Source organism: Columba livia, chromosome 3, assembly GCF_036013475.1.
Source record: "Columba livia isolate bColLiv1 breed racing homer chromosome 3, bColLiv1.pat.W.v2, whole genome shotgun sequence".
NCBI classification, from domain to species: domain Eukaryota; kingdom Metazoa; phylum Chordata; class Aves; order Columbiformes; family Columbidae; genus Columba; species Columba livia.
In genome coordinates this window covers 34,139,567-34,427,924 of record NC_088604.1, presented here as the reverse complement: position 1 = coordinate 34,427,924, position 288,358 = coordinate 34,139,567, and the positions used below count along the sequence as shown (strand labels likewise).

At 38.4% G+C, this 288,358-nt stretch overlaps 2 protein-coding genes across 14 annotated transcripts; one reads left to right on the top strand and one right to left on the bottom strand.

Moving 5' to 3' along the window:
* Nucleotides 1-83,434: 83,434 nt before the first annotated feature.
* On the bottom strand, nucleotides 83,435-233,391 carry MEI4 (meiotic double-stranded break formation protein 4). Of its 13 annotated transcripts, none has more exons than XR_010471207.1 (8): nucleotides 228,089-233,391; nucleotides 227,781-227,857; nucleotides 192,091-192,200; nucleotides 146,499-146,747; nucleotides 134,338-134,897; nucleotides 120,653-120,784; nucleotides 91,584-91,811; nucleotides 83,435-85,101 (listed from the first exon to the last, which is right to left on the bottom strand). XR_010471207.1 is itself a non-coding variant. In XM_065056356.1 (7 exons), exons 3-7 carry the CDS (start codon nucleotides 192,098-192,100, stop codon nucleotides 84,850-84,852), a joined length of 1,203 nt encoding a protein of 400 aa, XP_064912428.1. In that variant the 5' UTR covers nucleotides 192,101-192,200; nucleotides 227,781-227,857; nucleotides 228,089-233,382; the 3' UTR covers nucleotides 83,435-84,849. The 13 variants fall into 13 exon arrangements, 6 of the variants coding, with proteins under 6 accessions (XP_064912428.1, XP_064912429.1, XP_064912430.1 ...); XR_010471208.1 differs by lacking the exon at nucleotides 83,435-85,101 and adding an exon at nucleotides 87,902-88,598; XM_065056356.1 differs by lacking the exon at nucleotides 91,584-91,811 and having other exon boundaries at nucleotides 228,089-233,382.
* Nucleotides 233,392-234,226: 835 nt separating this feature from the next.
* Nucleotides 234,227-238,450, top strand: HTR1B (5-hydroxytryptamine receptor 1B). The gene is made up of 2 exons (XM_013368435.3): nucleotides 234,227-236,220; nucleotides 237,288-238,450. The coding sequence occupies exon 1, from the start codon at nucleotides 235,018-235,020 to the stop codon at nucleotides 236,155-236,157; it is 1,140 nt and encodes a 379-aa protein (XP_013223889.3). The 5' UTR covers nucleotides 234,227-235,017; the 3' UTR covers nucleotides 236,158-236,220; nucleotides 237,288-238,450.
* The last annotated feature ends 49,908 nt before the right edge of the window (nucleotides 238,451-288,358 follow it).

Sequence of the window (288,358 nt, the reverse complement as noted above, 5' to 3'; positions counted from 1 at the left end):
TGGGAGCAAACTCTGTGACTTTCTTGTGCCAGAGTTAAAAAGGTATTTCTGTTTTCCTTAGATTATACACATTAGCTGATTATTTTATTGGGTGTTTCTTTGTCTTTATGTTATGCTAAACTGTAAGTTATCCAATGTCACTACATAACTGCTTCTTTCCTAGGTTTTATCTGTTTCATTCCAGCACTTAACAGAATTACACAGAACAGCCTCACAGAACAGTGATTTACAACTGATGTGTTAAGCATCCTTGAAAGAAAATGATGAAGTAAATAAACATAAATGTCTATTCTGGGGTCCACCTTAGTAGAGGAAAATTTCATGAAGAAAGATTCCTTGATTTGCTTTTCTGATTTCTTTTAAAGGAGCTGGAAGACTACTTTAAACATCAAGAAAATGTCTTTGAAAGTCATATCAAAGAAAATTTCCTAGTAAATTACACTTGAGACCCTATAGAACTTTTCAGTTACATTAAAACAAACACTACAAATCTTGTATTTAGATGGTAGTTGTCAACTTATGCCAGTATGTCCTGTGAATGAAACTATTATGTATATACTCACATTCACACACAAACAGTCTCCTGATAGTGGTACTGAAATAAGTAGTAGAAGTTGTTGAATTTAGCAGGAAAATTTTTCATTATTTTTTCCATTCACATTCACAAACTCTGCACGCATTGCTGGCCATCCCACAGGCAATGCAATTTTCACCTTCCCCTCTTGCTGAACTTGCATACTGCATCTAGGACTTCATGTGAATGAGGATAAAAACAGTTGTAGCAGAGAAAACTAACAGACCCTCATGGAATCATAGAATGTCCTGAGTTGGAAGGGACCCACAAAGATTGAGTCCAACTCCTGTCCCTGCATATGACAACCCCACAGTTCACACCATGTGTCTGAGGGTGTTGTCCAGTCTCTTCTTGAACACAGTCAGGCTTGGAGCTGTGACACGTCCCTGGGAAGCCTGTTCCAGTGCTCCATCACCCTCTGGGTGAAGAACCTTTTCCTAATGTCTGACCTAAATCTCCCAAGAACCTTTCCTGCCATTCCCTCTGGTTCTGTTATCGGTCACTAAAGAGAAGAGTTCAGCCCCTACCCTTCCTCCTCCCCTTGTGAGGAAGCTGTAGACCACGATGGGGTCTTCCCTTGGTCTCCTCTTCTCCAGGCTGAACAAACCAAGGGACTTTAGCCACTCTTCATACAGCTTCATCTCCAAATCCTTCACCAACTTTGTAGTCTGCTTCTGGACACTCTCCAATAGCTTAATATCTTTTTTGTCCTGTGGAAGCCAGAACTGCACACAGTGCTCCAGGTGAGCCCACACCAGTGCAGAGCAGAGCAGAGCAGGATGATCACCTCCCTTGCCTGGCTGGCAATGCCGTACTTGATGCCACAAGAGGCTACCTCTCAATCTCAATCCACCCTACAAGCACTGTCACTTGAAAACACATCTTACTTTTTTAAAAAAGACTTCTTAAATAAAGAAGTCATGACTGATGCAGTTTGGTCTTGTGTAGCTGAAACCCACTTCCAACAAGAGTTTTGCATCCCACTGCTGTGATCCAGGAGCATCCCCCTGCTCAGGGGATGACCTCACCTCCCCCGGCCAAAGATCCTTCATCTCTGTCACTGTTCCTGTGCTGCCTCATTCTGCTCCCAAATCAGGCAGCATCTTCCCCAAACAAATCAATGTATGGGAAAATGGCTCTTTCTGTTTTTTGCTCTAAGAGAAGTTTCCTGTCTCTTTGTAGTACTGCCTGAGCTTCCTTCTGCTGGAGTTGGGATACTGCTGCTGATGAGAAGAAGCTTTATTTACCTCAGATCACAAATCTTAGTAAGGACAATTTTTTTCCTGCACGTGCCTGGAGATCACTGGATCTCTGAACCATAGGTTAGTACAGAGTTGATATGCAACTGTCAGGAAACTCTGAGAAGTTCCCAAATTATTTCATGAAGGATTATGTGGTTTGCTTCTGCACTCAATGAAGCTGAACTGGCAAAATCTTCTCTAAAACCCAAACTTTGAAGCAAGATTGTAAGAATTGATTTTGTGCCAAGCTAACGTAAGTTTACCTTGCAAGTCAAAATCTAGCACGTGGAACAATTCCTTAGGAAATTAGAATTACCTACCAGCAATTAGGTAGGCTCAGAGATTTATAAACAACAGTATCATGCAATATATAGAACAGTGCGTACAGCTAAGGATATATCATAGACACCTCAAAAAACAGAGACAGAAGGGAATTAGAGATGCTGACAAATTGCATCTCCTCTATCCCAAATCAGGATTGACTACACCTCAGCTAATATTGATGGGAGATATTTAGTCAATTTACTCTTTAAGAACCTCATTGGTAGATTCAAGTAAGAAATGGCCAACAACTTCAGTTACGGAGAAAATTTTGAATTTGCACTGATACATATTTCACAGCTAGGCAAAAATAATCTACAGATATCCTTTCTTTGAACTGTGTAAACAACTGATTAAACTAACTGAAGGTATCAGCAAGGAAACTAAAGCAGTCTTAAGATTAGCATGAGTATGTATCTTAAAGAGAGGACTACCCAGTACAAATCACTGCTGTATCCCAGCAGACAGTCTCTCAGGGGAAAGAGGTGCAACAAAGGATAGACATTTCCCTTCAAACTTATAACCGTCTTATGCTGGAAAGATTCTGCAAATATAAAAGTTGCCTTTATATTTTTAAGTAACCCATATTGCCACGCATTGGCACTGAAGCTTTGAGAATCTGAGTTTTGAGAATGCTGCTAATCCTCTGCAGAGACCTTTTAGCTACATCTAACATTTATGGATATTGTTATTGTTCAAATCATGCCCTCATAAATGCTGAGGAGTGAGTCTTCTCTTGAGAACACTCTGACTAATAGTTTGAGATTCAATACATTTTTAATTAGGGCTGTGGGCACTAGGGCATCTTAAACAAACCCCAGAGTCAGAATAAAATCCAGAGGGCTTTGCTCAAATATCTTGGAAAATCTTAAACATTAAAAATCATCACCAACATTTAAAAGTTGTTCCATATGAAAATATCTTTGGCTATAAATGATAGGAAAGACCAAATCTCAAGGATAAATCAGAAGTTCTGCAATCAGAAAGTAACACAGGCAGCTTCTGAAAGAGCAAATAATTGATTTATGTGCTTTTTATGCTAATTCTTACTTTGTTTGCCAGGTTTTATGAAGTTACTTACCTGAGCAAGTACACATTAGTATCAGTGGAATGATTGCATAAAATGAAACCAAATGTCCTCTGAATCCAATACCTTATAAGACCTGAGATGGGTACCAGAGGCACATAGCTGTCAGGTGTAGATCTAACTAGAATATATATGATTTTAAAAAGTGTATAAGGGCGTTTCATTTCTACAGATTATTTTTAATCATGAAATTATACCATCTATTGTGGCTATTTCAAGATAGATTAACTAGTGTCATACTAGTTTGTTATGGTTTAAACCCAAATGTCAACTAAGCACCACACAGCCACTCAGTCATTACACTTTCCCTGACTGGGATAAGGGAGAGAATTGGGCGGGTAAAAGTGGGAAAACTCATGGTTTGAGATAAAGAAAATTTAATTGGTAAAGCAAAAGCCATGCAAAGAAACCAGGCAAAACAAGGAATTCATTTACTACTTCCCATATGCTGAGCATGTGGTGTGGAATATGCCTTTGGTCAGTTGGGGTCAGCTGTTCTGGCTGTGTCCACTCCCAGCTTCCTGTGCACCCCCAGCCTCCTTGCTGGTGCGTTGGTGTGTGGAGCCAAAAAGGCCTTGTCTCAGTGTAAGCACTGCTCAGCAATAACTAAGACATCTCTGTGTTATCAACACTGTTTCCAGCACAAATCCGAAACATGGCCCTATACTAGCTACTATAAAGAAAATTAACTCTATTCCAGCCAAAACCAGCACAAGATTTCTACATGTGGAATTGACTTTGACTGTTGGTTTAACTGAGAGTAGAACATGACCTATATATATCTGTAAATCAACAAACAGACAAACACCCCTTTAGTACAACATCTGCTCAGCACAAATAAACAGAAAATCTATGTGGAAACCAAATTATTACCTAAAAAGAAATCACTAGATTATGTCAATGGATAACAATAAAAACAACGTGATTTACTGTAGCAGGCTAATTCTACATTGTCAGCTCTATGTTTTCTAGATGCCATCAGCCTCAGCTTTTCTCTTCTTCCCTACTGCCCCCCAGGTTATTCCCAACAGATTTCTGTGCTAGCAGTGCTGAAGCTAGGAAGGAACAAGATTTTATTTGCATACAAAGAATCACAGCTATGCTTGTTTTGACATTCCTCATTATAAACAGTCAATAAATTAAGTTCATAATTCAGGCTTTAATGACACAAGGATTTGTCTTCCTTTTGCTGCTGTATACAAAATTTGCTTAGCAGCTTTTTGTCTCTTGCAAAAAGAGCTAAAGTTTGGGAGTACAGATGCTTGTACATCTTGGTTTTCTTGCTTCTACACGTGACTTGTTCTAGGAGAAGGAACCCAAGTTGTAGCCTGCTAAGCTTTGACCTTTAATCTCTTCTTATTTTTGATCTCCCTATCCTTTTTCTGTAGGAAAAGGCCATTGTTTTAACAGACTGAAGGATGGACAGTTTGACTTTTAACTTTCTGTGACCACTCTGTGAAAAAATCCCAAGTCAGAGACCACTTTAAAAAAAGAAAACCCAGTTATGCCTGTAGTTCTTGTAGACTAATGTGCATTCCTCTGTACCCACTGGAGAAAGCTGGGATAGTGTTAGTACCAAAACACAGCAGTTGATATTTTCAAGGGTTTATCAATGTTCAAAGAAGATAATTAAAATTCTTGAAAATCATTCATTACTAGAATATGGTTTCCTAAGGAAACTTCAAGCTGCAGAAATATGCTGACAAAGATTGTTTCTCATTGCTTATTGAAATCCTGGATTTTGTTAGGTTACCATTCCCTTAAAGTACATAGAGTGAATTTCTAAGATAACACAATACATTCACCTTTTGATGCACCTGCATCTTTACCTTAACTTCAGTCAAACAGCAAAAACAGTCAAAACAGCAGGTTGGAAAAGCAAACTTGTTCATCACAGGAACCTACCTAAGGCTTTTTGTGCAGTGTAACAAAATGTTCCAGTTTTAGTCAGCATTATCTTGCAGTTAGTTCATGAAAAAATATAAATGTTCTCAGTCAATTCAAGTATTTAAATCAATTACAGTGATTACTAACACATTGTGGTAAATGTGCCTTTATGAAATGTGATTTATATTATCTATAATGAATAAGCAAGATGATGACCCCCCTGCCTCCATCCTCTTCTGCCCAAAGGAGAAGGAAAAAACCAAGCAAAACAGTCCCATGTATGACAAACCAATTCTTTCCATTATATTTATCCTATTATGAAGTGTTTTGATGCAAACAACTTATAATTCAATTGGATTGTTTGCACTGTGATCCACTATATGAAAGAAACAATAATATGAAAACACTTTAGAAGTTTAATTAAGATGGGGTATAAGGTAGTATTTTCTCAGTTTCCTCTTAAGATGTGTGGGAAACAGAACAAATAGAAGACCTGGAAAAAAATGATGGTCAGTTGTTTTTGTAGCCATAATGAAACATTTAATATTCAAAGCTTACCTAAGAATAAATTGTGCTTGTATTGCTTTTCAAATGATAGCATTAACTTTGCATATAGATTAAAATATGTATGCTATGATAGTATTGATCTAAGGGGCAAATCAATATATTTCAAATTAATATTCTATGACTGAATCATACAACCATATTTCTCCTTCAGATTGCAGTGAATATAGATACCAGTTGAAATATAACAGTAAGTTATCTTTATAACCTTTCATTCACCCAGGGAAATATTTCAGGCCGGAACTGGATCTAATGTTATTTTGGAGGAGGGAAATTTAATACAATCTTTTTAATGTGTCCTACAGTTAGACCATACTGGAAGAAGTGAGAATCCATCACAACAGTGTATTAAGGAAGGATAGCACAATCAATGTAGAGGTTTTTACTAAAGAACCTAGAAGAAGAAAAGTTTCTTTAATCTACCCAGTGAAGAAATCTCTCAAAAAAAATCAAATTGATAAATGTCCAGAGCTGAAAAGAGCAAACTCACAAATGAATTTGACATAATAGAATCGTGTAAACTAGATAATATGGGGGAAAAAATCCACATATTTCTTGAAATATAACAGGATATGCTTAAAGATTTACAGTTGGTATATTAGGAGGGTTATGTGTGTTAGAAGGGGAGTAGTTAGTAGATCGAAAGAGGTTCTCCTTCCCCTCTACTCTGCCCTGGTGACACCCCATCTGGAGTATTGTGTCCAGTTCTGGGCCTCTCAGTTCAAGAAGGACAGGGAACTGCTGGAGAGAGTCCAGCACAGGGCAACAAAGATGACTAAGGAAGTGGAGCATCTCCCTTATGAAGAAAGGCTGAGGGAGCTGAGTCTCTTTAGTTTGGAGAAGAGGACACTAAGGGGGGACCTTATTAATGTCTATAAGTATATAAAAGGTGAGTGCCATGAGGATGGAGCCAGGCTCTTCTCCGTGGCAAACAATGATAGGACAAGGGGTAATGGAATCAAGCTGGAACACAAGAGGTTCCATTTAAATTTGAGAAGAAACTTCTTCTCAGCGAGGGTGACGGAGCACTGGAACAGGCTGCCTCCTAATATACCAACTGTAAATCTTTAAGCATATCCTGTTATCTTTCAAGAAATATGTGGATTTTTCCCCCCATATTATCTAGTCTACACGATTCTATTATGTCAAATTCATTTGTGAGTTTGTTCTTTTCAGCTCTGGACATTTATCAATTTGATTTTTTTTGAGAGATTTCTTCTCAGTGAGGGTGCCAGAGCACTGGAACAGGCTGCCCAGGGGGGTTGTGGAGTCTCCTTCCCTGGAGACATTCAAAACCCGCCTGGACATGTTCCTGTGTGACCTCATCTAGGCATTCCTGCTCCAGCAGGGGGATTGGACTAGATGATCTTCTGAGGTCCCTTCCAATCCCAAACATACTGTGATACTGTGATGTGTAATTCTCTTGAGAAACAACGTATTGCTCTTGTTTTATTTTAATGTGTAATATGTTAGAGCTTCTTGGTACTTCTGTGATTTCTGACAACCATCTTTGCCGTTTACAGAGGACAAATATGAAAGACATAAGCCCTTTGGAACACAAACTATGTGTGTATTTGATTCTCTAACATAATTTGTGGAATGTAAACCTATTTTCTGCTATAGTTGGAATTTAAAAAATAATTAATAAATCCTGTAGGAATGGATAGTAATTGATTTAACATTTTCTTCTTTGAAAATAAACTACATTTATAAAAGAATCAGAGTAAATCTGAGTTAAAAAGTCTCTCAAAATTGTTTTCATTGTTTAAATTATCCTTTCTTAGCAAGCATTGTATTTCAAAAGTTTATCATCAATATATTGTTCCAAAGTGTCATGGCATTGAAATGAATCAGGTGAATGGAGAGCGATTTTCTCAGACAAGTCTTAGTTATGTGATGCTGGATTCAGATGTCGTTGCAAGACAGTTTTATATGTAAGCATCCCACTTTTTTTGACTTAATATCTTTGATCAGCAGCACCCTGCTGTCATACTGCTATAAAAGTTACACCAACAGATAGAATTCTTCTTGAAATGAGGAAGAATCTGAAAATCCACATGCATAACTTGAAACAGCTAATGATGGTTATGCATTCATTGCCCAAGACTTTTGAAGTAAAGAGCAGAGAATAGTTAGGCTAGATATGATGTGTGAATGGAAATCACCAATAAAGGTGTCTTTTATTTCTCTCTTTGAGCTACCAGAGTCTTAAGGAGGGTGTAATACTCTGCTCTGTAGGGGAGGGAACGTACTCACATATGTAAGTGCTGGACTCTTAGATGTGCAGAAAAAGGAGCTAAATTTTCAGTTAAATACTCATCTTAGGAGTGACTTGTAATCTTAAAATAGAGGATTTGTTATGCCAGAGGTGTAACAGAAACAGTACAAAACATTCCCAACGAAGACTGATGAAAATAACTCAAATAAGGAAACCAATGTTATTCTTAAAGCTTCTATTGTTATTCTTAAAGCTTCATGGATCAGCTTTAGCACAGTCATTGCTGGACTTCCAATGCTCAGATTTTTACTCCAAAACAGATGGTGCTCATACTCCTTCTCAATAAGAATAAAACCCAGCTGCCAGCCTGGAACAAAAAGATAAGAATTTTCCACTTTTCTCGGCATTTTGACAAAACACTGACATAGTTTTGTGCTGACCATTTGGCATTTCTGATAGGCAGCTTAAGGAAGCTCTGTCTCAGACTTTTGAGCAGTGCTAGGACATACCAATAGCTAAAGCATACTTAAAAACAGCTTACAGACATTCAAAGACTTTAAGTGATTTGCTTCTTTTAATACTGAGAGAAGAATGCAGTTTAATTTCTATGCCTTCTGATGAAGAAGAACTCAGAGTCTCTGCTCCATTAGCCTCCTATGATCGTCAAGCTGTTGCAGTTTATTTGTGCTATAATTGCATCCGAGGGCAGTAATCAGACTGCACTCCTGTTGTGTCGAGAACAATGTCAATAGGTAGGAAGAAATGTCCTGGGAAAAATTAGTTTAGTCTAATCTAGTTACAATGCAGCCTCTGTACTATAGCTTAAACAGTAGGTGCAGTGTGGGTGTAGTTTTCTGGCTGTACTGTCCAAACTCCTCACGTGAATACTGTAGACTGCAGCCACCCAGTTAAGTCCTGTATGCTAAACTGAAGCACCTAAACTCAGCAGGGTCTTTCTCTGGAGGACTGGAGTCACTTTTCTCCCGGAGCACTTAAGACATCTGTTTTAGTAAAGCCTCATTTAGATCTTAAGAGCTAAAACTGGTGATCTGCTTAAATCAGATGAACTAACTCCCAGTGCATGTTTTTGATGTATCTTATTTAAAAGTGATGCATTCATGTGTCTTAATGAACCACAGTTTATTTCATCTTTACATTGAAATAAAATTCTTCATCCACATGGGGTTAACACATGATACCTGGTGCACTGTGAATCCACATTGCTGTGGCTAAGTACTTACTACTGCCCAAGAAAGCAAATCCTTATGGTAACAAAGAACAGGAATGAAGGACATGAATAAATAATTAGGATTACTGTCTGCGTGAGGAGGATAGCACAACCTAGGAGAGTAAGATTCAGTATGAAATTAATGTATCCAACTCCACATCTAGGTGTTTACAAGCATATTAGAGGGCTGAACCTGGAGATCCACCCAATACAAGAGTGCTTCTGCTAGCTCCATAGCAGATGACTGACCAGCTGAATTCCTCCCTAGGCCAACCAGATCCCCACTGACTGTCAGAGTAACTTAGGCACACAAGATGTGATCATTTCAGTTCAGATGCCACAGTCCTGAATTGAATCCCGGCTGAAGAATCAACACATTACTGATAAAATTGTTTAAGTGAGATCTGTGAAACAGGATCATGGAGGTCCCAGGATTTTTCATATGCACACCTGTGTGTGTGATTGTTATTCAGGTTAAAAAAAAAAAAATCAAAATCTGTACAGTATCTGTCTGTATTTGAACTTTTTTTTCCTGCTTCTACTTTGCACTGCTAGAAGAGAACAGATTGACTTTATCTTTGCTGCCAGAACCACACCTGCCTTGTATTCCTGTTTTCTTCCTAGGAACGTATTTGTGTAATCATTAGAGATGCACAAAAATTGAGAAACTGATAATTCTCCTTCCCATCTTGAGTGAACCACAAAGCAGTAACTTGTCTGCTATTCGAAGCATTGAACGAACAGGAGAGGCTGCCCAGTCTCTAGCAGTGCTGAAGACATGGGTCTTTTTATATAATTTCCATGTATTTGTAACATTAATTTAAAATGCTTTGATGCTTTGTGAATATGAGAAAATTGTTCCCAGTGGCAACAGTCTTTTTTTTTTTTTTTTTCCCCTCCCTCCCATTGATCTGAAAAGCAGTCATTACATGACCAGCAATACAAGGGATGCTAAGGGTTGTCCCAACCTTTGCCCTGGAGTGCTCAGAGAGAAACCTAGAATTATGGCCAAAGTCAGTGCCCCAACCACATAATGTGATGGTTATCCACATACTTGCTTATTTGAACTGAAGCATCTAGCAGGAGTAATAGCCTGCTTCCAGTTCTAGTTTCCAAAGACTTGTTGTCATCAGACATTCAGATATTCTTCAACCAGTAAGTTTTGTTGTTGGGGAAGGAAAAAGGACAAAAAAGTATTCTCACTATAAAGAGAAAATTGTTCAAATGTGTGATATTAAAGGAATTTTAAGTTTCAAAATGTCACTTCTCTGTAGCCACATTTTTATCTAGTCTTATCTTTTAATTCTGTTTCAAATGTTAAAATAAGTCACTGTCTTCACACATCTTGTCTAAGTACTTCTGTACTGTTATGTTGTTCAGTATCTGAAACATTCTGCGTGATGGTATTTGGAACTAGGCGTTAATCACTGGACTGATTTCTTATTTACTGCTTTACTGACAGCTTTTCCAGTGTTATGACACACTGAACAAATTTCAAATACATACATGTTTGTAGAGAAAGCCCATAGCACAGTGGAGGTAGCACAATCCAAGAAGGACTTGAGAAAGGGAACAGGATTTCCTAACAATAGCAATTCCAAAAGCTGGATATTTACTATTTCCATTTTAATTGATTTCTTACCTTTGATTAAGTACCAGGGACTCAGCCAGAGTTTTGTTTGCACTTTTCTAGAGACCTCAGTCATCCTGACAAAGACACTTGTCTTCTAGATTACCTTTAGGTCTCTTACATCACTTGATGCTGTTCCTGTCTAATATTCACACTCCTAACACATACTAATTTGATAACTGGAGTTTATAACCAGGATGAAGAATCCCCATATAGCCATATACTTAGGACCCAATGATGGGTTTCACAGAGTAAGCACAACTAAATTGAGTTTATTGCCTTCTAATTCAGGCAATATAGAATTCACCTGTTTCTAATAGCCTGGCCTGGGAATATCAAACAGGCGTATTTCCCAACCATTTTAACTACCTCTATCAGGAACTTACCCTAAAATTGAATGATAAAACAGCACCTATTTTATTTAGCTGACAGCATATTTCTTTTTTATTTCTATATAACTTTTTCCAAATCTCCTGCTTTGCAAGCATCTTTTCCCTTACCAGTGTCATCCCATATTTACCATCCATTTCCAATGGCATCTGCATTCACTATCTTTATTATTTTCCTCATATTTTGTGCTTTTTGATCTCTGCTTTATTTGATTTCCTGCACCACTCTTCTCTTAAAAATCCCTTTTTATTTGCTTCAGTAATCACTGCCTCTCACACATACCCTTTTAGGTTTCCAAATTACCTTCGGCTCATGCCTTTCCCAAGGACCTTCCTCTCCTCCATACACTCCCTTAATTTATGTGATCTACACTGAAACAATGCTCAGACTAACATCCAGGAGATTTCATCCTCCAGCAATGTGATAGGTGAGGGACTTTCTTCTCTGAAGCAAAAATCACATAAGCTCTCCTCCTAAGAGACCGTTTAAGTAGTGAGCAATATCAGCAGAAATGAATTTACAGTACATTTTCTACTTTGACAAACACCCACCTGTGTCAGATACTTATCTTTGGAGAGAATGAATCATCCCCTAGAGAGTGTCTTTGCTCTTTGCAGTCTGTAGGTGGGAAACCAGAATATTTGCTTAGCATAGAAGAAGAGGAAAAAAACAGCAGGCAAACCCCAAACAACACCAGAAGTTAGAAGCTTCTTGCCCAAAGTGCAGCTCATCACTCCTGACTTTGTTCTTAGGGAGAACAGGCAACTCCACAGATACAGTTTGTCTCATTTATCATAACCACTATCTGAGTGTGAAAGGAGTTGGCTTCTGAAGGAGCATTGTATTTGGCTACAGAGGGAGGGTAAGGTGCTTAGCTTAGGTCTATAAGACTAACTTTTAAACTCCTGGGTTAGTCAGGATATTAAAGTTGAAGCAGGTATGTCACCACACTGTATGTGTACGGGTGAAAATATGAGTAGCAATTCTGCATTATATTGCACATGCAAAGTGCTAGTAAATTTGAGTACTGCAAGTTCCCCTGAAGATTTGAGTGACAGCACAGTGTCTTCATTCTGGGGCTAGTATCTGGCCAGCCTTCATCACAGGCAGCTCCAGTGTCAGGATAATCTCCTTGGAGCTCTCAACTAGTTTCCTACTGCTTGCATTTCTTATGTTCAAGATTCAGGAGCTATCAAAATTCAGACAATGATGGCATACAACCAATTCATTAATGAATTTTATTCCTTTTTCCAAATACATGATGTTAAGGGTAAGAATTATTTATGACCAACATGCATCCAAATCAGTAAGGCTGTTTCTCTCATGAGTGACTGAAGTGACAAAGATGCACTTTGAAATATGTTTGAAATGTTGTATGTTATAACTGAAAATTTTCACCATGCTCAGAGTAAGAGGTTAATTGCAGACAGGCCAGTGAATAATGGAATAGCATCACCATTTCCAAACATAGCGCACAACATGAACTTCTGACTACCTTTCACTGGCAGCTGTAATACCATAAATGAGTGTGACAACTGAATCACTAATATGCTATTTCACTCAGTATCCTGCACAAGGTCTTTCTTTTACAGCTTATGATAGTACTCTACTCTCTATAAGAGAATATGTAGTCTTCACCCAAAGGAAGCACTATAATGTAATGCCAATAAACAGAAATCAGGATTAGAATATCAGAAAGCAGACTTCTGTTTTCTTTGAACATGAAGATATGTTTGGACTCGGGGCAACAAACTGCCCATGTAAATGCCATCACTGTCTGAAAAGTGATGACTTACTCTGCTACGGAGGGTACAGAAGAGGCTGAAAAGAAGCTCCAGCTTCAAGCACCAAACCCACTTGTGATGTTAATGATTGACTTTTATACATCTTAGCCTTATTTCTGAATGATGCACTACCTTTTAATTGGATAGTAGTTTATAGACAGACTTCTTCCACTGTTTTCATTAGAGAGAGTCTCCTCAGACATGGTAGTCTGTGCTTATAATTTACTGTCACAGACAGCTAAATCCCAAGAATTTTCTATTTTTATTGAGGAACAAAGGAACAGAATGGTTGGTTACAGTTCATTTATCATTTGTGTAATGTGAATGTTTACATCATCCTAGCAATAGCATGAACAACCAAACTGTGCCTGATTGAAAAGTCAGTTCCAGGTGTTTTTCAAATCAAATATATTATGAAGAAAACTAGAAGTGAAAAAAGAGAATTGTTCCTATGTCTAACATGCACTTGAATGACTAACAGCCCTCTAGCAGAAAATCTGTTATCAGAGACAGCTTTCACTATCTGCTTAAACATGACCTTGATTAAAGGAGCACAGAATTATTTGTATCATGTGAGGTGTCAAAACATCAGGTGGATATCTAGTAAGTGTTTAATGTTGCTGAAATTTTGGCAAAAACAACCTCTTTGAATCTGTTAAAAGAAAAAGACAGTGAGACAAATCCTAACAGCAAAAAGGGAAAAATATTTCTCTTTTATTCAAGTATATAAATGGCTTGGCTTTTGCACATGACCCATAATAAAAACAACACAGCTTTTTGATGAATATCTATTGGTATTGCAATAGCATTGAGCTTCCTTAACAATTATTGTGGCCTTTCAAAAACAAAAATGCTTAGTAATAATATAGTCATTGTCATATAGAGGGATAAAAGCCCCCAGAAGGGATTAAAGGGGTATATTCTCTTATTCTGCATAGGAGAAGTGAGACAAGGAGGAATTAAGTTACTCAAGAAAGTCAGTAAGTGTCGCAAATACAAGCCATGAATGGAAGCTCCATCTCTTCCTACCTGACCCAGAACCTGGCTCCAGGAGAGCAAATGTTCCCCTGAAGGCATTCAAAACACTTAATCACATTTCCCTGGCTGTTTAAGGAAGCAGCATCCAACTGAAGGAATAATGCCTTACGAGAAAACCAAAAATACATCTCTAAGGTAGGCGTCTCAGCAGACTAAATATACTCCACGATATCTTAATGAAAAGATTGATCAAATGCCCCGTTGCTGGATGTGGGCAGGAGGGATGTGATTGTTGATAGGAAGATGCTCCAGGCCATCCTGTGAAGGCAAACTGCATCCTTTCTCATGGCAGGCTATCCTGCAGTACACAGATCCTTCCTTTACTTCCTGATAGGCATGAACACACAGACCACTCAGCAGAGACCTGTGCCTATGTCCCATGATCCTGGGGATGCCTGTCACTGAGTAAGGGCTTGTTGGACTCAGCTGGTAGCTGCCCTGGGCACCTTCCCTCATATTCTGCAGAATAAACTATTCTGTGGTATGGTTTAAAATACTTCCTGAAATACAGATACATTATGACTTTCACCCCTGCTAATCTGTTTTGTAGTATATACAAAAACATTTAAGCAAATTTCTGAAGCTTGGGCTTCCAGCAGTGGATCTACGTTGACTATCTTTTATTAAACTATAAACTTTTTGAGCTCTCTTGTCTACCAGATGTCTGAAATCAAAATTTCAGCATATATTCAGTGGCAGTTGGATTTTTGTTTTTCTTCTCTTTTGTCTTACACTTGGGAACTGCATTTCCAGTTTTCTTTCCTGTTGCACTGTCCTTCTTGTTTAATGAGTTGTCAAAATCCCTCTCGATGGTATTTAAATTCCCTCAGTGCTTCTTTCTATGGAACTATTTGGCTTCACAACCTTGCAAAAATATATTGCTGTCTGCTAATTGATTGTGATGTCTTTGGACTTCAGCATTTATTCGATATTAAATTGCAGCACTACGCTTTGCTACAAATTGGGAAAATCAAATTTATGTTGCAATAGAATAGCTCATTTGTGTTTTGTTAAGCTCAGTTACTAAGTAAAGGAATTCCCAACCTAGGAAACTGAGTCATGAATTGCAAAACACAAAGTGCAAAAAGAAAATTCACTATATGAAGAGGTTAAGCCTATGAGATTTGCTACTATTGAACAATTTTTTGTCTGCCTTACTTGTGGTCTCTAGAAATGCGTTTCATGTCACAGGGCCCTGTGCTCCTTCCTCTCTTTTTCTACTTTCAAAAAATAAGCATAACAAAATTAATTTGAAACAATCACTTTAGAGAATATATGTTAATCTGAAACGTGATCTTTGTCTAACACCATCTCTACCAAGTTTGAGAGAGTGGAAGAGGAAAAACAAGACTGCCAGAGACGAAGCATATGTAACTGGGCTCCAGACGCAGGTGTTGAGGCATTGCACATGGCGATTCGCATAGTCCCAACTTGCTTTCTGTGCTTGGTGAGATTTGTCCCCCAACATCTGCTCTCCTTGAGGCATGGAAACGACCTAACAACCTATGAGATTGTAAAGAAGGTATGTATTTACAGCACTTGACACACAGGGGAATAATTCCACCTAAGATATGTGCAAATTTCTAGTAGCTGTGAACTTGGTTAAATGCTGTAAGTGTTACACATTCATGAAAGTTTTAGGAACGCCTATACATGTTCATAACCTGTCCCCGAGAAGGCGGTTCTTATTACAATGAGTTCTGGGAAATAATTTCCATAGTCTCCAGCTCCAGCCCCTCCAGGTTGCGCCTACGCAGTGATCATGAACCGGGGTCTTCTTCGCTGTACACTTTTACCTCTGGCCTGGTGTGCTGAGTTGGCTGAGACCCAAACTGATGAGCTGGTTATAACTGGCATTATCTCCTGTCCTGTGCCCAAGTTTCTGTTATCTAGTTCACACAAGGGTGCACCAAGAATGCAGCCAAGGTTTTTTTTCTTTGCAAGGCCTGTGAAGTCATCAGTGAACTCCTGTTTGTTGCACAATAAGTTACACAAAGCTAAGCAAGGCTAGGTAATTGTGATGTGGGTTAAGGGTTAGCTCTCTAAGTGTTGGTTCCTTAGTTCTTTAAGTGTTAATTAGTTAACTCCCTGTATCACCCTCAAGCCCATAACCAGGGCTGCACCAATTCTGCTTTGTTGCACAGCCCACTGCATGGCAACAGGAAGGGTTCAGGGAGATCTCAGTAGGACATTAAGAAGTTGTTTATTTTTAATTTGTAAGGCTGTGGTATTAATTGCAAGATCAATTTCCTTTTAAAGCAGCTAAGCAGCCTACTACCTCTTATCTCAAGGAGACATCCCAGGTAAAAATAATTTATAAGTTTTACACAGTGATTTTTTTTTCTCCTCTTTGCTATAGTATCCTCCTATTTTCTGTCATCTATCTTTTTATTCAGCTAAATGGGATAGAATTATTTGCACTTAGTACCTGTACAAAGAATGAGTTCTATCTACAAAGAAAAAGCCTATAATGTTTCCTTTGAACAGCACTAGATTTTTATGATGCCAAAGTGGATACAGAAAGTTTCTCTGGTCAATTACTCACTCACCATCAGAAACCAGCACAATTGTTCTCTTTCAGAAACACATGAAGGTAACATCTTCTGGGTAATAGAAAATGGATTTCCTTGTTCTGAAAAATGACCATAATGAATTTGGAATTTTAGTAGAATGAATAGACTGTGGACAGCAATTTTATCTAACCACTGGAAGAGGTATTTTAAAAACAATAATAACCAGAGATCATTTCTATAGCAACCAACCAAACCTGTCACTTAAGGGCATATGTGCCAGGCTACCAAATGCACGGGAAAGTAAATTAGTTTTCCAGACTATGCCTTTCTTTATACGCCACTGAAAGTCCTTTTACGACCTCTTTCTAGTGAACCACCTTTACTTCAGTATTTATTTCAATATCTTTTTCTGCTATAGCATTCATCACGACACCCTGGAGGACACATAGTGTTAAGAGGTCCATCATCTCAGGAAAATCCACTGCTCTGAGCTCCCAGAGTCCATATACTGCTTGAAGAATTGCTCACAACTATTAGTGAGTGCCAAAGGCTATGCTTCCATTGGGATAAATCAGTGATATCCTTTACCTCTGCTGCCTGTTTCTTCAATTTTCCCTAAAGACTGCAATTAAAAAAATATCATTTATCTTTGCACATACGTGAGCAGCAAGACATGGATCCATATGTCAAACTAAGATCAGCAAAAGAAGTGCAAGCACATCGACTTTAGTGCTTTGATAATGACCTTCTTTAACATTTTGATTGCTCTTGACTGATGTGAGTTTAGCACCTGTAAATTCATATATGCTATTACCTCAAAAAAGAGATACAATGCTTCATATTTCTGGGAAATCCTTATAATATTTTTAATTAAAAGAGAAAAGGGAGTTTGAAATGTTATAAGTAGCACAATAAGTTAGAAATACACAGGTGACTACTTAGAAATATCTGTACTAGGATAACTTTTTAAAAGGAGTGTTCCTTTTTTAAGATTTTTGTTTTTAAAGATTGTTTACACTGACGCAATTGTCAGTCGCATTCGTATTGACAGTGTCATTTTCAAGCATGACATAGTGTAGAAATGCTGGAAAGAATATGATAAATATAATGATTCAGGAAGCATAACGTAATTTAAAAATGGAAGTTAGACATTTGAACTGATGTGAATCACTAGAGCAAACTTCTGATAAGACATTAGATGAGCTAGCTGTTGGATTTACAAGCTAAAACGCTCCATAACAAATACAATATGTAGAACCATAAACAGAATGTTTACATCAAAACTTGAATGACCGTATTCTAGAGAGGCAAGTGAAAACTGACATAAAAATAAAGTTAAGCCCTTTCATGTTAATGTATAATGTTAGTAAAATTCTCATATATGTACATACTTTGAAATTCTGAACAAAATAAAAATAAATCTGAAGGCTCAGTGGAGAAAAGGTGTTTCATGCCTTAATGTCGACATCCTGCCAAAAATAGTGCACTCTGACTTCCCGTTTTGCTAAAGGTACAGCTGGGAAAAAATACGGCTTTGGTCTAGGCAAATAAAGATGTTAAGAGGAAAAAAAAAAAAATGAAAGAGAAAAAGGGATAATGACAATAGATGGACTTATAATGTGCTCAAAAAGAGGTTTTGAAAGGCATCTCTGCTCAGTGGATAATGACAAACAAAGGGATTTGGCAGGTCTGTAAGTTTGCCAGGCTGGACAGCCTGCCAAGAGTTAGCAGGACATATTTGTTGTTGCTGTTCTCTCATTCAGTAGAAATGACTCTCCAGAATAAATAATCAGATACATTATTTTGTAGCTTCCTCTGTGTGTTTAGTATCATAAAGGACACATACAATACACTGAGGACCATGACAAATGGTGTATAAAGCAATGACCATTCTGGCCAAGCTTGTTATACTTACAACAAGGTACATGGCTATCACAAAAGGAAAGCTCTCTATCAGGCAAATCAACTGCAGCTTTTGCACATAGAAAAGTAATGGTTCAAGTGTGATATCTGGGGAAATGAACAAAAACATAACTTTGTGTTTTTTCCTAGAAACAGACTGCAGCAAGAATGCAGAGACGGGTTCAAAGCAATGGGCAGGGTAGAAAACACTGTAAACCTCAGTTAACCCTCAGAAAGCCTCAAGACTTTAACAAGCAGGTGTGAAATCCAGCAGTTCACAGGTCCCCTTTGTGCCCTGACAAAATGCACCAAAGGTGGAGGAAGTAATCAATTAGTTTTACTTACAGTGTAAGTGACGATTCTCTTCATAGCATGGCATGGGCTGACCTCCCAGCGCACCTCCCAAGGGAGAGATCTGCTTCGAGGTCTCATCTGTTTAATTGAGTGATACTAATTATTGTTTTGCCTAGGCCTATGATATAGTGCATTTAGAATTTATATACAAAGAAATGAGTCTTTTTCTTGTCATTTGAGTTATGCATGATAGCACCGTGCTGGAAATTAATTAAAAGACGTATGAGATAGATATGAAAAACAGAAAAAAGACAATTTATAAGAGCACGTCTTAGAGACATGAAACAGTATCTTATAACCATGGTGATGTAATTTACAAATATTTGTCATTCATGTGACCTACCCATTTTATTCCCAGAACAGTTGGGAAACCAGATGAATAACAGCAGTTGACACAAAGCAACTGGGCACTGTTGCTGGCGTTGAGTAGAAAGGAGTATAAATGGCAGAAATTAAAGAAGTTCAGTTGTTGATAAACCATCATTTTGATCCACTTACATATATTTGGATCATCTTCACTCATCAGATACAAAACTCAGTTTAACCTTGAACTAGAGAATAGATAAAATCAATACAGAGTACTAGAATTGTATATACTGGAAGAGACCTCTGGGGATCATCTAGTCCCAACCACACTCAAAGAAGGGACCACTTCAACATTTCCTCAAGTTGTTCAGGGCCTTGTCCAGATAGAAACTTCACAATTTCGTGGAGAAACTTGTTCCAGTGTGTAGTGTGAACTCCAGGGGTGATTTTTTTTTCCTTAGGGCTAGCTGCAACCTGTGCCAAATCAAGTTTTCATGTGAGATTTCAGGCACATTCAGGGCCCAAAAGGACAACTTAGTGGCAGTACTGAGGACGCAAATTTCACACTTAGAATTGTATCTACTGAAATACTTTGGTGGCTCTAGTCTTTAGTTAATTTTTCCATCTCCAGTTGTGCTATGATATATTTTATTCTCCTTTAAGTGAAAGGATGTTTCAATATCACTAATTCAGTGCAGTTTCTGAGAAATACCATAAGTAATAGATGATAAAAAAAAAGAATATTTTATATTCTGCAGTTTTATTAGTTGATATTAGTTGACCTTTATGTACAACTTCATTCAAGCTACTTTAAATAACCGCACTTCAGATATTATTAAATGAGAAGGAAAAAACCCTCTAAAAATTAAAATAATGCTATAAAGACTGAGAAGTGTTAAAAATGCCAAGATTAAAGCTGTGTTTAGGTATGTATTATGTATTAGATATGTATTATGATATAGCAAATGAATACAAGATCACATTTTCTTTACATGGGACCCCTTCTCACTTCAGCACCAGACATTATTTGTATTTGCTTCACATAAAAACTGTTGGTATTTTAGAGTGTGTTTTCTGCCTAGTAAGTGTCTCTGTCTGCCACATATTCCATATAGTATTCACAACTTTCTCTGAGGCCAACTTATTATTGTCTTCATTGGCTTTTCTGTGGTGCTTGTTTCAGTGTCTGGGGGCTTCACAAACTGTAGTCAGTCTTCTCAATAATCTATACATGAGCACAACCTGGCAGAAAGTCCAGAAACAAGGCACAAAAACTTTTCCAAATAATCATATATCCTCTAGCTGTGAGCATTATTGCAATAAGTTTGGCTCATTGTAACATAATTTTTTAGAGACCTCTTTAAACAAAATCTCCTTTGTTCAAAGTAAGTCATCTGGGTCCAATGTGTTTCAGCTCTTCCAGGGAGTTCCCAGCATTTCCACAAATGATGTGTTTTAACCAAAGACAAGACAAGGAATAAGACAACTAGATGATGTTATTTACTCCTGATCCTCTGGGAAACTGGGTTTACAGGCATGGACAGTAAATACTCCGTAACAGAACTAAATGCTTTAACGATGACACTACCCTCCCATTCTCTCTGTTTATTCATTGTATCTTCCATACCCTGTAAGACATGAGGTAGTGGTTTTACATCTTGGCTATTTCCTTCTCTTGTTTCCTACTCCCAAAGACTTAGTAAGTGCAGTGAAAGGCAGACATCCTGAGACCAAATGTCCTAATCATTTAACCTCTGTTTAGTAGCTATTTTTCCGATACCCGTTTCCTCTCCCTCTCCATTCCTTCTGGTCTTTGCATGTTTTTGCATACAAGTACAAAGTCATAAGTCACAGGTTACTAAAACAGGGACTGAAACAACTGGTGGTGCTTACATTCACTCCCCAGGCAATTGCTGCTGGGTACCGCCAAAAAAGCAGACCAGTGAATGGGATGAATATTGGCCCTGACACAACCTATACCTGTTAGGTTACTATAAATTGTGATCATGCTTTGTGTCAGTTTTCTGTCATGTCTAAAACATTGAAAGAGAAAAGAGAAAGAAAAATCCTGAATCTTCTCCAAACACGGAAATGGCGTGTGCAGTCACATTTCTGAATTTAGCAATTCCTTAGCCCATCTCACAAGCACTGGCAGTGAAAAGCTGCAGAATGCATGAAGACTTCCTGACTTTCAAATGTTCAATCTCAGTGAGCCCTTAGACATCCTTATATCTTCACTAAGGGATATTTTTTTTCAGGAAGTAACTACGGAAAAAACTACTCTTCAGCCCTTGGAAAGCTAGAAAACTCTAAAGTCCCTGTGTGGAAAGTCTAGATGCTACTTGTGTGCTTTCTGTTCATGAACACACCAAAACATAGTTGCCCATTTTTTTCTGCCAAGGTCTATTTTCCTTCCACTAATGGACAAGGGAACTTAAATCAGTGCTGTCAGTGAGACAAGCACATTAATTTTGTGCCATCTGCTCCAAAATGTCTGTTCCATCCACCATCCTAAATGATCTTGTTGTATTCTGAAGTATTTCTCCTCTTAGAGCTTTGTGCTGTGTAATCGTGTAGCAAATATTGAGCAGGGTATTTGTATCTATGCCTCAGGCAAAATTACTGGGGTACTGACATTACTTAACCTGGACTCCTGAATAGGGCAGTGTCTCACTGTCAGTACTGCAGTATTAGCACTTTAATTGGATTAATGAGCTCCAGATTTATTTACAATCTTCAGAGTGTTGTTTTCAATTGTGTATAGACAGCATCAGTAATGTTCAATCCACTCTTGCAAGACAATTCTCACAATCCCATAGACTAGAAAACCATGGAGATTTTGCAAACCTGGATGTCACATAAATCAAACAAATACTGCAGTGAGCAGAGGCCATGGCTGCACATATGACTTATTTGCAAAGCGAAAAACTGGTGCTTCAACACTTCTGAAACTTCTTTTCAAGGAAGAATGTTTATGATAAGGAAAGAATGAAGCCTCTGTAAAATTGATAACCCCTGAAAGTACAAGGTACGGTCCCACTAGTGACTGAAAAAAAGGAACATACAATGCAGACTTTAAGACACAAGTAAGTATAATGTTATATATTCCCAGTGGTCTATTTTGTTTAGAGCTAGGATACTGAATCTAGCATAGTCCAGATATTTCAAGCACCATTATACTCAAGACATAAGGAGGTAATAGAAAAATATGAATATAATGCATGGAAACTGTAAGTCTTTGTTTGACTCCTCTTCACAGATGAAAATCAATATTCCTTGCCCTATTTCTACCCCTGTGCATTGTTTGCCTCAGGATGGCTCATACTGCAGTGGCAGTGCCTGGCTGTTACTACTGAAGTTGTCAGGAATTTGCAAGGTAGGTGATGGGTCTCATGGTAAAACCTACACAGAGAGCTAGAGTCTATGGATCAACCAGAAACATCTAGGGATGGTCTATGTAAGTAGATATCTCTGTTATTTTGTCTTTATTCTTACTATCCTGAATTGAAAATATTGCAAAAAGCCCCAATAAGAACATATAGCTTTAAAATCTGTGAACAAATCAGCAAATTATTATAATTATAGTACATAGTAATATGTCTCAACTAAAGGCTAACAAAAGATTTTCCATTACGTTCCAGCATAGCAATAGAGAAATTCCTTGGGGTGTTATCAGAGAAGAAGTTCATTTTATCATTCCAATGAATAAGGACTTCTCATTTAAAAAAAAAATATTATTTCTTCTACACTGACAGTAAATATACATATGAAATCATTACCATTATTACAGTACACTTATTGGAAACTGACTAATTAAGAGATATCAGGTCTTTCGTGAGAATTACCTCAATATGGAAAAATAGTGTTAGCAGAAAAAAAACTTGAAGCACATTTTGCAGTGTTCGAACAGCACAGTTAACAATCTGATTATTAAACTTTTATTCAGAAGAATGAAGAATTCACTGTGTATTTTTTTGTTATTAATTTTCTCTTTGACTGACAATATGGAATTTGGCTCATGCATTAAAAACCAGACTCCAATTATGTCAAGTTTACAAATGGCGGGTGAAAATATAAGGGGCAAAAATATGAATGTAACACAAATTTCTGAACAAGGATTATGTTACAAAATTATAAAATAAAAACTACAATTGAAAAATATGTTTTAATTATCCACAGATATAGAGCAGTAACAATATGATACCCAATATTATTTCACAGCTTTTTCATGCTGTCAGATTTCTTCTTTCTTCCCCACACATTGTACTAACAGGAATACAAATAATTTTAGACTTGGTCTTGAGATATCATACATTTTTTTTCAATTTATTTTATATTTAAGCTTAACTCTGAATTTCCTAGGTTTAGAATATGTGCTCAGGGGACAATGGTGTTGTGACTTTGTAGTTATCTGCCCTAAATTAGATTGAAGGTGTACTCAGGAAAGAATCTACTTTTAAACTATGCATATGTGAGCTATGTAAAACACAAGCTAATCAAGAAAAATCATTATTTCTTTGACAAACAGTGAACAATAAATGAAAAGGCACCATTCTTCTGGCATTTTTCTTATTCTTTGAAGCTGTCAACTCTCAAATCTAATTTTGTTTGTCAATTTTCTCCCACTGGCTGCTTCTTACTTTTTTCAACTCTGTGGATGAAAGTTCTGGCTTCTGCTTGAAACAATGATCAGCATAAGAAAGAAAGATCATCATGCTCAGGAAAACAGACCTTACTGCCTGGTGTATACACCAGATTTTCCTTACCACCTGTACTTCGCAACATTTTCCTGCGTATGTACCTCAAGCCTTATTCTTTATAAACACACACACAGATAATCCACCCATCCCAGTCTCAGGCCTTCTCCCATTCCCTGTGAATAGGCCCCTCAAGATCCTTGTTTGGGTGTATGGGGTTGACACTTACATCAGGCCCCTGGTGAAAATGAGTTTGACATACCTGGCTTACATGATACGAGACTCTGGACCTTTATATCCTTGACCTTTTAATAAGTGAGAATAATTAGACTTTTCATAAGGGAAATGTTTATAAAAGAAAACCAAAGGCTGAAATAGTTTTCATTTGTGATTTCAGTTAGAAGTGTTTGCTAAATTCAGGCTAGATTTGAAACTGTTGCAAAATTATGGAAGGAGAACAAAGTATTCCCTGGTACGTACCACAACATGCAGCTCCACCTTCTCTTCAGCGTCCTAAGACAAGTGCGAGTTCATTGCTGGGGTTTGTCAATGCCCATGATACAGAATGACAAGCTTTAGCAGTTTCAAAATTCGCTGTCTTGCAGAAAGTGAACTGGAGAGCAGACAGATAGAGGCAGTGACCACAGACCCAGCCTGGGGGAACAACTCCCAGGATGGGACAGCTGGGGACAACTGATTGCACCCCAGCTGCTGGGTCTTCAGTGAGGCACATTGTTACTCTGTCATCAGCCCTGCATGCCATTTTGGGATTAGTGTCAAATAGCCTACACATAGCCCTTTTCTACTTTACACACCTATTTTCCCTGTATTACATCACTCAGATGTGAAGGGCTATCTGCACCTTCGAACTCATAGTTTGCCAGATAGAGCTGCTGGGGGACATGTGTGGATTAAAATCTAGAAAACTCTTCTAAAAGTGTGATATATTCTCATGTTGGACTTGCAATGCTGAGTCTGCCTCCTGGAAAAAAGTTATATTGGAAGAAAAAAAATGTCAGAGGCACATTTTGTGGGAGTAAAGAGCCTGGCCCAAAGTCTTCAGAAGTAAAAAGAGGAAATCCATTCATACAATCAAGGGGTTTCATATGAAACAGCTGAGGATCTATACATCTAAACAGATATTATTCATTTATTTTCATCTAGAAAACAGAAATTAGAATTACGTAATTGCTTCTCCTTGTTCAAAAGGAAAATATGTATTTACTCTCATTCTAAAGTGAGAATACATTTTAAAGGTGATTTTCAGAGGTGGTCTGGAGTTTTAAAGGAAACTTAGGACAGCTCTGCTGTTCTCCAAGAGTACCTGGAAGTGCATTAAAGCATTACAAAAGTATTTTTAATGGAAAATAAAGTAGATGTTTAAATCGCATGAAATGAAATAACATTGATGCTTACAAAATCATAGAAAACTATTATCTGAGACTAACTAGCATGCAATAAAAATGTTTTTCACCACACTTTCACTTATATTGGCACTACTGATACGTTTATATACACCGTAGTTTGTCTTTATAGGAGGCCTCAATTACCCGTGCCTATTGGTTCATATATATTATTTTGCTTCCTGAAACACTGACAAGGATAACCACCTGGGAAGCTGAAAATTAATTTCAAATGCAATATGATTAGCTTACAGACATTTTAAAAATTTTGCTTCTAGTTGAGTAACTACAATTTTGAATGCAATTATTTTTCCTTGAGATCATATCTGCAGATATGAGCTACAAGAAGCCTCTTTTCAAGGTCTTGTTTTGAATACGGATGAGTGAGAATTGTTTATACAACATGTATCTGAAGGTCATTTAATTTTTTTCAGAATTAACCCATAACTCCTGGGAAATGACACTGAATTCTAAATTAACATCAAACACCCTACAGTGCTACTGAGAGAACAGCTTTGGCCATAGAGGCTGTATGGTATTATTACCTTTCAGAAACTGTTTTCTATTATTGCACAGGAACATAACGGGAAGAAATACTAGCAGAGTAGCTATAAGTATGTAAATGTATATGGGAATTACATCATTTAAAACCAAAACACTCCATCTGAATGCTTTTTTACTAACCAGATTTCAATATTGCTATACTAGTGAGTTTACTCAATTTGTTTAACTCACGTACTCTTGAAAGTTTGAGTTGATTTTCCTTTATGTATCAACATTATATTTACATTAAAAAACCCTAATGAGTGAGGCTGCAGCTTCTGTTCTTTGAGTTCTGTTTGGATTGCTAAACATGTGTACCAGTTAGGCACTACAGTACATTTTTTTACTGGATAAGACAACTTAGAGAAAATGACATTAATGTCTGTTTCAAAATTAACAACAACAAAGCAAACAGCTCTAAAGACCCTGTGGAGGTGCATCCATATGCTTGGGGTAAGAATGATCATGGAAAATATAAAACCAAAGCTATTTTGAAGAATCACTGTAGCATGCAAGAGAACAAAGATGTAAATGTAGTAGCTCGTTGAACCCGTATGTTTTCTGTTTCCTTTCACTATATATGTTCATTTCAGCTTAATATTCTTTCCTGAGGTATTCTTAATTTTAAATGGTTAACAAATTGTTTTACAAAGGCAGATGTTGAATGATATATTCTGAATTACTAGGAATCACAAGGATAGGTAAGATTGGATTTGAGCTTTCCTTTTACTTTGTGATGTGCTGGGTGGTAGCAGTGAGGACACGGATCACTGAAGAGCTTTGTTGAGTAGTTTAGAGGACTGTAACACAAAAATTAAAACTGGCATGAACAGAGACTGTATGGGGAGCTCTGATGTGGAAGCACCAGATAGAACAGGGGAAGGGCCATAAGAGTGGCAGGTATTGATGGTACCCAGAATAGCAAGTCATGGACATCCCAGCCCAGCTATGTGCAGTTTCTCAGAGCAACTAGAGATCCACTTAAGACTCAAACCAGTGAGATTTCTCATCTGGGTAGGAAGATAAAGGACAGGCAGGAATCCTTAGCTGCCCAGGGGAGGTAAGAAAAGACAGTGAGGAAATGCTACAGACTCACAGAAGTGGGATGGGACAGACAGGAAAAAAACATCAGCAGCTCCTAAGGACACTTCCAAGCTCAGCCACCCTTGCCAGCCCTGGTAGGGCCCAGGCAGCATGGTGAGGACCCATCACTCCCAGAAGACACTTGGAGACACCTGTCCTGGTGCTTATGAGAAGCAGGGCAGGAAAATGTGAGTGAAGTCAGATTTCTTTTTTAATAAAATGGCATTTTCCTCCTATAAGGGTGTGCATGGAGATGTAGCAACAGAGTAGCAGCATTATTTCCTACAGCATAGAAAAGGCGATCCTCCAGGTCCCCAGAGCAGTAAGATGAGTGCGAGCTCTGCATAGCCCAGTTAATAGTTTTATGGACTTAGCTGGGAGAACAGCTGATGAAGAGTGGTCTCCATAACTTCCAGGAGCTGAAGTGCCTAAAGCACTGCTGCACTGCAGAAAGTCTGAAGAACTGCCTGAAGCCTTGCCATACTTTGCCTTGCTCTTGCTTCACATTCAATAATCTGTGCAAACTGATTAACTTGATTTTGGGTGCTAAAGAAATACCTACCTCTGTTTAGTTCATTTATGTGTCAGGTACAATTATAGTATTCAGCCTGCTTCATCAGGAAGGACTTTTCTTCTATTATTTGCCTATGGAGTGCTACACAGATATTTGTATCAGTAAGTAGAAACACCATTTACTTGGGGCTGGTTTGAGACTTAAGCCAAACAGGGAGGTACCTAGTCCAGTAGCTGCAGAAGACCCCCAAGAAAGATTTTTTGCCAGGTAGTCTTGGACCTACCACACTGTCCTAAGGCTGCTGTGCTTAAAAATGGTTTATCTTTCCAAGCTACTGATGTTGCTTGTCACAACTTTGGGAGTGTGAGGTGACACCTCGGCATTGCAGCCTTTCCCCTGCCACCACCCATGGCACCTCCTCACCTCACCTCCTATCACCGCTCCCTGCCTCACCTGTCTGCTAGGGCAGCATGGACACTTATGCAGTACCCCTACAAGGCAATTTAAGAGCAAACTGGTTGTTAATGAGCTTGACTGCACTGTGTGAAGGCCTCATTTCTTTTAAATCAAAACATTCCTTCAGGGGGTTGCATTTAACATGATAAGGAGTTCAGTTACTCTGCAGTTAATAAATGTATACTACCACTCACTGTTGTACTGAAGAAATATACTTTGGTTGTTTTACATTTCAAGGCACACAGCTTGCTTAAGTTCACCGGCACTTATTCTCCCAAGCCTGTTCTATATTCATTATGTACTTACATGTCGTCTACTTCTCTGCATTATAGGGATACTTGCCATAAAATATATTTCCTTATGTTTCAGTATCTTCAAAACACCTCAGGTATTTTCACACATTTTATTTTCTTCCTAGTGAAGTTTATTAAAATATCCACTGCTACAGGCTGTAGTAGGTGGAATGAAGCCATAACTCATACTTAACTACCTTTTTCCAGTCGTGCAACTGATAGCTGAATATATTTAAAGTCTTTTTGACTTTGACTTTTTGGACATCGTGTTTCCCTTACTAACTGGAGTAATTTCTTTAATGGCCATCAGTGTTCTTATGGGACAAGTGATTAAGGATCACTTTTAGCCTCTCACAATCATGTAATTATTGATGCCTGTTAGGTAGCAGCAACTGTGCTTCTGAAATACACAATACTTTTCTATTAAATTCTCCAATACTTTATCTTAATTACTCCAATTTTGCCTGTTCTATTTTCCTATTACTTACTAATGTAGCAAAGCGAGTCCTAAGGTACTTGGCAACTACCATGAGGACTTCCATACAGGATTAATTAATCTGCAACTCTGGACATCACCTCCAAGCTACACTTCTTGCCTCTTCTGCAGTGCAAGAGTTGTGAACCAAACTCCACACATGTGCCTCACAGGGCTATAGTCAGCTGGTTTTCTGTTTCCCAAAGCCTGTGGTTAACCAGTCCAGGTTTTGGGACCTCTTCCCTCCACCCCATGCACCACACCCATGTACCATGTGGCTGTCACTCTATTTCCATCTGCCTTGTCTGTGCTAAATATCTCTTTGTCAGCTTCACACTCTGCATTTCACTCCTTGGCCATGCTTCAAAGGGCAGCATGTTCAGTCTGTAACAGACACAGATGAGAGACAACTTGATTACCATCACCAAAATAAAATAATGTTATATTAAAGATGCTAATGTCCTAAGAGAAGCGCATAGAATAAAACAATACCCAAACTAGACAAATTTCAACCAAAATCTCTGCCTGGTTTTGAACAAAACCGGTAACTTACAGAAGAAGTTTCTCCATCTATAGGTGCCTCCACATCAGGTGTGGATGCCTTCTGAAAGACTGCTTTAAATCAGACTATAGTGTGTGGCTCGGGATGAGGCAGTGTGTGAAATACTCTGACTTTTGCAGTGAGGAAGCTAAACCATACTAATGACCACTTCTCTCTTTAAAATCTTTAACCTACATGAATTATCTACAGTCCTAGCTTTTTTTGCAGAATCCTTGATTACATTTCTGGTTATCATGAGTCCTCCATCCTGCATATCTCTTAGCCAAGTAAATTTAATTTGTTTAAAAGAAATAGGTAGCAATAACCACAAGGAAATAAAATTGCCACTTTGTTGCCAGACTGCTGATCGTGAGGACCTGGGAAGAGGAAAATGAAGAATGTGTATAACCAGAAAGGCTGAACAATGGTTTTCCCTTGCTATATCAGAAAAAATTATCAGAATTATTTTGAGGACAGTGTTAAAATCAGTAAGAAACAGAAAGAAAATGAAGGACAAAATTTAAGCACCTCAAGTAGTGCTTCTGCTTTGCTTTTGTTTTCTGTCCTTTGTATTGACTACCATTTTCATTAATGTGAGACAGCAGTGGCTAGGACACTTATTGAAGACTGCTCAGGGGATCTTTAAATTTATGTTTGCAAGAACAGAAAATTGAAGCAAATGAAATATGGTTTGTATGAGAGATAGTCTGGATGGAAATAAACACATACTGTATTCCCAGTACCTATGTGGCTCAGTTACATTTAAAGATATAGAGAAAAGAGATCCATAATGCAAGGAAATAAGAAACAGAAGCCAAAGGAGAAAAAAGGAAAAGAAATAACCTCAAAATCTGATAACGTTCCATGCCTACCATCAGTTTATTTAGCTTTGCGAATGACAATTTTGACCTGATTGTTAACTTTCCCAATAATTTGAAATGTGTGTCATCGTTTTTCTGTAGTTGTATAAACTGCCAAGAAATCAAGAAACTATGTCAAGGCAAATCGCTGCATTTGTATTAGGTAGTTTATTTCACTTGCTTTAGTCCAAATAACTTCACAGTATGCTGACATTAAATATAAATTTAATTTACAGTCTTTTGCATTTCTAATGAATGGGAAATCTTAAACAGGGTGCAACAGTTTTAAATATTTATAAAAACTCATAGGATTGTAAAGATATTGAATATCATAATTTGCCTCATACATAAGCATGACAGTAAAAAGATAGAGAAAAAAGTAAAAGACTCCTACCTCAGGGCTTTATTACTAAAGGTTGTCTGAAAGCAGTTTTAATATCAAACCAAAACAATTTATCAGAAAGGCACCTGTACGTTTTTGGAAGTGGGGACATGCAGGCAACAAAGGATCTACAAGCTCAGGCTGTCTGCAGGGACCCCACATTACATCTCAAACTCACAGCTAAGAGCTGGGTGCCTGAGGGTCTCCTGGAGAAGAGTGAGCTCTGGGCATCTGCTCTTCAGAGAACTGTGATCTGGGACATGAAGTTGCACCTCAAGGGCTGCTCATTGCCCGAATCAGGGCAATTAAAGTGGCCATGTTTTGTTCATGCCCTAAAAAACAAACCACTCCTGACTGTCCACCTGGAACGGTGCTGGACTAACTTCTCTTTGAGCTTTGCTTTGGACAGTTTTCTATCAGCTGTGCTATATGCAGTTTCTGGTTGTAATGACAGCCCTGGAGTGGGTATGACTTGAGTTATTTACATATGCTTGTATGTTTGTGTGCATATAGTTCATGACTTCTGGATAGCTTTGCCATGAGACCACCTTTAAGCATCTTGCTCCCAATTGCCTGGTGAAGACCTGCTTCTGTTGAGGTGGGCTCTTTGGAAAACGGTGGTGGCTTTTGATCTCAGCAGGCTGCTGGGATGCTCTGTATCAGTATTCAAAGTAGCAAAAAAAAATCAATTTGAAGAATAGGAAACTGCAGTGAACCAGATGAGTGAAGAGATTTTACTTCCTCTCTCCCTTAGAAGCAAGGTTAGAAATGGTGGAAATGGGCACTCTCCTCAGGAGCCAGCACTGTTGTTATCTCAGGAACAGACCTGTTACCTGACATCTTGGGGAAATATTAAAGCTGAACAATATCTTGTGTTTGCTTTGTTTTGTTTTGTCTTGTTTTGTTTTGTTTTTTTTTCCTCCCTTTATGACAGAATCTGCAAACAGCAAGGTTTTGTACCCTAAACAGTATACTCTTAGAGAAAATAAGCAATTTTGATTTGGAGCTGATCATACATCCAGAATCTGAGCTTAGTCAAATCACACAGGTTGATTATTTCCCCCGGCTACACTTGGTAGTACAGGCATGGAGACACTCCCAAGCATTTAAGTACATTCACTATATCGTTAATTTAAGTAGTAATACCATTTTTTCCAGTTGTAGGGTGACTTTGTTAGGGAAATATTGGAGAAGCAGGCTGCCTGACATCCTTCTTATCTTTTCAGTGGAAAGCAATTCTCAATTCCTTTAAATCTTTTGCAAAAACTAAATTACAATTCTCCTGGCTCCCTTCTTTAAGAGATGAGAGGCTGATTCGGGCACTATGGGTGAAACGACAACTTCATGCAGCCTAATAGGAATAAGAAGAGGAACAGAATATGTTTGGGTCCTCTTTCTGTATCTTGTGGTGAACTCAGTGAATAGATGTCTGTATAGACCAGTGAGATACTCCTTCATTCCACTAACATCTGCTAACATGCCTGGTTCCTATGCTCAGTCTAATGTTTTGTGAATTCAGGAACTAGTGAAAATCAACAAAAATAAAGAAATTAAAAAAAATGGGGGGGGGGGGCAGTTACACTTTTACCCTTACTTAACGATAGTAATAATAATACAAGACTGACTGCTCTGAGTCAGATCAATGGTGCACCTAGTCCAGTACCCAACAGTAAATGTCACTTTACCTGTGTAAGACCAGAGGAGGAGTACAATTATAGCCTCTTTATGTACCAGGGTACTGAAATGAAATTTAGTAAAAAGAATGGCTAAGGATGATTCAAACTTCTGTTCTGTGTCTCACAATGTTGCTAATATGCAAGTACAGTGAAGGCACAGTCAAAAAACCCAAGGAAGTGGACTGAAACAGACATAAGAAAAAGGCCTTCAGCTGGTGATAAAAAGCAAATCAATGCTCCGTCCCCCCAAAAAAACCCCACAAAACAAAACAAAACTAAAAAATCTCCTGCCAACTAAAGACAAAAAACACAAATAAACCCCAAACAAACCATACAACAAAAAAAAAGACAACCAAAACCAGACAATGAACCAACCAATCAAAAAAACCCCAACAAAACGAACCCAACAAAACCCCAAACACCGAAGACAAAGAAATCCAAATCAGAAAAGGTCATTTATATGATAAATCCAAGGAACAATTGGTATTTCTTAAGACCAGGATTCCCATCAATATTATACCTCCAAGATACAAGTTCCCTAGGCTTCTTGACAAAAGAAGAGCAAGAGAAGAAGTGTTAAGAGCTTGTTTTCTCATTGATGACACAATTATCAATTGTTTTATTCAGCTCTTAACTTACCTAAGGCAGTTAAACATGACGTAAGAATACAGAAGACGCTGCAGTGTGCAGGAACATGTCTCAGGATGAAGAGGAAAGAGAGGAGGAACTTGGAACTATGTTTTTCCTCTAGCAGATCTTGTTGTAGTTCAGTAACAACTGCGAGTTCCATGTTTTGCAACATTACTTGTGGGCTAAGAAGAAAAATAGTAAAAGGCAAGGTCGTGTTTACCACTAGTCCATTAGTGAGCTGCAGCACTGGTTACACACTGCCTGACTGAGCCCAGGGCAACATAAAAATAATTAACCATTGTGTTCAGAACCAGGGCATGGCTGATGCAGGCTGGGGTCAGGGGTCTGCACAGGGTAGGCATGAAGCACTCAAAATCACTCCAGGGAAGCTCTAGATCCCCAAGCATCTGTCTCATCCAGGAAGCCTTTGGGGATTTGTTAAGCCTTTGCTAACTTTAAATACAACGCCTAGGAAAAAAAAAATAGGCAAGATTATATATTCTTTTATCCTGGCAGTATGGCAACTGACCCAGCAGGACCGTAAAAAGCCAGCTAAATAAACAGAAATGCCGCTGCCAGTCTAACATGTTTAGAGATTTTAATTGCAAGTGAAAAAACAGTACAAACCGCTACATGAGCAGTGGAGTTTGGCTGACAGAAATAAAAGGAAAACTTATCACCTGGCATAACATTTAAAGGAGGACAGAGATAACAAACGTTTTCCTTCATGTTCTTTATCACCACATCATTGATCTGTTCCAAAAATAGTGAACAATATGAATCTTTTACAATATCATTGCTGTGGCTTCTTTCTCAGTGGTAACTTAACTTGAGGTTTCTGAAGAGAAGCCAATATATGACCTGAAGCATTCCTGTGCTTTGTCATTTTTTATCAGTCTTCACAAACAGAGCTTTTAAACTTCAGCAATGTGAAGTATCACTTGGATATACAATTTGTCACTCAACAAATAAAAATGACACAGAAGAACACAATGCAATACTCAAAAAGTCTACATCTTAAAGTTGATTCAATATAGTCCTCCACAATATAAAATTCTTCTGGAATGAAAGAGAAAAATATACCATATCTAGAAATCAGGGGCACAGAGTGTACTGCCCACATTTCACCTGGCCAGGAAAATGGTAGATTACACTTTTCATGATAAAATTTAAAATATATGCAAGAAGTTCAGAGATACTTCCATAGACTCTTTTTACTTTTTTTTTTTAATACAATCCTATCACATTTAGTTTAAAATGACATAATTTTTAGTTGAAAAATACATGAAAAAGAAGAAAAAAAGAAATGCAATAGGACACCACTGTCTTATGATAAGAGCTGTCACATATGAGTAAAAGACACTGCACAGACCAGAAAACCAACAACCTAAAACCACAAGCAAGCCTCCAGTTGAAAAATGTTGTTTGCATTTACAATAATTTCTCATTCTTTTCCTCAATTTGTCTATGGGACAGGATTTTTTACTTGTCCATTTGGAGTATAATGACACTGAGATACTTGTTAAAAAATAAGTGTGAGAAATCAAGTTTGAGTTAATAAAATGAAAACTTTGAATTTATAAAGTTCACTTCTGGTTAAATGCAAAGTACCTACCACATTCTTCAGTCGCTGGAGTCTCTGCAAGGCCTATTTCTGCACAGCGCTATGGCAGTCCAGACCAATTTAAATGAATGCGGTGAGTATAGCAGTCCTTGGGCTACCTTGCCGAGCATCCCTGTGTTTCTCTGTCAAGAAAAACCTCACTTGAGAGGGCTGTGTAGTTTGGCACTATACAAATTTGAGTAGCTGTTTATGACCAGCAGACTGAAGCCAGCAACACATTTGTCTTGGAAAAATAATGTTTCCCTGGACACATGAACTCAGAAAACACGATTGTTATGACCCCGGATTTCACTGCTTGCAGATGAGCAGCATTTCACTGCTGCAGACCTGTTAGCCAAGGGAAACGTGACTTTTAAGCAACTTGGTGCCTTATACAATTTGTATTGTGTTTGGGTGCCTTGCAGACTGCAAGACCTGGTCAGAGTTTTCTTGCAATTTGGGCAGAACAATTTGTTTACAAAGCCACTAAAGCTGCTTTCACTTCACACCGATCCATTGCCTTTTTAAAACATAATGCCCTGGGAGTTGTGCAAGCTCATATTTGCAGTCTTTTGCATACTTACTCCGACAGAATAGATTATTTTCAGTTCCTTTTGCATTTTTCATTCTCATCTGTCTCTGTTTTTTCCCTCTGAAGATTTTGTAGGCATATGTAACTACAGAAAAAGAAGTCAGTAGCTGATTTTTTAGGAAGACAGAAGTAATTCACAAGCCAGTACTGATGAAGCACATTATTTTTTATTTATTCATTCATTCCCCTTACTGGTCAGTAAAACTTTCCTTTGGAAACAGGTGTTTGTGTGTGACCTGATAATGTCTCCTGGGTTTTTGGAGCACTGTGGTGTCTCTGTCATTGACAGAACTGTCCTTCAGTGCTTCCTCACCAGGTTTCTTTTCCATCCTTTGAGGCAAATCAGCACAGTTCAATTCCATTTTAAACAGAGGAACTAGTTAACATCGGAAGAGAATCTGCCATGCTCCATTTTAGCTTCCTGGAAAACAGCTAGTAATTCAAGTCTTTCTTGCCTAGCAATCAGCAGAGACAGCCATATAAGCACTTCTTCAATCAGATGCAAACACACGCTCAAAAGTTTAAAGTCCACTGAAGAAATGACTATGAGAACAGACTTCAGAATAATAATCCTTACACTAAAGTACATAATGGTGCTGACATATGTATTCAAAGACCATTTCTGCATAAGAACAATAACTACTCAGCCTGCCAGGGTAGAAAATGAATTGGACAAGATTTTGTTATTGAGTAGTGCCATTTTTTTTTTTTCTTTTATGTCTTAAATAGCATATACTGGCTAGAACCATCATTAAAAACATGCATTTTTGAAAACCCTTAAGCCACTATTTCTAGTTATTCTCCTTGAAGGTGTACTAGCTGGTAACATAGGAACTTTCATCATATATCAATTAGTTAGTGAAAGAGAAGTACTGCACATGCTAATTTACTGTTTTCATTAAATGTAGCTGACAAGCCTAATTAAGTGAATATTACATCTCAGTGGATACTCAGACTCAAAGGCAAAAAAGTACCTGCAGCTACAGGAATTTTCCACACTGAATTTTGAAAGAAAAAGTAGTTCATATGGCTGATGCACTCACACACACAAATCCACAGGAAATTTCCATTAAAAAATTATTTAATTTCTTAAAAGGATTTATATTTGGGAGGGATACACTTTGCTTTATTGAACAGAATAAAAAAACTGTGTTTCTGCTAAATTTTTCATGTACTGCTTTGTATCACTTATCCCAGAGCCTTGCTAATCACAAGGCTTTGAATTTCTCAGTTCCCACTGCCCCTGCTGTCAGGCTGTTCATTATGCAGCCATTGACAGGAAGACAACATAATGTCACAAGACATGAAAATCATACAAATTTCCCAGAAAAGGGAAACAGGAGGGCAAATACACTTCTCTTTGCTTATCACTTTTGCTTCCAGTCTGCAGGAATTAAACAGTGATGTCTGCAAAAGGACTTGAGAACTTCACTGGTATTTAAGTGGGACCTGCATACTTGTGACCTAAATGGTGAATCCCCGGTGCTGTAGACTCACCTCATGGGCTCCTGAAAGCCAATGGCTGTCTGTGTTTTCAGAATAATACAACAATAAAGAACCCTTTCAACCTTTATTACTTATTCAAAATCCAACTTATTGAAATTTATTTTCCTTTGTCACCTTAAAAGGCAGAGTGATATCAGATGGAAATATATGCAGATAAGGTAATTGGTACCCAAATCCTTCTTAGCAGGTGGCCTTACAAGAAAACTTGAGTCAGGTGAGAAGGGAAGGGAAAGAATATTAAAAAAGATAGAAATCTAAGAAAAATCTCCTTACTGCCTAACACGAGAGACAAGAGGAGACATGGAAGAGGTGAATACCAGAGAGGATGGAGGGGGTCCCCAGCTCAATTGAGGTAACACATGATTCTTGATTGCACATGAGAAATTCCAAGCTGTCATCAAAAAATCCAAACCCTTTGTCCTAAAGGCAATGGTACGATGGAGCAGCTTTGCCTAAGAGTACTAAGAGCCAGTCCAGGGAAATGAAGCTTTTACCTACAACTAATTCTTGCTTGTCAGCAATCTTCAGTGGAGACACGATTCAGACTGTTTCTGACCTATTTGAGGCATGTGCTGGAAGCTGTTAGGGCTGTACATCATCACCAGCATCTCTCCTTATCTGCACGAAGGTGGTCTGCAGAGGAGTCTGTATGAAAGACAGCAGCTCTGCTTCTTAACTAATGTAAATTAGTGTAGCTTCATTACCTTTATAGAGTTGTGACAAAAGTATATCAGCTGAAGATCTGGCTTATTCTGCCTTGTTCTGCTTCAAGAGAACACACTATTTATCTCCATTTTAATGCAAAACACCCTATTAAAGCCTTCATTTTGACACACGTGGGCCGCATGAGTGAGAGAGAAAGTGGGTAAGGTTCCCAACAGTTGGCAACAAGATCCTCAACTAATGAGTAAAAAATCTGAATCACGATCCTGCTTTTTGGATCTGAGTATTTCTAGTCATTGATGTCAGTAATGCAGGTCTTGGAGAGAGGCTGGTCTGTGTAGGAGGTGTTATAGATTCTGAGCCCATCTCTGAATGACCACACAGAGAGACTCAAGCATTTAGGTCAAAGCTTTGGCCTAGACTGAGATGAGCTGCACAGCTACACCAGTTTAACAGTGTCATGTGTTGCTGTGTAGCCACAATATCATTCCATCCTCCTCCTGACCCACACACCTCTGCCCGTAAAGCAGGATGCTTTGCCATGAGCTAAGCTAAAAGGGTGGGCTTGGGAAATGCATTCCCAAGTGGGACCCATGTGGTGTCATGGCAACCGTCAGAAAGGTTCAAAATGACAATACAACACACCAATCCAAGTCCCTGGAAATCCAGTGAGAAGAGTTGTGTGGTATAGTGCCCCCCCAAGGAAGTTAATTTGCCCGTGAGCCTTATACAACACACAGATGTCCCATCCTGTGCTCAGTGTTTTGTTGTAGAGACCAGGCTGGGCTGTTATGCATTGAACTAACATGCCAGGTGTCCTGCATAAACTACCAGAAGTTTCCTTACATCTTCAGATTCCTACATACCTTTCAAACATGGGCTTCAAACTGTTTTCACTTTTGAAGGAAAGACTCCCTAAATTCTCCTCTCAGAACAGTTCACAGCCCTTTCTGCTTAGGAGAGGTAATCTGCCACACCGACAGTTCACCTTTGGCATGATTTAATGACAGCCAGCAAATAGACACCACACTGTCACTCGCTCTCTCCCCTTCAGTGGCATGGGTGAGAGAATCAGAAGAGTAAATGTGTGAAAACTCACGGGTTGAGATAAAGTTTAACAGGTAAAGCAAAAACTATGCACTCAAGCAAAGCAAAACAAGGAACTAATTCACTACTTCTCATTGGCAGGCAGGTGTTCAGCCATCTCCAGGAAAGCCAGGGCTCCATCTTGTATAACAATTACTTGGGGAAGCAAAAAACATAATTCTGAAAGTTCCCATCTTCCTTCTTTTTCCCCCAGCTTTATATACAGAGAATGATGTCATGCAGTACGAAATAACTCTCTGGTCAGTTGGGATCAGTTGTCTCAGCTGTGTCTCCTCCCATCTTTTGGTGCACCACCAGCCTACCCACTGGCTGTGTTAGGAGCCAAAAAGCCTTTGACTCAGTGTAAGCACTGCTCTGCAATAACTGAAACATCACTGTATTATCAACACTGTCTTCAGCACAAATCCAAACAGTAGCCTTATGCTAGCTCCTATGAAGAAAATTAACTCTATCCAGCCAAAACCAGTACAACATTGCAGTCCCTCCTGTGTATTTGCTGAGCCTACAGCATCATCACACTTATTTACTCCATGGGCATGGTGAAGACAAAGCAGATCTAAGAGCCAGGCTTCCCCTCTTCCAGTTTAAACAAACATTTGTTGTCCAGTGTGTTGTTTAATGTAAAAACAAACAAAAAACAATCCAAAACAAAAAACAATCCAAAACAAAAACACAACAAAACCCCCAACAACAACAATAAAAACAAACCAACCAAGCAAATCCCCACACAACCACCACCACCAAAAAACCAAAACCCCACACAACTTTACAGCAAGGGTCACTTCAGGTTTACATTTTCTTCTGGAATAGTGTCAGGGAGGGTACTCCCAATGGGGCATAAATAAATGTACAGCTGGCTCAGGTGGTCTTAAATGCCCAATGCAGCCCCTTCTGTTGGGTTTGTTGTAACCTTTAGCATGAGACCCGGCAAAACACATAGGGAAACCATCTCTTCCCCCATCGCAGAAAGCCAGGCAACAACTAATAATGCAGTACTGACACTGCCTGAAGACTGAGTAAGGTTTCAAATGAGTAAAGCCTATGCTAAGATTTCAAACATCCCACACCACAGAAGGATCCAGGAATCTTGCAAAAATGACACCACCAAGTTGATCTTTATCAGCTATTTTTGAGCTCCCTTTCCTTATCTCCATTTTAAAGGCCAATTTCTTTATTAACGTGTAAAAGCGTATTTGCAAAGCTCTTATGTCTATGTCCTATTTAAGAAAACAGCTGATGGTTTGCAAAGCTGATTCAGAGGTTGCTGCCATTTGCAATATTCCAAATATCAATTCTCATTCAAGAAGACATATAAGAACCATAAATATGTGACTAAGTGACATAACACATTTTACACCTAAAGAGTAGAATTTTCTGGATGATCTCAAACTCGATAGAAATAAAGCATATATTTATACATCTAAAAGAGATTAATGTCAGCATTCTGCTGAAATGGGGGCCGTTGAAATACACCTGAGAGAAAATTACACACTCTACATTTGGACAAAATAATATGTATTCATTTCAGGCATTACTAATAATCTAAAATTAGGCTGTAGCCTAAGTGAATCAAATTGGAAACAGAAAATATTTCCAGTAAAACAAAAATATTTTTGAGGTAGCCAACATGTGCAATAGAAGTTTTCCTTCCAAGAAAATAAATTAGTAGCAAAAATGCAGGAGAAATTTTCACAACAAGTCTCTGTAAACAGAAGAAAACAACAATTTGTTGTTCCATAGCAAAAGCAAATCCTACCAGAGAGAAGATTATCCTCAAATCTGTTGGAATCCTATATGCTTTGTTTCGGCCCCTCAAAATGAGCGACAGTATGTCATTAAGAACACACCTCCATTTGCTGAAGAAACCACAACAACAACAAAGCTGAAATAACAGTGAGCATAGCAAATATCCATATATATCTTATTTCCTTGTTCACAAACACCTCTGGAAAAGCCTCATCCACAAAAATGAATGTATGAGGAAAAAAAAGTGTTTTCTCCCTTGTATTGCATTAATGCCTGAACTTTATAAGGAGATGGGTCAAACAGAGTGGCAAAATACAACAGTAACACAAAGCATAAACACAAACAAAACTAATGTGTGCACATATTTCATTATCTCATGTACTTTGGTCTTGTACAGAAGAGCCTGGAGAAGTATGGCTGGAAGATAACCCAAATGGGCATTTTCCTGTTCTGTGGTTACTGTGGAGAGATGCTTTTCCAGCTTTTTCAGAAACATTTCCACTCCATGAGACCTGCAACCCTTCAGACAGCTTGTTCCAGTGGTTCACTGCATCCACAGCCTGTTCACCACCTTGGGCTCAGAGACCACTTTATTGTTTTTCTTGAAGCAGCCTCACATACCTGCAGACCGTTATCACATGTCCTATAGTCCTTTCCTACTTGGACTAAACAGTCTTCAGTTCTTTTGGTCTGTCCTTACAGACACATTTGTTAAATTTCTTATTGTTCCTACTGCTCTTCTTTGAAGATTGTTTAGTCCAAATTGTTCATTGAAATTGTACTGAAAACCTGCAGCAGGGGCCTTGGCATTACTAAACAGAACCAAAGAATTTGTTTACGTGCCGGTTGTACTTAGAGGTTTATCTACCCCAGAATGGTATTTCCTCTTTTTCCAGTACCACGGGCAGCTCAAGATCCCTTATAATGCCCAGATACTCCCCAGGGACCTGCTCTGTAGAAGAGAATGAAATATTTTAGTTGAAAGGACCTACAATGATCATCCAGTTCAACTGCCTGATCAAAAGTTAAAGCATGTTGTTAAGGGCATTGTCCAAATGACTCTTAAACAGACAGCCTTGGGGCATCGACCACCTCTCTAGGAAGCCTGGTCCAGTGTTTGACCTACCCTTTTGGTATAGAAATGCTTCCTAATGTCCAGTATAAACCTCCTTGGTGCAGCTTTGAACCATTTCCGTGCATCCTGTGACTAGATACCAGAGAGAAGAGACCAGCACTTCCCTCTCCACTTCCCATCCTCAGAAAGCTGTAGAGAGCAATGAGGTTGCCCCTCAGCCTCTTTTTCTCCAAACTAGAGAAGCCCAAATTCACCAGCCACTCCTCACAGGACATTCCTTCCAGGCCTTTCAACAGCTATGTTGCCCTCCTCTGGACACAGACATGGACCTTCACATCCTTCTTAAGTTGTGCAGCCCAGAACTGCACACAGTACTCGAGATGAGGCTGCACTAGTGCTGAATACAGTGAGATAATCACCTTTTCTGAGCGTCTGGTTATGCTGTGTTTGATGCACTCCAGGATGTGGTTTGCCATCTTGGCTGCCAGGGCACACACTGCTGACTCATGTTGAGCTGCTGTCAACCAGCACCCTCAGATTCCTTACTGCAGGGCTGCTCTCCAGCTACTGCTGTCCCAATTTGTACTTGAGTCTAGTGTTACTCCACCTCAGATGCCAAATCCAGCATTTGTTCTTGTTAAATTTCATGCCGTTAATAATTGCCAATAATAATTATCGTTAATGATTAATAATGGTTTCTGGTGCTCCCTATCAGTCACTTGATTATTCCTGCCTATGCATAGCACTTTGCAGTTGTCCCTATTGAATGTGTATTTTTTTTTCTGATTACTTCTCAATTTTCAACTCTTTTATATCTTGCAGCTTAACTGTAGTACTTCTGCCTTTTTAGTATAAGCACCGTATCCTTCACCTAGACCACCAGTGAAAGCAGACTGGAATAGAGTGAATACAAAGCCCTGAAGAACTGCACAAAAATATCTTCCCCTTTTGTCAAGAAACCACTGAAGAGTCTTTCTTGCACATGATTTTGCTTTCAGGTTAGGGTTGTTTCCTCTAATCCAGGGGTGTCAAACTCATTTTCTCCAGGGACCACATGAGCCTCACGGTTGCCTACAAAGGGCCGAATGTAATTTTAGGCTATATAAATGTCTATATAAACTACTCCTGCATTAGTCCTAAAATTACATTCAGCCCTTGAAGGCAACCACAAGGTTAATGTGGCCCCTGCTGAAAATGAGTTTGACACCCTCGGTCTAAACTATGATTCTGTAAGCTGTTTTGCAAATATCGTGTTAAACATTGTGAAAAGCCTTCCTAAGAACCAAGGTATAAAATATTCACGGCTCCCATTCTAACCATAAATGCCACTATCCCACTGTAAAAAGAGTTACTTGGTTTTGCCAAGAGCAAGTTACACGATAAGAGAGGTGGTGGTAACTTATCTCACTATAATTTTCCAGTTACTTATGAATAGGTTGCTGTATTATTTGTTCCATAGTTTTTATGGGTATTAAAGTTACACTGAATGAGACATAGCTCTCTTGCTTCTCTTTTCACCTTTGTTCCCCCTAAAGAAAGCAAGGGGAAGCTATAATGATGTTGTCTATTTATTGTACTTCATCCATACTTTGTGAATTCCCAGAGGAATCCTGAGACCTTTTTAGCCAGTGCTTTTTCTGTCAAAGAATGAAGTTTATCAGGTCTGAGAGAGCTAAAAATATCTTTTTTTATCTAAGTATGTTGTTTACTTCTGAGGCAGATTGTTTATTGCTGGTATTAACTTTGCTAATCTCTCATTCTTGCTGACTTTTCTACTGAAGATTGAAAGGTAACACTGTCTGCCTTGCTTAATAGTTAGTTTAAAAAACTAAACTGTCTACAACACTTTTTATCTTTTGTAAAATGTAGCCATGGCAAATATTTCCTGAAGTTCAATTAGAAATTCAGTTTACAAAAATTCAATACTATTCATAATTAGAAAAGGTTCAGACATGCAATAGAATGTATAATTGTCTATTGTATTTCCCTTAAATCCTAGTTAACCTCTTGCTGCTTCTAAATTAGAACAAAAGCAGAGACATATAAAATGAGAGTAACCTCAGAATATCAATATAAATTGACTGAAATATGTTGTTGAGGATGCAACTTGCATGTTAAAATTACCACTTCAGGTGTTATACAGAACTTGAAAGAGAGAAATTAATTCAATAATGGTCAAGAATTTTCATCTTCTTAAATTGTTATTAAATTTGCTGTTATTAAATTTTATGTAAATCTTTACTAATTATAAACAAGAGTGAAAATACTGCTATGTAGATACAATTTCAGTGGTAATGAACATAGGAAAGACAAAATTATGGCTTTTCTTGCCATAGTTGCACTGGAAAAGGGGAACTTTGACACCTTTTTGTGAGTAGAAAGTTATTAAACCTGAGGGGGAAAGTCAGCCTTAGATAAAACAAGCTTTCTGATCTGGCAGCTTCTAAAAGGCAATTCACAGTTGATCTGACTCACATACTAAATAAATACAGTAGATGATTAACTCAAAGAGTAATTGCTTTTTTAAGTCTTATTTTTGAAAGAACTAACACTCCCAGATCTAAATTAAAATGCGCTTTTAGAACTATGCAAGTTGAAGATGCTCTTTCACATTTTAGGACATGGTATCCTGCTTCCCTATTTTTTACCAAGAACTCTAGAGGTAACTATTTCATATTTAGCAGAAACAGGGGAAACAGGCTACAGCTGTACAAACACTCCATCTTTTTCTCTGAAGATTTTGGGTGGTTATTGTTAGCACTAGCTGAAAATGGCATAAAACAATTGAGGGAGAGAGTGGCTCCAGTTCCTCACTTTGAAGTGTGATATAAACCAGTGATGGATGAATTGCTGCAGTTACATGTCTTACACGATATTAGGTGTGAGGACTGTGGGGCTCCACAGTAGTTTGTTGAGGCACCTGCAAGGCCTCTGCATCCATCTGGATGGAAATCAGTCACCAAACAAATACTGTCCCCAGAAAACAAACAGAATGCTATCCTGCAACATTACATTATTCCTACGCTTAATACGTCAAGAGGTAAAAACAATAAGGCATGACAAAGCGCGGCACTTTAAGGAGAGTTGCAGTATGAGGGGATCTTCACAGTCAAGGTCAGCAAAGTAGAATAAAAACTTTTAAGGACACTTCACATATTCATTGAAGCTGGAAGGCTGGAGCTGCTCTACTTGCAGCCCTTGTCAAAGCTTACACTGACTGCAGTGAGCTCAGAATTAGAGTTGAAGGCCCCAGTTGAACAGAACACTCAGCCAAATCCTTAAGTGTTTTGTTGACAAGGGCTAGACTGAAGGATGTGCTTAACGTGCAGGTGCCAGTGCTCATAGAAACTAAATTGAAAATGCATATCCCACAAGGACTGCAGTGCAAAGTTTCACATTTGCTTTCTGACAGCAGTTCTGCTGGTAGAACCTTCCTGCACATGGTTTGCAGAAAGGCAATGCAAGCAGTGGTGTGATTGTGACAGGACCAATGGCACATCATTTAAATGAGTAGCTAAAGCTACTTAGCATTTGCTGTGCCTACAACCCCAATTGAGAGATATTCAGTGGAATACTGGCATTGTGTGGCAAGATGAAAATGCTGTAAGCTGACTCATCCTTTTTCATCGCAGAAGCATAGAATGCTAAGGATTGGAAGGGACCTCAAGAGATCATGTAGTTCAATCCCACTGCCGGAGCAGGAACACTTAGATGAGGCTACACAGGAATGTGTCCAGGGGGGTTTTGAATGTCTCCAGAGTAGGAGACTCCACACCCCCCTGGGCAGCCTGTTCCAGTGTTCTGTTACCCTTACTGAGAAGAATTTTCTTCTCAAACTTAAGTGGAACCTCTTGTGTTCCAATTTGAACCCATTACCCCTTGTCCTACCATTGGTTGTCACCGAAACACAGAGCATCCTGTAGTGCAAGAAAGTAATCCTTGTCCTCAGTTTATAAACAGAGTTTGATTATGAGGAACAGATAGTTAGAAGAGGTCCTGTTTGACATAAGAGACCTGGAAGGAAAATTGATGTTAACTACACCTCAGAAGCACAAAAGCACGTGGGCCATCTTAGCGTATGGAAGACTGTTTTAGATTCCTTATGTTCTGTATGACATGAATTGACCCAAAGGCACAACCAAGGATATGTGCTCTTAGGATGCTTAACATGCAAAGTCGACAAAAATAAGCAGTGCTCACTTTTCTAATAACGTATAGGGCTTCTAAATAGTCACTTCTCAGTAGCCATTGGCTAAAATACAGAAAGGGTCCAGGGAGCTACAGCCAAAGGAATGTCCCCACCACCGCTTGAATACCTACATCACTGCACTGCAATCAGCCACCCTACTGTTTCCTTGCTTCTCTTTGCTCTCTTAAACACACAAACACAGAGCAAATCTTGGTCTCAGCATTGGCCCAGATTGAACAAGAGAGATGTTTTCACCCAAGAGCTGGCACTGCTCAGGGTGTTAAACCACACTCCTGGAAAGAAGGGAATTGCCTAAGACTGTTAAAGTCTAATCAAATGGAAACCAATCTTTTCCATGGTGAGGACTCCAGCCATTAGTTTGTTATATAAAATATTGGCATCACACTACACTTGTTCTAGCACCATGTATAAGACGGAAAAGGACTTTTGTAATGGAAATGCAAAATTAAGAGGCAATTTTTAGCCTCATCGTTTTTCAGCTAAGTACCAGGATTATCACATTCCTTGAAGGAATTACTTTCAAGAAAGCAGCTGCCAGTAGAGGAAATCTAATAGTGCCTTAACTTGGAAGACACATGATGCCTTTCTGCACCTTGAGGGCAGTACCAGTGGTTTGAATTCATTTTTTTGTACCCATTAATTTATCTTAGATCAAAGAAGTCAGCTAGTAATATGCCCTTTGGTGCTATGTAGTAATTTCTTTATTTTTCTACTATTAGACATGATGCCATACTTAGAAAAAATACAATATATACCCTACCGATACTATAAACCTGGTGAGCCCTGATAAGAAGTATTATTGTTTCCTGTTTTTTGTCTTGGAAAGAATGAAAAGTCATTTCACATTCCTTTCTTGAAGGAATACATTTATTTCAAACCTTGAAAATACCAATTCAGAAAGAAAAATTTTCACTTCAGGCTATGTTCTTTAATCTGTGATGAAGTGATAAAACAGACACACACAAGTTAATATATTTGATTGCAATTAAGTCAATATTAATTTTTCAGAACTCTTGTTTAGTGACAGTACAGCTTCAACCTCACATCATGATGATAGTAAGGCAGTATATAAGCTCCCAGCAAGTTATCTTTGAAGGATTACCTATGAGAAACCAAGCTGAGGTTAAAGATCAGTATGTAGTTCCAAATTTCATCTCTCAGCTTTCAAATTTGAGTTGGGCATTGTTCTATTATTTCTCATCAGGTCTTCACAGTAATCTCCAAAGAGCAAGCATGCCAAATTACACAGTATGACATGGCATTACTGCTGATCTAAAGATACATTGATAATAAAGGTGCAAAATAAAGTTGCCAAAGAGATGTGGACTTCTTAGTTGTCACCACGTGATCAGTCTCCTACATAACAAATATAAACAGACCTCAAAAAGGTATGCCTTCCTGCCCCAATTAAAGTGGGCGTATTTTTCATTGTCCCCCTTCATTTTGTGATCTGATGAGCTAAATTCAAGTCATCTGAGTTAGAGTTAAAGCAGACATTGTTCTGTTAGGGGCTGACAGCCTCTTCCTTACTTTCCTGGGAGATGTATCATCATAGTGTCCAGTCTTGCCTCTTTTAAACAAAAGGTTTTTCGAGCTTTGCTTTTTAATGTAGAGACAATCCCAGTTTCATGGAAAGGTTTTAAAAGCCCTAAATGAAACAAAATCCATGTGTGAAACTTCATTACTGGCACCAAACTGAACTGCTGTGAGATGGACTATTGGCTGCAGTTACTATCTTGGATCAAGCTAGTCTAATTGGAGAAACTAAGGATAAGTACTGCCAAGTAAAAGTTCATATTTGAACTGTTTTTTAACAGTTTTGTCCATCTTTAAAAGCTGTTGGCATGGTTGGGGTGTTTGGTATAACAAAAAAACAGTATGGATGGCTATAAAACACAGTTCAAAAGATACAACAATATAAAGCAAATTCAAAGAAGATATGAAAGGCAGAAAATCAAATTAGATGCTTATTTTTGTGTTTATCTAGGTGTTCACTAGCCTACCTGAATGAGCCTGTCTGGAGTACTTGTGCAGTTGATTCAGGTTTGCCTCAGCTGCTGCTGTCAGCAGCACCAATTACAGGGATGTTTGTTTCACTCCTACTCAACAAAACCACGATGAAGTGTAGTCTGATATGCCTCCACAGCTGCAGTTGCTCATGTTTTGCTACAGTGAAATTAACAGTGTGCTTCAGCTTCTGTGAGCTGTAAGATGCCTTTACCATAATAAATTTCTGATTAGATGGTCATGCATGATTAGCAAGGGTAAAGTCTGAAATATCAAACAGGGAAGGTAGAGGAGACACTTCCTTGGGAGGTGTATTTTATGTTGCTTTGTGTTAACAATTATATCCTCAGTATTTACACACCTAGTTTATCTCTACAGCTTTAATCAAACCTTTAATCTCAGTACTATTACTCACTTTCCAGCTTAACCCATATTCCTTTGTCTCTGGAAGGCTGAATGAGGACAAGGACACTGCAGGGCAGCTACTTGATTCACTTATGGCAGTGTCCTCAAAGCCATCATTTGAGACAGCCTGGTTCTTTAGTTCTTTAGCTGCCAAAAGTAGGTTTTGGCTTTTTTTTTTTTTTTTTTTTTTTTGAGAATTTGGAGATAGGCCAAACATTTGTAGAGATTCTGCTGTGAGGTGGCATAGCTCTGTGGGCTGTTATCAGAAGAGCAGCTTCCTGGAGCTGCTAACACACCCATTTGTAACAGAAAATGTCCTTGCCTTCAGCTAAATCATACAGCATTGCACATTGGGAGTAAAGACAAGCCTGATGGACTTGTGCAGAAGAAGAAGAAAAAAAAGAAGAAAAAATGGAAGGAGTATTTATAGAGGGTGATTTAACTTCATTTGCTTCCAAACACAAGAAAATAAGACAAGCTTATCTTGTTGGTAAAGCTAGGTCAGCAGACAATTCAAACACTTGTCCCTGCTCAGCCTGCACCAGCACTCTGAGTGCTGGGCTGAATTAAGCAGGGCTTCAGCTGGAGGCTGTGGGATGCAGGGATGGAGCCTGCCTGCTGCTCACACAGTGGGATGCAGCTGCTTGGGCTGCCAACCCCCCTGCACAAATCTTCATTGGGCACTGAGATGCTCTCATGTGGGCAAAGCTCAGCCTGTTTGTAGCTAAGTTAACTCTATGGCTAGAGCTAACCTATGTGGTAATGTGGTGAGGCATTGCTATAGGTTGGAAATAAGTCAATGGAAACCAGGAAACACAGCAGGACATTAAAACCTCTAGTGAACCTGTGATGGTAAGTTCTCCCTTTTTCCACAAGTCCGAAATTTTAAAGGGTGTAACCAAAATGCAAACCTACACACAGCTCGGCTACAGAGAATTTTTTATCTGTTCCAGCTCTAGCAGAAAAATTTCAAAAAACACTCACAAGGAAATGCTCTAAGCTGTAAGAATCAAGGATGTCATTCAAAAGTCTCTCACCACCAGCTCTGATGATTATCTTTTTGAGACAGGGGCAAAACACCATGGGAGCTGCTAGGGACAAAGTGTCAGGAGAGACAAAGACCTTCAGGAGAAGTTAGAGCAGATGGATGGACTTTTAAACCATTTTCTTTCTGTTGATGTTTAACCCAAGCTAGCAATCACAACCACGGTAGCTGCTTGCTCACTCCCCCACTGCCTGCTGCAGTTACTTTTTTTAATGCAGTATGTTGAAGGGATCTCCAAGCTTTACTTCTCCCTGTCACATCTGTGTGACATCATTTGAGAAGAGAAGTCTGCAAGGTCTAACACCTCTGTTTTGAACTGCAGCTACAACAGACCTGAAGAATCATCTCTGTTCCCACACCGTTTTGGTTATGCTGCACACCAGGTCTCCAAGGGTGATCTGAACATTTGCTTTGCCATCCAGAAAAGGAAATAATTCTCATGTACAGTTTTCTTGAAAACAAAAAGAGTGGTAGAGGTGTATTGGTGAAAAATAGTTAGGAGGGATATTTTGAATGCTGATAGCTTTCAGTGAAATAGAAACCTGACAGCTCCTTTTTGGGTAAATTATAGAAATCATAAAATAGTTCAGGTTGAAAGGGACCCTCAGAGACATCCAGTGTAGGTCCCAGGTGAAAACAAGTTTCATTTTAGTGTTTGATGAGGTTGTTCAAGGCCTTGTTGAGCTTGAAAAATATCTGGGGGTATAGACACCACAGTGTCCCTGAGCAATGTGCTCCAGTGTTTAGGCAAACCTTCCGTGATTTTTTTCCTGATATTTATCTGGAATTTGGCTGCCTTTTGTCCTTTCTTTGTGAACATCTGAGTAAGAAACACCTGCATCTGCAGGTCTTTTTCTGCAGAGCTGTTTACCAACAGGATAGTTCCCAGCCTGTACTGTTACATGGGGTTGTTCAGTCCCAAGAGGAGAACTTTGCATTTGTGTTTGCTGAGCATCATGGTGTTCCCATTGGCCAGTTCCTTCCTCTGTTCAAATACCCCTGAATCACAGCTCTGTCCTACAGCACGTTGAACTCTTCTGAGTTGAACACTCTGGTGTCATGCATCAAATGGATGAAGTTGTACTCCTTGCTGCTGTTCAGGTCAGTAATAAAGATGTTTGACAGTGCAATCTCCAGGACTGACCCTTTAAGGAATACTACTATCAGCTATCCATTAGGTTTCAATCCCTTGCCCACAACTCTTTGTGGTAATGGTCCAAGAAGTTTTTCACAAACTTGTAGTCCACAACTCCTCAGTTGGGCTGCAAAGAAGCTGTAGGAGACTATCGAAGTCTTGCTAAAGTACGGTAAAATGACATTCACTGCTTTCTCTTCATCCACTGTACTGGTCATTTAATTACTGGTGTCAACAAGGTTGGTTACATGTAAACTGCCCTTTGTAGATCTGATCAGGCAGTTCCAAGTTGTCTTGTCTTTCATTTGCCTGGAAACAGCTTTCAGAAGGATTTGCTCTGTAATCTTCCCATGGACTGATGTGAGGCTGAATTTTCTGTGGTTCTTTGGACTCACACTTTCCCTTTTTGAAGATGGACATAACATTTGCCTTTTTTGAGGTCCTGGGGATATCTTCTGATTGCCATGATAGAAAATGGTCTCTTGATGGCTGCTCCATCAGCATCCACAGATGCATCCTAACTTGTCATTTCTTTTGACTAACAGAAGCGACCTGGCTAAAAGTGCTGTTGCCACACTCATTACAGTTTTTCTAGACTACACTGAACATTCATAATAGTTTTCAGGTTCTGGTACAGAATCTTGCAAAATCTGTCACTATAGGAATGAAAAAAATTCCTGACTGGAATGTCAAGTGTTGAACTGACAGGTTTTTATGCATTAAGAGCAAGCTCAAGTATGGATTACCATCAACTGCTCCTGAAGAAATTGAAATCTTAGTCTTTAGTCTGCTGTTTTCCTTTCATGTGTCATAACTATCAAATTTAGTAAACCTCGTTCATAAAAGTGTGACACAAAGGACAGTGAGAGTTACCCTAGAGACATACAGCAGAGACATGAACTGGAAGTGTGAGTCAAAAACCAAAAGTTGCAGGGGGTGATTTAATCATCTACTAAGATGTTACACTGAAGAAGGAACATGCAGTGGTGAAAAATAAACAAAAAGTAGGAATGTATGAGACCAAATACAAGTAAAGTTACCAACTTGGAAATAAGTGATCTGCTTCTACCTATCCAGACCTGGGTGCAAAAATGAAGTGGGAAATCTGTCCTGATGATACTTTATGCCATTCTTTTTTAAGAACATATAATCCCTCCAACATTATGCTTACAAAATTATTCCAGTAGGCACACACCAATTCTGAAGAAAAAAAGCAAGCAAAGTGGAAAAAAACATTCTCATTTTGTCAAGTGAAATTGAATCTTTGTCCAATTTGCCATCTTAACAGTTTTTTGGGGAGTGACTCCAGTATGAACTAGAGCAGGAAATTTGCTTGAGCTATGTGGTCTCAGCATCTATCTTCCACTTTTGGTATTGGTTTTCTTTTTTTTTTTTCCCTTCATTGATTGGTTTTGGTGGGTTTTTGTGGTTTGTTTGTCTTTTTTTTTTTCTTATTTAAAAAAGCAAGGTAGTCATCTGGAGACTAATTAACATTGCCATAGGTGATAACTTAAGACCCAATACATAGAACGTCTCTTTTGCTCATTGCATACAGGAAGAATTCAATATCTTGAGGGGACTGTGGTTGGGTTATGGAAGACTGTACCCTTTGTTAGCCGAGGGGAAATTTTCCCCTTTGCAATGGGGTTTTCCAAATACACTAAAGTACTGCAAATGAAGAAAAAAAAAAAAGAGACCTCCTCAGTCCTGCACACAAACTGACAAAGCTACTGCACACATACAAGCTTTCTGAGAACAAACTTGGGAAGAGTCTGTCTCAGCAGACCAGCCTCATGCACAGAGAGACACAACCTCTGGGTAGGCACAGGGTCTGAAGAGGCAGCTATCAGGCACTGAAGAGCAACCTCAGACTTTCTATTCTGTGTTAGCCAGTAACACAAGCTAATTAATTTGCCTGACAATTATTAGTTATCCAGATTCCCTTTTCACACAGTATCACAGTATCACTGTATGTTTGGGATTGGAAGGGACCTCAGAAGATCATCTAGTCCAATCCCCCTGCCAGAGCAGGAATGACTAGATGAGGTCACACAGGAACATGTCCAGGGGGGTTTTGAATGTCTCCAGCGAAGGAGACTCCACAAGCCCCCTGGGCAGCCTGTTCCAGTGCTCCGTCACCCTCACTGAGAAGTTTCTTCTCAAATTTAAGTGGAACCTCTTGTGTTCCAGCTTGATCCCATTACCCCTTGTCTTATCATTGTTTGCCACCGAGAAGAGCCTGGCTCCATCCTCATGGCTTTTCTTTTGAAGCAGGATGATATCAGCACAGTTTAAATAAGTCAGTTCTTAAAATTTTCTTAAAACAGAAGAAGAATTCAGCTGCTGTGGAAACAATAGCTCGTAAGTCAGAGAAGACAATGAACTTGATAGGAGGGAAGCCCAAATGAAATGAACACTTAGTTCAGTCTTGTGAAAAGACAAATAAGTCATTGAGCTAAGCAGATCCAACATTAACAGATGTCAATTTTCTGCCTCTGATGGGAATTTTGTATTTACAGGTCTGACTTGGGTTCAGAGTGTCTGTTAGGATGAATGCAACAATCAAAAAGGGTATTGCGTGACTGTGTTACAGAGCAGACAGCTCAAAACACCTTGGTCACTTCTGCACTTGGATGTCATGCTTGAAAGGGCATTCAGTACTTTTTCCTCTCTTTTTATGGCTTGCTACAGAATAACAAAAACTGCTTTATATCATAGCACCCTAACTAGCTTTGGAGATTGATTAAATGCTTTATTACTATGTCAGCTATTAATTTGTCTCAGGTTTACCCATTCCTTTAAATGTTTCAAGTCAATAGAGATTATATACCAGAAATCTACCAACAAATAAAGGGAAACCTGGGTTCCCATCCTCACAGACATAAATCCCTTATTAGAAACAGAAGCTAGGCAAACATCTCAGGTGGAATCCATTTTACCTAATTTAGACATTCAAATTAGTAGTTATGTAAGACTGCCAGAATTTCCATCCTCTGTTGTCAGTAGAAAGAAATAACAAGCAAAACCACATGTAAAACACACTAGACAAATTGCCCTTTAGAGGTGCTCATTAACTAGTCATCTAGAAAACCTAGGATGACCAGAAAACTAAATGTTGTCTCAGGATATGAATCCAAGCCATAAAGGAGAAGACAACCACTGAGCAGTGCACTCTAATTATAGAGATCTTCTCTGTATTGCATACCTGAGACTGCTCTTTGTATTTGTGAGAGCTCAGCTGCAAAGAGAAGGAGGTTTCAACATCCTCCATGATTAGGTTATTGAAGGATGTGTGGGACTGCGATGGAAATGGAGATTATTTCAGACAAAGATCTATTCTAGAGCTAGCAGCACTCAATGCTAAGTTATTTTTTTGGAGGTGAATGGCAAAATTGGGCCTTTGTTCTTGCACAGGGCAGGTACCTTCCCTTGTCTACAGCCTGCTGCTTGTACATGTTTGTCAAGCAACAGACATAAGAAAAAAGGGTCTCCTGAAACCAGTGAGTTTGTACCAGAGGACAAGAAAAGCAACATATAGAGCTACCTTTATGAGACAGAGCAGGGACAAAGCAGCTGAAATTCCCCAGGGGTTTGCCTTGGGCATTGCTCATACTAAGAGACAGCAGTCACCTCTCCAGTGCAGCACCACAGTCATGCTCAGTCCCACCAGAAACATGGAAGGAACTTTTCGCACAGGTCCAACTTCTGACACAGGATTCAAGATGTTCACCAGGGAGAAGACACTTTCTAAACTAGCTCATTCCTCCTCATTATCTTCAAAAAGGTCTGGGCAAGATGATAAGCAAGATCATCCTCTGAACTGAGCCAGCCTTGAAGTTTGTCAGCTTCCAGCTCCCTCCAGGCGGGTGAGGGCTGACATTTAGGAATTTAATATAAATGAGAGCCATTTACTGTCTCATAGGGAGACACAGGCTGGTCTTTTCCACGGTAACTTAAACACTGGTAAGCACTGATAATTTTGTACCTTTAACTTCATGTCCAGAACCCACTGACAGCTAAACTGTATCCCATCCTCAGAATTAGCACACAAAAGACAAACTATACTCAATCCCAGGGATGCCTCTAAGAATACTACACAAAGTAATCCTCCAGTTGTACAGGAGCCTCAGCAGCCACTGTCACAACATTCACTTCCCCGATCTCTGCAGCTTCCTCCTGCATCTCCTGGCTTGTCCTGGCCCTTGTTTCCCTTTGCAAATGGCTGACAGGCCGTAACAAAATTGGTGCTGTTTGATCAGAACAGGGGTGTCAACTCATTTTCACGGGGGCCACATCAGCCTGCTCCTGCATTTATATGGGCCTAAAATTACATTCGGCCCTTTGAAGGCAACCGCGAGACTGATGTGGCCCCCAGTAAAAATGAGTTTGACACCCCTGGATTAGAATGTAACTATAGAGACAGAGGATCATTCCACTTGTCAGTAGGCTGTAATTTAGAAATAAAGCTAGTAGCGTGGTCTGTACCAACCAACCAACTGACCAAACCCCCCAAAAAACAAAAAAACAAACCAAAAACAACCACAAAAAAACCCAGCACCACCATCAACAGAAAAAAACCACCAACAATGCTGATCGGACAGTACTAATGCATTCTTTTCATACACTCTTTTGCTATTAAGCATGCTAATTTATTGCAAAATTATCATTTAAAAGCTGGGCTCACACTGACCAAATTACATTCAGAAACCAGGCAAAAGACACCACATAAATTTCTATCTAAATTATTGGTATTGTTTTCATGGCATGCAAGAAACAAAATTTGTAAAGAAAGGGTAAGAAAATAATTAATTTTTTAACACCTCAAAGTAATTACTTAACCTTTACACACATGATTTTACAAAAACAGATCATGCTATTAAATTTTGAACTTGAATAAGTGCCAATTCTCTGTCTAGATGACACCAGCAAGTTGTTTACCATGCTTGCTTAAAGCAAACGTTTTAACATCTATTTGAAATAGACAAAAAAGTCATAAATTTCAAGATTAAGTTTCCATTAGAAATTACAAGGCTTGAGTGCTTTGCAGAAATCACATTCCCTCATAATCTCTTGCTTTCCATTACAGCATTTTCAGATTGTTCACTTTTTTTTTTAACAAAACATGAAGAAATCCACTGGTGCCACCAGGAAACCAGCAGGAAAGGAATTTCCCTGGTTGCTACAAGCAATGCACACTAAGGTCAGAAGCCAAAGTCTAAAACAAAACTGCAAACCATTTTTAATAACAATAGCTAATTGTTGTAGTTCTACTCCAACATACAAATTACATTGGCCATTTAACAAAACTTTGCTTCTGACTCAGAAGCTCGGCTATGATACCAGTTGGTCACCCAACAATTGCAATGTAATGCAATTTCGGGAAATATCAGGCAATTTCTCTCCAGCTAAGAAGCCCATCATGTATCCCACCTCAAGCTGTGCTTGCGAGATCCCCTGTAAACAGAATTTAGCCTGGGGCATATCTGCATCCAAAAGGCTGTGCAGACATCTGAAGCTTAGTGATACAGGCATGCTGTCCTAGTGGGGTTCAGCTGTCACACAGACTTAAGTGGGGCTGGAAAGCCTGTCATGTGCAGTGAAATGACTTCAGCACAACATAGGAACATTTTCAGTGCCACAATTGTGAGCAAACACTGACTTATATTACTTTTCTTTTTTTTTTACCCAGGTAATTCATCCATTTGAATTACTATTTCGTACTAAGAAAGCAGGCACTTGTTTATAGTGAACAAAGGTGACAGAATACAAGCTTTTTTCTAATAATGCTTAAGTGAAAGGACTTAAGCATCTTTTTGAAGCTAAAATGGCTACTCATTAATTCAATATGGCTCTTTTAGTACACTGCATTTTTTCTGTTTTTTTTTGTTTTTTGAGATGATAGACCACATATTAAAACTCAGAAGATTTTTAGGAACAGGTTAGAGAAACACTTTTCACAAGCTATCTGCTGAGCTTGTACCAGTGGCATCATATGACTTTTGGGGAATCCTTTCAAAGCTACATCTTTTTATAAATGTACTTTGCAATTTGGCACATTTTAAATTCTTCTAGTCCTTACAAAGGATGTAGTAAAATGACTATAATCCATAAGATTACATTACAGCAACATAGGCCAGAATGTGAAACCAATAAACATGGTCTATTAGAAAAAACAGAACTGGCCTAACAGTACAAGGAGACATTTGAATGAATAATATGATTTTTCTTTTCCTTCCAGGAAGAGTGGAATATTGAGATGGTGTAAATTCCTTAAGTATGTCAGAAAGTAAAAGGGGAAAATAAAAAAGAGTAAACAAATCCCAGAGATTTTCTAGGAAGCTACTAGAACCTTCATAATCTAAATGCAGTCCTGCAGTTCATTTTTGTACATAACTTGTCATACTATGTTTCTTTTCAGTTGTGTATTAATTTGCCACTATTTTGTGGATGCATCTCTTCAAGAAGGAGACAGACTACCTTAGTGCATTTCCCTGGATCCCTGCCAGATCATCTCAACCTCATCCCAGGTCTTCAGGTCAAAAATCCCATACATCAATACTACTTCTGGTCCACGGCCTGATCATGTCTAAAATGCAAGTTTCAATTGGATGAATAATGAATTAACCTTTAGGCAGCTTCTCCTTGTTCAGGAATCAGAGCTTTGATCTTGGACTGTGGATACGTGAAACCGAAAAATCCAGTCACAATTTCTTTACAATATTTTTAGATGCTTGTATTCTCACTGGAGGAAATATTATATCCTTCTTCAAAATGACACACTGGCTATTTCTTTCAGCCAGGACACAAGATGTCTTGAGAGTCTTCTACAAGCCAAGATGGCTCACAATCACAAGTATTGGGTCACAATTTTAAAAATTTTATTTAGAGCTTCTTGATAAACAACATTAAATCTGATGGTCTAATCTCTAATCTGGTGACAAAACAGCTAGAAAAAATGCATACCCTGTATGATACTTTCAATGACAGCTTGCAATAGTTGAGCACAACTTGCGACTTGAAACCACCCCTATATTGCCATTGACTTCCTCTTGTTTGTGTCAAATCAACAGTAACATGCTTTGAAATAGTTCCCTAATAACTAGTTGATAGGAATTTAAGTGAAAGTGTCCAATTGTCCCTTTTGATCAAGATCAGAATAAAACATCATACCTGTAAGTTCTCAGATAAGAAAACTGGGATCAGAATGACTGACAATCATTAACAAAACAATAAATAGGCTAACCAAGCTGACAGAAAAAAGACTATGAGGGAGGGAAAGAGGAAACATGTCTCAGTGACAGTCCTTCACATAAACACTATCTGGTTTGACCAAGACCCTCTGGGATGCTCTCTGCCATGTGCAAGGCCAATTATCCTTACATCTTCCTAATCATTGCTTCATGGCTGTTCATGTGAGAACACAAAATATTTATGTAAGCATCATGTTTTTCAAGTCTTGTTACATGATTTTTGGTCCACAGAATCCTTTGTAGGCTGCATAAACTCTATGTGCAAGAAAGCTTTAGCAGGAACAGGAGTCTGCATGCAGCTATACAATATACGCTCCTCTTCTTCCTTATAAACAGTCAGAACTATCTGCACTCTTTCCCATGACACCTTTGATGAATTTGGATGACAAACACCACCAAACGATGCATTTCAATAATAGATTGATTGCTTCATTTAAAAGGATACTGAACTGGTTCCTCACCTGATGAAAGTCACGTTACTATCTGCCACATGGTTAACGAGTCCTAGAATATAATGTACAAATCCCCTTAATATAAACAAGCAGTGCATGTGTGCATATAGAGTGTATACAAGTAATTTTTTAATGTAGTGTTTTTAATAAGCAGCATTCTTTTTTTTTTACTGGGTCACTCCAGCTGAAAAGCCTAACAATGAGAAGCACTTCTAATACTTTTGTATGTATCTATGAAAAAGGCTGAGACTCAATATTAAACACATGCCTTGCTGTTACTTTATTTTTCCTCTTGATAATGTACATGCTGGGTTACAGGGAAAATTAAATTTAAGGTTAAAAAAAAAAAAGTCGTCTACAACTCTACTCCCCAAAAGTTTCCACTTTTAACCACGACTCCTTTTTATCAAATGTTCTTTCATTCCTATTTTAAAAAAGATTTTAACTGCTAATATGATTCTAGCTTGATTATGACATGTTGCCTGAAAATGCTGATTGGTGTGCTAGAGATTGAACTGTCAGAGAGAGGGTATAGTTGATATTTTATCAGTTTAATCAAGGAGGAGCTTACTCCATTTCAAAAGCAAACATTTATGCCCCAAAAAAACTGAAGGACTTACATTTTTAATTGACGCTATGGAAGACTTATACCAGTATTTGCAACATGATCATTCTGAATTCACCAAGTAAATTAGTCTTTTTGCCAACATCCATTCTTTCCATCTAAACATCGACTTGCCTGTTAGCTGATCTTATTTTTTAGAGAAATGATATTGTACAAAGAATATAATAACTTTCTTCTGTCAACCCGTCTCTAGTAATATGAATAACCAATGACAACTCATTATACTCAGTACAGGAAACACACTTTGTATTTTATTTTCCTGGACTCCTTGTAGCAGCGTGGTACAGATGCTCCTTTAGAATTACCCAGCTGTGGCTGTTACATGGTCAGATGCTGTTTGCTTGGTATTATCAGTATTAACACACACAGCTGGTATTCCTCCTACTCTGTAATGGGCTTTTTTGATGTACACCATATGCCAATTAACATCTCATAAATTACCTTGTTATTGTCAATCTGTATTCACCATTTGGACTTAATCTTTTAATATTATACGTTCCCAGCAAAGAGGGTTTGGGTCGGCAGAGCCACTCTGCTGTGATTACATCTGATGGACCCTGTAGAATGGTGCTGCTTCCAGAAAGAAGTGGCTGCCATAGCTGCCATGATAACCATTGTGGTCTCAGACAATGAATTTCCTAGTTCTTTCAGTTTTAAAAAGCATAAAAGATGCAACTCTACCCTGTCTACTGTAACCTCTAGACCAGTGGCTAAGATAATCTTATGAAGGACTACAGCCAGGAATATGGGGGCTAAGAATAATACTGAACCCAAGACTTCTTTCTTTGAATATTCAACATTTTGAATGTGCATAAGCAACACCACCATATAGCTATCCTTTAAAAGAAAAGTCAAAACCTTGCACCACTGTTAATAAATAATCATAGACACATGCCCTGAGGAGATGGCTACTCACAGGATAACCAGACCAGGGAGAAGGGCCTCTGCATAGGTGTTTGTAAGTAGCCTGCTCTGGAACATCAAGGTGGGACTTTGACAACTTCAATCCTCTTCCAGGCCTCCTGGATGGCCAGTTTAAAACAACCTCTTGCTCTGTGCTTTAGCCATTTGGGTCTCATTCTGACATGCAAGACTGTTCTCACACAATGAGGAACAAAATCCAAATTACAGCATTACAGTATCTAAACATAGCACATCAATATTTAAGTACTTTATTGGGTTCGTTCCTAATTTAGAGACATCTGGCCTAAAGAGAGTTGATTCTACTTCTGGTATAATGCTATCAGCTTCCACAGAAAACAGCTGTTCCATTTTATTCCAGTCATCTCCAAATTTTTCCTAAATAGCTATGTAATTCCTAGATCCTTTTGTCATCTTATATCAGATGTTGGTGAATGAAGAAACAGCTGTGATGGCTAGTTGTCTTTGCATTTAGCACGTACTCCAGACGTGGAGAAAACATTCTCTTTAACATGCAATGCAAAAGATAATGCAAATTACTAGTGCTGCTGAGGCTGCAAAAACTCTCAGTGACTAGTACACTGGAGAGTGGTGGTATAAAGGGGTTGGACAAATTAAACCCCCTGGGGGAAAATCTGGATTCCTGTTTTGTTCCAATTAGTCTGCCTGAAACTTCAAAGAGAAGAAAAAGGAACCCTCGGACTCCACAATCAGTCAAGATAGAGTTATTTAGTTTAGCATAAGGGTGCCTGGAGTCTTGCAAGTGCTGGTGTAGAACAGCTGTCATATACCTGAGGGGTCCCTTCTCACTTCCTTAAAAAACAGGAACACAGGTTCAAGACCCTGTTCAAGCTGTGGATCCCAAAGCAATGAATGAGGCAGGAGGGTGGGTCTTTCAGTTTTTTAGCTGCATTTCCCTCTTTGTTTTATGTAGTTGTGCTCTCCTGTAACTCTTGGTGACTCCACACCCCACCTGCCTCAATTTTAAAAGTATATTCCCCTTGCACTGCATATGTGATCTAGCTATCTAAATCTAGGTGTGCTTTGAGTGGCGAGAATGCATGGAAACAATACTGTTTTAATGTCATCTTTTATAGGCTGATGTACTCTGTTATATCTTCTTCCCCACTAAGCTCTGCTCTTGTTTGTGCTTCTCAGATGGACAAACTAGAGGGCTATTGAGTCAGCACCTTGATTAGACTGAATCTCAGACTCTGACTTTGTTCTCAGAGACCTGAAAAGAAAAACCTTGAGAGGCTTTCATAGCTAACAAATGCTTTTCCTTCATATCATTTTCACTATGAGGAAGCCTATCCCCACCCTCGAAAGCCTACTACAATTCATTCCTGCATTCCTATTGTCTGCTTTAACTGTCTCCTTGAACACTTTCAGACTTAAAGTCCTTCTCATCTTGACTGTTGCACGTCCTCTCTTAAAGCCTTCCAAGTACACCGCATGTCAAGTGGCATATATTCTATAATCCAGAAGCTTCACCTTATCAATCACTTCCCTTAGCCTTTGTGTTATTTTTAAATGAAATTAAAACTTTTTCTCCTTCTCTTAAGGATCCCCAATAGACACTCTCACCTCTCTTCTACATTCTCCTCCATGCTTATTCTACACATCTGATCTTGGACTCCCCTCCATCTGTCCTACTTGCACCATACTGTATATCCTGAAGACTTTCTTCATATCTAAACCTCTGGTTTAGATTAGAAAACTGCTTTACAATTTAATCTTTGACAGTGAAACAAATTTTACTTTCCCTTTTGTGTCTTTTCATGCAAGTCCCCTCTCACTAAGCTCATTCCTGAAAGTTTCCTCTGTCAACTCAGAAGCTATTAAATTCCATCCTCTATTCTGCTCTTTGCTGTATCCATATACTGCTAGAACATTTCTGCTGGCATAAGAGTCCTATGCAGCACACTAATGTGTGTTGCTGTATGCATATAACACAAGGGCATGATGAAAAAAAAGTCCATAACAAAACACGTACTTCTTTCTTATTGCTCAGATAATTTTGTCTGATTTTCTCTTCTGCATTAGACAGAGTGAAAAGTGTCTACATATTTCTGCAGAAAAAAAAAAAAAGCTACAGTGTTTTCATACCCAGAAAGTGTACTTCTCTGCAGCAACCCTTTTTTTTTTCCAGAAGTGAAATCTGTTTACTTTATTAGACTTCCACAATATACTACATGGTGTACCCAGTATTGTTTTAGAACTCACCAGAGAGCCAATGTGAAAGTCCTTTGGCTCCAATGACTATTTCTTAACCCATTTCCCCCTTTATTGAGAGTTTTAGTGACAGTTTGGGATATGCAATAAACATAAAGTGGGTCTTTCACAGCACAGCGATTTTGCACCTTAAAAATCTGGCTGAACTGCTAAACATAATTCAGTAAGCTCTTGTGCATGTACATTTCACTGTAACTTGCATGCATGCATCATTATTTAACCTCAGTATTTTCATTACCACATAGGGCAATATTTCTGTTATTAAACCATGTCTTTTTATGATTTAGAATACAAAATAAGCACCATTTATATATTTGTTGACTCCTGTGAAGACAGAATTAAAATAAAAAGCAGAGAAAATATTATCCAAGAAAACTGAGCTGTAAAATAACTCTATTGTAGAAAGTACTTTAGTGTTAAGGTCTGTGTTATAAAGGACAAATAGATTTTAGTGGCATTTTAAAAAATAAAATTGTTTATCCTGTGGGAAAGTTCTTTTTTTATTGTTTTATCTTTGATTTTGTTTTAAGGATAGAATAAGAATGGTGAGAGATAATTACTGCCCAAGTGCTCTGCTTTTGTGAAATTAGTATCTGACTGTGTTTCTCTCTCGGGTGTCAGTTCATTATTGTGTCACATAGGGACAAAATACCCCAGCTCAGAGAAATATTAGACTCATTTAAGCCATGTATAATCAACTGCCTCCTGTGACTAACTAGTGGTCTTTGGAGATGTTTTCCGGAACAGTCCATTCAGAGCCACTGCAAAGCCTCTGTAATCATAGATTAGAGGGAAAAAATAAATAAATAAAAAATCAACATCAGGTTTTTTGACTGTAACAGCAGATGCCATGTAGGGCAGGGCAGCCCAATTCAAGGGGTGGTGGCAGAGTAGCTCTTGCTGACTCAGCAGCAGGGGTTCAAACCAAGCTGGCAGGTTGAGGTGCCCACTGCCTCCTTGGCCAGAGACAGCTCATTTCACAGCAGGAGCAGCAGGAAGGTGCATGCACGGACCATCAGATTAGTGCACAACAACCGGCAACCTCTGTTTCTTCTACTATCAAACAGCTGGTTCTTTACATCTTTTTCTTGGCTCAGAAGATGGTAACCAGTAGTGGTGATTTGCTGCAGCTCCTGGTGCTTGACAAGCTGTGGATGACGAGTTTGCAGCCAGTTGTGAGGGAGCTACTGCTTCTTCATGTTCAATATAGGCCACAACCACCTCTATTTTTCTCTTCCTACAAATTGCTGCAGCACTACCATCTCCACTACCTCCAAAATTATCCCTTCTTAGTTTTTAAATCACAACTTCCACAGAGGCATTAATGATAGCAGGGAAACAGAAAACTACATATATGCTGACTCCGTGGCACTGAATCACAAACAAAACACAAACTTACCTAAACAGGAGTATTTAAAATTTGAGAATACAGGTACCTACCTGATGCATGCAGTTGGTACATAACTAAGACTATTGAAATGGGTTTTCAATGATTATGAATTCCTAAAGAATCCTACTAAAAGTTTTGAAACAAAGACATAATGCTCACTTGCTTTCCTTTGTAAAGTTCATAATATTTTACCTTTGCCATTTCATATTAGACATCTTACATCAAAAAGGCAAACTGATACAGCTTGTGATGAGGCAGAAAAGTTAAATGAAATTAAATGAAAAAAATGATTTTCCCTATTGAAAGCCCCAGAATTAACATAATGGAGATAATGAAGTACATGGATTTTTTTTCAATTATAGTACACTGTTGGAATGTAACAAAGGCAGAGATATTTAGGAGTGCTGCCAAGATTCTGCATTGTATGAAATTTGTTGTTGGTTTTGTTTGTTTGTTTTTATTACTTCCCCTTCTTCCCATGGTATTCAACATATTTATTGAACAGCAAGACAGTTTTCCAGGTGAGAAGTGTACTAGGTACATACTTACTATAAGACTGTAGATGATACTGTCATTAGCCATTAATTCATTTCTGAAGCAAAAAAACTTATTATGCTACTTGTCAGGTATGAGTCTGCCCAATTCTGAACTTGTAGGCTGCTGCAATTTGTGACACTAGTCACAAAAACTGTGGCTCTTGCAAGGAACATGAATAAAAGCTTAATCAATATTTTTGTTTTCAATGTTTTTTAACATTCACATTTATGTGAAGTGTAATTCAAAGATTTTGTGCTTTTGTTTCTTATTTCAATGAATTCACCAACAGAATGGCTTCCTTGTAAAATGCGAACACCATTTTGGCAAATATTCTAAAGCACATTCACAATTAGAAAAGCCTGTTTGTTCTACAAAACCTTTTTACTGCAGAAGGAAGGCAAATTGGTTAAGCTTTTGTGATTGCTGCCATTAAGCTTGTTCCTATCAAAATAAATCCTGCTAAATAAAATACGTCGGTCTTTCAATGCGGACAAGTTGTGCTCCAATAATCACAACACATCCCAAGTGGCACATGATGGAAATGTTCGGAACCAAAAATTACCCAAACCTTTTGAAGATTACCATTTTCCCTAAGTTTACCGCATAAAAGATTAAGTAGTAAGATGGTGTTGATAGGTGTATTTTTCTAAGAGTAGGAAGAAAAAGGTTTTTGAAAGAGGCTTTTCTTACTTCACACTGAATTTTCAGAACCTATTTCAATATTATCAAGAAAAATAAAAAAACCCACACTGCTTAGCCGGCGGAGGATCCGATTCCCAGCAATGACAAAAAAGGGAGACACAGAATTTAGGAATGAAAACATATGCTGATTATCACTGCTACATCAATAATCTTTAAATCTTACATTTAGATCCTATTTTTAAATTCAGATGTTCATTTTGGTATCTGAAAGGAAAAAAACAAATTATCTTTCTTTTGTGAGTTTAACCACATAAAGTAATTTCAAACCTAGTTTAGTAAGAGCAAATTTATGCAATTTAAATATGGTTTAAACCATATGACCTCTTGCAAGCTTTTGAAGTTATATTGTGTATTTATGTAAAAATTATTCCAAATCCCTCAACTGTCATACTATTAGAGAAACTTAATGCCTTACAGTGTCTCCAGGGAACAGTTAGTTATTGCCTCCAAGTAAATAACCATACTTATTCTTACAGAATACCCTGTACCAGTACAATCCTTCCTTTCCCAGGGCATGATTTTGTGTCTCAGCCTATTGAAGGTCTTTGTTTTCAATTAGATGGGCATTTGTGGTCTCTACTGTGAATATTCTTTTGTATTTTCTGAGGCCCTTGACAAGTTGCAGCGATGCGTTTCCTCTTTATGCACACCTTGCTGACTGGTAGTGAGAAAGGCAGGGTTGCCCCTTCTTAGCCTTCATGATCAGAGTTCTGCTTAAAATACATTGTCACCAGATGATAAGAGAAGACAAGATACACTTCTCATTTCTTATTTCACACAGAACATGAAATATATTGTTACTACTATTTTAATTACATGCTGTATGGGGATATAGCGGAAGATTTGGCAAGGAGATTAGTTAAATGTAAATACGCTCAAGTGACTTGCACCTGTCTGTAGAAAAAGCACATAGATCACACTAATAGTTTTACTGACCTTGTGTGCTTGACGAGTAGAACCTCTGTGTTAGGTAACATAGGCCTGTGAGAAACTCCAGGCACCTTATCACTATGTCTGAGATTCCTGCTTTGTTGTGAGAAAGAGCGGGAGGCTGCACCTGCCTGAAGCCTTGAAATACAGGTGAGCTCAGCAGGCCCGGTGATCTTCCAGCAGGGCTGAACTGACCAGCGCCTGCGTCCCCGCTGGTGTCACCTCTGCCTGGGAGCTCAGGTGCGGCTCTGGAGATCCCCCAGTAGAGAGGTAACTAAAATAAAACTTGCTCTTTGCAATGCATTCGTGGCCTCTGGCTCTTCTTGTGACGTGCCCACGTATGTGTACACACATGCCCTCCTATAACAGGTTACAACCAACCAAAGAAAACACCTACAAAAATTCCCAGTACTTTAGATTCCCATATTTTTTCATAAATATCTTGGAGAATAATTGAAATATTACCAAGAAAATAGCAAGGCCAAAAAAGGCTGTACAATTGATACAAGAGTAAAGGATCAAGGCACACACTAAAATAAAATTAAAATTGTGATCTCTCATTTATACCAAAATTCTATTGCATGTGTAATTGCATGAAAATCCCATTTAATCTCACTGTATTTTTATGCATTCAGTAAATCTATCATGGAAAGGCAATAAATCTGAACATTTTACTGAACGTTTCCAGTAAACTGGTCACATATAGTCAAGAGTAATATACCTGGACATCATCACGGAATTGTTTCAATGCTCAATATTGTGTCAGGCCAGTTCTCCAAATTAATTTGTTTCCTTAGAGGTAAAACGTATATAGTTCAGAGTTTCTGAAAGAGCATAAACAAGCAAATATGCTTGTATAATGGCAAGAAAAATGTAGTTAGTGTATTTATCAGTTTGGACTCCCATGATGTTTCTTTAAAGTAAAAACCACATCTATTGACAACAGCTCTTTCCAAATTAGCACCATTGCAAAATGGTAGTTAGAAACAGAATTATCTTTTTTGAACTCCGTGTAGTAAAAGAAGCATAGCTATGTGCAATCCAAATAAGCTACCAACAGCTGGGCAGAAGAAAATTACATTGGACTAAAAGGATTTCCACTGAAGCTTGCTCTCTAGATCAGTCTTATTTGGGGGCTGGACTACATAACATTTGAAGGTCCCTTCCAACCCAAACTATTCTATGGTTATTTAAGAATACAAGTATTTTCCATAGATAATGGAAGATGATAATGAAATCAGTGGACAGCAGGCACAAAGTTAGAAAGCATCGTCAAAATGGAATAATGTGCCAAAATGAGTAGAACAAAGGAGGTTATAAACTTGGGAACAGTGTGTTAAAAATTGAGCTAATCAGCTGAAAGCCACAGAGCCATGATATGTAAAAGGAGTTTGAATCTGTCATATTATAAATACCTTTTCACAATAACTTTCTGTTGGTGTTTAGATGATGTTCAGATAGGTTGAGACCAGGATATTCATAGGCAATGGCTTTCTTGCTAAATTTGAAGGACAGTCCAAATGTTAAGTGTCTTACTTCCACAGCTTCCTCAACACACCCCACACATTATCACAGGTCACTCAGAGGACACTGGAAGACCCTGACTGACACAGAGCCATGCTCTCTCTGCTTTATATTTAACCATCTTCCACTCAAAACACATGATTCTTTCTTATTTGTTTTTCATTACTGACTGTATAGCTCATTTTGAGGGGACAAAAGTAGTAATTCAGAAAAATGGCTTAAGTAAGTGAAGTTATTTGCCAAGTTATTGACAATCTTGGAGTTAATGATGTAATTTGAAAGATCAATTCTCTGTGTAGGGATTATGACTAAAAAAAATGAATAACAATAACAATGACTGAGGCTAAATTACTGTAAGTTGTTCAGCTAATTAAAAATAAACAATATACAAAATCAAAGACTGACAATTTGCTCCTGAATTTTGAAATTAAAGTGACTGAATTAGTACAGAACCTGACATATGAAAAAAAAATATATGTTTTTTTAAATAAAAAAACACTCATTCATAGAGACTTTAGCAGAAGATGTATAAAATCCATTACTTCAGAAAACACAAGAGTCAAAAACCTGTCCATCCATCTTCTTCCTACCCAATAACTAATGACCTGTCTGCCCCTATGGCCTTGACTTAACAGCTGAAAAATCTGACTGTTCATTCTTAATGCAGCTCTTTGACTCAGGCTGTTAACCCAAAAGGGCAGTGCAGTAGATTTTGCTGATTGCAGAAAAAATAATGAGATTGAAGTAGTTTACCTTCATTCAAATCCTAAAGTTCCACTGTGACTGAGTTTTTCTCTCACTAAAATTAACAGTTGACTTTAAAACAGAGGTAGCTATTGAAAAATTAACAAATCCAGCAACATATCTTTAATCTTAACTGATTTAAACAACAGTCTAAAATAAATTTCAAATAAATGAAAAAGGGAGCAGAGGGAGTGTTCAGGACAAGTAGATGTTTGATGCTTGAGACCCTAGTTGAGCAGTGTTGTTCTTGACAGGCATTATTAGGCACAAACGGGAGGAAGACTTCGAGGCCAAGCCAGGAGTGGAACCAGTAGAGGCAGAGAACACAGGAGCTACATGGTCAAGCACAAGCAAAGTCCAAGAAAATAAGAAAAGAAGGCACCAGCCTAAAGACCAGTTCAAGAGAGGATTCAGAGACTGAGATGAAGGTTGGCCAACTTTCTAACAGTCTACATGCTACTAGGAAAGAGGTTCCATCAAAAAATAGACATGACTGCTTGAACAGGACCCAGGGATACACTGTCTGAAATAGCACCAGACAGCTTCATAGATGTGGATAGTAAATTTACTGAGCAATTTACTGTGATTATCGTTCAGGGATTGGCACTTTAAATTATAACCTCGCTCAGACTGCCTTCTATTAGTCTATCAAAATCACTGCTCCCTTAAATCAGGCTCAAGAGATACGTTACCAGTGGTGCAGTCCACAGAGATGCATGTGGCCCCACTGTGAGTGCACTAATGACTCACTCAAGCACAATTCAGTTTTTATCTTTAAAGTGTCTGTAAGGAAAAGCACAGAAGTGCATAAGAACATAAATATGCTGAATAACCTTTTTTTTTATATCTTTGAGTCATTGCCTGTAGTGGGGGACACACTGTGGATGACTGGAAACTTGTCCCTGACATATAGGGCTCAGAGTCCAACCAAAAGAACCCCAGGAAGTACAGGCACAAACTAGCCTGTTCTTATTGGTTACCCAAGGCACTGAGATACTATAATGCACAAGGTTAAAGGCAGCAGGTTAGTATGTGTCAGTAATAGAAACACTACTGATGCCTGTATCATGACCACCTATAACTATGTCTCGATGGAGACAGAGTGTGTATTGAATTCTAGACAGTGCTGAGGATAGTTTCCATTCTGGTATTCTCATATTGGACCTTGACACAACTCATTTATCCAGTTTAAGAGTCCCTAGCAGGAGATAATAATACATTTAGGTTTCCCAGATACCAGTGGAAACAACCTTGGGGACTGTTTCCTGTGGTGAAAACCAAACCCCTTTCGAAGTGTCGAAGAACGAGTCCACTTTTGGGATATGACATTCTTGGTAGAACATAGATAGACTAGTTCTCTGAATTAGATAAATCTCAGAAACTCCAGGGAACTACTATGTCTTGAAGACAGATTACAAATGACAGAACTCAAATCTTTTCTCTATTCCTGGTGATGCTATCAAAAGTAGAAAGACACTTAAAAATTAAACGCAGTGTTGACATTTCCAGGGCCTTGAAAAATGTGCTCTCAGACTCCCTTATGTAATGAGAAAAATCCCAGAAGGGTGAAGGCTGTGATACAGCAAAAGAAAACATATATAATGCAGCCTCAGGCCATGGGATTCATGAACCAATGGGAGCATGTCTAAAAAGCCCTTGCTATTGGACTGCCCAGAGAAACAGAAGTGATGGCGATCTTCTGGTAAAAGGTCATTAAAGGGGCTCTCAGGACCTGGAACTTTGCTCGTGCCCAAATATATGACATATTCCAGAAAAGGAGCTGAAGACTTCAAGCCTTTAGCACTTTTCAGTCAGAGGACAGCTTCAGGACCAGCTTGTGCAGCAATTTTTTGAGTTTAGTCTAATTTTTCCAAGATGTTCTTTGGCAAAAAGAACACATAACGTGGTGACTATGTTCAGCCACTATAGATGGAGATTGTTTGTTGATGACAATGTGACACACAAAAACATAAGGTAATGAAACTTTCACGGCCAAAGCAAACCAGTAAGTGATGAAAGAGAAGCTATACTGACAAGAATACAAGTGCTGATATAAAAAATTTCATCTGTCCTGAGCCACTGCTGTCAAGAGGAAATGAGAATCACCATACATTTTTGCACTATGGTCTTCCACAGAGCATTAAAGACAGGAGTATTTGAGAAAAACCTATAAATACCATGAATGTGAACAAACCTCATGAACAAACCTTGCGAACAAACTGTCTGTAACAGTTTGGCATATGCATATCCAGAAATTCTATGATTCTGGAGTGTCCACCTCACAGAACTTAAAATGCCACTGTATATGATTTTAATATCAGAAAATTGGATTTTTTTTTTTTATTCTGAACATGGCTTAATCCATCGTATTTTCCCTCTGGACATTAACTCCTAAACTCAAACAATTTCTAAGTTTAAAAATCTGCAATAAACTATTTTATTATTCTGACAGCTACTGTTATAATTGCTCTTGTAACTCTGGCTTACTGCTGTGTTAAACTTCATTTAAATTGAGAGTTATTTATTGTAGAAACTTATATTTTTATTATTCTGCAAATGCCACGTTCACCTGTAACACAGTCTAGTAAGAGATGACAATATAACTGAGGAGAATGAATGAGCTTTCTGAGTAAAGAGGTGTAGAAGTCTGTTACTCAAGCTATTAAGACTGCGCCAAAGCCACTGCATCCCATAATGCTCCCACCTGGTGCAGGAAAAACATTTATAAACTGGAGTTGTGGAGGCCACCAAGATGGTCAGGGTTGGAGCACCTGTCCAGTGAGGGGCAAGTTGTTCACCCTGGAGAAGAGTTGGCTTTGGAGGGGACCTAACAACATTCCCCAGCGCCTACAGGGAGATTACCGGGGGGCCAGAGGCAGGCTCTCCACAAATATACAAAGAAAGAAGATGAGAGACAACAGGTATAAGCAGAAACAAGAGATTAAGACCGAGTAAGGAGAAATGTTGTCAGCATGAGGTCAAACAAACAGCAGAGCATGCTGCCCAGAGAGGTCATGCAGTCTCTGCCCTTCGAGTTTTTCAAAACTCAACTAGATAAATCACCAAGCAGCCTGATTTGTCCTCCTGCTTGACTCTGTTTTGAGCAAGAGGTTGAACTGGACCTTTTGAGGTCCTTTCTAACTAGAATTTTCCTAGAGCTCTAAAAACCATACAGACACCTTCTGGAGATTGACTAAAAGTCTGAGAAAGCAAGGAAATGTCACAACATAGCATTGAATACACAAGTTTAGCACGTACTACTTTTTTACTTAACTAAAACCTAGTATATTTACTACTTATGCATGAAGTGGCATTTAAAACTGTCAGCCACTTATATGGGCTTCAATAGGTTTTCTGAGCTCTTATTTTTATTCCAGAGAAGGCTAGAAAAACAAAAGCTGAGCACACAAAAAGGCTCCGCTCATAAACCACTGCATGGACATCTCATTTGTCCCTTAATCTGCCCTTCATTACTTGCCAATTGCATTTTTCTTTATGTTTAACAAGCTCTACTTGCAAGGGTAAACAAGTTTCCTCCTAATGATGTTCTGATGGAAGAAACATAACTGCACACCATAAAATCTTAGTAGCTATTTAAATTGCTCCACAAATTATCTTTAAGTGCTGTGCATGATTTATAGTAGAAAACTATTCCTCCTTCAAACAACTAAATAGAGCTGACTGGGAACTTCCAAGAAAACATCTTTTTGGTAGAAAAATATCCACCTGAAAGACAAGCCCTTATTTCAGGGAAGGCTTAATTAAAAGAAAATAAATTTTGCTGGGAAAGGTTTTGGGTAGAAGTTTTAATCAGATATAATATACTAGTTTAATTAGATCATAATCACAGCAAGAATACTGGGGCTATGAGGGGCAGAGAGACAGTTGATTTGTAAGCTAAGGCAGACAAAGTGACAGAGGCAGGCTCAAGATCTTGCCTCATCCAGACTTCAGAAGAGTAAAAAGCTTGAGCTTGGATCTAGGTGAGAGATCTATCCTGGTTGAATCTTTACTTTTTCTACTGTACTGGGAAGAATTTAATGTAAAAGACTTACTAAAAAAAAAAAAAGACAGTAAATTATTTTTTTGTTTGCTGATGAGCCCTTTCTCCAAATAATATTTATATTGAAACAATAAGTAAACACATATACTTGCACAGTTACAGCAGTTTGCACACCCCTGATTACCACAGCATTTTATAACAGTAAATGAAGTGGCAATTTCAGGGCAGAGCAGCATCATTTTTAGACAGATTACTGCTGAAACTAGAAATATGAGAAGATTAACATTTTAGAAAGCGAAAGCTGTTTCTCGACATTAATTAGGCCATAATTTATTGAGTAGGAAATAGAAATCAGTGAGGCATTAGAAAAAGCTTTTAGAAATAGACAAACTTTGTAGCTGTTCCATCAGAGGATTATATTCTGATATAATTACAGCTTATTTATTCAGAGAGTTGTATATTAACAGGTTCCAATTCATTAATGAATAACATTTGTTTCTATAGACTTAGTTGTTGATGCGTCTAAAAAACTTTGAGCTTTACTTAATGGAAGCTGATCTGCTGAATGAAATCCTTAATTATTAGTACTTTATTGAGACACTTACGGTCTAAAGCTTTTTTTGAACACGAAGTACTGAAACAATTTGCTCTATATTTAAGTTGGATATAATTCTCTGAATGACACAAGTTGTCTGGGACGTAAGAAACACTGACAGAGTTTTAGCTGGACATATACAAATGCTAAACCAAAAAAGATCCAAGAGATAATAAGTCTAGTAATTCAAGTAAACTATGCAAACTGTACGAATGTGAGAATAAAGATTTATAGACACAAGATCAGTAATAAGTAGTACTGAAAAATCAAACTTAGATCCTTTTTTGCTGTTCTCTGCCTCACTTAGGACACAGCGACATTAGAAACCCCTCAAGTTTCAAACTGGAGACAAAGAGAAAATGACAACATATTTCAAGCAGAACTGAACAACAGCTGCTTCTAAGATTTAAAACAAAGATAAAGTAGCAATTCAAATAATAGAAGTTTCAGTTGCTATGGCATATCAATAGCAATGTATGTTTGCATAATTTATGTACAAAATTATGGCATGTTAAAGAAATAAGTCTAAAATAAAAGTAATTATACAAGGAAAAATACAAGGAAAAATATGAAGTATATGTATAAACACATATGCTTATATATTTAAAAACAGAAATAAAGCAAATATATAATGTAAAAATGGAATTGTGAGGTAGGATTCAAGTAGGAAATAAAAGGAATATGCAAAGTTTGTGCAAAATATATATTCCCAGAATTTCATTACAACTCTGAATTAAAGCAAATTTTGATATGTCAGCACTTTCAATCCACTCCATATTATTCTCATGCTTTACATATTTTCTTTGAAATTGTTCACAAGTCAATTTAGTGTGTTCATAGATTTGTATTCATAAGTTATAGACTTTCTGTATTAGAGGAGGGTTGTCCCTAAACTTCAAACAATCTGAAGCCTTCAATGTGTAAAAGCGGGTACTGGGTGCAGCTGGCCTCAATTTTTAGAAAGGAAAATGTAAGATAAACAGATAAACAGATAAACAGATAAAAACAGAAATCGAATGACTGATAATAAAGTTCTAATAAAAGCAAAAATACAATAGCTCCATTACAAGAAATATAGACTACTAACTCTAATGAATTCACCTTACTCTCAACATTTGTAAATTACAATATCCCTCTTCTGATTTCATGCTAAGATATCAGCACTGTAAGGTTAATCTTTAAAATGTTTTAAAATCTCCAGTAACATAACATTCACAATAATCACAGTTCTAAAATAATTGCTAATTAGCTTATTGAAACTGAAAAAGAAAAGCTTACTTTTACTACTTACTTTTTTCGTATTATGTTTATTTATCTTTGGATTTCTTGTACATGACTGAGTGAATCCATCTTCCCTTTCAGCTCAGTCTCTTCTTTAGTATTTCAGCTGTAGCTGTTTCAGGAGGCAGTCTTTACTGAAAAACAGTTATCTTCTATTGTAATATTTAAAATTATCACAGAATTTTTTATAAAAGTTTCTTTTTTCCATAGTGTACTTGGAAGTCGTATTCCCACTACAGCTGTACTTTTGAAGGTTAAAATAAGATTTGCTTCTTTTTCTGAGTTATTTCCCCTCCCTGAGTCTTAATTCACTTACTGTCAGCTGCTCCCACTCACAGTTACTATTTCCTTCAGGATGCTAAACATTGGAGTTGATGGAAGTATAAGATCAGTGGTGCTATCAAAGATTTAAACAGGTGCTGGAGATGGAATCTGAATGCATAAGAGCACCCCTAGCTTTGATGATCCCCTTCCCAAGACTGGCTCATTCTCTGTCTTGTGGACCTTATGCCGACTGTCTTTTCAATTTTCTCTTGGAAGTTTCCCCTGGGCTCATCCCTGCTACAACTTGAGTAAATGACATCTGCACGACCTTAGAAACCTGGGGATTTTGCCTGCACCACAGAGTCAGTGTGCCAGGGCAGAGAAGTTAAATCACCTACTGCTGAAATGCCAGAATGGTCTTTGCTACTCCCTTGGCACTGGTCATCTAACACTCCACATGTGATTTCCTACAGCTCAGCCTGGGTGCTGGCACAAGCCAGGGACCATCCCTCAGGAGTTGCTTTGGACATGGCAACCCTAGCTAGAAGACAACAGGAATTTAAGTTGGCTTGATGGCCAGAGGAAGGCCACTGGTAGTGTGGGTAGTACAGATGCAACCTTTGAGTATTGCGCCTCACCAGGGTGGCACACATCTCACCCGTCTCAGAACAGGAGCAGCAGCAGGCAGCACAGCAGGCAGGGAGTTGTCTAAAGCCAACACACTTAGCAAGGTCCTACTCACTGTTAGTAACTGGGAGAGTGACAAGAAGGATGTGTCCTAAATGTAATGCTTTATGCAAAATGATAGGAAAGTCCTTGGGAGCCATTGATTATATATTTTCTGAAAACAGTTGTCCAAAAACCTTTCTTTGAAAGTTTGAGCAAGGATCACTGATTTTCCACAGTTGGGTGAGGTGCCCACCCAGACACTGCGTAAGAAGAAAGAACGAACAACCTTACTACTGCCTTCTGGGGCCACTTTTCAAAACAAGGTACTTGCAAATGCGTTTTCTGAGAAGTCATACCGATCACATTGGCTTAGGATAATTCTTTGCACCAATGTGGTGAAGAGAGCGAACTATATAGGTATCTACCACATAAAGAAGATGAGGAAGGGGAAAAGAGAGAGAGAAAATAAATGCACAGAGAGGAAAGGAGAACCCAGGAATCAGTAGGGTTGCAGAAACACTTCTCTTTTGCCTGATTGTAGCTGAACTGACTGAAAAGGTCACTTCTCAAAATTACTTCCAGCTGCTCATGATTGCCATTTCCTGGGATCACAATGGCCTACTGAACTGCTCTTGTTCACTCCCAAAATCCATCTCAGTTGAAATGAGCTACTATAAAGAACACATTTGTGCTAGACTGACCCATTTTAGCTGAAACACTTATTTCAGTGTGATCAGAGACCAGTTAGAAGAGTTTAGCCACTTCTTCCACTGGAAAAAAAAAACCTAAATCTTAATGCACAAAAAAACACCAGTAGTGTTAGTGGACTTCAGTGCCTAATTCATCCAGCACAATGCATGGTGTTTTTGTACAAGGAGCTGCAACACGCACAAGGAAGGCTGCCATCGTACAAAGCAGAACAGGTACAGTCACAGCTGGAATTACTACTCTCCAAGCATAATCACATTGTCAGAAAGTGATTGTCAAATCACCTCACAGGTTATCAGCACAAATAATGCTGCTTGGGAAGACTGAATCATAAGGGACAGTCAGGAGGGTTAAATGAAAGCAAATGAAAAATATAAGGTCTGACCAGGGACACGGAATATTAAATGGACATATTCCTGTTTATCAACACTTTGTACCACATTACCAAGGCAATGTGTAAAATGATCAGGCATTCATCAGTCTGGAAATTAGTAAGATATTTGCTCACTTACTTATAATTTCTAATCTTCCTTTAAACTGTTGCTGACATGAATTCTGTCACTGAGTCTAAAAGTAGATTTAATGGTTTGGTTATGATAAGCATTTTCTTCAAAATGTATTACATCTTAAAATAATCCATCCAGAAGCAATATAGAACAAAAGAGGAAAACTATGCAGTCTTCTTCATCAGTGTCATCTATAAGGCTTTTGTCTTTTCTCCTCTTCAGGGTAGGAGTACTATGGGAGTTTAGGGGTCATGCCTCTGCTTTTCTGTTAATCCATGCATCCTGAAGCTAAAATAACATAATAAACCAGAAGCAGGAACAAAAAAATCCTCACCCTACGTTACCCTGAGTAAAGAAGGTAAAATCTCTTAGTTACGTCTGTGTGCTTGCAGCAACCAAAATAAAGGTGAAATGTCTTGCAGAAATACAATAAGATAAGAAAATCTCAGGAATATTTCATTTTAAATGTGATCACACAATTTCAGTACTTCACCCTTCTCATTAATTGCCAAACAGGTGTGGATAAACTTCCACTATATATGGTCTCCCTAACCAAAGCTGAAGACATGAGGGAAGGTGTTACTAGTTAGAGTAGACGTGATATCTGTGTGCAGTCTGGTCACAGAATGCAACAAAGCCTTTCAGCTGCCAACATTTTCTCCTCTTAAAAATGAAAACCCTTAGTTTATTTCAAAACAACCACAAGGGCACTTCATGTGGAACAGGATCATTAACTTGGCAGTGAAATGACTTGAGTGTAATATGCCTCTAGTACCCTTTTCAACTTTACTAGAAACTAATGAGTGAAAAAAACAGAAAGTGTCAAAAATAATTCCAGTGATATACCTGAATGGCTTGTATTTCTTTAACTTAGGTGTTTCAATTATTGCCTTAAGTGATTTTCATACTACAGCATAAATTATTTTAAGCAGATTTTCTTTCTCATTTGAAGCAAAAAGCTAGAAATGCCAAACAGAATCCTGAAGTCCATAGTCAGTTTACTTTTTAGAGTTTTGGATGTCAGTTTTGGTTTATATAATCATTAGGAGGAAAAAAAACAAAGTAGAGTAGGCTGCTCAAGAACACACATTAATATCACACAGAAAAGTCTGCAACAATACATTAGTCCAACAAGGAATTTGGAGTCAAGTGGTAACCACATGGAACAGGCTTTCTTTGTGCTTCTATTAGCTTCTAATACACAAGTAGACTTTTAAAGGATCAAATAGTACAATCTATTTTCTGAATAGTAGAGCAAAACTTTGCACCAAAAACCTGCAAAAGAATCTGTTCTCTTATATTCTAATGGTTGTAGACTGACATTTAAAGTGTTACATATTTTTTTATAAATTCTCTCAACTCAGGAGAGCCTTTTAAAAAAACACAAAAAGAGAAAAACAAAGTCTCCTTTGAAATAAAAGGTTTGTTTGTTTGCCTTCAAGGGTAAGTGATAATTAAAAGGAAAAATTGACAGCGAATGGGATTTTAGTAATCTCCATTGCCCAGTTACAAGGTGTTCTTTTAAATTTTTTACAAAAACACATGAAAAACTGCAACTGGCCCTGTACTTTGGAAGCAGGCTATGCTTAGTGTTTTTAAGAAGACCTGTAGCGAACTGCCCTGCCAAGCGCTCCAGTGCCAGCCCTGGTGATCCAAACCAGTTAGAGCAGCACACACCAGAGGTACATGGTGCTGAGAACACGGCACTGCGCTGTGTGAATCATGTTCCCACTGCTGTTGATAGCTCCAGCCTAATGCAAGCACCTTGCAAGGTATGACTTGGTCCTGCTGCTTGGACCATTAAAAGGATGACACACTGTTGAAGGTTTTTAGAGAATTTCAATGGAGTTTCCACTTTTGGGGAGGTCTCATCAGAGTTTGTCTTTTTGTTTCCTTGATTTTCTCATTTACCTTTTTCTTTTTTTCTTTTTTTTCCCTTGTGTTCTGAGGACAATACAGCCCCAGATAAGGTCAGTGTGAAATTGGAACTGTTTTTAGGAAAGGCAACTAAAATAAATTGAAAATTTAGCTGAAAGACTCCCCATTACCTGCAAGGCCTGAATAACCTTGATTTTGATTGGGCTTATTACCAGATGAGTAATGAGTACCAGTGAGGTACCAGTGAGGCATCCTGGTGTTCTGTAAAACTCAGAGTCTGAGAACAGGTACTGAGAGTCCCCCTGTGGAAAGAGTTAATCCTGTCCTTCTTTTTTTCCCTCTCTCCCCAAAAAAAGGGGTTCAAAGTAGGCAGTCTCTAAGAAAGATAGTAAGCTGCAAGATTAATCTTTCATTCTTTCTTCTTCTGGCTCAAGGCATATTTCCTCATCTGTGGTGTGAAAGAAAATGCCCAGAATACCCCGTGGCCAAAAGTAACAACTTGCCAGAGGAAAACACACTGAAGGGCTGTGAAGGTCAGAAATGCCCTGGTAACCTCCTCAGGTAACAAAAGAACCAGTACACAAGTGTGTTTAAAGCCTTTTGAGGATACAAACCCTTCTTGTAAATTCTTTATGTCAAAAAATAATAGAAAACCAGGCTGATACAGTTTTTACTTGCATTCATCAGAAACGTGAAGTAAATGCTTCACTAAATCAATGGAGTTCATTTATGTCAAATGGAAACAGATCAGGCTCTGTATTTCCCTTGTAATAATATCCTTGTTTTCAATGTTTTATCTTCTTTCAGCACATAATAGTAATTTACAGGAGTTTCAATTTCTGTTGTTTTCTTCAGAGTTTTTCCTTCATAATATTCTTCTGATTGTACAAACTTGGCTGAATGTATCAGAGAGCACATTTACAAAATTTGTAGGTGCCATAATGCTGGGGACAGATACTTTTGAGGACAGAGTCAAATTTCAGTCTTCACAAGCGGGAAAGAAGGTATTCAAAGAACATAACTAAATTCAATAATGGAGACAGCAAAAAGCTGTGCTTTGACAGAGGAAACACTAGACATAGCAGCTGACAGGAGAAATGACCAAAACTTCTTGGAGTAACCACCATCAGTGCTAAAATCTGCAGTGCACAGTTTCTCAGGCTGTTGTGATGGGGAAAAGGCTGGTGTGCTGCTCATGAAGCCTCACAAGCTGAAGAGTTGTATTCTGTAAGGTGTCAGGACTGACCTCCATCAAGTCACTTGTATCTCTGGCAACTTCAGGAGTCAGAAAGAAGACGGCCCTTTTGGACAACCCCAAACAAAGACGTTGTCTTGGAACTATTTCTCTTCACTGGAGGATTTTTCTGGATGGCAGAGATTGTTTGCTCAAGTATAATATAAAAGAATCGTCTCAAATATGAACTCAAGCCTAGTGAGCAGGTGGTATGCAAACACTGTTCTTCTCAAGGATGAGCCTCTCTTTAGTGTAACTATTTAATGGGCATAACCCCGAAGAATTTAAGATGAAATTGAAATCAGCAAGTTTAGAAGAAACCATGTTGCTTAATTAAAGCAAGGATGAAACCTAACTTTGCTTGTTCAATTAAAGAAACAGGTGCAGACTAAGTAACTTTACTTATAAGAAAAAAAGGAAAAACTAAAAGGAAACACAATTAAGGGGGGTGAAACAATTTATATAAGGAGGAGGTGATTTAAAGGAGATCTAAGTGAGGCACACCATCTGGATGAAGATGCAAAAACTCAAATCAAGGCAATTAAGAACTGCAGAACAGAAAAAGACCCTTTCTGGCATGTGACAGAAGAAAAAAGCACAAAGCAGGAAAGTTACAAGTATGTACCTGGGCAAAATGCCCCTGAACTCTAAAGGGAACTGTACACATACGGAAAGCTGCTCAGCAAATGAAAACAAAAACTGAAGGAAAACCTAAAATTTCATCCTTTGCTTTCCCTGGTTTTGTGCTTAGCATTATGAATAATTAAAAATATTTTAAGCTTGCCCCTTTCTCACAATGAAACTGAAGCAGAGTAAGATGCTAATGTTAATGTAGACCTTTGATTATTACCTGACTGTAGTACTTAACTACCTCTCGAGCATACCACTAAAATCTGCATAGGGACACTAAGGTATGGAAGAGATTTTTAAGGGGTATAGAATCATAGCACAGAATCATAGATCATTATATGATTCTATGATTCCAGTCTACGATCTCTCCACACATTCCGTCTCATTTTGTCACCCAGGCATACAATCGCACACTCCTCTCACCCAGCACCCCCAGCAGTGGCAAAGGTTCCTGCCTCATACTTCTCCCCAGCCCATTTTTTTTAGGTTGAGCTGCTTCTCCCCTTGTTGCAGGATGCTGAAGATAAGGAGGTACTACTGTGCAAGAGCTACAAGAGGTTCTGCATGTAAATACTGTGGCTTTCATACCCTTACTCAGAAGTCACTGCTATTTTACCTCGCAGACCAGGAGAAATACAGAATTCCCTTGCTATCTGGAGTTTTGGAGAACATCCTGCACTTACGTGGTATAAAACAAGTTATGAGAAGGACTATCCACCTCTGAGAAGGTAATTTTGTTTCGGTCCACTTAGTTGTCCCTGCAGGTCAGACATACTAATGCGATGTGGGACTAATAAAAAAGCAGAAGCCGTAAGATTTTTTTTATTTGATGAAACAGTCATTCTAAGTGTTCTGTTCCCATACCAGCAAGAGATCTAAAGACTAAATTGCCTTGTCTAGATCAATAAAATATGAACATATATTAATCATCCTTAAGACCATGGATTTCTTAAAACAGGCTAAGCTAAACTGAATTTCAGATAAAATAATTTCATACAAATCTGATGTTAATTCTGAAATTTTAAACCTAAATTTTTGGAAATGCAAAGATAATTACATTACTGATGACTTTCGAAGTGATTTATATCATGGTATTACACAGGTGGTTTTCAATCAAATTAAGGATTTACAAAGGATGAAACTTTTAGTGATGGCAGACACAGAAAGGAATTTGATGCTTTATTTGCCTGAATCTTAAACAAGGTCTCCTAGGCCTTTCTGCTTAGTGAAGGTGTTACTGAGTAACTATTAGGAATACCTGAAGATCATGTTTGAGTTTTTCTTTGCAAGACTTCAGGCCATATATGTCCCTGGAATCAGGTGGTCTACAACAATGGGTGCTGACAGAATTGGCATCATTGGATGGATGAAAACTCACGTGGGTAAAAATGATTTGCTGGTGAAGCTCACACTGTAGTGGGTAATGAGTTGTACTTTACCTAGGTGCCTGTCACAAGCGGAGTAATCCCAGGCAGGTATCCTGGGATGAGTCCTGACACCAAATAGGGGGTCCAGGTCAATATGCTTGAGGGCAAGGCTGTCATTAGAGGGACCAGTGCAGGCTGGAAGAATGGGCTGACAATGAAATTCAGGACGGACAAGTGCAAAGTGTTCAGCCTGGGAAGGAAGACCCCCTTGCAGGGATACAGGCTGGGAGTGCCTGGCTGGGGAGCAGCTCTGCGGGCAAAGCCCTGGGGGGCCCTGATGGGCTGCGAGCTGAACATGAGCCTGCAGTGGCTCTGACAGCGGTGAGGGCCCACAGCACCCTGGGCTGTGTCGGCAGGAACACTGGCCTGGGGAGGGATCACTCCCCTCTACTCAGCCCTTATTATTCTGCACCTAGGCTACTGCTGCCCTTTTTGGGCCTCCACGAAAAAGGTGTCGATAAACTGAAGTGTGTTCAACAGGGGCCACCCAGATGGCTGGGGTAGCAGCATCTGCACTGTGAGGTAGGTTGAGTGAACCAGGCTTGTTCAGCCTGGGAAACAGATGGCTTCAGGGGGACCCAACAGCAGCTTCTGGTGCCTATGGGGAAGGTACCAAGGGGACAAAGCCAGGCTCCTGGTGGTGGGAGGACTAAAGACACTGAGCATACAATGAAACAAGAGAGGTTCAGACTGTATATAAGGAAAACTTTTTTCACCATGAAGACAGTCAAGGAGAAGAGTGGGTTATCCAGAGACGTTGTCAAGGTCTCTGTCACTGAAAGTTTTCAATACCTGACTGAGTACTGAACCAACAACAGACAACTTGTTTGGACCCCACAGCTAACCTTGCTTTGAGCAGGAGGTTGAACTGGAGACCTCTTGAGGTCCCCTCCAACCTGAATTCTCCTATGATCATGTGAATGACAGCTAAATGTTGCACCACAGTAAACTATGAAGGGTTACTCTGTATCAGCTAACAACGTGTGGATAACTGAAAGAAAAAATTAAAGGTTACAAGTCTGAAACATGGTAAAATTTCACTTCCACATTTACCAACATATACAAGCATAATTACCTCAAAAAAAAATATCAGTAAATCACAAACAGATTATAAAAATATTCCAAATTAAGTTTACAAAAATATTCTGAGATAGTTCCCTTCAAAATCCCACCCATCTAAAATCCTTTAGTGAATAGAACAGTCACTGCAGCATTAGAACAAAAATTTATTTTCCTCATCTCATAATTTTTCTACTCTCATAAAGAGAAACATTCTACCATAAAATTATTTTTAAAACATATGGAGACAGATACAAAACAGTCACCTGGGAAGCTAAGAATGTGGCAGAGTAACAAAATACAAAATAATAAACTGCTATTATGCTACTGATTAGTAAATACTACTAATTCAACAGTATAAATATATAATTCAACCATATGTGTGTGCATATATACATATATATAAAAGGCTGAACAATTTGCATTTGCAGAACATTAGCATTTTGCCAAATTCTAAAGTACACATACTATTTACAAAAAGGAAATCAGCAAGACAAAAGATAGACGCTGGAACTGTTACTTCTAAAACTGAAGTGAAACACTCCAGGGAGTAACGACAGGTCAGATCAAGTGTTGTTATAGTGTTTCCTATTCTGTAGGTCTATGACGTGCTAAGGTCAGCACATGGGACTTTGAGATTATTCTTCTGACACTTTCTCTGCATTTGGAACTCATCTCTGGAGGTCAGACATGTAAAAGTTGGATGTCAACACGCATATTTAGTAAGTACTTTAAGATTTAGTTGAAGTCCAAGCTGCAGGAAGATTTCTTCCAACTGGGTCACAAATCCTCACCTGTAACAGGTAACTCCAGAGACTGGCTCAGTCATCCTGTTTTATTTCAAAACTGAAGACAGAGATGTTTACTCAAGTTGTATCTAACAGTCATTGGTCAAGGGCAGAAATTGTCTGAAGAGCACAAACTTACACCTAGGATTTCCTACTCCTAAAAATAGAGAAGCCATCACAAGGGTGGGATTTAGTTCTCACATTAAGAAACTTAAATGCATGTTCTTGCCAGTGAGCTACCCAAGTTCCTGCTGTCATCACTTGATTCAGTTGCCTAAGCAGACACATTTGGTCACAGTGCCACTATAGATGCTCCAGGCTATCAGAGGCAACTACACAAAGAGAAAACATGCGAGACAGGACTTAGAGAAGATTTGCAGTCCTTTGGGTCAACAGATGTAGATCCTGCCCAAAACATTAGGGTACTTCATGTTTCATAGTTTAGGCATCCCAGCTGCACGGAGACATCTAAATGCACCTCTTCACATCTTCACCTTGAGATGAGTCCTATCATGGTGAAAAATCTCTTCAAGAAACACGAGACAATGATCCATCTAGTAACTATTCTGGTTGCAGAGGTTATTGCTCCCACCAAATCTGAGATACGGTCACTAACGTGGTTCAGCTGCGCTATTTAATTTTGCACTGAAGCGGATAAGGAGAGCCCAGGTGACCAGTTAAGAGCATTTTTGCAGAGAGGCCAGTTAGTGTGTGTCTAAATTGCTGCAATGGCATCAGAAGGGGAACCCTCTCTGCCCCAGAACTTTCAAGGCTGCCTGACAAACTGTTTCAAATCTCTGTCAGAGTGTAAGAACCATCTCCGGACACAACCTCCCTCTCTCTGTATGCTGTGAAAAAGACTTCAAAAGTCATATCTCAAGTCAGCAGTTACTTCAAAACTCATCAAGGACTCATGTGTTTCCCAAAACATAGGCTCTTCCAGCAGCCTATAGTAAGCTCTATAGAGCTTACTGGTGAGAAAATGCTACAATTTGCAAAGAAGAAAATATGTGTCCTTTCGTGCCTGAGTTGCTTTACTAATAACAAAAATATTTTTTGCCAATAGATCAGCAAATATGCAGTGCTGTGCAATCTAGTGTTGAAACTTTTCTTTAGAACAGGAGTCGTGAAACAATACACAATTTTGCCATTATGCAGAATTCAGTATCCTCCTGTGTTTTGTGTCTTTTCTTTAAAAAACGCTTCTGAAATAATTCTTGTTTTTGAAAATTAAAATTATCATTTAGATACCAATCAGTTTTGTTTATTCCTTTCCTTGCTTTTTTTTTGTAATCATGCTTTCAGTGCTGCAGAGGGAGGTGGAAGAACTGATACCCTACCTTAAAGAAACAAACACATAAGGAAAGCAGTAACAAAAAGGGCACAGTAGTTCCTCAGTGGCTACCAAAATTACATACTTAACTTTATTTTCTTTGATTTGGCTAAACTTATCTGATTTTCTAATGTGAATACTCAGGAACACTTGTTTTGCAAATCAGAAATTCCTGTTGAAAGAAAGTTTGCTACAAGAAGGCACTAAACAAATGTTACCATATGACATATCAAATACAAAGTTTAAGAAACAGAACAGTGGCCAGTGTGTAAATAAGTACAATGACCACTTTTTGGGAAGCCAAAGTAACTTGTTTTGTAAATATTAATATATTTTACATATATAGAAAAACAAAGGTTTATCTGAAATAAATGCATTCAAATGAACAAGACAAATTATTTACAGTATTAAAAAAGTTGTGTTTCAGAGAATTTTTCTGACAAAAATTGATCTGATGAAACAAATGCAAGAGGAAGGAAAAGCACTAATGCCAAAAATATTTAATACTTATGGTGGATATGCACTGCTAGGAGACACAATGAAACTCAAATTATGTTTATCTATTAGGAAAAATGCCATTCATCATAATAGTTACCCTCTAAATCTATCAAAGACTCTGGATTAGTTAAGGTATTATTGGACTCACATTTTAAAGGCCTTTTACGTTTAATATTTCTGTTAAAATATGTTACATTAATTATTATACAAATATAATTCCATCGCATAGAAATAAAAATTTAAAAATCAAATCATACATAAATATACAAAGGGGATTTTATCAATATTCATTAATTTTGAACAGAGTTTAAAGTACTCATTAAAGGAGTTAAATTTATTCAGATTAGATCTTCAAAACCATTAGTCAGCTCAGACTAAATTAGGCCTACTCGGCCTACTCTGCCTACCCTTATGCATACACAAGTAAAGCCAAGCAGTATACAACTTTCTTGCATTCATTGTAAAACTGAGCAACAGACTTTATTTTGCTCAGGTAACAATAGTTTCTGGTTTAATAAAGAGTTAAGTCTGTCCTATAAGAATTTGTAGTGATAAGTTACCGAGTTTAAAAGTAAACATTTTATTTCTGCCCACCAGCTATTGTCTCTAAAGCACACAGAAGCTATACAGCTCTAAAAAGACAGACATTAGTTTCCTAACTTGGAAGCTCTACACACATCTTGACTTCAAAATTCATAGCATTAATTTTAAATAGTACCTGAAACAACTTTCTTTGTTGCCATTTTCACTGTGTATGCAAGCACCAACACACTGGTTTACATTATGAGAAATGGGATTTATTCAAAATGGCACCTGGATTATTACATTTTTTCCTATATAAATTGCATTATCACTGAAACTGCTGTATAGCATAGTAGTTTAAAGTAAAAGTTTTCCAATAATAACAATCTTCCTGCCTGGCTCAAATTTTTTCCAATGCAATCTCACAACAAATACACTGCTAAAAAGTAGGCTGCTTGTTTTAATCAATTTGTATTTGAGCTGAGTTCAAAAGAACACTCACTCTCCATAAATATAAAGAAAACAAAGGGAATTCATCTGAGAGGTGAAGAATAATTTGATCAAGGTTCCTCAGAAATTTGACTTTTTCTTCTCCATCATAGTCTGAGCTTGAAATGTTACTTTCTTCTGTCTCATTTTGAAGAAGTTGTTCCAGCATCATACACAAAGGAAAAATGTTCTCATACTGGGTAATGTCGTACATGGCCTGGATCTGGGAATAAAGAAAAATTGACAGGTAAGCACAGTGTGAAACTGTTTCTACAGCCCACCATCCCAGATGACATGTTACAAAATAACAATAAACTGTGCAGTAGTGGTTATAAAATCAGAATGGCTATATGCTCACCGTGATTACTTCTAAGAAACGTTTTCCTTTTTGTGATAACAGCCAAATAACTAACTCTCCATCATACTACCAAATGAAAAGTCAACATAACCTCCTGTTCATGAGTCAGAGGGTTTTTTCTACCTAATTATCCATAGGCTGTGACATACAACAATGATCTACAGATAAATAACAACAACAGCTTTGTTTGTTTTAGGCATATAATTTAAATCAGTGGGTTTCTGTTTTCTGAGAAATAAAATAAAACACGTAAAAGAATATTTTTTTTTACTCTCAGACAGTAAACTATTTAAGTGACATCTCTAGAAAGCAAATAAAAAGTCCAAGTTATCAATCTCCATAGAAAATACACGAGCCAGTACCACATATCTGAGTCAGTTAAAAGTGGAAGAGTCGTTTTGTGAAATAAGATCAGTGACCAAATTAGAAATGCATTAAAAGCCTTACCGCTTTATCTAATATAAATTTACATGTCCTGTGTTTGGAAACTGCAATTTCAAACCAAAGCTTTCAGAACCTCTGCCATACGTAGGGAATAACTGATAAGATACAAAATTCTGTGTCTTCCTTAACAGCAAAATCTACCAATAACATGAGATTACCTTGTTCTGAAAAAGGCTGCAATTACAGTAGACAGATGATCACAACTGAAAGGTAAAATCATAGCTGCTAGAAAATTAATTATATCTTTTAGGAAATGGACTAATACCTCTAGTGAGCCTGAACTAGTGTTTATGCCTGTGGTACAAAGGCAGATGGGTCTTGGCTTTGACATGGGTCTATGAATCAGTATCAAATCACTTTACCCTTATACCTTATACCCTTATACTGCTAGACTTCCAAAGAGTGATATTTATTACATCATAGTTGTTTTTACATTGTAAGTAATTTTTGATTCCACTAGAACCTAACAAAAAGACAGCACTTTACCTTCCTCAGGTAAGGCTGCTACTATCAGCTGCTCAGGGACTGCTCACTTTGCCTGAGTGAGCCAGGAGATCTTAAACCTAAAATCTGTGTTGAGGCTCCCCAGGGCAATGCCTTTCAGGTAACCTCCCATCTCAGGGACACTATAGCCATCCTATTACAAAGCCTCAATGTAGCAAACTCATTTTGCTGAGTTTTCTAGACATCTTGAAAATTAGGTTGATTGCTGACAAATATGGTCACTAGTCTTGCATGATCCAGTTCCATCTCTCTGAAGTCTGGTAAGAAAAACTTTAAGTTCAAAAGCTGCTGCCAAAAATTTGATAGACATTCATATCACAACAGACAGCAAAAAATATGAAAAGACAATTAAAAGTATACAAATACTTAATAAGTCAAATTATACCATATTGTATAATTAGGGAAAACCTTATTCTAAAGCTGAGGTTAGCAAGACAGTCTGGTTCTTCAAATACCAAGCATCTGACTCTAGGACAACCATGCCTATACACTGATTATTTTGACTATTAGTGAATGCTGGTGAGATAAATGTATTTATTTGGCTTATCTGACTAAACTACAGCTTTCTAGGTTGAGAAAAAACCTAGTATTAATGATTACCTGAATTTCTAGGGAATAGATGATTTCAAAGGCCAACAAAGTCTGCTCTTTTCACAGTATCACAGAATGTTTGGGACTGGAAGGGACCTCGAAAGATCATCCAGTCCAATCCCCCTGCTGGAGCAGGAACACCTAGATGAGGCTACACAGGAATGTGTCCAGGCGGGTTTTGAATGTCTCCAGTGAAGGAGACTCCACAAGCTCCCTGGGCAGCCTGTTCCAGTGCTCTGTTACCCTCACTGAGAAGAAGTTTCTTCTCAAATTTAAGTGGAATCTCTTGTGTTCCAATTTGAACCCATTACCCCTTGTCCTTCCGTTGGTTGTCACCGAGAAAAGCCTGGCTCCATCCTCGTGACACTCACCCTTTATATATCAGTCTCCTCTTCTCCACGCTAAAGAGACCCAGGTCCCTCAGCCTTTCCTCATAAGGGAGATGCTCCACTCCCTTAATAATCTTTCAGTGAAGGAGTCATATGACCAAACACAGGCATCAACAAGCTTAAATTGTTATCCTTGGTTTCTGTTTTAGTCAACAGAGGGAAGCAGGGGGTGGGACTCAATTGCTTGAATGTAGCTATGTATATATATTTTGTATGTCCAAGGTTACCCAAGGCACATGCATTAGCAGAGCTTTACACAAGAGTCAGCATCTGTAATCCAGTGTGGTATTAGATATCTGAGTTTTGGTGACTGAGTAGGTCCCAGGGTCTTTCAGGATGTAATTCATCCCATTCTAAACTAGACCCTCAGAAGTAACGTTCTGAAACTCTTCACCGTGATTAAGCATGATTGTGCCCAGAAAAATGACTATGAAGAAGCATAAATTGAAGTTTTATGCTTTTAGTTCCTGTAATTTGGATATTAGAAGTACAATGCTACAAGCAAAAACCTTTGTTTGATTCCTAAGTGTCGACCTTGTAAATTCACTCAGATCTTCGTTTTGCATGAGGAATCAATAGAAAATGTTTTAGAAAGGCAAATTATGCCATTCACTAATCCCCCTAACCTCAGGCTCTTCCAAGCAGTTAAGCAACTGTGTTACTTTCAGTAGGTCTTGAAAAGTGCCACTAATTGCAATTTAGTAAACTATCAAATTGATTATGGATAATAGAAACCACAAGCTAACTAATTCTCTTTCCTCTGCAAATACTACTGCACTAAAGGAAAATTATTTTAGCCACACAGAACCGACTTTGAACAGAAAGGGTAAGTCTGATGGAAAGGAGGAAGTATTTTTTTTGAGGTAATCGCTTTTCAGGAGACAAATGCACTCTGAAATATTGTTTTATAAAACCAGGAAAACAAAAATCAGTCTAGAACATTTTGTAACTTAAGGCTTGTTAACCTTTCCAACCCATTTAATAATCTGAACAAAACCTGTCTCCATTTCTTTTGTTAGATGCCTTTTGTAGACTAATTGATGCAATTACTAGCAATGCAAATTTATGACACAAAATTTCTGGAGAGATACCTTTAGTGTTACCTAATAGTGCAGTCAGATAACAGACCTATTCATCTTGCTCACCGGTGTGTAGACTATAATTCCAGAATAGATTAGTACCAGCTTTAAATAACTTCAACATTAACTCTGTTTTTCAGAAATAATTCTAAGATAATTACTCTTTTTACAGATCAGATGGGTGTGCAATACATGTTTTGGACATTATTTTTTTGTCCTTGCCTGTTGGAGAGGGTCTGGAGAAGATCATAGGGCTGGAACAGCTCTCCTATGAGGACAGAGTTGGGGTTGTTCAGCCTGGAGAAGAGAAGGCTGTAGGGAGACCTTATGACGGCCTTTCAGTACTTAAAGGAGCCTGTAAGAAAGATGGGGACAGACTTTTTAGCAGTACATATTACGACAAGATAAGGTGTAATGGTTTTAAACTAAAGGAGGAGAGATTCAGGCTACGTGAGGAAGAAATTTTTTACAACAAGGATGTTGAAACACTGGCACAGGTTACCGAGAGGTGGTAGATTCCCATCCCTGGAGACATTCAAGGCCAGGCTGGATGGGGCTCTGAGCAACCTGATCTAGTTGAAGATGTCCCTGCTCATTGCAGGGGGTTGGACTAGATGACCTCTGAAGGTCCCTTGCAACCCAAACTATTCTGTGGTTCTATGATTCTTGACGATTCTTCCTCACCAAGTATTTGGAAATATGCTTCTGAGCAGTAAGATGCATTTTGCAGACACCTCAGTTTCAAATTTATCTTTTGAGATTATTTTCCTATTATGATTTCTCAATCTAAACAAACTTTTTAAAGTTAAATGCTTTTAAAAGAATGGTTAGTGATACAAGATTGAGGTTTACACAAGATGGAAAAACAAGGGGACAAGGATCTCCTGGCTGGATTTGATGATCTGCTAATCAGAAGTTACATATGTACATCTCCAGAATGCAGGAAGTGGCAAAGCTTTTCACTGAAATGAATTTTCCAAGCTTCTCCTGCATTACAGGATGACCACCTGGAATAGCTCACATATTTACTACTTAATCTGAAAGAAGGGAAGAAGTTCTCTGTCTTCTTTACAATACTGTCCTAAAAATCAGTACTAATATGTTAGAGGAAACTGCTCAGAAATGTAGGCAGCAATGACAGAGTGCTAAAAAGCCACCTGTGTGCCAGGTCCCTGGGACTTCATTATACCGACTCTTTGCAAAGCAACAGATCAGACAGCCCTGGACAAATTCCCAAGCCACTGCTGTCTTAGCAGACAGATTTAGAGTTGGAGTCTTCAGCAATTATGGACAAAAATTAGGGATCTGAAAACACAGAACTGAAGTAACCTTCACAGAATGGTGGATGTCACTTCTGAAGGTTATTCAACCAGATTGAGAAAAAACTCAAGTGATATTCTAAGTGCAACTTTTTGCACTTAGTGCAATTTTGCACTTAAGAGTATTTTTGTTTTCATATCTTAGTGGTGTGTGCACATTTATACAATTTATTCAAATGCTCTCAACAAGAGCAATATAAAGCAAGAACAGGAGAACAAATATTAGCTTAGAATAAATTCTCTACAATTCTTAAGCCTTTTACTAGCTGCAATGTGTATTTCTAGTGGTGTATTTTGTTTAGGCTGGAAATTCCACATGCAAAAGACAGATGCTTGCTTCTAAGTAGAGGGAAAAAACCTTTATTTCTTTTATGTCTCAAAGAACCTACAGAATAGAGACAATCCTTTACTAGTGCAAATACACATTAAGATGAAATGAAAGAGAGTATGTTCATGGCAACTAGTATTTGTTCCCATGCAATACAGATGTTTCTGCCGGCTATAGCCGAAGCATCAGCAACACCTGTATGCTTTCTGGAATAAGCCAGAAACAGCTCTAACTGGGGAAATCTGCTTTTTGGTTTAGAATGGAATGTCGAAATGCTGAAATTTCTGACAAAAATAATTAAAATTAATCTAGAAGCACCATTATATTTGATTAATGACAAATAGCTTTCCTCCCTACAATTCAGTTAACAACTGTTTAGGCTTTTTAATCCTATGAAGATAAAATGTTTAAATGTATATTGCGACAAATAATTATACATAACACATATATGCGATATAAAATACTGACATATTTATATTATTTGAATCAAACAAACTAGAAAGATGAGTGTTTATACACCCATGCTTTTTAGAAAGGGATAAATTTGACATCTCTAGAAGATATATCAAGTCTATAAATGGAAAGACATTTGATAGCATCACTTTTTAGAAAAAAGTTTCTAATTCATCATAATGAAAACTAAGAAGTGATTGGCTGGAAACTCCACCAACAAGGGATCAGCATTTAGTAAATTCTGTATGTTTGCTAAAGTAAAGCTAAAAAACCCCCTATGTTTTCAGTAAAATCAACTCTGTTGTACTCTGCATGTCCAATCTGAGTCAGAGGTTAAAGGAAGTATATTTCAAGATGACTGAATTGTTTCCTCAGGTGGTAATACATCCTCTCTTTCTAGGAACAAAGAAGATTAATTCTCACAGGCACTCTTGTTTTTGCCCCTTCATTTTTCCTTTGAGAAATCCCTATCCAGTCTACTCGTTGCTGTTCATGTCCTAAATACAATACAAATAGCTTTTTAGAGTCTTGTAGAGTTGGATAACAGGCATTTTACTTCAAAGCAACAAGGAAAGTCTTTTAACTGGATGTTTCCTAAGTGTGGAAATAACCTCTCTGTGGATCATTAAAATTTACAAACCCAACAATACCCATTGCTTAAGAAACCACACAGTAGGATAAAAGATGTTATCTCTAATTGCTGTTTAGTGTTTAAATAACATGCGGATAAGCATCTCTAAAATATTTAAGGCAGGCATGCATGAAATACTTTAGCGGAAATCGTTTTGTTCTGATTTTAATACTATTAAGTTAAAAGGTAATTAGCTTACAAATTGCCATGACTCAGGATTCAGCTTTTAGGTGATTAGCATTTCTCTTTAATTGCTTTTTGTTTTGTGATTTTGAAATGCATATTCCCCTAACATTCCTCCCAATTATCATAATCCTCATTAACCACATCAATATTCACCTGCCAAGAAAGTTCAGACTGATTTACACCCCCTTTCAGTATCTAAAGCAAAATTCACACCACTTACAATTCCTTATTTAAATTTATACCACCCCCCAAAAAAAACTTTCAAGGTATTTTGATCTTTTATTCAATGGGATCAGAAAAATCTAGTTGTGTCATCTTTATTCATGGTATCACTTTCTTCTCAAGCAGCTCCCTAAAATTCAATGATTCTGCAAACAGATCAAGACCAAGCATGCCTGCAGAAAGGGGCAAGGAATTACTAACATTTCAGAAAAGTTAAGTTCCAGAGGAGGGACCATCAGTTAAACTCTCGGAACAAACAAATCTGCAGCTCCAGCATGTGCAGTGACCACAGTTCCCAGCAACATTTGGCCAACAGCACTTTGGATGTCCTGGGCAGCCTCACGCCAGGGAGGTTCCAGAAGCAACAGCAGGAATCTTGTGAAAATGATGTCTGCCAAGACGTGATAATTCGGCATACCCTGGAAAATACTTTTGATAGCAAAGAGAATGAGCACTTTAAATTCTGTCACCCAAGGGGAAGATGCTTATCCCTGAGACACCTGTGCATCGTGCCTCTTCCACATATTATTTAGCAGGGTCATCTGTTACGAGATTTTAATATGACACGCGGAATTACAAGAAATTCCCAAGTCATTTTAAGCAATATTACTCTTATCTAGCAATATGATTCCCACAGTATATTGTAAGAAATTAAATATACTGGCAGTAGAGCATTCAAGCTTCCATTTTGGAGTAAGAATCATAACAACTGCCTTGAAAACAACATAACAAAGACACAGAAAGCTTTAAAAAGTAAATTCTACTCCCTGTTATCCTGTTAAAGAGAGAGAAAATATGAGCCACTAAGAAATCTCATTTGGAGAGAACAACTGAAAAATGAATGTATGAACCTTCTTGGAATAATGGGAATTTATAAGCATATTTTACTCCAATCTATGAGGCATCATTTTCAACTATCACTACTGTCATATATGTTATTTTTGAAATCTATTCTACAATTAAAAACAAAAAATTAAAAATCAAGTCTTTACAAGCTGAAGGATTCTTCCCCTCTCCCGCCCTCCGAAAAAAATCTGAAATAAAGATTATGAAAGTATTGTACTACGGTCCTTTCAAATCAAATGGGCTACTTAAGCATATTTCTAATTAAAAAAAGAGTAAAGTTCTAGACCAAACAGTGGCATGCAAATTCACCAACAGGGAAAACAGGGAAAGAAACAAACAAAAATAATTAACAATTTAACAAACCTTTTTCAGTTTTGAACACTTCAGTATTAGAGAAAGTGTGTGCTTGTTGGTTTTTTTTTTTTTGTTGCCTCCATTCCTGTAAACTCACAGGAAAACAGAACTGTAGGAGAGGAAACAGGCTTGCCAATTCAACTCTGAAGCAAATTCCCCTGGTTTCAGCTCCCTCAGATGCGTGCTTCCCTCCAAAATGGTGTCTTACATACAATTCACAATGACTTCTGACTCCAATCAGCCATTAAAACCTGACAACAGACTGTACTGCATTGTTCTGCCTCACTTTCCACTCCATCTTCAGAGTCCTTTTGGGACTCGAATTTCTCTATCCATGTTCTGTTTAGTTTTCAGGGAGTCAAAGGACGGGAGATGGATGATAATATAGAAGTGGTTATGAATAAGCTGCTAATTACTAGTGGAAACTGAGACAATGACAATGACTAAGGCCCCAGCACATAAACATCCAGATTTTATAACTAGAAGGTCAAGTATCACATCAAAGTTATTCTAACACATCAGAAAAAGTCAAAAAAGGAGGAAGAATATAAACCTGTCAACCCATCATTTTCCCCATTTAGTAGCTGCTGCCCGTAAGAAAAGCAAGGAGTAGGACAGAAAGGAGCTCTCATACTCTTTTTTGAAGTGCTCTTAAAAGTGGTAAGGAAGGTCCTCCTGACCAAAAACCCTACGGTGCTTTGATTGTAGCTGATGTTTGAATGGGCCTTCCTAGACAGAACTTGGTTCTGTTCACAGGCAGACTTGTCTGTCCTTCAGGGTTTCCACTCAGTTCCCTGGGTCAGCCTTACACACATCAACCTTCTGTTTTGGCAAAAAGGCGACAGGTAACACATTCACAACATCACTTCATTGTCTGATGTGTGTTTCTTTCGTTTACCACAAGCAAGTGTAGGAGTACCATATGCAATAACTGTATCATTACAATAATAGACGTTTGTTGACATAAGAAATGTCATAAAGTATACAGCAATTCCAGTAATCTAAGCGAGCCTTGAAAGTAAACATCACACATATAACATTTTTATAGCTAAAGAATGACACTAAGTTATTAAAATTAAGTTGTGAGTAACAACAACAATAAAAAGTCCTCTATTAATTAAAATCACATCAGAAAGCAATGGATTGCTGAAAAATACAGCTATATTAGTTTCAAATGATTTATTGACAGATGTTTCCATATCTTCAGAAAACACACGAAGTACTGAAAATAAACAGCAATCAGTTTACTTAAATGGCTGTAAAAAACACAATCCTGACAGTAATGCAAGATACATCTTTATTAGTACTTAATCATGATTAATTTATTTTTTAAAAGAAGCTTTTGAATATGCTTTTCAACTCATAAGGCATTTTTTTTTTCCCTGGAAGTATGATAACCTTGCCTCACATTCAGCTTGACTTCCTAAAATCATCTCTTCCAACACTAGGGATTGAAAGCATCAAACAAAACTAGCAGGTGGCAGATGCCTGGTCTGAAATCAAATCAAAGTAGTAGGTTATCACACAACATGGACTTAAACTGCTTGCCACAGGATACTGTGAAAGCTGAACGCATGCATGGGGTGAAAGGAAACAGCCATATGATAGTGAAATCCACTGACACACATGTAAAACATCACCTTCCATCTTACAGCAAATTGCCGGAGACTGGGGGAATGTTCCTGGAAACTTCTCCAAACTCTTCCCTGAACCTCTGTCAGAAGCAGAATATTTGACCTCTGGTCCAAAAGCATGGCCATTCTTGTCTTCTATCTCCAAGTCTACTTTGCTGCCCTGCCCACTACAACCATTACATTCCTTCAGAGAAGAAAATGCCCATCTCTTTCCCAGGCAAAGAAAAGCTTGTTTTTAGATCTGGAAGCCAGCAACCAATGGCTCTATACACACCACAAACTACTTCAGTTTCAGAGACTTCAGTCCTTCCCACAAAGACAGAGAATCCACCACTCCAGGTTCAGAATCACAGAGAAATCTACGGATTTTTGGACAAACTGAAAACGCATTATGTACTCAAAGCTTGTGTTTATCTGCTGCGAAAAAAAAGAGAAAATCCATGAAAAATAAGACAAAATACAAATATCTAAAAAAGAGCAAAAGGAGTGATCCCAGGCACTGTCCTATGTGAGGAAAAGGACAAAGCTTGTTGGAACACAAGCCTAAGATTTGTAAGAAAAAAAGTAACATCTGCTTCCTGAATCACTTTCATCCAATAAATCAAACTCCTTGTATACTTTTCATCAAAAAGAAAGGATAATGCTAAAGAAGACAGGTTTCCTTCTTTTTCCTCTTCCATAGAGGCTGAATATTATGTAACTGTTCAAGGCAGTGTTCAACCAAACCAACCATTGCCTTTGGTTTAGGAAGTTGTGTTGTTTTTATCTACTTATCCTTCCTCTTGCTTTGGAAAAAAACCTACATTTTATTGTACAGAAAAAATCTTTAGGAAAACATTTATAGTGCATATTAACATAACGTTGCCACAAGCCATTTGCCTAAAATGGATATTTCCCTTAGATATTACTACAAAACAAGACAGCAAAATATGGTGTTTCTATTATTTTAACATCTGCCTAAAACATATCATAATTTCATAAAAATTAGACAGGATAGAAAAGTAGTGCTAATTTCTTATTTAATTAATTTAAAACTATGTGGACTATGTATGTAGAAGAAATCTTGAGTGGATTAACAGAATTTAAGAACATGATAATGTTGTTTATTCAGCTTAAATATGTGAGAAATTACAGAAGCAAAATACTTAATTGAAAATCACAAAAAATATAAATTACGTGTCATGGTTTAACCCCAGCGAGCAACTAAACATCACACAGCTGCTCACGCACTCCCCCTAGAATGGGATAGGGGCAAGAATCAGGAGAGTCAAAGTGAGAAAACAGATGGGTTGAGATAAAAACAGTTTAAAAAGTAAAGCAAAAGTCACACATACAAGCAAAGCAAACCAAAGAATTTATTCACTGCTTCCCATGCAGCCATCTCCAGGAAAGCCGGGCTCCATCACACATAATAGTTACTTGGGAATACAAACTCCATCACTCTGAATGTCTTCCCTTTCCTCCTTCACCCAGTTTTATATGCTGAGTGTGACAGCATATATGGTATGGTATACCCCTGGGGTCAGTTGGGGTCAGCTGTCTCACCTGTGTCTCCTTCCAGCTTCTTGTGCACCCCCAGCCTACTCACTGGTGGGGTGTTGTGAGGTGCAGAAAAGGCCTTGACTCAGTGTAAGCACTGCTCAGCAATAACTAAAACATCCCTGTGTTACCAATACTGTTTCCAGCACAAATCCAAAACATAGCCCCATACTAGCTACTATGAAGAGAATTAACTCTGTCCCAGACAAAATCAGAACACACTGAAGTTGTAAGTACACCACAGTGTATCTAAAAGTTTATATACGTGCTGTAAAGCTTGATTTTAGAAGCAATTAGTCCTTTGACTAAAACATGACAAAACAGAAAATTGAACAGATTGCTTCCTACAATCTTTTTAGGCTTTACAGAAACTAAATGAGTATGTCTGTGAGAAAATATGGTTTCTCTTTCAAATTTTACTCCTCCATTTATTTTCCACTATACTCTTCTGGAAAACCCCAAACCAGTTGTTTTCCAGACATTTTCACTTTTTTTTTTCTTTTTTCTTTCCTTCAAATGCTACAGCAGCACAGTAGTGTAAAGACAGGTTTTTAAGAGCATCAGAGCAGCAGTTTAGAGCTTGTGAGTGTCACAATGAAACCAGTGCTGGAAAGCAGTGATACAGATCAAGATTAGCTCTCTAAAATCCATCATACCAGGAGATACTCTAAGGACAGGTACATTTAGAAAGATCCTTTTGAAACCAAAAATAATCTGCAGCTTGTGTGAAAATCACAAAAAAGCAAAGTAAACTTGAAAGGGATTAAACTATAAACTTGCCATCAGAAGCCAACTAGATTTTCTTTCAATTTTGAAGCAGAAAAGGTAGAAATATACAGGAAGGATTATGTACAGGAAAATGCTTATAGTTCTAAAAGCTATGATCATCTGATCATGGAAGAATCACTGAAGAAAGATCTGTGATCTGAGCATTTTTATTATTTAGTGAAACATACCAGGTCATACCAAGCAAACGCAAGTCCAAGGGCTTCCTATACTGAAATCTGGGATAGCTTGACTCTCACTCAAGTAGTTTGGGCAAAGTCCTCTGCTATGCAAGTCATAGTCCGTGCATGGCCAGACTTGGCATCTGGATTGTTCTGAAAATCTCAAGTGCATCAGCTGGCAATGGCACAACCGTTCTTAACTATAGGAATAGATTTTTGAGAGTGCATAAGTAAGCTAGACTTTGGATGTATAGCACCACAATTTTCAGCAAGCACGCAGTCATTTACAACAGGTGTCACTCCTTGTGCTACCAGGATGACATAGAGCAACGATGAATCTGGAAACGTCAGGGTTTGAAATGACCTGGAAGAAAGCTGAAGAAAATTTAGGAAGAGAAGCACATGATTTTTCACTCTTTGGTACCATTTCTTATGCCAAACCTTCAACACAGCTCAGTAAGACTACCTAGAATTGACAAGTAGTGGAGAAGTACAGACTCATTTAACCCTCATAGAATCTGTTTGAAAGATAATGTTCTGCAGCTGAGTTGGATATGTAAGAGCTGGGTACCCTAGCAAAAGTACAGATCATTTTATCAAATGGTTGTGCTAAGCCAAAGACCTAAGAACAACAAAGCTAAAAATGACCAGAAGTGCACTCTATTGCACTGAGTTCTCCCAAAAGGAGACTATTGCACCCAAACTACAGAGATCTCAAAGAAGTTTAAAGCAACTAAGTTTGAAGCAGAAGCATCAATTCAAGAAACAATTAGAAACAACAGACCGATTGGAGTTCAAAGTACATTCAAAGTCAAAAAGATATGAAAAAAGCCCAGTGAAACAGCATTTGCATCAAGAAACCTAAAATACAGTGTTTTAGGCAAATGACTGAGGTGTCTTGTAGACCTCTTACACTATGCTGACATTAATATACCTGCAGGGACCCATATGGGACCCTGATGACAGTAAGCTGAAGTTTCCAGAAACAGATTGTAATTCACAGGAACATAGTATGATAGCTGCATAAAAATAACGTCATGGTATCAGAAAACACAAACCAGACAGTGAATAGCAGACAACTGGAGCAACAAAACAGTGTGTTGGTCTGCGATATCACTGGAAGTCAAGAACATACTTGCACTTGATGGAACTGGATTTTGTAGAAAAAGAATTGAAATCCACTTTTCAACTAAGGTCGTTACATCCCCTAATGGCCTGAACCAGCCATAATATTAGGTGAATTACATGTGAAAACCTCTCCTTAGTCTTCCTTAGCAGTTACAACCTGCTCTCCCATCCACTTTCCCTGCTGTCCCCTCTTCTCCATCCTTCTGTCTCTTCCTTTTTTCCCCTCACTCATCGCAGGAAAACAGAAAGTAAGATGAAGTTTCCCAGTGGCATGATCACGTTCTGGGTCATGAGTGAAACCACAAGAATCTTAAATACACAGGAGGTTGATTTCATCAATCACCACAAATTATTTTGCTCTTAATGTCTCTGAAATCTGAATCTGAACAAAATACAACTTTTAAAATTTGATTTGGGCTTCCCACAAGAACATGGTCTTGGGAAAAAAATAGATAAATAATAAGAAAAATCAAAGAGTAGAAAATAATAAAATCTGTAAACCAAAGGAAAAGATACAAATCTCTTTACATTCTTTACAAAACTATGGATGTTTTGAAGGGGACTGGAACAGCAGAATTTAAAACACCACAGGCTGCTTCTATAGAAGGATGCAATTAGAATATTATACTTACCTAAACAATTTCAGAGCTTAATACAGTTTTAAGGTTACAGAAAACAGTCCCTAATCCACACCACCATTAAGACAGCACATGACCTTTTGTGTAAAACAAGTAGCACTGTACTAAAAGGATTAAGGAAAACGACATTCAGAACAGATTCTCAGCGATTATTCTGTTTTTCTGCAGGCATCACAGTACTTGCTGATTACTAAATGAGCACACACTATGCAAAATGCAATGCTAATGTCAGATTTCCTGTGCAATCAGTATGCGGTGTTAGATATAGTATGGTATTTATTAAAAATTTGTCCTACAAAGACTAGAAAAATTGCAGCATTTCAGAGGACGGCTAGACTTTCAGACGGATAGCTAAGTTTCGGTTTGAGACAGGTTTTTTGTTTGTTTGTTTGTTTTAATTAAATAGTCTGGAACAAGAAATAAAGCATCTTCCTAATTGTGGACCAGAGGTAATAATTCAAAATATCTGCTACTCCATAATAAGCACAAGGCTATTTACAATCAGCTAATTCTATGTAATAATTATCAGTAGGCAATACATGCAAGAACATAGCAACCTTTCTTTAGGTGCCGTTAGTAAGCACAATAGTATTCCTCTTTTCTCTTTGCTACTTTAAACAGATATAATGCTGTATATCTAATGCAATTTAACATAATTGCCTAATTTGCTAGGCAGGATTAAAACCACTGTGAAAGAGATTAAAATATCTTATTAACAAATCATACTGAATACACAGGCCACTCAGATCTTCAAAATAATTTCAGATGAGTGCAGGAAATAACTAACAAAAAAATGACAGGAAATCATTATGGATTGACTCATTAAAAGAAAAGGGAAGTAACAAAATCAAATCCTATCAAAATTAAGGTGCAGAGATCCTCTTTGTTATGCTGTAACTGACTCCCAGCCAGTTTCTAGTTATTAGAAGGTCTAACCTATCTGGCATAGTAATCATAACATTACTAACCAGTGAAAGATATCAGCTACAAAAGAAAAGAAGATTCATTTTAATGCTCAAACTTACCTTATTAGAATAATGTCACTATCCTGAATCGGAGCTTTTGTACGTTCCATTGCTATCAGTGCTACTGTAGAGAACATGTACACTACACTAGAGGGAAAACTTCTAGGATAATACAGCAATTCGCAGACTATGAACAAATAAGAACAAGAGCACTGCTACAGTTTAATGGCTTTAAGGCAGCCATGCAATACATTCCTTCAAGTTTCCCTGATGACAGCAAATTAGCCAAAAAGGAACTCATGCTGTGACTGTTTCTGCTATCGAATTTAACTCATTTAAATCAAATTCGGGTTCTCCTATACTATATCAGCACAGAGCCATTGTTTTAGAAAAAGTTTTTAAGGTTTGCAGTCTGCAAACACTTAATTTCCCGTTTGGTTTTGTTACAGGATGATCTCTCTTCCTTAATACTGTGTATTTTATGCAGAACTTAGAATTTTTATAGGCAGCTTGATAACTAGCTGGAGAAACTAATGATGCAAATAAGTGTGACTTCTTTGTAATTCCACTGTCATGCTTCCAGGTGCTATCAGAACTTTACTGTTTTATATTTTCATCCATCACCTAGTTCACATTCAGTAACAGAAGTACCTCCCCCCACCCCCCAATCCAAACCACATGAAAAGTCAACCAATTTGTGTTTGGTTTCTGTTGTTGGTGGTTTGGTTTTGTTTTTTGTTTGTTTGGGGCTTTGTTTGTTTGTTTTTAATTTATCTATTCATTAGATAGGCTGAAACTCGAGAATTTTATAATGACTTTGCCAGACCTAAAATGGCCTTATTAACAGAGAAATATTCTGGCCAACATCTGATGACAATGGCTGTATTCTCCAAAAGGATGTACAGGGATCTTATGAGCAAATCACCCAAACTGAATGACTGGCTCAATGACCTCAAGGATCAACCTGGGAAAAAAATGTAGACTCCTCCCAGAAGCAAACAGAGTATACACATGCTCAACTGTGAAATAATCCCTCTTATGACTTTCATGAATATGACAACTAACTTTTTGGAAGGTCGAGTCGCAGTTTTAGCCGAGTCTCTAAGGAGTATTTGAAGTGTGTTGCTTCTCCCATTCACACACCTAGCAAACAACCGAAAAGAGGAAGGATGTTTGAGAGAGTAAGAGGCAGAATCCACACACTTGTGAGAGGGCAGAATTCACAAAAGCAAGTCAGTTGTGGCATCATGAGGAGCATCACAAGTCTGAAGACAAAGCAGCTTCTATATACTGCCAAATTCCCAAGCCACCTGATCTAAACTGAGATGGGATAAAAGAATTGAAGCAATTCCAAGGGTAATTCTCCTGATAAACTATGATCTTTGAATACCAAAAATGATAGTGATGCCAGACCGAGTATAAGCATCTCCTGCAGGTGTTGAAACACGAGATTGAAGACTTCCTCCTGGATACAGTCAATGGCTTTTGCTGCTTTTCTTTGGCTTTATTAGAGCTAACTGACAAAGTTACTAACAGTAGCAGCTGTACAAAGCTTTGTGAATTTCTTCCTAATGTTGATAAAAGGTAGTAGAACTTGAAAAGTCAGCTTTCTGTGTTCTTCACTCATCAGTTGGCAATCATCATTGTTTGGAACAAACATCTTTTATTTCACAGTTCTCTTTGAACTTCGTACTGCTTGACTTAAAACACAGCCTTACTATCAAAAGTGCACAACAGCCAAAAAGGAGAAATATATTCACCTATTAGCAAGACTGTAATTGTAGGGACATTCAGATAGACAACAGAAAATCCTTCGTGAACCAATGCTTTTTTTTCCACCACATTTGTACCAGAAAAAAAAAAATAGATCAGGTGGGTAACTCTTAAATATTTTTATGGAAGCAATCCACATGCATTGTTCCTAAAATTTGAAAGTTATTCTACTCATGTCTGGTCTTCCCATCCTTGCTACCAGGTGCCCCATTTTCCTTCTAAAAAACTAAAACAGCTTTGGAAACACTCAAAAACACTGAGTGAGGGTTTTCAAGAAGCAATTGCAGTTTTTGAATTTTTTTAGCACATTTAGGACTCCTTGTATAAATTGCAGCATGTTCTAATGACATTTTATGAGAACAAGATAAAGGTTAGAATCACAGTATTTCCCCAATCTACTCTTCTTACTCACCCTTTAGGATCCATCAGATGTGGATCTTCAGAGAACCACAAAGTATTGGCCGAAAATTATTGCCTCAGAGAAAAACATATCTGAAGTGGGAGCAATAGGCCAAAGCAAAAGAATAAAGCGGAGAAGAAAAAAAGATTACAGAGAATTAGCTCATATGACAAGAATTTTCATGGAATATCCAACATAGAGAGGGTAGCTAGAAAGTTTCCACGCAGGATCTGAAGATCAGGGAAGAAACTATACTAGATATTACCTTTGAACAAATGTGTGTCTTTCTCAGAGGCAAGTTTTTTTTTTTTACCTTCAAATTTCAATGCCATCTAGTTCTTTCATAATGATAAAGGGTAGAAAAACACTTAGTTTATCTTTTTTGTATCACACACTGGTTTATACTTCTGTTGTAATTTTGATTTGTTTCCTCTTTCAATCACAATCTTTCTCTCAGAATAGATGACTTCACAAGTTTCTACATCTTTTGGTTTTATCCAAACCCCTTCTATTCTGTTATCTATTTTCTGACAAGGCATTATGACGACCAAATCTGCTACAATTCATCACCTATATCTTGACCAGTTTATCTCATAATCCTAATAATATTTTAGAGTAGTTGCTCTGCATGGAAATAAGAGCTAAGAATCTATTTTCTGTACTTGATGAATGATGTGAAATTAAATTTAAAGAACTCACTCTTAAGGGTTAAACAAAATAATAATTCCTTACAATTATGAATAAAAATTACACTAACTGCAATCTTCAAAATTTAGATCTACAATAGGCAGCACCAGCTTGCTACAGTAATTGATGAAAGAATAATGACAAAATACTCAGAGTGGTTTTTAATTTGCTGCTCTTGCATGCAGTATGATTAATCTTAGGATTTAAAACTGTATTTAATTGCATATTAAGAGATGGCAATATGTGCAACTAGGTTTTCTTAATATCACTGCATGTCATATTCCATATTGAAAACAATCTACACTGGCTCACCTATAAAACAAACTCATAACAAAGGCCTATTTTATGCAAACTACCACATTAATATTCTACTGAGACTGCAATTGCCATTCTACTAGTTTTTATAACATTCATGTTTGTAAGCAGTTTTGAATAGCAGTCAATGACTTGTTCTTTTGGAATGCTCCCCTTGCATTTTATATTACAAACCTTTGAGAAGACAGTCACTGACTGGGGGGAAAAATTCCAGAAGAACACAGGTACATTTTTTTAGGTGTATTTTGACTTTGTGCAAGTCTTTTTGAAAAAGTTAACTAATTCAACTACAGTGATTATGCCAGTAGCTGCAGTATTTGCTACAGACAATCACGTTCAGAAATGCTTTAGGAAGATGCAGTATGACAGTAGCAACACTAGAACATACTGACACAGATGCTTAAAAGACTAATGCAAGTCTGATAGTCTATTGTCAGGAGGAACTCTGGATGTTAACGGTGTGTGTAAGTAAACAAAAGGAAAGATGAGTAAATGTAATACAAATATAAATGACCTATAAGCATAAGGGTAATACTTAAATGTAGCTTTGATGTGAAACCGTGATTTATCAAGACTGGAAAAACATAATGTGTCAGACAAGAGTCACCCCATGCTGCTAATCCTTGTATGTTGTGGAAAGTGACACAAGTGACAAGTGTTTTCTATGAATCACATTCCCTGTTTAGTCCCAAACTGTTTTTGATGTGCTTGCTAATCAAATGTGAATATTATATAAGCGGTATTTCAAGTAGTATAATAGAGAATTTAGAAAGCTGTGAAGAACACTGCAATCTGTTAGTCTAAATCACTGATTAGGCTGTACATATCTATAATTTCCTAAGAAAGTAATTCCCTGTAAGAAAATGGAATATCAGAAGCAATGGTACACACTGGCTTCATTTAAAAGGACATATGCAAATCTCCTTCCCATTTCCAACTTGAAATAAAAGATTCGGGTGCTTAAACTAAGGGAACCACTTTGGGTTTATAAATTGCAACCCTACAGGTAAGTTGCACAAAAAAAATCAAATTTAAGAAAAAACAATGTATTTAATTTTTCCTACTTCTTAGAATAGCTATCTCCCACCCGTTGTATCCAATTGCTGTCAAGCCTATTCTGAAATATTCACCTCTTTCCCAGCACTGTACCAGGAGCTTGCTAGAAGATTTCACACTAGGAACTAGGCACAAACTGTGGGGTTTTTTTCAGTTATGTCCCTCTGTGAAATAGCACTTAGTCTTACAGTTCATAGAATTTATGTTAGGTTTTTTTTTTAATATCAAGAACCATACAAGATAAAATTATAAATATTTTAAAACCATAAGATTAATAGTAGTTTAGCTGTAAACATAATCAAAACTAAGAAGCTCTGAAACTAGGAAAATCAACAGTCTTAGAGCAAATCATGCAGTGAAATGGCAGGGAACATTTATTAAAAATGCAAAGTTGACAGAGCTGCAAAAAGCTGTGAGAAAGGCAGCAAAACCTGGCTGACAGCAAAATGCCAAATGGACAGTGACAGTGACTCACCAGCCCACCCTGAAAAAAGAATTCCAAGTTCTTGGTGATCACATATCTGAAAGTATTAAATAATGTAGTATGATGATTTTACAGAGCATTCAATTTTAAATCTAGAGGAGACCACAAAGACCACACTGCTTGATTTGAAAGTTCAAAGAAAAAAAATAATGTTATTTTTCCCAGAAAATGAATTTAATTGTCTTTCAGAAAGATAAATAGCTTTATCTTAAAGATGATAAACTACGAATGCCATTATTTTTCCTTGTAAGCTGAACTTTTCAAGTATCAACATTACAAAGTATGCTGATGTAAAAATGAACCCATTAGAAGAAAATGTGAAAGCACTGATTAAACATTAAATAATCTATATGTAGGGAACAGAAGAGGAGGCAATTAATGGCCCCGAAGGTAAGGTAAAAAACTATAACACAAGTAAATGATGACAAAAGCTAAAGGGATCACAGAATATAGGTGGTAGAGTTAAAGAAAAAAAGTAATAACTTTAAAATGTGTTAGGAAAAAAGTAAAGTAAAAGCACAGAAAATTAGTAGTTATGCAAAGTAGTTACAAAAAGAAACGAGAAATAGTCAAGAGTGGTTTCTCCTCCAATTCTCAAGTGGAAGAAGAAAAGGACATTTCTATTCCATATGATATTGTGACCGGAACTGAAAAAGTGGAGACATGAAACATCATCTGCAATAGCCTAACACTTTATTAAGAGAAGGTATCAAGTTCTTTCCAGAGAACCTTTGTAGTATTTCTCACAATTAATATATGTCAAGACCCATATTAAAATATCAAACGTGTATATTAAGCCCTAGATCACTGCTTAGAAGATCTATTTCAACAGGATATTTCGTTTGCCAAAAAGGCAATGGGGCCTGACTGCTATGGAATTCCCTTTATGCTTGTACAGTTATTAATTAACTGGAGCACAGTTCTGTCCTCTATGTAAATGCTGAATATTACAGAAACACAAAGTTTCCTGTTCAAAAAGTGTTATGTTCAATACAAACATAACATTTAATAGTTTGGACTGCAAATAAGGCGTATCAAAGGAAGGAGACCTTTCTTCTACACCACAAAGATCTTGGCACCAACAGATATTTGATTAAATCACAAAATCATAGTTTAATTTTTATAGTGAATTAATTTTAAAATAACATGAAGAAGGGAAAAGTAAAATTTATTATTATGGCTAATCATTTCAGGGACTATAATTATTTCTAAAATAGTATTTGTAAGATGCCAATTTATTTTAAGTATCACAGTTCACTGCCTGTGTTCCTGAATACAATTGGCAGCTAATAAAACCCATCTATGTTTTATTTATTAACTTAGCAGAGAGACGTGCACTTACTAGATTTCACATTAATTGCAGTATTTCCCTACAGCAACAAAGCCCTTAAGGTCTTGTTAGAAATATGTCAACTGTAACTGGCTGCCTATATCTGAGTTTGTTTTTCAGATGCAATGCTTTTACATTTAACTATTCAGGTTTCTGAAAAAAAAATAGCTTTTCATTTGCCAATGACAGAAACAGTTACAATTTGATAAGAAATTTTTTCATTGCTGCTCTTGCGGACCATTAATACACCACAAGGACAATTAAATCAATATGCCTCAACACGGAAAAAAAATCCTGTGCTGTCCCACAGGACCCGAGACTCATGGGGTGCCAAGCTCATACAGAAAAGCAAGACACCCCCTCCCCCCCAAAATTGCTTTGCCTGTCACCAGAAAGAACAAAAGATTTGCCATGGTACGTATGAAATGTATTTTTCATCTTTGCTATGGTTAGTACAGCTTATTTTGGCTACATCTTTTGGGGTGTTACATTCAAACCGTAAATTTTCTTCCCCATTCCAACACTGTAAGACGGAACAAGTCTGAATTGCTGGACCAGTTCAAATACCTTATTGTTTGTAACCTGATAATCCCTAAAAATCTCCACTCAATTTCTTCTTTGAATTTCTTAAGCTGCAATTTAAAACTGTTCAAACAAGAGGAATCAAAGAAAGCAAATACAGACGACATGAAAATTATTGCAAAATAGTAGAGACAACTTACACTATTAAAGTTTGTTCTTCTCTCTTTAAACCAGACACTTGTATTTGTTACTGAATATGCATTACTGTAACTGTTGCCTTTTTACAGGAATCATAACAGAAGTGGCCCATAAGTTTGAAAATGTAAATACAGTACTTCAGGTCTGCTAAATATGGTACTTACTCCCTGTGAATAAAGAGACAGATGTAGAGAACCATATTTCAGAGCATCATGTAGGGGAGACAAGCATGGCAGACATCACTGACAAGTGCAAGTAGCATTATTTAAGAGTTCACGTTTCACAAACAACAAAATTTGATCAAATCATGCTTTACATGTGATCACAATACAAATTACTGAATACAAAATACGGATTGTGTGAAGTAGAAGAAAAAATTATAAATCCTAGATAACAGGAAACTCAATTATACTTGTGTAAACAAAATCTCAATTCTCGTTTTAAATACTTCTTCAATTACTTTAAAAGTACCCAAACAAGTACAGCACCTGTATAATACTATCATATTCTATGTCCAAAGGTTTAATGCAATTTGACTGAAAAATTGAGTCCTCTAGCCATTCCAAAAGGCTCTGGATGCGTTTTTTGAGTTAAAACAGGACTAGCAGCACACAGAATGCTATCAGACCACAACACATTCAAGACTGGATAATACCTAACTATCTTAACTGATAATGAAAATTTCAGAGTATTCTAGGCCTTTGTAATGCTTCTTTCAAATGAGTTCTAGTAAAAATGTTGTTTCCACCAGATGGATTTTTTTTTTTCATATATTTTAATAAATACATGATTAATAACAAAAACCCACAATATTTAGTTAATACTATCAATTCAGGTTGATTCAACATGAAACCAGTTGCTTGAACAATTGCTTACTCTTAATTCATAATTTACCTAGCTTACTATGTATCTTTACATATAGCACTACAGAACTTTATGCAGCTGTACTACCATTTCGTCTTATTCTATCAGCCTTGACCAGGACTTCTTTTTTTCTTAAACTATTACTTAATTCTAGACAATAAAGTTCAGATAGAGGGCAAAAAATCACAAGCTATTATTAAAGAAGGAAGAGAAGAATAATTGTAAAAAATGAAGAGAATCAATAACAGCTTTCAGTACCTCTAGAAAAATTTATTGCCTGTACAGAAAGGAGCTTGAACTAAATAACTCCATCTGACCTCAGAATCTACGAATCAATAATATAATTTTACTTTCAAATGCATTTAAAATTGTTTGCAGGGAAGTTAAGATGTATGTTCTAAAATTGAAATGTATGCTAAAATACATTTTGAAGAACAGCTCTTATGATAAATAGAAATATTTAAAAACGAGCAAAAGGGCTCTTGAATATTATTAATTTTGTCATTAGCATAAAACAACCCAGAACGATACATATTATTTGAAATGCTACTCAAGTGAATACAGCTGTAAGCAACTAATTATTCAGATCCTTATACAAATGTACAGCACCACTGTAATGGAGCACAATTCTGTAAGGTCTTGATCAAAGGTGCAGTCCAGTCTTCAGCTGCATTCTTCTCCCACTTTCCAAGACCTCTCTTAAAATTATCATTTTCTCCAACTTTATAGATGAAATATATTATACACAGGTGTTACAGTGAATACTGACTATAAGCAGGGACATCAAAAGTAATTTGCCTAAGAAATATAGAATTCACAGGACTCCAAATGCGAAAACCCCGAGAGGCTTCCTCTGACGCAAACCAGTCACTTCTGCGCAAAAAAAACACCCATTAGAAATCCCTGCCAGGACACATCTAATCTACATCCTGAATTTTTATTACTTCCTGAAGAAGAGAGATTTAACCTTCTGCACTTTGAAATCCTGACTGTGGAACGTGTTAGTAATTTTCTAAAATGAGTTGAATTTTGTAAATTTTCTGTAAAACCTCTTTCCTGACCTACCAGCATTAATTATTAAATCCTCATTATGCCAATCCCCACAAAACTAGCATCTGCACATTTAATTAATATAGCACTTCAATTTCTTCCAAAACTCAGGAGCAGAACAAAACTGCAGTGGAGTTTTGCCTCCTTCTCCCTCCCTTGAACATAATTATCGACGTTAATAGAATATATAAATAGGAGAGTAGATTTATGGCTGAAAAAGTCCATTAAGTGTTCTAGTCTCAGTGCTCACCCTGAGACTTTAGGTCGGTCACCCCACAAGATGCTCTTCATGAACACACCTGAATATCTTAATTAAAAGAAGTTTGATATGTAACATTGATCACCAAATACATTTATTCTTGTTCGCTCCAGGAGTCAGGAGGACTACTCCTTGCACAACAACTTTTCATGTTTTGGAAAGTTATTACAACTGCTCTTCCCTCTCACCTCTCTCTTTTCTATATTATTTTATGGAAACTCAAATTTTGTCAACAATATCTTAAAACATATTGAACATGCACACAAAGAATCCCATGCAAATTCCCTACCGGACATGAAAATGCCCTATAGTATGACTTGCTGTTGTTTTAAATAGATCAAAAACTTTAAAAACAAAAACAAAACAAAAATTACCAATAAACATTATTTCTAGTAAACATTATATATTCTTGAAATTTTGATCTACTGGCTCTCTATAGCACAGCATGCCTAGTTATATACTACCATAATTGTAATGAATGTTGGCCAACATTCCACACTCCCCATCATAAAGCACCTTTTACAGTTTGGTCTTTTTGGCAACACTATTTAAGGATAATGGACACATTTTGACACAATATTATTAAGTCTTCCATAATTTCAAAAGTTACCTATTTAAGATGACTAGTATAGCAAATATATAGATAGATGACTACATTTTAAAGATGCCATCTAGCAAATAACAATACTATTATGCAAAAAAGAGAATTCTGTAAGAAGTTTAATCTCCATGTGCCCTTCTAAAAACATTATGGGAGCAGAAACCCTTGTCCTTTTCATCAAACCATGCACAAGGAAAGTCTTAGCAGCTTTATACTTTCCCTTAACGTTAATTTCCTCCACTTTTTCTACAGTGGTATCTATACTCCAGAAAAACAGACTGGCATAGTTTAGAAGGAACTGTCTTTTATATAATTAATTCATTTTATAGGTGTAAACTGCTGATTCATTAAACTCATACACTAATCAAAGCACACCTTCCTCTAAGCTAAGTAGTGCTGAACGACTCTTGAGCAACCACCATGTAGAATGAACTAGCGGGACATATTGCAAAGGCTGTCAGAGGATTCATTAGCAGAATCAGGAAACACTGAGGAAAATCAGGAGTATGATTCAGACTATGTTCTTTAATATTGCATATTAATTGTCTCATTTATTTTATATAGTTTCTTAATGTACTACTAGCCACCTGCTTTTTATTAGGAATGGCAATTTTAAATTAATACAATGACATTATAAGCATAATTTGACAATCTTATGCCTACAGTTTTAATTATGTGATCACCTGCTATGGTTGTGGGGGTGGGTTTTTTGTTTTTTGCAAGGGTACTTGCTTCTGTTATTGTAGAGGATGGATGATGCTGACTTAGAAGAAAAAGTATTCAGTACTTTTTCTATCCTTGTTATATGCCTGGACTTAAAATGTGTAGCATTCAGTTTCTGCTCTGAATACAGAATTATTACTACTTTTTTTTTTTTATGACCATCATTGCTGTAATTCTACGCATACTACCAATATCAGTTTAAGTTCACAACCACTTCTAGAGAAAGGTTATGCTTTCATCCTTTTCCAAAGAATCTTTTAACAATCAAAGTAGCCACTCATACCAATCTTGGCTGGCTAGGATATGATCTTACAATGCCCGCATTACACAGAACTGCATAATTCAAAGCACAGCTCCCACTGGCTTCTGTGAAAGCTGTGGACATTATGCCTTTCTCTTTAAACTTGTACACGTGAACTCACAGAAACAAAAATAAAATTAAAAGTACGTACAAAAATGGTGAGGCAGACATCTACAGAAAAAGGTTTCAGTCTGCGTGGTTGACATTTGCCAAAATTTACAAACAAATGAAAACAAGCTCCTATGACAGAAACCACTAATATTCAACATCTACCTGATCTACAGCGTGGGTGAATTTTGTTGTATGAAAGTTGTTTCTTTTGTCTTGTTACTGAGACAGGTAAGTATTCTTTTCACAGGATATATCTGAAAATTTATTCTGTTTTCACCAGACGGTAAAATACCATCTTCCAAGAACACATTTACTTGACAGAAGCTCAAAGCACTACTCACATTTTGCTGTCCATTTTGGAAATGCCAACTGGAATCGTACACCATTTACTTTTGCAAAAAAAAAAAAAAAAAACAAACACCCAAACAGTAAATACCTAGAATTACTTCTTATTTTTAATGAGAAAGACTCTTCAATCTTAAAAGCTTGTCTCCTTTAGCCCCAGATGGTGCTGCCTCCTCCTGGCTCCTCAGCTAAGAGTCTGTGAAAGACAGACAGGAATTGATAGGTAACCAGGGCTGACAGAAGTAAAAGGAAGATACCTGTGATGAGATTGAGGTGACTGGAAGGTTGGTGTGATAACATCAATGATCTAGCAGTAATACAATGGTACCAGACAGAAAAGACTTGACAATGAGAATTCGAGATATCTGGATGGACACAGAAGTGAGGTTAATCACAGTGGAGGAACCACCATGCTGATGATACTCTTGCTAGTGGCAAGAACTGCTCTAGATGTAAAACAAGTTCCCAGTAATCCTTGGTGGTTTCCCCATTCCCTCTGCATTGCTAAACTAGCAGTACTATACCTGCCCCAGCAGCAGAAGGAACGTATGATCTCTAACATGAGTGGACACAAAGGTTTGTCAAGCTTCCCAACTAATCTACACATCCTGATATAAAACAAAACAGGTCCTAAAATACGCACATACTAAGGTTTCTAGAGAAACAATTTTGCTTTCTAGTTCAACGCACCTACTAAAGCAGGTTCACCTAGAGCAGATCGCACAAAAATGCATCCAGGCAGGTTTTGAATGCTCAGGTTTCCTTGCTCAAGTTATTAAAGACCCTTCTTAAAAATCAGACAAGTTCAAAATGACAACAATTTTTAGGACAGCAACACATTAGCATCTCTATTTCTTTCATTAAAATAATAAAAGAATAATAACAGCAAAGATATGGAACGTACTTGAATATACTTTATTGTAGCTGTTATTTATGGTCCTTCTGAAATATCTTCTAGCTCTGGAAGACTAATGGCTAACTTAGTAGGTAATGGGCTATCCTCCAGAACAGAGCCCAGCCTCTGTTTCACCTTCTTACGTGTTATGTGTATGCAAAGGTTTTCTAGAGGGTGTTCAAGAAAAATAAGGAGTTTCAGAGCATGTCTCAATACTCACCTTATGTTCCCACAAACTCTGTGGGCTTCCTTATGAATTACTATCTTCATATAATGATGATAATCATCATCTTCACTGGTTTGTAACTCCAAGACCATTACTGAAGCTCCTATAAGCTTTCCTGAAGAGGGTTACTCCTTGGTACGTAGAGAAGTGACTTGCCTCTATAGGACTTAACACTTCTCTCAGGAACTCAACTAATTTGCAACTATAATCTCACCTATTGCTTGAAAATTTATGAAAATCAAAAAACTAGATTGTCACCTTGAGCATCAGAAGAGCAGACTTTGGTCTCTTCAGGAATTTATTTGTGAAAATCGAACATGCTATGGCCCTGGAAAGAAGGGTCTGGGAGAGTTCGTTGATTTTGAAGGATCACCTCCTTCAAGCTCAAGAACAGTTTACTTAATGTACAGGAATACAAAAGTGTTGGGAGGCCTGCATGGATGAACAAAGACCTCCTGGCAAAAATAAAAAGGAATGCTACAACAGGCTCAGGTCAATTGGGAGGAAGCACTTCTCCAGTTGACTCTGCCAAGGAATGTGAAGTACATCAAGACAGATTTCTACAGGTATATGAGCAGCAAAATGAAGATGACGAAAAATGTGGCAAAGAAACTGATGACAAAGGACACAGTGCTCTCCTTGCCTTGATCTTTACTGGTAAAACCAGCCTTGCCAAATCCCATGTCCCTAAGACCAGTGGGAAAGTCTGGCATAAGAAACACTTACAAGCAATGGAGAAAAATCAGGTTAAAGAAACTGGATACACAGAAGTCCATGGGACCTGGCAGCATGCATCTGTGACTGCTGAGGAAGCTGGCCAATGTCATGGCCAGGACACTCAATTATCTTTGGACACTCATGGCAATCAGGAAAGGTTCCTGAGGACTGGAAGAAAACAGAAGTCTGTCTTCAAGAAGGAGCACACAGGGGAATACAGGTACTCACCATAGATTTACAGGCTTGGTAAGTGGACAGTGAGGTGAACTGATATCTGCCTGAACTGCTGGTCTCAGAGTGTTGTGATCAGAGGTATAAAAGCCATCTGGAGGCCACTCACTGAGGGGGCACCCCAGGGGCTGACACTGGCACCAGTACTGTTGAACAACTTCATGAACAGCCGGGACAAGAGAGTTTTTTATCATCTCTAAACTCAGCAAGTTTGGAGATGATACAAAAACAGGAGGAGTGATGGACACACCACAGGTTTGTGCTACCATTCAGATGGACCTTAACAGGCTGGAAAAACTGGCCAAAAGGAATCTTGAGTTGCCACAAAGGGAGATGCAAAATCTTGCCCCTGGGGAGGAATAACCCCATCCACAGTACAGGCTGGTGGCTGACAGCTGCAAGGCAACCGGGTGGAGAAGAATCTGGGGGCCCTGGAAGACAGCAAGCTGAACAGGAATCAACACTGAGTCCTTGTGGTGAAGGTGGCCAACTGTATCCTTGGCTGCCTGAGGGGAAGTGTTGTTGCCAGCAAACTGAGGCAGGTGATCCCTCCCATCTGGTCAGCACTACTTTTTTTTAAGACAATACACCTAGAGGTTTAATTGTGCTTTACGAACTCAGTTCAGGGACTGACAGATGCCAGGAAATTCAAAATACGCAACCTAAATCTTCAAAGGCTGCACTCTAATTATGCAGCCTGGGATGCCATTGTTTACAAAAAAGCAGAAATGCACGCACACTTTTTTTTTCCTTCTATATTTCCTATTTTCTTGATGTATGCCTTTAACTCAACTTATTTCTCCCTATGTGTATCATTATTAGAATCAAGTGAAAGGAATCTATTCTTACTTAATAGGAAGTTAAACTGGAGTGGATTCAATAACATTATTTCCTAGGTTTAATTCTGTAATGCCAGTGCTACATGTGTTTCAAATGTATACTTCAGCAGGAAAGAAGTAATTCCACAAGATACGCGATACAGATTGTGCTGCCATAAATTATTCTGTGACTGTGTATGTGTGCACATGTGTTTACAATTGTGGTTCAGCCCAGCAAAGGTATCTTGGACTTGGATGAAATACAGGCAACAAGACTGCAAACAACAATGTCTTAATCCTAAATCTAATCAAGCCATATAAATCATATCCTGCCCAAGCATACTTCAACTTTTCTTTCTGGAATACCTTCAACTTCAGCAAAGCATTCTCTGCTGCACAAATCCTGGACATCTAAGCTTCGGTCTCTGCCTTAACACCAATTCAACAACTCATGTCACTAACACTCAGATCCAAACATGCTCAGTTGCTGCTCGCTTTCTGTCAATCTAACAACGAACAGGAGGTGCTGCTGACATTAGTCCTGAAATCTGCCTCCCCCTCCAGACACAGCATTAATAGTAGTTTGCTGCCCTGTCAGATTAAGCCTTAACTAGCCACATAAGTGCTGTCACCCAAAATCTAAGCTAAATTTAAGATAAGCTATGAAACCAGATTTAACCCACTGCAGATCTCAGCAGTGTAAGCCATAGTCCCAACCTTAGCTACAAAACAAACTCCAGGTAGCCAACCCTTTCATCCCAGACGTAAACCTACTCTATTAATCACTTGTACATCATCTGCATGTTTCAGAGCCAAACATGGGACAGCAGCTACTTTCTGGGTGTGGTGGCATTCGCTATAGCTCATAAGGAAAAGCATGGCTTACCAAAGAAGAACATGCCGAGAACAGCAGCAGTTTTTCTATGCTTGATGACATACCATGGGACACTGCAGAAGATATGGCACTGTGCATGTGCTTAATGGTTATAACATCTCACAGTGAGCTAGATAATGAGTTTTTAAAAGTACTTTAACATTTCAGAAAGCACTGAACAAACATCAGTTAATCTTCCTGGTACTGTGATTTAAAGCAGTGACAGTTATGCATAAGCTCTATAGGTAGATAAACACAGCTTCAAAGGTATTTTTAGCAAAAAAACCCCAAACCAATAAACGAGGTTCCAGTGGGGCAAGCTGATGTTCTAAGTAATTTTGTACAGGACTGTCCCACAGGCTTTGAGAGGGGCAGGTGAGTGGGAAGCTAAGAAATCCAAATATATTAATGTGTCCTATAAAATGAGAAGGATATTGTGAAAGAAAGATGAAGTGATGATTTCAGCAGTATCCACTATCATTCCACAGTTTGCATTTACATTTTTTATACTTAAATAGGCTCTTCTTTAAAGCCAGTTTTAATTATCAACTGTAATTACTCTTTCAAACAGAAATCCATTATACCACTAATCTCTAGTTAGAAATTCTGGGGCTACAACTCTTTACTTTTCCACTTTATGAAGATATGAAATACTAAAGCATCAAATAAACTGCAAAACTAGTTAGTGAAGCTGTACTAAAAGTACATCGTAATGAAGGCTTTAAACAATTCTCCAAGAGAAGAAAGAAAATCAGAGGCTATATTTGTAACAAAATGTTACCTTGCCTGTAAACCAAACTTTTAAGAGTACATGTGGTATATACGCTAATTCACATATACAACTCCAATATCCAAAAGCACTGAAGAAGCAGTGCTTAACTTTCTGCAACATCATTCCATTTTGCAAATCACAGTCAGTAAGCAAGAATGTACCGTGAAGAAAAGAAGTTAACAGGAACATTAAAACTACCTATTTGGAGACACAAATTAAGAAATAATCAAATGGTCTTCCAGACTAGCAGGTATACTACATATGCCACAAAAATCAGGTACTTTTCCCTTATTCACATTCTGCTTTCAAGCATGCAAAGGGATTAACTGAGCTGTAAAAAAAGCAATAGCAAAATGACAGAATTAACACATAGAATAAGGAAGTTAAAGCAGTTTTCATTGCACTTGTTTTTTATTGTATCAAGAATTCAAATAGGTTTATTTTTTTTTTTAAGGCTGCATTTCGTGCACGATTCAAGACAAAAATATTTCCAGGAACATTACTTATTTACTTGTTCAAGTATGATATAATCTGATTTCTGTAATTAAGTACTTCGTCAGTATTATGTTTCCATTAATAAGATGATTCACCAATTTTAAGAGTAATAATTCCGTAGTCAACAGTAATATAGAGTTCTCCTCATGTAAACAATACTTGCTGTTTGTATTCCCAAGGACACCTGAGGTTTTTTGATTGTCATCCTCAATTTTGTCAAGCACCTAAATGCAGTCAAAGCCCTGCTACCTTTTAGCTCTGTAAGAAAACTTCTAAACTCCTTTCTCCTTGGTGCTACCGTTTTATGACAGTATGAGAGGAAAGAGAGAAACCACATGAACCATTTGTCATTTTCCAGCTCTGGCATATGCATCTTAAAATCTCATCTGTAATAGGGGATGACATATACAGCAAAAGCAGGTATACACTTCAAAGATGTATGACACACTCCCAATGTACACTGAATCTCAACTGATTCTTTCACTCCTGTTTACAGGGTAAAATTTAATGTTTTTACAAGTCTGTATCTCCAAACTAGGTTTACATCTATGAGACAAAATGCAGATCCACTGATTATCCTATCCAGCCATTGTTTCCTCTGTTACCAGTAGCATCAGCAGTCACATGAAATAAAAACTAATCTTCCATTTACCCAGAGCACTATTATGCAGTATCTTCAACAGTTCGCTATTTGAAATACGTTACAATCTGTACTTACCAGCATAATAAGGAAATAAATGACATCTTAAAAAGGATGAACAGATATGCTGATATAACTTTAACTATTTTCACGAGGTCTACATACCATCAATCTTTTTTTCTTTTACCTGGGTGAAGTATTGGTAATCTGATGCATTAGTAAATTCAACAGTAGAAACTTTTATAGTTTTTATAGCCAAACGTGTTGGATAGCCATTTTAGTACTTTGAACAACAGTGGACTGCAAAATGGATATCACTTTTCTAGTTCCATAATATTCTCAGCTGGTTTTTTTCCAATTAATGATTTTAGGTATTTTCTACCATATCTGGGAAAAGCAGAATAGCTTTTTTTCTAATAAATATAAAAACTCTATTACAACACATAAACATTATGGTCGAATAAATTAGAGATACCGCATAAATGAAGTAGACTGCTTGGAAAGAGGAGCTTACCTGAAGAATTCTCCACATCAGACACACTAGCATTTGGAATAAAGCATATAGTGAGTACCATACCTGACCAGAGCATCCACTGGATACAGAGTGTCTGCATGGAGAATGGCTTATGAAAACAAACCCTGACATTAAAAGCTCAGTTCTTAGCACTGTAAAACTTTCTGTTATCTAGCTGAACATAGCTCCAGGCAAACTCAATTTTGCTGATGGACTTATTGCCAACGAGCTAGTGCATCTTGACATTCACAATCTCTAATTTGCAGGCCTGCCAGGAGAAAAAAAAAGGTTCTCCAGTCTCCAGCCACAGGAATATTTCAGTCCTTCATTTGCTTCCACAAAGAAGCCCAAAGGAGGCTTTGGCTGGGTGAAGAGGGGAGCCCAGGGTGGAGCAGGCTTGCTGGCAGGACTTGTGACCCCTCAGGGGACCCAGGCTGGAGCTTCACTTTAAGCACATGATGAAGTACTCAAATGAATTAAAGCAAACTACTAATTTGCTTGAGAGTTTGCTCCCATGAAATTCATCTTAACTGCAGAAAAAAAATCAGGATAACTATACTGTTTTACATATCCCTTCCTTATTTTTATTTTCTATATTGACATATGGGAATATTTGCACAAATATTAAACAAAATTTTATTATTAATATGATAACTTAATGTGAAATATATTATAAGATTAATGATTTAGTCAATTAGTGAAAAATATACAAATCAGAGAAGTAGTATCTATTTTTCCAGTGCAGTTCATATGATACACTCTCCTACAGTCAACCTATTTTTTTAGTTTGTAAAGCCAGGAGCACAGATAGCTTTTTAAAACTGTGGGCCATACACAGATAAGGTTGTTCCAAGAAGACACAGATACAAACTCGCTAAAATCAGACAGAATTTTAAAGTAAAAAATTTTCAATATTTATCAAAGGACATATCCACAAACCTACACAACCTGAGCTGAACACACCTCCTGTTCAAGAAATTGTTGAATACTGAGTTGCATATTGTGGAATGCAAACATTTTACAAAGTATTTGTAGCTGAGCTCAAGTCTTAATGAGGAAGTTAAAACAGAAGTGTGGAGATACCTAGATGATTAATCTAGAAAAATTAAAGAGAATTTTGTATTCAGTCCAAGTCAGTGTCGGAAAACATGTTCATATAAACAAACAAACAAACAAACAAACAAACATAACCCATAAATTTGCTTGGATGAGTAAGCTATTTTTTCAATTTGTTTTTCACCAAATATTTAAAATTTAATTGCAAGCTAACCTGAATTCATGGCCCAGATGATTTCTTTATTTCTCCTATCTAACAACAGCAATGAGAAATAAAAAACAAGACAAAAATAAAACAGGTATTGCGCACCTCTGATCATTACTAAAATTCATAGTCCCTAATTCAATTGTCTTAAGTGGAAGACATGAAACGCCTTTGCAATTAACTGCAATTTTGCTTAAGTAACAAAACAGGATTAAGATACTTGTCAGATAAAGAAATCTGATTATACAAAGTATTATCCTTTCACAAATTCTAATTTATGAAGAATTTTTTAAACCTGTCATTTGGCATATTTCAAACTGATATACTGTTAGTCTTGATTACAAAACAAGAAAAAAAATTAATCCTTTTTGGAATCATGCCCACCAAAAGTAATGCTAAACAAATTCAGAAACATTGAGAAGCAGGTCTGTAAAACAGGTTGTCAGAAATACTAGTGTTTATAGTGTCCTACTGTGCTAAGTAGAAAGGTTTTTGTTAAGCAGTATTTCCAGAAATAATTATCACATCCGGAATGTATAAGGGTTTGTAAATTAATATAATACATCTATTTGGACTAAATGCAAGAATGCATAGACTTTAAAAACATTGACTGCACAGCAAGTTAAGCAAACCAGAACTTTGACTACTTTCCCCATACAAACTGCAGCTTTTCAAAATCTTATAGTCCTACAAAATATCAGCAACAGATACACACACAGTTTCTGTGGCTTCAAATTCAGCCACCTTGAACCTTTCACTATTACCAGAAAAAGGCCAACACTGTGTTGGAGGATGAACTTTTCAAGATTACTGAGTCATTGGAGTACCCACCTAAGTGCCTGAAGCTCATTTATTCTACTGATGGTCACTTAAATGCAAGATGTTCTAAAAAGACTCAAAAAGAAACCCCATAAGCTTTGGTAAGATTATATGAAAGTCCTGTTCGAGGCCAAGGTTTGTGGTTGCTTGATCAAGATACATTAATTTTCAAGAAGTGCTTACAATGCTGGGTGAGGAAAACATAAATAAATAAATTACTATTTCAGTTAAAAAAAAAGAGGAGAAAAAAAAAAAAAGAAAAAAGGGTCTACCACATTTCAGTAGCAGAAGGCAAACTGACAACTTAGTGGGAGGAAGCAGAAGGAGAGCAGGAAACTCTCCTGATGGAAACATGGCTCTAAATTCTGGAACATGAGTGAATTAAATTATTTTGCTGGGTGAACAGAAAAGGGTGTTTAAAGAAAAAGGGTGAAAGTGAAGCTTAAGTGTTTTGTCAGAAGATTTTTCTATGCTTCCTGTTGAACAATAATAAACATAGATTTCCACACTTGTAAAGGTGGGAGGTATTTTGAGGCTCTTGGTAGTAGAAAGTCTGAAAATCAGTACTGTGGATGTACTGACAATGGCTAAGATTTGCAGTGAGCACAAATGCAAGGTAATTAAAACTAGAGAGAGGGAGGGCTGCAGGTTACAAAGACTTAACCTGGAAAAGGATTTGATCCTGAAGCTGAAAAAGTCAAATAACAAGTGCATTTTACTGTCCCAAATTTCAGGTCACATATACTAAGTATGAAAAAACAGAATAAATTCACAAGATTTTTTTTTTCTCCCTCCAATAAAGTACAAATTTCTGTCCCTCTGGAAATTATCTCCCATTTCCTCCCACTGCACAGGTACCTTCCTTTCAGTGCTCAGTACAACTTTCTTCAGTTGCTCCAGGAAGTACAACAGAAGGATTCCATTTCTTAACAGTGTGGGTGGAGGGGGTAAGAAAATCAAGCAGCTTTCCCAGAGGTTTGAAAACAAACAAACAAAGTACACATTAACTAGGGGTATCAAGCCACCTTAGTGAGACTGGCATTTAAGCAATTTATTATATCAGCAGCTATGGTACAAGAATTTTTTAGGGACTAAATTACAAACTTCTCCATATTTATATATGAATAGAATCTTTTACTATCTTCCCATACATATATGAATTACACAGCCAGTAATAAAACAATTTACCATTAGAAAAATCAAAATCACTTGTGTGGTTAAAGAGATTCTTTTACAGTCAAAATCACAAGACACTAATTTCCTTCCATCTTCTCAACTGCAAGTTACACAGTTTTGTAGTGTCTCTTACTATTATCTTAAAATCAAATATATGATTCTTTCCAACGTAAAGCAAAACTAAAGAGGAGTCAAACTTCCTTTAGAAATTTTTAGAAATAAATTTTATGTACCAAATATGAAAGCAATACTTAATTACAGTATGGCAAGGTTAAGTAGTACTGTAGCAACTAACTCAGCAAAGTGCAATGCTCAGTGTAAGGTTTTCATCAGTGTGGAACTCAGGAGAATTATGTATTGCCACTGCTAAAAACTCTGCTGAAAGGAGAGATGACTAATTCTGTTAAAACAGGTGAGATTAAATAATGTTAAAAACAAGCAATTCATTTATACTTAAAATCCAATTGTGTTTTGGTTTGATTTTATTTTTATTACACACTTCCCTATCCTTACATTTGTTTAAAGTCTGTTCACTTTTGACTGCCACCAGTAACTCTGGTAAGATACTGGTGACTTAAAATAAGACACAGCTCATTGTCTACGTTGTCCAAAACCAGCTTTTATGAAACCTTTCTGACTAAAATTCAAACATACTATGAATTTAGTTTGGAAATTACATGTTCCCTCTCCAGCAGTCCGAACAGAAAAAACACTCCCCAATACCATGCTTGGGCCTTTCTCCAAAAGAAAAGATGACAGTACCTGGTAAGCTTGCAAGAGCTGCTCAGCAAATCGACGTACTTCTGATAGTAGAAGAGATATTAAAGAATTTCTTAGTATGTTGTTCTTTCCTAGTAAAACCAGCGTGTGCGACACAGCATGCAGTGCCTGAAACTAAAGAGATATAATAATAAATTAAAACTTTGAAAATACATCTCTGTCTTTTTTACCTGAAACAATTACCTTAAACAGAAACGGGATTTACATATTAAAGTTTTACTGAAAAAAGAAAAAATAAAACTCAAAATTTTAGAGAGTTTAAATCTCTAGTAATGACATACATATGCGATATATGAGAAACCCACATCCATTACCTAGAAACTTTGCTTTCTCAAAAGATTAGCTCTACAGGAAACTGTCATATGAACAAATTCCTCCAACAGTGTGAATTCCCCAGGAGGCGGCTTTTCAGCATTAGCTGTCATCATTCCCATTTGCTGTCACAGAAAGCGGAGGACTACCTTGCACATACATTAATTCTGTTTGTCACAGGTAGACAAGTGAATAAATGAATTCTTTGAAATTCAAATGCATGAGCAAGCTAAGAGCTAAACTGGAGTTTTCTGTCAATAGAGTTATCAGGAAAAAACTTGACTAAATGCTAACTGATAGAAGATATACTTCAATTCAAACAATTGACTTTCATTTTGTTGTTTAACAAGCTGTAACTAATGCATTTCTCTTGAACCACAGGAGAAGTGAACTTACATGAGACTGATATTAGTAATATATTATTTTTCCCACGGTCTTTTCTATTAAAAAAACGCCCCACACAACACAGTAACAAACTGTTTTCTATGTTCCCTGAAATATAAATGTATAGCCATTATGTAATGAAACACACTGCTCTACAAAGTAAACACAACATTATTTCATAAAACATTGCTAGAAGAAATTATCATTTTTATATATAAATATATCAGAGTTGTTTCAAAGAAAAAAGTAATATGCATTAAATATAACACCTATAATTTATATTCTTATATAAATGTATACCCCTGCATTATTAATATTCAGTGGCTCTTTGTAGATGAGTATTTTCGACTGACAAAAGGATACTCTGACCCCAATTTGTATGTCTAAGAATAAACACCATGTCTTAACCGCTCAAAAGCAGACCATTGCATCCTATTAACAATCTAGTTTATTTCTCTAGCCAGCTCATGCGTATACACACACACAAATAAAAATACTTGCCCACCATCTGCAAGTTGCATAGGGTAAATGCTGCAGCAAACCATTTGTAAACACAAAAAAAGCAGGAACGAGATCTGGTAGTAGTCAGCACGGATTTATTAAGGGGAAACTACTCAACCAACCTGACAGCCTTCTACAGTGAAATGACTGGGCGAGTGGATGAGGGGAAAGCAGTGAGTATCATTCACCTTGACTTTACCCTGGTTTTCAACACTGTGTCCTGTAAAATCATTATTGGCAAATTTTTGGGCTATGTAAGAAGACAGTGAGGTAAACTGAAAACTTTGGCTGTAAAAGCTGTTAATTAGGTAGCTTCCCACTTATAGTTACTGCTTGTCTGCCTGATCAGATGCTCAAACTCCCCTCCTAGTTGATGCAACACCTATTTACCAGCCCCTTACAGCTGAGGAGCTTGGCTATCAGCTGCCCAATATGACACAATCTCCCATTCAGAGTGATAACAAACTTGAATAAATCTTGGCTGTTAAGCATCTCACTTCAGCACATAAACCCAAAACAAACATAAAAAGAAAACTGTCAAAGACAGACAAGTTTCATGCTCAGAATCAAATCTGCAGTCAGAGACACAAAGTAAACTCTTCATATTAAAGAGAATTCATAAAGTGTACACATATAGCTTTGAAAATCTGTGAGGTAAAAATCATTCATAAATGTATACACCAAAGATACCATAAAGATGAAATGTGAAAGGTGAGATAAAAATAGGTTTCTGAACAATTAAAATTATATGAAAGGATAATGTAACACATGCACCTACATATGCTTTGAGGCCATATGAATTAAAATCAGACTGCCATATACTGGAAATGTATCCCTTTCCAAACAAAACAATGAGTCTTTGTCCTAAAAATAATCTAGGCATTTACAATTTTGAAAGATCTTCCATAATGACTACTAAAACTGTACGACATAAATGAAGTTTGCAACACCCAGATAGTTCTGTCTTGACAGCACACATGTTCTAAAAGGGTAAAACTGTTTTTAAAACATTGCTCAAGGTTTAAACAAAGCTAAAAAATATTACATTTGTTCATTAAAGTCCCCACTCATTTTTATTTATTTTTATAAATTAAGGATATTTCTTAGTTCTATATTTTCAGACCATAACATTAAGTATACTTGCTCATTTGCCTTTGCCAAGCAAGTGAACTAGACAATCTGGACTAGTGTTTGTTTTAGTTTTTTTTCTCAAAACGTGAGGCAGTCAGGAGACCCTTGAATTCCTGTTTGCTGAGTTACAGCACTCACATGGATATGAGAGATTCCTGTTCAAATTTATGCTGTCTGAAGTCACAACAATCATCTCTGCTTAGTGCAGATACTTTAATCTTAAATGAATCAATATTCCTGCACACAGTGTAGCCAGCAGCCAGCTGGTATTCTGTGGCTATGGCAGCTCCTTCTTCCTCTGCACCTCACACTTTTGTTGCAAATAACATGCTTGAGAAATCAGTTTCACTTCAATATGAAACAAAACTGAATATAAAGTATTTTGCCTGTTTCACATAGGAGAGTGCTTTTTTTCTTTAACAGCTACTCCTGCCCCATGTCTTCCCCAGCCTTTTGTGCCTCTTCACAAAGAAAATGTGGATGGGTTCTTCCTGGGATCCAATGCACTGGGCAGCTTGCAAAATATCAAGTAGCCTTCCACAGTCCTTTCTGACCAGCAGTTGCACGTAATGGCTTGAGTACATAAGGGTTTAAAAAAAAAAAAAAACACACAAAATAAAACCAACAACCAAACAAAAGCCAACACCTACATAATATATGACATTCTTAACGTAAGCAGAAGTAAAACAAGTGTTAGTTATAATTCAAATTTAAATTTATACAGTAAGACACTTAAGTCTATGGAAATCCGCCTTGATGGGATTTTAGTACACAATTTCCTAATTTTCTTGACTAGTATGATTTACCTGTTATGTTCTGGAAGTCTCAAGTATTCTATAAATAATAGCTGCAGCTACCAATAGAAGCAAAGAGAGGAAAAAAAAGAAGGCAAAATAGACAATGCCCTTTGTAACCTGATTTCTCCATTCATGAATCACCTCTTTTGGCCTTCAAAGAACACCAACATTATTTTTTTATTTTCTGGTAACAAAACAGTGGAAATTAGTACATGATGACTCTGCAGATGCCCTTTGAACAGATTACATTAAACAAAGCTAAATTCACTCCACCTTGAGAAGATTTTAGATAACAATTAGAAGTATCTCTGTACAGATTAGATAAATTTTGCCTAATCCTTTTTCATTAACACTTCTACCCTCCATTGAGTTCTACTATGAGAATCGTGAACAAATCTTATATTACGATGAATAAAAGAGTTGTATATAACATGGTTAACATCTTTACAAGCTAATGGAATTTCATTAGGCATTGGTCAATTACACAGGCAAAACTCACTGATTCAACAATTCAGAGATAGAAATTAAATAGGATTTCAGTCTGCATTAGATGCAAGAAAATAGTTTTCAAATGCTACCTCTCCCAAAGAGCACACTAAATGTATTTATTTACACACAAACATGATTATTTACACACAAACATGATTATTATTGTTCTTTTTAAGGCTCTATTTGCTTACACGATTTTTAGACAGTGAAACTTTTTGTTTTTGTTGTTGTTATTAATGCTAGCAGCTGAGATTTAAGTAAAATAGCATCTTTCACAAAATTTTTGTATCCTTTCTGGTTTGGCAAGATTTACCACTTTCTAGTTGGAATTTTATAGGAGTAGGTGACAGGTGATCTTCAAATTTAAAGACTGAGCCTCTACTAAGGGAAGTAAATGGGGATTTTGTAATGACTGTACTTAGGGTACTGTTAACCGATTTATTAAGATTATGCATCTAATATAATATTTTGGTGGACCTCTTAGTATATTTTAAGAAAATAAGGAGATAACAATTAAGGTTAAAAGGTTAAAATAATACTCAGACTGTATACATTAAATACATACAGAACAAATTCATAGCATGTATGGAATCAATTTGTAAACAGCAAAGAAAAGAACACTGCTCATGTATTGCTAATTAACCTCTGGAAACATTCAAACTGATAGTAGTTCAAATAGAAGTCAGTTTTATTAAAAATAAAAACATAACTTGAGCTCTCAGGTCTCTCAAACAACTAAAAAAAAAAGAGAACAAATATTTTAATCCCTTGGGCTTGCTTAATAGTATAGCTGAAATAAAACCTATGCTCTTCAGGGATTCTCAGTTAAAAGCAGAAAATTAGATTGTAAAAATCACATGATCAGGAATAAGAAAATAATGCAGCCTAGTTCACTGTTTTGGAGGTGCACCATCTCATCCCAAACCCCAGTTTCTGTTCTCTTTCCATGTTCCTCAGAATGCAGAGCAAGAGTGAGCAATGCAGTGCCAACAGCTGGCAAAGATTTGTGGACTGTCTATCTGGCTGTTGTCAAAATGAACACATAATGCCAACGTTCTGCTTGCTTCAAGCATACTAATTTGCTCTCTTCTCCACACAGCCACCGGTTTTAAGTGGAAGGTATTTTTGACCCTCCACTTCTTTTTTTCAAGTGATTTCAAACCAGCTACCAGTTTCATTAGTCAACAGTAGATGAAAAGACTGATAAGCAAAGCAAACAATACGCTCCTATGAGCCTCGTTTCCCCAGGAAACCAGGATAAAAATCTTGATTTATGAATTATTTGTTTAGAATTCATGTATCAGAATGTGTTAGATTTTTCTTCAGTAACAGTTATGTAAAACTTGTGAGTTTAATTCACAGAATCACAGAATCATTTAGCTTGGAAAAGACCTTTAAGATCACAGAGTCTAACTGTTAACCTAGCACTGCCAAGTCCACCAGCAAACCATGTCCCTAAAATTCCCCTCAAGAGTTGCATGATCCACACTACACCCTGCAATTACAAAAACTGCACCTTACTTTCTGTTTCATTAGCTTACAAATTTAATGCCAAGTAACAGCGCTCTTCCAAAAGCGACTGGTGTATTTGGCAATTCAGGAGTAAGGCAAATAATTATACAGGTATCCTCAAACTGTAAGGTATTAAAAACAAAACAGTATTTTTGCCTTCGAATTCATATCACCCTTGCCCTTTGCTCATTTAGTCCAAGTTGACTTCTGCTACTAACTCAATGTCAATTGATGTAATAAAGTTCCACTTTTATACAGAGAATATTAGTATCCCTTATCATACTGTAACTTCCTTTGTTAATTTGATGGTTGTTATATATCTCTCTCCCTGTTAATGCTGCACTATTTCTCCTATCTTTAAGCCTTGGGATTTTATACATATTATTCAATTCTTTGCCCTGTAAACCTCATCTCAGCCCTTGCTCTGCCTTCACCCTTTCATAATCTTGTTCATGCTTTTATTCACTCCTCTAAACCTGATGTTCTCCACTAGGCCCATCAGTTAGCTTCACTGCTGCAAGCTGCTTTTTATATTACAGTATTTCGGTAACTTTTTTCTTTGCAGAATTCAAATAAACTTTTCACTTCTCTTAACTTCAGTTTCAAGTATAAGACATTGTTTATATTCTTTCTCTTTGTGAGCACACGCATGGATTAGCACTTGAAAATCAGAAACAATGACGTTAGATATGTAAAGTTCTTAAAACTCCTCAGTTAAGAAGCCCATTAATTGTAGCTTTTTTTTTTTTTTAAGAAGTGCTACTTTCTTATCCAATTACAAAAGATTAAAGCACTAAGGAACATATTTTTCTGTTTCATTAATATTTCTCTAGTATCAGTTCTGTAACAAATGCTTTACTGAACATCAGATAGATAAAAGCTACTAAGTCTCCCACCTGCAAACACAGTTCATTTTAAAAAGAATGCTCTTGTGCTGTTTTGTCACAATGCACCTCTGGTAAACTCACGTTGCATTTTATATAATTTATCGCTAAATGCTTAATTATTTTCTTTTAACTTTTTTTCTAAAGCTTTGTATGTTATTGCGTTAAACTGCTACCAAGCTAACTTCCTCTTAACCTTCACTTTTAAACATAAGAGCATGCTACTTTAGTGTTACTGTAACTGCAGAATTTCTAAGTCTTTGATTCTAAACTCTTAATTTCACCTGTTTTTTTCCAGTTTCATAGGATGAAGACTTATCTTGTCATTTTGAATATCTTACACTCTCTTGAGTTGGATAATATATATAAAACAATGACACCTAGTTGATGAGACGAAATACATATAACAGATCCAGTTATGAGTTTCTGTATTTTTATTTACAAAAAAAAAAAAAAAAAACAAACAAAAAAGGCAAACCAAACAAACAAAACCCCAACCTAAAACTACATCACAATCTGGATATCCTTAGAAGAATTCAGGACTGCAAATCACTACACATTCAATTTAGTATGCACCTCAAAATGACAACATCCATTTCCATACAATAAACCCAAGAATCTTACTTGTGTCACCTTACTTTAATCATCTTTACAGAAAAGGCAACACTTTCCTTGATGATGCACTAACGCACAAGTCATCAGTTTATCTGAAGGCTAAGTACAAGAAACTGATGTATCAAGAAATCCAGGTAACTACTTAACACACTTGGCATTCCGCTGGCAGAGTTTTCACTAATACACTTCCTTCAAGCAGTATTTGAACTTCTGCATCTTCTTGGGATTCATTAAGTAGGCATCTGAATATCTAAATCATCCAAGAGGCCAAATCCAGTAAATACAGTCAACAGTAAGACAGTATCAGTCCCAGTTAAACAAAGAGCACCCACAACAGCTGCCACTCTGAGACAACCCTGAGTGATATTGCTGCCCATTTTTACAATACCTACTGTAAATATCCTATTGCTTATGAAGAAGCAGCTCTAGATACAAAGTCTTCCCCGCCTGCGAGATTCAAATTTATGTTAGTCTTGATTCCTCCTTCTGAACTAGTCCTGGTCAGAAGCCTAGAAGACTAAAGAACAGCCTATCTGCCCATGGATGCTGAGTTACCAAGCCCCGTTACTGGATACAGAAGACACTAAACAACAAGTGTGAGCTCACCCAGAGTAGAAGAGTTATGGATTCCAATTAGAAAAAGTCCCTAAATAAATTACTGAAAACAGGTATTCTTTAGCTTTTAGGGTTTTTTTAAACCAACAAGTGAGCTGGTCATCCTTAAAGAAATTCGGGGGTGTAAATCAATGTCTCATTTAAGTGTTTCGGATTTACAGACAGACCCTGCAAATGAAAATGGATTTCAGATGCTTATTTCCCCAATCCCTCACTCTTCCCTCTGCCCACAATGTGAGAGCTACTTTGAATACCACATAAAGATGCCAAGTATCTGGCAGGTATTACCTAGGAGGAACAGAGCTACCTAATGGAGGACTGTGGATTTCACTGCAGGAGTTTAGCACAAAAAAGTTAGGCAAATTATACTCAGGTTATTTTGGAAATGGCTGTAGACAGACTCTACAGAGTTTACTTTTCATTTCTATCCTATCACCATAACACAAACACATGCTCTATTTAGGCATACAAAAATATTTCCTAGAGAACCATGACAAATTTAAGCTATGAGAAAAGGTTCATTAGTAAACAGGCAAAAGAACAGAGAAACCCTAAGATTGTCATTATTAAAGTATGTACACACATTTAAAGCAATGCTTGAGGGCTCCTATCAAAAAACCCTTGGGATATACAGCAACCTTCAAAATTTAGAGGATATAAGAGGTAATTTTCCCTCCAAGACAAAAACACAAACAAATAATAACTAAAAAAAAAAGAAATCACCATTTCTGTTAAAAGCAACAAACTGAATTTCTCTGTGAAGAGAAAGTTGATCCTTACAGCAAGAACCACCCAGACCTCAATTTGGAAGTGACCAGAATGGAACTAAAGAGCTGGAATAAGTAATGATGTGATGGAAGTAAGGTGATGGAACTAAGGTGGTCATGTCATCTCTTTGAGTAACCACCGACTACGTTACACTCAAGACCAAGCCTACCTATTCCATCATTTTATTCTCCTCCTAGTAGAAATAATATGTAATACCATGAATATTAGTTAATTACTTGGATAAAAACAGGAAATGACAGTATTTACTATTAGGAAAAGAGAGGTTTGACAAAACAGCAATACAGGCAGGTTGGAAACCATGAATAGAACTTTTTTACTCTAATAGTAAAAAAACCAAAACAAAACAAAAACCCACCCTGCTAACATCATCTTGTAATGTGTCAATAATTGTAGCTTTAGTGTATGACATATGTCAGCTGAGGCTGACTGAGGAGGGAAGGTGGACAACAGCCTAAGAGGTAGACAAAACCTTCTTTCATTCATTCCTGTCTAGTTACTACAATGATCCACTTTATTGAAGTAAATTAAAGTCGGTCAATTTGGTGATTGCTTTAGACTGCAGTGATTTACAAGACAATGGATTTTGATTATCATTTGACTTAAATAGCTATCTACATAGAAAAAAATAGATGGCTGAGAAAATTTAATTCAACAATGAAGTGACTCAAATATTGACTCTTACTAGACCATAAAATTCTGGCAACATATTTTGATATTCATACAAATGAAGTCCTCTTCCATTAGGTAAGTAGAATTATTTGGCCAGTGAAAATACACCATGTCTCATGAACCGTGATATTCCTCTCAGGACTCAATTAATTTAGGAAAATAGAAGCCCACTAGTTTTATACTTGGGAGCCATCAGTGACATGAATAACTATTATTAAATCTTCTGTGTCCCTAAGCAAGCAAGACTCTCATAAACTAAGGTAAGTACTGTCCTGGCAGTTGCTGACAAAGGATACTACAAACTATACATGGCTGGGAGAATTTACTGTCATCCACAACTAGTTGTTGGAGCATATTTTAAATATATACTGTTGCATGTATTAAAATCATCAGAGTAAGTTTATGATTACTCTCCTCCAGGCATTTTGCAGTCATTAATGAATCAAATTAATTGTATCCTAGATAAGAAAAGATTCAAAACCCTGGTTCTCAAGCATGTGTACTTTTTCAATTGCACAAACACATTTCCATACTTTTTATTATGTAATTGCCAATGAAATTCAAACATTTCTCTCTTTCTGTTTTTCACTGTACTACATTTCAACTTGGTATTTTCAAGAACTGTGAATCCTTTCTCACACAAACATCCAGTAAAGGTATTTAACTACTACTTAGAATTAATTCATTTGCTCTCCTACTGAATATATCATCAGTAATATTAAAAAATTTGCAAAATTCTACATAAAGATTTTTAGATGGAACATAAGACAGAGAAAAATGAAAACGGGCAGTAAAGTCTCAAACAGGATAAGAAAAGTTCCTAGACACTACGGCCATGTCCCAGTATCCATTCAGATACTCTTAAAACAACTTGAAAACAATCATAAAGGTAGGGTGCATAGTTTCCAAAGGGTACAATGGTTAAAAAAAAAAAAGGGGGAAAAAAAAAAAGGGGGAAAAAAAAAAGAAAAGGGGGAAAAAAAAAAGAAAAGGGGGAAAAAAAAAAGAAAAGGGGGAAAAAAAAAAAGAAAAGGGGGGAAAAAAAAAAGAAAAGGGGGGAAAAAAAAAAGAAAAGGGGGGAAAAAAAAAAGAAAAGGGGGAAAAAAAAAAGAAAAGGGGGAAAAAAAAAAGAAAAGGGGGAAAAAAAAAGAAAAGGGGGAAAAAGAAAAGGGGGGGGAAAAAAAAAGGGAGGAAAAGGGAAAAAGAAAGGAAGGAAACAGCATGTAACATTTTTCTTCTTTGTTTGAAAGGATCAAGCAATTAATGACTTTTGACAGCATCTTTGAAGTCAGTATTGATGTTTTAAACATAGCATGATAAGAAGCAACCAACCACAGTTCACTGAAACACAGCTCTTTTGCTTCTGGGTCTTGTTTGAAAGAGATTACGAGTGAGGTGCGACAGATGGACGAGCTACTTGTTGAACACGAACAAGGCACAAGAAAGCAGCCTCTCCTGAGAACACCACACAGCTCGCCTTTACTCTAGAATTCTGAAGGCAATGCAGCATTGTCTTCTGGTTTGGTGTTTTGTTTATCTACTTAAAACAAGAGGTCCAAGAAACAGACACAGTTCTCTGTACAGAACCCAGGGTCAAGGCCAGGATCTTTTGGCACACAACTGATGCATTAGCCATGTTCCAAACAACAGTATCAGCTGCACATAAAAGAAGTACAAGCAGTGAACTGAACGTCTGTCAACAATGCTGTTAAACTAATGTGACACCACTGGGGATCACATCACATAAATCCTCTGCAATGCAGCACCCTGTGACTGTATTTGGCCATGACAGCTTTGAATATAGCTGAACCACACAGAAAGAAGTCAGATGTAAAAGCATTTTTCTTCTCTCTCCAAAGACTTTGAATTCCCTAACAATAATTGTTTCAAAGTCTTGCACAGCTATATATATAACGGATGTAAATAAGACATGTGTGAAGTATCTTAATTTCTGTTATAGGGATTTGACTTTAAATCTAACTCCACATACTACAAAGCTACAGCCAGCTCAAGTTCACCTCAGCGTGTTTCCAGGCAGGCTCCAGACACTGTCCATGTAAAAGGAATTGTGTCCTCTCTGAAGTGTCCCACTGCAATGAGCTGCGAAAAAAATTTCTATCCAAATTGCACAGCTCTAGGAAACTGAATCCAGGCAGAAAATCTGAGTACATGCCTTTGCTGGTTCCTACAACTTCCAGTGCTTTATAATTAGAAACATCTCAAAGAAAGGGATTCAGCAGTTACAGCAAGTAATTTTGCTGCTGTTTTTCTTTCTTTACATCTAATGCAGACTGAATTATCTCTTTTCCAATTCTCAAAGGTTTTTTTAAGTTATTTAATTTGCTCTGCAAAACACTGGGATTGCTTTTGAAGACAAGGCATTAAGTGTAATCCACAGCCATTTCTCTTTTTGTTCAGTTTTTGAAGGTGTTTCTCACAGCCCTTTGTTCTCCTTGACAGCTCCTGACAGTTTTATAGGTGAGGATGGCAAAGGGAAAGTTGTGTCAAACACTGAAGCCACATTGGTGGTTGGCTGTATGAATGCTTCTTGACAGTTAGTAAGGTTAGATACAACAAAATTCCTAATGTTTCTATACTGCAGGCATTTAAGCATCCTCGTGGAAGCAAAATTAATACAGTTTGCCACTCTTTCCAGATGACAGCCTTGTAATTAATGGTAATTTTATTTTAAACCTATAATCTTGATATTTCAATCACCACTTGAGTAAACAGTGCTGATTAAAACTGAAGCATAATGTGTCCCTGGGAGATATTCTGGTACACAGCACATGAAGAATTAGTTATACAATTTCCACTACTAATTCTGAATTCTACATATTTATTTCCATATTCAATTCAATTTAAAGAAAACCAAAACTCTAAAAAGAATAACTCTTTATAAACATTGCAATTACTACACACAACATTTCCCCCTTTTTTCCTAGAAATCTGGAAACTATCACAATTATTCCTTAATAATTGCTTTGTACTATTTTTAAACCCTTTGAATCTCTTCGATTGAAGTAAAGGCTGCCGATAAGAAACAGCATTAATATTTTGGTGGAAGCAAGATATAAACCCGCATAAAATGCCATCTGTTTCAATGAAGTTATTCAGAGAAAATATACCACCTGTAAATTATGTGGACATACTCCATCCTTCCTGAATGACTTCTAAAAGCACTTTGCAGACTCAAAATGTCCCAACCTATGAAGATATTTTCTCTCATTTAAGATGTGACACCTCTCACTTAAGCTTTACTTTTCTTTCTGTCCTTTCCCCACGTTTCTGCAATCAACAAGTAATCCCTCTCTGGATAGCCTCTTGGTCATGCTCCTACAATTAACCTTATTGTAATTATTTCTTAACTTCCAGTTCAGGTAGAGGAGGGGAAGAATTGGAAACACTGAACATCAGCTATGAAGAAGTCCCTACTGAATGCCTGCTCAAGTTTTCTTGTTCTGTACCTTGTAATCACGCACACAAAAAAGGCATCACACCTGCATGACTTTCTGTTCCTAATACCACACAAAATGGTATGTATACTCACATCCTTTCCAAACACTGGCCAGGGACACCTCTAATTAAAAATTAAGTACCATACCATGGTGACACTGAAATAAAAAGCATGCTGGTATTAGAGATACAAGGCTCTAATCCTGGAAAGCTACAGTATAGGAAAGTTTCCTTCTGAATGCTCTTGTTTTCCTACATCTAGCCAAAATACAGGCATATCCACCCTACTCCATGCCCCCAGTTTGGTAATAGTATTTGCTTGATATTTACATTCTGGGGCAAATACTTGCTATATAGTGAGTGGAATTCATTTTAAATTAAGACAAATGGATACATCTGCCCACAGGTGTAGCAGATGTCTAGGATCTCATTTTGCTAAAGGCAATTCTAGAGCTCATCCTAAAACAGGGACCTAGTACCTTGTCAGCATTCTTTAGGCTCCATGGATTACATCCTCATTTACTATAATGGTTGCGGGGTTACACACATGTGGACACTAATTTGGTACATCCAAGACTCAAACAATTCCACCAACTGTTTCAAGTTACTCTAAAAGGCAGAATGAAACCTGAAAATCCTCACACAGACAATGGACTTCATTACACATGGGAAGTCTTGTGAAGACAGAGTAGGGATATTTCAGTTGAATGAGGAAACTAACAGGACCCATGCAAAATGAATACAGACAAAATGCAGCTCAGTCCTATCAGTTGCTTGTGCCAAGGACGTGCCATTTCTGAATTTTTCACTTGTTTGCTGATTTATTGTTAAAATACAAATTTTCAAATGTCTAGTGAGTGACATATCATCTTAAGCAAACCAAGCTATTTAATCTAAGTGCACAAGAAAGAATTAAAAAATTGTACAGTCAACATCTATACTATATCTTCATAGAGCAAGAGAAATTATGTGTTTTTCTCTCATGTTTTCTATAAAGTTGTTTTAATCTGCTTTTTCACAGTTTTTAGAAGTCCTGTACTCAGGAACAGACTAGAAGAACTTGAATGCATGAGCAAAAACTTTTTCAAATGTTGTAGAGCAGGGATGTCAAACTCATTGTCAGAAGGGGCCACATCAGCTCCATTGGGGCCACATCAGCCTCATGATTGCCTTCAAAGGGCTAAATGTAATTTCAGGACTGTATAAATGTGACTGCTTCTATGTTTATACAGTCCTAAAATTACATTCAGCCCTTTGAAGCCAACCACGAGGCTGATGTGGCCCCTAGTGAAATGAATCTGACACCCCTGTTTTAGAGAATTTATTGTCCATTTCACAAAAAAAAAAAAAAACAAAAAAACAAAACAAAAAAAAAAACACCCCACATGAATATCTGAGAAATACTCTTCAAAATGCAGTAAGACAAACTAATATTCAAAAAGTATATTAAAACAGGAGAATTTTATGGTATATTAAAATGGTATAGGAATGCCAGAAAATGTTTTACACTTACCCTATTGACACTGCTGTTTCTTAAAATAATTTGAATTAGGCTTTTCTTAAATTCTTCCAGCTTCTTGAAACATTTCTTCAAAACATGATTAGATAATTTAGTATCAGTCACCAAACTGATCAAAACAGAAACCGCTTCCGTAACGAAATTTGAAACTGGAAATTTAGGACTGTTGTAAAAAACAGTCAGTCCATCAAGCAACTGAGACAATGAATTGCATACAGTGAAAGTGTCATTCTCCAGCTCTGTGAAGTCTGCTTGAAGAATTCCTCCTTCTGACAGTCTTCGTATTTCAAGTAGATGTTGCAAAAACTGCACTGGAACAGACAGAAATTCCTTCTTGCTAGTACAGCAAAGATTCATTGGAGGAACCATTTCCAACCAAGGTTTAGAAGTATTGACATTTTGCTCAGATTGGTGAAAATCAGAAGCTGTGCCTAAAGAATCAAATGCATAGTCATTAGACACATCACATCCAGAGTCTTCTAGCTGGCTTGAGTAACTCACAGGGTTTATACGTTCTTGATCCAGAAGAGCTTCAGCAGAGGCATCTGGTTTTCCTGAAACACAAATGTGAAAGTTACATTTGTGTAACACTTAAATACACACTTATAGAAAGTGTTGTATTTCCTTTCTCCTTTTGCTTCCACACAAAAATCATGTAATACATATGTATGCTTGCTCCCCAAGAACTTCCCATGATTAGAATTTAGCTGTGGAATAAGATGACATCCTTAAATTGAAGTCAAAGCTTTCAGAAGGTACTGTCTATCTGTGAACAATATGTTTTATGCTTATAGTAGTATGAACAGCAACTTTAAGTTTAGATTTCCTGATGGTTTTAAGTTTTCACATACATAATTTAAGTGGACATCTATACTCTCATTAATTCCCAGGGAAGGAAGCACCTGTCAATTTCTGGCCCTCCAAATATTTTCACTACTTTCACTCTCAGGAACTCAGACTGCTTTCAAAAGACAGTGAAGGTCTATTTCTATACATGAATCGAATATGATCTTCTCCTTCATGTTTAGTCTTTCTCCCCAGATCACAGAAGGAATTCTAACAGAGTCAAAGTTGAACAGAACACTGCACTTGAGCTTTTTATTATTTAATAAAGAAAAACATTCAGAATCAAAAATTTATATAGTCACCACATATCTCTCATGACATCTTCTTCAAAGACCCAAGCTACATTACAGAAGGTATGCATTGCATTCACAAGAATAAATTATTTTTTGTACACCACTGTAGAATGTCTTTCATCCTATGTCACATATTAGATACATTTAAGTCTGCACCTCTATGCATAAAATCAGTACTAGGTGACAACAGACTCCCTCTGTGCTACATGCTACCAATGACAAAAGGTTGCAATCAAAACAAGAAAGACACATTAGAGCAGTGAAGTTGAAGACCAACACATGTAAACATCTCAGTGCCACAAGGCAAGGCTAGAACCCCATCGGACCAACTCTTGGCTGTGCCCTGTTCACTGGGGCACAGCCACAAACTGCTTCTCACGCCTGAAAAACATGCATATATTGTTCACGTTTTCCACAAGGATCCAAAGCAATATCATACTTTTCTGTTTGTATTCTGAAATGAAGAAAAAGATTTTACAGGTGATTTGGCCTGATGAGAAATAAATGTGGTATTTCACGGCAAGTTAAAAAAGCATTTTTAACACAGAAAACATCACTAGGCAACAGTCTACAGAATTGTGTACACTAATGAAATACTACTCAAATAAATTTATACAGACTTCATTAAAACTACAATTTCAAATTGAATTTTGACCATTACTTCAGGCTCAGAAAACACACCAGATCATCCAATGAGGGTGCTACTACTGAGACCAAAACTGGAAATGTGGTTTATTTATTTACTGTTGAATATAAAGCCTTTAACATTCTGATACACTCAAAATTGAACAGGACTGGTACCAACAGACTCACAATGAAATGGCTAACTGGAGGGAAATCAACCGACATTTCCAGGAGATAGGAAAAGCAAGGCTTGTAAGGCCAGCCTAGTGTTTCAGATATTAACACTGCTCCCAAACACCTTGAATATCTGAACTTGGAAAGCAAGCAACGAGGCAAAGCACAGTTCCCATGGTGTCACTAACAAAAACAAGCATCAATCTTTCATGTATTTTCTCCTTAGGGTTTCAAGCAAAAGACGTTCCAGAAGCAAAAAAATTGAAAGTTGTTTTTGCTACTGTTCAAGGAAAATAAGCCCTTCTAGGGAATCTATCTACTGTGAGTTTCACTAGGCGGATATTTTGTTCCTGTTTTTAACATGATGGGGCAATATGAAAATTGCTCATGAGAATGTAGTGCCAGGAGTCAAAAGAAGCAAAGCAAGAACTACATACCAGAAAACCCGTATGTATGTTCACTGATTCCTCTCTTGAAGGAAAAAATAAAAAACAACAAAAAACAAACACAGAGGTGAAAGGGAGAAGGAAATACAGAAATATCCATAGGAACCAAACTTAAGACCCCCAGCAAATAAAAGAGGTGGCATATACAATGAAACACTCCCACCAGTAGCAGACAATATTGCATTTATGCTTAGGTTCCTACTCACTGAGATATCAAATTCCTGTCCCATTATGAGCTTCCAGAAAACCCTGTTACAGTAAGTCCCCAACAGCAGCGTATTTCCAATTCAACGAATAACACAAAAGGCTTTAAAAATGTTGTCATTTTTATGTTCTAGTAATTTCTGGAGAATGCGGAAGTAATCTTTTTAAAAATAAATAAATAAATCAGCCACTAGGAAATACTCATTATTTCCCTCAAAGTGTCTAGAAACAGCTTATCATTTATTTATCGAAATAATTTAAACTAATGACTTTGTACTTACTATTTAAATGAGAAAGCAGTCATAATGGTTATTAAGTTAAAAAAAAAAAAAAAAAAAAAGAACAGCCTTAAGCCTGCTTCACATTAATGATAATCTTTAAACAGCAATTTCAAGAACATTTGACTCCAAATATACTGGAACAAGAAATACAAAAATTTAATGCACATGATGAGCTAATCACAAAATCTTACAATGCCTTTATTTAGGTAATGAAATACCAAGTCACAAGCAATTTTACAGCCTTCTGAAATATGTCACATCAGATTCACGAAACATTTAAACTCTTAATTCGTTTTTAGGACTTTAGCTTCTTCCTACATTAAGATCCTAAGCTGAAAATCAGAATTGTGTGCTCCCTAACCAAAGCAAGATATAGTCACCACAAGAGCTTTGGGGTACAAAGGCTGAAAAACTGACACATATCCACCACTGCAAAAAGTGTCCTGAAAACCAGCAGTCTTTCAAAGGACACCAAGATTTAATTCAGGAACACGAAAGGGAGAAAGAAGAGCCAGCTACTTCATCAGGACAGCAAAACACCTTCTGTCTCCCAAGTGCCTGTTGCCAGCAGGTATGGTCATAAGAATTCTCAGAGCTGTGAACAGATGAGTGACCCAGCTCCTGGTCCTACCCAGTGCAGAGTAAGAAAGGCAGTATTTGTAATATTCATATAGCAGGAGCAGGGGAGGTGGAAGATGCTTTCACAGACACCTGTGCTGCCAGCTGCTACAGATGGGAGAGTGAATGAGGAAGGTCACATGCTGTATGTAGTTCAAAATTTAAACTGAAGGGTCCTCAGTCAATGAAATTGCTGTGGAATAAAAAAATGGCCTTTGAGTCTTTTGAAAAACTTAATATACTCGAAGTTACACCACCAATAGGGACTGTAAAACAGAAAATAGGTTTGAAGGGGCCAGGTGTAAGAAACCAAGTGAAGAGATTGTTTGAGTTCTGCAAATCCAAAATTACTTCAGTTTCAAGCATTAGGCATTGTTTAAATTCTCTCACTTTGTGAGCACATGCATGGATTACCCCATGAAAACCAGAAACAATGCTGTTAGACATTTAAAGGTCTCTTAAAACTCAGAATTGATGGGCTCAATTCCACTTCTTTTAAAAAAAAAAAAAAAAAGACAATGAAAAATAAGACTAATAATCACAACTTGAGAAACCTGATGATACTGCGGTTCTGCTTTCTAAGTAGGTGTTCAGTAAATAACTTCTAAAAGGAGATGAAACCATATGTGAAGTTATTAATATTTTTCCTACTGTGTTCACTTCTCCACTTCTGGATTTTTCAGGACTCTTTGTTATTCTTCATTAAATCTTCATTGATTGGTTTGTGTCCTGGTTTTGTTAAACCTTTTAAACCTTGACAGTTTGTTACAAGTGGAATTTCCATTAACGAAGAATAAAGTCTATTCTTATCTCAAAAAAATAAATAAAAATATCTCCTTATTCACATTGACTGTTTTCTTTACCTTTTCTTCATAGGCTTATTGTGTAAGACTGTCTCTATTCTTCTGTTTTCATCACTAACCAAGCTGGCTGGTTGAAAAAAAAAAATTCTCTCCTCCCTTATGAACTTCTATCTGTTTAGCACACCATTGTTGTCCTGATCTGGAAACGATGCAGACTTCTGTATTTATCAGAGCAAAGAAATATTGTCTCACGTATTTGAGCATTTTGAAATAATAATGAAAAAAACAATAAAAAGCTCCCAGGATTCTGCAAATGAAGAATTTTTAGAAACTGTGTATGCCATACATCTCCATTTCCATGGAAAAGAAAGCTCTTCTGTTTAAAGCTTAGGTATTTCATGCTGACATACTTTGTCCCATTCAGGAACAAATTCACAGAAATTAATATGGGACTGAGTATCTAAAATTCCCAAATTAATTGTTCAATGTCAGGAATGAAAATGTTTTTTCACAAAGCCTAGAAGCATATACATCAATTTGTTAGGGGTTTTGCTTACATAAAGAATCTAAACATTTAGAATACAGTAAGAATTGTGAAGGATTTTGAGGATATAGACATCCATTTTTAGGGGATTCCCGTAGAAGACAGCATAAATCTTCTGTAGTTCAAGTCAAATGAAGAATACTTGCAGCAAAGATATGGAAGGATTGATCATCAGGTGATGAACAAAGATTTGGGTCAGTCAGTGCTCCTTAAGCAGCTTTCATGACAAAAGACCTAATCTAAACTTTACAATATTGACCATCCCAATGAGATGACTGAAATTTGAGTTCTAAGCCAGATAGGGGATATTTCAATATATTAAGTGAATTAATGTCCTGCACAAGTGATTCTAGGTGGCCCTGCTTGACAAGAGGGTTGGACAAGATGACCTCCAACCCCAACCATTCTGTGAGTCTGGCTGATTCTTAGCCCACTACAGTAGACTTAGAGGCAAGAAGATCCTTATTGCCATGGCTACATTTCTTAAGTAGTTTTTACCATATACATTCAGTTTTCCCCAAAACTATCATTCTGTTACCCAGAAGAAAGGAAAGGAATCTACACTAAATTATGAATTTCACTTGCTTTTATGAACCTTATTCCTAAAAACTGTGTGTCTTATCAGGAAATAGATCTATACCAGGAATTTATAAAAACAAACAGCTTCTGTTACTGGGACAATTGGCTTGTTTTTGCCTCTGAATGGGTTTCTTATACAGAAATCTGGGAGAAAACAGGATGCTTCTTGGGTCCCTTTGCCCCAAATCTGTGCTTAGAACAGCTGTAGCAATGCCATTTGATCAGACAGACAGCATCTGCTTTCAAAGGCAGAAAGTTTCCACAACCAAAACAGACCTGTTTTCCATGGAAGGAGTTGTACTCCGAGATTTCAATGAATCATTACGCTCCAGCTGGTGCTTTTTCCAGATTGCAAATTAACTTATTTAATTATCCTGAAAAGGCTTCAGCTTTCATAAAGTTCTCCATTGTGTCACTACAATTATGGGGAACAGATTTATCTCATCATCATATTCCAAGAGCCATATTCCCATATATCTGTGCTAAATATATTTTAACCCTGTTTTTGTCATCTCATGTATCTGTTCTCAATTCCCTGCTCCCCTCCTAAAAAACAAAAACAAACAAACAAACAACTTTTTCAGTTGCAAGACATTACTAGCAATGCTGCCTACTTGCATTAGCGCCATTGGTAGAAGCATGGGAGTACACTAGAACACTTAAGATGTCAAATGACAGTTCATTTTTGAAGTACTGTCTGACACCATCATGCCTTAGAGAAGATGCTGAGATGACAGCTAGACTAGGCTGCCCTTATGGATTTATATGGAGAGAAGGGCACCTTTTCAGAGGGGGATGATGGGGCAGAGGGAGGGAAGAAGAATCTCTCTATGCAGAAATATCACATCCCTAAGCACCAGACAAAAATAATCAGATCTGTTTTCCATGGCGACATCAAACAAAGTGTTGACTGCTGCCCAATGGGGAATCCTCTCACCTTGGAAAAAGGAAGGTAGAAAAGCCAGAACATGCCCCCTCAGAGGCTGACAGTTCCCCTGCAACTGTCCTTTTTTTTGCATTCCTTGTTTTCTGCCAAATACCAAGGTGCAAAAAGTTGTGAGAGGACACAGCAAACTATAAAAGCAGCTCACTCAAACATATTGACCTGAAGAAATAGCTTTTACATAAACATACCACGATAACTCGGAAATTCTAGTCTATATTTCTCTACCTTACTACCGTGCTGTAGGAACTGAAATCTTTGCTAAGTGCCATTGAGGGCAGCTATAAACATTTCACACTATTTCATCTTCTTTCTGTGGAGGGAAGTAATTTCTCCTAATAGACTAGTATGTTTTTATCATTATTATTCAGTCTGATTTGGACTGCTGCTACCACCATTAACAAGAAAGACTCCTTTAAAAGGCTCCAGATAACATATTCACTAGGGAATATGCATATGTTTTGACCTGATCTTTCTGAAAAAATGTGATTGGTTTCTCCCTGAAAATGAGCTTGAAAAAAAAATAATCTTATCAATTATGTTTTCCCACTGCTCTTTTTAATGTAAGGAGGCAGAGGAAACATCACAAGCTAGGTTATTTAAATCATGATGGAAACTTTTGCTCTTTCAGAGGTTTGAAATCAAATTATTCAGAAAAGATTTTGACTGGCTATCACTCTTCCTGCTCTCATTGAAGCAGGACTTATCTGATTCCGTTCCTTTGGTAACCGAGGAAATGCTGGGGCTTTAAGCCGAGCACCCAGAGTTTCTGCCTCTCCTGGCGGAGCAAGAAACACCCGAGTCATGACTTAACAGGAATTGGAAAAGGAAGAGGTGGCTGAATTCTGTGGCCCAAAACAAGGCTGCTGGTAACCTGGAGTTGTGTATCATTTATAATCAGTTTTACTTCAGCCGATGAGCTGGTTGGTTCCAATTCTATATGATTCTGCTTTCACAGCAAGTCTAGTCTCCTTTCTTCTTCCTGGAAGCTCAAAGTGTCTTCATTCACACTAACCTACAAAGGAAATTGCTCCCCTTTTCCACATGTACAACTAAATGCCTCAAGAAACACACTAAGTTAAGAAGTGAAGCAGGTCATACAAAATTCTTTTTGTCTCTTGCTCTTGCTCCCTGAAGAGATACAAATGTCTTGACACAGGAAGTAGAATTTAGGGAACAGTATCCTGAAAAATCAACACAGCCTCAGGACACAGTTATAAAAATCAGACATTCATGTTAATCACAATCTGACTCAAGAGTTCAGCATCTCCCTAAACGCACAGACACACTATGGTAGTTCTACTGTAAATCATCTATAAAGGAAGAATAAACCAATTCTAAAAAAGCAGGGGGGGAATAATCTGTTTGGTTTTGGTTTTTTAATTAGAGGAACAAGCAGTTCAGTAAATTCCTATCTGCTGCATAAGAAGGGAATATTCTAATACAAACCAAGATTGAAGGTGAAGCTAGGGAAGAAAGAATACATATTCAACAGAAGTTCAGCTAAAAATATACCCTCAACAACTGGTTTGAAACCCTTCAAGAGTAGGAGTCTAAAGCAGCCAAGGCAATAAACATCTATCCTTGAAATTGTCATTCCTAAAACACAACTTGGCAAAAAAGGGTAGAGTATTTCATTAATGCCTTCTTAGGTTGGAGTAACAGCTGCAGGCTTTTCAGATCTCTTTAACAGAAGCTGCCAAGAAACAATATGATTGTTGATTTGATGAGCTGATAATAGCTGAGGAATTTGTCTTAGAGGACAGGTGCTTCAATCCATGAATCTACCAATTCATCAATGCTTTGTAAGACCCTTTGTATTTTCATGTAGCTCCGAAGCAAACTGATAACAGAATGCTCAAATATTTTATATTGTTATTCTTGGAATAACAAGTTTCTCTCTTCCTCTCTGTGAAATTTCAGTCTGAATCAAAGAAAGACAAGAAACTTTGATTAATATTATTTTTTTTTCTACCCAAGGGGGTAGTTGCCAGGACAATACTGGCAAGTTGAAAAATAACGAACAGACAACTACAAAAACATGTGCTTCTCCTCCTCCTTGGATGGCTGACATACAGCCAAAAGCATCAGCAGGGAAAAGGAATACCAGTGCCCTTGTATTCAGAAAGACAGCTGCACTTTAAGTCAAATAAGGAATTTCCAGACACAGTACAGTCAGTGAATACATACCACAGCAATTTTATAAACAGCACATTAAACTGTAACAACCCATACCATCAAAGAGTTTACCGTAGCAAAGCACACTCCTTCTCCTCAGTGGGAAAACCTGAACTTTTTTAGGGTCTCTGTGGACAAAGAACTAGTCAGGTGGACAAAAGTAATTTTGATGAGCTATCTGTAAAAATCGATACTTCTTTCTCCTTCACGTGCAACTGTGTGCAACTTTACATGGAAAAGGAGAACAGGCATCACGGCTTCAAAGAGCTCCCAAATTTCTCACAACAGAGAAATAAAACTCCATGGGCAGTCTCTAATAATTCCTGAAGCTTCTGAAAGACCTACTATTATTATTACTATTACAAACAGCAAGTGGGAGAGGGAAGCTCTCACATTGTGAGTGCAGAGCAGGGAAGATACAGCTGCAAAGTGAACCTTGGCTGAAGGACTTGAGCCCTTCAGCTCCCAACAGGCATCAGCAGACACAAATGCAGTACCCTTGCTGCATGAGATTTTTCCAGTGATGGATTTTGTGAAACCCTGGTATTCTTGCAGCTATAGAGCTGTTAAGCAGAATACAAAAAAGCCAAAGAGAAGCTGAAGGTTTGAACTCTTATAAGAGGTTGCATTGTTTTAAGCAGAACATCAACTCCAAAAATGAAGCTGGAGAAACGAGTTGAGGGAAGAAAATGATACACAGTATTTGTAAATTACTCGTCCCTAAGATCAATCCTAGTTATCCTCAGCCCTAAAGATAACTTCTCTGGTGTGACATTAGGTACTAAACTTGGGCATATACAATCAATAACAAAGCATAATAATGGCTTGATGAATCTATAGGAGTTTTCAGGTGAACAGGATGTATCACCACTTATACCACTTTTCCTCTGAACTTAGATTCAAGCTCCTTGTGCCTTCCTACCTCAGGAGCTGCCACCCTTTAGCCTTTAACATCCATGGACTTGAAAAAAAATCTCAAAACTGGCACAACACACAAGAGAGGATTTTTTCTTTTTCCCAGAGCAGAAGATGTCAGTGGTAGAGTGGCCCCTGTTTCAGGCATGCTTTGCTTCTATGACCATCTTCCTTTAAATGTCAACTGTGGGTTTTCTGCTTTTAATATCATCAACTGGATCACCAGAAGAGTGCACAGATCTCATCAACAGACATCCTGCCAGGTATCAGTAATGATCTTTTCTTACTCAAAATCAAGAGACTGAGCATTTGTCTCCAACATAACTGTAGCCACAAATGCTCACTCAGCAATTACATCTGTCTGATGAAGAACATCTTTACAAAATAATATATGGTTCAAATCCATTATCAGAAGAGTTCACATGTCATACCAAGGTTTAAAAAACAAACAAAAACAGACCAAAGAAATGTCACAAAAAATGGCCAACTCAAAGTTAGAGCTCAAAAGTGTCCTTTCAATGTTAAGGAAACTTGTATGAAGAAATAGAAATTACAATATTGTTGAGATTTTCCACACATTTTTGCTCTCTTACACCCAAGGAGTTAAGAGAAACTGAAGGGGAAGACTATGCCCTACGCCTCTTGGACAGCATGTGATGCAGATGGGGCTGATGTGATCTCCCATAGATATTTAATACGTCAAAAGGCTTTCTAGCAGATTTATCAACACTGTAATCATTATCATAAACAAATATTGGAACAGAAAAGCAGCTACACAGCAGTCCTTCAAATTAGTAGGGTGTTGATTTTGTACTCTGGAGAAACTGAAGAAATATAGAAGGATTGCAAATACCACATACTCATCTCTACTACTTATTATTCCATTAGCTAAACACAAACTGAAATTAAAGTTTGGCTTCACTGAAATGAGACTTGGTCAACTATCCAAAATATGTTTGAACAGGTTGCTGAGGCCCCAAAAAATAAATCTATGAAGAGCAGGTTAGTGATTTGTGACTCATGGATTTTTTTCTAAGCCCGTCAGCCTATTGTTGTAGAATGGAGAGGGATGTCAATTGTGGACAATTCACCATATCCATATTAGTGAACACTGCAATGGGTCAAGTGAACCACAAACTGTAGAGTAAATGTGCTATTTCCGTGTACGGATAATGAAGAAAATTTAGTGCAGCTGTAAGACATCTAAAATTAGACTAGATCTATCACATTTTAGGTCAGTGAACACACCTCACTGTTACTAGGGCAAGGAAAATCAGCATCCTTTGGAAGAGGTGTTATTCACCAGGGACAGGTGCTTTTCTCTGCCTATCTCACAACTAAAAGAGTTTACTTTGGCAAGTGACATACCAATATTGCTCAGTTACACAGCTTGTGATAAAAATTAGACTTGGAATACAAAAGTTGCAGATGAATTGATTTCCTTTCTAGCACCTTGATATGTTCTGCTTAATCCAGAATTAGAACATCCTCTCTAGATATTAGATGTTAATAAATCTCTCCTCATCATATGCAATCAGTTCTTCACAACATTAAGACACCTGTTGCAAACAGCAGCTCAAAACTTTTTCTCTTAAACTTCATGCTTGGAATAGGTTGCAGAGACAGACACACAAATGATAACTAAGTATGAATAGTCATTAAATAATTTCTCTAGAGAAAAAGGTTCATTTAAAAAAAATCATTAGGGCTCCTAGCTAAAATTTAATACATTCCCCCTCTCAGTCAAAGTTAGGACACAGAAAACTTTTCACAAGGCAATAAAGAAATTACCAGCTACTGTTTCAGTACAAAAGCATTCCAGTAGAGCTTCATCGAGTTGTCTGTCAGGGAATCTTCTAAAAATTTCAAGTCATAAAGCAACTAGCTATACATTTTGATTTTACAGCTCCCCTCAACAGCGAACTGTCTCTCTCCTTTAGCCCAGAGCATTTTGACCTCCATCTCCCAGGGAAAGTATCTCCCCAGAGGCATCCTCTACTGCCTCATTTCCAAGCTCATCCTGTGCCATTGATCTCTCAGAGAATGACTTACTGAACATGAGCAAGTGAGAGAAACAGCGCTGTTTCAGATAACTTTTTTCTTCACTTGAGATAACTTTTTCTTCACTTTAACTAACAGCCTTCCTGAATCCTAGAATATCACACTCACAGTATTTTATCATATGTCATAGTAAACATCCACAGGACTCGCAGTTTAAATACATTAACAGAAATAGCAGCCATGCAGTCCTTTGCCTGCCCAGCCTTCCTGTTATACACATTAGGGATTCATGCTTTCAACAGATTAGGCTTAAATTCTGATTTGAAGCATCTTCAAAGTGGTAAAAAAAAAAAATAAAATAAAAAAATCTCAGTATGTCTTTAAGATATATTCCAAATATAAATACGGTACATCAATATTCCTACAAACTAATATCCCTGAGGTTACAGAGTAACATTTTGTGTCAGCAATTTTGTGTGGAATTACTCCATATGATACATATTGATTCTAAAGGTTAAAAATGTAACTTTTGAGTAAGCATCAAATTCTCAAGCTCAATTCCATTGCAAATGTATTCAGGGCTTTGGGAAAAATAGAAAGCTGTACACTGAAGACTCTTGTATCCAGGCACAAGAAATGGTGCAGGCAACGTATAAGCTGCTTCCTTGCTACTGCAACATAGTCAGAAATTGTTTCAGAAGCTTACCATTTTCCAAGCAGAATCTTGGACAGACCTTGTTCAAAAGAAGTTCCTGACGTAATCGAAGAACTTCAGCTTCCAGCACTTCAACTTTCGATTTCCATCCAAAATCTCGTTCAGATACAGTTTTGGCAAGGTGCTCAGTGTATTCTTTGCAACTCTTCCCTGGTGGTTTCGAGTGGATAATTGCAAAAGCCAATGCTAGTTTTGATATTTTCAAATACCAAACTTGATTTTCTCTTCCACCTTTGATTTCTGTTATATTAGAAAAACAGAAAACAAAAAAAGTAACTTAACTAAGACCCTATTAAGCTAATTATGCACATTTTTTTCTTGGTCTTGAAAACTATTCAATGAGACCAATGATTTTATTTCTAGTGCATGCCTAGATAATCAAGAAAAAGAGTAGAAATATAAGCATTTGTGTACAATGTGAGAATAAAACATACATGACCTGCACTTCAGCTATAACAGGCAGTGTTTGAGAATAACTGTGGAAATAGCAAGCATTTCAAATAGGCTTATCCGAGCAAAAATTTAAACGCAAATGTTATCTCCACTAAAACAAAGATGAAAACACTAAAAATAGTAAACTCAAAAAAAACCCCAAACCCTGACTACTCTGCCCCACAAAAAAAACTCCAAACCCCTGACTGAAGAATGCACATGGGGTTATTTATACATAAACACAACATGTACAATTTATTCAAAATGTACCAAAAAGTCCCAGTGCTCAAAAGATAAAACTTGCTAGTTTCTGGTTTCAGATACCTGGCATTGCTGCACCTGCAATTCTAAGTCTACTTTAAGGCTCAAGCCTGCAGAAAGGTCTATGCAGACAGCTTCAGAGGAATACAAGTGGCTAGTAAGATAACTGAAGAAGACAGTTTTATCAGCTCTGTTACAAACATTTAGGACTGGGTAAAAGGCATTATAGGAGTCAGAAGAAGAAAAGATTTATCTAGATGATTATGTCATGGGTAACAGCACAGAACCCAGGAACAGAAAAGGAAAACATGAAATTAAAAATACCTAATAATATCCAGCCTAATTAGCATAGGCGTTTTTTTCATTATTCCACACCACTTTCATTTAGTAGTTCACTATATTTCTTTACTTGAAAAAATATTACTTCCAGAAACAATAATAATAACAAAAAGACCCGAAACAAAACAAAAACATCACTTCCTATGCCTTGACATCTGGCCTTGTCCTTGAGATCTAAAAATTGTTCATCATACTGTTTTTTCTTGTTAACCAAGAAAACTGCAGGCTAAGCACTATATTAAGTTGTGGTGAGTCTGAACAAGGTATTTTGTATTATGTTTTCAGCAGATCACTTGTTGTCACTGAGCTGATTTCTTCCTTTGGTTCTCCCCAGCTTTGGACAGTATGCCATAAATCATGACACACTTATTTATCCACTGAGGCACTTACAGCAAGATCTGCCTTTAAAATATTTCTTTCACCTTTCAAATACTTTCAAATACAAACAATTTCTGCACATTCCTTGCATAGGGTCCATTCAGACACACTGGTCACTTACACTTTGAAATGTACAGAACACAAGGCATTCACCTCCCTACAGCTGTGCTTTGAGCTACTGCTCTCCACTTGAAACACTACATTCCTTCCTTGTGTCAGGGTAAAAGCACCTAGTCTAAGCCACCAGTGCAGTTCTAAAGCTAATGAAATTGTAAGCCTTTAGAAACTGAACTATACTATCTATATCCACTGCTTAAAGCAGTTATGCGTTACGTAAATGGTCCTTTTTGCTAAATTTTTTACTTGTAAAAATGTATTTTGTACAACTTTTCTATTCATATCAAAGAATTCCAATGAAAAAGCAGAAGTTAATTGTCTCAACCTCAAAGGATCAGCATCTCTGTGGGACAACAAACTGATGCAAGACTCTTGTTTGTCTTGTACATCAAAGGAAATGTTTTACAAATACAGAACCATGCAAGTAACAGAACTGCCTTCAAAGCTGTGAATAAAGGGAAATAGATGGAACCACAGTGAAAGAAAAATAAGTAGTAACAGTAAAGTATCAAAAAAATCTTCGGCTCTGAACCTGAAAGGTGCTCCCCAACTTACCTCATCTTCTTACTAGAAGTTTCACCCAGATATCAAACAACGTCAGTCAAGTTTCATTCTTTGTAAGTGCCTTTGCAGAGCAGAGCCACAAATTAAAGCAGGCAGAAACATGTCTTACAAATGGCTTTCACTGCTAGTTTATTATTTTGGTATCTCCAGAGACTACTTTGCAAAAGCTTTCTGATTCACCTCCTTCATAACAGGATAAATAAAGATTTGCTTTGTGCTTCATAAAATGCTTTGTCAGTACAAGCATCTTCCTTTAAACTACATTCAGAGAAGTTGCAGAAGGACCAACATTCCAGCATATGTCAGGAGATGGTATTTAATTTCAGCATTTCACAAATGCTCAGATGCCTTTTATCATTAAAGAGCCACCATCAATGCCTTCTTTTCTATCATGCTGTGTTTATTTCTACTCACATGACATACTATTACACAGAAAAGTCAAAGTTAGCTGTTTGATCACTGAGATTTTACACATCTTGGCCCACAACTTAAAATCAAATTATTTAGAGTCAAAAAAATCCCTAATAAAAATAATAAGTAGACAAGCATTACAAGGAACTGGAATGGGAATAGTTGAAATTCGATTTCTACAGCTCAAGGAAATTTAGAAGTGTGAAATGCTACTTTAATAGTGGTTTTTCATCACTTATAACCAAACTAAAGAGACTAACTTTTCTACTTTGTTTCAAATGGAACTACTGTATTTTAACCAGAGCAAAAACCTTAGTGTACATGCTGATAATACTACACAGAGAAGCAAAAGGTTCTTTCACTCTCAACATGACAAAATTTTATTCCCTACAGGAGATGTATCCCTAATAGATTACATAAACCATGGTATCTTACCTAATTTTGCTTTAAATCAAAATCTTAAATAGCATCTCACTTCAACACTTAGCAAACAGGTAATGGAACCTGGATTTTGAGGGAGGCCTTTTTCTCTTTAACATCTTGTATAGACTCACTTCTACAGTAATAGTGCTTTACACTGAATGAGTTTAATGACATACTCTGCAGAAAAAGAATCACTCCTTTTTTGGAATAATAACAAGTAGCATAGATCACAAAGGTGGTTCTACAGTCAGAGAATGTTTTGGACAAGTAATTCTCTTGGAATCTCAATCTCTTGTTTAAAACCAGGTAATTAATGACAAATGGTGATATACCTGAATGTATTTCCAGAAACAGTGGATTCCATAAAGTTTTTAAAGAAAATATACTGCTCTTTCACCAGCTTTCTATTACCATCACTATCACCATGTTTCTTCTCTTTTCTTCTTTTATGATCATGAAAAGAGAAGTTTGTGGAATGAAAAGCAGAAGTTTTAAGAGCTGATACAAGTTTTTCACAGTTCCCTAAAAGGACAACTGCTCTCTCAGAAACCACTGTAAAAAGTCTCCTAGAAAACAACACACTGGATGATGTTGCTAGAACTATGGGGATGATGGCCAACTGTGCATTAGTAAAAACTGCACAACAATGTGTTGCTGTCAGGAAGTGCTGTACCCAAGACCACCAAATGCAAATGCATTCCACTAAAAGCATATTGGCAGTTACAGAGTTTTATCAATAACATTTTTGCTCATATCAGCACAGAAATGACACCAGTGGTTAGGTGGAAAGAGGTTTCGAACTAAACCAGAAATTTTCCTTGATTAGGAATAGTACCAGGACAAGAGCAGAAAGAAGTCACTAGTTTGACCCTTGCTGCTAATGCCAACATAAAGTGCGACAGGAACTGGAAGGATCAAGAATTATCCACCAAAACACATCTGGTACCGAAGTTATTCAGCAAGAATAACTACTTATTAACACAGTTCCATTTGTGTGTTTACTCACTGTTAAGGGAACCACTAACCCCTTGAAAGCTCTGCCAGAAGCAGGGTGCAGCACCCTAACAACCGACAAGGTGACAAGTGTCCTGTGCAACCTCCTCAATCCACAGTGTGGTACTGGAAGTACACTCACAGGACAGGATCGGCCAAAATCACTGTCAAACAGGGCTGGGTCTCCAGGTTTCCAACATGAGAAAGAGACTCCTCGCCTCTCTCCAGCCTTCTAACACTCTTGCAGGGAGAGGGTACTGGGGACCGCAGCCCCACCAAGGTCCTGGCCATGGAAAGCTGCTGAGTAATCATTCAGCTGCTGAAATAATTATAAAAGAAGTCAGGAACTGCCCTGTACTGCTCTGTGTTAGACAACCAAGGGGAACTAAGAGGTGGTATAAGATCATTTGAGGACCTTAGATATAAACAGTAAATGAAATAACAGAAAGAACTGGGGTAAATGTGATTCATAAACACTACCCTACTCTACCAACCTGTCAGCCCACTGTTTTGCAACTGCATTTGATGCAGCAGCTCACATTACATCATTAACTATAGCAAGATACCTTTCTGGTTAGTCTCACCTTATTTTTCAGGCTTTCTGTAACATGTGAAGAGGAAATAACTCCCACTAATTAGAAAGAAACCCCACTATTTTCAGATTATTACCTTTTTTATTTCTTTCTGAGTCAGAAACTTCATACATTCAACCCCATTTAAAGGTCAAAGCTTTCACATTACTGTTTAAAAAAACCTAAACAATTCAATCAAATCATTCACTGTCATTAAAAACTGAAAACAACCATGAAAGCCATGAAATATGCATCTAAACTTAAACCATTCATTACAATCCCTTTAGCAAGCTATAAAATCATCTATTTCCAGAAAAACTGCAGCTCCACAAAAGGGCTGTTTATGCATCTTGCTAGTTAGTGGTACCCACTTTCATACTGATAATACATTGTCGAAGTCTGGAAGTCAAGGTCAAACATCTTCAAGAAGCAAAGTCAATTCCCTGAGCCCACTACTGGCACAAAAGCACCCCTTCCGCCCCTAGCACTGTTAGCTGTCAGAAGATGCTTTTCCACCTTTTATCTCTTCACTGCTTTTTTTCCACTGCTAACTACACACAACCAAACAGCTCAGCCCCAGAATGCACAGCAGTTGCCTTCAGTGCTGCACACAACACCAAATTAAGTCTCAAGAGGAAAAAATACTCCTGGATGCTACTTGGGTTTTTCTACCTCATGCCAGAATTGAACTAGTGGCAACAACAGGCTGACAGGGATAACAGTAATTTTCTGTCTTTAACAGAAGTGCACGGATGAGGTCTTCATTATTCTTTGCATTAGTGTACATGAACGAGAGGAACCAGTCTCTCAAACAGTATTCCAGAAAGTGATACAGTTAAGTCTGCAGTCAGATCAAAATTCTACCTGAGGCAAAAAACACAGTGATCTTGGGCTGAGCCCACCCCAGCTCCTGGGCTCACGACCATTGGTCTCTCTCAGCCAGCTCTGTATTTCTCATGTGCGGCACCCAGCCATCAGGAGATGAGCTTATGCAGGTGAATCCTCAGCTCCAGAGCATTTAAGAAGTCTTTTAGAGGTGTTTATGGGTAAGGGAGGTGAATAACTTTAGATAATTTACCTTTCTGAGTGCTACATACTGTTTTCTGACACCTTGGAAACAGGGAAGTCACAGAGCAGCAGGGGGAAAGGGGTTAAGTTTTACTGTGATTTAAAATTATAAGGCACCTCAAAATAAAACCAAAACCCAAACTTGCTTGAAATAATTCAGTGTTTGAGTAATACCCATTTATGTCACAGAATTGCATACCTTAGGCATGATCTCTAAGTTTGCCCATGAAATTCGTGGCTAATAATGGAGGAAACCTCTGCAAATGTCATAGATGAAACCTTATTGCTTACAACAGGACATTTATTTGTTTTTTCAGATCATTATCATTTAAAATTGCACATTTTAAAAATTAATTAAGACACAAAATAGACTGTGATTCATTTAACTTCCAGGCCATTCAAGGGCTTAGTTTCCTTCACATTTTAAATAGATGGGAAATATAAAAAGATTTGTCAGGACAGAAAGAAATTGCCACTCACCACCCATACACAGCTAAAAATCTTCAGACAGTCCTAAATAATAGTGTGTAATGAATAACCAAAAAATGGTTTTCCTTCTAAATTTAAGTGTATGGTCTGTCTTTAAAGGCACAAATGTAATAGGAGAAAAGTATTTTGTTGCCCTGATTTTTACTTTAACTAGTCTGTCAATTACACTCTGCAGATTGAGGCAAAAAAATTACCCACATCTTTGTAACCTCATTCTGCACTACACAATAGCAACCAAGACACTGACTCATTGTAACAGAGCACAAAATGAAATACAAAATGCTGCGAGTGTGCTAGTGGAACTGGGCTGAGCTGCAGACACATAAGGCCACAACATTAAGCAACAATAAAATAAACCTGATTTAATTGGTATGCCTAACATAATACTGTCTTTTGTGTATATAATAAATAATGATAATGGGACAGCCACGTAATCAAGATGAACTCAAGTATGTCTTGTGTTCCAATTAAGGAGTTTTCATTGTAAAAATGTATATTACACCAAGGCTACTCTACAGTGTCATTTTTAAACAGCACATACACAGAATACACAAAGTTATGTAATGTGGACATACTTTCTGAGGGAAAAACGTGGTTTTACTACCACAAGGCTAAAAAATTCCTCCAGCATATTTTTTATATGGACTCAAGATACTGAAGTGATACTGAAAATAATAAATATTTAAAATACATTATGCCAAAAACACAAGGAAACTTGATTTGAATGTAACATGATTTATTTCTTCAAATAATTTAACTTTTAAATAATTTTAGCTTCTAAAATCAAGTCATATAAATTCTCCAAAACCAAATAACATCAACAAATTGAAAAAATATTTTAGAGCCTTTTAACATTCCCAAATTATAACAATTTCACAGCACTTAAGAACATAAGCAAGCATAATCCCTCAGGATTTCAGTAACATTTCAGAGGTAAGATTTATCTCCTCTTGAGTACAGAAATCTGCAGTCTAGGAGGCTACAGCCGAGCTAGCTGACTAGGCTTCCTTTTTGATCAATGGGCACAAACAGAGATTTCTAATGTTAAAAAGGGATTTATACATCTACCTTGTGATCAGGTTAAGTGATGACCGAGAAACACATTTTTACCTCCCTGAACTACAGAGAGAGTGATGATGGCTAGATCAGATGCACACACATGTACTGAGGACAGCTGCCTTCAGTGAGATGAGCTGGTGCTCCACAGGCAGTTTAAGCTGAGACCTTCAAAAAACCTTTCAAGCGCCTAACCAACAAGAGAAATTTTGCATGGCTAAAATGAGTACCTTTTAAAAGAAGTTTGTAATCCTAGAACTTTTTTTAATATCTCTGGGGAAAAAAAAAAAAAAAAAAAAAAAAAAAAAAAAAAAAAAGAGCTTTCTAGAAGAAAACCCCAAAATCATGGGAAAATTTAGTGAGAATAACCTTGTAAGCACTTAAACGTTGCCCATGCCCAAATAAAATAGCAAATAGGTCCAAAGTAAAACACATATGAAGCATCAAGTATGTACAGAATTAAATGAACATAAAACAATTAGTTTGGCCTTTCATAAAGCTACTGCACATCACTCTTCAGTGGGATCATGTGAGGAAATTATTTCCTCCCAATTTAAGATACCACACATACATCAATACTTCATAACTCTATGCTTAGACTAGCTCCAGGTTTGGACAGCTCTGGCATTTTGCTCTCTGAACAGAATCATTTGACATCAATCCTTTTTTCTAACATGCTGTTGTACTGACATGTCTAGAAGAGAAATACCATATCAGATTTAACATACAAGAATCTCCAGTCACTCAAGAGTTCAGCTTCATCAGTCTTCTTAAGGAAACATTACAAAGTATTGACAGCAAGGACAGCTTATGCACCACAGGAGCCTTAAAGAGAGAAAAGGATTCACTTCCGCTCTATTCCCATTAGAACAGGCCAAGTAAAAAACCCTAATGTAAGCCTGAGATTACTGGTCATTTTAAATTTTGTATATGTTCTCCCTACAAACTCAGAGTTCTTCTATTTGCACTCTTTTTTCTCCTCCAAAAGTTTCTTTTTGCTGTGTCACTTACAATATCTAATGAATCTGGCACACATTACCATTACCACTACCGTGCTTCTCTTTAGTATTCTTACTACTAAAGACAGGCATATATTTGCACAAAAGGGAATTTATTCTATAAATATTGCTGTTCAGAAATTAAAGTATAACTCAGTGGTGTAAATTTATCTGTTCTTATGTTGGCACAGACTTCTTCCCCTACCAAACAAAACAGTGATCATTTAATCATCTGGGTGTAAATCCATTTGGTTTGGAAACTGAGGATATATTTCTCATTAGTTTTATGAGCCAGGCCATTACAGTCAGACCCTTAGTCATTTACAAAATTTCATATGTGCTAATAATAATAATAATTACATAAAGTGTAAATTTACAGTTGGCCTTTTGGACTGTGGATAAAAAACCCTGTCTTTACATACTGCCAAGTTGCAACATGAAAGCAGCTGTATCTCCCAAGTTTGACCTATGACAAAGACTGCACTAGTTCTTAAATGAAGAACTTCAGAGCAAAGTTCCAAAAGAGGCAATCATAACATAACTATAACCACAACTAAATACATAATGCCTAAATATTAATTTATGAAGCACTGGAAGTTGTAAAAGACAGTGAATATTTACAGTCAAGTCCATGTACAAGTATCTTTTACACTTTACTAAGCTCAATTGCTAGTTTATTCAAATCAAGATAGTAAGTGGGAAGTAAGTCAAAGTTAATCATTACTTTCTTCAGTCAGTCATTGAGAAAAAATGTAGGAGACTGATCACCATGATTTCTAAGTTCCTAAGGACAGGGTGCTCAGAAACAATCATTTCAATTCCCTGACATTAAACAGTTTCAGGTAGTCTTTGGTAACTCTTTTCCGTTGTAGCTGTATATTTAATGCAACCTTATTTTAACAAGCAGATCACTAACAACATTAATTGAATTCCAGGACCTATCCCATACAATTTAGCAACAATACAGCATTCTTACTTGTGATTTGAGTGAAATGCGTAAAACTTCAGAGTTTTAGAAGAGAAAGAAGAGAAAGAAGAGAAAACCAAGCATCTGAATGCATGTAGACATAAGTAATTCATAGCTTATCTTTTCCATTAATAATACAGAGAAAGAGATGCAACTTCCACACGAAGGCTGCCATTTCCTTCCAAATAAATCAATTAAGCCGAACCCTTCTTCAGGAAACCACTCCTGGAACACCCAGGACTGGCCAGGTGAGGCCTCTGGCATGCAGAACCAGCCTCGGCGGCCCGACCCAGCCCGCTGCTCTCCATGCATCCGCCTCTGCTGGCCCTGACAACCCTCAGGCCTCCCGCCAAACACGTGGGGTTACAAGCACGAAGGGTGTCCCCAAAAGCAGTGACACCCGCGGCCGGAGGCCCACCGACACCGCGCCAGGGCGGCGAGCAGCGGAACCTCCCCAGGCCACCGCCTCCCTCCTGCCCGGAGCCCTCGCCCAGCCTACTTTACAGCCTCCCCGGGAAGGCCTGAGGGCCTGGGACCCCAACCCACCTGCAGCGGCAGCCCCGGCACAGGGGCGGCTCCCCGGCTCCATGGCGAGGGGCAGCGCTCGCCCACCCTCGCTTGGGCCCCGCGCTGCCCCTGGCGGGCGGCGGCTCCGCCCGGGGCTGAGGGGCCGCGCCCGGCGGGCGGGACCGGAGCTGCGCGCCGTACTGGGTCCTGCCCGCCCCTGGCGTGGGCTCGGCCGCAGCGCAGAGGCGCTCCGATGGGAGGTGTTCAGTGAAGGCGCCCCTCGCCCCACTCGTGTTTATCGCGACTAAACAGGGGTGTCTCCTGCTGGTGTTGCTGGAGCCCATTGGCTCATGCTGTGGGCCTTTCCTGAGGCCACGTGGGGGGTGAGAGAGAATGATGGCGGCCACCTTGCTGCGAAGACAGGGACCACCGTAGTCTGGAAGGCAAAGGAACGGGGAGTAGGGGAGCCCTGCAGGACGTGTCCGAATTAGCAAGGCCAGAAGGGAGGGGAGCGCATTAATAATACCTCATATTATTAATAGAAAAGATAAGCTGTGGCAGGTGCAGGGCACGCGTGGGGCTGCGCAGGGTTGAGGTGACACTTCCATTAAGAGATCACTGTCACCTGAAAGAATCCACCACATTTGTACACTGATGGATGGATGGTCTCCAGCCCATGTAGTTCTTACTACTATAAATAAATTGCATGAAGGTCTCTCGAGCGATTTTGTCAATTGATTTTGGTCTCCTTAAACATTTCTTGTGTTCAGATATCCTAAGAGCGATTAAGATCATAAAACCTCAAAACTACTTAAGAGCAGATTGGAAATAAAAGCTGCCTTTTAGCTGAAACACAGTGATGAAAGCTCACCAGTTAACTTAAGAAATTATTTTTCTATGTCAAATTACATTATTTACACAAACTGTGAAGGCTGTGTTAAGACTTTCTTGGCCAGAAATGGAATCTCTTCAGTTGAGGAGGGTCAGGAGGGAGGACAGGATGAGATATAAGAAATGAGTAATGAAGTCAGATGCATTCCGTACATACAGGTTTATCACAATACATTAAATTCTTAAGTAGACAAGAACAGATCTTTCTAAACAGATAAGTACTCAGATGTGAAAAACAATATATACTTTTAAAATTCTCATCTCTATTTTTTGTTCTTGGATAATCTAAATAGCTATATTTTAACATGTCAAATTAATTTATTAAAAAACCTAACTTTTTCATTAATAAACATGGTGGTGGACTTCTGAGCTAATGTCCTTATTTTTTTTAATTTGAAAAATAAATTTACCATCCCAACTACAGAAAACTGTTAATGCATTGGAACTTTCATTTTAGACTTCAAATGATAAAAATAAATAGACTGAATAATTTAGAGACTATTTTCATTCTGACAGCACTACTTACTTCTCAGTGAAACCCAGGGGAAAAATAAGAAAACATTCTCCAGCCTTTAATTATGGGGACATATCAGCAGCTAGGCTTTGTTTACCATTTTCTATGCATCTTTTGTGCATAAAAGTGATGCAGATACTTTGTAAAGTGGACAGTCATTATGTAGATTGGAATGTTCACATTTTCACATTATCTTTTCAACTGTGACTGAAATAAAAGATTCAGAGACATCAGTGTGTTCACTTCAAAACCTGGGGTTTATATACAGAGATCTGGATCTAAGAAGCAGAATTAGGCAGAGACAACATTATTAACATTACTGTTCTAAAAAAGAAATTGGCTCTGCTTTCTGTGAGAGTACCAGCCCTACTCTCAATTGTAGGCTTACTGGGAGGCACCTGACAATCCTGAGACCTTCTGCCATTAAATAGCTGCCTGGATGGATGTTTTTCACTTGATTATTTTGTACTTAAACATCTAAAAGCTTCATTAATTTAGTTTTACATGCACAGCACAGCATGGCTTTTGATGTTGTTGGTTTTTGTTGTTATTTTTTTGTGTGTTGTGTTTGGTTGGTCGGTTTTTGGCTTGGTTTGATTTGGTTTTTCACCAATTTGGAGCACTAGCTTCATTAGTAGTTAAAGAGAATGTGTCTCAAACTTACAAACTTATTTTATGCAACTTTCAGAATACCCACCAAGGTACACCTTTTTACAGTTTTTATGTTTGCCTTTAAAATAAATTGAAACATCCTAATATTTTCAGGGTGGAAAAAAGCTGATTTCTTCCCCTGCCTTAGCAGAGCATCTCTACAGGCTTTATTATTCATCCAAAAGCAGCAAAATCTGGGCATAATCAACTGCAAATTCACTGAGAGCTGTGATTCTGTTCTATTGAAGAACACTTTTCAAAAATAGATTATAGAACTTGTACTAATTTTATGCACTGAATATTCCCAGTGATTACATAATCTAACATTACCTTTTCAGAAATTAAAAACGTGTGTGCACATGCGTTCATGCACATGTACAAATTAATGTTATATCCAATAAATAAAAAATAAGATACAATTCCCATTTTGATATCCAAATGCAGGATGATTAGCAATGTATGTAATCTCAAGTGAACCAAGAGTAAAATCAAGCTTTGATTTGAAATAAGCAGTTTGTAGATCATGAAGGCAGCTGATTCTACTAGTTGCAGATGAATTCTTTTGATCTCTGTTTCTGAAGATGCCTTTTGATCTCAAAAACAGTCAAAGGGTATATTCATGGCAAAAGGTCATACAAAATAATTAGCTGCTTTTATTAATAATTCAACATAAAAGCAGTGCAGGTGTTTAATCATGTTAGAGGTCATGAATTCTCAGTATTTAACAAATTCACATGCTGAATAATTACAGACAAGTCAGTGGTCAACTTGGAATAAACTCCAAAAACACAGGCTTCAATCATTAAAGGTAAATGGATTGCATTGCTGTCAGACATGCGGGCCCTGCTCTTACTGCATGCCAATAGTATCAACAAAAAAATTGAGCAAACACAGAAAGACCTTTTCATTCGGAGAACTACAGTCTGTCAGAATTCCTCAGACATCTTTATATTTTAATGCATCTCAGTTTACATGAGAGCTGGATGTGTCTGAAAACACGTGAAATACACCATCTCATCTGTTATAGTTTGCAGTTTTGTTTAGCTGATGTGCAGCAAGAGCTACACAGTCTTGAGAAGAGTATGTGAAAATCATGAGCAGGAACGTCAATGTCTTCTCATTTGAGTCTTCATCCTTCCGTGTCACAGTGCTATCTTTTATTTAAAATAAAAATTCTTCATTACTCAGCATGATGCTCTGTTCAAAATAGATTATAATGTGTTAGTGATGGCTCTATTTCATTTGTAATTCTGAATGCAGAAATACAGCTCAAGTAGTCTCTTTGATCATAATCTGCAATTCTAAACAAATCATCTGATTTAGGATGTTCAGGGAGTTATGCAATGGCTTCTTTGTGACTGTTCAGAAAAAGAAGCCTTACCATCAGGAAAAAAAGATAACATGTCAGCATCTGATGCAATGAAAACTTCACTCTAAAAAGCAATAAAAAAGTTAGACCTAATAAGCGGAGAACAGGGAAACAAGCAAAACTTGCTACTGTTAAAGGCAACATACCATCAGTTATGACTGTATGGTCTGTTATGAATAGACACTTTACAGTGCTTTTTAAAAATGTTATCACTTACATAAAGTTTATGAAGACAGGCTCCATTCTTTTCTATACGTTATTTTCTAAAGAAAGAGAAAAACTTTCCTTCAAATAATTTCACGATCTGGAAAAGAGTACTAAGAGTTTCCCACACCACCAGATAAGAAAATGAGTAAAAGCATGTTAGCAAATAATCAGAGAAAGGAAGAGGTAATTTCTGCCAAAGAGCTATCCTAGGATTTACAAAATTCAGATTGCACTTCTACACACGGGGCTAGAATCAAAGAGCATCTGAGCAGTCCTCCCTAACTGCCTCATAATACAGAAAATTGAGTGCATTAAAATATCTACATTACTCTCATTTAATCCTGAGGCATTTTTATTAGCATTCCTCTTTGCAAACATTGGGTATCAACTGAATCATGGGTTGCAATGCCCATTTCTTTCTATTGACTTGAATGGGTCTGGCGTAAGTTCTGATGAAACGGGCTTTACCTCTTGGATCATACTAGGTCGTGCTTCACACACACAAAATGCAAGATGTTAACCCACTGAAGACACAGTGGTTGTGCTAATGCTCCTGGCATCTCACCTGTCTAACCAGTATCTTGTGCAGACCTTGAAGGACACAGAGTAAATTCTTTTTTCTAGGGGGAATTTGCATTTTGTTTTCCACAGGAGCTTTGGAGCCAGCAATCACAGAGGTGTTCTGGAAGAGGTCTGTCTCAGTTCCTTTTGCTAAAAGTGTTCCACTTTGGATAGAATAATTAAATACTCTTGAGGCTACAGGAAGCTTTAATCTGGTGAAAGAGCAATTACCTGGCAGGAAGATGAGGGCTCCAGTTTTGATCTCTGTTCCAGGTAATCTTGATTTTTCTACAGCAAAAACTGGAATTTGCCCAAGTTTCAGGTGAGAAACCAAATTACCTTTATGTGAGGGGTCATATACATCATGTAATATGCTGTCTAGGCTAAAGATTCATTCCTTTGATGGAAGACCTGTAATAGCAATGTTGGTCTTGATGACAGTTGTACTTCGAGTAGGATGTAGGACTGACTAGACATTAAAACCAAACCAAACCAAACCAAACCAAACCAAACCAAACCAAAAGCAAAACAGAGTGCTCTGCCCCTACCTTTTCCACAACCGCCTGAAGACAGCTTATAATCTAGTAAACAGGGCTGCAGGGTGAGAGAGGTGGGCTTGAACACTGACTCAAAAGTGACTGGAGTGTGTGACCCACATTGTGGGGGAGCCAACTGGCCACTGAGTTATTGGACAGAAGTTGATTAAAGTAGCTACTATCTGTGTTTTCTGAAAAATGTGACTATTCCAGAACTTAAATCGGGAAAGGTCTTGGAGGCTGTGACCTGTATGTGGACATACATGCTCTAATCTACACTGGAGGAAATTGCATATGGTCTGGTGGTCTTACACATGGATAAGAATTTTGACAATTTTGACTCCCTCAAGAAGCTCCTCACTTGGCATCTGCCCCTGTCACTCTTCCCATTAACTGTATCAGGATCCTTGCAGTAGTGCTGAGAAGTCTCCTGTTAAAAAGTATCCCCAGTTTTTATACTGCGTAACAACACAGAAGTTATTTTCTGGACCTAACAGCCATATCTGTGCTATATTGTGGCCCTTCTTGAGACCTAAAGGAGATCTAGGTCATACACTGTGTAATACTGGTCTGGCTCCACCACACAGCTGGTGTCAAGCACAAGAAAACCCTGTGTATTAGGGAATCCACATCGATTGACCAGGCACTAAAGTTTTCTTCCTCCTTTGGTACACAAAGGACAATGTAGACATTTTCTCATTTTGGGGAAGCTTATATTGTTTACACACACTCACCTGCACAAAAAAGCGCACACATAACTAGTGATTAACAGGCTTGTTCTTATAGAGTGAGTCTAGTTTAGTCTTCAAAACCAGGGTAACTTATCCCCTCAACAAGGACTGGACTGTACTGCTCTCGTAGGTGAGGAGAGGGAGGGCCATCTGCTTAGTCATGTAACTTGTCACCATTTCATTCACTTAAAAAGAGTTTTGTCAGTTTGCTTTAATTGTAAATGCATCCCACTGACTTTAACAAGCTTAAACCATTAGTTCAATCATTTTTCCTGGTGTGGAATGTAGGCTTCAGGTTAAATTATTAAAAATGTAGATTCTTGGAGCCCAGAATTCCTTCTATCTAGCAATATAGAAAGGAGATCAGCCAATGAAAAAAACACCCCTCAGAAAAATTTAAATAGATTAGACTAGAAAAAGTGAATTTCTAATGCAATATGTAGTATCAATAGAATAGGTCATATATAGAGGCATACACACATAAATATATACTTACACATTTAGGTAGATAGATAGATAGACAGACAGACACACAGATAGATACAAATGATGAAGTGAAACTGGTAAAGAGGCACAGAAAGTACTTTTTATTATCTGTCTAATATGTTTCAACCACAGCAACTGGCTTCCAAAGATAAAACACTTTGTCTCCTCCACACACAACTTTCCCTCCCTTGGAAAAATGCCATGACATGTCCTAGTTCAGTGGTTACTGAGCTTTAGCTCTGAAGGGTTGAACATAATTTTAACAGATCAAGGGAGCTGCAATCAATACTGTATCTACTTTGAAACTCATCCTGTGCTTCCTGGGGCTCTTGGAGCCCATCAGGGACGGGCAGTGGATCTGACATAAATCGTTTCTTGCAGCAGCTGAGCCGTTGCTGCAGAGAAGAGCATCTGCTTACAGCACAAGAGGGTCACATTACCATGGTTCCCATGCCTGAAATAAAATGGCGGTGATATACGAATGTGAGCATCAGTAGATACAAATGTAGACGCCATTTAAAACTTGCATGGCATGACTGGAATGAGACAAATTTTAAATTCAAATAAAATCCGTACAAGTTATGTCTTGATGCAGCTGTCCAGAAATCTGAAGGTCTGTATGTGGGCCTCAGGTTGTGGATTAGAACCACAAAGGCTGGGCTGTGCATATTTTAAGGGGAGAAAATCACACATGCCCATAAGTCTCCACAAATGTCCATTCCATAGGAGGATTTCAGAGGCAATCACCCATCTGCCAAAGTATGTATGCTGTCTTTAATCATATTTCTGCACAATGAGGGAAAAACATAAGAAGAAAATACAAAAAAGAAACCAAACCAAACAAAACAAAACAAAGCAAACAAGATTGCCAACTGTGTTTCTCAGCTAATGATAAGAAAACAAATGATTGGCAGGAAATAGATGTGATGAAGGTGAATTTAAATTTTATGATATATGTGATTTTGGAACTTCACTGAGTTGTCATGACTTATGAAATCACTAAGATGCCCATCAGAGTTGAGGATGGTTCATTTAAATCCATGAAAACGACTGTGTGAGTGTAGTTCATAAAATGAGCTACATTTAATTTGGTTCTAACTAAATTCTATTTAGTTTACTTCTAACTAAATTCCAGACTTTTGTAAAAATAATTCATGATTTGATTTTTCAGTTATGATATGTAAAATCAATGCACAGTTTTTCATTTCAACTGTAATATTTGGTTGCTCTGAGTTCTCAAGGATTTGAGGAACAATGAAAGAAAAAGCAGCAAGTCAGCAGAGTGAAATTCTTATGTAGGTTACTTGGATAATTCATATCTGAGAATAAAGAAATCTGAGTGCTGTGGAGTATATATAATACTTGATATATGTACTATAAGGTCTATAAGGTCTTAAGGTCTATAAGAAAGTTAAACTGAAGTTTAATCATAAGTTTTGCTCTGATCTGTGAGATCCTCACATGAAATTGGATGAAGATATGTATTTATGGAGATAATCCTCCCTATATTCCCATGCACCTTGAATTTGGAGTGGAGTTATTTTCCAATAGCTCTTATAATTTTCCTTACTTCTTCAACTCTGCTGTTTTATTCATGCTTTATTGCCACATTTTACACACAGATACGTGCATGACTTCATTGAGAGTCATGCACATATGCACATATTTCTCTCTAGGGAAAATGTGGCCTTTAATAAATATGCAATGTGACACAGTTGTGATTGAGGTAGGCAGTTTTAAGATGCATAACTTGATTATTTTAAAAACACATTTCTTCAAACATACCAAAGACAGGTATCTGTCAAGCTAAAAGTTACATGAATTGGAATGTAAAAGGGCAACCTAAACATTTTTCAAATTATGCAGAAGGGTGTTTGCTCATTATCCGTAATTCAGAACCAGACTGGATCTTTACCACACTTTCATAGTGGTTCGTATTTGAGTAGTGAACAAACATGAACAATATTAACACAACAGATCATGTTGTTAGACCTCTAAATGTCATAATAGAAATACCTCTCAAACATAACTATGGCCGTTGCAGGGGAGAAGCCGTGAAAAGTAAACAAAATATGTTTTCCTCTTTGTTTCCACTTTTGAAATGTTTATTTAGGTAGCGCTCAGAACACTATTCCTTGTTATTAAGTGTATTCAAGAAATAATGCTTTAAATGCTCCAGGCTGCTCAGAGTTTTGAAGTACTGACAAAGTTCAAAGAAACCTATGTTGTCACTGGTGTTTCCTCATAAGCTAAGAATCCTTCTCCTCCTCAGAAGTAATTAATTCTGTGCTTGTTTTCAGGGCTAGAAATTGTTCTGCCAATATTCACGAAGACCAGCTTGCCCTCACTATTTTTATTTTATTTGTGGAAAATGGATCAGATAGACTGTCTCAATGCTCAAGGAGTTTAACTCAGTTAAAAGTCAATAGCAAGCCAAAGAGATGATCCCAGTGTTCCACTGATCATTCCATAGGCTGTCAGTCAATACAATTTCTCCTGGGACTCCATACCTGATAAGTCCAGCAGCAAGTAATACCAGGGATGGAAGCATACATCAGTTGAAAACATAAGTGCTGCAGTGAGTGAGAACAAGGGCTCATCTAGCCCAATTTTCTCTCTCCTACAGCAGCAGTGGGAGAGGCTGTTAGAATATTATTTAGAGGTTGCTCACTGGCATGTTTTCTCCATAGTGTGTTTCTTTTAAGCTCGTAGACACTATTGAGTCCTTCATTACTGCCATAGCTGAGCATCCTTCTATTTTGCTCAACATCTTTATGGTAAGACAGTGCCATTGTTTAAACTCTATTGAACAGAGTGACACAGTGAATCAACCACAGAGTGTAAAACTAAACTTTCAGCTCCAGCTGCTTTACTAGCACCCTATCTAATAAAGACAGTTATCCTATTTGACCTATGTGATTAACAAAGATATTAATTAGCAACTGATTTGGACAGAAATCTTGCCAACTCTTTTTAACCTATTTGCTTTGAGAGATGTTCATTTGTTTAGCCTTCTTCAGTGCATATTTATTTCCAAGATCATCCACTTTCTTAATTGTTATATTCAAAGCAAAAATACAAATTATACAGATAGTGTTTACTCTTCTAGGTAATGGTTTTTAACCAGAACTCATTTCAAATGTTACTGATCATATTCAAGATTACTTCAACTAATCTTCCATAGGAAACAGGTCACCTGTTAGCCATTAGATACTCTGTTAGCAGCTGAAATATGTCAATTGGAGAAGATAGCAAAATTATTTAAATTTAGATGGTGAGATGAAGAAACTCTTCAGTAAAGAATAAAGGAAGAGTTTAGCAAAGCCGACAGAAAACTTGAAGCAAAAAAGAATATGGAGGCATCAAGGGGAAGTTGGTTTCCATTAATTTGCCTTTCAAAAGTAGCTACTTTCCCTTTATATTGCCCTCAAAGCTCGTTAGTTGTAGTCTACATTTTACAGGACCTTACTTCACTCCTTTCCTGGAGGATTTATTTCAATGGGTTGATATTATGCAGTGTTTTTCTCTTTTTGTTTTTTTGGTGAAATCACATCTGTAAGTTATGCTGTGGCTATATACAACATCACTCTTTGTATTTTCCCAAGACACTAGTGCAACAGAGACATTAACTCAGTTTTCAAAAACTGAATGCTTAGATAAATTGATTATATTTGAAACAGAGTAAGTTTTAGCATATGTCCAAACTGCTGTTCCACAGTCCTAAATTCTTCACACATTTGCAGGATAAAGTACTTGCATTTTGTAAGGCAACACCCAGATAAAGATACTATTATACCATCTGTAACTGGAAAAATTGCTATAGAGTACTGTGTAAAATATCATCCCATCCTGATTTTCTATGCTTAAATTATGGTTTCAGGGATTATATGCAGTAAGCTTGCACCATGAGGCTAAGAAAGCCCCCCATGAAATATCTAAGTAGCTCACAAAAACCTCACAAAATCCTGTCAAATACATGAAAACCTAAAAGGGTCATTCAGATGTCCCTGAAGGAATTCAAAGATGGTATACATGTCCTTGAAAATAAAACTTTATAATTGAAAATCTGACAGGTCCTTCACTATAAAATAATAAATGCACCTCAAATCAAACTTTTACAAGGGCTTAGACAGCAAGTTTTCAAAGCAGATCCTTGAAAGGAAATGTTGAGTTATTAATATCAGAAAATTGTGGACAATGGATTGTTAGGTGACTAAAACAGTTCAAGCTAAAAAGAAAAAAGGATTAAAATGTGGATTGGTATTTTCTGTTTAAAACAATTAAATTAAAAGCTCTTAAAATAATTTTGAGCATCCACAAAACTCACAGGGAAAACCTTTGAACTGGAAATTATTCCATCTTCTTCATTTTTTTCCCCGTATGATAGAGGCTAATGGGTAGCATTGACTTTTAATTTCTAGGATTACTTCCTAGAAGCTAAAGTGTCTTGCACAGTGGTTAGATGCTGCTTTTTGGTGAGAGCACATTGAAAGATGCCCTAAAAATGACAAGGAGTTAAAAAAAAAAAAAAAAAGGAAGCAGTATTCTGCTTAGTAGCAAACTCTCTAATACCCCAGTTGTAAATATGAGAAAAGTTACATTGTTACAGAAGTTACAGAGGTAATTACACCTTTGATTCTGGCAGATGTTAAAAGTATCTGGTAGCATCTCATTTTAAAGTATTTTTTACATCTTTTCAAACAGGTCATCTTCTTGTGATGTCTAATATGTAAAACAAGCAGACAAACAAAAACCAAACCCAAACAAACAAAAAAAACCCTGAAAGCCTCGTAATTAAGTGTCTCATTGTTTAACTATTTACTAAAAATAATAACAACTGAAACTAACACCAAGACTCAGAAGCTGGATAGAAAGAAATGTCAAAACATTCTGCGTAGGAACTGGAAACAAGAATAAAGAATTATTACAATTCCTTTTATTAGTGTAAGGAACGTTTAACGAAGAACTGTTCTTTTGACATAACTGAGGACCTGGCACCTGATCCCAGTTGGGGGAAGGACTGAGAGACATCAGACTATGAATTCTTAATGTAAAACACAGTTTCTTCCTGGAATATATACTGATACCTGTATATACCTGTATTTATAAGTTAATTTAGGTGGAAGTGTAGCCAAAGTACCAGGAATCCATATTGATAAGGGAAAGAGTATTGTATGCATCAGGGTAGTCTGTAAACCCTGAAGTACCCAATCAGTGGGGAACAGGGGAGGGAAATTGTGGCCCGGATTTTGGGGGGATATAAGCAGGGGCTTTTTGCCCTATTAGGTGTGCCTACCTTTAGGTAGAACACCTGGTGTTGCAATACCATTATTAAACAAATTGCTTTGCTGAGAGATCCACCCTGAGCCTACTATATTTGCAAAATAATTGTTTCCTACATTAGTTTTCTTGATGCAAGTCTCTACACAATATGTTTAAGCACAAAAATATGCTGCATTGGTATGATTGACCTAATAAATATATATATATACATTTTTAAGATCAAAGCAAGGGTCTTTTGTTTAAAAAAAAAAAAAAAAATGCTGCAAAGACATACACCCAAATAACCAGTGAGGTGAAAAACAGGTGAGCCTGCTTTTTTGATACCATTTTCTAGGAAGATGATCTTCAATCACTTCAATCATAGATCAATTAATAAAAAGGAAGAAAGTAAATTTCACTGTTGATCAGCACCTTTATTTTACTTGTTTGCCCTAGTCTGCTACCAGTCTATCTGAGATTGAAATCCTGAAGGAACACCAGTGATACAAAGTGGTTTTGACTTCATTTCTGTCTGGGTTTAGACCCACAAATGTTGGCAGATGGAGGACAAGTTTTAGATCTCCTCAGTTACTTTTAATTTCTAGGATTACTTCCTAGAAGCTAAAGTGTCTTGCACAGTGGTTAGATGCTGCTTTTTGGTGAGAGCACATTGAAAGATGCCCTAAAAATGACAAGGAGTTAAAAAAAAAAAAAGGAAGCAGTATTCTGCTTAGTAGCAAACTCTATAGTTAGTAATAGCATGAGCAAGATATTGCTAGCCATCTTCATTAAACTCCCCTTAAACAAATTCCTTGCAAAATCTTCATAGCAAGGATCAGTCAGGAATCTCCTGTGAAATTGACATAGAAGGGATGGAAGGAGCATTCAGAAATGTGAGAAGTAATATGAAAATTGGGATGTTTTTACTGATACTTTGGAGGCAATGCAAACTTCTCATTTGGATTCCTATTGGCACAGTCAGTCTTCCTTTTACTTCCTTTAAGGTAAGAGATTAATGTGAAAAACAAGGACACAGAACAATTGGAAAAGTGCTTAAACTGACAATCCAAGTGTCATGTAGGTTGACTCCTCCAGGCAGTAACTCCCTGCTCCCGTGATCCTCCAAGGTGTGGACGAGCCTCTCTGCCTCCAAACAATTCAGTGAAAACCACAGCATGCTTTGGATCTTTTTCATAGCTTTCTGTGCTGGAAGAGAACAGTAACATGAATTAAAAGTGACCTTTGTTGGTGAATTGGATAAATTTTACTAGTGTAATAAACTGAATTTAGCGGTACAAGTACAGTAGCTCTGTTTAATAGATAGAGGTAAGAACTTCACAGCTAAACACAACAGGCCAAATTCTGGAGTTACTGAGGTGCTAAAACTTCTGCCAGGTTTAGATAGAGTTTTGTATAAACTTTAAAGCACAAACTGAAGAAAGACTTCAGGATTTGATTTATTTTACCTGTTAATATCCCACACCCTTTCCTTTTGCCCTGCTCTCCCTATGAACAAAATCTTTGCCAGTTCAGGTCAAGTTTTCTGACAATTACCTTTCCAAGGACTAACAAGCAAACAAAAGAAACATCAACAAGCCATGCAGAGGCTTTCAGGAAGTCATTTAGGAGCTTGAAATTCTGCATGAAAAGAGTTTTCCCTTTCTCATTGAACTTATTGCTTCCTCTTTTGGTAACTCTTTCTCTGCCCTGCAAATGAAACATCGAGTCCTGTCTTAATAGAGAGAGTGGATGGATGAAACTGTTCCATACTGGAAATAATCTCTACACTTCTAGTCAAACTCTTTTTATCCCAGGTGGATTCTGCATATGGCTGATTTTTGCCATACAGAATAAGAAGTAAACAGGCACTGATAGATATTGGCTTTCCATCATCTCAACTGTCAGCTGCCGTACATTAAGAAGTTATCTATGCCTTTAATTGTGAAGAGGAGAGGGATTTAGAGCTTGCAGGAGTGTAATTGTTTCACAGTAAATCTATAGATAAGCCCTTCATCCTTACTGCCCACACACAGTTCCACTGACTTTAAAATATTAAATTATCCCATTCCCTTCTACTCTGGTGCCTAAAGCAAGATCTGTTATCCTGAAGCCTTTTTTGTAGCTTAGGCTCTAATGAGATAATGATATTGCAAACCAATAACCAAAATGAGGAAATATTTAAAGGAAGCATAAGGCTGCCTTCATTACTATCATATTTCTTTACTGCATTAATTTTGAAATATGTTTCTATGTTCTCTCTAATCCCAGTCTTAGTGATAAAAGTTTTGATAACTGATAAGTTTCTTATGTGATGTGTTCCTGGAGACAAGGTGTAAGTTTGTGGGCAAGGGCAAGGGAGAAGAGGATCTTTATCTTTCAGTGTGCCAGAGATTGCAGATTTTTCCTTTCAATATACTTAATCAGATAAAACAGGCTTGGTTTGATGTCTAAATCTGAAACTTTGTTGAATTGTTTATTTCTGGTTATGAATGTATTAGAATTCAAGTGAGAAAATAGCTTAAGAAAAGCAGGTAAATAGTCCTGTGATTAAATAAATATCTGCAGTCCCTCTGGGCTTGTCTTTGTTTCTTTTGAGCTCCAGCAATCTTTTCTTGTTCAAGCAGTGAGGATACAAGAATATATGCCCATTTAGCAACAATACTTGTGTAAATGAGCTAATGAACAGTCGATGTTGCTCATATTCCCCAGCCTGCCTAAGAAGACAAGTGATTTTGATTACTGATATTATTAATAAAAGAGGAATGCACACCAGCAAAATGTCTCTGTTTATCCATTCTCTCTTCATGGACAATAATTGACACGACAATGACGATTTCTCATTTAGGGTGAGTCTAATTGCATGTTTCAAATCAGTGGGTGTTGCAGGGGAATCATGGTATAAGAGACAAACTCTGCTTGCACCAGTCCCAGGTAGAACTTGCTGTTCCTGTCCTACCTCTCCAAACAAGCAAGATAAGCCACATCATGTCAGTCATATCCTCAGAGACTTCATGTGACATGAATCACCAGGTCAGGGGATGCATAGATGTGGATGGAACTGCAGCTCATCTCTGGATGGGCTTCTTGTTTCAAGGACTAGATAAGCCTGGGCATCACGAATGAAAGCTGGTACAGATTCCAAGTAACCTAATGCCTATTCTATACCCTTTGTCACACAAGGAAACCAGTTATCCCAGTGTGAGTGATATTTGGCATTTTTACAGAGAGACACATGACTGTAGACAGTTTATTTTTGCCTTGAATTCCATTTTTTATTCCTATAGCTCTCTTTCTTTGTATTTATTTCATGAAAACAAATCTCTTAACACATACAAAGAGGCATATTGAAAAATAAAATATTTGATAAATTATAGGAATAAAAGATTTTCACATTGTGCAACTTCTTTTAAAATGAGAGGATGCAGTAATAGCATTTGGTTTGGTATTTCTTCCAACAAAAAGGCAATCTCCTTTCACTGCTACCTTATAGGGCAGGATGATGTTAAGGGAATATGTAATTATTTGTGGGATTTGTTGTGCTTGACACTTGTCTTTACATTTTAATTGAGTTAATAGATTTCTCCTTTCTGTTCTGTATATATTTCAATAACCATTTAGTGCTAAAATTTTCAGGGAGAACTTCAAGTAGCTCAGAGTAGCATTTTGTATGCTGAACAGTGATGAACAGAAAATACAATTCCCTTTCTTTTCCCTTCCTATTTTCCTAAAATGATGGAATGGAGTGTATGCTGTTGCAAAACCAGCAGAAATGTCAAAGTCAGGATGTGATCCCAGTATTCTTTATGAATGATACAATCATAAAACTCGATGAGTGTATAAACCTAAGCAGAAAAATGAGAAGACTTTGACAATAGCATTTGAGATTGGCATAACTCCATATTTACTGGCCTCTATCCAAGCAATTTTTGTGTGCTTAAGCAAGTATTCATAATGACACTATATTTTAAAGAGAATAGTGTTTATATTATTCTGTGGGTACTTGGCTACAGAGAACAGAAATATATATCTACATAGTGAGAAAATAGGTAAATGGAAGTTCAATAAAGCATTAAATGATATTGCTAATGGCAACCACAAACTCAGGTGGTCAAAAAAGAAGGGAACTGACCACTGGCATTGTTAAACAGCACATAAGTGTATAATATTAATCATGAAACACTGACTTGTGGACTGGACAGTAAATGGCATAAATTACTTAAGAACCTTTAACATTAAAGTGTTCAATGATTTCTGTTAGGTGCAATATGCAGCATATCACATCCTATTGCAATACTTAATATGTCATATGTAACCATCTATCCAGGCAGTTGTTGTTACTAAATTTTCCAAGCTCCTGGTTGGTATGTAAGGGAATAAAATTCCATCTTCTCATACAATTCAAGGAAACAAAATGAAAATTTGTTGTTATTTTGATGTTGGAATTTCTCCTCTAACAGTCTACCTAGAGCCAAGAGTTTTCCCAATCAGACACCAGGACTGTTGGTTACAACTGGTTGCCAAGAAGCTGACAAACAAAAAAGCAGATACTTTTTGATAGTTATTAACTTTATTCACTAAGCTTATTATTAACTTAGCTTAATAGCTTTTCAGTTTTATTGGGCACTACTAAGTCAGATAATTGAGGAAAAAAGTATTTTAGAAGAAATCCAATTTGCCAAGAATTTTGGGGACTTTTGGACATTTCAATAACTTTCTTCATTGATATTTAATTTGTTTGTATCAATCAGTAATATTACTGTACCTTGATTCTTGCCTCTGGTCTCAAAATGTTTATAAGCAGATAAAAGAAAAACTTCAGATTCTTTGATTTTTTGCTCACAAGTAATTGAAGTCTGAACTGATGAAGCTGCCTATTTACTGAAGTGGTACGTAACTGTGGATATTAATGCCTCCAAGACTTTGGTTTAAATCTAGTATTCACCTACAGCAATTAAAAACTAATTAATGATAGATAGGAGAGCTGTATCAGTTATGTCACTGGTTGCAGGAAGAGGAACATTTTAAAAAATATACCTTCACCTTTTCAGTTCACTATGGGAACTTACATGTTCTTATGTCAAACAGTCTCATTTTAGTTTTCACTGTAGATGTTAGGGGTCTGATGTTGCGTACGAATTAGAGCACACGTGTGTGGATATGTGTGTGTATACACATGTGCAAACGCAGACAATTCATTTTGCATTTTCTGGCACAGATGAAATGTAAGAAAGGAATTTTGTATCAAATAACAAATTGTTTCTGTAATAAAAATACAGAAAAATTACTGGAACAGAAACAATTAGGGATGAGTTTTGCAACATGTTGAAAACTCTTATTCTGATGCATCAGATTGATGGTCTACTTTGAGTTGCATATGTCTCATGTGAGTTTGCTAAGCTAGAGCATGAAACTGCAGTTCACAGGATCAGGCAAATCCCAGGGAGATTTTGCTAACAAATATTTGACTCTTATACAAATTGATAATGTATATTCTGAAATATTTGTCAGTTGAGCATTTTTACAGCAATGGTCTTCTTGCAACTGTAATCAATATAATCATGTTGCCTCAGAAGACAGTACAAGAATATGGAAGTATTTGACCTGGAGAGCAATTTTTCCTCATTTCAATATGTTCTGGTTTTGTTAAAAAATAAGTTTCTCTTTTAGTCAATTTGCCTGTCAGCTAAAGCTTTCATATTAGCTGCATTTTCCTGGAAAACCAGATACAAGTTTTGGTAAACATAGCAATGGAATGTGAAGTTATTGATAAGCATGGATGCACCCCTCGCGAGAGGGGCAACAAGAAACAGGTGACGAAGAAACTGACCAATGGAATATAACATTCCATTCACGTGAATACTTCATATAAAAGTGGGAGAACACGAGGATCTCGTCCCTTTTCCCTTTTGCTTACGTTCGACATTAGGAGAGGACCTTGCGAGTCCATCCACAAAACACAAAGGGGGAGGCAGAGTTGATCTGCTAAGGATTTTAAGGAGAAACTATGGAGTTGTTTATTTCCCCCCTCCCCTCCTGATCTAGAGAAAGCCCTTATTTTCTCCCTTCACTCTTAAGTTCTTTGTTCATGTGCAGAAGGTTAGTTGACCTAACATACTAGGAGACATACTTCTATATTTATTTCAGCTTTAAGAAGAAAAAGCAATGCCTGATCAAGGCTTCCACTTCAGTGAAACAAAGGTTTTCACTGACTTTTGAAATTGTGATATCAGTCAAAATATCTCCATCACAAAAATAAGGTACAGAAAGTATTTGTAAAAGGTACATGCTAGTGCTAGAAAGCAAGAGAGTAACTTTTTTCCTGAAAAAAACAGAAGGAGCTTAAACTCATCCACTATACTGGAAGGGCTTCACAATCACAATCTGGTAACAGACTTGCCATTTGATTAAATGTATTTAATCAAATTTCAATTATTTCTTATTTGCAAATTAAAGTTATGACTTTGGCATTCTATTCACATACATCTTTAACATAAATAATCAAATAATAGTGAGATGAGAAAAAGAGTTTTAGAAAGTTTAATTTGGCACTAAACAAGACTTCGTATTGAACACTAACTGATTTAGCTGATGTTTTTTGTCCTGCTGATTATAACTTCTGTGCAGGTTCTGAATGAGATGGACTTAGTGGTTCACTTATTATGAAGCTCTTCATTTAATGAGAGCACTGTTCTTCTGTGCTCTATGGCTTTTAAGTGAATCAATACTCAATGAACTTCCTTATGTAATATTACTTTGAATGTGCTGATTTATGAGTACTATCAGTTTCAATTTCCCTTTTGTACTTACAGACGTAAATATACATCCAACAATAATCTGGGAGAATTGCAAATAATCTGCTTCTACTTTTCTTGGTTCCACCTTTAATTTTGCTCAGATAATGTTAGTTTGTTTTATTAATTTTCAATAATCAGTATTTATAGTCCTTTGAGTCAGTTCCATCTGGGCTTGGGCTATTGGCAAACTAGTGTAAAATGGTTTAGCAATTTATTTCATTAGCTTCTAATGACAATATTTCTTCATCATGGAGAATGCTTTTGTTTGTATTGCTCTTGCATCTTACAATCTGCAAAATAAATTTGAAATAATATGACCAGATGCTGGGAGGACCATGTGCAGACCTTTCCTTATGTAGAGCAACTTGCTTGCTGAGAAAAGTTCTGCTAACACTAAAATGATTTTGATGCACATTAAGGTCAAGCTCTGTCTCTGCGAACTCTTGAGACCTGGCAATGCCACATGCAGTTAGTGTCAGCCAACTGATGTCCCTGTAGGTGGAGGACAAACACCTTTAGAGAGCAGTGAGGTCCACCTGGAGCTTCACCTCTGAGCCTAGCTGTTCCTGTCTCCTTCCATTAGCTGGAAAGAGAACAGAGCAGTATCTAGATCTCTGACCTTTCAAGAGCTGGCATTAGGTGAGAGGAATTGCAGCCTCAGCAGCTTAACGCATTGCTGCAGACCTTGCCCTCCTGGGCTGCAGGTCTGGCTGACAGCGTGGTGGTACCTCAGAGCAGCAGCAGGCAAGGTGCTGACCTGAGCATGTGGATGGAGGGGGCAGGCGGTGCTGAGTGAGGGTGGCTCACTGTCGTGCACCATGGCAGCCGTGGGCACCCCGAACTGTCCTGACGCCAGCCAAGGTGTCAGAATGTGGAAAGATGTGCACTTCCAGCATGAACCACCAGCAGCGCATGGCCAGGCTCCAGCTTGCTGGCTGAGCGTGGGCCTGGTGTGATGGCTGAAAAATGGCTTTGGTTGAACGTGGCAAGTGGGTAAAGAGATGCAGCTGGGTCGCAGTTAGAGATGCTGGTCAGAGAGTTGCAGAGACAAATTATGCATCAGTATGAATGAACATAACCGGTGGGTGGGGAAGGAAAGGACGTGATGCATTTTTTCCTGTTCACATGCACAGTCTGACAGAAAATGAGAAATTGCTGTTATCAGCACTCAAACTACCTTCAAAGACAACTCAGCAAATTAAGTTTGAAATGCTCTGCTACAAAATCTTCCCAGTGCCATTTGCTCCCAGAGCACACATTAGGACCAAAGTTCATTTTCTCACACTGAAAAATCCTGACATATTTGGTATAAAGTATTGTTCACTAGGATTTCATTAAATAAGAATTCACTGTCAGAGCTGAAGTTATTATTCAAGAGTTGTACTCTCATTAAAAGGCTTTTTTGTCATCTTTAAATCTTCATTTAATGCTGTGGTTTTCATTCAGTTTGTTGTAAGGAAATTGCTTGAGTTGTCTCAATAAAAGTTTAAGCAGTCTTTATCCTGTAACTAAAAGGATGCAGAAGAGAAATAATTCCAAAGATATCTATCAAGCATATGCAAACTGTACAGAATCATCTCTTTTGAAACAATTTTGAAAAACCACTTAAAATCATACAGTAAGACATAATTCTCATAAAAGAAAAAGGCAAAATGAATTTGAAATATGCGGAATTACTTTCTTAATTTATGCTTGTTTGTGAATATTTACTACTAAGAGATGTTAAAACAGAATGAGTAATATTTTGGTCTCCTGTTCCAGTTTCCAGCATTTCTGTAATAGAGACAAATTTCTGAAAAGATATTATTGTTCTGTAATGAGTCATTTTGGACCAAATTCAGGTATGACATAAGTGGTACTTTTAAGTCACTAAAATTGCAAGTCTGTATAACTCTTGTAAGGTTTATGGTCCTGGGTTGAATTATAATCCTTCTTTCACTTCAATAAAAAAATGAGATGTCACAATCAGCAAAGCTCCTAATGATCATGTATGGCACCTGGCTTCTGATACTAAAATAGTTGTGACAAAATATAAACCATATTCAGGAAAAAGAATTACATGTAAGAAATCCTGCTGTTCTTTATCTTCAAGATGAGCAGTTTTTCTGGAGTAAATGCAGGAAGTTATAAACAGTGACACAGTGAAAGAACTCAAACAAGTGTATAGAGGGGAAAGTGGAAGCTCTCTTCACTCAGTCATGGCATGGAGAGCAGGATGACTATCTCTGCCTGGGCCCACATACGTTACCAGGGCTTCATGGAGAAATCTTGACCAGCATTGTAGCTAGGGATGTAGTTCCCAAAATAAGCTCATGCATATGTGCTCTGCAGTATGGCTCTGAGGAGATGGGCAGAACTCCTTCAGAGGAAAATCACACAAACTCAGAGTAATTCAGCCCAGGCGAAGTCTGAGTACCAGATATGAGAGTTCTCAAGAAATTAAACTGTGCACCAGACAAAAAGTATAAGAAATCAGAAGTGTCAGTGGTGCAAAGGCCAGTGTAATGGCAAAGGAGCAGGCAACACTCTCCTTCCTCTGTGCCTGTTCTCTAGGTGAGTGAGGGACAGTCCAGCATTTTCCTGCTCTTAAACTGTTTTTGAATTCTGGACGAGGTTCCACCTGGAAATAGATGGGCATGCACAGCACCTACAGACAGCATATTGTGCAGGCCCTCTAGCCATCCCCGCTTTACCCCTGTCTTCAAAGAGTCCTCAGAGGCCACATCAAACCAATTCTTGATTTACATATGGCTCATGAGCAGTGGATATGTCAACTCCAGCCTGAATAAATCTCTCCAGCTGTGGCAGATATGTAGTTTGCCCCAAGACCTTGCTTGAATCCTCCCAAGAAAGAGAATGTTGTTTCTGTTGTGTCTCTGTGGCCTTGGACATTTCTGTGACATTGGCTGTGCTGCACATGTGGTCAGCTGTCCTGTGTGCCATCCCCATCCCTGTATCAGCTGGCAATTCAGACAGCTCCGTGTCTTTGTGAGTAAGGTAAGCTTCATTCTCAGGTATGAGAGGATACAGATGCAGGAGTTTAATCTCTTTGTGTTGAAAAAGTAGGATAAGCATAGGTGATCTGTTGGGTGCTACCAGGAGGTGAACTAATTAAAATGTAAGAGTCGTGACCATGTTAGACTTTCTAGTAAAATTCATACCTTGACCCAATATATGAGCAATAATTATACTCTGGTGAGCTGCTCTGAGGACATGAGTAATTATAATCCCTGATACACAAAAACATGTACCTCTCATTATAATGAAGCACAGAAGTAAACAAAAGGGCTAGAACTAAATGTTCAGAATGTCATTTATATGCTTGGCTTTAGTCAGTCAGCTCAAGTTTTACATAACAAGGAAGTCAGCATGTGGAAATCTCATTTTATAAGTGGAGTTTGTGTGAAGAGTAGTTATTAGAGATATTTGCTTGAGATCTGAAAAGAAAATGGTTATTCAGTTCAAGTATTTCATTAGGTAGTAATCAAAGCAAGAAGTTTGCAGAGCTACACTGCTTCTAAAGTTAAAGTACAATTCTGTGCTCACCTTTCTGTGGTAACTAGCTCAGTACTGTTAAATAATTCAATATTCCAGCCCTATTTCACTAAAATCATAAAGTACCTGGCAAAAAGTAAATATGAAATTATAAAATTCATGTCAATAAAGGTAATTGTTTAATGCAGACTCCTCTTCAAGTCAGTGCAGATCTAGGGAGCAACTCAGTTCAACCTAGAGCAGATATCTTAAATATACTGTAGTTACTTGTATTTAATTATAAGAATCTACCCTAGCAACAGAAAAAGTTTACACTTAGAAATCTGATCTTCATGCATTCAGATTTCATTAAAATAAATCTGATAACAAACTTTCTAGGTATCCACAAAATACATAAAGCTTGCTAAGCAAAAATCTGCAGTGGATGCCCATGCTGGCCACCCAACTGTCAAGATAGATCAGTCAGTTTGGTTCAGACTGATTTTTCTGGTTTTGTACAGAAATTGACTACGTGACTACATAAATTTGCATAATCTCCAGCATTTCCATGTTTCCTTACCTGAAAGAACATGGAAACACATATGTGGTGGAAATCCTGGCTCCAGTGAAGTCAATGGGAACATTTTATTGATTTCAGAAATGCCAGAATTTCACCCCGGGTCAAGGATGGTTGTGCTGTGTCACAACAGATCTGCACAGGGAATGAAGATAATCCCCTAAACCTCAAAACAAAATCAGACAACCCCCCCTTCTCTGTCAGGTTTCTCATTTCACGTTCTATCAAGGCATCTGCAGGCAACTCTGTTGTAGGGAACAGGGTGTCTTGTTCTTGAAATGGGAACAAAGAAACGAGTGCTGGAGTTCAGTGATGACTCACATCTGGCAGCACAGATTCCTGCCACTTCTGAACAGCATTGCCCTGCTCTGCTCCTCAGAAACATTTTAAATTATGTGGCAGATATTTTATATGGAGAAGCAAAGCACTCTGTACATGATTCACAAAGATCACGTTATTATTTTATCCCTTATTCAAATTAATCTCTACATCAAGATTGTGTTAATGCTCATAATTAATTTGGTCTTACATAATGCTTTTAATCTGAGTATCTCAAAACAGTTATTGAGCATTATCTAATTAAGCTAGTCACAATAACTCTGCGATGTAGTCAAGGAATCTGTGTGGCTTGTTTCATCCACCACCAAGAAACAGTCACCTCTGGGTTCAAGTAAGGCAGCTGTGCAATAACACATAGCGGCACTGTGCCACACTTTGGGTGAGGAAGTATGAAATAGCATCCCTAATTGGAACTACAGGGAGATTAGGGAAGGAAAATGTAATTATCTGTAATCTCAGATTTAAAGGTGATAACTCATTTTTTCCTCTGAAGATTGTCAAAGGCTCTTTAATGTCCAATTGTTTTTTTAGCTCATGGTACAGATGTCTCATAAAATACCACAAGTCCTCTGGTCAGAGTTTGAGAGGAATGCCTTAATTTGTCATGATTCCGTGACCTATTTTACTTTCAAAGGCTGTGTTTACGTATATCATTTACTTGCAAAAAGTAAATAGCTGGTATGATTGAAACCTGTAAGCAATTGCCAATATTTAACATTTCTCCCTACAAGGTTTATTTCAAGTAGTGTTATTACCCCCACTGAGCAGAAGGAAACTGAAGCACTGTGAAAAACAACGATCTTCCTCTATATATCAAGAAAGCCAGTGATTAAAAGGTCATAAAATCTTATTTTAAAGGCCTATATTAGTTTGCAAAGCTCTCACTTATCCTTCTTTCTGCTTGTTAAAATATCCCTAATGTTCAGCCTATATGACAAACTCTTTCTGCATTTTTGATGTCCTTAATTAAAATAGAGCTCAAATACAGAGACTAAAATATTCTGCCTAATGGGAGAGCTTTCACATATCCATTCTCATTTGTTTCTCCATAAAACAATATTTAAACAAAACAAGGTACTAGCCCCACTGATGCACAAGCTCCCCGAATGTCTTTTGGACAACTGCTCCCCAAAGCAGGAGCACCCTGTTTGTTCCTACTGCTGCTTCAGCCCAGACCCATCCCCATGGTGAAGTGCACCGGGCTGCTCAGGGCTTCACAGGCTAAAGCACATGAGACACAGGGTTTGGGAAGTCTGCTACATGGGGACAAATGGGTTCAAGTGCAATTCCCTCTTATCTACAGGGTAGCCACTGAAAACGGCTCTCAAGTTTTCATGGATTCTTGCAGCCAGATTAAGCTGTGATGATCTCCTGTAACCTTCCTCTCTAGCATGGGAAACAGCAGATATCACCTAGGAATTTTTGCGTAAAATAAAAACCTGATCTTAATTTAGATGCTGAGAGACAAAGGATCCACTGTGTCTCTAGGTAAAGTACTGGAATGGAAAATTACACTCACTACTGAATATCAGAGATTTTATTGAATGTCTGGCCACTAATCTCAATTATAAGAAAACATGTCTCTCATAGGTATTTATAAACAAGTCTGCTGAGACTGGGAAGGAGTCTGAAGATCCCAGATATTTTTGCCAGGGCCTAGAAAAGCCAAGAGGGCTGAAGAATTCACCATTCTCCATTCTCCTCATAGTATAACCATTTTTCAGACCTTGGTTTTAATGTACATAGGGTTTTTCAGTTCCTCTGTAATGGAATGTGTATTGTTATGAGGCAAGAAAATGGAGAAAAATGTTAAGGAACATGCTAATTATTCCTGATGATTATTGAACTTTGAGAAAGCACAACCACTACCGTAGCACCTGGAAGATACAGGCCTTAAAACACATACAAAATTATATAAAACCATCTATAAACCCAGTATTTTTACTATCTAGTAATTATGTAATCTGCAGTGACTTATACCAGCTTCCATTTTATGAAAACTGTGAAAACTGTGATGTACATTATTATCAAGGGAACAGACAGCCAACATGACCATTCCGAAGACGAAAAAAAACACAACACTTTGCAAGATAACCCTTTATGTAGACCTCATATGAGGCTGAAAATTCCAGTCCTTGGATGATTTCATTTATCTTCAAATTTTTATACTTTCAGATACTTTATAGAAGAAACATTGTAGAAAAAAAAGCATCCATCAAAGCTCAGTTTTCCAGTTTTCTGATTGTAGAATAATTACAATTTTGAAACAAAGTAATTACTAAAGTGAAAAAATACAAAATAAATATTTCAGTCTGCAAAAGCATTGTAACAAAAAGTTCTGGCATGCTCAATCCATCTCTATGTTATTTGGTTTTAAGTTAACACAGTTTCACATTCACCAAAGCAGAACATCTGTCAAAGTTTAGTACTTGTTGTGGTCCTTAAGCAACTTCCTTCACTTTAAATTAAAAAACAAAACCAAAACCAACCAAAACCCAAAACCCAACCAAACAAAAAATCCCAACCAAATAAACCCCAAACCAACAAACAAAAACCAAAACAAACTAAACCCACAAACAACAAAAACCAACAAACAAAAAACCCCAAAACAAAATCCCCCACACTTTATTTCAGGGACAATTATTTAGAAAGGAAGTTAAACTATTTTTCCTATTACACCCAACAGCATCCACATCTCCTTCACAATAGATAATAAATTCCAGAGGCTGTATTATCACGTTCACTATGGTGTGCAGCACGAACAGCCGTAGCTTCACTGTCACGGTGGCTGCACTTATTTTTTCTTTGTAGAAAAATGCATGCCTTTTATCCTCAAGAGAGAGAAAAAACATCTCAAGAGTCAGCTACTAATAGCTGAAAAATGCTGAGTTGATCCTTTTGCAGGCCAGGGAACCACACATTAGGGGGGATGAAGTTAACTTTGGGGACTAAAAATTAGAGATGTCAAGGTCAAGCTCTTCTTAATGATGAGGGATGTGGGCTCCTAGTTGATTCATCTCACCTCAAATCAGCTGCCTAATTACATAACTTCCCTTAGTGAGGGAAAATAACTGGAAACTGGAAATTCCTGTTATTCTCTGCTGACACTAAAGGGAGCCAGAGGTCACTAACTCACTCCTTGATAACTAACTTAGTCTAAATTTTGGCGAGGTGATCCTTCTCCAGGTGCCCACAGTTATATTCAAATACTATTTTTAAACTGCTTGTGGATTTTGACAACCACTCCTACTGCACAAGCGACAGGGATTACATGCCTAAGGGTGATGTGAGAGCAGTTACCTTAGCAGTGCTAAGAGTGCAGCAACAGTGTATTATAAACTCATATTTCAGATTTAATTATTTATACAATATTACATTTGAGTGAATGAACGAATGAATGAATAAATGTGTTGTTTGAATATTGCTATAACTGTTCTGCTGCTGTACGCAAAGTAGTTGAAAGATCAAAGCACAGTAGATATATTGAAACACAGTGCCATAATCAAAACAGAATGACCAGATGTCTTGGCTTGGTACAGATTTCTGAATACTTTGCTATATGCAGAGCATATGAGACCTTTGATCTTATTTGCATGAATTTATACAAGATGTGAAAGTATTATTTAGAGACAGGTTTAGGTTTAAAATGTGTGTGTGCTAGTGCAAAAATCTAGCAGAAGCAATCAGTTGTTAAAAATGTTACAAGAAAGTAATGCTGCATGTCATTGCTTTGTTAGGATTTAAAGGCACTTAGGGGGGCAAAGTATAGACAAACAGCTGAACTGATGCAAAGGAGCTGAACTTTCCTCTTAATGGTATTGACACATCATGACTGGCAATAGCAGAAATACCGAAATTAAAAGTTAATTTGGGTATCTCCATGTTGTGCAGCAGTCTGACATATTCTAAGTTGCCTTCAGTGGGACCACACAGATGTCACAGAGGAGACAGTAAACCAATTCTCACAACATTACAGCATACGTTTTGTTGTACTGCTCAGATCTGCTTGGCTTTACTAGCCAAATTCAAGAGGCATGAAATGTCAGCGATTTCTCTGTAGTTGTAACCATTTACTCCATGGCAAAACTGGATCACTAGTAGAAAGGGAAAAAAGAAAAACAAATTACGGGGGAATGTAAGGAAGAGAAAAACAACGGAGATTCTCCTAGAAAAATGTTCAAGAGAGTTATTTGCACTAAAACTATAACGGGAATTTCAAATGCTAAATGGTTTGACATCCTACACAATAAACCATACTTAACTGTCTATACAAATTAAGACCATTATAAATAAATTCAGCCCACACCCCCATACAGCGTAATCAAATATAGAATCAAGACAGACGGAACCTCAAGTACAAAAGGAAACATCTAATTTTTCAGTCATACTCAGTCAACCAGGAGAACAGATGGTCCTTAATAGCATGCCCTGAAACGTCTAATTACATGAGAAACTTTGTGTAGTTTTTCTGGACTTTTAATTGGTCCCCCAACTGTCTGTGAAGAGAGCCAAATGTTTTAAAAGATTAAATAATAAATATCAAGATAGACTGTGTTACAGCATGCACAAGACCTTGTTGAGGTATTGTTAATGTGGATTTAAAAAATATGGCAGTGCAAGGGGGGGGATTCAGCCCTGCAAGTCCAGACTGTCCTGCAGACTAGCTATATTAATTTATTTGGAATTCTTCCTCATAACAAGTTGGCACTTTGCCATCCCACAGAACAGAAACAACAAGGTGTGTTTGTGTCTTGGTTTTGGCTGCGACAGAGTTAATTTTCTTCCTACTAGCTGGTATAGTGCTGTGTTTTGGATTTAAAATGAGAATAATGTTGATAATACACTGATGTTTTAGTTATTGTTAAGTAGTCAAGGTCTTTTCAGCTTCTCATGCAGTGCTATGTGCAGAAGAAGCTGGAAGTGAGCACAGCCAGAACAGACTGGACCCAGGTCGGACAAAGGAATATTCCATACCATATGACATCATGCTCAATATATATTTTAGGGGAAGCTGGCAAAGGGAACCACTGCTCAGGAACTGGCTGAGTATCACATGACAGGAGTGAGCAATTGCATTGTGCATAACTTGTTTTATATATGTTGTTGTTGTTGTTGTTATTTTCCTTTCTGCCCTGTTAAACTGTCATTATCTTAATCCATGATGTTTACCTTTTTTTTTCTGATTCTCTTTCCCATCCCAGTGGGAGAAGGCAGAGTGAGTGAGTGGCTGTTGTGGTGTTTAGCTGCCTGCTGGGTTAAACCACAACAGTATGATAACAGATTTAGGGTCACTGAGAATTTAGCTTACATAAATGACATGCGAGGAACAGTGGCCAGTAACTATAGCAACCAATAAAACCCAAAGAGGAGCAGGGAATAGACATTATTCATCAATATGCCAAACTGAAATGTAACAATATAACTAAAATGTTATCTAATCTGCTGAAATAATAAAATGTTTTATTTATATTATTAAAAGAATTACTATATATTTAAGGACTAAGATGTTGCTAAGTACCTAAACAGTGGCAAAACAACGTACAATCAAGTTCACAAACTCTCGTTAGCAAATGACAGACACAGAAACTAATCATTAAGTGAGGCAAGAAAAATATCAGCAACAGCAAATGTCGTTTTCAGTGTGCACTGAATTCAGAAACTTATCTAGATATAGGATCTATACCTCTATCACCCAAAACCTCATATAATGCTTCCCATTATTAGGCCATACAAAAGCATCAGAGTTCTGCCATTTTGGTCGATCATATAATTTAATCTGGGTTGTGATCATGCTGTTTAACCAAATTAATTTTGTGCTGCAATTAGAAAAGCTGTTCGAAAATGTTGTTGCTCTGATATTTAGAAACCTTCTTTTCAGGATAAATTTATTATTTACTCAATCACCAACTCAGCTCATCATGGTGCAGAAACCTATATCCCAGTTATATTTGTTATTCCATTATGTTTGTTATTCATGTATAACTGTAATATAACTGTAGTAATAACTGGGCTTTATCATTATTATTTATACATGTCCTTCAGCATATACCTGGAAAATTGTAATCCCAGTAACAAGAATTTACTAGAAATTACTAGAAAAAACTAGAGATCTCAGGATCTGTGGCAGTACTTCAAGGACTGCTCCAGTAAAATCTCTTTTGCAATCCCTGCAGAACACAGCTGATATTTCTGTTTTCATCCATCTAACCTGTATTTCACTGCTGCTTACTACCACAGTGATTCTCAGCCCCACCAATTTAATCTTATATTTCCTGGACAGCATACGACTATTTTCCACTGGTGATTGTAATTTCATTATGCTTTTTGTTGTTCTACAGGAAAGAAGTAGATGACTTAAAAACTGGGACCAATCAGCAGTATTTTACACATATTTCCAAGAATGAAAGAGAGTGGGGGATCATGGCCACAAGGTCTATTGTGCTAAACTGAAAGCAAATCCTGTTCTGTACATGTGCAAAGTGTTACAGAGGTGAATTAACCATGTAGAAGTTGTAATGCTGTATTGGTTTTGGCTGAGACAGAGTTAATTTTCTTAACAGTAGCTAGTGTGGGGACATGTTATGGATTTGTTCTGGAAACAGTGTTTATAATGCAGGGATGTTTTAGTTACTGCTGAGTAGTGCTCACATAGAGTCGAGGCCCTTTCTGTGTCTCATACCACCTCACCAGCGAGTAAGCTCGGGGTGCACAAGAAGCTGGAAGGGGACACACTGGAGACAGCTGACTCCAACTGACCAAAGTGATATTCCATCTCATATGATGTCATATTCAGTGTGTAGAACTGGGGGAAGAAAAAGGAAGAGGGGAATGTTCAGAGTGATGTCATTTGTCTTCTCAAGTGACTGTTACATGTGATGGAGCCCTGCTTTCCTAGAGATAGCTGAACACCTACCTGCCAATAAGAAGTAGTGAATGAATTCTTCGTTTTGCTTTACTTGCGTGTGCGGATTTTGCTTTGCCTATTAAACCATCTTTATCTCAACCCATGAGTTTTCGCACTTTTACTTTTCAATTCTCTTCCCCATCCCACTGGCAGGTAGTGAGCAAACAGCTGCATGGTGCTTAGTTGCTGCCCAGTGTTAAACCATGACAAATGCCTAAAATGATAGTGCTTCCCTGTTTACTTCATCCAGTATGACACATCTTGTTAGCTATCTTTGCTATCTCTGTTTGCAAGTGAATCTTGTTGAACCTCTGTTTACAGTGGTCCATAAAGGTTTTTTTCCTTTTAGAGTAAACATCTTATGCATCAAGAGAATTTGCAGTGCTAGCCCTATTACAAGCCAGCAGTTAACCCAAGACTTCTCCCTCTGGTGAGTACCACAGATGTTTTCTGAACCATCTGTGGTGAATTGTCCCCTAGGTTCCTAGTGCTCATTGCCCAAATACTGGGACTGTCCACTCCCTTCTCCTTCATGCAGATCCTAATTGCTACCTGTATATGGACTGCAACTTTGCATAAGGCCTGGCTTGTAGGCTCTGTCCCTCATGCCCATTTCAGGTGCTTCTACCACAAAAGAGCTAAATTGCATTAGATGAGGCTGTCATACTCAACTCTCCCACCCTTCCCTGAAGGTTTTGTCCATCTGGAGTTTTGCAGCGCATACCCAAGCACTCAGTAGACAAAATGGTTATGTCTATACCAGTAAAAGTACAGGTCCAAAGGTCCACTCGCTAATCCCCAGGCCAGCTGGCTTTTACTGGCTGTGCCCATACTGTTTATTTTTCTCAGCCTCCAGAATGGGGTAGCCACTTCCAAACTGTCTGTTGTGAATGGACTCTGGCAGAGGCCAGTGTGTGCCATGGAGCTGCTCAGGAGGGTACTAGTTTACTCGGGTAAAAATGTGCCAGGGCTGGTTTAACAATTCACCACTGCATACATTTGATTGCTTCAGCCTAAATTATCATTTTAGACAGGCACAATGATGCTCATACTCTCACTATTTAAGTTACAGCACCCATATGCACATATTTTCCTTTGTGCTTCTGAAAATTACCCCTTTTCAGGGTTGGACATTAGAAGTAGTGCCAAAACCTTTATTTGCAGCTATCAGAAGGTCTGGGAGCTCAAGCACTTCTAAGATTATAGCTCCTGAAGTACAGAAATTTATGCCTAGCAATTAGCATTATTGTGTCCCCAGATGTAGCCTGCCACTGGCATATGGGCTACCTGCTTATGATGCAGAGACCTATGGGCTCTGTCCCTTTGTGTAATGACTTGCAGAACCTGGAAAAGTTTCCTTGTACTTCAAAAAGTCTACAAAGAAGTACAACAAAGACAGCCTTGTTTAAAAGTGTAAAGAGCTAAAAAGCAATTTCTCTGTTCTTTAAGTATCGTGACAACTACACTGCTACAGTCAGAGCTGTACTATTGGAAGTCTTCCAGAGTGGAGAAACAGGATAAAAAATAGGATAAGGGAACCACAAAGTCCCATATTACTCACAGGGTGCTTGCTCTGCAAGATGTCCAAAGAAAAGAAGATTGCCAAAGTGACGGTAAAAGAGGGAGGTAGCGGAAAGCTGAGCTTGGAGGAAAGGAAACTAGTATCAACGATACCAGAAACTTCAAAATACTTAGGTATATTCTCCAAGTTATCCTGTTCTTATGCTGAAGGGAGAGTCAGACCATGGGAAATCAAATAATTAAATTTTGAAGCAGTCAGAAAGGGCCATGAGAAAGCAAATTATAGATAAGAAAAGAAGAAAGTTATTTGGAAATACTGTTTTGCATTAAAATGGACAAGCCAAATAACATTCTGAATTAAATCACCTTACACAAATAGGGAAAGTGAAACACAACAGCCCTATAATTGAATACAGTCCTAACTAAGATGACTACTTCTGATAAGTATTAAGCACGAAAGATGGCAAGTTCATAAAGAAAAACCAAAAGAAAGCCCAGCCCTTATACAGCTACATGCAGAATCACTGTTTAACTAATCAAGCAGATGAATAAATCAAGTAAAGATTAAGTATATTAAAATTCTTAGCACTAGATCAAAAAAAGAACAGAAAAATTGTTTTCAAGATGACAGATATATTCCTTTGGAATAAGAAATATAAAGGAGCCTTTTTTGTAAAACTATGAAAACAGTTCTTAACTAGCAATACATAGTGTAGTTCTGCAGGTAGTTATTCTGCATTTAGATTAGATGTCTGCAGCAGTTAGGAGTTGCTATCTAAACAGGATAAATCATCTGGGTAGTGGGACAATTGGTTTGCTATTTCTTACCTAGTTGTGTATTTGCTTTACTGTTTTTTACAATTCTCACCTTCTTCAATACAAAAATAGGTAGACTGAGGCAGAGCTATTGTTTACTGGGTGCTTATTACAGGGTAGCTGTTAAACAATTAGGGTTTCAGAAAACATAACACAAGTAATCTAGATCAAGGCACAAGGTCACATAGCCAAATCTTGTTTACTGCAGTTTTCAGTGGTTACCTCTGGGCTTTCAAATTAGACTAGACAAAGAATGAGATTATTGCAAACCTATCACAGATACATATTACTTTAATTGAAGTGCCTGCCCACTTAAAGGCACTCTATGCGTTAGAATAGTTTCCAGACCTACACATTCTGAAAGATACCATTACTTCTCTATAGAAAAAATGAAAATTTATTATTTCAGTCTCAGATCTTGGTAACAGAGGTTCCAAGAAAATAGTTTTATATATAATACATTGGAATCTAGCAGAACTTGAACATAAAATAAAAAAATGTCAACACACTGAAACAAAGGATAATAGCATATGATTTTTAAATTATTTGTCTGCATTTCACAGGTTTAAGCAGAGCTATTATGGGCACAATAGTATTCACAACATTTTATACACAAATAATAATGTAATTATATCATGATTATAGAGTTCTGGACACTTAGAATGGAAAATGTCACAAATGCTATGACTACTTGACATAATATCAGTGTAAAAATGCCATATTTAATAGCTTCAGAATATTCAGTCATGGCCATGGAACAATTATGAAATCCCATGCTCTGGGTTTAGAATGGAGATACGTATATGTCAGTGTGTGTACGTATGCGTGCACACGCATACATACGCTTTTTGTGTATGAATGAGGAAATGGGATGTTCTTTGGGATGTCCTCATTCACCTTTTAATCAGAAGTAAAAAGTAACACATGAGTTATGTAGACTCTTATAGAAACTTAGTGTTTGAAGAAAACAGTAAGCATGCATAATAAAAAGGTGGTGTAATAGTAATGAAATTATCAAATAGAAAATATGTTTGCACATGATAGAATTTCAGTGTAATTATGGAAACAAAAGAAATTAGTAGAGAACTAAAACAGTCCTAAAGAGAAAGACATACTCTTGCACAATTTCAATATTCAATTTTTTTAAAGGGCATAAGGAAAATAAACAGAAAACTATTTAATCTAAGGATTTCCTACATATTCTTCATTTTAAATTCAAATCTTATATTTTACAAAAAGGAAAAGAACGGATACAAAAATATTCACTTGTACTTAGATTAGGAAACTGTTTAGATCTCAGATATAGCTTTCGTAAGTATTTGAACCTGGTTAAAACTGCAAAACATGAATTATAAATAATCTCAACTGTCTGGCTAAAATAAGTATGATCTTTAGCTCAATTTCAATCAATTCAGACTAAAGAATTAGGGTCTCAACCTGTAAGTAAATAATCAAATAAGAGAATGTGATGACCCAAAAGCATTTCTGTAAGTCAACAACATATTGTTAGGAAGTTTGGAGATTTTTCCCCAGTTTCTGGATGATCTAAGACTAAGTCCAAGTGGAGAAAACAGCCCATGGGAGAAGGCATAAATCAGTCCCAACCATAGTGCCAGGATAAAAAAATAATGACGATTAAATAACTTGAGGGTTTTCTTCTTTGGGAACACAGTAAAAATTTCTCGCTTATTTTAAGTCCAGTATTTTTATAAATTACATGTACAGTTGATTGAAAATTTTCCAAAATTTAAACCCAACCTAATTACAACCACCGAACCCCAAAGCAGAGGCTGAAATATTTCAGCTTGCCACTGGGAGATGAAACACTTTGTTTGAGGCTGGATTACACAGCACTGAGACAGCTAGGTTTCACAAGTGGAGTTAAAATTGACCGCAGACACAAAGACCAGCTCTTCAGAAGTCAGTGCAGCAGTTCAAAATCCAGAGTAAACTGGAGGAAGATTAAACTAAAGGCTTCAATTAAGCTCACAGTGAACCCCCCCACCTGGAAATGTCAAAAAGTGTTGTTTAGCTTAGAATGACAAAACAAAACAAAATATTAGGATCCCATGAAATTTTACTTCTGAGTAAAAAGTGTCAATATTTCTTTTCTCTGATGCAGCACAAATTTTGAAACCTTTTGAACCCTTACAGGATGTAAGTAATAATTTGCAGCCAATTCTGAGAAATTCAAATACTGCATACTGTTAAGCCAAGGATGCGTGTGCAATGGTGTGAGGGGAGAGCAAGGTAAAGCTCTGAGATGCATGTCTTGAGCCTTGCCTTAGGGTAGAGACCAGAATACTAAAAAGCTCTTTCAACTTAAGGCCAGATTTTATTAAAATATGAACCAAAATAATTAACCTTTTAAAGAGAGAAAACTGAAAGTCACTAAATAAGACAGGAGAAGAAATTAAATTGTATATAAGTAAATCTCCATCTACCAGATGCTTATAGGCAAGTTCTTACTTTCTGCTTGGTTACGGTGATCACAGTAGCTTTTGATTTGCAGCCAGCTCCCTCTGATCCCTAAAAAGTTTCTGTCTGCCACTGTGGGGGTTGAGTTATGCGTGAATTACGTTCCTGCTTCTTTTGATACTGTCTCCATGAGTTACAGCTCCTGCCTTCTTGCCATGACTCTCACTCACAGACACTTTTTCCTTCCCTGGGGCTGGTAACCATCTCCCAGCCCTCTGGAGGCACCAACCTGAGCCCCTCACTCTTCTGAAAGGTACAGCACATTACAGACAATCTGAGAACAAACTATCCAGCACATGTGCCACAATCTGTTTTTATTTAGTTTTAGAATCTGGTATTTGGATCACAGAGCTATACCGTTTGGCAAGATGACAGCTTTCTGATGAAGTGAGTAGAAAAGTATCATTTATTTGACTATACAAGAGGAATGTTGATTCCTCTTTGCGAAACCATTGCCAGTATTAATTAGCTTTTTCTCTGTATGAGGCTTTTTTTTCTCTAAGAAACTCTTCTGATAAAGAATTTCAGAAGTTTAAAGACTCTATTTAAACTGTGTTCAAAGTATTTAATGTCTTTTATGTCAGCATGATAAATTTTGACTTTTTAGTTGATATTATTTTTATAGCAGCAAATTAAGGAAAAAGTTTAAGAGCTCTCAGTTCCAAAGGAGAAACTATTTCAATTGTATTCAAAATAGCACAAAGAAAATTGCCTGAACTGAGAAAAATAATTTAGATGTATACCGATGTTTATACTGGCAGCTTGAAGGTGATGAGAGCAATGATGGTTGCCAATATTCTGCTCATGGAAGGAGGCACTGAACGAAAGTGTCAAAGACAGAGAGATATTCCTGAAATACTCACCACATGCTACATCCAGGAAGACATATTGAATCAATGTGTCCAGTTCAGACCACTTAGCTACAAATAGTTTATTACAATAAAAGCTGCAATTACACATATTAAAAATGTTTTCTTCATTACTTCAGCAATTATTTGTAACTCTTGTTCAGTACACAGACTAGAGTCAATATCATTGTGTACAGACATCCTTAGTGAGATGTTGTATATGCACTATGTTTTAATTTACAAAAAAAACCAACATTGACTAAGTAAATTTAAACATCTGAGTAGAAAATGTAGTCCCAAATTGGGAACAGATTTGTGCAGTCACCAAAATTACTTGCAAAATCAAGTGTTCATTCACAGAGATTTCCATTATAAAGGAAAATGATGATGTTTCTATATAGAAACAAGTTCACTTAAATTTGCCGTCTGATGATGATATTTGCATATCTAAAAGCAGGAATGTGATAGATGCAGAACAGAGTCTTCATTAACATCTTGCTCAATGAATGGACAACCCTTTTTGTGTTTTCTGATAATATCTTTGGAATATCTCAGAGGATGCAGCATTAGTTAGATAAGGTACCAGAGCTACTTTTAAATAGATTATGTAAAAGACATTAGAGTATTAAAATGACCATGAATTGTAACAATTTGGTTATTTCACTGTTTTGTGGAATCATTCAAAAAGAAAATGTTGTGTAGCAAGTCCAAGTAATTGAAAGGTATATAAAATGGACATATGGTTCTAAAACCTCAAGATAAATATAGATAAGAGATCCAGGAAGAAAATATTGAAAAAATAATTGAAAAAGAGCTATCTGTACAGCCATCTGGTTAAATTCATTAGTCATGTTTAGGCTATATCCAGTATTGGCTTGAGCTAACAGCTAACCTATGCTTTAGGGAGCAAACAAGGAGAGCACATTGTAATTGAGTAAAATGGCACACGGAGATAGATTAGAGAAGATTTCACTTTTGTTGCACTTAATCCTGTCAGGAGATCCATGATGGCAATAGCATTTAATAAACAAGTAGCAGTCTTAACTTACTAAAAGTCATGTTCTTTACTGGATTTTCTTCTAGTGGCCTTCCATCATGAAAAACTGTTTTTCTTCAGGAAGTTTTCTGAATAAAAGAAATATTTATTCAGAGTGGTACTCTGTTAGAACGAAAAAAACAATGAAAGTTTATTTAAATTGTCTTTCTATGCACACAGAGAAAATCTACACATTCAAGTGGAAAGGATTTCATTAAAAAAAAAGAGGTAAATGAATACATAGACTTAATAATAATCTGTATAATCAATTAAAACATCAAAATCCTTAAATTGCTAGAGAAATTTTATTCTCTCCTTGATTCTCTGTTTTAATATATTTAAAGCCAGGAGTTCTCCTATAGGCTTTCTGGCATCAGTATATCACTCAGGCTTTATGGGAGATGCTGATGTTTCTGTGGGTGGTGTCAAAACCCAAAAACATCTATATTCCTGGCTGCTTTTGAGCCTGGACTTGCCATCTACATCTGACATCTGCCTAGGCTTTTAAGGCACATCTACTTAATGCAGTGTATTACCATGAAAAGGTCACTAGGCACCTCTGAATACCAGTGTAGAGCAGAGGTGCTCCTTCAGGTCCTGTGATCAGCCATATTGGAGCTTTTACAGAAGGACTGATTCATGAGGATGGAGGGGCCACCATGCTTGTGCGCGTAGACTAAGATCAGGTATCCGTGTAGCACCGCACTGGGGAATGTAGATGTATTGTTTGCTTTCTACAGTCAATGGGGAGACATAGATTCTTCTGAAGGCAATTAATGTTATCTGTCTTCATGCTTATCTCAAGATGGGTTGAATCACCCTCTCAAAGACTATACTTCTGTCTGGAACCTCCAGATCCTTTGCAAAGCTGAGGAAAGCTTATCCCATTTGAAATGAAGGGAAATGATGTGCAGAAAATCATTAATTTCTCATTCTGTGTTGGAATAGAGCTCTTTGTAATAAGGTGTTCCGGCAATTCAAAATGGGAAAAAATGGTGATTGCACAGAAACACAGCAGAGACCTATAGAGATGAGCATTTTGACCGGCTGAATAAGTAATACAGATAATTGCTACACCTTCTGAAAATAACGTAGGATTCTACAGGGAAACTGAAGGAAAAGTGTGATCTAAATGTTTAATTTGCTGCTTAACAATATGATTTTTATTTAAACAGACAACCCATTCTCTTAGTCTCGAAGATGGCTCAAACTGAGGGCTTATAATCACTAATGAAACTATGTTTAAATCTTAAAGTTCTTTAATGCCAAATCAATACTAAAGTATAAAGAGTCATTGTTTTATAGGGTGTTTGATGTATGCCAGTGTGCTGATAAATTAAGAAAAAGAGAGGCCCATGTAAAAATTTTGGGGTCCCAAAGAAAATCTCACCTAAATGTCAGTAGTATTTTTCTGCCAAACAAGATTGCTGTAACTGAAAACATCAGTAGCACTGAGATCTCCCATTTGGATATCTTGTTCTAAAAGATCAACGTAACACCATGTGGCCTCTGCTTCTAATGGCTGCACAAATGACATGCAGAGGAGAAGCTTATCCTCTGAGTGCAGTAAGTTTCCACAATGCCTACATTTTTTCTATTAAGAAATAAAGGCATTGAATTTTCAAAAGCATGTATTCTATTTTAATACAATGTCCATGTCTGATAAATATATTTTTATTCAAAAAATTCTAATCTCTTGAATTTGTACTTGAGAATTGATTATGGAGATAATGATCACCGTAATTACAAGTCCTCTAAAGCCTCATGGCTGTAGGGCTCAGTGAGGGTGTGTATGCTAGAAAGGAGATCATATCTTTTTGCTGTTTAGCAGTCTTTCAAAATGCCAGGAGAGTATTCTATAAGGGAAGGTAAACTAATTGACATTATTTATTTAGATTTTCAAACTGCCTTTGACAAAATCCCTGACATTTAATGGATAAAGAAATTCAGCATGATGCAGGTGACAATTTGTTGCTATGGACTAGAAACTGGCTAAGATCCAAAGAAAAGGTGACTACTGAGGGACAGCAAACATATTCATAAGGTTTGTGAAGTTATATATGTGTAGCAGTGTTCTGGGGAGGGTGATAAATAGCAAGACAGAAAAATTGTATAGGTCAAGCAAACCCAAGCAAAGCCGGAAGGATTAACAAGGGGAAATAGGCAATGTAGTTAGGTGGCAATATGAAAGTCAATGCTACGGTAAGTCTGGATGCAGTCCTAAATTTCTAATCACAGCTCTCTAAGGATCACTGCTCAAAAGAGATGAAAATCAGAAAGCAAATGTTAGTCTACAAAAGGCTGGTGGAATAAAAAGTAAAAGATCATAGGCCCATTTATAAATCAAGATACATCTGCTCTGCTAGGAATTCTGTCCTCGGTTAGCCTGTCTCAAAACATAGTCTTTCTAAGGGTGCAGATGGGAGTTACAAGAAAGATTAGGAAGAGACTGAGAAGTCTGTCCTAAGGAAGATGAGAAGTGAAACTCCATGCTTTACAGAGACCTCCTAACCTACCTTGACTTATCAAAGTGAAGACTAGCATCTAAGAAGATAAAAGGAATTTAATCTTACAAACCAATATGCTTCTGTTCTTCATGCTTCTGACAGAGACTTTGGGGGAGGAGGACTATGTTTTTTAAATAAGGAAAACAATGTGAGGATCCATGAATATTAAATCCAGGCTCGTAAGGAAATCAGAATTGTTTCATATATAAGGTGACATTTTTCCATCTGAAGTACACTTAATTGTTGTCCCTATAGTAGTAAGCACCATGCAGGAGCAATGTCAAGAGTAAAATGTGATGAGTCCCCATTAGGACTTGTTCATGAAGTAGCCACTTATTTGGGAAGTTCCTTGAAGGTGAAGAGAGTGAAGAAACCAAACTTGAACAATGCAGAAGTATCATGGCAGGGACCCAGTTGCACTCCACCACTTCTGCAAAGAGCTGATCTTTTTTATTTTTGTTAGATCCTGTGTCCCCAATATTCCTAATATTGACACACACACTATATCCTGCCCCTAGTTCATGTCTCTTCTAGCATCCCATACAGAGTGTGACCAGATGACAAACTCTTGAAGAAATGTACAGGACCACTTTCCTTTTTAATATTTCTCCATAAAACTTGCTGATATCTTCCAACCCACTCCAGTTTAGTTTATCCTCACACTTGCCCATTAAAAACAACCCTCATTGTTTGTTTCACTCAACTCCTTCTTGCTTGTTCCCTCCACAGCTAGCACAAAGGTCAGGATGAGGTGAGGTGAGCTCTTTTTTTATATAGATGGTCCTATTCCTTGCATGAAGGGAAATGAATCAAATGCAAGAGATCTGGCAGAAGGTGGGTGGGGTTAGGGTCCCTACCCTGGTTGTCATGGGCTGGAAAGCCACACCAAAGATTGAAAATGTCTTTGGTTGCTATGGTATGGTATCTTGACACTAGAATTTAGGAGGGACAAATCCAGGCTTTATTCCTTATTTTCTGATCCAAGCATGATATAATCCTTCAGTGGAAAATGAAGCTTCCCCTAAAAACAAACTCCACTATATTTGTGAAGATATTTTGGATCATTCTAAACTAAAGCTGCTTAGACAAATCTTGCTCATTTTGCACTCATTTTATAGTGCAAAGAAAGTTAATGAAACATTCCTTTTCCCATACAAAATTTTCCAGCCTCCCCTCTCCTCATTTACACTGTTTCTTCTTTAGTTTTCAAATAGTTAAAACAAACTCTCCTTTTCCAGAAGAGCAGTTATCCCCATCCTGAGTCCTCAGATTCAGATTACAAAATTAACTGGGAAGAGGATGGCATAAATGACATGGAAAATATAGTAAGTACATTAATGCTAGGACTGGCTAGAAAACTGGTGACATGTTTATGCTACATCCCTTCTGTGCTTCATTTCCCACTGCTTCGTTCTGCTGCTAACCTTTGTCCTGTGCTGCTCAGAAAATGCCCATATTATCTGAGTAAGGCTCTAAGCCTTAATAATTTAGCTTATTGGTATGAGCTGGCACAAAATGTGGCAGAACTGATGGCAGAAGTAAGACCAAAATAGATTTGATGGAATTAATGGAGCAGTTGTGGGCAGAAGTCGGCTTAACACATTAAAGATTTTTTTCCTAGCATGACAGTGAAATGCAGGACTGTACTACAGGGGATGGAGTTAACAGGGACTGATAAATCAGTGTAATGCAATAGCTAAAACCACAGCTACATGGGGAAGGGCCTGGAGAGAGTCAGGGCTGTATAACACTTGGGCAGTGCTGCTGGAGGTGCTTTTGCTTAGGGAGGGTGATGAAACAGCAGAGCCAAGTGTGCCCATAAGGAGCCATTTAATGCAAGCCACTAAAAATGTGGGGTTTTATTCCCACTGGAGCACAGGGCATAACAGGACTGAACTATCCATCCCCTGTCTCTTGGATTCACTGCCCCATTGGTGTGGTGCACGTGGCATTTGCCTTTCTGTGGGACACAGGCACAAAGGGTCTGAGGACAAGGGTGAGCTGTGGCCTTCTGAAGCTCCCAGACAGAATCAGTGATCTCAGGCATTGTATGGGCCCATAGAAACATGGGAAAGGCCTCCGGATCTGTCAGATTTTGTTCATGATAAAGGCAGGAGCAAAACATTACTCCAGTCACTTTGGGATAATTTTTTTTTTTTAAAAAGGAGAGGGTTGACTTAATTTTTGAGGGGAGTGCCAGGTTGTCTTGTGGGAACTCCTAAACACAAGGCTTTACTGTCTGAGTAAAGCTTGATGTCCGTATTCTAACTTCATTCAAATAAAACCAGAACTCTTCAGTTCTTATGTAGTTTTGTAAGTGAGCCTGTCCCGCATGCAGATTACCCTGCAGAGAGATTTCCCTCTTTCCTTCTTCCCCTGGGTAGCAAAAGCAAGAAATAATATTTCTAGCTTTAAGGAGTTGCTGCACGTCAGTAGTTTCAGCTGTGGATTCCTGAGCTACAGCTTCAGGATGGCCAGTACTCAGCACCCAATTTCTGGGTGACTCAGTGCAGCTTTGAGGCTCAGGGCTTTTTTTTCAGGGAACAGTGAAACCCTGCTGCATGTGAGCAGTGAGCTAAGAGAAGAAAGGTGGGCTTTGAAGGAGGGAGTTCTGTAGATCTACCCCTTCATAAATCATGCTTTCAGCATCTTTTATTCATCATAACTGCCAAAGTTAAAAGGAAAGAGAATCATATAATAACCTGGCCTTCAGACTAAGAATCTTGAACAAATTCACCTTGGTAAAATGCTCCATCCCTGCTGTGACAAAACACATCAGCAGGCTGGCTGGAAGATCTGGCCACTCTGGCTCAACAGGCATTTTGAAACCCAGGACATCAAGTGCCCTCTGGTTTTATGTTCTTGGGTACCCTTGTCTTACCTTCCTCACTAAGCAGCAGTTATGCAAGTCTGACTAAACACCATGGGAACTATTTTCCTGAGGTTTCCCCCAGTGTTTGGAACAGTTTGTTGTACAACACGCTATCTTTAATTGCTGGCAAGCAAAATTACTTTGAGCAACAACAAAAAAAAACCCTAAATTAAATTTGAGAGGGTAATTAAAAGAGTCAGAATACTCAAGAGAAAACCTTCCTTTTTATTTTTAGTGGAGACAGAAAGTAGAGAGGAGATTCTCCTATCTATTTTAATTATGAAATAATGTTAGAAATGAGACCTTAAAGGATGCTGCTAAAACAAACAACCAAGCAAACAAACAAAACCACAAACTAAACACATTTAGAAAGTAGAGACTTTGTTAGCAAACTTCCACTACAGAAATGCTGGACTGATGGAGTGATGATAGCTGGAGGGAGCAATGTTTTAATTGTTTCATTTTTATAATGAAGGTAGATCCTTCATATTTAGCTATTCATACTGAGAAAATATTGTCCATTAAAAGCTGCAGTTGCATATAGATTAAAAACATGGCACAAACATGAGAGGTGTGTGAGAGATGAAGATTTGTTGCGTGAGTAAAGAATGAGTGTGAAGAGGTTCTGTTTCCCACGGAGAATGCAGGTTACCACCTACACAGGAGAAAGAGAAGTAGGACCGGGGTGAGAGAAAAAAGCTGGTAGCAGAGATTTTCTCATTTTATTCCTTTCCCTTTCCACAAAAGTCTGTATTTACGTTCCACATCTGATGTTAAAAGTCTGCCTAGCAGATATAGCAAACTAGTGAAGGCATAAACATCTTCCAGTGAAATCAAGAGAGACACAAGCATTTATTGAACAAGAGGACAGATCAGAAAACTCCACAGTCTCCACACACCCCACACCACCTCAACAAAATCAGAAGAATTATAAGACTTAGGACAGAACACCTTTCTTTTGCTGGCTGAGACTTTTGGTAATTTGGGTAAATTGCACTAGTGGGTGTGCTCCCCAGTTTGACTCTCCCTCTGTTCCTTATGAAGAGAGTCCATGGAGTTACAAGAGAATTTACCCAAAAAAGTCCAAGGACAAGGTCCTTTATAATTCATTGTACTATGCTTCAGCACAGGTCACAGCTATGGAGTCACGGGACAATTCCATGTATGCAAAACCCAGGAAGATTAATTTTACTACATAAAAAACTCAAAGGCCAGTGTGATTCATCATCAATCACTATCAGCTCCTGCTTATACCAGAGCTTTACAGGAACTTAGCAACAAATGATGTGATGTAGTATGAGTTCCTGGTCCGTGACAGTGAAAGAAAAGATTTTGGGAAAGTTTAAAGACTTCAAAGGAAGAGACTGAACCTCTGAGAAACCACTTGTAAAGTGACTTATGTAGCTGTCCCCATTTTGTCTGGAGAAGTGTTTTTGGCAGAAAGTTAGGACACGTTCAGAGAAAAAAAGTAGTCTTAAGAATACAGCAATGACAACTGTATTTGCCAACCAACAAGTTTAAGCATATTTTGATGCCAAAATTGTTAAATGTTGCCTAAAGCAAGACACTCTGAGGATCAAAAATGCCCATGGCAAACAATGTTCATTATGAGTACTCAATGTCTGTGCAAATTAGGATACTTTTTTCAGTAACTGAATACCTAAATATAGATTTTAGTACACATGCTTAGAAAAGCTCACCAGTCTACGTTTATGTAGAACCTAATTCTGACACTCTTAGTGATGAGAAGTAGTAGCTGTATACAAGTGATCTTATTAAAAAAATTTTGCTTTCAGTATAAGTTGCACTCTTAGGAGCAGGTCCAAAGATATTACAAAAGAAATATCAACAAATATGTGTTAAGGCAGAAGAGCACACAGAGGAGCATCCAAGTTTGTTGTGTGTTTGTAAACTGACATGCAAGGCAAATTAAAATAAATCTAATCCAAGCCCAAGGGCAAAACTCGCTTTCTTATTGATACAACACAAACCATGACTAAGAAGCTTCTACTCTGGTCTTGCATTTCTAGAACATATATTTCTGAAAGCTTGGTATAATTTAATTGCTCAAAAGACACTGAAAAACAGAACTTGCCAAAAAACAGTTTGCTGGGGTGTTTTTGGTTGGGTGGTTGCTTTTGTGTGTGCATGTGTTTTGTTTGTTTGTTTCTTTTCTTTCTTTCTTTTTTTTTTTTTTTTCCCAATGTATTACTGATGAAATAATCCTGCAACAATCACCCTGCTATCTTGTAATCCTATATGTGTTACCAGGCAACCATTATCTGCCACAGCACCTAGCTTGCCCCCCTCTAAAAATAATCTTAACCTCCCAAACCCTTCCCCTCCATGCACTAATAAAAGTGGCATCTTTATTACTGCTAAATGCTTACTCAGATATTTTCATTAAAAATTTCAGAGTGACAGAATGCTGGTTATCCTTTCCTGAACATGCTGCTTTTCAGTTCACAACATGACTAGTTAGCAGGCTGAATATACTTACATTTTCATTCAACTATATACTGCAGATGAGGCTATAGTTGGAAACTCAAGTCAATTATTTAGAAGCTAGTAGCAATGTCAACAAATGTAGTATAAGTCAAAAATTTATCTTCAATGCTATGCAACTCTGAAACAGTAAATTAAAGTCATAGAATCATAGAATGGTTTGATTGGATGGGACCTTTAAAGGTTATCTAGTCCAACACACTGTCCCATGAGCAGGGACATCTTTCACTAGATGAGGCTGCTCAAAGCGCCGTCTGCCTGACCTTGAACACTTCCAAGTAGTGAAACATCCACAGCTTCTCTGGGCAACCTGTTTCAATATCTCACTACCCGCATGGTAAAAAAATTTCTTACATCTAATTTAAATCTGCTCTCTTTTATTTTAAAATGTTACCCCTTGTCCTATCACTACTAGCCCTGGTAAACGTCTCTCTCCATCTTTCTTATAAGCCCTCTTTAAGAACTGAAAGACTGCAATAAGGAGCCTTCCTTTCTTCAGACTGAACAACCTTGAGTCTCTCAGCCTTTCTTCACAGGAGAGGTCTTCCAACCTTCTGATCATTATTGTAGCTGAAATGTGTATGTAGATTTTCTGAAGTATCAGCAAAACATGCATATTTAGTATTTAGATAGCAAAAAACTGCAGTAATATTTTACAAAGGCAAATATCTCCGTGAAGTCTTGAATTTGGTGGATTAAGACCAAGAATAGGCAGAAGAAACAGCAAAAATGTAACTCAGGATTCTAGAATAAATAGTGACTAAATGGTAGTCAACATCTTCTTTCCGGTGTAAGGAGTTCTGCATTAAAGGAGAACTTTCCAACGAAATCGAAGCCCTATGGTTAATCACACACCACCCTAAGTTTCCACAGATAAACTCTAAAATGTAATGAAGAGGACACAAAACCCATTCCAACTGGGCTTGACTGTGAGGAAGCTTTAGTCAGAGTGGAAGATGAAGTGTAAGACTTCTGTGCAGTGTCCATCAAAACCTGACCATGTGAAACCACTGTGCAATTAGCAGTTACCACCGCAGTCTTTCTCATGGATTCCTGGCTAGCAATAAATCCAGCACAAGCAGAGAAACTGCCACCTATGCTGGGCAAAAGATTTCATAAGAGGAGAATGGCACTGCTATATATCGTGTCTTTTGCACCCTGAGTTGAGGTTTTTCAATGAGGTTTTTCTCTGGTTTCTGTACCACTAGGAACTCTTTACCAGCTTAATTACCAATGAGCGATTTTTAAATTAAGTAGGAATATGGCTCTTCACACACTTCTGCAAGCCGGAACAGCATGTCCTATCACACTACAGGATGGTCTCAATGCTTGATCAGTCACTCCTCTTGATTCTACCCCTGACTGATGTGTGAAAGCGTCAGTAGAATTTTACAAAGTCAGAGATGTTCAAAGCAACAAACATCTGCAGCAGCAGCATCTAGGGCATGAAAATGCACTCCAGAGCAAGGAATAGTAGTGCAATAAGCAGAGTACTTATGCAAGTTTAACAAAAATCAAGAGAGCTAGCAGTGATACTTCAGAGGCAGGTAAACATGTCAGTGGAGTAGCAAGAGGGAGTTTACCGTACGTTTAAACTCCAAGGTAGATTAACCAACAAAGAATAAAATTACACACACACAAAAAAAAGAGGAATCATTAAGTACTCAAACCTGCCATTTTTTAACTGGTCACCATAATTCTGTTCAGCATAATTCTGTTTTGTTTGGGGGGTTGTTTTGTTTTGGGGTTTGGTTGGTTGGTTGGTTTGGTTTGGTGGTGTTGTTTTTGTTTTTCCTCAGTGGCATGTCTGTTAAGTGGAAGGGCTCCTCATAATGGGCATAGACAAGCAAAACAGGCTGTTGACAGGCTGGATTCAGCTTGGGGGGTAAAGGGTGCTCAGAGAAGCAGAGATCTGCTGTGACTCTGGGGTACTCTTAAAGATTACAGCCAGCTAGAAGGGAAAAAAATAGTTTTGACTGTAACAACCTGGCATCTGAAAAAATATTGCATCCACTGTGTAGCCAAGGAAGTAGAATCACAGAATCACAGAATGTTTGGGATTGGAAGGGACCTCGAAAGATAATCTAGTCCAATCCCCCTGCCGGAGCAGGAACATATAGATGAGGTTACACAGGAAGGGGTCCAGGCGGCTTTTTAATGTCTCCAGAGTAGGAGACTCCACAACCTCCCTGGGCAGCCTGTTCCAGTGTTCAATAATATGAATAAATGAACAATGAGAAAAGATGTGCTTCTGCAGAATAAAAAATGAATGTATAAACATATTTTAAATGAGTAATTCTTCAACATAAGGAACTATATTTTCTAAGATGTGATTTGTAGTCACTGAACTTAGTGACAGCTCCTGATTCTGTCTAAATTACTAAATGACCCCATGAAGGACTTTCCTGCTCTAATTTTCTGTGAAACTTTGATAATATTAGTGGTGACTAGCAAGGCTAGTTTGAAGCATTTTGAAATAGGTTAGACTTTCTATCAGCTTAAAATGTCTTCAGTCAAGGCCTTTTGTCCTGAATTTTGAGATAAGTTGTCATTTAAAATACAGAATCATGAAGAGAACGGCAGGGAGACATGTTCCTGATGGGTTTTATTCATGATAATACCTTCCTAAAAATTTGAATTAATGTATGCCGATTGTTATTAATGCAATCTCTTATAAAACAGAATTATTTAATTGGCTAACAAGAATACATTTATAAGATCTAATTGAGACAATAGTAGAACTCTTCACAGTGACATTTTAATCTATGATAAACCCCAGAAACTTAATTTTAAGTGTATTTGTGGATGAACTGGAGTCATAGAATTATATGATATGCCAGAGGTGTAGAATCCAACATGCAATTAACCATTAAATTTGTCCATGGTAACACACAGAAAGAGAAGGCATTTACAATACTTTCGCAGATTATGTCAGACCACACTGACAGTTATGATGCCACAATTTAAGTAGTACAGCTGAGAGCTGGGCAATGTGTCAGTGTTGTGTCAGGTTGAACTAAACTTTCTTAGCCTGTTACATGTGTGTTTTACAGTAAACCTAGGAAGCATAAGTTTATGTTAGTCCCACATAGCTTAATAGCAAACCATGTTCCAGCTATGCTGAAGATCAAACAGTGCCCTGCTTAGTAAAGGTATGACCCAGCCAGTTCTGGAAGCCAGTACAAAATATATAGTTTCTTGTACTCTTGTGTACAACACTCTGGATTTCCCTCTGAGAAAAGAGTAGAAATGATTTCTATGATCGACAAAGTCTTGTTCTAATGTCTACCCAATTATCGAACTGAAGATCATCAGCATAGTTGCAAGAGCATACAACCACCGGCGTAGAAAACCCATCATTTAATTGTAGCAGTTTATCTAATTTGTATATTTATATTATTATTTAGACAAAATCAAATACTGTATTGTATATATATGACATGGCAAGATTCTAAGGTTTGGCTTACAGAAATGCAATACTACTTTGTCTCTGTCCAAGGTATTAAAAAATAAATATATTTGAGAATCTGCATTTTTTAAAAAAAAATCTCTTCTCTCCCTGACATTACAGATCCATGACTGGGACGTTACTTTCAGATATTGAAGGGAAGGAGCAATGCGGTTTTGTCAGGCTTTGCATTACTTTTTCTTCTGTGACATCTTTTTTTTTCTTTTTTTTTCTTGTTGGCTCCTCAAGACTTTTTCTGATGCCTGAGCTGTTCAGAGGGCTTTCCAGATAGGTGGCAACTTGGATTCTTTCTTTCCTTCCCATGTATTACCAACAGTGCTGGTCAAGTTCCAGTTTTGGATACATTTCAGCCATCCTCTCTTATTATGCCTCAGTAGCTGCATCTTACACAATCAACTCTTCTATTAATGGTAAACAACAAAGAGAAGAATTCACTTCTCTCTTGTTTGAATTAACTCTGAATATTGCTCAAGGAACTGCTATATATATATAGATGCTATAGCAACTCAATTTCCCTCCTTCTGTCCTTCCTTAATGCTGAAACACAAGACAGATTTTTGTCTCTACAAAACTATTCCAAAAGCATTAGATGCAGTCTCAAGACTTCTGCTTATAACACTCTGATAAATAGGTGTTAATAGTTTCCAGTCAACTTTCAGTGCTTACAGCAAATACTGTAAATTGTAATAAGCATATAAATGGAATCCTGTAAATCACTGTGAATGCTACCAAAAACTGCGGATAAATTGTAAATAAAAGCTATTATACAGCAAGCCTACTGATTTTCCTCACACCCAATCTCGACTTTGTTGTTACGATGCATGTTCAAATGCGAAAGTTTCAGCATTTATGCTTTTATATCTAGTACATGTACATAAACACATTCTTCTCTTGTCTTCTTCCAAATAAAATGTCTCAGTATTTATAACCCTATCTAATGCATAATGTGTGTTCATTTTGCATCTTTTTGTCACTGTAAATCCAGTCTTTTTTATGAAGATTTTGCTTTCTGGTGAAATACACAACTGGAGCTTGTTAAAACAAAGGCATGGTTTAACTATGCCCAGCTACTCTTCAAACACAGGGCAGATGCTGAGGAGAGACCATGCCAGCTCAGAAGCAAAAGTTACACAAGTGTCAGTGTGTGGCTCTTGCTAATGAGTCTACATAGATGTGGAGACTGAGCTGCAACTTCTACTAAATGTTCTTCTTTGTGTTCAGCCATAGTTTGGTGGGGCCATACTCTAAGAAGCTTGTTTGTCCTTAGCTAGAAAACAAAATTGCTCAATTAGGCAGAAGCCTCTGTAAGGGGGAAAAGAATAAACCTCCTCAGATCTATCACAAGTTTTGTACTTTCAGCATGTAATCCATCAACTAGCCCCAACAGACTCATAGTATGCTATTTGTTAGATGCCCTGTATTCCTCTGAATGGTGAAATACTAAGAGAGGATGCAAAAATGTGGACTTCTGAAATGCTACACAGCCACTGGGTCACATTTTGCCCTGGAGCAATCCCACTAGTTTTGTTAGCAGGGAATTTGGTTCTCCAAATAATTTTCCCAGAGTGTCTCTAGAAGAGACAACACTAAACATACATGTCTGCTTTCTGGAAATGAGGGAATCTCTGGCACTGACATATAAAGCGACATCCATGAACAGAAAGCCACATCCTCCTCACTTCCAGGCCCACACTCCTTCTGTGAGGACACACAGATTGGTAAAGTTTAATGATAATTGCCCAAAAATAGACGTATGACAAACTACTTAAGCTGTAAAAACCACAGCATGCCATAAGCAGCAGCAGAAGGAAGGAAACAAATATTAAAGAAAGCAAGAGCAAGGAACTGGGCATGTGGAGTGGCCACGTTCAGTGTTTCTTAAAGATCAGGCTGTAAATTGAGAAAAAAGAAAGGATCCAATTAATCAAAGAACAAAAAGTCTAGCAGTGAATTAAAGAGATGATAAAGAAGTAATAATTGGCAGTGGTGTTAATCATGTGCAGCTATGTGAGACTGTATGACCCAGAGTGAGTGAAAACAATTAGTGAAGTAGAACCAACTGAGAAGTCCTGCAGGATTTGTGGGAGGAACCTGGGGCTGCTAAAACATAGAAAATAATAGCTTTTTCTGTGTTTTTTGTTTGTTTGTTTGGTTTGTTTTGGTTTGGTTTTTTTATTTTTTTTTAATATCTTTTATTGCACAGGCTCTGTTTACAGATGCAAACAGTGTGATTGCCTATATCAAATCAATTAGAAGTGTTTTGCTGAGCTTTTCCTCTCTAACCTCAGGCTATTTAACCTTGTGCTTAAAAATTATTACCTGCTGCTACATCCTGACTTCCTTGTCCTGGTAAGGTCCAAGTAAGGTCAACTCATCCTGTTTGGCTTCGGTGTTGCAGAGTTAAAAAAATCAAAAGTGGGATAAATATCACAATGGGATAAAAATGGTCATTTCTAAGAGGGGTAAAATTTTGGGAGACCAAAGATCTGTCACTGGCTGTGGCTTACATTCTGAATATAATCAGATATGCAGATGGGACATATGTGTTTTCCACTATGTTCAGAGAAGCCATCGATCATTTGCAGAACAATAATGTTGTTTAAAGCAGGGACCACTCCACAAAGTGGCATATCAAAAGCCCTTAGAAATGCAGACAAAAAAGTTTAGGGCAAACACACACCTATGAAATTGCTTTTCACTTTCAAACTTGGGTAAGTAAATATAGGCTTTCTAAACAGGTCCAGATTGCCTAAGAAACATTTAATTTAAAACCAGTGTTTCTAATTTCAAAACATTTCATTAACTGAACGTTGTCTCCATTTAGTTTGTATTTTCCTCATTCTACTGGCCTTATGAAACTATTTATGGCTTTCATTAGTCTGAAATTGAATTAAGCCCTAACATCAAATCATGCTTTGGAGTACACAGATGGATCATGCAGGGGCTCCTCATTTTGGGATGAAAACTTTTCCATGAACGGGAGTAAAATCTAAATGTTCACTGTCAACATTATTTGCTGCTTATCTGCACAACTTGTTGAGGAATCTGTAATGACTTTCCTGAAGATACCCTGGTGTTCTGACTTTCTTCCTGTATGGGCTAGTTTCTAACTGTTCATGCACCAGCCTTGGACCTTGTAAGAATAAAAAAAAACCCAACCAACCAAACCAAAGAGACCTTTTTCTTGACTATTTTTACAATGAAGTCTGACCTTTCAGCAGATGTGGAGAAATTACTCTGTACAATACACCAGCTATAGGCACTAATAAGGAACAAGACACACAGTTTTGTTTTGTTTTGTTTTGTTTTAAAGGCACAAACCAGGAAAACAGCACTGAGAAAACTCCACGCAGCTTTTTAGGATTATCTCTAAACATATTAAGTGGTCCAGGCTTGTTTCAAGCCAGTTCAGCAAATTCCAGCAGAGCAAAAATCAGAGAGTGCTTCTCAAAGCCTGAAGAACAGTCTCAGCACAATGAATGTTGCTGAATATGGATGAGATGACTCTGCCTGGTGCATTTCTCTGAGGTCCCAGAGAGGCCACGGCATGAGGCTTCTGATTCCAGGTGCTGATGGCTTCATCAAGGAGCAGGGCTGGAGGAGCACCCTGTGGAGCAGTTTGGGAAGCTGTTCAACACCATCATTCTGAGAAATGGTGAAAACGTGTGCTTTCCTGATTGTGCTAAAGGGCATTGTATCCCACAGCATTCTCCTGGAGAGGTTGGCAGCTCATGGCCTGGATGGTTGTACTCTTTGATGGATAAAGAACTGGCTGGAGGGCTGGGCCAAAGAGTTGTGGTGAATGTAGGAGCGCGATGAAGCTGGTGAGCGACCTGGAGCACAAGTCTGATGAGGAGTGGTTGAGGGAGCTGGGGCTGTTTAGCCTGGAGAAAAGGAGGCTGAGGGGAGACCTTATTGCTGTCTACAACTACCTGAAAGGAGGTTGTAGCATGGGGGGTGTTGGTCACTTGTCGCAAGTAGCAAGTGATAGGAAAAAAGGAAATGGCCTCAAGTTGCACCAGGTTTAGATTGAGTACTAAGGAAAAATTCTTCATGGAAAGGGTTGTCAGGCATTGGAACAGGCTGTCCAGGGAAGTGGTGGAGTCCCATCCGTGGAGGTGTTTAAAAGGCATTTAGATGAGGTTCTTAGGGACATGGTTTAGTGCTAGAGTTAGGTTATGGTTGGACTCAATGATCCTGAGGGTCTCTTCCAACTGAAATGATTCTACGATTCTATATGTGAGATCAGCTTTCTCTGTAGTGTGTTGCAGAATTATTCCTATGCTCTGGCCTGCAGTTTCTTACTGCTCTACCTGATGGGGATTGGTGGAAGTGCTGACAGCCTGTAAGAAAAAGTAGAAGAAAAAAAAATGCAGAAATGCACCGATCTGATACTCTTTCATTTTTTTTTTTAAAGTGGGTAGACCCTCAGGTCCTCTGAAGGCTTCCTATGGTTGTGGCAAAGCTGCCTTAATCCTTTCCTTCATCTTCTTTCAACGTTTTCACCCAGAGGCAATTCTTTTGGTGGACTTTCTGAGAAAGACAGGCAGATAGTGGCTACCCAGGAAATGTTTCTCAGACCACGTAAGTCTGCAGCAAGATGCTCCTATCTTTGCACTTGTATTCTCACAAAGCAAGCACACACAGCCCCTCTGCACCATCTGGCAGCAGACCTGCCCCACTATTGACCCTTCGGCTGCACACAGGAGACACCTGTTTCTGCCTCCGCTTCAAATATTACATGGCATTTTTTGTAACCACCATTAATCATCCATCATCCATAAATAAAACTGTCTAACAGCAGGGCTATGTTCCAGTGGTTTCCCAGTGCAGCTAAGTGGGAGAGCAGTGAGTGAAGAAGGAAACACATTTTTCTAGACACAGCCCTGATGGACCTGTGCTATGCACACTGTCCAAGCTCCTCTCATCTGTCAAGTCACATGCATGTCTTTCATGTAGGCCACCACTCACAGATATAGCTAACTAGCTGACAAATGCTCAAGGGATGTGAATTTGTTTCAAGCTGCAAAGGGCCATGTGTCTTTACTACAATGAAGAGTTTGTTTTTTTCCTGGCCAGAAATAAGGCTGATGCTACCTGAATCCAAAAAGTGCTGACACATCTAAGAGGAATCGCTGCTGAGGAGAGAGCTGTAGCTTTCCAGTACTTCAGGTTTGCTCTGCGCTGATGAGTACCACTTAAAGCCCCCTCCTTCACAACCCGCTCAGCTTTCCCATTCCTGGGGGTGGCAGACACCTGGACTGCAATAACCCAGGAGTTTGCTTCTTATCTCCTGCATGTCAATCACCTCTCTGTTGATATAGATACATTTGCATATGCTGGCTGTGGCTTTGAAGACCAAGGGACTGAAAAGCAGCACCACGTTTCTGATCTCTTCATACTGTCAAAATAGTGTAAAGGAGCAAGGCTGCAGAAGCTAACTTTGGCTGCGGTTACTTATAAATACCTTCATGCCGTGCCCTTGTAAAGCTGACTCTAGCACATTGACTTGTTAGATGGAAATAGGAGTGTTTCCTTCCCAAAGGACAACCACGGACTCCTGGATTAATACAGGATTTCTTGTCTTTATCCTTCATCTGAAAAAGGGACCAAAATTTCCTTTATCAGACAACTGCCTTTTATCATGTCTGTTTTGCTCTATGCCATAACAAATGCATAACCCCTAAGGCTCACAACAATAGCTGTGTGTACAACTGGCTCTGTTGGTTAAGAGACTGACCTGTGTTCTATTAATATTTATAGATTTAAATTTTTAATACACAACAATTCTGCATTATTGAATAGGTGACTTCCTGCATTTTAATGGTTATGGAGTAGGAGTGGGCTTTTTGTAGTTAACATTGCAATAAATTTTTCATGATTAAATAAAAAGTTGTTGCCTCTAACCTCCTCAAACAAAATCCCCTTGAATAGCACGTTGGTGTAATGATGAAGAATTCTCTCAAGAAATATCTGATATTATTTTTGTGGTAAATTTGCTTAGGGGATTTTAAAATTGATGAATTATTCAAACATCAGTTTGGGATTACTTATTCAGTTTTGGAGACAACTGGATTCTTATTTGCAAAATTGATCTTCACATTTTAGAAAGTGCATATTGACAAAATAAAAGATTCAAAATGTTCACTTGAGTTGGCATCTTGGACTAGGACTGGGATGTAGATTCAGGCTTCCATTCATTTATTTTGAAATCAAAAAGTTTGATAAGGGCTTGAATAATAGCTTAATTGTAAAGAACCTGTATTTTTGAGGATAATGTGGAATTTCAAGACCTCTTTGATGTTACATAAAAATATGAACCATTTGGCATAAGATGAGGTCAAGTCATTTCTTAACAAAAAAAACTGCATTCATCACTACAGTCACTGACTATTTTCTTCTTTTCAACCAGCTGAATATTGTCAAGGTCTGGTTTGTGTGTTTATGTGGTAATAACATCTTTAGTGGTGGCAGAACACATGAACGGTGAGACAAGTTTCTCTGGAGGAGTAAACCTGGTACCGTTTCATCTTCAGGCAGGTCAGGATCTTCACAGTGTTGGTCAGGCGGGATGTTATTGCATTAAGAAGTGCTTTGCTTGTCAAATAACTGAGTGAATCCAATTAATTTTCATTTAGGAAGGATATGGTACTCTATGTGAATACAGGAATCACAATCTATTATAGTCTAGTACCATCTAGTATCATTTTCTCAGATTAGCATTTAATGTAAAATTTGTATTGCAGAGGAATTAGTCGTGCCAATGTTTTTGGTCTCAAAAATATGAATATGATTTGAATTAGAGTTATTTGGATTATTTTAATGGTGCAGTCCTCAATTAGAAAAAGCTGTACAAACCCTCAAACCTGTTTCCAATATCTGCTTTCTTTTACATCTGTTTTTTTATTTGTAAGTTTTGAGTAGAAATAAGTCCAGCTCATCTTATATTATCATTGGAGTACAGTTATGCCTGTGAGCCAAGGATTCAGCTGGTGGATTTGACACCATAATTCTTTATTTTCAGGATAGCATGCCCCTATTTACTCACAATGAATACTGTAAAGAAAGATATAAGAGTTGCAATCTGTGCAGAAGAGTTGTTGCTTGGACAGCATCTCGCACTAATTAAATAAAATGGGTCACATGTATGCTTGAAGTATATTTCAATATCCAGAATGGTCAAGAATGGTCAATAATTCGTAACTGTACATTCTGAATTTTGATCACGGTACCATCAGAGAAGGTGCATCACAGAAGATTTCTCGAGTTTTAGAAAATAAATGTTTGCTGAGGAATTTGGAAACAGGGCAACCCAAACAGTTTCATTATCTGTCCTGTGGTGTATCTACACACCAGTGACAGTCAGATGAATGTACTTGCACAGTGGCTGAAACAGCTAATAAACATTTCATGGCACTCGATGAAAGGAATTGTATTATTTTTGATTCCTTCCTCATGCTATTCTCATGTTGACTTCATTGCAAATGATATTTGCTGGTAGACAATTGAGAAACTAAATGTGTTCCTAAAGCAAAACAGCAAATACCACTAGCCCAGTTATGCTATACTTGAAGCAATTATAATTATTAATAAAATATTTAGGATGCAATGTCTCCTTTTGAGCTCTGACTTCACAGCCCTTACAATCCATCCCGTTCTGTGAAGCTCAATTTAATTTAATTTTTATCTTCACTTGCAAATAAATATTTTGTTTTCCTTTCAACGTGAGTCAATTTAATAACCTAATCAAAGATCAGAGCTTTCTGTGTGTATGGAGTATAATAAATGTATGCCATTTTACTGAAAAAGTATACCAAAACAGAGTAACACTTTAAAACAGGCACTGCTATGTTTCATATCTGGGCATTATATGAAATTGCAAGGCGCTCACTCTCATTAGACAGTACTGTAAAACAAACGCCAGTCAATAACAATATTTCCTTGCATCTTCAAAAATGCAAGCTGGCAAGATCTCCTGCATTGTGATTAACAGCTTGTCAGTTGTGGGTACTTACAAATGAAATTATTTCTTTAGCTATTAACCTTTGATGACATCACTAATTCCCACATCTAGGACATAACAGGGTCTGGTAATGGGCACGGAGGAGGAACACACACTATCCCACCCTGCAAGCAGCCACACCAACACACAGACCTTTGGATGGGTTTTAGCTTCCGTGTCAGCAGCTAAGCAAAATCCAAGTTTTCAGGAGTAGTCAGTAGCTTGTGATTCCCACAGTCATGCTATGGGGAGATTTGCAGAAATACTCAGGCACCAACTCTTCTGAAAAATGCTTCGGGTGCTAGAAACAGCTGCAGTCTTCTAATGAGCTGCCCTTTACAGACATTTCTTAGCCTCAGGGAACAGCAACTCGAAGGCACTGCCTCACTCTGCCATCCCTCTGCCATTACTTACCCCTTCCCTCACAGGCCCTTGCTGCCTGCATTTTACTGCTGTCACAGCTTGTTCCTATTTCAGTGGTAAGTGTGGACTATTTTATTTTGTGCCTTCCCAGCAGAGTGGCATTCCCTTCCTGCCCTGACTCCTCTGGACAGAACTCCAGTACAAGGAACGTCTGTTTGCAAATTACCCTAGTGCAGGGAGACAATGATATATGACCTTTCACAATATGGGGTGAGGTATTGATCAAAGTCATTGATCCCACTTTTGAGTGACTGTGTCACCCAGGAAGACAAGTGAAATAAAAAGTCTGACAGTGTCTGCAAAAGCCTGTGCCTGTTCAGAGACTTCAAAAGCTTTTTTATTTTTTTTTGGCGACCTTTTGGCCTAAAGAGGTTTAACATATAACATACCTGGTTTTTATTTTTTTGGTTTTGTTTTGTTTGTTATTTGTTTTTTAAAGCCTTCTTCCATGAAAATAACTTGTTTGTCTCCTTGTTTTGGTTTCTGGATAGAGAAAAGACAACTGGATATCACTGGATACCTTTACTTTTGTGAGCAAGCCTTAGTGATAGGGCCACTGCTCCCCCAGGTAGGAAGCACTTTGCAGATGAGGCAACAGGACCCGTGAGTGCATTTTCTAAGGCTAGGTCTACACATTACAAATACAGCTTCCTGTTTTGGAATAAGCTTTTCTATCTTTTAAATGAGTAAGCACCTATAGAAGCCAGCTATTATTTCTTTATGTTATTCTACCTGTACATAATTAGTAGCTTGTTTGCTTATCATTAACAGACAACTAAGACTGGCTCCCAAACAGCAAGTGATAAAAACACATCATCTACTAAGTCAACTTTTAGTACTTTCAGATGCACAAATGTAACATACAGTGTTACCCGAAAATAAATGTTCCATATAGATGTTTTCATTTATTTTCGAGCTGTGCTGCCTGCACACACTGATAGTATTGCAGCTGGTTAGGTTAGGTTATGTAATGAAAACCTATTTCTGAATGAGCATGTAGTCAAATTTATGCCAATGACATACAGATAGTCATAGGCAGAAATTTGCCTGTAAATAATGGATTTAGCATGCATGCTAAACTGGGGTAATGAAGATTCTGGCCTTGGCAGCTGAATTAATGCTAAAATGGAAAAATAACTCTATTTCATTCTTAGTTCCACAAAGTCAAACAGACCTTTGGTATCACCTGGGCAGGAAGATGTATGTCAGAACAGGTTGCTGGGAGGATGCAACAAGGAGTTTAAATAGATATTTTCAGACAGAGAACTCAGCAGTTAAGGAAATCTCTGAGAAATTTAAGTATCAATTCTGCAGAAAAATGTGAATGTTAAGAAAATGCTTTCATACTGAAGCCAAACAAATCAACCAATACTGATTCTACGCAAGAGGTTTCCTGTGCAGAAGATGCTCAGCTGCCCAATACACACCATCTCCCAAGGGATAATTCTGTTTTTTCTCTTATCCCTACTGTTTATTGACACTTGCTATTCTGCTTAGCAGACATGCTGTGCAGCATTTCTGCATTAAAAAATCAGAAGGTACCACATTTCATTTCCCCCCTCCCCCCTTCAAAATTTTATTTATACATTTAGGATGGTATAAGAAATCCTTCTTTGTTAAGGCCAGCAACTCCACAATCAGCTTTCCCAAAACACCTCCCTTAGCCTCTCTGGATAACACGTTGGATAACCCCATTGTCCCCCTTGCCAATACTTCAGATTGCAAACCATGACTCAGGTTACCTGAGGCAAACTAGTGCCATCTTTGTGACCAGTCAGCATTTCCCTTTATCCTCATACTTAAGCTCCCTGTTCATGATTATTCTTGATTACTTGATAACAACTGACAAATGAAAACAATTTAAGGGCTGAAGCACTGGAGTCCTACTCTCATTTTAATTCTCTACCTTCAGAACAAAACCAAGCAAATCTCCCACTGCAGCCCAATCACTCGAACATTCAAATGCCTGGAAGCAAGCCACGAACATGCCCAGACAGGTCCTTATAGAAATGGCATATATCTGTATTCTCTCCTCTCTCTTGCTATTGTGCCCTAAAGCTCTACAAAATAGGCACAACAGATGAGAACAGCAAGTTAATCAGGTTTCTCTGGTTTAGTAAATAGAGAGTCACGTTTTATTTATCACCTAGTTACCAAAGTGTTAAACAGGAATTTGGACCTCCTGCGTCTCTGAAATCCCTGACTTTTACCTGACTTTTTAGCCTTGTTGACGAAAGAAGAGACACACGGCACAAGGCATAGTTCAAGCTGAGGTTCCCCATCTCAGAGCTCAGGCTCCGGAGCAGAGCCTGGACTTGCCCATCCTGCAATGCTTAAGCAGCACCAGCACATGCAACCTGGTGACTTTATAAAAACCGAGCTCCCTGGCAACCCATCCTCCTCAGGAGTAACTACAGGCTTCTACTCACCTCTGCTGAAGAAGAAGGGAAGAAATTCCCTGTGTAGGCATCTCCACAGTCAATGAACTCATCCAGTCACCCTCACATCACTGTCAGGAAAGTACGCTGGCACCAAGCTCACCAAAATGAAAGAAAAAGTCTTTCCCTGCTGGACCAGTCAAGTCTGACAATTTTCTTGTGGTGGATGCCAGAGAGATTCTGATATTTTGGCAGAAACACAGGCTTTTTCTAGGTGAGAATCTGCCTACATAGGATTTATGCAAACATTTCCTCACTTGGTGTGTAACCACCCCTTCGCAGCTAAGCGTTCAGTGTTATTGCCAATTCTTTACATAGTTCTGAGTTTAAAATACTACCACAGCCTAAAATAAGAGGAATTTAAATTGCAGTGCTCTCCGAAATGAAAGAGGTGGAAGCCAATTTGACAATTTAAGCTGATATGATACTGCCTAGCCAGCATTTTTGGCACCTGGCCTAGGGAGGAAGTAACAAGAGGAAGGGAAGGGACAAAGAGAAAGCAGTAATAAAGGAGGGTGAGAGTGATGCAGTCCACTTAATATAATGACATATATTGCCTATAAAGGGAGCTTTATAGTCAGTGGAAAGAGACGTGCTTTTCAAATGCTACAGAGGACATTCTCATCCACCCAACAGGCATCTCTTTCTCTTCATTGACTGCACAGGGTGCTCTGGTGTTTTCAGGGAATGATGAAGCCCGCTAAAATGAATTGCCTATCTTCCTCAGAGAGTAAAAAGAGATAGTGGAAAATATCAGATACTTTCATTCATTTGGAATATGGTCCCCCTGATGCTCTTCTGAGGATGAGCACCCACTGAAGCAGAGCATACTGTTGAGGGATCACAAAACTTGATCTGGGAGTGGGAGAGAAATTGGGTCCAAGACCAGAGCTGCAAGAAGACACTGGAAGAGACAGTGATCTACATTTACTCAGAACAGGTACTTCAGAACCTGCATTAATACCAGGCTAAATTATTCAAAATAACCAGTCTATGGGAGTGGTTGGCAGGTCAGAGACTGTGGGTAATGACAGTTACAAATAGGACTGTGCAACTAGAATGATGATACACTGAAAAGAAAAGAAAAGAAAAGAAAAGAAAAGAAAAGAAAAGAAAAGAAAAGAAAAGAAGAAAAGAAAAGACAAACAACAAAACCAAAACTAAAAGGACAGATCAGAGCTGGGGAGTCCTAGTTTGCAGCCCCCACATTCCAAGTGAAGTAAGAACATTGCCAGCCACACTGGGAGCAGGTAGTCAGTTGTACAAGCAATACAGCTGCTCAGAGATAGGATGTGACCAAAAGAATTATATCTAGTATGATAAAAACAATCAAGTCTGCAGGTCAGAAATGTAATGAAGGATAGTACCTGCAGAGCCAGAAATTACTACCTTGGCTGGCAGCTGATAGAAACGATGGGTCATAAGTCTATATGCAGGCAAGGCATGTAGGAAGTAGGTATGAATCCTCTGCAAGCACAAACTCAGGCATACAAGAGGGCAACATCAGTGTCAGCAAACCATCTCTTGTGAGTGCAGGTACTAATTGCTGAATTAGGCACTAGAGAGAATTGTCTTGAAAAGCCCCAAAACGTCACCTCAAACTGAAGCAGAAGCTGTGCTTGCAGGCTAAAAGAATATTCTGGCGCAGGGAGGGGGTGTGCAGGGCTATCAAGCATTCAGAAAGTGACTAAGGCACAATTCTTGTAGGCATTGCTGGGCTGCCTAAGGGTCATGTGGATGTAGCTGAAACAAGAATGTTATAAACGCTGAGGTACATGGAAGTATGTGAAAGCCAGCACACTTCAAATCAGTATTTAGCTCACAGTCACACCAAATCTAGCAGCACATTATGGAAAATCTAGAATGCCAGACAGCATTACTGTTCACAACAAGGAGGTTTGCCTTATCATACTCGGTATGTCAAGCTCTCCCCTCAGTGCAAACAGCCCTGTGGAATCAAATGGGAAAGCAGTAAAATATTCCCAGGCAAGACTGCATTTGTTAATGCATCATGCAACGTTTGTCTGAACCTGAGGGAAACATTTTGCTACAGAACCCAAATTGTCCAATATAAAGAACTATTAATAACTGCAAAACATGTCATTTAGAAAGCTAAATAAAATCACTTATGGATTATACTGTCAAGACCAACATAATCAGGGCCAACACAGCAAACAGGAATCATTTACAACAGATCCAGAGGATGATGGGGAGGAGCAGAGCCCAGCAGTGGTTCCAGATTTATTATTCTCTGTTGACAGATACTTCTTGTTTCCTATATGCAAGAATTAGAGATGGAACAGAAGGCACTGAAGTTCCTTTGGCCAAGCTCTGAAGATTGCCAAGCACCAGCTGTGGTCTAATCTTCCAGTCTTTTGAACAAATGGCTGCAGCTAATGCAGCAAGTTGTCCTGGTATTCAGGACTCTTTCTGTGACCAAGTGGTGAGGTGTCCCTTTTGGAACTGAAATGGCCCAAAAGAAACTGGCCCGTGGGAGAAAGGATATGTAATCTCTAAGGAAAGAGGTTTTGCTAGCCAGCTACTTTAAATGTCATGTATTCAGTCAAAGTATATGATAACATAGAAAGTATCTTTCAAACTATCAGTTTTCTCCAGTAATGTCCAGGTTTCTCTCAGTGGTATCAGAGATGCTGCAGTTCCTGTGCAGGCGATATAATTGCACTCAGTTGATAGAAACACCATGGATAAGGCTTGATTCTTCTTGAATGGCCGTGGCAGTCTCTCTATGTTCTTCTCCCTCACATTTGTTGGGGATTAAAATCCTGGGAAACGTCTGTTTGCCTGGTGTGTGCTGGTTAAAAAAGAAATCTATATGCATGTTACATGCCATGCACATCAGTGCCACAACAGAAGAAAAAAGTTCAAAACGCCAACTTGGTGAAGGCAAACTGTCCACAGAAACATGCCATGCCACTGCAGGCCTTGATCCCTCTGTGAACTGAAGTAAACTACGCAGTTTGCAGTGATTTCCCCTGCTGCCTTTGTCATTACTGTCTCTATTGGTAATTTCTCTCTGACATTTTTAAGAAGAATTAATCTCCCTGAGCACCTTCCTTTTTTTCTTTTTTTTTACAAATGCAGATCTTCAGATTCAGCTTATCCAAGCTGTTTGTGCACTGTGTAGAAGACAGTTGATAAATTCTGTATTGTTACCATAATTTGGATCACTGTAGACTGGTGATTTAATAATTTAATGTAGTCCTCTACACACTTACGATCAGCAAATGCACATTTAGAAATAAAAATTGTTTCAAAGTGCCACCAACTGTTGTTTTTGCAAACTGCAATTCAAAGAATGCATGTTTTTTTTTTTTAATGCTTCTATTGGATGTTATAACATTTTCTGCTGTAGCACACAACTTACAAGAACAAGCCTACGTTGTCCTTTCCCCAAGCTAGACAAGCAGCACATCCCATTATAATATCTCCCGTATGGCTAGGTTTCAAAGGCAATGTAACACAGTATACCAGGCACACCTTTTCTGTTGTTTGTAAAATATTTTTTTTTCAGATTTGTGTGTTTTAATGACAACCCAATTTCCAAAAATTTCAAGAAGCCTCCAAAATTATCTGAGAGAATGAAGCACTAAAAGTTTTCTTAGCTTTTTAAATATGTCTCCTATTGATGATGTGTGAATTCCTAAGCATTAAGCATGTGCTGAAAACACCAGCTCTGCTTTCACCTTCTCCAGACTTTAATCTTCACTCTTCGCAAACTTTGCTTCCCTTGGTTCTCTCACCCCCTGCACTTTGATTTCTCCCCAGTCAAGCTGGACTCCCCACAAAAAGGAACTCTTCGTGATTTGCTGCCAGTGAGCAAAGAAACAGGATCATAAAGTTTACCAGAAAGGCATAGTAATGATGATCTCTTGGTGCCACAAACAGGGTAAATAATCACAAAGTCTGTTAGTCTGCATTGCACGTTAGTAATACAGTGTGAGACAGTCTTCCAGGAGACTGAATGGTTACAGCTCCTGGTGAGCTGATCTCCATAAATAGTACCTCTAAATCAATTCTGTTTGCTTGCTGTGATCATATGAAATGTATCAACTTAAATAAATCAATGTGACCCCAAAGATGCCTTGGCTTAACATCTTGTTATTTTGTGGCTATAGGCTGATTAGGCATTTAAATAATATTCTGCGATAGCATCTGCATTATTTGCATATGCCAGATTGTGAACACAAACCTTTAGATTTCTCCAGTGCTTTTTTTGCCAGCAATAACAAAAATTAAAATAACAACAGCCCTCCCTTGCTTTTGTTGATACCACTTGTTTTTTTCCAGAGAGGACAAAGCAGGCATTTTACTGTTTTGAAATCAAACGTGTTCTGCAAGGTCTGAGTTATTCAGCTATCGACTGGTGTGAGCATTCATTTTGAAGAACAGTAAGTTACTCCAACGTTCTGAGTCCAAATTGATCCAACAGAATGAGACCCCTTTTGAAGTCTGAATTCCTCCACAATTTTTCTTTCAAAACTGCAGCTCTGAACCCCCTGTAGATGTAGCAGATAATCAGTGCTGATTGATTTCTGAGTGTGTGCATGGAAGAACAGGGAGAGAAATGATGCAGTGACAGGGGAGCACGCAAAGTTCAAGATCATTGTAGGCATGTGCCAAGGAGGCCTTTCATAAAAGCAATATAGTGACTGCAAAAGAGACAGTGAGGAAACAATAAAAGATACAGATGACAGGTGAACCAAGGAGATCGTAGCTCAGAGGAAACTGTAGGTGCAACAACTGGGAGAGAGAGGAGTTTTCAGCAAAACAGCACATGGTTAAATGGAGGAGATGAAGGAGAACAGGGTGAAGATTTGTGGAAGTTCCTGATCACACGGTAAGAAATCTGCTCAGTTTTCTGCTCTGAGAGACAGGGATCCCAAGACAGCACACAGTGACAAAACACTAGACATCTGAGATGTGTGCCAGTTCCATTTTCTTAAAAAAACTTCCAAAAAAAAAAAAAATAGTTTGATTAAGGAAAGCATTGACTTGTAATGCCAACAATTTTCCTTATAAGAGGAGTACTGATTTTTAAGATTATCACAAAAAAATTAAATATTTTCTGACTGTTTCAAATGAATGGGAATATCCAGATCCTCGAAGTTGCCACTGTCTTATTGGAGCTGGCTTTATCATTGAACTTCCTGGTGTAAAAAAAAAAAAACAAACCCAAACAACAAAAAAACCCCACCAAACCACAGTAAGTAGTGCCTTTATTTCCATTCACTGTTTTACAAGTAACTCTGTTATTATATTATAGGCTAGATGAATCTCAAGTGCTTCCTATGTTTGACTGGTTATACAGGAAGACCTAGATAAGAATCATATTCCACTATAATATCTCCCCCATGCCTAGGTCCCTGATTGCCATGGCCACATGAAAGTATTACGTTAAATAAAAACAAGGCTGGATTTTGCAACTGGAATTGCAAAAGCAATGGAGAACAGAATGACAATTGGCAAACAAAACAAACTCTTGAGAATTTATGCAGGGTAAAATATTAAGTTTCTGTGGCCCACATTAGTGAGGTTCTGCAGCTTTATTTTCCTTTCCAGTTTAGATCTAGGAAAGCCTAATTATGATACATTAAATGACTGTTCTGGTGCCAACCTAGGTGACAACAAATAAAGAGTATATCCTTTTCCTTAATAAGGAGTAAACCTGATTTTTCTCCAGCTTCAGACAGAGCCTACTGCCCATATTTAACATTGGTACATTAAAAAACATGTATTTTCAATTTTCCTTATTTCCTAATCAATTGCTTCAGCATCCTTTCCCCACAGTGCTTTCAAGATGTCTCACCATTTTATTAACACAGTGTTGAACAGTAGCACTTCCTTCTGTAACAATCTAGCATTACTGTAGTGTGCAATATGGGTTTGAATCTCATTTACAATAGGGTTTTTTATACCATCCTGACAAAAGAGAAATTTTTAGAGGGAAAATATAACATATGCTGCAAATATTTAGTTGCAGAGACAACTAAGCTAAGGCAGCCTCCTCATTTTTTGCTGCAGCAGAGAGACACGTGTAGCACCAAATCCTCTGTTCTGCCCTGGCACAGGCTGTAATGCTTTTGACAGCACTCACCAGCACAGACCAGGCTCTCCGCATGTGTTGATGGCTGAATGTTGACCCCCAAATTCCTTTTATCAGAGAGAGATTGTGAAGTCTTTTGTTCTCACTAATGAGGGACCAGGCAAGGTGAACAGGTTTGGGATTTTGATGAGACTCCCACACCACAAAAATGTGTTTTGCACCATACAGTCACATCACCCATCAGAGATAAGTTGAACTCAAATATGTTACTACAGGCTAATTTCCAAGCTTACTGAAGACTCGAATTTCTGACTTGTCTGCAACAAATGAAGTAATTCTCTATTCTTTACTTCATCTCTGTGATTGTTACAAACCCACTTCTCCTGAAGTAGTCAGGTGTCCTTTAAACCCAATATTAATCTCACACTGCAAGCCTCTTCATTTAACATTCCTCATGGCTATTTGAGGACTGAATAAATATCCTTCTGCTTTTCAGAAAAACGCCTCTGCAATTGAACCTCTTATTAAATCCTTAGATTAGTAAGAGCTGTCCTGTCATACAAATAGTCTATTAGCTTGAAACAAAAGTTAGAAAAGAAGCCACTGAGTGTTCCAGCTAAATGAAAATTCTCATGAAGATCATAGGATCCACATGGTGTGCCTGGCACATAAGCAATCTTTATCGAGCTGTACGGGATAACTAATAGGAACAACAGTAAGAGTAACAGAATTGAAACACTTTGTTTTCATACATACTAAGGCAAAACTTTGCCTTGATCCATAATCTAAACAGATTTGCTTTAGTCCATCAGTTTTGCTTTCTAGCTGTGGTGCGCTGACCTTGGTTGGATGCCAGGTGCTCGCCAAGCCACTCTATCATTCCCCTCCTCAGCAGGATGAGGGTGTGGGGAGAAGAGTTGGAAAAAGCTCATGGATCAAGAAAAAGGCAATAAAGCAAAGCAAAAGCCATGTGTGGAAGCAAAGGAAAATAAAATGTTTATTCTCTACTTCCCATCAGCAGGCAATGTCCAGCCACTTCCCAGGAAATAGGACTTCAGCGGTGTTTCCGGAAGACAAACATTGTAATAACAAATGACCATGCCCTCCTTTCTCTTGGCTTTTATTGCTGAGGAGATGTCAAATGGTATGGACTGTCCCTTTGGTCAGTTTGGGTCAGCTGTCCTGCCTGTGTCCCCTCCCAAGATCTTGCCCACCTTGAGCCTACCGATAAGGGGAGAATGTTGGAGAGAGAACCTTGATGCTGTGCCACCACTGATCAGCAGTGGCCAAAACACTGGTGTGTTACCAATATGCTTCTAGCTACCGATACAAAGCACAGCACCAGGAGGCCTGCTATGGGGAAAAGGAACTCCCCATGGAGTTCATGGCAATCCCTCATACCTCTTACTTCATTAGTGTGGTCCCTATTTTCTCTAATTCCTGTGATTTTACAGCAATTCATTCTGAAAGTCAAACAGCACACTGTCAGAATCAGGTCACCCTTATTTTCTTAACACATGGTGCTGACCAGTGACAGAACAAGGCAGACAAATCCTTCTGGGATTTTAACCCAAATGGTGATTCTTCCCACTCCCACCTGTATACAATACTTAAAGTGGCAAGCCTGTCTTAAGACCACAAAAAAATATTAATTGCTTTGATAGCTAAAGCTACTTTTCCAAAATTCAGTTATCACTATTTATTAATTCCTTGTGGCTACGTCCAGAAATCTTGATGCATAAAGTGAAGAGCCATAGAAATGCTGGCTGGAGATGGATCCTCTGGAAGTCACCCAGCCTGACCTCCCCTGGGGAGCAGGTGCGTGCCAGCACTGGGTCAGGGCAGCCTGTGGCTTTGCCTCACTGACACAGCAGAGGCAGAAGCAGCTCCTCTTTCAAATTGCCTCCTACCTTGCTTCTATTGATTAGTTTATTAAATGGTAGAGTATATCTGCAATTTAATAGTGAACAGCTACGTTACATATCTGTATTTTAAAATAAAGTGTGTACCTCTGATTTTATACTAGTTCTGTTTTGTGTTTCTCCTCAAAGTATTGAGAGCTTCACTGTTCTCAAGGTAAACTAAAGATTTTTCCAAATGTGCTGGAAGAAACTTCCTGACTGCAATTTCCCATTATTACTTATACTAGCTACCATAATGATGAACAATAGATTCTTACCTTCCTTTTTGTGATTGCTTTTTACATATATTTATTTATATCACACATACACGTATATACACGTACTTGTATATACATGTATACGTATTATATCTCATATATAATTCAATTATATATGTATCAATGTATACTAAAATCTACATATGATGGTATATATCATATATATCTGATATCTATCTATATCTTTCAGTCTTTTTACACTAACTTCAAGTAATGAAGGGCAAACAACTTAGAAGAGTGGTATAGGAAGAACAGTAATTATACCACAAAGTTAAATTTCACAAAATGAAGAAATGGGGATGTCAAGAGTGGAAGACAGCAAGTCTGTTTTACCTGTGGAGAGAGGTTACGAAGGAAGCTTGATTGCCAGCTATTTGATTACAGTCTACAGAGAAGTATATTGGCAGAAGTCATTTGATACCAGGTACTCTTTAACTGAACAGACAAAACCATGCAAGGGCCAACTGCTGAACACTGAAGTCATCCAAGTTCATGTTAAAAAGCAGATGGAATTTTTTATCAGAGGAAGCAATTTATCAGTGGAGTAGCTTAAAAAGGAATGTGAGAGAATGACTTGGGATGGGTCAGCACCTCTGCCTGGTGTCCCTGAAGACTTGTCTGCTTTTGTTCCAGCCATGTCAGCTGGGCTGATAAAATATTTTGCCTGTTTCCCTCCTCCATGTCCTGATTATCACTCCAGTCACAAACTCTTGAGTCACAGTAGGGCTGGTGAAATTGTGAGGCCTGTGGTTATGGTAGAAACCCCTAATACTCTCTGAGTCTTTAAAAATCTATTACTTGACCATGGACTGCAAGAAGCCTCAAACAGGTAGATATATTTCCCCAACTTTTATATTGTTTCTGTATACAGACAGCTCCTGTTTCTTGGAACCAGTCGTAGGTACACTCAGTCTGCCGTTCTGTTGTATCATCCCCCTATATTAGCATTATCCTTCCAATCCCTAACATTCTATGATTCCCAGGACTCTCTGCCACTATGATTGTTCACTTCTCAGTGAATTAAATTTAATGCTTACTTTAGTAATATCATCTGCATTGATCTCTGAATATTTTATAATCAAGAGAAGGATTCCCCCCCTGAAAAATCATGTTTAATTATGCTTTTGATTTCTAGTATATAGTTATGACAATGTTTAACTACAGTTACCTTCACATTATCAGAGTGAAGGAACTTAAGCACCTAGCAGCCCCTCTACTCTTTCATCTTTGATTGTGGATAAATAGGGAAGGATGGTATCATAGGAGTACCCAAACATTTTCTTTCTCCTGTGTATGAATTGTGGTTATGGATAAATGTTACATGTGTTCATCAAGGCCTTTGTGTTTATCTAAACCTGTTCAAGTGTAATTTCCGCTAGCCTAGTTATGTATGAGCTCCAGTATCAGTCTTTCGTACTTTTCACGTTAGTTACATCAGTTCCTAACCATCTCATTCCACATCATGCCAAGCTGAATTTGACTCCAACCTAAAAAATATTGTTAAGATAATGCCATTATATTGAACTTTTTTCTTGCTTGCAATAGGTGGATGCTTGAATTCTTTAACAAGTTTCAAATATTCAAAAAATGCTATCCAGTATGTAAGTAGCACAGTTGGAATTTAACTGCAATTTTACAGTCTTATACTCATTAAATGATAGTGATGTTTGGTCCTTATTTTGTCAAAATTGGCTTTTGGTCCCAGAGATCATTTGCTGTTCATTTTCCACACTTTCATATTCCTGACTTTCAGAATAACCCACACAAACCTTTCCTACAGAGATATATCCATTTGCAAATCACATCCATCTGAATATTGTATAATTTAGTGAAGTTACTGCTTGTATAATCTACTATTGTCAAGATGCAGAGACTTAAATTATCTAAAACAGTTGAATAAATATCCTCAAAATCTTTTAGTGCTTTCCTTGCATCTGGCAGTACCCACAAGTGTTCTTCAAATTACAGAGGGTAAAAATGTGCTCTTTAAGTTTCAAATATATCAAAATGAAAAACCTTCACCAAAAGAGCCATAGACCCATTTCATTCAGTCATCCATTTTCAAGGTCACATTAAGCATGATTATGATTAGACATCCAAGTAATTAGTTTCTTCATTTCTCTACTTTTGAGTCTTTAGTAAATCTGCGAGGTAATTCAATGGAAAATGCTGATACATCACTGAAAGTCAAAGGGGTGAAAAGCAGTAGTCTGACCCTTGTAAATGAAAACAGAATAGGGTCCAGAAAAAGGAGTGAAGTACCAAGAAGACAGAAGGAGACTTTTAAGTATGCTTAAATCTCCAAAACAAGATTAAGTCCATTAAGGAAAGGAGGATGTCTAAACAAGCTCCAATAATTTTCATGTAAAAAATGCAAGAAAGTGAGCATGCATGATCATGAGTTTCCAGATCTATCTCTACTCATACTGTTTCATCCAGATAATATTAGGCTGTCAACATCTGACTAACCCATGTTTCATGATGAGACAATGTCTCAGAGGACTTTGTGTACTTAATGGCAATCAAAATGGCAAAGACTGAACAATGCTACCAAACACTGGCTTTTTAATAGGGAACTACTAAAATCTTACAGCTCTCTTTGAGAACATGAAACTAAAGTCTCTTTTTGCAGGAACTGACAAACTGTCCCTGATGAGGAAATGAGCACTGCTGAGATCTTACCAGATTCATATTGAATCAAATAGAAAAGCAATCTGCATTACTGGATGTGTCACCACTGATCCAAAGGCTAGCACAGTGGAAGACAGGAGTCTGGTGTTACAGACATCTGGTGTTATATATAGTACTTAACCAGTACGAAAGTCAGCCTTGCTGAGGCACGGAACATATCCATAAAGAAAGAGATTTCCTAGAATAAATGCCAATATCCACACCACAGCCAAAGCAGAAAGGAAGATGCCTGGGAGATCACTGTTGGCAGAGACTCTGTCTGCCATGTCAAGGTGCCTGAAGTTTTATTTTAAGTATAACCCCTTTAGGCAAAGTGTTAGGTAGGATCACTTAAGATTAAACCCCCAGTTCTTCCAATCAAACTTTAAGTGAGAATTTGTAATGTGGGAAGACTTTGGAGAACTTGATCTCTTAGGACAGATAAGAAGCAAGTGCAGGAGGGAAAGGGTAATTATCATGTCTGCTTCCCAAACCCCCAGTCTTTGGGAATATATTTTCTAGCAGGTTTGGGTTTTTGTGTGGGTTTTTTTTTTGTTGTTGGTTGGTTGGTTGGTTTGGTTTGGTTTTGTTTTGTTTTGGTTTTGTTTGTTTGTTTTGCCTTCATTTGTTTGTGGTTTTTGTATTTTTCTTCTTGTTGTTTTTTTGTAATTTTTTTTGTTTGGTTTGGTTTAGTTTTTGTTTTGTTTTGGTTTTGGTTTTTTCCTTTTTATCTCTACAGGTCAGAATTCAGAGCTGCAATAGAAATGAACAACTGGGTGCAAATTTCATTTTAATAGTCTGCTCTTTTACTTCCTTTTATTTCTAGCTAGTTGCATAAACAAAATGAGGGACAGTTCTTCTTTTCTTTTCCAAATAGTAAAGCATTCCAGCTTTTCTCAAACAAAAAATGAGGAATTTTTACATTTGTAAGTTCTGGTTGATGTTGCTTTGAACTCTGCTGCACTGATCATGTCATTTTATGTGGATCAGTCATATCTGTCATTTATTACTAAGAGTATTCCTTGTGTTGTTCCTGGATCACTGACAGTGATTTCTGAGCTATACAGAAGAAAAACAACAGAAGATGTTGTTAACGGTTGCTATTGATATAAAAGCAACTTATAGCAAGCCACTCAAAGCCCAGGACCCCTATTTTCAAGGCTCTGTGACCACTCAGAGAACATATATAGTCTCTGTTCTAAAGAATTGCAGTCGAAGATTAGCATTAGCAGAAGCATATAGGTGGGAGAACATCGGCAAACAGAATACTACCAGGAAGAATAATATGTAGCAGTCATAGCTTCATCAACAGCCTGACTCTTGTCAAGTGTCTTTTGTAGGCATCACAACAAAGGGGGATTTTTAGGTAAGATCATGAGGATATCTTTGTCAGCTAAAGGAAGCTTCTCTGAAGCTTGGAAAAGCAGTAAGACTGAAATAAAATAAGACTCTGGGAAGGACCACCATGTGAGGTTAGTATGAGGCAGTAACTGACCTGAATATGTGATGAGAAGCAGGTAAACTTCCAAAGGCTTTGAAAGTCATGTATAGAAAATGTGCTTGTTAGTGAGGTATTAGTGGAGAAATGAGATAAGGAAAGGGATGAACAAAGAAGGGATGAGGAGAAAAGGAGGTCATGGCCACAACAGCAGGCTGTGGAAAAGTGGGGTAGCATTTGGATAGGTATGTTGCAACTTCCAAGGCTAGAAAAAAATTACAGAAACATGATAGAAACCTGGCCAGTAGTTTTAGCTGCTAAACCTCCCTAGCTCCACTCTTAAGCAAGGGCAGCTCGGACAGTGAGTCTTGGAGAGATATGGAAGGATGTTCTCCCTCCTCCTTCTTGGTGACCAGAGTGTGAGCAGGGTAAGGGAACAGAAGATTGGGCTCCCACACAGAGGTGTGCTCAGCTGCAGGAGCAAGACACAGAGAAGGAAGCTTGGAAGTGGGGAGGAGAAGATTCACAACTAAGATGAAAAATCATAAGAGATGAGAAAGCCAAACGAGGGAAAAACACAAACACAGCAGAGAGAGTTTCAGGTTGCTCCTTCTTTTTTTTTTTTTTTTTTTTTTTTAGATGTATATTTTTCTCCTGCTTGGTAAGAAGACTGCTTGGCTTTGGAAGCCTTGACTTTCTCTTAAAGGTGTGAACTGTACCCTCCTTGAAGAGGTGAACTGTATACTCAGCATGCCTTTGCAGACTTCCTGGAGCACAGAGGAGGGACTATAAGGAGAGTCACCATTGAGGAGGGGATGTCCTATGGCAACTGAACCATGACATCCCAGAAGGCACCGGTCAGGGAAAGAATCAGTCATACAGATAATGGATCAGGTTACATTTACCAGCATATGGACTCATGTTTAGACATCCTTAACATAGAAACACAATGAATGTTATCTTAAGAGACTATAAAAACATACATTACCTTTCAATTCCAATAGTTGCACTGAATTGGTGCTCTTTACAAGAATAAAGAGGCAGACAGAGAGGCAAAAGAATAAAGAGGTAGACAGAAAAACGAATGTATAACAGATAAACTAGCACATAGACGTAAACAGACACATAAAACCTACCTTTTGTAGCTTTTTCTATGTAAGGTTAGTAGCAAGGTTTTCCCAGGGAAGGAAAAGGAAACCCATGAAATTTGCACCTGAAATATAAAAGTTACAAAATAAAATAGTCAGATTCTGCTTCCTCAAAAATGGAGATGATTTTGTAAATGAGGTCAACACTACTTCTTCATTTTTAAAAATCCATTAACATTTTAAAGGCTTCAACCAGACACAAGTTTTTTTAAGATCAGCTCAAAACCTCTGTCTCACAGAATCACAGAATGCCTCGGATTGGAAGGGACATCTGGAGATCATCTAGTACAACCCACCTGCTAAAGTTCTCCCAGAGTACATCGCACAGGAATGTGTCCAGGTGAGTCTTGAATGTCTCCAGAGAAGACTCTACAACCTCTCTGGGCAGCCTATCTGAGCATGTTCTACCTGATACCTCAGTCCTTTAAGACTGACTTCTTATTGTAAAGAAAAATAAAACATCTTTCTAAACAGAGATCGCGTATGTGTGTTCCAGTTAAGCATTCCCTTCCCCAGTAAACACACATATTCACTAGACATGAAGAAATGCAGTTTTACAGGCTTCTGTAAGACCTGTCAATTAAACAATCTTTGGATAATTAAAAGGTTGGAAAATAATAACAGGCCACATATTTAGGTAGCATTAAGCTATAGGTTCCTCAAATCATTGAGGTGGTGCTGGTCCAGGCTGCTGTCTGGCTTAGCAATTTTACTTGGTTACTTTTCTCAAAGTCAGATGAGATACAGTCCTGCTTCCAGCCAGTGGGACATGCCACTGGCCCCTATTTGGCAGAAGCTTAAAATGACACAGTGTTATTTATCTACCTCTTCTGAGCCTGTGGCTTCTCAGAGTCTTCACTTTCTTCCTCCAAGAGCTGCACATAGAGTAGTGGTGATGCTGACGGTCTTTGCTGGCTGGATTATTCTTTGGTAGAGTGAATTTCACACTTTGCTCCATCTAGACCAGCAGTTTGATAACAGCCTCACTCCAAGACCAGAATATGTCGGATTTAATTGGTTTGCAGAAACTCACACTTGTCACCAGAATGAGATCCTCAGCTTTGCACCACCTTGCAAAGTGCTGCTGAGAGTAACTGCACATATCCCGAATTCCTCAAAGGGGCTCCTGACCTTGCAAAGCTCTGGAATTGGGACGATGCTGTAGCCATTCGCTACTGCTTTAGTCTTGCTGCCCTGCCCCTGCCCTGATGAAAGTAGGCCTACAAGATCTTTGTGGCCTCCAAAATTTCTTCCTTTCCTGAATTTTCAGCATGTTGTACATGTCTCTCTCCAAGTCTCTTGCTAAGCAGAACAGACAACTAAATTTTGCAATTAAGTCTCATACTGCAGAAGAAACTGTCGACTAGTAAACACTGACATCCTAAAAGGACTCAAATTAATGGGTAATGTGTTTTATTAAATTAGCAGCCCAAATCTGCATGCCAGCAAAAGCTCCTAGCTTCTGATTACCTCAGGGAACAAAGAAGACTAGAGCGTGTTTATAAATAGTGGCAGTGGGCTTAGCATATGTTACCTTATTTCCTAGATAACTATTAATTAGCCATGCAGAAGAACCAGATCCTTAGTAGGAAGAAATCTTTGTAGCTTCCCTTAAATCAATGTTGATGCGCTGCTTTCACAAGGAAAAGATTCAATTCTTAATTTTCAGCAATTTTACTTCTTTGCTGTGATTCACGGCATTGCACAAGTTTCCACCAAGCTTTCTGCAGTAGTAGCTTGTTGCTTTAAAATGTGTACGGACTTTATTTTTAAACACAGAATTCAACGTTTCATTTCTGAAAACCTGATATTTGCAACCAATTTGAAACAATCTCTGGATCCTGAAAGTAAACCATTACAGATTTCATCCCCTAAAGCAGGAAAATACTGAACCGGGCAAAAGCTTTAAACCTGATAGAGGTCCATATCTGAAAGTGGAGGATTTATCTTCTGCCAGGTCTGAGCACAGAACATGAGACTTTTTTCACTTGAATCCCTACAGAATCTAAACACTGGGTCCTTTGTCTGAACAGGTGCTCTTCTCTTATTTTTTTTTTTTTTTAATTTATTTTTTTTTTCTTATGTGACAAGCAGGAATTAAAGGTTATGCCATTGACTTTCAGTCTTGACAAACAGCTGTACCTTTGTCATGGCTACTTCCTACTGTTCTTTCCCCCGTGGATCTGCATGTATTTCATTGCAGACAGATCTCACCAGGTTAAAACCCTTTCAGGTGTACAACTGAAGACAGACTGAACTACCAGACCCTCTGGCAGCAAAACAGGTATTTGCACTCATTTTAGTGTGAATTAGAGGCAGCCTAAAATGGAAACCACAATAATGAGGAGGCAACCGCCCTTATCATCCATGCAGTCATTTCTGCTGCTTTGTCAGGAAGCAGGATAATAATGGGGTGTGGAAAGAGAAGAGATGGGGCAAGACTGAAGTGGTTTCCTGTGGAGTATCTCCAGGAACATCATTGAAGAGCAAACCCCTTGTAGATGAATGAGTAACAGCCACCAACCTCAACTGCTACCTCCATGAACTAAAATGTGCCAGGATGGGAGCAGTGTCTGAAGATGAAATAGTAGAGACAGTGTAAGGGAGAACTGGAGTTTCTTTATGTTTGACCTCAGTGGCCTACTTGAAGAGTAAATGAATATTCTTCAGAGGGTATTTGAGTGCGTTTTTCAGCAACTGTGCCTGACCAGTATGAAGAATCCGAAGATAGCTCCACCTGGCTTTATTCCCTTGGGTTGAGAAACCCAGTGTATATGTGTGCCTATTGAGCCCACGTTCTTGTTTCTTTTCCTGGGTCCTTAGAGTCAAAATCAAAACCAGGCCCCGCTGTTCCTTATAATTAAATTTCAGTAACTCAAGCTGGGTGTTTTTATTTTGACTAGTGACTTAAAAGTGTTGGCATTTAAATGGCCTGAGCTATATTTCAAAGTTAACATTGAGAAACTTCACACATATATTAGCATTATTTGTCTGTTGGCAAACTCAACAAAATACCACTGCGTTGATTTACATAGTGAAGGTTATCTTTGCTAACAGAAGGACTCAGAATTTCATTATTTAAAATATAAGGATGAATCTCATCACAGTGCAAGAGGCTACAGATGGCATTCCACACAACTTGCCACCTGAGTCAAGGGCAGAGGTGAAGTTTATATTGTGCACTGAGCCCAGTCTTCAAATATACTTAAAAGATCCAAAAACTAAAACCCACACAACATTATCTGTGGCCAGGACAGATCTGACTGCAGGATGAGGACTTTTCCTTTCTGGTACTTAGGTTTGTTTCTCTTTGTCTGTCTTCTCTCTAATTTATTTATAAGTCATTGGTGACATTTATGCCATACATGGGCAGTTTTGATGCAATAAACCAGTAATAGGCTCAGTTTTCATTGCCATTTCTATATTTGAGTATTTTAGTACATCAAAATCTGGATATAAGAAGTATTAACAGTCTTATGCCAGCAGAAAGAAATTAATTTTACGCCTGCCTCTGCACAGAAGCCAAAAGCTTCAGGAAACAGGATATCTTCCCATAAGCATCTTTTCAGATGCAATTAGGAGACGGGAAGGTAAACAGTGAAACGCAAGCTTCAGGGTTGACAGCACAGCAGTGAGATATGATCGTCCATGTGATGATACATATGATTTACAATATGCTTCTGACTTGCACTCCAGGACTCCAGTACTTATTGATGATCTAGGTGGAATCCGGTTCCTGCTTTCATCAAGCCTTGTCTTGTGGGAGCCCAGCCACAACGTGGAGCTGTGTGCAGCCTGGCTGGCCAGAGAGGAAGAGTAACTTTTGAAAGTCTGAGTCCCCCTTGCTTTGACACAAATCCTGGGAAGCAGCATGCACAACCTGAAGAAAGCAGCAGCTACAGTATCTTTTGCATACCCCATCAGCAGTGATGCACAGCACCAGGTTCATGAGATAGGAAGCTGTCTTTACTTTCTTGCTGCAGCTATTCCTATCCCAAGCCTGAGGCCCTGGAGAGAAGCATGGAGAATGCTTACTGAACCTACCCAGGAGAAGCAAGTAATTCTTGTGGGAAGTCAAGTGAAGTCATCATAGCTAGATCTGGCATGTTCTGGGTGAATGTTTTCCTGACCACGGGCAGCCATACTATATAACTGAGTAAGAAACAAATGAGCACAACAGAAGAAAACAAACAAGAGAGGACAAAAGCCTCTTATTGCCAAGACAAACAGGGAAGCAATGAATGATGATTACTGATGGATAATAATCCAGAATTAATAGAGAAGGGCAACAGCAAAAGATGTGCGCAGAACACAAACATTTTATAATAAGGGTAAACAGTGACATTAGCAGGGTGACCAGAACTCATTGCCTGTTCACATAGTACTTATCTGCATTATGCGACATGACTGATGGCAGTGATTAGGGATAGAACATTACCATGGGAGGTTCTATAATTTTATCACAAGAGACTTTCCACAAGAGTAAAGCTGTTCCAGAGCTGAATGAAGACACTAGCTTTTGTTCTTGTTATTATTGGTGTTTTAAATTTAAATCAGTCTCAGATACATAGCCCTATCTGGGAAGAATGTTAAGCTACAGAGGCTTGAGGGCAGCTGCCAACTTAAGCACAACTAAATTCAGCGAGAAATGTCAAGCAGAAGTGGGAGCAATAGCACACTGTGTTAAAACCCAGGATTACAAAATCTCTGCCCATCAGAGAGACAAGAAGAATGTAGATAGCCTCATATTATTATTTTTAATGCAGTAAAGCCTAGAGGCTCCAGCCAATTACCAGGCTCCACTGAGCACAAGGAGGCATCACAAAACAAAAATATGGAAACAGACTAAACCCTGTCCCAAGCCATTTTGGGGAAACGGAAATGCTAATTGACATTTTATCTACCTATCAGGTGACTTTGACTACCATGCTTTGATCAATCCAGGGCAATCCCATTCCTACCTTATGTACCAAGAGAGCCCAACTAAAGAGCAGATTTGGAACTTATTTTACAAAATCTCAAGCACTGTCACTTCTTTTTTGAACTCAAGAGACCTCTGGGTGCTTAGCGCATCCCAAGATCAGGGCACCTTGCCTAGTACTGAAATAGGGAGGGAAAGAGTTGTCTCTGCAGGGCTCTGGCTGTGCAGCCCTGGCTCTCACTTCAATGCTTCCCTTCCTAGAGTTTCCTCACCCCTCTGAGACACAATGCATCCTCTCCAGCCTCCTCTTGTGGTCCTTGCTTGATCTGCATCCTCTCAGCTGTGCCAGTCCCTCTTGCTCGAGGATGACCAACCGGGTGCTGAGGTTTCACCCTGCCCATAAGCTCGATGTCCCAAGCAGAACAATGCAGTGCCTGTCCCTGCGTGGTGCTGAGCGTGGCACAGCAAGGCTGGGGGCACAGGGAAACGGTTTGCCTCTCCACTACAGAGGAAACCAGCCAGGAGGAGATATCCAAGAGACAAGTGCTGAGAGTTCGCACGGAGGTTAGGCAGGTAACAGGATATGCAGGTGTGCACAAACATGCCTCCGAACATAAACCCTTACATCCTCTTTCCTGGGATTGTCGTGGCATCTCTGGGAGATTTACTTAAGGGATGGAGCAGAGACATTTCAGTGAGCTTGGAATTACCCTGACCTAGCAAAAAAACAAGCCCGCACCTCCCTTTGTGTGCAAAAGTTTCCTGCGGTTGCAGAGAACAAACGTGGGCAGGAGCTGCGGGACTTTGGCAGCCGTCTGCTCCGAGTGCGCCTCCTGAAGGGTCCTGCAGGGCAGGTAAGGGCTGTTCAATCACGGATGTGCGTTTACACACACACACACACACACACACACACACAAAGTGGTAAAAAAAACTGAGCCCAGGAGACGCTGGATTTCTGAAAGTTTATGTGTAAGGCAGGCGATGTGATCCAGTGGGATGTGCAGCCCCTGCAGCAGCGGGACCGGCCGCGCCGCGCTGCAGAGCCCCTTGCCCGCCGGGAGGGGCTGACGGACCTGACCTGACTGCTCGCTCCGGCTGCGCTCCTGCCCCGCACCATTCTGACCATCCAAGCCCTTCCTCGCACACCCAGCTCCGGCACCAAGCGGCACCTGCAACGCCGGTGTGGGACGGGGCAGCGGGGCAGCCACCCCGCACGACCGGCGGGGTCCGTGGGGAGCCAGGCATCACCCAGCCCCAGCGGGGACAGTGAGAGAAAGGATGAGGCCAGGTGAAGGGCCAAGGGGAACCGCAACCCTCAGCCCCGTGACACCCCGCGTCGGGCTGAAGGGGGTTGGGGGGCTGCTCCCCATCCGCGCTGCGGTGGGGCAGGGGCGGGGAATGAGCCCGGGCTCCTCCCGATGCTTTCGAGGGCAGGGGCGGGGGCTGGCAGAAGGGCGGTGCGCGGGGCCGGGGCGGGCAAGGCCCCCCCCGTCGGACGGCGGTGGGTGCGCGAGGGTGGGAGGGCCGAGGGAGGCAGCGGCTCCTCCTCCGCAGGCAGGCGGGCAGCCCGCCCGGGAACGGCACCGGTTGCTCGGTGCCGGCGGAGCCGCGCCGCGCCGCCAGCTATATAAGGCTCGGCGACTGCTCGCCGCTCCCTCACAGCGGCCCGTGTCCGCGGCTGCCGGCTCTGGGCTGAGGCCGGGCCCCGACAGCATGGCCCGCGGCGGGGCGCCATGGGAGGTGGTCTCCCCCTCTGCCTCTCGCGGACCCTTCTCCTCCTCCTGCTCTTCCCGCGGCGGCGGCTGCAAACTTGCTGCGGCGGGCTGCGTGTGAAGACAGGGTCCAGCGGGGCGGCTCCGCTCCCCTCGCAGCCCCCGCCGCTGCGGCCGCGCCGTCGCGCCCGCAGCCCGGAGGGCGAGGCCGCCGCCCGCGGGCATGCAGCGCCGCCGCTGCGCCCGTCGAGACGCGGTGCGGGGCCGCGGGCGCCGGGACTGCACCTAGGGGCGGCCGGGGCGGGAGCCCCATGCCCGGGGCTCGCTGTGCTCCGCGGGGAGGCGGCGGGGCAATGAGCTGGCGGGGCCAGCGGGCACGCCTGGCCCCCGGTTTGCTCTGCTCCTTCGCCCGCGGGGAGTGAGGTTCCGCGCGGAGCCCGCTCGGTGCTCCCGGAAGGGCGGGCGGGCGGGAGGTGGTGCCGGCGCAGGGATGCTGCAGCCCTTCCCCGGTGCCGACGGGGTCCTGCCGGGGTAGCAGCCCCGCCGTGCCGCGCCGCACCCCGCCGTCTGCGGGGGCGGCGGCCGCGGAGGGATGGAGCCCGCCGGCCCCTGTCAGGCGCCGCTGCTCCCCGCCAACGACTCTTACCATGGCCGAAACTGCACTGCCCAGGAAGGGACCTACCAAGATGCCACCCCTCTCTCCTGGAAGATCGTGCTCACCGTCGTCCTGGCGCTCGTCACCCTGGCCACGGTGCTCTCCAACGCCTTTGTCATTGCCACGGTCTACCAGACGAGGAAACTCCACACGCCGGCCAACTATCTTATCGCCTCGCTGGCCGTCACCGACCTCCTCGTCTCCATCCTTGTCATGCCTATCAGCACCATGTACACTGTGACTGGCAAGTGGACGCTGGGCCAGGTAGTCTGCGATATCTGGCTGTCCTCGGACATCACCTGTTGCACGGCGTCCATCCTGCACCTCTGTGTTATCGCCCTGGACCGCTACTGGGCGATCACCGACGCCGTCGAGTACTCCACGAAACGGACTCCCAAGAGGGCAGCGGGCATGATAGCTTTGGTGTGGGTCTTCTCCATCTGCATCTCCATGCCCCCTTTGTTTTGGCGGCAGGCGAAGGCCGAGGAAGTCTCTCACTGTGTGGTGAACACGGACCACGTCCTCTACACTGTGTACTCCACGGTGGGAGCCTTCTACTTCCCGACGCTGCTGCTGATAGCCCTCTACGGGAGGATCTACGTGGAAGCCAGATCGCGGATTTTGAAGCAGACGCCAAAGAAAGCAGGTAAAAGACTAACGCGGGCTCAGTTAATCACAGATTCTCCGGGGTCGTCCTCCTCCGTCACGTCCATAAACTCCAAGGCCCCCGAGGGATCTAGCGAAACAAGCTCTCCCGTGTACATGAACCAGGTGAAGGTGAAGGTCTCGGATGCCCTGCTGGAAAAAAAGAAGCTCACGGCCGCTAGAGAGCGGAAAGCTACAAAGACTTTAGGGATTATTTTAGGAGCCTTCATCGTCTGTTGGCTGCCCTTTTTCATCCTCAGCCTGGTGTTGCCTATTTGCAAGGACGCTTGCTGGTTCCACATGGCCATCTTTGACTTTTTCACGTGGCTTGGATATCTCAACTCCCTCATCAACCCCATCATCTATACTATGTCTAACGAAGACTTCAAACAAGCTTTCCACAAACTCATACGTTTCCGATGCACAAGCTGAAAATTTTGAATGCGATGTGTTCTCCGGGGCTGCCCCCATGCACGCCCGTGCCCGACGCCACAGGTAGGTGCGATCCCTGCGCCCCCGCCGTGGCGAGCGGCGATGTTTGGGGCGGGAAGGCCGGGGAGTGGAGAGGGATTGGGAATGGGGGGGAGGAAGTATGACCCCACCAATAGCTTTTTCATCCCATCTCGGGCGGGACTGGCTGCTTTCTAGCCCCCTCTGAGGGGTGGGGGCGAGCCCCACGGGCGGGAGGAGGAAGCGCCGTGCAAGGGTCCCTGCGAGCCCAGCTGTGCCGAGTCGTGCCGTGCTGTGCTGCCGGTCGGGACAGCCCGACACTTCCCTGGCTGGTGTTCAGCCCCTTTGCAAGTGGCGGCGAACAGCGGAGATGCTGCACGCTCCTGACATTTCACAGTGGGTGTGTGTCGTTCCCTCCTCGGCCCCCCCCCCCGCCCAGCTCACAGGGAGTGACTCACGGCAATCTGCTCTTTATTCCAGCTATTAAACCAATCTGCCGCCATTTCGTATGCTAATGCCCGTGTTTAGACCAATTAGTGCTAAACGGCATTTGCTTTCCATTCCGGCGGGCCGAGCCGAGCCGGGCCAGGGCAGGACAGGACAGAACAGGGCCGGGCCGGGCCGGGCAGCGCCCCCGCCGCGGCGGCGTTCCCCGGTGCCGCCTCCCGGCCGCCGCCGGCAGCTGGAGGCATTGCCGGACAGCCGAGGATACAAACCCCTTGGCAGGGAGTCGGATGAAGTGCCGGTGCCAGCGTCGGTTTTTTGTTTGTTTGTGGTTTTTTGTTTTGGTTTGGTTTTGAAATGAATTAAGGTACGACAGGCCCCAGATTAAGGCTGCTGGTAAAGTTCAGCCTACTTTCTGGCCTCCTTACGGCTCTGGCTGCTCCTGCTGGGAGCAGGCATCCTGCGAGGAAAGCTGCCTTTCAGCCACCGAGAAAGGCTCAACACCTTGATGTTTCTCTTCTCACACTGAAAAGCTGTGCCTTTCTGTGCCTCTGACAAAAGTAGCTGCCAGCTAATCGCTAAACTCAGCGCCACATTCTGCAGAATATGTACTTGCCTTTATTGTGATACTTTAATAATTCTGCCAATCTTTTGCTTTTTGTCTGCAGAATCAAGTTGCTATTGTAAAGACCTACTGCTTGAAACTTCCCCAAGCCCAGTTGCCAGACTCATGATGCTGCAAAAACGTCAATACATACTGCCACCAAACTGCTCAGCTCTGCATTTCAGCGTAATGACTCTGGCAGAGATGCTGTTCCAATAGTCACGCAGATCAGTTGCAAAAAAAAAAAAAAAAAAAAAAAAAAAAAAACACAAGAAAAAAAGAGGGCAGCCTCGAATCAAGGTCTATAATTCACCCGGACTGAAGAAAAACTTTGAGAGTAAACTCCATTTATTTTGCAGGCTTAACTTCTTAATTTGTTCTCCGGCCAGTTGTAGGGGTGTGCACAAGAGCACAGTTGTCTCTGTCTGTATTGGTAGCGTAGTTGTACTTCTGCACACCTGTAATTTCTTTCTTTCAGTGGAAAGAGTTGCTCCCTTCACTTATGAGGCCAAGAGGAGAAAAAAATCAGCGTTTAAAATAGGAGCATTGCAGTAAATTCTGTAACTGACTCCTTCAGCTGAACATGTGTGAGAAGTGACAGTGTGCAAAAGTTATGTCTGTATTCCAGAACAATAAAAAAAGCAAATGCTGTAGAAATGAGTTGTAGACCTGTTCAACTGCACTGCATATCTATAGTCTGTCCTCATAGTTGCCTTTATAAAGTAAATACTTCTTGCTTCTACTCCATAAATGAAGAGCAGAAATCAAGAAGTCCAATGACCTTTTCTGTAAACCAGCTGGGAATAGAAGTAGCAGTTTGATGTTGTAACCATATTTTCCATTTTGTGTCTGTTGCACACCCTTACTGCATGAACCACTGAGAAATTTAGAATTCTCTAAGTAATTACATTATTTAGTGTATTTTGTAAAGAAGTGAAGCGGTCTGCTCTTTCAGAAGAGCTATATCACCTGCAAAATAAATACCCATGAATTATGAATTAACTGATGTTAGTGAAACTACTCTCCTTTCTACTTTACTTCTCTCCTATTTATTTTTCTTTTTTTTTTTTTTTTTCCTGATCAGACCTGAAGACAGGTCTATGCATATTCAGCAGTCAAAGAGTTTCAGGATATGGTCCACCTGCTGTGATAGAACTGCATTGATTGTTCCTCCTATGTGTAAATGAAAATGAGCATAAACAATAAAACGCTTTACTGTGTTCTCAACAGTGTTTGGTAGCAATTGTGTGATTGCAAGGAATATTTATTAATTTACCTGGTTTCTCAATATTGACTTTTTAGGTAATGCTGATTTGATGAGTCACTCAAGAAAGCAGTTGTGAAGGCTGAAATTGCAATCTTCAATCAGTGGTCAGGTTTTTCACAGGCAGCTTTGCTTTCATCCTAACCAGTACTGTTAGGTATAATTCTTACTACTTTTATATAATCCCAGATTAAATTTTTCAGTGTGTTTTTTTTTTTTTTTTACAAATACTTTTCTTACTCCATTAAAATCAAACAGAACTTATTTTAGCACTTAGTAGATATTGCAATCAATGTTCTTTTAAAATGGTATGTGTATATTCTAGATGGGTGCTGTTATAAAGACTGGAAAAGTCTTACATGATTTATCTACCTGTTATTCTTCAGACACTCATTCAAGTAATAAGGTTTTATTTACCTAATTGAATAGTAAAGAAAGAACTTCACCCTCTGTGCCTTTCATTAACTGTGAAGAGGAAGATGTGGTCATGGGCATGAAAGAAGTCTGCAAGATAAAAATTACAGTAGTGGAAAATGAACATTTTCAGTAATTTGCAAAAATCCAGAAGACATGCCTCAAAATTGCACACCTCTAAAAAAGGACTACTATACAGTACTTCTAGAAAGTACCCTCCTAAATTATTAAAGTCAATTATGATTAAAGGAATTTTCTAAAACGCTAGCTTATTGAAGTGCTTATATTCCTTTTAAATTTATTTTTTTTCCATACATGAAGTAAAAAACCCAAGAAAGATAGCATCAAACAACGCTTAACCTATTCTCATTTATAATTTTCTTTTCTTGTAGAATGAATTTTGTTTACCCTCAAGTCTTAGTAAAATCACTAGGCTTCTTATTTGTTTAAAAATGGAAAATGAAACTATAAAATGAAATTTTTCAGCATTTCCACAGGAAGTTGAGTCTTCTGTCAGTTTTGCAAAGTTACGTGACTTGAAGAGCACGAGGTTCAGGAGATGGACTTTCCTGGTGCTCACACCGCTGGAGTATACGTTAATCTTCAGCAACTGGCAGCAAATACTCCCAGCTCCCTGTTGCGAGGATTTTGCTGAGAAGCAGTGAAGCTAACTCACCAAGAAATCATTCTTCCAAGCTTATGCCGAGGCTCTGAACTTGCTGCTGAACAAACATTTCAGACAACCATTGTCGCTGTTGGGAAGACGGTGTGAAAGCTGCCGTGAGTGACTTGGGGGCAGAGAAGAAGGTAACCAGAGCCCTGCTGACATGCCTGCTAGTTAAAGGCCTCGTGCCAGCTGAGCAGCCTCATCTAGTTCAGAAAACCATCCCCACAGGGAGATAGGTAGAGTGAGGACACACATCTGTTTGCAGTGAAAGAGAAGAAATGTAGGGTAATCATCACTCAGTGCTGGGAAATATAGATATGTAAAACATGTTCCAAGATTCACGTAGTGTGTTTTAGGACAGGAAGGCTGGCCCATGGGAGCTTCACTCCTTTGTGACTGATGGAGTGTGTCCTGGCTGAAACCAGGTTTTAAAAGATGTTAGGGTTCAAGGAGCAGCACTAAAGTTTCGACCTTCTCTGGAGAGGTCTGAGGATGTTGCATTCCTGCCCCTCCACTCTGTTGCTGTGCCTGGTCACTATGTTCTGCCTCTGGCAGATGGAGCGTCTGACATTTTCACTAGAGAGGCTGTCCTTTCAGTCCATCCCATGTTTGTACACCCATGGAAGGGGCTCAGAGGAACCTGCCTCTCAGCGTTATGTTGTTGTAGGAGCCTCTTCATGACCCTGCAGGTAAACTCCAGAAGTGCTTAAGCCCATGTTGTTTCAGTCTTTCATAACTGAAGCAGCATGCCTTCCTCTTATCTATTTATTAGTTGCTTTGGGTTCAAACATTGTCACATGCTGTTGTTGAGAAAAATCTCTGTGGGGGTCTGAGATTTGAAGTTGATCACACATTTGCAAACCCCATGTTTCCCATGATTCATGGTAATGGATGTTTGCATGATACTGTTGCTGACTGCAAGCCTTCTGAGACATGTGACTGTTCAACAGTAGCTGCAGTTACAGGAACAGCTGTTTGCAGCCCCATAGCTGCACCGTTTTCCTAGTATTCCTCAGTTTTTGTTGAGGCATTTCTCACTCTTCCAATTAATAAAACATCATGCATAACATAGAAACTGAGAGAGAAAAATCCCTTGCAATGAACCTTCATACAGAAATGTAGCAGGCTACAATGTTCCACCTCTTCTGCATGCATAAGAAAATGCCTTGACTTATGTGCCAAGACTCCACGGGACAAAAAGGGATTTCAAGTAATTCCCTGGACATTGAATGTCCATATTCACTGCCACAGTGTTTGAGGAAGCTGGCCTGGCCTTCAGCCTCCAGCAGGGCCGTTTGGAGCAGCTGATTACCACACTCTGCCCCTGTCTGCAAAAAGCCAATCTGCCTTCCATTAGCAGAGCAGTCCCACAACTTTCTGCCTCACAGTTGCTGCTCCCACGCTCTCTTGGCCAGAAACGACTGGGTATTATCAGAAGTAAGTATATTTACGTAAAAATCCAGATCAGTTTAAAGCAATTCTCTCAGGAAATAAAGTGAAAAAAAAATGGTAGTAACATTGGAGAACAAGTATCGTGATTTGCAACAGCAAAGAGGGCTGAGGAGCATGGCTGAGGGCAGTTCTGTATTCAAGTTGAAAGTGTAAGAGGACCTGAAGCAAAGAAGGAGAACAAGACTCCAAGCCTTGACATGGGTGTAAGGAAGAAAAATCAGGGTTACTACTCTCAGGCCTCAGGACCCCAGCAGACCCGTGAACAAACAATTTCAGAGAGAAGACCCACGCCCAGAGAGATGTAGGAAAATTACAGGAGTATGTTTATTCAGTAAAGTAGATACTAACTTCTTTTCATATGTTAGGAACCTTTTTGTCCTTAGAGGAACCACACATACTTGAGATATATACTTAATAACCTCTCTGCATCAGGACAGAAAGGTTTGTGGTTCATATTACTTTGACAAAAAAGAGGGTTTTTTTTACATATTTCAGCAATTAGTACCTAAACCAAAACACATATACTATTTAAGTGGACACTCACACAGCAGTGAGTCTGGCTGATACTAATAATGAGCATGAAATATTTAAGCCTAGAATGATCATATAGAAAGAAATGCAAGCAGAAAATGAAGCTTTTTAATCAATCACGTATTAGGCTGGGAAGATGTAATATAACAGGCCACTCGATAGGTGAGGTGAAAAGGAGATCCACAGGATATCAAATTTACAATATAGAGATCAAAATCTCTTACTGAGTCATTTTCAAAAGCTGGAGAAAGAAAATCTTTGCTGTTCTTCTCAGAGATCAAACTCCTTGCAGTCAGCCTTATAAAGGTACAAGATTTTTTTATTGCCTTTATACAAATAATGCTTTGACTTCTACAAAACAGACAGACTTCATGGCCGCAGGGCTTTCACTGAGTAGTCATATGTTCTGTCTTTTAGGCTGGTCATAAAAAAAATGAAAGACAGGGACAGGGGCTGATTATGTAAAATAACCCCTTTTTGGCATTTCTTTCCATATATGAATCTGAGACAAAAACTAGAATATCAGAAATAAAAGCAAGATCTGGAAAATTTAGTCATTAATGAGTTTACTTTAGATTTCAGGAACATGTTTAGGGTAGAATGGGAAAAAATAATAAATTTTCCAGAATTCAGAAAAATAGAAATTAATTTCGTTATTTCCTTCCATCCAGATACCTTAGGTTTGCCGCTATCATAACTAATATTGGCTTCATAATGTGATTCCTAAGAATCTTGATATTCCCAGGCATGTTCAAATTAATGTTTATTAATACATTCATACCTGCTCTTATATTAAGACACATACTTCCCAAGATCATTCCCTCTTTTCCCTGTGGATTTCAAATGTCAATTACTTTGTGCCATTTTCTATCCGTGCACTGTGTTTAAAACACGAATCTCATTTGCACCCAGCCCTCTGAAATCCGGTCGCTGAAATAATGAGAAACATTGTTTTCCAAAGGAATATTAGGATCAGTACATTTGAAATAATTAGTGCAAAAACAAGCGAGGTTCCTGTTTCTTATTTACAGGAGAAGGCTGTCCTTCCCTGAACTCGTTTCTTAGAAAACTCTGCTGTAGAACTGAAATACACAGGTATGACATAAGCCAGACCATAAACCAATGCAGATATTCAAACCAGCCAGGTGGTTGGGCAGCAAAAGGATATCAGAAGTGCTACACTCGTACTGGTATACATCTCTCTGACTCACAAGTGACATACCAAAAATCTGCATTTAATTGAGTCCAGAAAGATGCAAAGGATCTGGCAAGGAGAAAAGAATGAGGAGAGTTTCAGGAGTAGTTTATGGGTAAGAGATGATGAAGGAACCCACGTGCCCAGGGACCCCATGAACCATCTCTCCCCTGGGGCTGGGTGGCCCTGACTCAGGGCAGCCCTGACACAGCACGATCACATGGCTGCAGATCTGGCTGCTGAGAGGACTGTGTTAGGGAAACCAAATCCAGTAGCCTGGTATATATGAGGCTGCACAGTTCCATTTCCCAGGTCCAACCAGTAGTGAGGCTTAACATGTATTCCCAGGTACATGTGTGCAACACATACGAACAGATTGGCAGCCATACAGATCAGTGCAGACAAGCACAGTCAGTGCTTGCACAAACACAAATAGTACCAGTGGCCTCAGAGTGCTCACCTCTTTGGCTAATTGGGATGGAAGTCCGCTAGTAAGAATATATATGTATATATATATATATATATATATACACACATATGTATAAGGTGGGTCCTTTCAGCGGCTGGGCTCAGACATTGGATCCCAGTGTCCACAGTTGCTGGCACCCGGACATATAAGCCCCCAATGCTGTAGCTCAACTTCAGCTGCTGGTACAGACCATCGCATGCACACACACACACATATTTATGCACACATGCATGCATGCACACCCGTTAAGGACACCACTATAGCTAGCCTTGGATACCCAGTCTGTCCAGCAGCTTGCTCTGGATTCTTGCTCTTCCATGGGCCCTCACTCCCTGCCCCACACACACATACACACGCACACATGCACGAACACACACACAGCTCTGGCAACTCTGGGACTCCCCATGTCCCTCTAGTATCCAGCTCCTCCTGCAGTCTCACCCTTAGAGGCACACCTGTGCACATACACATGAACACACACACAAATAGCTCCCAGGGCACTTCCCCTGCTCTCCAGCTGCTCTGGCTTGATCTTTGTCAGTGATCACACAGTCACTCATGCTGATCTGTCCAGTTTTTGTGCTACAGACACAGAGTCCCTGCCACCCATGATCCCATTGTGGTTATGGGTTCTTAGATGTCCAACCACACACATGCACATAAATTAGAGACTCTCACCCAGGAAAAGAAGTTAGAAACAGAGTTTAATCAGAAGACATGACAGACTGCACTGATCAGGCACAGGTATGGCCAGACAACCATAACAACCAGCCCTTGTTTATACAGGATCAGGACCTTTTACCCCCTTATAACGCCATCATGTCATTTGTTCCTACGCTTGTTCTTCCCCAAATAACCTGGAGCTCTCCCTTTCCCCATTTTTGGTTCCTACACTAAACAACCCACTGTAAGTCTTATGTTATCCCCAAATAGTCTTCCCTTGCATCTCATAATGTGACCCCATGTCCCTAGGTAGTAATCTCCCCCGATCCAAAAGGTACTCCTGTTGACTCATCATGATGGGTTTAATGCCTGGCTACAGGAACTGAGGCTCCCGTGGGACGACTCTGGGAAGGACCCAGACAGGTTATACCTTCCTCTGAGTCCTAAATTCTGTCCCCCAGAACCAAATGCCATTGTGCCCTGTGCTCTTCTGGGCTTGTGGAGATGGGCCTTTGATGGCCCTATGGCCCATCTTTGATGGGTCTGGAAGGAGCTAGGAGGAGATAGGGTATTATTTGGCTTACCTCACCTGCTGCTGTCTCATTGCTCCTTTGAAAAGGGGAATAGCTGGCAGCCATTGTTCCAGATGTCAGAAGACTAAATGCCTAATACAGGTTAAACTAATTAGAATGTTAGAAACTACCCACCAAAATATGGCAAGAGTGGGAAAAAGATCCATTGTGAAGTCTTCATGCTGAATGGATGTATAGACACCATAGGCAAGGCATAATTATTTAGATGGCCACTAACCAATCTTCTACAGCTCACAAACAAGTATTTCAGAGCTAACCTCTGTTTCAGGACCTTGTGTGTCAGGTCAGAGCTAAATCTTGCATATCCCAAGTTTAGATCTTGCAAATCAGACTGCTAGATCTGAAGTGCCTTTGGTCAAACTTTCTGAACTTAAATGAATTCCACACTCATGGAAAAGATGATTGAAGGAGTCATCAGGATAAGTTAATCAGTCTCTTTCCTTTATATACTTGTGCTATGGGTACAATTTTAGCAGGGACTACCATTAGTTCCTTATGAGATTACCAGTAAGACACTGGACAAATATTGGTGCCTGGGCCATGTGCTTATGTGTTTAAATATACTTCTGAGCAGTATATTTACATACAACTAAATCAAGAAACCAATAACTTCCTTGTTTTCAAATTAGAGTAAGAGATGATCTCTAAAGTCCGTGATTTGGGGCCTCACAGGAACCTTAGGGAGAAGCACTGTCCTTCTCTTGGAAAACAGCCAGGTCCCACAGATGTATTTGAGACATTAATTATTCAACGTTTTCACTAGAGAGGCTGGAAAATCAGTGAGCAAAGACAAGTGATGCTGAGAAGGGCAAAAAAATGTAACATGGGAAAAAGTAATCCTGTCTATGAATGCATAATAAAATCACAAAAATGTTTCTTTTAGACACACTGGGGACACTGTTCTGTGAAAACAACCACGGTCAAAAGTGCAGACAAAGGGTTGCTTATAGAAAACAAGGCAGAAAACAGAATTATTTCACCTTGTAAATTCCTGTGTCCTCTATCCTGCATACTATGAGAAGGTCAAACCTGTCTCAGAAGTTGTATAGTAGAACTAGAAAACATTCAGGAAAACAAAGAGTATCACTGGGGTGAGTCTGAAGCCTCTTTTGGATACGAGCAGTCCTGCACTTTAGCTACTTAGGTAGTTGAGATGATGCTTGAGGCTTCCTCTTTGTGCCACGCTAGGATAACTCAAGAGAAAGGCAGGGAAAAGAAGACACATTAAGAGTACAACCATTATTATAAGAAACAACACATTTCTAAATGCAGTTCTATTCAGACTGATTGCACTGTGCCAGAAAATCCTGAGGAAAGCCTTCTGACACTTTTCTTGTCTCTAGTTATAGTGAGGAATGATGATTCCCCAGCCCAGCCTGCCATGCTTCTGCATTAGGTGGAAAGGAATTAAGACCCTTGAGTATCCTGCTAGATTCCCCGCCATGACTCCTCTATGGTATTTTAAGTTTCAGCTAAAAATGGATACTGAAAGGCACAGTAAATATTGCACTCAAAGGAAGCATCATCTTAGGTCTTTCAGAGTGGGCATCCAAGGAATGAGATTTCTAGAGCTGGTAGAATCATAGAATCATTTTGGTTGTAAAAGACAGTCAGGATCATCAGCTCTAACCGTTAACCTGACACTTACAAGTCCACCACTAAACCGTGTCCCTAAGTACCTCATCTACATATCTTTCAAACACTTTCAGGGATGGTGACTCAATCACTTCCCTGGGCAGCCTGTTCCAATGCCTGACAACCCTTTCTGTGAAGATTTTTATTCCTAATATCCAATCTAAACCTCCTCTGGTGCAACTTGAGGCCATTTCCTCTTGTCCTATCACTTGCTGCTTGAGAGAAGAGACCAACACCCTCCAGGCTACGACCTGCTTTCAGGTAGTTGTAGAGAGCTTTGAAAATCTAGGGTCCAGTTTCTGATGCTCTGGGTTGTTAAATAGGTCTCTACACTTAGAGAAGAACTGAATATTTGAAAGAAAATAGTCATTCTGCAGTTTCTCAGAACTGGGCACTCCAGGTTATTATAAAGAAAGAAGGCTCACACACAAGTCTCTGTATTCTTCCTCATCTCTACACAATTAGAGGTCATTAGCTTTTGTTTATGAAGGAAGGATTTTATCTCATCTGTCTTTAATTAAATCACAGACCTTCTCGCTGGTTCATAACTTGGCACTGCTACAATTCAGCTCCCACAGAAAACAGCTGGATGTCAGCACCCTGTAGGATACTCTTGACCAACTAGTCTTTTAAATTGAGGTATTTATTTCAATTAAATACGAGTTAGTAGTACTGGGAGTTTTACCTTTTGCTATAGGAACAGTGAATTGACTTCTGCCTGAATGACAGGTTGCAGTCACACTTCAGTAGCAGTACACAAAATATTCTGAGAGTTTTGTCAGCAGATATAATTGAGTTCCTTTAATCAGGCTTGGGGTAAGATCCTAAAGGGATTCTACCATGCTTTTTCCAAGCTGCATGGTTACTAGTTTGTTTAATAGAAGGACGTTCTTAATATTCTTTCAACTTCCTTTACATATGGGATTTTTGTCTGAGTAATGTATGTGGATTAAATCCTTGAATTGGCTAGAGACAATACTCCTGCTTAAAGGATAAGAATTGAGATACATCCTTTAAAAAGACAGTAGAAAGAATGATGCAGTGTTTCCCATTGCATTTCATGAAGCAGCTGTTCCTAAGCAGAGGAGCAACATTTAGGTTTACATAGCTGCAGATTAGTTTTATAAGAAAAAAGTGGAAATCTTAATGCTTTTCAAGTAATCCCAGCTGTTTTCTTCAGTTGTTTGAAAAGGTGAAGTTTTCAAACCCACCTTTTTCAAACCCAGGATTCATGCCCTTCCCTTTCCAAATGTCTCATGTACTCCTAAAAAAATTACTTATGAAACTGAAAATTATGAAAAAGAATATAAAAAAGAACTGTTGATAGTGGCAAGAAAAATTATATCTTCTCTAAAAGATTGCCTGAATGTGGCAGTAGCTCTTTATCTGAGGGACCTACATCTATCAACGTGAGCGTTTCTAAGTCCCAAGGAAAACTTTCAGGGCTAAAAGACTCATTTAGCTTAAGACTCATAATTCTCTGATCTATGAGATTAATGAAGAACTACGGTTTTTCAGTACAGTTGCACAGTTCATGTTGGCAAGTATTGATTTCCTCTAATATCTGAGATTACTGCAATTTCACTTTCATGTCATGCATAAAAGGTTGTTGGAGGCAGTGCAGGCAATACCACTGCCTTTGAGGGAGCATGTGCTCCATTAGTGAGCAAGACTCACTATTTGGGAATGATTTTTGACCCCTGACTGCCAGCAAACAGTGATATTACAGCTGTAATTCAGTCAGCTTTCTGGTCAGAAAGGTGTGGACTTTCAGGAATAAACTCAGTCATACATGTCAATCAACTGTGCTTGGGCTGTATGTTACACACCACTGAGGTGATGATGTGACTGCTTGTTCAGCCACCTCAGTTTGCTGAGCAGCACTGCTGGAGATAAGGATCTGGCCCACAGAGCCACGCAGCCCCACATAAGCTTGGGAAGTTCTGATGGAATGCTGTTAGGACCCAGAGTGAGACTGAGGGTCCTGTCCTTCTGCCCCCTGCCGTGGTAGCCCATCTGAGGACAGCAGGGGTACCTGAGAGAGATGGTTCCCACTGCTCCTGTGGTACAACCAGCTCCTGTTTCCTGAGAGAGAGGCACAAGGATTTGGGAAAGGACTTGGCAAGCAGCCCAGGAATAAGGAAAGCAGAGAAAAATGCTTTTTCCTTAATTTAGTCAGCATCTGGCAGAGGCAGGGCAGTGTGCCTGTCTGAAGGACAGCTGATGTTTAGCACTAGCCATGTGTTTGGATGTCTGGACACTTATTTCATGTTGTTTTGATCAAAAGAAACAATAAATAGATAAAAAGATTTTTATTGTCTGACCTGTGTGAGCAGTTTAGGAGATCATTTTCCTGTCCTCACTATGTATAAGAAGATGTTTCAAGAATATAATTTTTCCTTGAAATTCTGAAATTCAGTGAAAGGCAATCTCTCAACATAACTGCTGAGGCCTACTGCCTCAGGGAAAATAATTTTTGTTCTTCTCTCCATGCTCTATTGCTCTTCAGCTTCAAAAGGACACCAAGGCTTTGCTAGCCCAACTGGTTGCCAAAGCTGCATTTCTGAGTGCTCCTCCCATGTGCTACATCCATATCACCCCATGCACTGCCCCATGCCTCAGATGCCCTGGTGCCCCATAGCAGTGTGCTTCCCAGGAGGGACTATGAGGATGATGTGGGAGGAGAAGAACTACTCTGTGGGTTTTGATCTGCTAAATGTCCCTGAGTAACTGTGCCTTTAGACTCCCTCTGTTAAGGAAGACAATATAGCAGTCTTCTTCCTTTGGGGAAATAAACACTGTTATCATCCTGCACTTTTGAGAACATATTAGTGTCAGTCCTAGGAGAGCTGATTTCCAAGGGAGTAGGAATTCATCAGAGTACTCATATGGTTAGTGTTTCAGAAACAAAAATGATGACAGTTGCAACCTCCCACCCCATGCACAGTTGCAGGAAATGTGATGTAGGATAACAGACCGGATTTTTAATCCTTTTGACTTTCAGATAATGTTGTTGTCTGTCTTGTTGCAGGCTGGACCTAACGGTTCAGAACCCACAGTGCTCTGTTCGGTTCCTCTCATATCCCTCTTCTGTGTACTTCAAACCCAATTCTCTGCTGTGAGCTGCTTTTTTTCCATATTTCAGGATACAGTGCAAAATGATGCTGAGGGCAGCTGGTGATTTACCTACAGTCTGACAGAGAAACAGCAAAATACAGGTGATATAAGAACCCACAACTGTGCAGTAATCTGTATCTATACTGAACAAAGTGGCGTAAAATTCAGTCCTGCTTCATTACAAGGCAGAGCAGTCTCCTAGACCTCTAGCTTGCAACTCCACAGCACTGCCACTGGTCTTCAGGTGTGAGTGCCACATGTGATCTCAGGACTCACAAAATCTGTGCATGCTCTCCTCTACATTGCTGTACACAACAGAGCTTTCTTAACTACAGTTTCTCTGTTGCTAGGTCTCAAATCACCCTTAAACATATCAGAATCCTGATTTTGAGGAGAGCCAGAATTGGAGGCATAAAATGTCTTGTTATTAAAAAGTTACCTTTAAAACCCTTTAAGTCAAGTTAAAATAAGCAGATGTATTTTTATACGTATGTCAACATTAGATATTGGAGTGGAAAAAGCTTTATAAAAATACAGACATGCAGAAGTGCAAGAAAAGAGCTCCACACTTACCTGTCACCTAGATTAGCTTTAACATTCATCCTTACCATGCACAGTTCAGCCAGAAGACTCACAACCATCTGTGCTGAGGGTTGGGATCCACTCACCTTTTGTCAGGCTCCAAAAGAGCCAAGTGCCTCTTTTCAGGCATGGATCTGCACTTTTCAGTCAGGTTTAACTCTTCTGAGTTAGACAAATATCTGTCATTCTTAGCAACTTCTTCAGCCCTAACTCATCCAGGAAAGAGTCCTGACTCCCTTACTTCCTGACAGAAATGTTATCTGTTCCCTCTGGCTTTGGAAATCATACTCTCCTTTGGGTGTTGAGCTGGCGTAGTTCTTCGCTTGGTCTAGACAGTGAGCAAAGATGGTTTACCAGGATTTCTGTGCTTGACTAAATCCTTAGTGAATCACGAATCCACCGAGAGTACTCCTATTCAATAGGGTAGTCTAGAGAAGGAAGCCTTTTTATCCACTGATCCTTATTTTTGATATATACACATTAACCTTGATACTGTACACAGCAATGCAAATACAACTTGACATGGCGGAAGAAAATCCATGCAACCAAAAACATGGTCCTTGATATGTGTTACTCAAATTGTTAGTTATTTTTATTCATTCAGAATAATAGATCTAAAAGCAAATTGTAGCTATAGTATTTCATGTATTCATTAGTTTATCTATGTGTTTTAAGATGGTTGTTTAACAGGCAGGCTGAATGTGCTAATTGCAAGATACAGTGGCAATCATCATGGAAGCTTAGGGAAGACAGGTGGGGAGAGAGTAAAGTAATTCCTTGTTCCTCAGCATGTGTGGCATCACTCACAAGCAAAGAGGAGGAAAGCTTTCTTCCAGGAATGAGACATTATGTTTTGAGATGAGTCAGAAAGGGGTTTTCAGCCTTTATCTTGTGCTCTTCCATGCCCAGTTGGGTAAGAGTGTGAGAAAGGGAGGCTGTGGCAGACACAAGAGCCATCATGACAAAATCAATCCATCATAATAGCAGCAGATAAATTTCTCACTAAATCTAAGAGAAAAAGAGGTACAGCATAGCGGCTGTTGAATTCAGTCAGGGAGAACATATATTGTTATGTGTGATATTAATGATGCCATTGTAATTTTATCTTTTGTAAATTTATTGCATAACTGAAAATCTATGTTTTTCAAATAACTTTCTTTCAATCTGTAATCTTGTCTAGCAATAAATCTGGCTAGTCATCTGACATATAGCAAAGCATTCCTTGCCCCAGCTTGTTACAAGTCTTAAAAACTGTCACACTAGACACCTTGAAAAAAATCTCTGAATTATCCAGTGCATTATGTTTCTCTTATTTAAAGATCAGTAGGATAAATCCCCATAGATGTTCCATGGCAGTTTATCACAAGATTAAGGAGAGGAAGAAATGTCTTCTTGAGACCAGTGATGAATAGTGAAATTCTCTGACCAGCAATAAAAAGCTGGGACTATAACTCCTTAAGGTGGGCTCCTTAGTGGCTTTTAACTAAGACCAGACATAACAGTAACCTGTAACTTTGGAATGATGGTGCATTTGGGATTAACTGTGCACACGATCTCATCTTTGAGGAATACCGTAAGAGTCATAATGTCACTTTTGATGTCTGTATGTATTCTTTCTCTCCAACAGCTTATTTATCATACTTGCAAAATCTTTTGATGTGTCCCATCCTCTTCTGTGCCTTACAAACAGAAATTAGCCCAGTTGGGGACCAAATTTTGAGTGGAAATTTTAAGGACCAGAGTAACACAATGTCAAAGGTCTTTCCATTGAAATGTTTATCTGGTGTGCCAGTTTTTGCAGTGACGACAGAGTGCCATGCCAGAATCATATTTAGATCCCCCTGACTGCACAACTTGCATGACCACATTCCTGTTGTCAGCTGGGTGCACCGTGGACATTCTTGAGAAGAGTCAAACTTATGAATCTGGAGCCACAGAAGGAAGCCAAAAGGGATTTTCTTTCTCATTGGTGGAAGAACAGTGTTAGGAACAACCTGGGCAGAGTATGAGGGGTGAAGGAAATAAAAAAGAAGACATTTTCTATCTTTTGGTAAAGAAAAAAGAATAAACTACATTTTGAAGAAACATTCAGGATGTAATCTGAAAATAATTACTTGGACAACAGCATATTGCAGCCAGACTACAGACACACACCAAAATCTAAAGAAGAAATATTTTATCAGTGAGTAAAACATTTTGGTTTGGAATTCATTGATAGCACTCAGGTTTTGCTGGTTGCTACACCATTCTCAAAAACTGCAGTAGCAGATCTATGGAAGATTAAAAATCTATAGTGAAGAATTAATGTTCTAGAAGATCGTGGTTCAGTGATACAGACAGGAAAGGGTGACAACATTTGCCTGAATGTACCTCTGCCCGTGAATCAAAATCTGAGTAGGTGAAAAGAACAGATGGCTTATACTTTTTTTTTTTTTTTTTTAAGTATCAATACTTATAATTTACTTTTGTTTGTTTGCTTTGTCTTTTTGTTTGTTTGTTTGTTTTCTGATCTGTCTTTGATTATATGTAGTTCTGGCCAGTCCTTTCTATCTTTGTACAGTCCTTAAATTAAATCTTCCCTTACTTTAATTTTACCTAAAACTATGCCTATTAATAAAGAACCCTCTTTCAGTTGAGCTGTTGCTTTTCTTATTTTTTCCATCTAGTATAGAATTATTTTATCTTTTTGTCCGTGCTTGCATTCACCATTTCATTTTGTATTTATCATCTAGAGAAACAGCTACTCTCACTGAATCAATGGAAGGTTCGATTTGTGTCACTGGAAAGACACCATGTGCTGGTGAAAATGCTGAAAAGTGATAGCTGGTGGAAGGGTATGGAGTTTTGATGACTGGAATGAATTTGTTCCAGTGAAGACAAATAATAAGAGAAGACTTAAAGTATGGGACAATCTCATGGTTGCTGGCTCTGGGAGAGGTCTGGACCTCTATACTCCAAGGAGTTGAATGTGACGGCCATTACCTGTCATTGAAAATGTCAGTAAAATGTGATCAAGAGAACACTTGTCGCTGTCAGGAAGTTGTGATTCTAACAGAAAGGCTGCCCCAACTTGCACTGTATTCTATGGTATAGATTTTAACCTTAAACCAAATTTTAAATACATAAATCCATCATAGTCCTATTGAGATGAAGACTGAAACTCTCACTCACATGGTACAAAGTAGGCTCCTCAGGTAAGAATATGTCTGACTCTTCTTTGGTCAATACAAGGACATATGTACCATATCTGGAAATATCAGGAATATGAGCTCGTGTTGGGTTTTGGTTCCTTTTTTTTTTTTTTTTTTTGATATAAGATCAGCAAATTTATACTGTGGCTGGCCTACTGAAGCATTCATATAATTAATTAATAATCATTCTCACAGCCTTTGGCAATCTGATATTACATGGTTTTTAGCTGAGTTGGAAAGGATGGTTCCACGGTGCAGCCTGCAGAAAAGACCAAGAAAGCAAGCTGGATTTTAACATTCAGGTGGTACATATATCACTGGATATTTGAAATTTATATATTTAGGTGGGGTGCCTGTGGACGGTGGCGATCTGAGGTAAGGTTGTTTACTTGAATGTGGCCTTCAAGTGTGAAAACACAGTAAATGAGAGAGGATAGATCGGTCAGAAAGCCTTGAAAGCACTATGAGAAGCTTATGTTTGTTGTTACAGAATACAAGGAGAAGAATGACATAGTCAAAACAATGAGCTAAGAAAACTGACTTTGCATCTGACAGTCTAGAAGCAAGGCAAGATGGTATTTGTCAAAGTCAGAGAAAAGAATATTGTGAGAAGCAAGTAATGAGATAGTGAGTGATGTGGTTATAAGTTTCAGTGGTGAAGAAGTGTTATGCAGAGACAATTGTAAGGTAAACAAAGTTAAGGAGGTCAAATCTAAGACAATTTTCAATAGTAAGTCTTCATGGCATTTTGTACTTGATGATCTTGAGGGCCCCTTCCAACCAAAATGATTCTGTGATTTCCCACAGTAGTAATGCTCCAGGTATGGGAAGAAAGACAGAATTTTGTTTTAGAGGTGTTGCACTTAAGCTTAAAGTCTTAAGTCAGAGCACCAAGAGGACATGTCAGTGCAACAGACTATTAGTTTAGTTCGAATTAAATGAGAGACATTTATGGATGGGTAATAAATCTGTTGGTCTCTGACCTAGAAAGGAAAGAATATTTTTGCTTTACCGATACGGCTTATTTATGGGCAAAAAGCATAGAGAGAATAAGACTGCAAAGTTTCTGCTGGCTGTTGGGCCATGGAGAATTTGAATAAGCACCTTCAGAGCCGTGCTACAGGAGCAATTGCAGAGGGATGAGGTAAACTCGGAGAAGATCAAGTTGCAGACACCAAGTGAGAATATTCTGCTGCTGCTGAGAAGACAATAATAGGACGGATTAAATACTAGTTTCGCCATTTGACCAAGAAAATGATTAGAGGCTGTCTTGAGAAGATTTTGAGGAGAGCATAAAAGGCACAAATTAAATTGTAGGGAAGAGAAATACATCTAGCTATTGTAGACAGCACTGGGATATGGACCACTAGTGTTGAAAATACTGGAGTAAAGAGTGAGTTTTACTAAGATGGAAGAGACTAAAGCATGAACACAAACGCACTTCTCTTTTACCTGTCTTGTCTCTGTTGCACACATGCTTGTTTGGCAAAGTTTTATTTCCTTATCCGTGTATGAGTCTTAAAGTGAGATCCTAGATAAGATACTGCTCTAATATACATAATAGTAAGGCTACCAGAAATCTGTGTCATACCTCAAGAAATTATCTACCTTACGTCCACGTGTGCTGTCATCTGGACAGAGTATCGTCAAACTTAAAAAATTACAAATATATTTCACTGTTTTTTCAAAATAAATATTTAGTCTCTCAAGTACTGTAATATCACTTCAACAGTGATGTCATCTAGATGTGGCTTTAGCAATGGGTGATGGACATATCATAGTAACAGCATAGTATCAAAGGCACGAGACTTCAAATGATACCAGAGCTGTAAGGCAATACTACTGTGGATTTGGGTATCTGTAATGACAGCCTTGTGCCCTGTTCTGCACGGAGAGAAAATTTTTCCTAGCTTTGCCACTCTACTACCCTGTCAGAGCTAGGTCACCAGTATTATTTTATTTTTGAGTGAATATGCTAGAAATTTTCTAGTTTGTGTATACTTAGTTTAAACCTATTGGCAATAAACTTGCCTCTCTTAAGCATCTTTTTGGTGAAACCCTTAGAAGTACCCACCACAGCTCTGGGGATCTGCAGCTTGGAGGCTGAAAAGCAGTAGCCTGTACAAAAAAGTGGTGTTCCTCTTGCAGCTCCCATCTGCAGAAGAGGTGAACATACTGGGATGCTTTCTCTTTGGGGATGATGTGCATTGCCTGCCTGTGGCATCTGCCTGGGGAGGATGTGCATTGCCTGCCAACTGCATCTCCTGGGACTGGCAACAGAGACTTACAGCATCATCACCTGGACCACAGCATCAGGGGGCTCAAGAAAGGTGAAAAGGGCACCACATAGTGCCTATTTCTGTAAAGTCCTGGGGATCTCTGCAAGCTGAACTGCTGTTGTGGCTGACTGTTCATGGAGGTGAGAGCAGCATTCCTTATGCACCATCTTCACAACCATTTCTAAAGACAATCTGGCATCCTGTCTGACAACCAAGTGTGCTGTGAGTACATAAGGAGAAGCAATGAAGTGAATTGGAAACTGGACATCAGCTACATTAATTCTGACCCAAACTGAACTACAAAGAGCAACTGGCATCCTGAATCAATCTCTTTACTTTTTAATAACCAGTTCCCTGTGTGTGCCTCCAGAAGCACTGCTACAGAAATGTAAATGGCCCTATCCTGTTTCTGATTTAAATAAACAAGATCTTTTGTTTGTTCTGTTGCAACATACCAAGTTTATAGCTGAAACTGGTAATATTTAAAGCATTATTAACAAAGACAGTAGAGTTATAAACCAGATTGAGAGGGATTAAAATACTGGGTTTTAGGAACCCATCTTTCAGTCCAAATATTTTACAGGTACAGCTTTTGAATTACTGGATTGTCTGATCCTATGCCTGCTTCTGGCCCTCAGGTCCTGTGTTCCTGGACACAAGACTTTTCACTGGGGCTTTTGTTTGTTTGTTTGTTTGGTTGCTTTTGGTTTGTTTTTGTTTGTTTTTGTTTTGGTTGGTTGGTTTTGATTTTTTGTTTTGTTTTGGTTTGGGTTTGGTTTTTGTTATGTTTTTTTTGTTGTTGTTGTTGTTTTGTTGTGATTTGGTTGGTTGGTTGGTTTTGTTTGTTTAGCTATGATATTTAATTTAAATGCTGGCTGATTTTGAAAAGAGTATGACTTGTGTCAGAGCACTCAGTGGGACATTTCTCTTGGGGATCTTCTTGAAGCACTGTAGGAACTACTGCCATCAGGCAAAGCTGACTGCCCTAAAGTCAAGATGCCACAATGGGTGATGTGAGTGCCTGTTTCAGCAGAAAGCCATTTGGGTCAGCTTAAAGCACTCAGGAATGAAATGTTATTCTTAAACCAGCTCTGTAGCAGGACACCTGCCCAAGCCCCAGGCGTATGTGTTTAGGCTCATTTTTAATTTAAACTGTTTTGAAGGAGAGGTAATCAGAATCTGAAAATATTTGATGGTAATTAAATTTAGAATTCGTGGATAATTAGCTTGCAGGGGGAAAATAAAGCTCTCTGCAGACGCTGAATTGAGTATGTATCAGTAGAGCTACAAAGGCACATCCTTCCTACAGTCTTCAGAACTGCTTTTCTGGGGTTGTCATGCAGCGTTTGGGAATACAGTACCTGAGCACTAAGTACAGTAAGTAAAGATAAGATAGAACATAAGGGCACTCCTTAGAGATACTTCTTATTCATCTGACCTTGAAAAGTCACCTTTACAGAGCCATTCAACTTTTCAGATATCCATTCCCAGGTAGAAATGAGCAGCTCCTACTGAGAGATTTGCTGTGCTCCAAGAAACTTTTGTTGAGTTCCTGAATAGTGGGGAAGTTCCTAATTGCTTTTAACCACCTCTGTCTCATCCATCCCCCAGCACCCGCTTTATTACGTTTTCTCTGATTTTGACTCCTGAGATATTTTGAAGAGCCTTTCACCTCTCAGATGAAGCACTGGAGCTGACACAAAGATCTCCACAGCCAGCACTATTTGTAGTGTACATGCTTTATTTATCTTAACCTGACAAACCAAGCTATGCATTCTTAAGCTCCACCTCCTGACATCTTCTCTTTTAGTTATTTATATAACTACAAATAAAGAGAATTCCTGTAACAGTCCCTATTTTTGCCCCCACTATAAATGGTTGTATTTTTGTTTGGATGGGATGCAATTCTGACCACACTGTAGTTAGCAGCAGCACTACAGTGGCTGAGTTGCTGTTCTAAGGGATTCAGTAATAATGTCCGTAACAGGTATAGGTATTGCAGAGCCATCCAGCCCCACTTTGAAGTTGCAGAGCCTTTACATTGCTCTGGTCTCCCCTCCGCAGGCTGCTGCTTTGTCTCCCTGGTGGAAGGGATCGGCAGCACTAGCTTCACCAGAAGAACAAAATAAATACAAAAGGCTTTTCAAATAGAATACATCCATACCCTAGATGGAAGTGAAACTTAAGAAAGTGAGGTAGCAACAAATTACCACAATAAGCGTGATTGCCCTGTCTGATATGAAAGAAAAAGGAGTTAATCCTCTTCTAAGGTGAAGGCAAAGGCTCTTTGGTTTTATGGGTAGAGGAAGGGCAGAGGGGCAGTAATGACCCTGTCTACAGAATTAGTGATGCTGCTTCTGGAAGACTGCCTGCACTTCAAAAGCATGTTGAAGAACTGAAGAAAATTCAGACAAGAGGTGCATAAAAGGTTTGAGATCTGCAAAACTAGGCTTTTTAATGAGAAACTAGGGATGCTTGATACATTTTCAACCACCAGCTCAAGGCTCAGTATTTGAGTAGGCAGACGTTAATTTTGACTTTCCAAGGCAGAGGGAGGGAAGCCTGGTTTCTTCCACTGTGGAAGTTAGGTGGATCCTGAGCAGCAATAGTAAGACAGATGTGGCTTTTGGGCATGCTGGTCCTCCTGCTCCTGGGGGACAGGAGGAATGGGACTGATTACTGTTGCTCCAGAAAGGGTTTTTTCTCACCCCAGCAATATTTACCCCAGCAATATTGGTTATCCCACTTTTTTTTTTTTTTTTTTTTTTTTTTTTTTTTTTTTTTTTTTCTCCAGGAGAGTCAGAAACCTGGTGATTTTACTTTGTCCTAGACATGTAAATGCTATTACCTTTTTGGTGACCTTCTCTGCACTGCCCTCAGAAGGTACTTAATCTATCTGAGTCTGAGGAGACATCCCCACAGCTCTGAAGGGGATGAGAGTGGTACCTAGTGGTACCCAACACAGAGCTCTCTTCTAGGGAGACCAGACAGATCTTTCTTCCTGAAACTTATTATTTTGCTTCAATATCTAAGAGACCATCTGATCATTCTTCTCAATTAAAATAAGTGTTTTTACTTCAGGTTCTTAGAGATGCAAATGTCTCTTGCTAAAGCAAAGTCCTTGACTAGCTGATTAATAATTCTTTGCTTCTATGAGTGAGGAAAACTCTCCCTATTCCTCCTCCCTTTTTTACTCTAACATGGTGAAATGTATCTTAAACTTATTTTATATTCTTTAACACTAAGTATATGGCAAACACATCCAACACAACTGTCTAACCTTGACAAATGGGGTCTTGACTGAAATCAGACACAATGGTGGTTAATCACCTTGGGGTGATATGACCTCAACAAGCTTCTACTAAGCATATGTAGCTATCTCCCATTGGACAGATACATACAAGGAGGACAGAGAGTAGTGGTGGACTCAAGATATTTTGATATTTCAGTGACTCTGTGAAGGCAGACATTGTTACTGTTACAGTTACTGTTGTGGCACCATAAACAGTGAAAAATTCAGAAACAAGGTTATATCATTATGCAAATTGTAACCGGTCTTAGCAAGCAGCATTATAGCATCTTACCAAACTTTGTTAGCTGAGACGATTGGAGGTAAGTAAAGAAGCAGGTAGTCCTTTGTGAAAGCTGTGGTGTAAACTGTGTACATTGTGTCACATCTTTTATTCCTGTCTCATATGAAGGTGTTTTTCAGAATTAGCAGGTATGCAATTCAGTAAACATGTTACTGGAACTATCACACTGAGTGGTGCTAAACGTTATTGTTAATAGAATTGCCTTTTTTTTTTTTTTTTACCCCTGCAAGTTTAGTGACATTTTTAAGAGCTTTGTAACATCATCTAAGTGCTGCTTCTGTTTGCATGGTATTGTCATAGGGAAGTTCAGAGTATTAGACAAATATTAAGATTCTGGATTTTTTCTCCAGGTATTTCCTAACATCAATGGACAAAATAGATGTTGCCTTAACAAACTGTGTACATCAGTACAGTGCATCAGTATTTACTCATGCTGTTGTTGCATAACAAATTACCATGACCTCAAGTTTCTCTGGATCTTTCCTGGGCTGAACCTTTTTAGCTTATTTCTTTATAGTCTTAGCACCTTCTACAATGTAAGTAGCACAACGATAGAAATCTTAAAGAAAGTGAATATTTCTCTTCTTCACAAAATACTGGAGCAATTTCTGCATGAACTAGCAGAACGATTTAGCAGGGTCCCTGGAGTCTCCATTTGGTAGCAGGGCTCACAGTGACCATTGCCAGAGCAAGCAGTGCCAGAGTGGCCAAACAGCCATGGCCCTTCTGCTCCTTTCACCTGTCCTCAAGCTTTGTAAAACCAACTGGCTGCTGCCACCAGGGAAGGGCTGTGATTTCATGGGACTTTCTTCCTGCAGCAGCAATTGGCCTCCTGTGACAGCAAGCCTGGCTTCTCATTCTGCTTCTTAGAACAAGGGTGGCCCCATGCCCCAGTGTCAGAGGGACCAAGTCCTGGACGCTGAGAAAGTAGAGAAGACACACAGAAAAATCATACAAGCACACTCTCTGATCAACTTTAAACTCCTTTGTGCAAGCCAGCATACAAATATATGCTACAGCTGCCTAATTATTAAGCAAGATGCATATTTTTAAAGGCTGAATCTTGTGGAGGTATAAAAAATCAATTGACTTTTTTTGTCCTTTTTCTTTTTTTTTCAAAGAGCAGCTAAATTCTCTTGACCTTTTTAAAGGATTGAATTAAAAAGTTTAGAGCCCCAGAATTTGTTTTTTAAACTCAATCAAAATTTTGGCATTTCAGTATATCTGGCATTTCGGTATCCTAATTTTCATCACCATAAAGATCAATACTACTGTCCATTTCTGTTTATGGTATTTTATTTCCTCCAGAAGCTAACTTGAGTGTCTAAGAAGATATCTGTCAAACAAGATTTCGATAAGAAACAGTGGAAAATATTTGTTGTGACTGATTATTAGATATCATTGATTTTGGTGTGATATCCTGACTTCATTTCTCTTAAACCTTTCACAGGTTTCACAGCAATAGATACAGGAGCTCATGGGCCTAATAGCAAACATAAATTCTGTAGCAGACAAGTTACCTGAGTTATTGAGTTTTGGATGACATAATTCTAAGAGATGGTTTTCTGAAATAAAATGTCATCTGCTTCTACTTAATTTTCCTTATTTCTTTCTCTAAGAAAACACTGAGAAAACATGCTTGTTCTGAAAGGTAGTTCCTTTGAGCCCTGTTATTTTCCTTCATCTCTCTAAAAAGACAAGATATGAATTTGTTAGTGAGTCACCAGACAATTCAATATACAGCACATCCAACGGGCCAAATAAATGCACTTTCATTTGACATGTCTTGACAAAGCTGAAAGTTTGAGTTTTGAAGTCAGATTAACCAGAAGGCTCCTGAGGCCACAAACAGGCACAGCTAAAAGTTGTAGTCTCAAATGATCTCCCCTGTTTTCTCCAAGGGACATGTACTCCCATTTTGTAACACTTCAGAGTGCATTGTATCCCCTTTTTTAATGTGACAGCAGGTAAGTCACACTCTGGACAAAAAGAATCAGAATAAAACAAGGCTTTCAAACTTTTCCATCTTCAAGGTATTGGCTGGCAGTCAAAAGATACATACACCAAATCAGCATCAGGGCTTTAATAACTCATAATATTTTAATGTTTTCTAATATATTAGATTATTATAAGGCTACTAGAATATACCAACATTGTTCTCAATTAATACATAAGAAAGATATTCCCTGCAATTTACTCTTTCCACACTCAGTGGAATTTTCTGGACTCTGCTTTATTCCAAGGGGAAGATTTGATTTTCAAAGGGCCTTTTGCTCTGCATGGTTTTGGTTGAGAGAGAGCTGTAGTATCTCATCAGAGATCCATAGCTGTGTGGCAATAGTATCACACAAATACAAAGGGATCTGACTAGACAAGGATTGCCTAATCTATGGTGTATTTCAAACTGCAAGTAACATTATAGATGGTTGCAATTTAGAAGGTCTTGATTTTATATTAGGTTTGGATAACCATAGAAAAACTAGTAAATTGAGACTGGTTATTAACCTCAACTTACCCTTTGATTGCTGAAGTCTAATTTAAAAAAAAATGTAATCATTGACATTTGGAATTTTTCACAAGGATTGAAGGGTTTGCCTTTTAAAAATCCATGATAAAATTGAAACAAGGTCCATTATTTCAGAGTTCAGAGCACAACTACAGGAAATGTCTGTATTTCATAAAGTTGTTAAGGTCCTCTGATATTCTAATTCAAGCTCACTACAATAAAAAATAAGGGACAGACTGTGTGTAAAATGCTAGATAATGTTCTCCTAAGTGTGAGTATGAATTTCATGTACCTTACAACTGAGATACATGAGGTGCATGCTACATATTATAGGAGAACGTCCTTGGGAAGAAAGGTAGAGTGAGGTACTCTCAGCTTGCAGCAACAGACTGTTTTAGAGAAGGAGTATACTCAGTGGGACATTATGAGCCACCTTGACTGACAACAGACTTTGTAAGTTCTCAGCTGCAAAGATTTTACTGCAATCTGGGTGCCACTTTTGCCTGCAGCCCTCTCACAGTTAGCTGGAGCTGAAACCAGAGAGCACAGTGGTCATACTGGGTGAGAAACCCATGTGTTGCAAGGAGCACTGTGGCTGCAGAATTTGTCTGGGATTTAGGAAGTGGAGGTTCAGGCTGAGGAAGCTCTGCCCACTTCAGGGTTGTGAGCGTGTGCCACCCCACAGCCAAGCGAGGATGTCCAGGGCTGTTGGTGGCTGTGCAGTTGGTTTCTCCAGACCTGGCTTGGTGGAGTCTTTCACTTCCTTAAAAATAACCAGCACCTACTTATTGGGTCAAAGGACACTCTATAGTCTAGCCACTCACGTAGCATGTGGGAACTCAAGATCCAAGCCCACAATGCTAAATATTTGATACCTACCATCATAATTTGCACTACTTCAAGTCCTTGTTGCCAGTCTCAGCAGAAAGGCTGACAGCTGAATGGATGTGGAAATGTGTCCTCTCACATCTCTTGATAGTCTGTCCAGTTCAAGGGCAAAGAACTTTGATGGGGTTGAAAGTTTATGCTATCTCTGCATTTACTCTGGATGTTTTCCAGAAAAATAAAGAGTTCAGAATCCAGCTGCTGTCAACAGATCTTTCTAAGTACTAAATCTACAGTGCTACACTTGGAAAAGTGCATTTATCATAGACAAAACTGGGTTTCTGAAAAACATTTATTAAAAAAGACTGACTACAGCTTTCAGTAGGCTTGACAATATTTCATATTTCACTTTTCGTCTTTACCAAGTGCATTAATAGCTTTTAAGACTAAGTGACAGGAGTGCTAGATATCTCAGCAGTGCGTTAGAGATGGAGAAAACAGAATTCTGCAGCTTTGTGTACATGCCTGGTGATGAGGAGTAAAAGCACAGTGAATAGGACTGTTTGAAAAATCAGCAGTTTTCCTGTAGTCCAAAGAGATTCATAAAGCATTTTGTGATTAAACAACTGAAATGAAAATCAAATTTGCATTGTCCAGCTGATATTTCTCATTATAGCCTTAATATTTAAATGGCTTAGTGTTCCTGAAAATTTCTTCAAATCCAAAAAACCCAAGAATTCAATACTCAGCTTGTATTAGTTAGTATGTATTTGTCACTACCACTTTCATGAGTTCACCATTTTTACTCTTTAGGATTTTGCTTGCCTGATCAGTCACCAGAAACATACCATATAGGCAAATATCCAGCAGAGAACAGCAAAAGTGAACAATCTGTGAATAACCCAAGCTCTGAAAACTCATTTATTCTCACTAGCTGTTGAACATTTACAAACAGTGAAACTGAACTTGAATGACTAGGTCCAAACTCCCCCAAAGCCCAAAACACCAATAACACATTGAAGCAGTGAAGCAAGTAGCAAAAATTTACAATATTTCCTAAAATCTTTTCCAAATGTGGTCACTTTTCAAAACCAAAGAATGTTTTTATTAGGCGATTTACCTATTTCTAAGCAGCCACTCGTGTCTCTCTGCTATGGCTATATGCTATGATATGGCTAGTTGCCTAACACAACTAAGAGAAATAAAAATAGCTTCATATAAAATATTTTTTTCCCATCTGAGCCCCACATGATCTCTGGCTGATATTTCTTTTGCTCAAGATAGCAATTTTCATACCTGTTACATTGTTCATTCAGAGACAACAGACTTTTTTAATGAGTTGCCCGAGGTGCAACTTTGAAGCAAATTAAACCACCATCTATAACAAAATGTAGGGCTGTGTGTGTGTGTTTTCACTTTATTGCCATCGTCCCACTGTTTAGTCTACTTACTCTACTATGGGTGACTATTCCAGGCCTTGCACCAACATAGCTATTGGTACAGGCCAGCAAGGGTGACTCACTTACTGTGGAGGCTGAAATCATGGGAATGTGTCCCTCTCTCCATATTGTTTAGTTTGGGGCCAAGGAGCAAGAATTCTAGGCTGAGCATTGAGTCTCCATACATACAAGGTGAGGGACATCTGAGAGTCAGGCAGCAGAACTGATCTTCCAAGCTGAGTACAAGCAGGCTGTTTCTGGGAAGTTGAGCAAGGTATGTGGGTGAGATGGCTTCCAGGGAAGGAGGTAGCTGTGACCTGGAACAGGTTGCACCTGAGGTGAGATATACCAAGATATTTTAGCAGTTTGATTGACTGAACCTGAGCGCTTTGCCTCCAGCATAGTCTTTAAGTGCTGAGAGCCATTTGGTTTCGTGTTCTTCAGATCAAGCATAGCAACCCTGCAGAGAGGCAGGATGTGCCATGGCTTGAGACTAAGATCTGCTTTCATTGGCTCTCTTTGGGAATGAGGAAAATTTGCATCCAGTTTTGACAGTGAGCTCTGTCTAAAGGATTTACATAAAGATTACCATGTTTTCATCAGCGTACTCAAAACAGACACATGAGCATTTTCTCCACTGTGGCTGATCTGGTCTCAAACAGGGATAAAAGGAGTTTGGTGGACATTCCCCATGGGACACACATTCAACTTAGCAGTGACATAATCATCAGTCTCACCCTGCCAGTCACATGTGGTGAGCCATTCAGAGAAAGAACACAAAGGCATTTGCTGAACAGAACTAAAAATTGTTTGCACTGAAAGAGACTGAAGTGACTATTAAGGTTGTACTTGCATATTCCAAACATCCCCTCCCCATCAATAAGGTACGATGTATTATGTTCTTCCTATATCAATAACATTCTGCATAGCAGTTTTTGAGAAGACAAACACTTTAGGGATGCTTTGCAGATGTTTTTCCTTAAATATTGCCGAGGTGGATTAGGAATTCTCTCACATATGAGCACCTCCCTAAAATACAGGTCAAGCCAGCAGAAACCATTATTAAGTTAACCTAATTCTTCTCTGTGGAGCCCTTCACTCTGACCAATTGAGTGCATTTTATTTCCGTTATATTAGAGTCTGCTGTAAAGAGTTATGTTAGAGTGATTTCATTTTTTCAACAAACCTACTCACCATCTGCATTTGGCAAAACTCATTGACATCAGTCTTTGTTGCTTAGCAATAAATACTTGTGCTGACTCCAGTCACAAAGAGTGTTCATTACTTTATCATTCAGATGTTTTACACAGGATTTATAGCCTCAGAAATTGTTTATGTACACTGGCCTTCTTGGAAGAGAGGGGGAAGACCTGAAAAACAAATGTGTAAAATGACAGGAAAGGCACACAGGTTGCGAAAGGCATTGGACACAAATAGCAAAGAACCTGTCTATAGTAGATCCAGAAGTTTAATAAAGAGGAGAAAAATACCTAGAAGAAATCAATGCAATACTATTATTATAAAATATTAAAGCAGTTATGGAGTTTGCCAGACACCAATGATCTTGAAAACTACTAAAATGTATATTTTGTAATGGTATCAATGATCACATTCCATCAATATGTGTTAATGAAGGTGTACTAATCAGCAGGAACATCTGATATAACAATGCGCTTTGTGCTTAAATTTTGTGTCTGTATATAATCAGGTGTTCTAATTTGAGCAAAATACCTAAAAATTTACATTTCTATAGACTTGCATGGTAATTGTCTTTTTACTCATAACTTCAGAATTATTTGAATTCGGGAATAACTTTTATAGTTAATATTAGCTCAGAATGGAACTATGTTGAAACCTTTGAGGAAAGTTTTTATTTGTGGAAAGTTAGTAGAAGAAATGTTTAAAGCTGCACAATTATAATTGGGTTGCTCATTTAGCAGTCACTATGGCCCACTACTGTTTAGACATCTAATTGTAAGATATTAACCTTTGGCACTCAGACTAAAAAGAAATTGGACTAGTAGGCCACAAAAAAGGCAGAATTAGAACTGAAAATGAAATGGGTCACTTGTTATAGAACATTTTACATTTAATAGATTAAGAAGCTAACAAATTAATGTGACAATGAGTCATCTAAAGTCAGAAATGAGCATATTGTTGTAATGTTGGATGATTTATAAAATGCTTAGTTTTTGCTTTTATTTGTGGACACAATATGCAAAATAAGTTGATCATTTTACATGGGTGGCAGCAAAAATGCAGAGAAAACCAGAATATGTGATAAGAAATCTGTCATGGACTAAGCATCCACTGGGAAACCTATGAAATACTTGGAAATTTTTTAGGAAATGGCAAAGAAAACTTCTCAAAGCTGAACTTCATTCAGGCATTGAATTTGGGACCCAAAATCTCTTTTTGTTTTAAAGGTGATGATTTTGATTTGCCAACCAAATTTTTCATTTTCAGTCTTAAGCAAAATAATAGTAAAAGTAGCCAAGATCTATGAACTGGGCATCTAGATTGAGGCTTCTGGGGAAGTACAGTGACCTTAATGGATATTCCAGTCACATATAAGAGAGGTTGTGCCTAAATGGCTGACCAGGCATGTTTAAAGACCACAGCTGCTGTTTAGACTACAAGACCAGAATGAGAGAATGGAAAGTGAACATTGTTACAAAAATCACACTCTTTCACAAGTTGCAGCAAGCTGAGAAGAAAAGGTGCCTCTTCTATGTCAGCCTTAAGTCAAGATGTAACTCAAGTTCCGCACCTGGAAGGGACAATGTCACCACATTGCTGCAAATGTGACCTGAATTGCTTTGGGAGGGGCAAGATCATGATGCCCACTGTGACACAAAAATCCTGATTTGGAGCCTCAAACTGCTGCTCCTGCTGATTTGCTTCAGGAATCTGTAAGGCAGCAGTGCCTTATGTTGAATGGCCACACTCAGTCTGCCGAAGTGCTGTGAAACAGGGAACTTTTATAGCTGTCTGAATGGATATTCAGTTGAAACATACACAGCTCTTAAGTACTGTAAACTTGAAAGTCTGACCTTCACTCAGCCCTTTTGGAAATGTCTCCTATTAAATACACACTGCTGAAATAGAAAGTGAAACATAAAGGGAGCTGTGCTGAAACAATGTGTGAAAACTTTTGGCTTCCATATGAAGGAGAAAAATTTAGAAGCAACTGGACAGAAGAGGATAAAAACACTAATCAAAAGTCACATTCTAACAAAAAAAAAAAAAAAAAGATGACAAATGACACTCTGAGGAGTCAGAGTCTGGGAATAACAGAAAACCTAAGGCTCCTCTTTTGGCAAGGCTGATATTTTCAATAACCAAGAGCACCTGTAAAAGTTTTCTCAAGGAAAATGCTGACTTTTGTAAAAATGCAGTCAATGTAGGAGGAACAGTGTATTCTCAGTGAATGATGGGTTAGGCTCTGCACTCCTGACAAATCCCAGATCACGATGAATGTCCAATTGCCCTGATACAGGCTTGGAACAGCTCCATTTCTGCAGCACTGATTATATTGACATTTCTCTTTCCCCTCTGGTACTTCCCTCTCTCTCTCTCCAGGATGTGTTTTTCTTTTTGCCTGCTTCTTGTTACTTTTTCACTATTTTTCTGTGGTAAGGTAAGGCTCAAGCAGGAGCATTAAACACACTTTGAGGAAATAAACTTCTAGTCAAATTCTAAATCCTGCACCTTCCTGCTCTGAAATCACATAGGAAAATACCACCCAACTCAGTCTGAGGTTGGCCAGTAACCATTTGGTTTCTTTTAGCTCCATAGTCTGGCAAATGTCAAATTGGATAATCTAATGGCCTGGTATGGATTTCACAGCTCCAAATAGGATTAATGAAATGCTAGTGGCACCCCAGATTGTGCTAACAGAGCCAGCTTAGGCCCTTTTCAGCCACCTGGAGGAAGGGGTGACATGCAGGTCCAAGAGGATATCAGGGAGTCAACAATGCAATTTGGTTTTCACCTTTCTCTGGTTCTCTGGGAAACACCATTTCTAGTGGTTCCTCTCCCTCACCAGGGCTCCTTGGTGAAAACTCACAGCACTAGGGAGCAGGTTGGGTCCTGATGTCTCCTCTTTTCACCATTTAAAGGCCCAGAGTTGACTTGCTTGAGCAGGAAGCATTACCTTAGGGAAGCAGGGTTCTGTAGGGCTTCAAGTAATGCCAAGAGAAACACATAAGAGGCATTTTTAAATGCACATTATGCCATCAGAGAATCTTGCCTATAGCTTTTTTATGTTTCTAAAAGATAAAAATATTCAGCAAATATTTGCAGTAGAATGATTCTGTGAAATCAGGAGACTATATACTGCCTTTAGTAATAACACCAAATCAGGCACCACAAATACAAAGTAAAAGAGGCTATTGGGAAAATGAAGTTGATTAGCTGTCATTCCTTGACTATATAATTTCCATTATGTATTTAAATTAGTAATTTTTACAGTGGTTCACATGATCAAGTGCAACAACAGAGCTCCAGAAAAAGAATTTTGCCCCAGCTGAGAGTAAAGCTCTGAATTCAACAGTTTATTTCCTCCTTAAGGGATATTTTTTCCATACTTTTATCAACGAAATGGATCAATGACTCACTGCTTGCCGATGCAACTCACACTACGTTTGCTCTTTTCCCTAGAACCAAGACACTCAGAATAAAAATACATGTCTATTGTGACCACTTCCTGTCCTGCTCTCAAAAAGAAGTGTTTCAGGGATTTAATTTCTCATCCCTGGCTTTCCCGATCTCTCTGTTTATTCGTGGTAGTGTCCGGTGACAGGAAATGGCCCTGTCATGTAGGCTGCAGTGTCTTAAGGACTTCTGCCAGCTAAAAATAGGTACCAGAGATGTCTTCTAGATTGTTCCTGTTGTTTTGTATTAAATTCCAAATGTCAAACATCATATAGAGCTTAGAATAAACTCAACCTTTTATGCCATTTAAATGCAACAAACTGCTTCTAACAGCCTGCTTTGCAAATGTACTTGAAACTCTATTTAGTATTAGCTGTGTGGTTCATGATGTGTCCACGCTTCAGAAAGAACTGGTACATGATGCGTCTGCTGACTTGTTTTAGAGAATATTTGCATTTCAGATGCACTTGGGTGAAAATCAAGAATGAGGCCACACTAGGATCTGTGTGTATACTCATCTTCTTAGGTCTTCAGAAGGGAAACAACTTTGAGTTAATGGTTCACTGTTCCAAAACTTCAGTGGGTTAATGGAAAACACTTTACATCATAGTGTTGTTATGAGTGAAGTTCAAATTTAAAAATTATAATTGTGCATTGAACCACTGTTAACTACCATAACATTCAACACCATGTATGTGGGTTCAGATAGAGCATATTCATGCTGTACATGAAAAATATGGTCTAATTAGCTTCTTCTAATAGAGATTTAAGATATGCCAACACTGCACAATGCTTGCATTTATTGTGTAAACTGTTATGTAACTAGATAACATCTGACAGTGAATGGCTTGGGAAAAAGACTCAGAACTAAGAAAGTCATAGATTCTGATTTCAGCAGCATCTAGTTTTATTTGGACATAGTTATTACTCGACTCCTCTTTACTGGAAAATCATTAAAAGCAGGGCTCTTCAGAATGGTTTGTTTGACTCTAAGATTCGAAGTTCTGGTTAAACATGTCCAAGTGTGACACTGGCATTTGCTTATTCATCAGAAATAAAGCTGTAAAAAAAACAAAAAAACACAACATAGGTGACATCAATGTCTTTAGAAAACAAAACAAAACAAATGCCCCCAAACTATTAATAATTACAGCTCTAATGAATAGCATGCTGAACATTTAAAATCCAAACTCAGTGAAGCAGCATTAACAATTTACTCCTCCCACCACCACCATTAGCAGGTCAAGGCTGCAGAAAGGGAGAAAAGATTAATTTTTGGAAGAGAATGAGAGCGGTAGTTCTGACAGTGTGGTTCTGCATGCCTGACACTCCCGAGTTTTCACTGAGAAAGCAACTGAAGAAGAGAACCTGTTTCAGAGGATGGCTGTGACAAGGATGAAAAGCAAAATGGACACTTAAGGGAGAAGGGAAGGTAAATTTGACAGACAGAGTGGGATGCCTTTGCCAGTTTCAACAACACCTGCCACAGCTGATGAGCATCAGCTGGCCAATACAACAGAAACTTCTATGGCAGCATCTTGGTTCAAGCCATTCATTACCAGTACAGCTGCTGTAGCTGGCTTTGTAAAGAACAGCATGTTGAGCATGTCTATTTTGATAGGATTTTACTGGAAGATTTCCTTTTAATTTTTGATCTGCTGCAGTTGAGCTCTGTGAATTTTTTATGACTGTGTCTAAATCTGCCCCTCCCCACATTGGCAGGCTTCTCAGTGTGCCCTCCAAACCATCTCTTTGCATCTTGCTTGTACTCTTGCCTTTCTTTCATCTTCCCAGCCCTTATTTTTAAAACTGCTTATTCAACTTGGCATGTCAGACGTCCATATCTTTCATTCAGCTTTTTCTTACAGTTCACTTCTGTCAAAAGTCTGTAAATGTAAGAAAGACGGGAGACTATTAGGCATTTTTTGCTACTAATTTTTACTTTTATGTTTTTACTTTGATATGATTTTGATAATCCTACATATAACCTGAAAAATCAAAATGAAAATAAATTAAAAAAATATTTGCTAAATCATGATGAGCCCATTTTGATTTACAAGATCAGGCATGTGATCTGAAGATATATTACAGTTTCCAGCCAAGGTTAGACAAATTGTTAATGACTTGCTTCTAGGACTGTACAAATTTTATTACATTAATGGAGGATTTTCACCTTCTTGACTTCATGAATAAGCTGGTATAAACACAAGTATGTCTCAGTCTGAAGAATATCAAATGTGTGATGGGGTGAAATTTGCTTACCTCCTGCTATGCTATACCTAGCAATGTTAAATTCAGAATTAAGAAGCATGTCTGTACAGTTCTTTTGCAGATAAGAATGTTTTATTTCCTTGAATGCTAAAATGGTTCTGTGGCATGAGGTAGAAAATTTGTGGTACAAAAGATATCAAGAAAGTAATTGACTCAGTGAATAATTTATTGAATTTACTGAAAATATTGACCTAGATGTAATGTTTCCACATTCAGAACAAAGAAAATTAGTTAAATTGGTACGTTGAGTTAGCCTAGAGTGAGACTGTTGCAGCATGATTAATTTACAAGTGTCAGTTTTTACTCAAGAAAAGCCATTTAGCTATTAAATGCTCTGTTTGGATTATGCTGACATTTTCTTCACACCAAGTTGATGAACTGTGGTCTGATCTTGCCAACCATTATTGAAGACAAGAGCTATAAAAAAGAAATCAGGAGTAATCAACCAGTTTGGGGATAGATAAGGATTGTAATTCTGGATCTTCTGACTCTCCTCTTTTTCCCCATCACCTTTGAATGGATCTGATATCTGGTCCCAGAAGTCTGGTATCCTGTCTTAACCATTTCTTCTGTATTCAGATTGCAGAGGCCATTGAGAGTCTGGTGCACTGAACTTTAAAGTACCTTAATTGAGTGCTACCCTACTCATCAAAAAAGCATCCAATAGCAGAGTAAGTTCTGCAGGGAAGATCTTATTGAATATCCAACAAGGAAAGCGAGAGCTGCAGATGGACAACAGGACAGTTGGGTAGTACAGAAAGAATATGAAATGTAGCTTTTATTCACTGTGTAGACTGATGTAGTTTCTTTTGACAGAAACACCTTCTTTTAATGGACGTCAGATAGCCAAGCTAATATATTGTCAGACCTTCCTAAGAAGCAGAACATATCAGATGGAGTACAGAGCTTCACAGCTAGGGATGTATTGCACCTGTAGGCATCTGCCTCTTTAGATATATCTTTCCTCACTAGAAAGCATTTTGCCCTGCCTGATTTACATGAATTGGGCAGTTCTTGGGTATGTATAACATTCATGGAGCCCAGCCCTTGCCCAGCCCCAGGCACCTGAGCATGACTGTTGGCAAAAATCTCCAAAGAGATTTGCTTGCTGCAATCTGTCAGCTGGTTGAAGATTTTAACAAATATTGTTTGCAGAAATGTTGTCTGTGGGAAGGAGTTCACAAAGGAGTCACACTGTTTTCAAGAAAAGGAATAATTGTGTCAGCAAATGCTGGCTACAAGGGAAAGATTTTAAGGCATAGGAGGTCCAAAGATAGGTTGTGATATTAATGAAGGGAAGTGTGTAAGTGTGTATGTTGAAGAAAGATGTTAAAGGGAGACAGGCAGCACAGAAGTGGTGGGGAAAGCAGTGAGGACCTCCAGGAATGTAGAAGGATGGGAGACCAGGCTTGCATGTTTGCTGAAAAAGGGTCTGATTGGAGTTCAGGCTACAATACCACTGTGTTTGCAGCTACCCTTTCAACTTCTACTTGCAACACATAAGCAGACAAAGAAAAACAACTCTATGTGCTAGTAGCTTCAAAATGATAATGATTTTAACGAGAAAAAGAGGATGTTAGAACCCTGTTGTAACAGAATCACGGGAAAGAGAAATGAAAAGGCATTTCCATCTTCTTTGCTTCATAATTGACCAGGAGTAGGAATAAGGATTTAGAAATCCCACAGTGTTCCCTACTTTTCACAATAATATCCCAAGTACTGATGTACAGCTCCATTACCTTCTACAAAAACAGGTCCCTGTCAGAGATTCTTGGAGGTGTTTTATTTGTAATAGAAGACAACCAGTCCTAGTTATCTACTTATAGTCAGTATTATTTCAGAGACAGGTATTTGAGCTCTCTTCAGAGTCAGTGGAGGGAGGCCCATGGAATGAGTTTTCTGCCTCAGGGTGTGCTGAGTCACTGGCCTCATTGGCTTTGTAGGTTGGATCTCATTGACTATTACACATGGCTGGACACCTGATTTTCTAATGTACACATAAATTAAAGACCTCAATCATTCTCAATGTCAAAAATACATTATCAAGTTAGACTCAAGATACATATATCTTGGGCGATGTTGGAATCTGTTAGAACAAAGTCTGCAAAACTTATCAAAATCAGGAAATCAAGAGTTAAGGTAGTCCAAGCTCCTTTAACTCTGCCTTCTATATGCAATGCTGCCATGCACCAGCAACCTGCACAGTTTCTGTCTGAACTCTTCTGAATGGGAACTACCACCTATAGGTAAATACAGTCTCCTCCATAGACAGAATACCAACCTCTGCTTTCAGAACTGCGGACCCTATTTCACCCTGACTTCTGTGACTAAACCTGGCACAAACAGAACATACTCATGGAGACAGTCCTCACTCTCAGACTCTTGGTTCTTGTAAGCAGCAAGAGCTGCAAAAGGTAGTACTTGAAATAAGCCTACCGAGTCCTTTTAACATGCAGGAATATATTTGCTTTGATTGTTGTAGGGCAGTCAGCCTGAGAGGATCTTCACAAACAAAAAAGAATGGCATGTCCAGACCAATCATTTCCGTAACCAGACCTCTGACATGTGGCATCTTTTGTACCACAGAACTGCTGCTGGTGCAAGTTACAACACTCACAAAGTTTCAAGAATTTTTGAGGAAGCTGTCACTGAGCACCAGCCACGGAATCTCTTTTGGAAAGCACATCCTTTTTAGTTCACAGGTGGCATGTAGAGAAAGAATTGACTTGAAAATTACAGCAGTTCTGTAATTTCTTCAAATTGACATAAATCAAGGAATGACTACTTAAAATAACCGACTCCTTATTCCAGTACATGATCAGAACTAGAAATTGATGTTGAAGCTGGGAAGATGAAGAGATGTTTGAATATGCTGTGATCACAGTTTTCTGCTATAAGCATGGGAGTTCACACTCTGAAAATGGAGCAGATGCTTCCAATTATCTGCAATAAGCAGAAGGGACATTTGAAAATGTAACTGGTATTAGGTGTCTGTCAGAAGACTCTTGGATAAGGAAGAAAAGTGTGCAAAGTGTAACAAAGTCATTTTACTTCCATAGAACATTAATTTTAAGACACTGCTCTATAAATTGAAAAATTTGTGTGTATTCTGATGATTGAAAGCAAAACAATTAGATTGGAAATCCTATTGTAGAGTTTTTTTCCTGTTTTAAGCCGTGACAAACTTTACTAATGAAGTATTATTTCCTTTGATATTCTAAAATGTTATTCAAATTTAAACAGATTTGCATGCTTAACTGTGGCTACTGTTTACTCTTTTAGTGTTTGTATATGAACTGAAAATCAGATTCTCATAGAAAGAGAAAGCTTACAAAGCACAGAACCGTACAACACAGAAATCACATAAATGTAGCCATTTGTTTAGCCTTTTGTAATTACTGCATGTTGCATCCCGGGGAATGTTTGTGATTTGCTATGTGCTTAAAAGGGTGACGTTCAGGAAGTCAAATGCGTATGTTCCAGCCAGACATTCACACTTTATGACCACTCCGCTAGTTTGGCTGCTGTGAGCTTGTCCATGTGACATGCGGATGTGTGAGGTGCTATCAGAAGACACAATAGTAATCACAGATACAGAGGTTTTAGATATGGGTGCCCTGTACAAGCAAGCACTGAGCTCAAAATCTGTCTACATCCACCCATGTAGCCAAGCACTTAGACCAGAGCAACAGCGTGTGCCAACAATGAAGACACAGTTCAAAGTTGGTTCTCTTAGGTAATCCCAAATGCATTTTCATCTCTTCACTTCCAGTACTACTCTTCTTTGCTTCTTTAATCCTCTAGGGAAAAAAAAAAAAAAAAAGAAAAGAAAAAGAAAAAGAAAAAAAATGCAAGCAACTCACTAGATGCAAAAGCAGTAAGCAACATCTTATTTCCTTGGAGCAGCTCAGTGTAACCTGGCAATAAACCTGTTGCAGCTCATTTGTCTTTGTACTGATTTTGCTACATCTGGGACATCTTGAAATGTATAGTGGTCAATAAAACAGAAACAAGCTTTCAGAAAAATGTTCCTGCTCTTAGCCTTGTTTTTATTTAAAATGGATCCATCTTGGCTGCATGGAAAGAACTTTTATTTCAATTTTTCTCTGCCAAAATTAAGAGAAAAAATACATAAAAAATAAAATTATTAGGAAATATATGAACTTATTGATGACTGAGATAACACTTTACTGATAAAATAATTATAAATTTTAAAAAGGTCTTCTTTCACCCCACTGCTTTTAGATGTGATTGCTACTTTATATGCAGTACCTGCACACACTAGAGCTTATCCACAGTTCAGGAGTAACTTAAAAATCCTGTAGGAAAAATGCTGTTTTCTTGTCAATTTGTGCAAAACCTCAAATACTAATGTCTGAAATTGAATTGAAAATCATTGTTTTGTAACTATATGCTCATCCTAGTACTACCTAAACTTCCGTCTACAGACAAGAGTGTTGAAATTCATTTAAAGTAATACATTCTTCATTTGGCAAACATTTTACTGATTACTCCAGGTCAGATAATTGTTCTTACTCTTGATGCTTTTTGGAGATCCCCAGATGATTTGACATTGAACTTCCCTGACTAATTTGTGGTGGCCTGTAGAAGGAGTGGGTAATGAATTCTACACTGCAATTAGGTGCCTCACCTCATTCTTCCTCAAGAACCACAGGAAGCTGCTCCAAGTCAAAGAGAATTAAAGGAATTCTGAGCAGCTGGGAATTCTGAGAGCTCTTCCTCTAAATACTGACCCACTATGGGCAAGTCAAGGAAAGGTAACTGCTTGCTGATTCGGATGGATGGGCAGAAGCCTTGGGCTTATTATTAAGACTTTATGGTTTGGTAACAATGTCATTTTGTAAAGACAGTGAGTCCAAGTCAGTAGGTTGAGTACACTATAAACAAGTAAGATCCTATGTCCTCCTTTAGCTGCTTGGGGAAAAAAGCCAAGCAGTTCAATTCAAGGAAGCAAATCTCAAAGGATATGACTAATAATGTGTAACACTTCTTGAAAATCTTTTCAATAGGCCTTTTAAAATATATCCTGATGTCTAAAGTTTCTTGAACAAAACAAAGTTCAACAGTGGTTACTGCAAGAGGTTAGGAATTCAAATGCGTGGTCTGCTGAAAGTGCTGCTAGTATCACACCCTAGCTCTGTGCACTTCACGCACCAGTCTCTTCCGCCTCACCAGTGTGCACAATGTACACAGCATTTTTTTTCTCCTCCTAAAATACTGTCTCTCAGGAAGCTTAAAACAACAAAATATAAAGAGAAAATGAAGACAAAAATATTACAACCCCCCTGCCATAGAGGGCTGGAACTTTAAGGTCCCTTCAAACTCAAATAATTCCATGATTCTATGATTAAAATGTAACCAATTACAGTATTTCATCTTAAATTTCAGTTAAAACTGAATTGTGTTGTGATACAGTATCAAGAATACAAGGGGCACTTCGAGTTGAATTCATAGGCATTTAGTGGTATTTCAGACATCCTGCAGTATCTGAGATGCCTGCACATGGTTTACCAGATAATACAGAACTTATGGGAGACTTCTGTCCTTCTGGAGCAAGGAGGTAGGAAGAATGACCTACGATATTTAAATGATGCTGAATATAATTTTGGCTACTGAATCTCACCCCTTTTGTCTAGGATTACCTTTGAAAGGCAACTACAAATGAAACTCTTCTGTATATCTGTTCATGTCTGATTTCTACCATACATAGCTGCTATATTAGTATGGTTTAGTAAAACAGTGGAAACAGAAGTATCAAATTTTCTTTTCATTTTCAGAATTGGCAGGAGGTATGTTATGTTCTGAAATTCTGCATATGGTTATTGCATAGTTAATATTCTTTCATGACAATTCTGCATGTTAAATAGAGGTGCTGAGTGATTCACTATAAGTAAAGGTAATTTTAATCTCAGTGGGGCACCATCCACATCTACTGTCATGTGACAGTCAAAATGAAAGGTCTGGGGAGGATCCAGCTGGGACTTTTCAACAAAATGCCAGTGATACGGACACTGTAACCTTTTTGTTGTTTCAGGGCAAGGCTAAAGTAAATCAGGAGAAGAAAAAAGTAACATTAGTGATACCATTTACATTAAGCATACAGATTAAGGAAATTCTCTGCTATTATGGATGTCCTGTCTTTAACATGACATCATGACCATGTTGCAGGTAGAGGGATACAGGAAAGAGCATCTCATAGTATATTTGCATATTTTGAAGAACATCACCATTTTGATGGCCGTTTCAATCTAGTGCAGGTGCTTACATCAAATATGTATCAACCAATTTGTTAAGAGGAAGATTATTTTTCTACAAGATTGGCCATGGTGAAGATGACATAAATGCATATACAAGCTAAGAAGATCTGAATTTAGATAGGATTATTAAAAAACAAAAACAAAAGCAAATTAAAAATCAGCAACTGAGCAGATTTCGTTTGACTGGAGTGCAAGTGAAACACAGTGCAAGATGACAGGCGACCGATTTTTGAACATGATGTGTTGTTGTTCTATTCAGTCAGTCAAGCAAAGGAAGTGTTGAGATCCATTTTCCCACCTTCTGGTTTGACTATTAACTACTGCAAACTTTATGTTCAGATGTTCATATTCAAGTGGATAGATATCACACAGGAGTCAGGGCTAGGAGTAGTAAATACTGTTAAGCTGAGGCCTAGGCTTTGTTGTCATAGCCAACTTAGGCCATAACACAGCTTGCTACGTAAAATTATCAAGCTCAACAGAAATTAAAGACACGTGCATAATACTAGCCAAATTTAAGATTGAAAAAAAATAAAAAACAAAAACCAGCCAATGAAACAAAAAAAACAGACATCTTCTAGAGTCTTCTAGAGAGCAGAGACTGACTTCCTGACTTTTGGGAGTGTCTGAAAGACTAAGATACATTTTGGGTAAGATATGAAGAAATTAAAAGTAGTATGAGACTGTCAACAGACAAACTGAAAACTAAAATGCTGGGATGAAAGTTTCCTTTGTGACAGCAACCATTTGTATTAATTATTTTGTTAGTGTGCACACAACTTCAGTGTGCAGATTAATGTCCTGTGTGGACAATCTGGCCAGTTAGGATATGCTTTTTATTTAGTTTAAGGTACTGAGTAGTCATAGATCATGCATATGGTGGAGTGGTCACTCAGGACCGTGGTTCAGCTGGGTGTAATAACTGAACAGAACAGCAGTTCGGGGAATATCTCCTGATCTAGTTGAAGGTGCTGCTGGAAGGACCGTTGCAACAGAAACTTGCATTACCACCCAGACTGCAACTTGCCTGCTCGTTTGTGGAATTTGTTTTTCCTATCTATTTACCCTGTGCTAAAGGGTTTTCAAGACTCAGTATGTGACTGTCTGTGCTATCCTGCACTTATTCTTCTCTAACAGCAAGAGAAAGCCAGTCTAAGCCTGGATTGTGTAATATGTAATCTAGATCTGAACAGACTAGCTCAGGCACTGGAGAAGTACAGTTGTATTAATAGGATGCTTTCCCTGGGCTAGTGGTACTCCTCAGACAGATGAACAGACCTAGGGGAGTACCATGCTAACACAATCAAAGCACTCCTAGCATCCTGTGCTGTCTGCTAAGATGAAGCCTGAGAATATTTTTAAATACAGATATTCTCTCTAAGACACTAGAAAAATTGGGCTACATTTTCTTCATTTGCAGATGTTTTTTCTTTACTTTTATGTAGAGATTGTCATTGATTTGGCTTCAGAGAAACAGAGCAGGACTACAAGAGCAAAAGACAACAGCAGCTTTAGTCTGTCTAAATTAACTTATTCTTTTTTCTTCCTAAAAGGGCAATTATTATCTTCCTAACACCATCTGAAAACCACCCAATGGTTTCTCTTGATAAACCTTTCCTTGCATAAAGGCATAAAGGCATAACGACAGAGGGAATTACCAGTATTGGGAAAATGTAAGGCTTAAATTTTAAATATTTTGATTGATATGTTTTTTTCTAATTCTGTATCTTGAACTACACATTAGGCCTGGTATTACCTTGCCAATGGAAGAAGCAGACAAAGATCTCTGTGTTTACAGGCAGGAATTTTGGTTAATTTGCGGCAGTGATAGACTCATGTTAGCATCGTTTATTCTTTAGAGTAATTTCCTGCCAAAATTAAGACTGCAATGTACCATGGTAGGGATAGGTTTTAAGTACCATCTGACGTGTCACTGTAAACATTTTTCACTAAACAAAAACCATGAGACAAAAAGGAATGGCAAAAAGTACTCTGGCCTTATGGGAGAAAAGCAGGTTTGCTATCCAGTGACAAAGTTGCTCCATAGAATTGGGAAGATGTGACCCCAAATGAGAATCGTACTTGAGGTGAAACATAACCAAAGGTGAGTCCTAGCACCTGAGGAGCTGGCCTGTCTGGAAAAGCCCGGCAATGAGGGCTCTTTTCCTAAGATATTTAGGCTTATTCAGTCCTTATGCAAAAGGAAAAACCCCAAAAGATTTCCCATAGAAAGGAAGCACAAAACAGAATCAGCAAATGTGTTTATGAATCAGAAATTTTATACTGACATAAATTTCACACAGAGAAAGTAGGTGGCAAGTAGCTCCATTTGTGCTTGATTCTGGGGACCCTCCAACTCCTTGTAAGGCTATGATGGGTACAGAGAGGGAGGGCAATGTGGAGTTTCCTTTGTGCAGGGTTGCAGGGACTTCCCAGGTGCCAGTAGGACCACTTTAGTGTGCAGCCTGGGGCTCTGTATGTTTGCTTATCCTTAGGTTAATGTCCTTGCAGAAAGGTGCAACATTCTCCATCTGAGTGGCAGAGGAGGGAGAGGACAGGTACATGCCATGGTTTGGTCACATCCCTGTCTAGGCATCCACCTGTAATAGAGAGAAGAAACAACAAAGAAGGAGCAACCACCACTCATTGCTGTAGGCATCAGCCCCTGCCCTCACCTCCCTGTCCTCTCCTCTCAGCCCTTGCTCACTTGGATGTTTGTCTGCCAGCCCGGGATGTTGTAGCCCTTTTTGTACTGATCCTGGGCCTCCCATTTTACCACCCCCCCTGTGACATGGCCACCAGCAGTGTTATACCTGCAGTGACACAGCCATGACATCACAAGGGCTGGCACCTGCAGTTATTGCTGCATCACTGTGACATGGCCATTATCTTCCAACATTCAAGTGAGAAGAAAAAAATGATGAATAACAATTATAATAAAACCAAAACAACTAGTATTGCTGGGGAGGAAAATTAAGTAGCTGTAGCAGCAATTTAAATGACTGCAGCGCAGCAAATGTTGAAAGAGAATTAAAAGCAGCAGGTTCTACCTACTGCCCAGTTTCCAAGATTTATGTGGTACTTGCTGCTGAGATTTGTGGGTTTGAAGACTAAATGCCAGAGGAAAGATACTTGTGGAGTTGACCAAAGGTACTATTTCACACCTTTTGAATTGAAGACATGTCCAATACCAAATGCTGCATCTGTGAGTGTCTGACAGTGCTGAGGAGGTTTAGCTGTGCAGTTTAATTTCTATCACGGAAAAGAACCAAAGATTTTGCCAGAGACTCTCATGTGCTACATACTTCAGTTGGACTCTAGAATGAAATACATGAAGTAGCTTACATCTACTCAGTTCACTTCAGCTATTACATCTTCTTTAATTGACAAGGGGTATTGAGCACAACCTGAAACATAAGAGATTTCATCTAAACATCAGGAAACACTTTTTCACTGTGAAGGTGACTGAGCACTGACACAGAATGCTCAGGGAGGTTGTGGAGTCTCCATCCTTGGAAATATTCAAAAGCCATCTGGGCATGATCCTGGGCAACCTGTTCTAAGTCATCCTGCTCAAGCAAGGCGTTTGACCAGGTAATCTCCAGAGGTCCCTTCCAACCTCAACCATGCAGTGATTCTGCGATCTTTGGTTCATGAAAGTTGTTGTTTTCCCTATTTTTAATTTCTCTTTCATTATTTTAGTCTGGTGGGTGTTAAGGTAAAAATGGAAGCAAGGAAAACTGATTATGTGCAGAAGAGAGGTGATCTTTAAATAATCAAGCACAACTATAGATGATAATAAATTATTTCTAGTGAAATATTGCATACTCTTTAAATGCTTCAGCTGCTGCATATGTCAACTTCACCTACTGTTGACATTCAGAGACAGGCAAGTAGGGAAGTGGTTGGAAATTACAGGATCCTGCTGGTTAGAGATAGGGTAGAAGAGTATTCAAACATGCCCCCCGACTTCCCCCAGGACGCGATACCCAGATCGCCCAGCTGGCATGCAGAAAGTTGCTAGATGGTCTCTATTCCCTTCCCTGCTGTGTTTAACATTGACACGAGAGGAGACACTGGGTGGTAAGGTCATCCCAGCTCCCTGTTTCATCATTTTTTTTATTCCTCTGCTTCTAGGATGCCTTGCCTAATGGTGTCCAAACCATTGCTAGGTTTCAAGAAGCTCCAGGTATTTTGCCTGCTATTGATTGTACTGCACTTTGTACACTCTACACAAGACTAGGCAAAATGCATTAAGAAAATAACTTCTTGCTGTTGGCTACCATGTAATGGTTTCATATTAGATTCAAGGAGTTCACGTGATCAGGTGATGAAGTGTGGCACTTCACTTCCAATAGCTGTGATGATCTTGTGATGATTACTGTTGATCACTGTCTCCCCAGTCCGTTGTCAGAGGTAGCATATAATAGCAAGTATCACACTTTCTTTTATGGTTTAATGTTATTGGGTTTTTGTTTGTTTCTTCGTTTTCAGGATGACAAAGGATAACTTTTTAAAAAAGCAAGCACAAATAGAAATGAGAGAGCTAGCACCATCCAGTGTGTTACTCACATTCCTTAGCTGCTTCTGTTGCTTAATGTGTTAACTTTATCTGCTGCTGGCATATGCAAACAGTCTCTGGAAATGTGGTTGCTGTACAGGAAGCAAGGGTTGTATAAAAATAGTCACTGTGGTAATAAAGTATGGTAGATGTCTTCCAAGATGGAGAGAAACATGTATCTGCTACTCAGAGAAACACATGGTCCCACACAGTTGATCACAGCAGAGTTGTATTGATTTGAGAAAATTTTAAAACTTGTTTCTCAGTGTGTAAAAGAGAAATAATGTTTCCAAAGGGCAAGGGTGGGACAGGATATAAACAAGAACAAAATAAAACAGAAGCCACAGAAATCTGCTGAACAAACTGATTAGTCTGTTTTGTTTCTTTTGGTTTTAATCGGATTCTCATTTTCCTCCCCCTTTATGGATGATTAGGCTCTCAGAGCAGTTTGAGAGGACTGGTAAGCTGAAGTCATCAAAGGCTGTGACCTACTTCAGTCCTTTCTCCTTCCTCTGTTTTCAGAAACTGGTAGTCTTTCAAAAGGAAACATGAGAGAAATGGGTCTGTCAAGTTTTAATGATGCAGAAAACAACAAGGTAAACATGTTTTAATGTGATAGTCTTTCTGTGCTACACAGGAAATACAAAAAGGCAAAAAGGGATTTAAAAGTTCACCTTTAAGGCATCCAATTCTAAGTTTTCAATAAAAAGTACACTGCTCACTGAGAAACAAGCTCTTTGATTATTTTCTAGCCCCCAGAGAAGCAGCAGTAAAATCATGAGGACCATTATAAGATGTGAGCAAGAAGCAGCACCCAAGGAAATGAAAAAAATATTAGAATTGTTATTATGTGTGCTTACAATAGAAGTATTGCATAGTAGATAAGAACACGGGGAGGATGATTTTTCCTATCTTGCGTTATATCTTTCTGAACAAAACCCCTGTGTAGACAACAGAAGCTTGTTCTAATAACAAAAATGTTGCCTGAAATGAAATTCTTGACATACCAATCATTCTCAGTAGCAAAGCCATTTTTCATTTAAAACATGTTTTGGAGTAGGCTTTAATGAATGTCTCAAACCAACTCATCTAGCTTATTTTCTCAAGAATGGGATTATTTAAATAAATTTAATAGAAAATCTACCACAGAGAGACCACAAATATGCCCTGCCAGATCAGATTATATATTTTTAAAGGACAAAAGGGTACACGCTTCCTTCAAAACTACTTGAACTTTCTTAGCTCAAATGGATGATGGCTTTCATTAAAATTAATTGCCCACAGTGAAAACTCCTCCCATTGCATCACAACCAAGGAGAGTTTCCAAAGTAAACAAGCTTCAGATTAAATGCTGTGAAAGGAGGAACTTTTTTCTGCTATAGCTACAGCTTCTCTCTCACTTTGAAGGAACCCTTAAAATCTAATATAACATAGTTGAATAACTCCTTATATAATCTGTTATCTCACTCTGTGAATTCATCTGCTATAATAACTTAATGGAGAATTTAAAGTGATAACTTAGAAGTGATATTACCAAGGTCTGCAATGGTCTTCATTTTAGCATTGCTAAAAGTGAGTTTGGTGCATGTTCTGTGATACATGCTCAGGGTATTGCTCGTCCCTACAGAAGACAAATCAAACCTTGTAACCCAGCAGTGGACAACGAGGGTAAAAGATCTTGTCTTAGGGAAAAAAAAAATGCATCAGTAGACAACAGTGATTGAGTTTCCACTTCTGTAAGTGCTATTTTAGATGCATGCACACACATGTAGATTTGTGCACACACACATACATTTATTCATTATTCAACAGTGCTGTTACTTACTCCACCCCAAAATGGTCCATTCTGTGTTACTAGAATTGTATGTAATTAATTTCTTTGCATAATTTGTCTTGAAAGAAGAAAAAAATCCTCCATACATTATATACTCAGGTTGTTTTTTACGTAGATAAACAGAATGCCAGATTATACCTCAGCTTGCTCCCAAAAATTCACAAGAAAATTATATTGGTATATCATTCCACCAGAAATGCTAACCTGTATATACCAACCATTCCAGAACAAACAAATGGTAAAGAATCATCTTTAGGTTCAACTTTATTTTTTGTCTGTGGGTGCTTCATGAAACATTTGAAATCAGGAAAAGGAAAATAGAAGGCTTTTTGACTTTTCGGCTAGCTCAGTGGTTTTCAGAAAGACACAAGTGAATTCCATTTATCTCATATTAGAAAGGAAATAGTATTTCATATATTACTTAAAAAAAAAAAGAAAAACCAACAAAAAAAACCAAACCAAAACAAACAAACAAAAAAACCCAAAACCCAGAATTTCAGCTTGTGTGGTATAGCTTTGTTGTACTGTGTGTCTCTCAGACAAGTGAATGCCTCTGTGTTGTCTTTCTTGATACTTTAGCATTCCTCAGGAGGGTGAGAAGTCAGCAAAGCTATAAAGAAAACTATGACTCAAGGCTTTAAGAGGGCACCAGGAGACAGCACTGATGGGCAGTGCAATGCACACGGTGGTAGCTACAGCCTCCTGACTCCACGGCATTCAGATGCCTGGATTGCACTCAGAAAGCAACAATCAACACAATCTTTCCCTGGCCTGTGTTAAATAATAATAGCATTATTAAGACCAAGTAGTGGTCCTTTTAAAGACAGGGAATCTATGCCAAATATAATGGTCAAACCAGACTGACAAGTAGACTGGGAGCAAATAGGAAGGGCAACAGAAAAGGGTGGCAGAATCACAGAATGTTTGAGGGGTGGAAGGACCTCTGGAGATCACCTAGTCCAACCCACCTACTACATGTAAGCAGCAGACATAAAGAAAAAAAAATTCTAAGCAATTTAAAATGGGAAATTGCTTTGTGTCACATTGCACTTACATTTTATGCTGGAAAATAAAACAGGTCCCTGAAACCCAACAGTTGTCTGTAGTAGCAAGTTCTTGCTGAGCTGAGGAAAAAAGACAGATGTCTTATAGACAGGCAAGCAGCTGCTTTCCAGCCATTTAATTGCTATTTTATATCCAATATCTAGTTCAAATGTGCCACAGAGCTATTATTTATTTATATCACGTGACTTATTACTTACAGGGTGGAATTTAACTTTTAAGTTATTGTTACAAATTTGTCTTCAAGCCTCCTTCACCTGTCCTATTTTACTCTCCATCTGTCCTCTTAAACCAGAGAACAAAACAATTATGCTTGTCTGTTTAATAAAATGTGCAACTCAAGTTATTATTTATCTTTATCTAAAGGACAAATATAGTCAGACCTCCCTTGACAAATGGAATTCTTATTGTAACTTTCATTATCACTGGAATAATAACATATTTTTTATTTGTTTTGACTATTGGCAACCTGTCTCAAAAATGCAAAAATATCTCAATGTAGTTTTTTTCCTTAAGCGAGTTAGTTCAGTCCCATACATCATATCCAACTATTAATTATTTTAGTCTGAGGTATACACAGAAACACACTTGGAAAGTGGAAAGAAGATTCAAGCCTGTTGCACAAATCTTCATGTTGGTCCCATTACAAGGACTCCACCTCCGGCTACATATTCTTTGACATCAGGAATGTTTTGGTGGGTGTGCTGCTTCCAAGCACCTGCTGCAACAATACGTAGATTTTCACAGTTGTGACAAATCGATAGAGTTCCTCAAGGACTTCCATACGGTTACTGAATGCTTCTGATTCCCCTTCTACAAAAAGGACATCAATACCAAGAAAAAAAATGATATTACATCATCTGCTTCCTTTAGAAATACTGGGTTATAAATGTCTTTTAGATATACTGACTATAAAATTTGACATCACCCTAAATTTCAGGGTCCCATGACAATGATTCCCAATAGCAATTGATCTCATCTACCCGCTAATCCGTAATCTCTGATTAATTTAACATCCCAGTCTCTTAAGCAGCTTTCAAATACTTCTAGATTTAAAATTATAACAGTAAGACAAATGTAGAAGAGTAGTTTGCCAGAAAATGTATTTCCTATTTTCTTGTAAAATATACACTTTTTCCCAAAGATGTTACATCAGCTTGAGGACTTGTAATGGAGGATTTAATGTGATTTATTAATGCAAAATCCATTTGTAAGGCCTTAGTTCCTCGGTATTAAAAGCTAGATCCGTGTTTTTAGCAGGCCTAAGCACTGACTTTTAAGGTCGAGGATGGATAAGGTAATGCATTACACAGTGACTTTGTCACATATCAGAAATGCTTTCTATCATTATAACACTTCTATATATACTCTTCAGAGACCAACTTGTTTAGCTGCACTTTAAGTAAACTGTCTTTTTGAGAGAAGGAAAGGAAATGAAAAATTATTCCAATGTAACTCATAAATATCTTTAAAATTTTCCTGAAAACATTCGCTGCATTGTGTTTCATGAACAGACTATGTGCCATTCTGGTGTGGTACAGTTAACCTACAGATATCAGCAGTACTGTGAAAGCTTATCTTACTTCTGTTACTATGATATAGATGGGAAATGACAGTGGCAGAATCCTTCAAAATCTCTCGTATTTTTAAGGGTACCTACCTGGTGAAAGGCTTTGCTGGAGTTGGGAGCAGTCTGCCCCAGTGACAGCTCAACTATCTGTTATTGAATTGCTTTTTAACACTCTATTATCAATTCTTCCATCCTCTCCCTGAAAATAACATTCAGCCATGGGGACTAAAATACCTGGGAATAGTCTTTCAGCCAGGAACTGTTTCCAGACACTACCTGATGGGCAGTTCTCCATAATAAATATATCTATGGAGGGTGAGGGTAAGCAACTGCTTAAGGACAGGTCTTAAACAGAAAAAGAGTAAACTCCCTATGAAATGTTTTAGGTAGTTCTAAAAGTGAAATTACACACTTTTTACAAAATGCTGTGTGCTTTTCGGCAAATCTGAATAAAATCCTAAAGCCCTCTGTCACACAGATGTTTTGTCACACACTCTAGAGCTGTTGCTACTCAACAGGACAGGTGTTACAACTCCTAGGCAGTAACAAGCTATTGCAGAAATATAGGATGGCATATTTTCCATTGAGTTAACAGTTTTCAAGTAAAAAAAATCCAGGACTTTGGTAGACAAGAAGGAGTAGAAGCTAAATGTAAAGGTCACTCATGAAAATATCTACAGTCTGAGGTGTCCCAGGAGCTTACCAGTGCCTGGTACCAAACTCCAAGGAGCAGTAGAGATTGGGTCATTCCAGGGCAGGCAGGGAGACTGGGGAGATGGAAACTGATTTATTTTCCTCCAGGATTGTCTCCCCAATGCAGGATGGCAAGTGTTTTTTCACAGCTGCATGGCCTTACCAACTCCCATTCATCTCATTATCTTTCATAAGCTACTCACTCCTTTTCTGAAAAAAGAAAACCAACCAAACAAAACCAGACAGCTACATGGGCACTCTTGTGCCTGTGCTTGAGTAGATGGTTATTGTTGTCTATGTATAGATGCACACAAGTTTTCTTATTGAATTACATCCTGTATTTTTTCAGATCTTTTCTCTAAATTATCACAAGTATTTCAAGTTTTAATCCTCTACCTGCCATTCCTCCTATCATTTGCAAATGTAATAAGCACCTTCACTTTTCCATTCACCAAGTCATTGAAGAAAATATCAACTAATTCTGGAATAAGGACAGGTTAATGAAAAAAACCTACTCAAGTGTGTTGTTGTAGTTTGATTTCTTTCCCTTGCAGCATTTTCACCTAGACCATATGTTCCTAGCTTACTTATGAGAATTTTTGAGGAGACCATGTCTGGAGACTCACTAAAATCAAGATGTGACATCGACTGTTATTTCTGAAGACACATGAAGTATTATCCCATGGCAGAATTGGATTGTTTTCACATGACATGGTTTTTATTGACCACCCCTTTCTCTTTATGTACTATTTTCTGAATGTTCACAACCAGCATGTTAGCTATGTTTCCCCCTTTCTACAGAAACTGTAACTGACTGACTGACTGCCTGGCTTGTAATTTTGACTTGTACTTTTTTTTTTTTTTTTTTTTTTTTTAAGAGAAGCAGTCTTTCTACCCTTTTCTAGGCATCTTGGACTAGCCGATGAGAAAATATCTCACTTGTATTACTTTAAATATATTTTTTCACCTTTCAAGGGAGTTCTTGCCCCTTTTGTTGTGGATGCCAGTTTTGTGATACCATCTGATCACAACTGACCTTTTGAGTGAAACAAAAAAGGAACAAAACCTACCAGCTCTCCAGGCACTGTTTGCCAATAGACATCACTCTTTGGAGGAGGGGACCATGTCTTTCCTTAGCTTCCTCTACCTGTTAGAGCACTAACATGTTCAGAAGGAAACATCACCTATGCATCACAGGCTTCCACTCTTTGCTTTTGACTTTCTCTCTGGCCTCAAATGCTCATCCATTCATCTTTCTTAAAAGTCTTTTCCTTGGTTAGTGATCTTCGACTCCTATCCTTCCTCCACACTGCCACAACTTGCAATTTTGCATAGTTTCATTTGCATAGTTTTGCATAAACTTGCATTTAACATAGTTCCTTTAAAGAACAGCCTACTATGCTTAACTGTCTCTCAGAATCATCTCCCACAGAATCTCACTTACTAGTTCTCTGAATTTCCATAATCTGCTCTGCTGAAGCACATTGCAGCTCTTCCTGTTTGTTATGAATTCTGCTGCTTCATGATCACTCATGAAGTGCCCAAGTTGTTTTTAAGTGTTACTTTCCCTTTAGGCTCTACTGAATTATGAGGACCAAATCTGGAAAATGTCAATTCTCTTTGCTTTTTCCAACTTCTATGTAAAAAAATTTCCACTAAAACTTTTCAAAGTTTATCCAAACTGCTTGAGCAAAGCTATATTCCCTTCCTAACATGGATTTTTTTGTAATCAAAGTATGCTGATGACACTGAGCACTGGGGCTTGGAAAATTCTGTTCACAAAAGACTCATCATG

Bases quoted from the DNA above. Each gene is read 5' to 3' on its own strand.
- HTR1B (XM_013368435.3), top strand. From the start codon at position 235,018: ATGGAGCCCGCCGGCCCCTGTCAGGCGCCGCTGCTCCCCGCCAACGAC.
- MEI4 (XM_005506735.3), bottom strand. From the start codon at position 156,164: ATGGAGCCGGGGAGCCGCCCCTGTGCCGGGGCTGCCGCTGCAG. The intron at 134,898-146,498 runs GTAAGCTTCTGA...TTTGTGTTTCAG, and splicing joins AAGATTCTGCTTGGAAAATG to GAAAACCAGATGCCTCTGCT. The intron at 120,785-134,337 runs GTAAGTGTAAAA...ATATCTCTTTAG, and splicing joins GAAACAGCAGTGTCAATAGG to TTTCAGGCACTGCATGCTGT.